Here is a 256,861-nt window from a genome sequence, read left to right as displayed (position 1 = left end):
TTGCATTGTTGACGTTTACTAAGGCACTACCCAAAAGGTGCCACAAGAGGGCACTCCAACACAAGAGATGACCTATGTACACTGATGCACTTAGTAACAGTCAGCCTCCTACTTTGCCACTACGTAATACAGCGGAAATACAGTAGCAGAAATGCAATATTTTTGCAGAAACATTGTAATTTCACTCAAATACTATGAAATAGCAGTAATACTATGATTTGGCAGAAATACAATGTTTCAGTACAAATACTATGACAAAGCAGAAATACTATGACTTAGAAGTAATACTATAACAAAAGGGATTCCTCAAAATACTATGAAATTGCAGTAATTCTATGATTTGGCAGAAATACTGTACTTCATACAAATACAATGCTTTGGTAAAAATACTATATTTTGATTTTAACTCTATGATTTGAAAAAGATGAAAGCATTGAAAAAGGTGAAAAGGCTGAAAATTTTGCAGAAAAGAGATGAATCAGCAGAATTTCTGCAGAAAAGAGGCAAAGAAGCAGAACGTTGCGCTGAAAAGAGGTGAATGAGCAGAATTTCTGCTGAAAAGAGGCAGAATTTCTGCTGAAAAGAGGCAGAAGGTTCTGTATGTAGAAAAAGAAACACGATGAACCATGTGTGAAATAAAGAAATGAAATGAAAGAACAACCTGATTCTGCTCAAATTCACCAATCAGAGCTACTGCCTCTGTCTGCTTCATTAGGCTGGGTACTTGTATGTATTTCGGTCCATATTAGAAAAGCTGCTAAAATGATAAAACTTTGCAGAATTGTAATAAATGATCAATATAAATTACAGGTCTGTGATAATGTTTAAATTTGTAATGAAAAAAAAATGTTGAAGCAAGGTGGGATTGAACCCACGACCTTTGAGCTGCAGAGCCGTGTCATTACTGATTGCGCCGCCTGGCAAGGGGACGGGCGGCTGAATAACAAAGACATCAGCAATCAGAAATAGATCGCGGTGAGAGGCGAAAAGCGCCGTTTTTTGGAGTTACAAAACGTCGTGTAACTCAAAAACTAGGAGGGCTAGCAGCATAATTCTTGTACTGGGTGAATCAGCGGACTTTGGTGTACTTTGACTGCGATTTTTATTGCTCTTTGTACCTCTGTCGCGGAGATATGACGAGAGAAGAAACGGCTTCATTTTTGGATTTTGAAAACTGAGAGGAGGGCAGATTTCCACCCCTTAAACAAACGTAATTTATGGCTCAACGGTAAGATGAATGTAAAAACTGCTTCCACTGTGAGTGTCAGCAGTGTCTGAAGATATATTGGCACAAGCTTCATGTCCTAACTTTGTTTTGTTAAGGACAAATGGCGATTTGAAAATGCCTCCCGTTACAGAATTTCAGCTCTGAATTTCAAAACCTCCCTATAGACTTTGAATGGGGAGTAACCAGACCATGTGTCACTTCGAGGCAAATTGCGAGAAAACGGTAAATCTCACAATAAAGATAGTGACATTGTCTGAAAGCCAGCAAAAATACCTACGTTTTGATGTATAATTTGTGGGGGTTGAGTGGAAATTGAGCGAGTAGCAAGAAGTTGTTCAGACATGAAGAGAAAATTCAGAACAGACCAGCACACACTCTGAGTTAATTGCATAGCAACCATAGCAACGCATGTATTTTCTGAAAAATCACAATTTTGCAACTGAAAACTTAAAGAGGTATAAAATTAAAAAGGTAGAAGATCTGAAAAAGCTGAATCACACAGGAATAGCCAAATAATCTGAGAACATTTTAAAGTTTGAATGGAGTTTCTAGGTGAAAGTATGAGGAAGCAGTTAAGTTTCAAAACCAAGCAAGTTTTAGCAGAATTTCTGAAGATTTCCATTCATTTCAATGGGACAAATTAAAGGAAAAAAGTGTAATATTTTAAAAAGTATAATAGTAATAAACACCAAAAGTCATAGCAGGAATTAGCAGAAAGAGCAGAACAGTTTAGAGTTTGAACTGAGAAAATCGGCTGAAAACTGAGGGAGTAGTTAAGTGCCGAAAAACGTACGGAAGCAACTAGATTATGGTGGAATAAAGAACTAGAAAAATTTGCATTTCCTGCGAAAATGCAGTGTGGATGCTGTAATGCTGAAGCTGTCTGCTAAAAATAGCTGAAAAAGCTGAAAAGTTGCAGAAATTGTAAAAATTTTGCAGAAGCTAAGGAACTTTGCTAAAATGTAGTAACTTAGCAGAACTGCAATATCTTAGAGGAAACATAATACTTGGCAGAAATACAATAGCATAGCAGAACTTAGCAGAAACATTGTAAGTTACCAGAAACACGATAACTTCTCAAAAATACAAGAATTTAAGAGAAATAGTATAAGATAACAGAAAGAATATATTTAGCCAAACATTCTTAATCATTACAGAAATACTATGATTTAGAAAAACAGTACAACATAGCAGAAATGCTGTGATTTACCAGAGACACTGCAATATACTATGAATATTGTAATTTTAAATAAATACTATGTTTTAGCAAAAATACTCCAGTTTAGCACAAATATTATAACATAGCAGAAATACTATTCTATAGCAGAAATGCTATATTTAGAAAGAAAAATATAATATAGTAGAAATACTTTGATTTAGCAGAAATCCTACAATATAGCTTAATAACAATGATTTAGAACAGATTCTATGATTGAGCACAATAGTAATAACTTAAGTAAAAATATTGGAAAGGTAAAATGACAAGCTGAATAAAAAGGAACATGGTTAAGTTCGCTGAAAACTAATTTTAGTTCACCTGTGAAAAAATAAAATAAAAATACATTTAGAAAAAAAACAAATAAGAACAGCCAACAGATACACACAAAATCAAATATGGATACACAAATCAACAAATACACAAGAAATCAAATATGGATACACAAATGTACAGAGAGAGACACACAGACAGGGTCTATGCCAGTCAACCAGTCTGAATATATTATATTTTTATCCAACAATGAGATGCTGCCTTAAAAAGGGTCTTTGTGTGTGTGTGTGTGTGTCTCTCTCTCTCTCTCTCTCTCACACACACACACACACACACACACACACACACACACAGCAGCAGCAGCAGAAAGTGAACAGGGGCTGTTAACAGCATGTTTCTAGGTCAGTCAAACAGCTGTGAGCTTCTCAATTTGAATCCACCAATCAGAGAGGCTGTGTACGTTTTCCTGCCAAAACTGGTGCACCAAGTGCAGGCTTTTACACACACAGCACAGAGAGAGACAGGATTTTTGCAGTCTATTTCTCATAGTGAGGACTCCCCTCAAACAAACAGCCATAAATTCCTAACCGTAGGGGCTAAAACGGTCATTTTGAGACCATTTTGTTCGGAAGACATGGGGGAATCTTGAAATGTTGACCATTTAAAATACAAATATAAATTTAAAGATATATGACATAGATGATTGGTTGGCTTAGAAGCCATGAATGCCCCAATATGCAAATTTGAATGTGCCAGGCCTCAGATATGATTGGCTGGCTGGGATGCCATGAAGCCAACAATATGCAAATTTGAATGTGCCAGCCCTCAGATATGATTGGCTGGCTGGGAAGCCATGAAGGCAACAATATGCAACTTTGAATGTGCCAGCCCTCAGATATGATTGGTTGTCTTAGAAGCCATAGAAAAAGCAGTAAAACTTTACTATGATTTGGTAGAAAAACTATAATTAATCAAAAATACTATATTTGGCAGAAATACTATTTTTTAGCAGAAAAACTATATTTAGCACAAATCTTATAAAATGGCAGAAATACTATAATTAAGCAGAAATACTATATTAAGTACAAATCCTATAAAATGGCAGAAATAGTATGATTACTGAAATAAAAATAAATACTGAAAAGCAGCAGAAATGCTATGACTTAGCACAATAGTAATAACTTAAATAGAAAAATTGGAAAAGCAAAATGGACAGCTGAAAAAATCCTGAACATGCTAAGGGTCCCTCAAATGTAATTGTGAAACGAAAAAAAATCAGCAAAAAAAAAGTATAACAGTCACACAATCACAAATATATACACATATGGAAACACACATGCACAGAGAGACACACACAGGATCAAATTCAGTCAACCAGTCTAAATATATTGAATTTAAATCATACAATAAGATGCTCCCATAAAACCTCTCTCTCGCCCTCTCTTTCTCTCTCTCTTTGTCACACACACACACACACGCACACGCACACACACACAGGGAGAGACAAGCAAGTTTCTAGGTCAGCCAAGCAGCCTGGGAGCTGCTAAATTTGAATCCACCAATCAGAGAGGCTGTGTACTTTTTCCCGCCAAAACAGGTGCACCTGTTTTTACACACACGCAGCACAGAGACAGGATTTGTGCTGTCTATTTTTCATAGTCAGGATTCCCCTCAAACAAATGGCTATAATTTCCTAACCGTAGGGGCTAGAACAGTCATTCTTACACCGTTTTGTTCAGAAGAGATGGGGGAATCTTAAAGTGTTGACAATTTGTCATTAAAATATGAATTATTAAAGATATTTGACTTGCAATGCACCATAACTGAGTAGAGGCGAAGCAAAAACTGCTTTGACTTGCGCTCAAACAACGCTTTGTAACTCTAAATCTATATAGAGTATCGATATCATTGTTTCACCGTAAGACACAGCAGGCTTTGGTGAACAGTCATGGAAATTTTCAGGTCTCAGGTCTAACATTCTTTTGTTCAGACGAGATGGGGGAATCGTCAAGTGTTGTCTTTTTAAAAAAAATATAAATAATTATAGATATATGATATAGATGATTGGTTGGCTTAGAAGCCATGAAGGCCCTATTATGCAAATTTGAATGTGCCAGCCCTCAGATATGAATGGCTGGCTGGGAAGCCATGAAGGCAACAATATGCAAATTTGAATGTGCCAGCCCTCAGATGTGATTGGCTAGTTGTGAAGTCGTGCAGGTCCTGATATGTAACTTTGAATATTACAGTCCTTACAGAGGATTGACTCCCTGGGGACCTGGCAGAAATATATAGAAATACAATGATTACCCAGAAATACTGCATTTAGTAGAAATACTATGTTTTAGCACAAATACTATAAAATGGCAGAAATACTATAATTAAGCAGAAATAATATATTAAGTACAAATCCTATAAAGTAGCAGACATAGTATGATTTAGCACAAATGCTGTATTTAGCACAAATCTTATAAAATAGCAGAAATAGTATGATTTAGCAGAAATGCTGTATTTAGCACAAATACTGAAAAGCAGCAGAAATGCTATGACTTAGCACAATAGTAATAACTTAAATAGAAAAATTGGAAAAGCAAAATGAACAGCTGAAAAAATGCTGAACATGCTAAGGGTCCCTCAAATGTAATTGTTAAATGAAAAAAAAAATCAGCAAAAAAAAGTATAACAGTCACACAATCACAAATATGGACACATATGGAAACACACAAGCACAGAGAGACACACACAGGATCAAATTCAGTCAACCAGTCTAAATATATTGAATTTAAATCATACAATAAGATGCTCCCATAAAAACTCTCTCTCGCCCTCTCTATCTCTCTCTCTCTGTCACACAAACACACAAACACACACACACACAAGATCCAATTCAGTCAACCAGTCTAAATATATTGAATTTGAATCTTACAATGAGATCATCCCATAAAAAGGCTCTCTCTCTCTCTCTCTCTCTCTCTCTCTCTCTCTGTCACACACACACACACACACACACACACACACACACACACACACACACACACAAGATCTAATTCAGTCACCCAGTCTAAATATATTGAATTTGAATCTTACAATGAGATCATCCCATAAAAAGGCTCTCTCTCTCTCTCTCTCTCTCTCTCTCTCTCTCTGTCACACACACACACACACACACACACACACACACACACACACACACACACACACACAGGGAGAGAGAAGTAAGTTTCTAGCTCAGTCAAGCAGCCTGGGAGCTGCTGAATTTGAATCCACCAATCAGAGAGCCTGTGCACTTTTTCCCGCCAAAACAGGTGCACGCAGCACAGAGAGACACAGGATTTTTGCAGTCTATTTCTCATAGTGAGGACTCCCCTCAAACAAATGACCATAATTTCCTAACTGTAGGGGCTAGAACGGTCATTCTTACACCGTTTTGTTCAGAAGAGATGGGGGAATCTTAAAGTGTTGACAATTTATCATTAAAATATGAATTATTAAAGATATTTGACTTCTAATGCACCATAACTGAGTAGACCAAAGCAAAAACTGCCTTGACTTGCCCTCAAACAACGCTTTCTAACTCTAAATCTGTTTGGAGTATCAATATCATTCTTTCATCGTAAGAAACAGCAGGCTTTGGTGAACAATCATGGAAATTTTCAGGTCTCTGTGGAAATCCATCAAAAAGATATGACGAGAGAAAAAAGTGGTTCATTTCCAGAGTTTGAAATCTGAAGAAATCTGAGCGAAGGACGAATTTCCTACCCTCAAACAAGTCTAACTCATTTCAGAACGGTAATAGGTGAGAAAATAATTCTTGAATTGTGAGCGTCAGGAGTGTCTGAAGATATACTGGGACAAGCCTTATGTCTTAACTTTGCTTCGTTAAGGAGATATGATGATTCGAATATGCCTCTCATTACAGAAATCAAGCGGTGATTTTGAACAAGCTCTCCATTGACTTTCTATGGAGAGTTTTGCGACTTTGTGTTGGTCTGAGGAGATTTGCCAAAATTCTATAAATCCCAAAACAATGATAGTGACATTTTCGGAAAGCCAGCAAAAATACCTACGTTTTGATGTATAACTTGGAAGCCAAGTGCATAGCAACCATAACAACGCATGTATTTTGTGAAAAATCACAATTTTGCAACTGAAAACTTTAAGAGGCATAAAAATAAAACGGTAAAAGATTTGAAAAAGCTGATTTATACCTGAATAGCCCAATAATTTGAGAACATTTTAAAGTTGGAATGGTTGTTCTACGTGAAAATATGAGGAAGTAGTTAAGTTTCAAAAACAAGCAAGTTTTAGCAGAATTGCAGAAGTTTCCCATTCGTTTCAATGGGACAAATTAAGCTTAATATTTTAAAAAGTATAATAGTGAAAAATACCAAAAGACATAGCACACATTAGCAGAAATAGCAGAATAGTTTAAAATTTGAACGGTGAAAATCGGCTGAAAATTGTGGAAGTAGTTAAGTGCCAAAAAGTGTACGGAAGTCCCAAGAGGAACTCAATAGTGTGGATGCCTCCAGCATCCACACAATAAAGAGAAACAGGAACTCAATAGTGTGGATGCTTCCAGCATCCACACAATAAAGTTTAAAGAGAAACAGGAACACAATAGTGTGGATGCCTTTGAGGGCATCCACACAATAAAGAATATAGAGAAACAGGAACTCACAGTGTGGATGCCTTAAAGCATCCACACAATAATAATAATAAAGTATAAAGAATAAAGAGAAACAGGAACTCAATAGTGTGGATGCCTTAAAGCAGCCACACAATAAAGAATAAAGAGAAACAGGAACTCAATAGTGTGGATGCCTTAAAGCATCCACACAATAATAATAATAAAGTATAAAGAATAAAGAGAAACAGGAACTCAATAGTGTGGATGCCTTAAAGCAGCCACACAATAAAGAATAAAGAGAAACAGGAACTCAATAGTGTGGATGCCTTAAAGCAGCCACACAATAAAGAATAAAGAGAAACAGGAACTCAATAGTGTGGATGCCTTAAAGCATCCACACAATAATAATAATAAAGTATAAAGAATAAAGAGAAACAGGAACTCAATAGTGTGGATGCCTTAAAGCAGCCACACAATAAAGAATAAAGAGAAACAGGAACTCAATAGTGTGGATGCCTTAAAGCATCCACACAATAAAGAATAAAGAGAAACAGGAACTCAATAGTGTGGATGCCTTAAAGCATCCACACAATAATAAGAATAACAAATCCGACGAATAGTAATAAGTCTGCCTCTTGGCATAGGCACACTTAATAATAAATCCGACGAATAGTAATAAGTGTGCCTCTTGGCATAGGCACACTTAATAAATCCGACGAAGAGTAATAAGTGTGCCTCTTGGCATAGGCACACTTAATAAGAATAATAAATCCGACGAATAGTAATAAGTGTGCCTCTTGGCATAGGCACACTTAATAAATCCGACGAATAGTAATAAGTGTGCCTCTTGGCATAGGCACACTTAATAACCTGCATCCTGAGGTTTGTCATGCAGGATTAAAGGAGCCAGGCTTTGTTCACACAGCTAGGGTTGCATTTTACACTGACCCTGGGTCAGTATAAGTATCATACAGTTTAAACGAAGCACTGAAACTTGCACATATTTATTAGAGACGCATTGAAGCTAATCGGGATATTTACTGTCAATCTGTGGCTGCGATTAATCACTTTACTGGAAACTTTATTAACTAATAACTTCATCAGTCATGACAGAAGCTAATATTTCTGTCCTAACATCATTTAAACAGTAACAGCTTTACTACAATATAAGCTAACGTTTCCACCGTAACTTTAAGCTAGCAACATAAAGACGGTAAAACACGTAATAATATCTACAAATGCATCTTAAAGCTGTTATATTAGCACTCGGTGTATTACTAACATAACCACATTAACATTATTGACACTCGCTGACTTTTAATAGTCATTCTATAAATGCTGTCCGTTTAAATGGACTTACCTGTAAACACTGCTGTATCCACCGGATTCCAGCCAGAGTGGATTCTGGAGTCTTCCCACGCTCCTGTTAGTGATCCTCCATCTGGATGGATGATAACAACCTTCTGAACAATCTAGCAGGTGGATGGCCCATATCTATGGGACTGATTTCTGCTAATAACGCCCATTGTATGGACTGATAACAGCCGAAGCGGGTGAATAAAGTCACCCGGTCGCTAGCTGTGCCATTACCCAGCATACACCTCTCCCTCCATAAATGCAATAAACGATACAAAAGTAATAGCCTATAATTAATTTATCTGCTGTATCGGCTGTTTCTCAGGTAGTTGTTTACATTATATAATATACTGTGTTCAGTACACGTCACTACAATGTGATTTCGGAAATATATAAATATACGAACAACGGGCTCTTCCGCGGAAATCTCTTGTCGTCAATAAACAACGATTAGGGAGCAGCATAGTATTCAATAGGAGGACCCTGCACGTCAATTTTCGACGCGAGGGGGGTACCCTGCGTGTCGATAAGTGAAGCAGAGGGAGCCTGACCATGCGTCACACATTTGACGAGTTGGGAGTGAGAACGTGTTGCCTATTTATGGCTTTGCCTTATAGAATTCAATATCCCCGTGCTGGGAAATAGGTTTTGCTGCTGTTTGAGCTAAGATTTTCAAGTTATTCACAAAATGAAAACCTATACTTTGTTTTGGGCGAGACCTCCATTCAAATGCATGTAATAGCGAGAAACGCACTGTCTTGGCGAAATAAAGCATTTTTGTACAACTTCATAAAGATAGCTGTAACTATTTTCAAAAGACGTCTTGGTGCATGCTTAATCATCCAGATCTGTAAATCTCCAAAAGTTGCTTCTGTTTATCAGTCTCAGCTGACTTCAGGTTTCCCCAATCTTATAAACAGTACATTTGTATAATCACTGAAACCAGCCCACTGAAGGAACAGTGGGATGGAGGTCAGTTCCTTCATCATAATTATGCCAATTCTCATGACCACTGATCAACAACCACTGATCAACAACCACTGATCAACAATCACTGATCAAATATCACTGATCAATGGCCATGAGTACCATTCAGAGAGGGTTGGGGAATGGCTGCAATCACAGCATTGTAAGATGGTGAAAGATGTACTATGTACGATGTACTATGTACGATGTACTATGTACTGAAAGATGCACCCTAACACCGATGGTCTTTCCCTTTTCACATAAATGGTCTCCTTGACTACACGCTCAAACCAGCATTCCTTCCTGTCCTGAATGTGTATGGCCTGTAGGTGTAAATAGACTGTGCATTTTCCTTTTTTGCATACTGGATTGGTGTAAAGTTAATTTGACACATGGAAAATAACCAGTTAATTTTGTAAGTGTAAGGTAAGGGCAGAGGTCACTTCCTGTTTTCAGAAGTAAGGTCAGAGAAGCTGCTCATGGTGATGGTCTAGCTGTGTGAATGTCAAAGAAGAAATAAGTCCTAAGTTCCAAATACACCGTTTTTTTCTACTTGCAGAACAAAATGGTATGTCTGTTTATATTTTGTGGATTTTATATTGCAATATGTTTTAATGCTGAAATATAATTTTCTTATACATTTATATTCACCAGTTCTACGGTGTACCTGTGTACGTTAAGAGAAGCACAGTAAACATCAGTAAAGAAGAACTCTCATGTCTCTCGTGTATGTGTACAAGCCGGCATAGACTGCAGAGTCGTAGCCTGAAGAGGTGGCTCTTCTGTGTTGTGCCATCCACTTCGCCAGAGTTTGTTTGGTGGCCCGATGTATAAATCCTGGCAATCCTCCTGGCGCTTAACAGCGAACACTATGTTACTCTGTTTGTGGCAGCGGTTGTCCTTCTCTCCTGGGTTGGCTGGAGCTTTCTTTTGGCGCCTTCCCAGCTTTACAAAGGTCCAGCTGGGATAACCACATTTACTCAGGGCCTTCTTGATGTGATGTTCTTCTGCTTCCCTGGCCACTGTGTCTGTGGGGATGGCGTTCGCTCTGTGTTGTAGCATCCTGATGACACCCAGTTTATGCTCCAGTGAATGATAAGAGTCAAACCTTAAATACTGATCTACTGAACACTACTGAACACTAAAGTAAGAGGGGTGGGGTGCACACAACAGTAGGGAGCAGCCCTTTTGTTTTCTTGAATTAGTGATTGTAAATCACTGTCACATTTTAAAGAAATATAATCTACTTAGTTTTAAGAGTTTTAATCATTTGTGATTTCTTAAATTTGGCTTTTAATGTATAAATAGGATGGCCCCAGAGTGTCTTAATAGATACATCCAGAGATAAGATAGTAATCGTATTACTAGGAGCATGGTGAACGGCAACTGCAAGATATCATATCGCAGATCTACATTTGGTCAGTCAGCTTTTTCCATAAAGGCTTACCATCTGTGGAACACACTTCCAACCGAAATCAAATTGATTACAGACATCAGATCCTTTACATTGAAGGTTAATGTTTGGTTAAAGGGAAATCAGAGATGTAGTCATTTTAACTAATGATTTTTAATTTTATTTTAATTTATTTTCTATTAATTGTAATTGTATTTATGATGTATTTTGGTTTTATGAAAATGTATGTTTTATTGTAAAATGTATCTATTTTGATTGCAAGCCCAACAAGGGACAATTGTTGAAAATTAGCAATAGCTATAAACTTATGTGCGTTACATCAGTTTCATGTTTTGTATTTGGACTATGTTAAACTGCACTGTCCCTTTTAAATAAATACATTCAAATTAAATCTCAAAATTTATTATTTTTTTTTAGTTTACCTGATTTAATTTTAGCTCATTTGTTTTTATTGCTTATTGTTACTGTTCAAAGAGACTGTACGGTTATCAGTTTTTCCTGTTTTATAGTTTTCACGGTGCTCAACAATGTTCAGAGAATGAGCAGGTGAGGAAATAAAAGGCAGCATCTGTTAGAAACTCTTCTGGCATTCTTGATGCCAAGGGCTGGTACATAATGCATATTACAGAATGTAACACCTGCATATGTGTAAAAAAGGGGCTTTGATTTTGCCACCCCATTTGATTGCCATGCTGCCCTCATACCACCCTAAGAAAATTTCCCTCAATCTGCCCCTGGTGAATATTATGCTCTGTGCTGTGCTGCAGGCACAGATAAGTCCACAAGAGGGAGATATAATACCACAGATGATCACAGGCGTTCACTCCAGCTTTCATGTGATTTGCATGAATTATGGCATGCTAAATCTGAAGCCAGTGGTGAAGATCCCTGACATATACTGGGGAGCTTAACAAATGCACTGGTGAGTGAGTGGACAAAAAACAACACAAGACAGCACTTACCACAGTCAATCTTTAGCTTGTGTAAAGCAATACATTGCCACAAAATTTATTTTTTATTTGTCAGAAGGTTCAATAAACACTTCAGTTATAAAAAACAGAATTTTTCTAACTTGCTTACTTACTTCGGTGTCAAGGTTTTGTGTGAAAATTGGACCTTTCCACAAACTATGAAACTAAGGCAACACAATTCCAACAGAGGCTGGTTTTGAAACATTCCCAATAAGAATATTTTCCAGCACTGTCAATCACAAAGCTAAAGAATATATTTAAAAGTCCCGAAGGTCTCAACTTAACCACTGATCACTGATGAAGCCAGGCTTCGTCTCAGTGCTGTCCTGATACATACAGAGGATCTGACATCTGTCTGGCTGCCAGCTGTGCTTCACATTCACATGCACACTGTGGTATTTTCCACAAGTATAGATATGATCTGTACTGATGCTCTCTCTGTCTCGCTCAGATGCAGGCACACATACATGCACACATGTGTCCCTTAACATGCATCCCATGGGATCTCATTACAAACAGTGTGCCATATGCACACACACAAAAACAAGCACTGTTAATGTTTCCTATCTCTCCTTAAAATCATTGTCTTGCGAGCCCTGTTGCCTTCCTTAAGCCATACCCTAAAAGTTGGGACTGTGGTACCCACTGTCCTGCTGGAGGCTGGCTATCTGGGAGTGCCAGCGCAGGAGATGCAGTCACGATCAAAAGTTTAAGACCAGTTGAAAACAAGGTTCCAAGTAGAGCTTCAACATGAAGAAATGGGAGTGACACAAAGCATTTTTTGAGCATGCAATTTATTGAATTGAATTTATTTTAACAACTGAGCTATAGAAAACCTCCATCATTTTGCTTTACATGCAGAAGTATGTCAGTTTTTTTTAGGAAACAGCACTCGCTCATCCCTTTTTGTGTATTCAGCCTCAGTGGTGGTCTTCTAGTTCAACCTCTTGTTGATAGTGATGCCCCAGTACTTGCACTCTTCAATTCAATTTCAATTCAATTTTATTTGTATAGCGCCAAATCACAACAACAGTCTCCTCAAACCGCTTTATATCGTACAGTAGATCCTACAATAATAGATATAGAGAAAAACCCAACAATCATATGACCCCCTATGAACAAGCACTTTGGTGACAGTGGGAAAGAAAAACTCCCTTTTAACAGAAAGGGGCGGGGCGGCCATCTGCTGCAACCGGTTGGGGTGAGAGAAGGAAAACAGGATAAAGACATGCTGTGGAAGCGAGACAGACATTAATAACAGGTATGATTCAATGCAGAGAGGTCTATTAACACATAGTGAGTGAGAAAGGTGACTGGAAAGGAAAAACTCAATGCATCACGGGAATCCCCCAGCAGCCTACGTCTATTGCAGCACAACTAAGGGAGGATTCAGGGTCACCTGGTCCAGTCCTAATTATATGCTTTAGAAGAAAGGAAAGTTTTATGTTATGGTAAATAGACTGATTCTTATATAGTGCTTTTCTACTCTCCCGGAGTACTCAAAGCACTGTATACAACATGCCTCATTCACCAATTCACATAAGCACTTCTAAACTCAAGTGTAAACTAATAAACAGTCACACAGATTCACACTCTGATGAACACATCGGAGAGCAACTTGAGGTTAGTATCGTGCCCAAGGATATTTGGCATGTAGACTAGGGAAGCCAAGGATCGAACCACCAACCTTCCAATCCAGTAGCTGATCCGCTCTACCACCTGAGCCACAGCCACCCCAGCACCCCAGTATTAATATGATGATTTCTTCACCACATCAACATTCGTGTCTCAGGATACACTGCCAGAAGCTGTCCTCCTCCTTCTGGATTCAGTCATTATCTCTCTGATCTTATTCACATTCAGAAACTGATAATTCCTCAAAGACGCCTTCAAAAAACATCCATTAGCAAGCTATATCCCTCATTCTAGAGTATTTTTGCAGGTGAAACAGTGTTGTACAACAACAACAAGTCTGTACAAGGTAACCAGGGATGAAGATCTGAGCCATTTGGCTTTCTGGACATATTCCGCATCAGTCCCTGTGGGGTTGGTTCGAATCTTCCAATTGCTTCCTAAGAAGAGAAGTTTTTTGGGGAGAAATTTGTCAGAGTATTTTTGCTCTAAACAGCACAAACCTGAACAGAAAGAGAAGTGGAGGGAATAGAATCTGAGTGAGAGGACAAACAGAAACAGACACTTCACAGAGCCAACTGAAAGCTTCATTAAGAGCCAGATTTAATGCATGTGTGAAGGGAGTGGTAAATAAAGTATAATAAAGTTAATTTTGAATTTTAAAAAAACAAAGCAATTTGACACTAAACATTATTCTTTTAAACTTTAAGCACATCTTTTAGGCCATTTTTGGATTGCTATTTTTGTATTCATTTTGTGATTTTTTTTCTGTGTCAGTGTCTACACCTTAGCACAGTAAACATAAAATTTAAAAAATCAATTTACTGGAATCTGATCACAACAAAAAACCACTGCTGATTGAAACTGTAATTTCAGGAGGGGCTGTTTCACTCCTGGATGACGAAACACTCTTTGAAACGTGCCTAGGCGTGGCAGCTGGGCCTCTGCTCCTCACAGCATCTCTCTGCACTCTTACATCACGTCCCCCAGTGAGATCTGTTCAGCCTACACAGCCGATGATGCCACATCTATATAACCCACCCACCCCTGTCTGTTGTGATGGTCGACCCATTTCAGAATAAAACTTCTTTTCATGCTATGGCACTGACCCACATACGCACTGTTGGCTCCATCACTGCTAGAGGTTTCTTTAGAGAGCTACCGAGCTGTTGGCTCCATCACTGCTAGAAGTTTCTTTAGAGAGCTACCGAGCCTAACACTTAATGACTGTAATTGTCACTGTGATGAATCAAAGAGGACTTGGTATAAAACTGGGCACTGAGAAAACTACAGCAAATAGCTGAAGTATTATTTACTACACTGAAAGTTAAGAGTTTGACACATTAAATCTAAACAGCATTGGTTCCAAATACTGAATTTAAGAGTTATGAAAGAGACAAAAAGGAGACGAATTTGACATTTCGAGTATTTTTTGTATGCTTTGTTAATTTTTTCTAGTTTGGGATTGCATGGCAGTGACGGCGAGCAGAAATACACTTCTGTGTCATGACCTGAAACCCAGGTCAAGAGGGCTGAATGTATGAGGCACCCTGACAACAGCAGCATCACCTCAGCAGCCAGTTTGCTCAGCTCCTTCCCTGAGGATAATCTCTATGACAACATGTTTGTGGACTGCTGATCCATATTTCTAATGAGACTATTCATGTGTACTACACTCAGCTCAGACCTGCTCTTTTCACTCAGTTATCTAGGGACAAATCCAAATGTCAAACCAAAATTAAATACTTTTTAAAAAAAATTAAATGCACTCTATTAGTAAAATGTCTTTGCTCAGGCACAAAAAAAAGATTTTATTTTGTTTTCCCCAAAAAAGACTTTGAAGAACAGTTTTACAAATAAAACTATAAGCTTGTGTATGACTCATTAAAATAATCTTCAAAGTTGATCTCCACATTATTATCATTATTATCTTTTTAACTATATTGTATATAGTTACTGTGCTATATATTAAATATACTATATATTAACATTATTATCCATTAATTTACATCATTTTTTAGTTAATTGATCATTTCCTGCATAATTAGTGTGTTTGTTGTGCCGTGTTTTTTTGCACATTGATGACAGAGCAAACATCAGATGTGTGACTTCCCATAGACAACGGGGGACATGTATCACCATGAACACTTGCAGCTGTGATTGTGCTCTAAAAGCCACATCTGTTATCACCCAGCTTTAAAAAGTAATCTGCATTTCATTTGGTTCTGCCTGTAAATCATTCTGAACTGAGCCGATGAGTTTAGCTGCAGATGACTCAAACAACACAGACATGGAGGATTACAAGTTCCTTTGTCAGCCCTGTATTTTAGTCTCACACCCAGTGTGTGTCTGTGTGTGTGCATTTGCTGTATCAAGGCTTCATGCATTCATACAGTCAGCATCTTTGCAAACAAGCATGAACTATACATTGCACATCATTGGTGTGGTTCCTTCCTTTCGTTTCAAGCACACAGTGGCCCGACGTACTTCTGTAAACTCAACACACCCCCCACCCCCAATCCAGTCATCCAACTGTTCTGCCAGCTGTCTATTTTAGTCCACGTAACACCCTTCAAGCAATTACTGTCTGAGTGGTCTCCTGGAGTTCATCCAGAATATTCTCTCCTGAGAATCTGTGGATAACCAAAAAGTATATGACAGACTACGAGGCATACGAGAAGCTTGAAGAGGCCATTAGAAAAGGAAACAATCAGGTTTGCAAGTTCAGAAGCCGTTTGTAATGAAGTTAGTACATTAGTCAGGCGAATAAGATTCAAGTTTTCTGCTTTAATAAAATTGACTTGATCTGTAGTTATACTCTTAGTGAAGCCAAAATAACTGCTTTAAATAATACCTATGGAGACATAATAATAAGCCAGTAGACTCAGACATATAAAAAACCCTCAACCCTGCTACAAAAGAGGAAGACACCCACAGAAAGAGATATAAAATGACACAATGCCATGTTGTTTGGACTCAGGTCATTTTACATTAGCACAGACTTTGCATGTCTTTTTGGCCATTTGGTGTCCCTTTGTATTTTTGTTATACCTCTCCTCTGGTTTTTCTTTCTTTCTCAGCTTCTTTTTTTTCCAGTTTGTTTTATTTTATTTTTTATTTTATTTTATTTCTATGCATCCCTTTGATCATTGTTTGTTCCGTTACAGTGTGTGTTGTTGTTCTTTTTTGTTGTTGTTTTAAACCCTTTCAGTTTTTGTGTTTTTATAGCTGACTTGCATCTACTTTTGCAGAAAAATAAATAAATTATATTGCATCTTTTCTGTTGTGTCCCTCTTTGTTGTTTTGTGCTCATTTATAGTTTTCCTGCATCTTGTTTCTTTCTTCTTCTTCGTTTTTTCTTTTGCTTTGTATTCAGTTGTAGTCATTTTATTACTTGTATTTATTAGAGCTATTTTATTATATTTGGTAACTTTGTAATAAATGTTATCATTTAATTTAGTTTAGTTAGTTGCTGTTCTTACGATCCTGGAATAACTGACCACATTATTTCCTCTGGGATTAATAAAGTATTCTGATTAGGATTTTTTTAGTCTTCACCTATTTTCATGCCCATCCATTGTAGGCTACATGTCTTTTTGGTCATTTTGCCTCACATTTTGCAGATTTTGTGTTTTTGTGTCCTTTTGTAGTTCTGTTACATCTGTTATTTTTATTTTGTGTTCCTTTTTACACGTTACATCTCTGTCAGTGAAGGTTTGTGTCCTTTGTGTCCTTCCTTGTAGTCATTTTAACTTTCTATTTGGTCGTTTTCCAGTCCCTGCATCACTTTTGTGTGCCTCTGTGGTTAGTTTGCACCTTTATTCAGTTATTTTGCATTTCTTTGTAAACAGATGGTTGACTTTCAAACCTGAAACTGACACTAACTTCAAGTGGAGTTGAGTGGAGTTTAGGAGTGTAGGGATCCATGGCTATGTCAACAAATAATTTTCAGTCTGACTTAGTGAGCTAACATGACATGCTTCATGAACTGTTAGGAAATAGTTCTGCTTGTTAGAAGTGTTGCTTATGCTATCTCTTTAAAGAAGTTAAGCATTACTTATTTTGACTTTGAGTGACATGTGAACGGATTTCCTGTGAATTTGGCAAACAGATCGCTCATAAGCCCAAAGAGCACTTAAATCCCTTAGCTTGGTTTGAGCTTGATCTGGGATTTCCACAACTTGATTCAAAAGCCAAACATACTAGAAATGTTAAGGATGCTAGGTGTGAGCTATGCTTAAGCCTGTAGAATTGAGAATACCAAAGCTGAGTACAAGGGTGTGTTGTTTCCATTCTGATTATGTATCAAAACTGCTGGGAAATATGAGAGTTCATTTTCTCCTGCAGTATTAAGGAACCATTTATTCTAAGCTGGAACATACCAGTTATTATGGCAAGGTGTTGACAAATGACTAACCCATCCTTACTTTTTAAATTAGAATTATCTGTTGAGTCTCTGTGAAAGGCTATTGATGGGGAGGATGTAAAGAGTAGGTGTTAATTACCCCATCACTTTGAGCTCACTAAAAAAACCTGTAATGAGTCCAGTGTGAGACATGCCAGTACATGTGGCCCACTGTGACAGCAGGGTTCTAACATGCACTATTTTAAGGATCCTGTTTGCGCCTGCGTTTTTAAATTATATTTTTTGCTACCTAATGGTCCCTCAGTTTTAAATAAACACGAATAGCTTTTTAGAATATATTTAAAATTAAATATAAGAACTTTTGAAGATTGAAAATGTATTAACTATTGTCATTTTGATTTTATTTGGGGGCTTTGAGCAACTAAATCATACTGTAATAACTACAGAACTTTGAGGAGAATATTGTTAATTTGATAGAAATATTAGTAACTAACCCTGTTCACAATTAACAGATTTCGACAACTCTGATTTGCTTCTGGGAACGATTGACAGCGCTCCTTGGCATTCTAAACCAATGAGCGAGCAGAGAGGGCGGGCACAGCCATACTGTAATCAATCCTCTGATCGAAGGCGAGAGTGGGAACCGTTGGCTGTCCTGTGTACTTGCACGCGCAGAGTGAGGAGCACAAGCTAACCTCTGTGCTGACCTCCACTGAAAAGTTCCACAGGTGAAGAAAAAGGACATGGGGGACAGATTTGTGGTAGTCCCCGTTGGCGGTGGAGGGACGGTCCCCGCACAGGGGGCTCACTTGGACGCGGTTGCCGCTGACCCGGGACTCGACACCGGCGGCAGCAGTAGCAGCAGCGCCGACACGGGGCAGGAAAAAGAGACGCTTGAAGACTCCGTGTTCGAACCCCTGGACCCCGGCGCTGCGGTGCCTATCCTGGAGTACAACAGGGAGCCTAACAAGTACGGTAAGTGTGCTACAGACAGGCGCAGACTCCGTGTCCCACTTCTTATCTCACCTATCCACCTTTTAGAGGATTAGCTGTCGTGTTTCTCCCGGGCAGTGATCTAATAAAACTGAAGCAGACCTGCGGAACCTGTTCACATTAACCACAACAATCAAAACTTTATTGGTTTGTATCCTGGTGCCTCATATAGAGATTTTACCGGCATTAAAAGTTCCGTCAGACAGTTTGGAAGATTAAAACGACATCTCTGCTCACCTAATTGAAGCGCACATGAAGCAGACTGTATTTGTTTAGGTCCGTGCGAATTTCCTCTGTCTTTTATCTGGAATTGAGTTTTTGTTAATAAATGTTAAATAAAATAATATGACAAGGTTTTGGCGCCATTTTAATTTTTTATTTTTTGAAAATAAGGGGCAGAAAATAAAAGGCAGGCTAGCGTACCTTGTTTTGTTCTGTTCTCAACATATGTAGAATATGTAGCAAGGTGCTCCTGTGGTAACCTTTGTCTTTCACAATGGTCCAAATATAGTTTTAATTTCACATAGTGCCAGCGATTTCCCAAATTCACTGTTCTTGGTTCATAGTATGTGTCTCTGAGCTGAACCACAATTTGGCTGCAGGCTTTATTCTCAAGCTTTGTTCATGCAAACAAGGTGCATCTATAGCAACAGGTGGGTGCTTAGAAGGTGCTAGAAGAATTGCCTGGCACTTAATGTACTCTGAGTTTATTTGTGTCCATAAGGGTCATCCTGTTTATGGCTATTTCATATGTAACTGTAAACAATGTTTAGACACCACAAAGGAAAGGTAAATTTTAGTCTTAATAATTAAATATGGATGAAAAAAGAAGATAAATCTCACAGTGCTAGTGGTGGTTACTGGGTGGGTACTCATGATGAATCATGGTGATAGAGGAGACTTTTAATATTGACGAAATAAGTTTAAGTTATGTTAGGTCGAACAAAAGTATCCCACAGGCTCAGAGCCAGTATAAGATGCTGGACAGGTGACAAGTTTCTGGTCCTGTTAAAGCCTCTGTTGATTTAGAGCAGTGATTGACATGAAGCTACAAGTACTCCAGTGGGTTATTGTATAGTAATATATGTGGAAAGAAGGGTTCAACTTGTGTGAAAAAAAAAAAACCTATAAAACAAAACAGATTTTACAAGCAAAAAGTTGCTTGGCTTGATTCCAACCGGAGACACAAATTTGCTTTAGGGTAGTGTCAGAAGGAGCATCTGACATAAAACTGCCAAATCAAACATGCAGAGCAACTTGCTGTGCAGCAAAAAGCAGTGAAAAGTAGCGTTCATATGTTTTGAAAAGAAAATCTAATCTTGTAGAAAAAGATGCATACATTTTGAAACTAAACAAGCAGGGGGCAAAACAGAAAGAACTTGTTGAAATAACTCACTGAAAGTATGAAAAATGGTTAAAGTAAGCACAAGCACGTGCATGTGGAAGTAGAGATGTGCCGATTCTCATTTTCAATTGTTTTATTGTATTTATTTATTTATATTTTTTCATTAGTATCAGTTTTTGCTGATTTTTCCAGATTTATTTCTAAGACCTAGAACTGACAATGTATACCAGCAAAAACCAGTGCTTCTTCAATGGCACTATACTATTTTTGTAATAAAATCAATTTATAAATTATTAATTACAGTTATTAATTACAATTTTACAATTTCCTCCAAACTGTAGGAAGTTAGAGGAGCTGCTTTTCCTTACATTTTACCTCTCATCCGGTGAAAGAAGCTTCTCAGATGAGAGGTGAAATGTCTTCAAGCAACCTAAAGAAGTCCAGACGCTTTTCTTTCCAAGCTCCTTAGACTGCTTTTGCTTAAACAACTCAAAATAAAGTGCTCTGCTAGGGAGGTATAACTAATAACTGAATCTGAGTTGGCGTACACCTCACTTTAAGGCTTCTTTTGTCTGCTCCCTTATTACCAAGGGTTCACCACCGTGTTTGATTTGGTCCTTCCCGACATAGCCTCAAAGGGATCTCCTTCCCAGGATCCAACAGGGGTCTTAACACGTACGTTTACCTGACATGCAGTGCTGATAAGAAGTATTTTCCCTCTTCCTACTGTCACACTTAAATGTTTCAGATCATCAAGCTAATTTTAATATTAGACAAAGATAACGCAAGTAAATACAAAATGCAGTTTTTAAATGATGATTTCATTTATCGAGGGGAAAAACGTCCCAAGCCTATGTGCTCCTGTCTAAAAAAAAAAAAGAAAAAAAAGAAAAAAAGAAATTGACCCATGAACTTAATAACTTGTTGTGCCACTCTTGGCATCAAGAGCTGCAGAAAAGCATTCGTGATAGCTGACGATAAGTCTTTCACATCACTGTGGAGGAATTTTGGCCCACTCGTCTTAGTTGAATTCAAACAATTCTGCAATGTCGTAGGTTGACTCTTTAAGGTCATGCCAAAGAATCTCAATCAAACTGAGTCAGAACTCTGACTAGCCCACTCCAAAACCTTTATATTGATTTATTTTCGTAAGCCATTTAGAGGTGGAACTTTGTCTTCACTCACAATGAGGAGCCTACATGTTAATGATATGTTTGTGCACGGCTGTGAGTGTGCGCATGTTTTTTGTTTTTTTTCTCACGCCTGCAGTCACAGAACCTGCTGAGTCTTTAGCAATGTTGGTAGAAACACTAAAATACTCATTTGTAGCTTGATTTTGAGCATAGAAATATTGTTTTAAATCAAACAGGTTGTAGTTTTGTAGGAATAAACCTCACCTCACTGGAGCAGTAGGTGTTTTTAACTGATAGCCAGCACTGAGCTGCAAAGCCATGAAAATGTGTTCAACCCGATTACCTCTTCTATAATACGATGACAAGTTGGGACTTGGCTATTCTGCTTTAATGCATAGATGGTATTTCATTCAAATTCAGATTGTGTTGCTAAGTAGAAGATGATGGGTGTGTTTGTGCACGTGAGATATCATGCGAGGGTGCATTATTGGGGCTTGTTGTGCTTTGTGTGTTCTCTCAGCCAAACAGTGATGATGGTAGATTGGGAGCAAGTTTTCAACGGCAAAAATTTTAATCTCCCAAAAATTTGTAACATGACTCCAGAGAACAACCAAAGAGCATTTGCCGCCTCTGTGGGCACATGCAACTGGGCGGGCAAAGAATGTGGCTGTCAAATGATGTCATATGTTACATGTCGCTCCAATGAATATGCTGCTGTAAAATCTGAGGATGTTTTTTGTTTGTTTTTTCTTTTTTTGCGGTGGTGGTTGTAAAAATACCTACTTCATTAATATCACTGGCTGGAAATTGTGACGGGAATAGTAATGAAAAAGTCTTGTATTTGCAATTTAATTGATTTGAACGCCTTTAACCCTTCGTTGAAAAAGATCCACACTGGCCGAACAGATTTATTTTGTAATTTTGGCTGCGAAATTCTCTCCAGCCAAATATAGTTGAGGAGTTATTGTAATGTGAAGCGCACATGGAAAAATCTAGGCCCTGTAAATTCTTTGTGCTTGTTTTGTCTCTATCACAAATACTAACGGGGTTACAGCATTGTGAAGAGTGCTTGTACAATGGGCCCAGTGATGGTTATAAAAAGAGAAAAAGTGGACAAACCTATGCCAGAAACTTGCTGAGATGGATTATAGATATTAACGACCCTCTGTATAATGAAGTCTCTACTTCAGGAGTTATTTATCACTGAAGCATCTTATTAGGTACTGACTTCAGTTCGATTTCAATTTCCGCACTTCATTCATCTGTGACGCTCGGTTTACTGCAATCAGTGGAAAGTTGTTTGTTTTGGTATAATCTGTTTACAGATCTATAGGGGCCTCTGTTTAATTGAATTCCCTATGATGAAGTTAGCGGTAGCAGATAATAGATTTAATTATGTTTACACGATCAATGGTTAGCCATTTTCCACTACAGAGGCACTGCACAGATAAACTTGTATGTATCAGCATGCTCAATGGGAAGGTTCCTCTTTTAGTTACATACCACACAGTCAAACAGAGACCAGATGCAGGCTCTGAATAAAGCTGACTGCATATTACAATTTGTGACTTTTAATTTGTTAATAAAGGAGGCTTTATTTGACGGTGGAATGTAGTTTTCCAAAGGTCAAATGCAATTTGAATACATTTGACAGTTTAGTGGAACTGGAGCACTGTGTTTTCCACGACTCGAGGTTGCAAAACAATGTTAAGTAAAGTCTCTCGTAAAGAGGAAGCAGCGGTTATGAAGAAATATAAATGATGGAAAAAAACGTTTTGTTGTGTGAATGATAGTGTCTGTGTTACACTGCCTTAGGCTCCTCTTAAAACACTTTAGTCTAAAAATGCTCTTGTGACTTGGTCCTTGTTCAGATTTTAGGCCGTGCGAAGAGTGGGAAAAGGCCATAGTGACTGCTAATGACATTAAGCAGTTTGTGGGTGTGACCTCGCGGCTTGCCTCAGATGCTGAGGATGATTAAGATTGTGTTTGGATTTATGAGAGATTAAGCAGGCATTGAAATATAAATGAGGTTCTAGAGTCTTCAGAAGGTGTCAGATTCAAATCAGGCTGAGAGACTGTTAAGCTCTCATCTCTGTGATTGTTTCTGCTGCCTGAGATTCTTTATAGAGAATCAGCAAAAGTAATCTGCATGAATTTGTTAGCTGGTTATGATTTTTTTTAAGGTCCAATCTCAGAAGCTAACCCTATAATATCATATATAAGTAAGTTAATGTCTCATTAAGTGTACCAAATGTTAAATTGAAAAAATAACATTATTTATATAACATTAATAATATTCCTGTTGTGATTTGCTTTTATATTTATTCACCTTTGTAACATTTACCCACTCTGCACTTTACTTTGAGCCAAGTTACACGACACAATATCAAAGTTGGGGAAAAATAAACAGTGAAAGCATTTAAAGGGAAACAAATTATTAAATTTAAAACGAATGACGTTTAAAAAATAAAAAGATGTGAGATAGAAATTAAATACCACTCTAGACACACTTTACATTTGTTTTTAAATCTTTTGTGGTGTATTTAAAAGAATGTGAAAATATTTACTACTCAGTTATTTATTTCATTTTTGACAGTTTCAGTCTTACTCATTTTACATGCTGTTTGGATCTCTGCAACACAGCTATCTCTGGAGTGTTTATCCACTCTTTGCTCACGTTGCCTTTTATCCCGTCGGTGAGTGGACTACATGACTTTCATGGATCAAACCCACAGTTTCTCTGTCCCCTGAAATGGGCTGCGTCTGTGGCTGCTCTGTTCTCCACCTCACTAAGCATGACTTTATACAATCCAGAAATCTGGATTTTTTTATTCCTGACTGAGACTTGGTAGCAGTCCGCATACCACACATCCCTTATTGAACTGTGTCCAAGGGGGTACTCTTTTATCAGCCAGCCTCGGATGCTGGGTTGTAGAGGACGTCTTGCTGTTGTGTTTTCAAATCGGTTTTCATGTCGTTTGTCTAAAATTGGATAGTTTTTATCGCTTGAGCTGCAGGGGAAAGGATCCTTTTTATTGTGCTGTAGTGTACCGTCCACCTGGTCCAAACAGCACATTCTTAAAGGAATTTAGTAACTGTTTACCATCCACCCTGAAACTGTCTAGACTGGTCGTATTTGGGGATTTTAACGTGCATATTGATGATGACTCTGATCTCTTTGCTAGGAGCTTAATGAGTGTCATAGACATTTTTAATTTATCCAGCATGTGTCTGGCCCTACTCACACCAAAGGGCACACTTTGGACCTCGGTTTTACTTTGGGTCTGAATGTTAATTCTGTTTGTTCTGAGGACATTTTTATTTCTAACGACCACTGTGTTAATTTTCCATTGATTTGTAACTGTGACACAGTTTTCAGCCCCCCATGAGGTCTGCCTCCTCTGCAGGCATGCTTTCTGAAGCTTTTAATTTGTTTTTCTCCCCTTATAATGATGTAGATATATTAACAGATCATTTTAATTAACATTACCTTTCTATATTAGACTATATCTGTTGTTTTAAATAGAGATGGGTGCCAGTTTTACAGTCATCACCATAGATAAATTATGATATATGCCATTTTTTTCTGCATGATAAAGCGTTCCTGCAGAAAAATGGAACATCTGTGGAGGAAAACCCATTTAAAAAGGCACTTATTACACCTAAAGGATCTTTTAGTTCCTTTAATAACTCAGTTAAGGAAGCGAGGGGTGCATATTTTTCTAACCTGGTGTTAAATAGCAGTTGTTATTCAACATTGTTAGTGGCATCATTACTCCTGCTCCACTTACTATGTCCTGAAATGAGGACTGTCAGCATTTTCTTTCCTTTTTTTTTAATAAGGTCAGAAATGTAAGAAATAATATCTCTTCTTCAGCATCTGTGTTGATGTTCCCACACCAGCTCTGCCTGTTATCTTACAATAGACAGCGTTGCACCAGTAACTTTACCTGAGCTGGTGAAGCTTATTGGTACGATGAAAGCCTGTTTGTGCTCTCTGGACATTTTTGTACCTTGTACCTTTAAGGACATCTATTATCCCTGCTATGCAGATGATATTCAGCTGTACACCTCGTTTCACCCAAGTTCCTAGACACTATTAAACAGTGGATGGCAGACAGTTTTCTTTAATTAAATCAAGAATAAATGGAAATAATTGTGTTTGCACCAGAAAGGAGACGCTTGGACATCTTGGTTCTTTGGCAAAATCCTCTGTTAGGAACTTTGGCATAACCTTTGATTCTGGTTTTACTTTGGATGCACATGTCAAGTTTCTGGTTCATCATTTGAGAAGTACTGCCAAACTAAGCTCTGTTGTGTCACGTGCTGAACTGGAAATGATTATTCATGCTTTTGTTTCTTCATGATTGGATTACTGCAATGCACTATAAATTTGTCTTGGAAAAACATCCCAGAACAGTTCCAAGTTCTTTAAAATGCTTCTGCCAGGCTTCTGACAAAATCCCCCAACTTCTTACATGTGACTTATATCTTAATGCAGCTACACTGGCTTTCGGTTCATTTCAAAGTACAATTTAAGAGTATTTTGCTGACTTGGACAGCTTTTCAATGACAGGCAACATGCATTATCATCAAGATAAGGAACTTCTTCAATTACGCTGTTAAGTGCCAGGAGGATTGGAGTGATTTATAAATCGAGGAAACCAAACAACCTCTACCTAAGCGGATGGCACTACACAGAAGAGCTACCTCGTCAGGGCAGGACTCCGCAGTCTATTTACACCTACTGGCCAGTCGACACTCTTTCAATGATGATGATGATGTACACATCCAGGACAGGGAGGAACACTGGTTTGAGCGTGGAGTCAAGGAGGCCATCTACATGAAATCGAGGAGGGGGCCTCAGGCTACATCTTTCACCATCTTACAATGCTGTGATTGCAGCCATTCCCCAACTCTCTGTGAATGGTACTCATGACCATTGATCAGTGGTCCCTTATTAGTGGTCAAGACAATTTGCTTATTAATGATCCAGTAAATTTTTGACCAGTGGTGCTAGTTTCAGTCATTATGCAAATGTACTGTTCATAAGGCTGGAAACCTGCAGTCAGTTGAGACTGAAGAAGTCACTTGGATTAGTGACAAAACATTTCTCCCGCTGAAAACGCTACATCCAGATGATTTAACTTTTTGGGAAAAACATTTATGTATTTTTTAGGTGGAGGGTCTAGTTTGTATATTACATCTACAGCTAATAATTACATTGTGTGTAGAGAATGAGTGGGACAGAACTGGTAAATGAACGTCCTCAGAATGTCATTCCAGAGGCTCACTTGCTCTGTGTGTGTGTGTGTGTGTGTGTGCGTGCGTGTGTGTGCGCGTGTGTGTGTGTGCGTGTGTGTGTGCGTGTGTGTGTGTGTGTGTGTGTGTTCATGTTCAAGAAGGCATGCACCTTTGGTGTCATGTGCTGCCCTCATCTTTATTTGGAGCCCAGCAGTCAGCACCAACTGGGCCCTGGCATCCACTATATCTGCTCCTGCTGTTGTGTGGCCTTGTTCAGTCTTACATATTTGTTCCACTTGCTCCCTATTTAACACTGCTGTTTACACGCAACACTTACAGGGCGATGTATGTGTCTGAGGTGGGGGTGGGTGGGGGTTACATCGGTCAGACAGATTGTGTTTCAGAACACACTCCCCTTTGGGTCACAGTTTAGCTCAATCTTTACTCAGCCTTTTCATCAGGTAATTTTGTTTTGAATTGGGCATTTGTCCTCAGGTCATTATCTACATTATCATAACACTTTACAGTGCAGTTACCACCAAAGCAATAATGGAATCTTACTTGTGCAGTTAGTAAATGTGGATGAGTGGTCAATGGGGGTCTGTCGGTGTCAGTTTCAGGTGCAAATCTGTCCCAAACTACAAGGCACAAAGGATCTTATAGAAACAAAAAAAAAATGTGACAAACTTAAAAAAATACTATAAATTCCTGCTTTGACATCACTGCAAGTTTAACTGTTTTTACTAACTAGGGTTTCTCTTTTGTTTTTGTTTTTCATCTGTTACAAAATTGAAGTTAAAGATAACTTGACACAGGTGTTTCTTTTCTATGTCAGTAGGTTGTAGCAATAGTTGTTTTAGCATGGGATGGTATGATACTATCATACTTTTTTACATGCACAGCTGTGGTTAAAAATTTACATACAGTCATCACAGGCATAAAAAACAGTATAGGTTCAGTATATTTTCACCTGTTATTTCAGAGTTTTAGATGCATTTTGATAGACAAAGTATTTGCTGTACTTGTATGCAGACAGATTCATCACTGAGAGATATTATATATCTGACCTTTTATTATCATCTTTCAACTGCTCCTGTTAAGGCTCATTACAATGGATCATCTGTTTGTTTCTCTTTATATCCTCTGCCTCTTCCTTTGTGAGGCTAACTGTTTGTGTGTCCTGTATCACCTGATTAATTAACCTCCTGTATTCATTGCACTTCTCTTTTCAGTATTACTGTTCTTAGCTCTCAATCTTGCTTTGCTCTGCTCTCCTTCGTCATGCATTCCTGTAGATTTCCTTAATTTTTCTGCATTATCCATTTCTTGTTTTTACTACTGCCGAACTTACTACTACTACTTTTACTACTGTCTTCCACTTTCACTTTTCTGGAAATCATCCAATGTTACCTAGCTACTCTTTTCACTGACACCAGCTTGTAGGCTCTACCACATAAAATAAAGTCCACCCCTGTCCCTTTTTAAAAGCACCCTGTTAAGCAGCAGTGCCAGAGGTGGCAGTAGCGGGGTCATTACCCTTGCCCTGGCAAACCCACGCCGTAGGACAATGAGTGACGTTACATGTTGCAGTGTCCCTTCAACTTGTGATTTACCTCTTGATTTTTGTAAGCCAGCACATAGCGTAGCTGAGTCTAAGACACAAGGTAACTATTGTGAAAAAGAAAGTAAGAAACTCAGCAATTTCTTTGCTTCCAGTTTTGACTCCTTCTGCTCCTGTACCAGTGCTGGTGTGGAGGTTTTGTCTGAGTGGGGACACCTATCATTCAGGAGAATATTGCAGGGGTTATCCAAGGCCTAGACACTGGTAGAAATGGTACGGAGCAAAAATGACCAATGTGGGGTCCTAACCAGAGTCCCAATCATTGTAGTATGGAATTCTGACTTATGAACATTATGTTTGATATGGTACATGTTTCATGCTGGATGCCCTTCATCAAGCAATCCTCCTTGTTCTAATTTTTTTTAATTTATTTTTTGGAGGGGGGGCTTGGGGCCAGCACTAACACTGCATAAATATGAGATACTAGAGGAAATCTAGCTCCTCATATTTTGTGACTTACACCAAAATCTAGATTAAGAAATCACTAAATGTGCATAGTATCTCTTAGGCAATGCACCAAACTGAAAATGGAAGTAAGCAAGTGAAACTTTACCAGTCACCTCCAAAGCACTGCTCATACCAGTGCAGTTTGTTTTATTTTAACACACGATGAAAGTGGTCTGGTTAATAATGCTAACAGTCTTTCAGCACCAGGAAACCACTGCTGCTGAACAGATGTGATGGGAAAAACTACATCATGTGTTTTCCCTCTGGACATTCTCTACATTTGGGGTTGGTAGTCAGGGGTTTTTCCACCTCTTGGGTATGTGTAAAACTAAGTAAGGCATTTACTGTGAGTCATTTTGGCCTTTTTGCCTTTCCTATCACGGTAAATATTGTTGTAGAGCAACATAAAGCCAAATGAGGCCCCTAGAAAGCAAAATACATGTTTAAAATTATATCCGGAGACAGTGAAGACATAAGGTGATGACACTTAAACATATTAGCATTATCCCATCCAGTGAAATCATTCAAAATAAAGAAAATAACAACTTTTAAAATGACCAAATATGTTTATTCAACAATAATATTAAAACAAACCCAATACAAATACTGCTCTATTTACTGAATAGAGCAGTTGAAGAGCTTTGTTTCCATAAAAAGCTGTGTTAAATTTCTGTTTGTGCTATTGTGTCCACCTTAGGTATATGTAAGGAGAAAATGCAGCTGGGCACAGTCAGTACAGTTACTTGGTTATGGCATCAGTGGATATCAGATGTCAGAAATGTGTAGAGAGAGACATCGCGTGAGTATCATGTTCCGCCTGTCTCTGAATTAGGAGTCCTATTATAACCTCCTTAACCCCACCCCAGCCTAAATGACTACAGTCCAGTAAAACTCCAGGGATGAGACTGATGCAGTGCAAGCTTCAATCCTTCCAAACTCTCTCATGACATGTGTTGAGCTGTCTGCTGAAAAAGGAACTGAGATGGCAAATAACTTGAGTCAACTTCTGTTTTTGCTGATCTTACTCATTGCCCCAAGACAGTTTTTTTTCGTTCTTATTTTTTTTCTGGTTATGTTTTCTGTTCTTATTATGTTATGTTGGGGTGGCTGTAGCTCAGGTGGCAGAGCAGGTCAGCTACTAACCAGAAGGTTGGTGGTTCGATTCCAGGCTGCTCCAGTCTGCATGCCAAATATCCTTTGGGCAAGATACTAACCCCCCATGTTGCTCTCCGATGCATCCATCGGAGTGTTAATGTGTATGAATGTTAGATTTAGAGCTTAGAATAAGTGGTTGGGTCAATGAATTAGGTGTATAAAGTGCTTTGAGTGCTCAGACAGAGTAGGAAAGCGCTATATAAAAACCAGTCCATGTTGTCTGAATTTTTGTCAGACTCACAAATGCAGACTAGGGATGGGTACCAGTATCCGGTGCTATTATGGCACCGGTTCTGACATAAACGGTAGTAACCAGACCGAAAAGCAGCGCACATTTCGGTGCTTTATTTCGGTGCTTTTTTTTTTCCCTGAGATGTCATACACTTTGGATTCTAGCCAATTATTTTACCTTTGCAAGGATAGTAGGCGGGCCCAGGTACGTACGTTCTTTTAGAGCAGAGCTACAGATTAAAAATGCCTAAGGCGAAGCGGTCAAAAGTCTGGCTGTACTTCACAGCAAAAGATGCAAACTCAGCAGCCTGCAACAAGTGCTTTAAGGTGATACTGTGATACTGTGCAAAGGAGGTAACACCTCGAATCTGACGACGAACCTGGCGACGCATAGCGTTGTTTTAAAAGCCGAGAAATGCACCGAGTTAGCAACATCCCCCAAGAACTCGAAGAGTAGAGTCCTGGCCCTAGCCCTGCCAGTGTAGCAGAAATGATGACGGATGATGATGGCAGCAGCAGCCGTTCTTATCTGCGTGAGTAGCTTAATGTTGTTCGTGTGTAATTTGTGTTGAGAATGCTAACCACGTTATTAAATTAATGCATGTAAGGTGAACTAGCAAACACCGTCGTAGTTACATGCGGCTGTCTTCTTGTTTGATGTCAGATGCTCCCTTCACCCTGGCCAAAAAGGCTAAAATGACCAAAGAAAAAGTGGAAAACAGCTAAACATGAGAGGTTTTTGGACAAAGAAAGTGTTTTTTCCATTGTTTAAGCACTTCTTCCAGCAAAGAGTGATACCATATATGCCCTATAGCTGCAGAAAAGGCTAACATTGTTATCTTTTTACAAAAAACAGCTAAACGTGAGAGGTTTTTGGACAAAGTTTGCGTTCTCCATTCTTTAAGCACCGGTTCGAGCACCGTTTAAGCACCGGCACCGTTTCAAAAGTACCGGTTTGGCACCGGTATCGGATAAAACCTAAACGATACCTGATAGGTTTGTAGCTTGAACCTATTCGCTGGAACGTTGAAGGCAATGTAATTACACAGCAAACAAGACACGAGTAGGCAAGTTCTTCATGTTTCACGTGCACGGGAGAGAACTGGACAGGCGCCGTTCCTTCGCTTGACCCCAGTTGCTCTCGTCCGCTCCCCCGTAACACTGCTCTTTTATTGTGGTTCCATGAATATGCATAGGTTCATTAACATATAACAGCGTACCCAGGTATACATGTGAACAAAGAATACCCTGTGTGTGTGTGTGTGTGTGTGTGTGTGTGTGTGTGTGTGTGTGTGTGTGTGTGTGTGTGGTCATAAAATGACTTCCTAACCCTGCTGGCCTGGAAGTCCAGCAGTTCATCTAAACAAAATGCACTTAGAGTAAAACAGACATAGATACGTTTATCCTACCATAAAACAATAAGACAAGGTACGACCTCTCCCATGCTCCCAGGATGTGGGTGTGAAAGCCAGAGTGCTCTGGAATGCACACAACGTGTGTCTGCAGACTACTAAGGATCAACTTCTATTAATCTACAACTAATTATAAAACTCTAAGCATAAATGACAATCAACAATACAAAACCTAACATTCCCTCCTTTTTGGCAGTTATGCTAGAAAAGTACCCAGTTATGAATACCTCACGTCTGACAGTGTCAATGCAGCCATTTTTATACTCAGCGTATGTCAATCACTCTAAATTACTGTAACACGCACAGGTCAACAAATGTATTAGAAATTATCCAATTTCTCATTGATCTCATTCAATGGTAACTGCATCCTACAAGTGAACAAATGAATTGTTAATGGTCAAAAGAGAAATTAACATTTTCAAAAACACTCCAGCTTGGTGGTGCTCCTCTGCAAGACATGTAAATCACACGTCTCTCTACAGGGTGGTTTTGTAGCGCGTCATAAATGTCTCTTCCAGTTGTTCCCATCACTGTCCATAGGACCAGAGTCCAAATGTATGTAGAATAGACATTCAAACATACCAGTTGAGTTTGTTGTTTGTCAACGTGGGTCTCAGCTATCTTGAAAGCGGCAGACCTCTTCAGCACTCTAGTTTTATGGCCTCTGCCAACCCCCATCACCTCACTTCAGGCCTCTGTCCTGTGGGGGATATTTATGACTCCTCCATTGTCCATTCTCTGCAGGAAAAACCCTCTGTGGAAAGGGTGCTGAATCCAGTTATCTTACTGCTGTTATGATCCCAGCAGTCTTCAGTGTGTCATTGTATGCACAGTATAGTGACACAGCATTAGGTGATGTTCATAGGAAACTGCTGTCATCACCACCATCGCTTCTGGTTCCTGTGCTTTTCACAGAATCATGATGCCATCCTCGAAATCCCCCTGCGCTGTCGATTGGAGCTTGGCACGCTCCCCTCATCCTTCAGGTGCCCGTCTGTCGTCCACAATCTCCTCTGTTGGTCTCTGGAAAGCCCCCTTGGCACAGCTCTCATTCCAACGCAGCTTCGTGGTCCTTGCTGTGGCTCCAAAGTCTGATCTCATGATGGGCCCCAAACAGCTCGACCTTTGACCTCAACCACTTCCTTGGCTGTCAGCTATGCCTGGAATGGGTTCGCTTCTCACTGGGCCTCAGAAGATTTCTCAGGAGGTTCCTTTCAGCAATACCCTGGACTGCTGCACCTGTATTTCCTTGCTAGGAGGAAAAAACTTCTATCTGGAAAGCATGTCAATCATCATCAAACCACATTCTTTAGTTCAGTGAGCTTCATTTATGGACCATCAAAGCCTCATCTAAACATGGATACACCACTTGCATAGGTTTAATACCTGTAAATGAACTGTTAATCACACAAAAATCATAAAAACATAGTTTAGAAAACATAAAAAAAGATAGTTTCATGTAACTCTGTAATTCTGGACCCCTCCTCTTGACGCATGGACACTCCCATGAGTCAACTCATCAAACCTAGATTCCTGTCTGAAAGAAAAAAGTTAGCGAGATCATGTCCCAGGCAACATCGGGGTGTCTCCCCCTCTGGAGCAGCACCACCCCGGACCTATAACCCTGCAATAAAAGATGTTAGTGTGTTTTGCATATTAGGTTTGCTTAAAACCCCGCTCCGCCAGGAGCCTGCATACACACCATCATGGCCTGGAAAACAAGATCTAGAAGTAAAATCAACCTTCACACTTATAAACAATTGTATAATACGAGTATGAAAGCATTCAGCATCAAGAGGACAAGTACCATGTGCAGGTTTTCTCAAATCGGTAAACTGCAATTATTGGCATAATTTGCCTCAGACATGGATCATCCCATGTACTCAGTTAACATTAATGTAATCGGTGACTTCCCTTAAGCAAAGTCACTCCACTTAGCTATTACTAGGAGCTCAGTAGTGGCCAGCTAATGAGCCCCATATTAAACTAATCCATAAACACTGCATCTCTTATATGCTTTCTCACGTTACTTGTCCGTCTCTGCTGAATCCTCTACATGCACTCTTAGAAAAACAAACATTAACAACACACATGGACAATCCTGGAGGTCAGGCACAAATTGACAGGGTCCAGAGGTGCCATAAAAATACCATAAAGTTAGCCATCCATAGCTGTGGACAGAAGTGACACTAGTTTCAACACAGGAAATGTTTCACATGTTATTCACATCGTCAAAGTAACCTTCACATTTCCCCAACAACACAGTGTAACAGCATCACCAATTCATAATCTGCAAACACAGTTTTCTTCATACATGAACCCAGAAATCCTGTAGTAGGAAAACATCAACCACATGATCAAATCACATGAAGAACTGTAATGCTGTAGAAATGTTAGCGCTGCGCAGGTGTATACACACTTTCTCACAGTTACCTCTGTGAGCAACACAAGGTAGTGAATAACACCCCTGGTAGATGCAAACACAGAAAGTGGCATTTAAAAGGCTAAATCGTCATGCAACCTCGGATGGTGCTATCATCTTCCTGCTCCTTGTAAGAACAAAACACACACATAGATTTATCTACACCTTTCTCAGGTGGGGGTTAACTTTGCACAGTCGTGTTACATCAGTAAAATCGTGTCAGCTTTTGTCAGCTGTTGTCAATCAGTCAGTTTTATTTCTCTTACTCATTTGTCATTCACTCATTCATGCATTCATTCATTCTTTGCTAAAAGTGGAACCCCGCGACGCATTCAGTTTCCACACATAGCAAAATGACGTCATTTTAAAAAGAAAAAAGAAGAAAATTTCAAAAGAAGAATTTAGACTGGATTATCTCGCTGAATCCTTTTTGACAGGGACTTTCATTTTAATTATCCCAGATAAGTGACTTTCTCCTGACCCCATTTCAATATTTTGGAGAAAGTCAACGGTTTGCAACGGTTTTCTCGACATGTCGTATAGCGCTTTTGTTCCAATCTGCTCAAACAGAGATTATCAAACAAAACTTTCAGTGCACTGTGAAAGTATCAAAATAAAAAGGCCTTGTTAAGTCATGACACACGCTCCTCATCTCAGGAGGGTAAATCATACCATTAGCATGATTTATCAAACCATCATACTAATTGGCAGGCTCAACTTCACAACAAAAGAAAAATCATCAGCTAGATAAACTTCAAACCAACCATCAGCCACACAACACACAACATAAGCCTAATGTCTTATTAGCTATGATTTTAATCTGTACCTTTTTACTCATTTAGGCCAAAGATCTCATTTAGTTTTCCTTTTTTCCCCGTCATCATAAAACATGTGACATGTTGTCATGCATTTCACAAAAGAAGTTCGTTCTTATGTATTCAGAGTTGTGTATCTGGGTGCAGGATTCATTCACACATCACAACAGGAAACTCAGTGTTTTAGAGTCTCCACACTAATAAACTCCAACACATCCCATTCACTCGTGCTAGAATTCAATCACCTTGCATTAATCTAAGAACGATCAACTAATTTGCATATCAGCTATTAACCCACTAAGATGGCAGGACAACAGAAATGCATGTTCAAAATATTATCACAACAATAGAATTTCCCTCATACAGTAAAATATTTTGTGCTGCATCAATCAGGCAGAAAGCATCTCCCAATTTACTATATAAACAACTAAATTTATTGTCCGATCACTGGTTGTTCAAACCAGAATCTTTTTTCCCACAAAAATTAAACTGTTGTCCTGCAACCTAGAGAGTTAACTGTCAGCATTGGATAAATTCAGCATTTGATAACAAGTCTCTGTTAAATTGACACTATTTTAACACGGATGAGAGATAACAAGCTGATCTTCATTGCATGTGTGTTTGTGTTATTAAGCAGATTTAATCAATGTGTCTGGAGCCGCATCTCCAGCAGGGCATGTTCTTAAAGCTGCCTTTCCTACACACTTCTCTGCTATTATTGATCATTTTCAACTAACGTGCTATGAGTCCACTGGTCTTTGCATCACATGAGGTGACTTGGACAGGATGATAAACAGGCTCACATGCTCAAGATGTTGTCTAATCTTCATGGACTCTCTTTTGGTTGTGTTAGTAGGGTTAATGCATGTTCTGCTTGTGTGTGTGATTTTGTATATGTTTCTTTTTGCAGTGTTTCAGACTCTTTCACAGTTTTCCAACGTAAGCAGTCAGTTTTCTTTTCCCCAGATTTTCTAACCAAAATTTTAATTTCCCACATTAAACAACAGCATTCCTCTGTGTTCTCACCTACTGCTCTCACTCTGTTGTCCTCTCCCACTTCAACAGTCCAATAGTCGGCAGTTCTTCTTCCAGCTTTGTCCTGTATTCTTCACTGTGTCTTCTTGCCATTTTCTCCAAAGGTGGCAAATGTCAACTTCCAACAGTCTCCTCAGTTCTCCTCAAACGTTCTTTTCACAAGCACAGTGAAGTTGCAGCTTGTTGGAAACACAGTGCCATTCATCAATCAGTCAGGATGATGGGTTTGCTCTTCTGCGATGCTGTTTGTCCACACTGCTGCTGCTTGCTGGGACTCTTTGCTCAGGACTTTGCTGCTGTCTCTTATCTGCCATGTTATTGCTATTGGAGCTGCATTTCTTGTCTTCAGGGAGCTCACTTGTAAGGTTGAGGGACACATGGAGCTGTAAATAAATTAGCCAGAAACCTGGCCTGAATGTTTCCAATGATCTTAAACTATAACTTCTTCCGACTGCTTCATGTGGAAAATCGATCCAGGTCTGCTTTTCATCTGAAAGTGACAAACTAAGACATTTTCATTATTATCATCACTGCTTAACCGACACACAGAACTCTCTCTCTGTCTTTCGCAAACTCTCCTTTCTTAAAAGCAGAAAATGAGATTGTAGTTGTTCTTGGCTGATAAACACAAAACCTTTTTCCTATGATTATTTTTCATCTACAATGTAAATTTTGTCTCTTTTTTACTATTTTTCCTTTACACTAGCTGGTGACCTGCAGAATCACCGCTCTCACAATTGGAGACAATTACTTTTACACAACGCACACACACATCTGTGATCAGGCACATTCACACTCACTCTTTTCATCTGCATAAATAAATCATATGGCTGATGATAGGTGCCATGGTAATCCATAAGTATAATCACAAATTTATCTAGTTAGTTTTCAACCCAACAAAACAAATAAACAAGAACATGATGCTGATGCTATGAACACTCTACACACGAGTCAAGATCCAAGAAAACTGCTGCGCATCTGAAAGAAGAAGCTGAACTCACGGATACGCTACATACTCGAGTTATCATAGTTCTCTTCCCCTCTCTTTGATGAGTTCTCAGCCAGCTCCTGATCTGATAATGTGTAGCTTGCTCATCAGCTCAGAAGAGACAGCAACGCAACCTCACACAGTGGTTGCGTGCTTTGCCCACAGTGGCAAAGACTTACACATATTAATTTCAGCTTCTCCATCATGTAGTTTTAGCCATTTTATACAGGGTTCTGCATATTAGTTGTTTTCACATCTGCGCTCTATATCTCAACAATGGCTCATATTAGAATGACAGTCTTTCACACAGGTCAAGTGCCTCTATGCACATCATTAGTTTAAATATTTACCTATTTTACTTCATCTCATATGTCATTGTACAGAATTTGAGCAACCTTAAGCCTAATGCAGATTACTTTTAACACTCATCCACCTCAATTAAATCTGTGGTCTGGAGCACGGCTGTTGTTGATCAGGGCAATCTAAAAAAATTATCTAAACGTGTGTGTATTGGCAGTTTTGACGGGTACTAATCATCTATTACAGGTGGGGTTACTCAGGCTTGCGCTTAGGACACTCTCTAGCATAGTGACCCCTTTCTCTACATGCATAGCATTTCTCCTTCCTCCTGTCACGTTCCCACCTAAATGCCCGCGGTCCTTCACCTCTCTTTTTTTCTGCCCCTAGTCAGCCCTCCTCCAGTCTGTCCCTGGAAAATGATTCTATCTGCTAGGGAAGCGGCGACTACAGAGTTTTGTGACTTCTTTCGTGTTTCTTTAATTCCTTCCTGTGCACAGCGGGTGCAGTTAATGCATGTGAAGGACCGGTCAGAGTTATGATTAACATTTTGCTTCCTAATGAAATCAGCAATGGGTGGGTGAAAGCCATTCACCAGAGCATAGCTTAACTACTGCTGATGTGGGCTGGCCTCCTCTGCACGCTCTTCAAGGCTGCCGTGTTTTCTGAAAACTTCCAACATTTGAGATTCTCCCGCAACCAGTTTACGCTCATGACAGTTATGAGAAAATAAATACCTCGCACTGTTGGGAGTAAATTCTTGCAAAAATGTGTTGTCTCCCTGTGAGGCAGTCTTACTTGCTCGGGAACCCATGAAAACAACAACAACCGTGTCACAGACCGCGCCTGCTCCGCAGTCATTCACACAAACACAGCAACACTCTTTTGGGACCCTAACCCAGGGACCCTAACCCAATTCTGGGACCCTAACCCAGTTCTGGGACGCTAACCCAGTCGCGCGACTCAAAACCCAATGAAGGGACGCTCGGGACACAAACCCAGGGCGATTTCAAAACCGGACACTCACCAGACGCTTGGGCGATTTTACCAAAACCTCTCTTTCGGGACCCTAACCCAGTTGTGGGACACTAACCCAATCTTTCGCAATTATAGAGTCACTCTTTCAACTTACTCGGCGTTGCTTAGCGTGTAATATCAGCCTCGGATCCCGCCAATCGTCATTCGTCGAGGAGAGAAAACAGACAGCTAATCCACAGGCCCGATGACAAATTCTCACGGCTTGCTGACGTCAGGGTTCTCTCCTCGGTGAATGCCGACTCCAGGGCTCCGGCGTCGAAGGACCAATTAATGATAGGTTTGTAGCTTGAACCTATTCGCTGGAACGTTGAAGGCAATGTAATTACACAGCAAACAAGACACGAGTAGGCAAGTTCTTCATGTTTCACGTGCACGGGAGAGAACTGGACAGGCGCCGTTCCTTCGCTTGACCCCAGTTGCTCTCGTCCGCTCCCCCGTAACACTGCTCTTTTATTGTGGTTCCATGAATATGCATAGGTTCATTAACATATAACAGCGTACCCAGGTATACATGTGAACAAAGAATACCCTGTGTGTGTGTGTGTGTGTGTGTGTGTGTGTGTGTGTGTGTGTGTGTGTGTGTGTGTGTGGTCATAAAATGACTTCCTAACCCTGCTGGCCTGGAAGTCCAGCAGTTCATCTAAACAAAATGCACTTAGAGTAAAACAGACATAGATACGTTTATCCTACCATAAAACAATAAGACAAGGTACGACCTCTCCCATGCTCCCAGGATGTGGGTGTGAAAGCCAGAGTGCTCTGGAATGCACACAACGTGTGTCTGCAGACTACTAAGGATCAACTTCTATTAATCTACAACTAATTATAAAACTCTAAGCATAAATGACAATCAACAATACAAAACCTAACAATACCCATCCCTAATGCAGACACATACAATCTGATTATTAACACACTTGTATGGAGATGCTTTTGTTGTAAACATGTAAAGTACAGAATTGGATAAAATTAAGCAAAATTCCTCAAAATAAAAACAGTTTTCAGATCACACAGTTTCAAAGTCCTTCACAGTTTGAAACGATACATACACATACAATAATATAACCAGGGCTGCACATAAGTGGTCCGCAGGTGCGCATTCGCTGTCAAAATAAAAGACGTGCACCAGATAAGAAGTTGGAACACGCGTTTGCGTACATAAGATGTTCCCAGACATTCCGAGAATACGCGCTTCTTTTGCGGTGGAGGAACACCAAAGTAATTGCTTACGGAGCTTGCTTCTTCGACATCTTTAAGAGTTCTGAACAAATGTCTGTCCTCCTCCAGAACATCTTATGTACGCAAACGCGCATTCCAACTTTTTATCTGGTGCGCGTATTTTATTTTGACAGCGAATGCGCACCTGCGGCCCTGAATATAACAGTATCCCTTGAGTTAATAAGTTCATTCAAAACTTTTACAAGTGTAAATTATTTGCTATTCTGCCCCTTGAAATAAGATTTAAACACTTTTGGTCTGGAGCTGCTGGGAAAAACAGCTTTTTTTCCCCTGCACCTTTGCTTTTTAGAAATCAGTCTGGGTTTAAAGCACTGTTGGAGTGAGGTTAGGCTTTTTAATAAAAGGCTGCACTACAGTGTGTTTATGAGAAAGTGTGGATCATTATATATCTGGGATGTCTTGATTGAGTATTCATTTTGAGGTCATTACACCATTTCAGTTGCAGTCCTGTCCAGCATTAGTGAATTGGGTTAAGGCCAGATACTGACTGCTGCACTGTCATTCTCCTAGCTGCAGTTTTAAATTCAGTGTTTTCTCAACTATTGTAAGGCATTCCTGTCCTGAAGTAGCAAAGCAGCCCCGAACCACGATGCTCCCTCCACTGTGCTTCACAATTGGGATGAGATTTTGACTCTTTCAAGTGTAATGTACATTTAGATATTCACTGACTGCAATTTTCTTGTGCAATATTTGGCCCATAAAAGCACATACAAACAAATATCAACTGTTTTTTAAAAATGCAAAATATTAGTTTAATACAGTGCCTTGCAAAAGTATTCGGCCCCCTTGAACTTCCCCACATTTTGTCACATTACAGCCACAAACATGAATCAATTTTATTGGAATTCCACGTGAAAGACCAATACAAAGTGGTGTACACGTGAGAAGTGGAACGAAAATCATACATGATTCCAAACATTTTTTACAAATAAATAACTGCAAAGTGGGGTGTGCGTAATTATTCAGCCCCCTGAGCAATGTTCCCTCTAATTTTTCATGTGTCTGAGCGAACACACAAACTCCCTGAGCGAACCCTTGGACCACTGTGAGCGACATCAGACATGTGCACTGTGGTCACGCCAGCATCGAATCCATCCAAGTTACATGGTTTATTAAAATAATCAAATTACAGCATTTACATTTATGTTAGACTACTTTTAATTAACTGCTTTAGCCCACTTATAAATGAAAATTTAAAAAATCTTGTTTATGACCTGTGTAGTATGTTAACACTATTGGAAGTAAAAATAACTTGAACTCCGATTTTGAAAACACAACTTTCTTTTTTTCTTTTTTTTATAAAGCTCTGACTTGTATTATGAGTCTGTGGTCTGGGAGAGAGTCCTGTAACTCTCTATCTGAAAAATATAGTATATAATGACCAATGTTGGGCAATTAATTATATAGTTACTTCTTCAAAAACGTTACTGAGTTTTGCAAACAACAAAGTTTTTTGCAGCTATTTTTTTAATGCAGCCAAGGCGTTTTTAAATAAACATTTCAAACTATTTACAGAACAATCAGCTGTTCTGCATCAAGTCTGATGCCACACAAATTATTTGTGCCACTCCAAAAAATAATTTCGGTCCACTATGAGATAAAGGAGAACAACAGCCTGATACCTGCAGGCCTGACAACAGGAGATGTATCACTCCTGTAACACCTGTAACATTCAGCAGTCGCCTCATTGTTCTGACACACACAACAAAATTATTGACTACACTACACACTAACTACACAAGATTTGCGCTAAAGGTCTCAAATCTCTCACATCTCAAAACACCGCCGTCACTCCTAAAACTTCCTCCCGTTTCTTAACAACTAGATGCCACATTGCCATATCATTTTTTGATTGGTCGACATGGTACTTTTTTCGACCAATAGGAAAGGGTCGGGGGGGTGTTTTTGCTCATAGGCGGAGAGTGCTTTCCTTATAAAACGCCGTTTTTACCGTTTCTTCCCGCAGTAAATATAAACAACGACAGTATTCAGGAAGAAAACCAAACATTGTATATATTTTTATCATAACTCTGGTTTTACGTGGCCTATCAACACAATTTAAAAACTGGTATAAAGTCCACACGTTTCCCTTTTTCAATTGTTCCATCTGACCTGCTCACCTCTCCAATGGTTGTACACGTTGTCATTAACGTGGGTTCACTCCACATCAGCCACACCGCTTTGCTAGCTAAAACACCGGTGTCGGCACATAAGGACGCTGTCATAGCCTGTCAACGACGTTGATTGGCTGCATATATACGAATGTGAATCGCATCATTGGCTGGACTATGGGATAAGGTGGCATCGTTCTAATCCCATACGGGAGCAGCCAGTCACTTACTGACTAACACTGCAAAACAGAATTGTTGAAGTTTTAATTTTAATTTCAATTCAGGTTAGATTTTTTTTTGTGCGCAACACAGATTTTCTTTGCGCAGAGACCGTGCCAGCAGTGCGCAATTGCGCACGTGCGCAGCTTAGAGGGAACATTGCCCCTGAGTCAATACTTTGTAGAAGCACCTTTTGCTGCAATTCCAGCTGCCAGTTTTTTAGGGTATGTCTCTACCAGCTTTGCACATCTAGAGACTGAAATCCTTGCCCATTCTTCTTTGCAAAACAGCTCCAGCTCAGTCAGATTAGATGGACACCGTTTGTGAACAGCAGTTGTCAGATCTTGCCACAGATTCTCGATTCGCTGTCCATCTAATGTGACTGAGCTGGAGCGGTTTTGCAAAGAAGAATGGGCAAGGATTTCAGTCTCTAGATGTGCAAAGCTGGTAGAGACATACCCTAAAAGACTGGCAGCTGTAATTGCAGCAAAAGGTGCTTCTACAAAGTATTGACTCAGGGGGCTGAATAATTACGCACACCCCACTTTTCAGTTATTTATTTGTAAAAAATGTTTGGAATCATGTATGATTTTCGTTCCACTTCTCACGTGTACACCACTTTGTATTGGTCTTTCACGTGGAATTCCAATAAAATTGATTCATGTTTGTGGCTGTAATGTGACAAAATGTGGAAAAGTTGCAGGGGGCCGAATACTTTTGCAAGCCACTGTAATTAAAAGAAATTATTAATTTCCCCCAAATTTGAAGTACATTTCAGGATTTCTCTGCATTTTTTTTTCAAATCAAGTGTTCATTGTGTTATAATATCACCAGATAACAGGATATTAATCGTTTTCACTTTTTTTTTTTTTTTTTTTTTTTTTAACCCGTTTCCATAATCTTCCTAGTAACTGCTTTGATCATTTTTGCTGTTCCAAATCTCATACTGATGATACTGGCTTATGGTTACTATTAGCTTTAGCCCTGTTCTTTATATTAGCTTCTTTAAAATCTCCATGTTCAGCTGGAGGAAGATGAACATTAGCTTTATTGCGTGGTGGTCCCTCCATGCTTGACTTTGGGGAACTTTGTGTCTTCAATGATAGTGAGAAATTTCACACTAACGACATGTTTGCATGTGGCTATGAGTGTGCGAGTCAGTATTTGCCTGCATCTCTGTGCGCATGTTGTGTGCACATGAAACAGACTGGCCTGTAATCAGATATTTGGGAGAATGACCGGTCACTGGTCCTGGCTGAAAATGCTGGAAATTGGCTGTCCTGTTCCCTGGCTACTGGATCAGTTCATCTCTGCTAGTAGAGATGTAGAGGAGACTTTCATTTAGAGGAAAGGTCCGATTCCCAACACATGCTTTAGTGTCATTTAAGTGGAACTCTTGACTCCAAGTAACTTTAAAGAGGCCTAGAGGTTCACATCCTGTATAGCCTGGACTTTGAGTGATTGCTCAAGGTTCACTAAAGACAGTAAAACAGTACGACTGGTTGTGTGTTCTTAGTTCATTCAGATTGTGTTTGTCTGTAATTGTAACTTGAATTAAAATGTTGTTGATATTTAATGCAGAAATTTACTCTTGCAACTGTAAGATCATAGCATTTTTTGCTATTGTTTACAAATGAATTGTATTCAATGTTATATAATTAATTAAAGGATTTTTTTTTTCTCGTAGGGATTTAGAAAATAAACTTTAATAGTACTCTCTGTACGCACATAACAAAATCCACCTACCAGCACTCCTAAAGATCACTGATTTACACAGTTTTTCAGAACATTTCCTGGGCTTGGAAGTTTGCCCTTTGGCCAAAATAAATACTTAAAAACTGGAAAGACTTTATATAGAATTGGTACCGTAACCTTTAACAGTTTATGATGAAGTTAAATAATGCAGAGTGGTCTTTTATTTTTCCTGTAAGGCAGATATTATGTGTCTTTAACTTCTCGTATTATCATTTTATGCAAGTAGACTGAAGTGAAGTAGATTTTTCAGTATTGTTTCCTTGCCACAGATGTGAGTTCACATACAGTACCAGTCAAATGTCACTAAAATGTTTCAGAAGGGAACCCAAGTGGTACACTAGCACTTTCATAATTACATTTAGGAACGTAAGACTTTGTATGTTTGGAATTCTCACATTTCTTTTCTCCACTTGCCAGTGTGGACCTGATTGTGCAACTAATACTGCTTCTTCAGTTTTTGGACGTGAACACATATTCTTTTCCTTTTTTGTGTCTGTTGGAGGCGATGTTTTCATCAGTAATCATCTGGGGAAACTAGTGAAATTGAAGTGGTTAGAAAACAGAAGGAACTAAAAAACTGGTTTTCCACTTAACTGGAGGTTAAAAAGTAAATTCCATTTGGCTCTCTGCCATTTTGTCAGGATTTTGTTTTATTAGTATGAATTTACGTACATTAGCAGGTTTTGTCTGTAACCTCTGGACTCTGTAGGTCAAAAGTGATGCACGTTTGAGAAAAGGAAGTAATGGAAGGGGAGATGACGTGTGAAAAAGCATGTGATCTGAACTCACATGATATGATAAAGAGATTCCATCTGAGCCTGCAAGACACCACAGTTTCCTTTATTGACTTTATTGAACATCCCTGTATCCGTACAACACTACAACGTTTTTGCATCTCTGTGTGTGGAGTGAAGCTGTTGAACAGATTAAGTGAAGAACTGCAGCAATATCTCAGCATGACTTGGTTTAAAAAGAGGTACAAAAATATGTACAGGGAGGAGGTAGGGCTTTGACCGGATCTTGTCACACACTATTTTCACACCAGGGATGTGTATATATCTGTGTGTGGGTGCACAAGTATGTTTATATATCTGTAAATTTGTATGTCTTTTGACGTGTTACAGTACTAGGGTTATTAAAGCAAATACATGTAACAAATTTCTGATGGATAGGGCATAAACAGGAAGAAAAAGTGTTGACCGTTAGTTACCAAATAGTGGAAGGGGTGGGATTAAATAAGCTTATGCTTCTTCCTACTCTTTTTTTGAACATGTAAGTTAATTATGATTTTTATTATCGTTTTGTTTTCCTGTTGTTTTGATTTGTTTGTTCGTGTCTCTTTATTCTCGGTTGTTGTTCTTATACTATACACTTATACATAGAGCTGGGCGATATATCGAGTTTTTTAAAAATATCGATATATTTTCATACGAGATATAAGATGTGACAATATCGTTTATATCGATATAGTATATGTTACGTTATAATTATACTTGTGGAGCCGCAAGTTTGCCTCTCTTTCGTCCGTTTTTGTCTCTACGCTGCGTTACTGGGCCTCGCCTCTCCTTCACTGAACACAACTCCCCCTCCCCCATAGCTTCACCTGCAGGCAACGACAAGATGAACACGGCAAATCTCCGTTAACGAGTTACCGCGGATCGCCCTGTGCGTGGGGCTGGACGGCGTCAACGTGTTAGCGAGCTGACCGCGCTAACGACATTAATTTTCTCAAAAATCGACAGTGCACCTTATGTATGAATTCTGGTTGTGCTTACTGACCGCGAACCGTTTTTATGTGGTACAGGGCGCTCAGTAATCTGTCAAAAAATGTCTTAGTACGACTTTGGTAAGCTACGGAGCCGCACCGCTTGATGGATTGTCGGAGCATTACGGCTACCGTAGTGGAGCCTCGTGGAGTGATACGTACTGTGCTTCAACGTAACATTACCGTATTGTGTGTGTATAAGAACCATAAATGGCACCTGTTAGTGCTGGGCGATATGACGATATATATCGTGTGGACGATAGAAAAGTGTCTATCGTGCCATTTGTCTTCTATCGTTTCTATTGTTTCTAACCCTAATTTTATAAATTATTACATAAAATATATCATTAACCCTTTACAACCGGTCGGAGCAGGCACACTCCGTTTTGCCTAACTAATTTTAAATCCCTGTAGAACTGGAACCACGTAAGGTAGCGCAATAATTTTTTTTTTGCATATGAAACCGTAGGAGTTGTACTTACATCTTATTCCATTAGCTTGCCCTAGGTCACGGTTTCCTTCCACATGTAGCTTTGCAAAAATTGCATAAAAAGCACTTCCAGCAACAAAAACATAATATTCCAGACTTGCAGCAACAAAAACATAATATTCCAGAAACAGGCTTTGACGATCCGATCAGCTGTTCATAACACTTCCTACGTTGGAATATAAGTCAGCGCGAATTATCGCATGTCCGCCATTACCTGTCTGAAACCGGAAGTGACGTCATTTTCGGGGATAATGTAGTTTTTTAGCTTCAAAGCCTATGTTGGTGTTTTTAAAAGTCATGTTTGACTTTATGCTTTTCTGTATCGTTTCTGGGATGCTTAGAAGTCAAATTACACTGTTGGAAATAGTTTATTTTGATGCACATGCTGTTTTTTTTGCAAATTTGCATTATAATATTTATTTTCATTTTTCCTGTAGTATATAAAAATTAGTGTATCTCAAACATAAAACTATGAACACACTCAAAATAAATTTCTCGTGGTTGGAAACTATTTTGTGCAACTTTTTATATTTACAGTTATGTGGGATAAGCCTCTTAAATTTCTCTAACTAGAAATATATGTTTAAAAAAAATAAAAACAATTTTCAATTTTTTTGTAGTTTATTGCACTTTTTTGCAATTTATGTAGTTACTATGGACTTAATGCATACATATTATTAAAATTTGGGCTATAACGGTTGTATTGATGTATAGCAACTTGAAATGCTCCCACAAATGGCACTACAGCATGTAAAATGTAAAGATAAGCTCTGGCGGACTTGGTTCTATGGTAGGTCTTAAAGGGTTTAATAGCCTGTGGCAAATATATTAGTGTTGTCTTCTCACTATACATACCCTTAACTTTATGCAAGAGAAAATAAAGTATAAAAACAATGATATTTTTCGCAAAGAAACTCCGTCTTGTGGTTTTGCGACATGGTGCTGCTTTACGTGCACCCGGATTTGCGACATGCTTTACGGTAACTCAAATCAAAGACTGCACCCTCTCCACTCGCTGTTTACAGACTGCATACTTTCCAGATGACCACAGGTCAGGTGGTATATCGTGATATATATCGTTATCGTGATATAAAATAATTCATATCGTGATAAACATTTTTTCCATATCGCCCAGCACTAGCACCTGTTAAGAGACATGGTTACAAAGAGGATTTCAAACTCAAGGCTGTCAGTCACGCAGTAGAACTTGGGAATAGAGCAGCTGTGAAATCTGTCTCTTTGTTATTATGCTCAGCGTCTTTTAGTTTACATTTTGACTGCACAATTGTGAGCTTTTTGTTATGCACAAAAACAACATTGTGTTTCTTTTATTTATGCAGCATTATTATTTAATAAATGCTGATAATTTATTTTTGAGTAATTTCTTCATGTACATCTACGCTGTATGTTAATAAAAGTGCCTGTGTGACATCTGGGACACAGCTTTGACTAAGAACTCTCTTTTTGTTCTTACCTTATGGTAAAAAAATATCGAGATATATATCGTATATCGCCATCCAGCTAAAAAATATCGAGATATGAATTTTGGGTCATATCGCCCAGCTCTACTTATACATGTTCAAAATAAAGATACAATACACAAATACACAGTTTTACACTGAGTTCACTTTTCTCCTTTGCCCACCAGAGGGCAGTGTAATATATTGGTTGGGCAGACAGGCTATGTGGTTAACGTGAGATAATGTGAGGTGTGTTAGTGTTATTTTTCATTGTAGCTGAAATAATAACATTTATTCACATTTTCCTTTATATAATGATTTTATAACTTCAGGCTACCAAACATCTCTAGATTCTAATATAAAACAGAGGCTTAAAACTTGACAAAGAAAGAGAAGTGTAGTGAACTGTTAGATATGATAGCCATGAAGAAGATAAAAACCAGGGAGTCTCAAGGCTGCACAACAGCAGGAATGATCTACACTGCTGAGAAGTTTGTCCTTGTGTCATTGGCCTGCACTTGGTGTATGTGTTGCAAATCCAGCGTCTTCCCATCTTCCCCTGCAGGTTCAATCAATACATCTATTTTGGGAGTGGAAATGCGAGCCGCCAGAGAGAGTTCTGAACTCAGTTTAAGTGCTGTTGTTCTCGGGGCAGAAAAATTCACCACTGTCTGCAAAACCAGGAGCTTAGGCTGTGTGTATGCTCATGTAAAATGTGGATTACCACACTTTTCAATGTAATAGTAAATTGTAAACGGTTTCTCCTGTCATGTTTGGGTTTTGTTTTGGGTTTTTTTGTTTGTTTTTTGTTTTTTGGGTCGGGTGGTTCAGGGGGCCTCACCACTGTACCCTCTGAGCCACAGTAGCAACAAAATCTGACATCACACAGACTTTGTACTGGGGTGCTGACAGGGTAGAGACCAGTCAGTGTACCATCTGACTGCATTTGTGTTGTCAGGGGCACCTTTACTAGGCGATGTTTAAAGTTCAGGGCTTGTACAAAAGCAGCTGGAGAAGTGACTGAATAGGTAAACCCACATGTTGGCCTGGGAAGGCCACACCCAATTAAAAAGTTAATAATTAAGATATAACACGTGGAATTTAATACTTTGATCGTTTAAATAATGCCACTGGGATTAGGGGTGTTTATTTCTCAAACGTCTGTGTAACTGTTGAGCCACTAGCCTCCTCCTCAGAAACTTACATACTCAAACCAGTCATGTGTGACAGGTATCTGACTTTGCACACACCCACAACCTCGTTTTGTTTTAAAACACGTTCTGAAGTTGGTCTGTATGTCCACTAAAAATCAAACCTTTCAAAAAAAACATGTTCAAAACATTAAAATCAACCCGATTTTACACACACAACCCTTAGTTTTGAATATTTTGTGCAGTTGTGTATAAAAGGCACTTAAAAAAGGAGTTAATGCATATAAATGGGTAGATTAAATCCAGTTATTTTGTACACACTGAAGTGAATATCCTCATACTACTTTATTAGTATATTGTGGAGGTCAAATTTAGGTTCAGACTCCCAGTTTCTTATCAACACATTCCAGTAAGGTGATAGATATTCGTGCCTTTGTATGTGTTAATTGAGGGAATGAATCATGAGTTCGTGGCACTCACTGTATACCTATGCAGGAATTACAGTAAAACGAATGCAGTAATAATTCCTGTAAGTGTAAGACAAATAAGTACTGGAAAGTTGTGATGACCAGTAAACAGCTAATGTCTGCTCTTGTGGGGGTTTTTTTTTCACCACAATTGATCATTTCCCTCCTATGGGAATTTTTTAGCCCTTTTGCTGGAGAAGTTATGTAAGACATTTCCTCCTTCATATTGTGTGTCAAATCAACCATGAGACAGCCTGAGAACTGCTTATGTCACAGCATTTTAGCCTACTTTCCAGCCTCCCTTATTTATTGGTGTAAATGCTCTCACAAAAAGGGACATTGTCCCCCAGGCCTGGATGCATGGACTGTCACTGAGAAAGCAGTCTGAGTGTCTGGCCACTTAATCAGCAGATGCCGGTTACATCATTGCTCATCCACTGAGCAGCAAGTAGATAAGAGCTGCCTTTGTTACCTTAGAAGCACCGTAATACTTACTGCGCATTTAGGAATCAGTTATTGATCCAAGCTTTCCTTTCATGATGCAGGGAAACAGTAGTAATGCTGGCTGCTTTAGTTTAGGCTGTAGCTGCAGCTCGGAGTGATTTGCATGTAGCCTGGGTCCAGCATCATATTTGCAACCACACCCCCTGACAGGAGTTATTTAATTGAAAGATGTCTAGTTTCTGAAGACTAGAGTAATAAATGTTTGATAATAAGGATGTTGTTGTTTTTTTAATGTGACTAACAAATATTTCACTGAAGATGTTTGAGGAGTGACGGTTTCCCAAGCTTTAAGAATGCTGTAGAAAGTCCTAGAAGGTGCTACATCCTTCCTCTGGTTCAGTGTTGAGAAATGAGCTGTGAGCGAGTCGCATTGCTAACTGGGCATCTCTCTTTCTCTTTGATTCTCTCGCACCGTGCACGCTCCGCCTCCCCCTTCCTGCTTTTGCACACCACACCCTTCCCTTGACTCTATTGATCTCATGTGTCGTCACACTGGGGAAGTTACCGGAGGGGGCGGGATCTCATTCTGGTTTCCATGTGTTCACAGTCACACTCAGCTAGTGTTATAAAACCTCTGGCCATCTGCACTCAATTCTGTGGCTTCACTGTTTCTATCACATTTCCAATCACATAAGGTGTTTGAGACCTGATAGCTAGTGTCATTTTCAGTGTGGTGTATATTCAGAGGAAATGAATCATTAGAATTAAGGTCAAATGGATTTGAACATGAGGCACCTAAAACCATTTTCTCCTCCCTTTTACTATTTTTCAGAAACGCTACGATACTTTATTAGTCTTAGAGTACCAGTCGAAAGTTTTAGATCCTATCCATCTTTTATATTCTCGTCAACCCAATAGCACAAATAGAACAGATTAGTGGAAAAATTAAGAGAACAATGGTATTTTAAATGGGTAGAATGGTTCCTTATTAGCGCTGGTGCTTGACAGCAAGACGTCTGTTGCTTCACACCTCCTGGTTTAACAGGCTCGACTGTTTTTGTTTTTTGTTGGTTTTTTTTGTACCTCCAAAAATCTTTCCTGCCCCTTGACTTGTGTCAGCTTGGATAGAGTCTAGCCACTGTGACTCTATACAAATGAAGCAATGTGCAGAAACTTTATCTCTCCAATCCTGTACAAGTGCATACAAATGCGCTGCTTTGTTTTTCCATTCACTTGTCTGTCCACTTGATCCCAAACCAGCTGGATGGGGTTTTACATCTAGAGACTTCTGTGCTGATTCTTTTCTTACAAAAAGGCCTGTAATATGAACCTATGACCAAGATGACGGTCTGTGTAAAGATAGTTTTAAAGTACTCAGCAAAAGTTGGACAGGTTAGGATTAACTGTGGAGACTGCACAAAGGCTCGATGTTCTCCTGTTTCTTAATCCCTGAAAAAAGTTTCTCTATTATGTCTCAATGACCATTCAGTTTTGATTAAACCTTGGATGAGGTACAGCTCACTCTATACAGATATGAGCATCTTTCAGAAATCTGTGTGTTTCCACACATAAGCATATGTGCTAACGCTCTTTAGGGTTATATGTTCACACAGTCTATATACATCTTCAGAACAGCATTGCTGCACACTTGCTGCACATGGGGTTTAAATAACTGCATAGCAAGTGAGGAAAAATACATGTGTGTCCTTGTGTGTGTGTGTGTGTGTGTGTGTGTGTGTGGCAGCTTTGCACTTCCTCTTTGAACAAAGATGATTGTTTCTGGTGGTTGTTGTGCCTGTGTGTGAGAAAAAGGCTGCATTCCTGGTCAGGGGATCTGCCCTCAGGCATAGAAAGAGCTGCTATATGTGCTCTCACTCACAGATGAGCACTAATGCATGTAGTTTTTCAACCACAGTGTGTGTGTGTGTGTGTGTTCATGTGCACTGCCCCCCATTGGGCGGGGCAGCACCGCTCTTCCTTATTTGGGTAGTTGGTGCGGTGGGGGTCGGGGTCACATGGGTGGACAGCAGAATCCTAGCGATAGGAACAAAAACTCAGAAGCAAGACTCAGCGTCCTGCCCATGAGGGTAAAGTACACCAGGGAAGTTGGTCTGAACAACAGAAAGCAAACAACGGAGAACAGTAGGAAGAAAGAGAAGAAGAGTGACAGTTGCTGGACAGAGAAAGGAAAAGATTCAGCAGAACAGAGGGGGAGGAAGAGGGCTGGGGGAGGTAAGAGTGTGACAAACAGGAGACACTGAGAGGAAGCACAGGGTCTAAAAATGCCCACCAACTTCACCGTGGTGCCGGTGAAGGACGGCACCAGAAAGGCAGAAGAGGGGAACGACCAAAATGATGTGCTGAAAGAGGAGGAGGAGGAGGACGCCGCCACAGGTGAGATCACATGTTTTATTTCTCTGTGCCAGGTGGGCAACTCGTGCAAATTAGATCAAATTTACGAGCGAGGCTCAGGCGTCGGAATACATCTTTATCCTTCTGTCGAGACGGTACAGAGGAAGCAGCTCTGGAAAATTCCAGACTTTGCTTACAGTGTCCAGTGGAAGCTGATAATTTTGCTTTATTGCAAGGGTTTTTTTTTCTGAAAACCTGTTTACAGCTGTGTGTGGGCAGATAATGTGAAGGGATGATTTGGTTTTGAGCAAAGGCTTGCTCTTTTTCCAGCAGCTGTGTGAGACGCCAACTTTTCCTCACACGATACTGCCACTCATTGGAGTTTGACATGAATGTGGTTTTTCCTTCTGTCAGAGTCCCTCCTTTTTTCTTTGTTTTTTTCCTTTTGTTTCACTCCTCAGCTGATTGCTTTTAAGCAGAAGCCCTAAACACAGTGAGTTAAATGTTGTTTGATTTAGTTTAACTTTAATTTTTCTGCGTTATGCCATGTAATCCTAGTGTTGGTAACAAATGCAGGGATAGCAGAGCTTCAGTGACTTCAGCATCTGCTGACTTCTCTCTGTTGGTTACCATTGATGTGCAAACTCCTGCATGAGTCATGACTGAAGACCTCAGAGTGAACTCCTTGGTGTTAGAAACAACAGAATAAAAGAACTTTTACACAATGCCCTGACGCCCAGGCATGACACACATTTCCTTGTGGGGCCTGCAGGACCAAGACAGAATAGTCATGAACTTAAATAACACTTTATAATAAATATTAAGTGAAAGCCAACAAATATGTGCCATTTACAGTTGCACATAAAAAAACAGGAACATACTGTAATATTATAGATCTGGTGTCGGAACAAAACATTTCCTTTTCCTCCTGCAACCTGCCTGTGTGCAACACCTCAGAACAATATGCAGAGGTCATGAAATGCATATTTAACAAACTCCTCTCTGACACTCCATGTTTTTGTTTTTGGGAGGTTTTTTTTCCAGGCTCTCATTGCCGGTTAAGTTGTTGCTTTTACAGCACTTCACATGGTGCTGAGCAAATCTGTTCCCGGTGTTTAATTTCTGTTGTGGAGCTACAATTACGGCTGCATGCCGGGTGAGATTTTACAGACTATGGGAGAGAGAATGGTGTTTCATTGTGATGCTTATACAGGCTCTTGTATCACTTTAGTTTCTCCTGTGCTGGTCTATGTGTATGCAGATCAGCTGTTACTGACAATGGCTGCAGAGTGACAGCGTCGCTCGGTGAGCAGGGGATAGCATGTCAGAGAGATCTCACACTTGATCTAAAACCACAAAATTATAACTTGACTCGTGGAAGCATCGAGGCCACGCATGTTCCTTTGTTTGCATTGTTTTGAAGTCCAGCCTGCTCAAAGCCACAGGTCCTTTTTAAAATAGGCTGAATCATTCCATGAGTTGAACTGTACACACATTCTTAGCCGTAAGATTTGTTGAGAACATGATGGTGACGGTATGGTTAAATAACAGCAGCAGGCTCCAGACTTTAAAAGCAAGACATACTGGAGGTGTTTCTTTTCCGTGATTTGTTAGGGATGGGCCTCGATAGTGTAGCTGATGTCAGCTCATAAACATATAGTGTGTAAGGAGAACAGAGTGAAATAGCAGTCACTGTTATTGATTATGTTGCTGGCCCACTTTCCGTTGACTTAGTCAGGGGAGATGAGACCCCACCCTCATGCTGCAATGTCCTGGGCTCAAGTTTTTCTCATTCACTCTGAATTCTCTCTTTGTTCTACTCTCCCTCTCTGTTTCTTGATGTTCGAATCTCCTGTTCCCTCCTGGAATTAAAGTTTTACTCATAAACAAACAATTTAGAGGCCTGAAAACATAAAGGAAATACTTCACAGAAGTGGGTTTAGTCTTGTGTCAGAGTGAAATGGAAACATTTCAGTCCTCCCAGGTAAAGCTAACTAATGTAGCCAAAGTGAACCAGCTCAGCCCCTTAGGCCTTAGTAAGGTGGAACAGCCTTGCCATCTTGTATTTGCAATTAAGCTTTCCTTAGAAGACACAAGATTTATTTATTTTTAAAACAGCTTTAGTAGGTCTGGTGTTGATGTGGAGTAAAACTGTGTCGTTGTCTTTTTTTTCCAGAACAGAGCAATGTTATTAAAAAAAAAAAAGCAATGGCACGACTTGACGTAGCTGTACTACAATAATATTGTGACCTATTCCGTATTAACCGAGTCTGTCATGTGCTTCCACGTGCTGAAGCACAATTGTTATAAGGGCAATTGAGTCTTGCCCTTATAACATTCTTCCGTTCATTTAATTGTTTTTGCGCAGGAGACGTCAGCATGTGTGATTGGATTTAACTAAAGCCTCTGTTTGGCCCAAGCACCAACCCCTGGACCTGAATAATGAAGACACTGTGGAGGTGCCAAAAAGTGCATTCTCCCTTGTGGCCAGTTAGCCTCCCCAGATTCCCGTGTTAAAATGTCTGTGGGGGAAAGTTTGCCCCTCCACAACAGCTGTACGGGGGGTGAACTTTTTTTGTAAGTCGTGCTTTTGGATACAGTTAATGATTAAAGTTGAAGGCTTGGCTGCTTCAGCTCCAGAATCAAACCATGAAATTCTCTGTGCTGCTGCGCTCTCACGAGAGTATGATAAACCTGAAGTCCATCAGATAAACCTAAGGTCTGTTTGAAGATGATTTTTTGCAAAAATGTAGCATGTTCGGTGTGTATATACAAGTTAAATGACTGAATTTTCCAATTGTTTTTTGTTTGGTGTGTAAATGCCTTTATTCAGATCGCAGACTCCAAAAATAATTGGTGATGTGATTGTGGCTATATACTGAGTCCTGTAGCCAGTTTGTCATAGTTTTCGAAAACATCTGTCTTACTGTACTCTTTATTTTTCAGTGACGATATTTTTTTAATTAAAATGTCATCTGGAACAAGCAAATTAGGTAGATTTTAGGATCTGTTATGAGCTTCAGTTTACAGTGTATCATGCTGAAAAGGTCTTTTAACTTAGATGAATAAATCACGGGTACATGTATGTAACTTTCCCTGCTGAACAGGTTATACAGTATTGAACAGAACACAGCGTTCCAGAAGGGAATGAGCTCAGGCTCTGTGGGAGTGGGTGGAGTGGGACTCTGAGTGAGTGTATGTAATAGTCAAGTATTCTGTGGGAGTTGAGCAGTGTGGCTTTGTAGTGAAATGCAGACCTCAGTTTTCGTTATGCTAAGTTGGGTTATCAGATTCGGGACAAAGCCCCACCTTGTAATTAAATAACAGGGTGGATGTGGGGTGTTGCTCATGGCTTCAGTAGTAATAGTAGTAGAAGTGCAAGTGGTGGGTGTTTGGACCCAGTCTTAAATCACTTGCTTTCAAAGCTGCTATGGTAAAATCCTTACTTCTGTTTTGTTCAAGCTAAACAGGTGATTATACCAAATGCCTGGGGTTACTGCCTCTGTCCGTTGGTCTGCTTGCCCATCTGTCCCAGACATGTGTTTCCTGTTTATTTCCAAGCAGGTCTGGTTCTTTTTAAAGCTGTACGTGGCAGTCTGTATTTTTGTCTCTAATTATATTGTTAACTCTTTAATTTGCCATACTTGCATACTACCTATATTGCTAGCCGCACTGGAAGCTGCATATATATTATGCTTTAAAGAGACTCTCAAACAAGTACATTGTAATGACTGAGTGATGCGGTTGGAATAGTTGTATCTTAAGCTGCTAAGACATGCACCATAGCTGTAAAATCTTTTAGATATTATGTGACACAGGTACGTGTGAGGACAAAATGTCCAGTGCATGTAATGTCCATTTGCAGTGATTCTGGCACAGCACAAGCAGAATAGTCAGATTTTACTAACAGTCTAATCTGTTGATGTGTTCTGAATTTTTCATCACAGCCTGTTAAATGCAGAGTTGATCTCCAAATATTACAGGGCTGTAGTAAAAACTGCTTCTTGTCAAGTTGTTCTAGATTTATACAAGTTTGATAAATCAAGAATATGATTGAGGTATGTTTAAAGATGTCTGTTCTCGTATTGCCAGCCTTTAAACTTATCATAAATTAATTTGAGAATAATTGAGATAAATGATTATTTATTTTGGTCATAGAAATCCTAAATAATGAATTGGATAAGCGGTGCACGTACTGTATAAAGATGGTAAGATTTTTTCATTTTATTGGCTATGGGGCAAGTTAGCGTGATGCTGCAGTCACAGAGTGATAAGTGCTCTAATTTATACAGCAGGATGCAACCAGTTCATTTCAACAATAATCTGCATTCTACCAAGAGCAGCACAGATTAGCGGCTCAAAACCAGCGAACACAACAAAATATTACAGTGTAAGCACATGTCTTAAGTATGTTTAAGGCCTAGATTATACTCTAATGGATGGGGAAATTTATGTTACTTGGACCTGAGCAAACTCTAGCAGACTTGCAAATGCGTAAAGTGTAATCCCGATTTAGAAGTAAGGCAGTTCTGATTAAACTCGGCTTCCATTGAGGCTGAAGGACAATCAGGGGAACTTTTGTTTTAATCATTGCTGGAGGCAATTTGAGATCTACAGGACTGAGACTCCGGATTATTTCACACCTGTAGTTTTTAGTCCGTTTAAATCAAAGTTCTTCCTGCGTGGTGTGGTTCATTTGTGCAGATGTGAACACAGTAATTGGACTCTGGTACACACCAAAACATCCACACTGTGATGCTTTGGAAGAGGCGTTCTTGGTACAGTTCCAAATTCAATTCAGTTTTATTTATATAGCGTGAAATCACAACAACAGTCGCCTCAAGGTGCTTTATATTGTACAGTAGATCCTACAATAATGGTTCCAAATGAATTCCACTGCGATTCGCTTGTAGTGTCATATGATCCGACCTCGATCCAAACCAACTACCATGTGTATGTTGTAAGTTTGAGCTAAAAAACTTCCCTGTAGCCTTGTATGCTTTGTATTCTGGGATGCTGCGAGGTACTATGGATGTATGAAGGTCTAAATGGGCTAACAGCTAGCCATTAAATGAACGTAAATTCTCCCGTGTTCTCCAATCCAATGAGCGGACTCAATGTTCTCACGTGGTTTGTGGTGACATGTTTTGGGTTTGTTGGAGCTGGAATTGTTCTCTGTGTGAAAACAAACCAAACAACAGGGAAAGGTTAAAAGTTTACAAACTCATCAACTGATTTGAACCAGAGTAAATGAACTATAGGCTATACTGCTGCAAATACCTGACTCCATCGGGGCCTATTGCTGCTCATCCACAAGCCTGGTTCTCTTGGATGTTTTTTCCCTATTAAAATGGACTTTTGTCTTCTGTTACGGGTTCGAAATTGAGGACGAGAGTAAAACAATGATGGTCCAGAAGAGGTCGGTCAAACAATTGATTTTAATGAATGCACGCAGCGTGGAGAGGTGCAAACTGCAAAACATCAGTTGTACATCTCTGCCCAAAATACACTCTAGATTGCTTTTATCCCATCAGGGTATTGTAACGCCCCCTCTTGCGTTTACAGTCACATAATTTGCATGTACAGAACATTCATGTATTTTAAGAGATAACTGCAGACACAGAAGTTCCCCATCCATCCAAATATGGTGAAGATCTCAGGCCTTTGAGGTCCCCATGGACTTGACATCCTTTCGTCACCTGTAACTAAGCAAACTCAAATACCACAAGAAGCTGAATACATTCAGGCCTTTGCTCAGCTACTATTTTACTGTAACCATATACTCAGGCTCTGAGTTATGATATATATATATATATTAACTCAATCATTTTAAAGTAGTTATAACTGCACCTGTAATAAACATGTTAATATTTGATTATGATAACCCCTGTAATACTAATTATAACATAATGCCAGCAGCTTCAATAAACACTTTGATGAAATGATAATTAATGTAATGTTAAGGATGATGGTTAAATACAGTTCAGCAGTGACCTAATTTCTTTAAATATTACAATTCCCTCTCTTGAGGTCTCTCCAGAGACATCACCACACCATTTCCTTGGGTCACTCCTCGACCCACTCTGTCACCTCTAGATCCATTAATGGTATCATGGGCCCCGAAACCACCATTCCCAGGTCCACTGCCTTCGCTCTGACCCTCTCTAGCCGTGCTCTGACTCAGCAAATCAGATAACCACCTCATGTCCTCTAGGTGGTCCAGTAATAAAACACCAGCTCCCACTTGAAAACACTTCATGCTTAAGTGGTCCCTGCTCCTTTTCTGGGTCCCTCTCTAGTGGAAATCTTCTCCTGTTAAGGGATAAAAAACAAACAGCCTCTCTCTGCTACACCTTACTAACCTACTGTGTTCATCTAAGGTTCCTGTCATTATTCAAAGTTGGTTCACAACATCATGTTCTGGGCTCTATCCATTATATTAACTTTACCTAATCTCAATACTCTTTATGTGTGTGAGCAACGCTTTTAGTTCTATTTAAAAACACCCCGGGTAAAATATACACCATCCCTATGTCAGCCTAAATGTCCGCTAGAAAACACACTTCAAAATTTTCTATCATCATTTACTCCTCTTTTTGCTTCATGCATATACATAACATGCAAAAGTTACTGTTCATACCAGTTAGACAAGTTTCTATTATCTACAACATTTTGTTTCACCCGACTCAGTAGTTGCTAAGCAGAAACAAAGCACCATGTGTTCCACCTTTACCCTACAAAATAAATCCATAACATGTTTGTGTCTGTAATCATGTTTTGCATTCATTCATTACAGTCCACGCCATTCCTGCAAGTTAGGAGCTGTAAATTTAAAAGCTACATAAAGTCCAGACCTTCGGCCTGGCCTATATTTAAATCATGTGTGTTTGTAAGCGTGCATGCAATTAACCTGCTATGTTCTCATCTTCCCTCAACATGTATCACCTGGACACTCTCACCAGTGAAGCTTAAGACCCTTTTGGACGGAACATGAACTCTAAACAAGCACAGTTATGCTTTGTGTATGAAATCAACTCAACCTGTAAATAGAGACATCACTGTTATCACAAACATATTCAATACTATTAAAATTATACTGTACAACCTGTTATTAATGCAGTCATCATAAGGCACATTATATAGTAGCAATAAAAATCTCTAAATCCCCAATCCCAACAGGTCCTGTTTTTAAATCTTCCCTGACTTTCCCTTCAAGTTCTGCTTTCTTAGTACAATAATTAGGTCCTCCTAATCCCATTACATCTGCCATATTGATTCCTTCATGTGTAAGTGTCAGATTTCGAGCATCTAAAACTTTACTCAGTCTCTGTTGTGCTAATGATGTCATAGTTAAAACCTGCAAGTTCACATAAGCCACCACACTATGTTAGTCAGAACTTTTAGTGAGTGTTCTCTCCCTACGTGTGCTGTTTCCTATATTATTTTGGCCACCCCTGCTGCATGCTGTGCACATTTGGGGTGCCTTGCTTCTATTGGGCTCAACCTTATGTTAACCTACATAAGTACCTGTCTTAAGAGCGACCTCTGCACAGCTCAGACGCCAGTTGCAAGAGCTCTCTAACATTAGAATCATCAGCTGTGACTTATATAGTGTTATTTCGGTACTTTATACTTCACTCATTTGAATGTTGTTTATATGGGGAGTTCCTCTTTTTGTGTCTATATCTATTAATATGCCTTGTGCACTAAAACTTCCTGTTTTTTCAGTCTGGCTGAGCACTTGTTTGTGAGTAAAAGGTGGCCTTGCTCTACAAGCCAGCCTTCATTATTAAAGTACATAAAACAAGATCATAACCAGATTCATATTAAAAATATAGCTTTTTATTCCTAACACCAGTCCCCGTTTTTTCTCCCCTGAGAAATGAACTAATTCCTAGTTTATGACATTTAAGTTTACTTCAATACATTCCCATTTAATTTTATTTATATAGCGCCAAATTACAACAAAAATTGCCTCAAGGTGCTTCATATATACAGAGAAAAACCCAACAATCTTGTGACCCCCTATCGAGCAAGCACTTTGGCAACAGTGGTAAGCAAAAACTCCCTTTTAACAGGAAGAAACCTCCGGCAGAACCATGCTCAGGTACGGGCAGCCATCTGCTGCGACCGCTTGGCGTCAGCTAACAGAGACTTCTTAACAGAGAGACCTAATATTTAATAATCCACATTTCATTATTTTATTCTTCGGTTCAAATTTTTATTCTGTATTGTTCTTTATTTGTTATTATTTATGTTTAAATTGTTTATTGCTAGTCTTGGTTTGTTGTTGTCTGTTTGGGAGCTGACATAGTCTCTATGGATAAGCGTCTTTTGGTGGGGTAGCATCAGGAGAGAAGCTCCAGAGAGGCATCTTCCATGTTAAACACTAAAATATAACAAAAGAGATCTCCTCAACGTGTTGTATATTTTTAATGTTTCCTTATTATTTTGTCATAGACTAACTCAACCAAATCACTTAAGCTGTGTGACAGCACCTTGCGTTTACGCCGGGCTGTGAACTGCCCTGAAGCTACGCCCCCTTTTACCCCATTTAATTTCTCAATCTTACTTTAAACTATTCCTGACCTTCTCCTTCTCTCATCTAATCATCTCAAGTACGTCCTGTACCAAATTTGCTTCCTCTTTTCAAGTCCCACATTTAATTACAAGCTCTAATACATTTGCCCTATATGGCTATTCCGACGTGTTTCCTGTCAACTTAACAGAGTTATTCTCAAAACTCAGAGCTGAAGTTCCCCTTTCCTAAGTCTGTATGTTCTACAAGAGAGCAAGTCGGTAAACAAGTTTATCATCACCAAGGTTGTTAGGTAAAGGTCACGTAGACATTTGCTTAGTAACCCTAAAAGAGCACATTTCATGTAGCTAATCGCATATATTAAGACCCCCCTTTTTGTGACACATCTCATGTGTTACAAACTCAAAATCCTTCACTCAGGTTAGGGAATTAAAAGAAAAGGTTAATCATATCATATTAGGTATAGTTGCTCCGGGCCTTCAAACCTGTTTTTAAGGAATGAAATCAAATTAATCATCATGTCAAAATCCCTTCTTGGCTCCATCCACAGCCTGCATCCTTGAAACGTCCTATAAACAAAAGCCTTTCTATTAACTAGAACATCACCTTTTATACTCACTTTCTCCACTTATGATCCAACCTGTGTTATAAAGGAAAAGTTAAAACAGAACAATTATCAGTCATGTGTCCAACCTTAGTCCAGTCTTTTGTCAGTGTCCAGTCGGTAGTCATTTATTTTCTTTTTAGTTGTTTCTAGTAAAATAGTTCTTTATACGTTTGGACTGGATTGGCTCGCTGCAATCCTCTTAGACAGGGACCCACAATCTGACCCATTGTAATTCGGAAAAGGTCACCTTACTTTTTGTTTTCCTGAGACTATTGTCGGCGCCGTTATTCATTGTTTTCTTTTGCAGGCCTGCTTAGAACAAAAATGAGAAAAAAGAGAGCTGAGTATTAGCTCATCAAAGTACAAAACAAAATCACCTGACAGGTTTTTTCTTTATAAGTGCACTGTTACAAAACCCCTTAAACATGTCCATGTTTATTAAAACTCCCTCTTTAAAAATAAAACAACAACCTCAAAAATCTTCAACAATCTTAAATTTCACCCATAGAACACACCCAAAACGTAAAAAGCTACACCGTTTCGTACACAATATCCCCCTTTAAGCACTTTACCAAACTCACATTCAACCTAACATATAAGCACGTTCTCACAATATGTCAACACTAATTTATAAACCTCTTAATCAAATTTGCACCTCTGAACTGTCTACTTCTCCTTGAAGGCCTCAATCACACACACACAGCAAGCTCCTCTGTCATCACTCACATTAGCTCTCCAACTAATTTTCATACTCAGTCACAAGATAAATACGTGTTTAAACCTTATCACATTATTCAATTATTTTCATTTTCTTTCTATACTAATCACTTGTTTTTATCAATCAGTGCAACAGCGCTCCTAAGTCACCCTTCTTAAACTACTTTAATCACTTCTCTTTTGTTTTTGTTTTTTTTTTTTGTTTTGTTTTGTTTTTTCCATAACTCACTCCCTTGTCATACAGCTTCGTTTCAGTTATTCCACAACTCTATTTTATCCAAGTGTGTTTTAAGTGTATTTTCTTCAACATTCACACTAGTTTAACAGTCATAAAATTAGCAAGCTCATTTAATTACATATGTTTGTGTTCTTAGCCAGGTTTTAATCACTATCTATGCATTACTCTTCACGAGCTTATCTCTGTAAGGTTAGTGCATTTTCTGTTTGTATGTGTGATTTTTATAAATGTTTATTCGTGATCTTTGTGATCTCGTAAATGTTTCTTTTGCAGTGTTTCAGACTCCTTTTGACAGGGTGTGTTTTCTCTCTCTGGCTCATCACTGGTCATTGTTAGTGGCATTTCCCCTTCGCCTGTACCCAGCAGCTTTACCCATTGAAGTCCCGTCTCCTCCAGTGACTCCAAGGTCACTCCGGGACTTAGGTACAAGCAATCGTGACTGCGCCTTGCCTTAGGTTGTCCCAGGGTTTCGAGGTGGGATCTTACCCGTCATGGGCTGTCCAGCCTTCCATGCTCGCCTGATACGGGGGCCAACTGGGCAAGGGTGTTATCAGGTCTGGGGGACACACTGGTTCTGGAAATTAAAGGAGTGTAAACTGCTTTCTTTATTTCATGTGTGTATTAAGCTTTCCAACAATAATTTCACATGTAACAGTTTGTGTACGTGCGTTTTCACTTCCTTAATGTAATTGTTAGTTCATGCATTTATTTCTCTCGGTCTGTCTCTTTTCTAAAACCTGTAATTAATATAATTTTATGACTTTATTACTTTTCTTAAAACATGCATTCGCTTAATCTTCTTAGAATTTAAGGTCTGTCTATTTCTCTGGGTGCTCCCCTCACATCATCAATCACTCACACACCTTCCTCTCACACACACAGCAGCACAGTATTTCCTGTTTCTACAGCTTCTGCAGAGACTTTTTTTTTTTTTTTTTTAATTTCACAGTCTACAAATAATCAGTAATTCTACTAAATCTTTATTTAAAAGCAATATGCCTTCATTTCACTCACACACATTTTAATAGCGCTCTTTCACATATCAGGACAACTAACACTTCTCCACACACATCACCATTCTTTAGGTCAGTTTTGTAGCATCAGTCACACAATCATTTCTTGAGTGGGTGTACTAAGTGCATATACTTATGTGTTTTCAATCAGCGTCGGTGGGATTTAGATTTCTATCCTGCCTACAGTATAATTCCAGGGCCCGAAATATAACAATACTACTACATGCAAAATGTAATAATGCTTCTTCTGATCGCCTTATTACTGAAGTTACTAAAAAGCCGTAATAAGTATCTGAAACCACAGCGTGACATCGACAGGTTACGTCATAAACATCTCCTGTCCATGTATATTCAACTACACAATACCCTGAATCCAACATGTGTATTTACACAAACTGTTATAAAATGTTAGTCAAAAAACACGGTGTCAGTACAAAGAGTCAATAAAACACAAGTCCTATTGCTTTCAACAAGTATTACGTCGTTCAAGGACGTGTTAAAGCAAAACCCATACTCCAATTCTACATGTATCATAAAGTAGTCATCGTATCTAACAACCGTAGTGCCAACAAAGTAGAAATAAAAGCAATTCTTCCCTTAAAACACCAATTCAAGTCGTCCTTAACCCAGGCTCTGCAGTCAGTCATTAGCCACTCATTAGTAAACAGGAAATGTGACTCCAAATAAGTCAGAGGCATCTCATTTACATAGACACAGACACACAGAGTGTAAAAATAACCAGCTTGCTGCGATGCCCTTGGCAGACAGACAATATATACAAACCGAAAATTGCAGTAAAAACATCACACACAGACGTCTTATACAAGGCCTTAGAAGTGCGTACCCTACACAATTTAGACAAATTTTAAATTAACCCTCCAAGGGACAAACTCCAAGTTTTTGATAATCAATGACAGTATCAGGTCCAACCTGTATCTGTTCTAATTGCTAAGGTTCCTAAGTCAATTTAAAAGCGTCCAACGCCCAAGGTCCAACCTTTGCTACCCAAAAAAGCGCAAGTACCGTTCCAAACGGTAAAGTGGTCCAACCACTAGCTATTTTGGAGGTTCCCAAGTTCTCCACGATCGCTAATCGGACTATCCCTTCCAAAGGAAAATCCCAAGCGTCCCCAGGAAATTTGGAGCGTCACCTCCGAGAAATGCGCTTCTTAGAACATCCCACAGTTCCGTTCTACATAAATTTAATTATATTTTTAAAGACATCCTATGAAACCACCAAACCGACTTTACTGATGTCCAAGCCCAGCTTTATATTCAATTCTGACTGTATTACCATACACAGTTTCCAAATTACCTATATTCTAAATTCAGTAGTCCAACTACTGTAACTTATCCTTTTCCTATTTCCGTTACTTTTTACTTATTCATATTCAGTAGTCCAACTACTTAAATCCTTGTAGCAGTCCAACTGCTTTTCCTTTAATCAGTACTGTCACTTAACCTTACATTATCATTACTTCAACTTCAATTCTCATGAGATTTTCACCAAAATCAAAACAGACCTTTACCAGTAATTTCAGTGAGTAGACTTTCAATTTTGTAATCGTCAATCTGGCACAGTTTGGAAATAATTCAACAGGTAGTGCCTTACCTTTAGATAAGCCGGCTTATGTCAACTCACTTCGACCACTGACTCCTGTCTGCCTGTTTGAGCACCTTGGACCCTCTCGGTCTCAATCTCCAACTCTCTCCCTCTCTCAACCCTCGGCCAATGCACCAAATGTTACGGGTTCGAAATTGAGGACGAGAGTAAAACAATGATGGTCCAGAAGAGGTCGGTCAAACAATTGATTTTAATGAATGCACGCAGCGTGGAGAGGTGCAAACTGCAAAACATCAGTTGTACATCTCTGCCCAAAATACACTCTAGATTGCTTTTATCCCATCAGGGTATTGTAACGCCCCCTCTTGCGTTTACAGTCACATAATTTGCATGTACAGAACATTCATGTATTTTAAGAGATAACTGCAGACACAGAAGTTCCCCATCCATCCAAATATGGTGAAGATCTCAGGCCTTTGAGGTCCCCATGGACTTGACATCCTTTCGTCACCTGTAACTAAGCAAACTCAAATACCACAAGAAGCTGAATACATTCAGGCCTTTGCTCAGCTACTATTTTACTGTAACCATATACTCAGGCTCTGAGTTATGATATATATATATTAACTCAATCATTTTAAAGTAGTTATAACTGCACCTGTAATAAACATGTTAATATTTGATTATGATAACCCCTGTAATACTAATTATAACATAATGCCAGCAGCTTCAATAAACACTTTGATGAAATGATAATTAATGTAATGTTAAGGATGATGGTTAAATACAGTTCAGCAGTGACCTAATTTCTTTAAATATTACACTTCCCACTGTTGCCACATGCTTGCTGATTGTTGGAGTTTTCTCTCTGTTATTGTAGGGTCTTTACCTTACAGTATAAAGCATCTTGAGGCGACTGTTGCAGTAAGTTTGTGCTATATAAAGTGAATTGAACCGAAAAGTGACAATTCACTTCCGGTACGTTCTGCTTCTTTTCATCAAAAATGACAGTGTTAAGAGCAGAGTTATTTCAGGCTCTGCTCTAAACACTATTGTTGAGCACTGACTCGATATGTTCCTGTTTCCCCTAAAAACTTTGAGTTACGTGACTTTGAGGTATGTTTCCCCAGTTGTTCTTGTTTGCATGACCTGCATGAAACAACACGGTAAGAGGACACCGGTGTGACGTAAGAAGCTCGATGTGTAGTCTGTCTTCTGTAAATTGTAGTTTAAACATGGCAGACAACCAGCATGATGTTTTTAAGGAGTCTAGTGTAAGTGCGGTCAGATTGTGAGCACACTGCATTTTACTTTCCCTAAGGCCTTTTCAGTTCTGCTTCACACCTTTCTTTGACCTCATGATATTTTAGGAGGAAAAGTGGTTAGAAAAAAGACAGAGGAGGTGATTTTTCTTTTCTTCTTTCTTCTCTAATGTGGCATGAACACACCTGGTTCTGTTCTCATTTTGGGAACTGTACATTACTATAGTGCAAAGTGTGTGTACAGCTAAACTACACAGTGTTGCTCAACTTTCAGCAGTATGTTTGTCTTAGCCCCATGACTTTGTCCTGATGTTCCCATCAAAACAACCAGTCACTGTTTACACACTGTATGCATTTCCACCCTAAATGTGGATGATGAAAAAAAAATCGTAAAAACAAATCTCTTGACAATAGAAACGCTTATGATTGTTTTCTTGGAAATATCTCCACCTTAAAGGCGGTTTGGGAATACTTTCTGGAGCATCCATAGACTATCACTCACGAGCAGCTATTTAATATAAACAACTTTACCCTCAAATTCCTCTTTAATTCCTGGATACAGTCTTTTTTTTTGTTAGAGTGGACTTTGTGTTGTGTGCTGAACTCTGTGGTGTGATATTGTAATGGGCGTGTGATGAATTAGAGAAAAAATGTATAGAAAAATGGAAGAATTGACATTTATAGATGAAAATGTAAAAACTATATAAAGTTTACTGATTTTTGTCCAAATGTGTGGAAGTGAGGGAAACAATAGCATGTTTTCTGTGCATATACTAAAAACAATGTTGAGATTATCAAACATAGCGACTTAAAAGAATCCATTTGGGCCATATATATATATATATGAAGAAAAATATCCTACATAAAACACACATGCAACGTTATGACCAGAGGATCACATTGTCTGTAACAGGAGAGCTTCCATAGCTCTTTTGGGTGTATGAAAGAGTGAACCACTAATATATGTTCATTCTTTTATGTATGTTGAGCACTCGAGGCAAATGGAAAATTTCATTCTGCTGATTGATTATCCAGACAGTCCTACTCTCTGACTACTGCCCTCCATTTCCGTCTCAGATATCTTGTCCTCACCAGTTCTCTACTCTAAATGTGGCACCTCAGATAAGTCCTTAACTAATAAGCATGCACAATTTAAATGCCTATTTTCTCCTCTATCTACTGTTGCTATCAGCTGTAGTAGCTTTTCTTTGCATAAGCCTGGGTAGGGGAACTCCAGGCCACAAGGGCCAGTGTCCTCCAGTTTTTAGATATCACCCTGGATCAATACACCTGATTCAAACGATTAGTTCATTACCAGGCCTCTGGAGAACTTCAAGATATGTTGAGGACGTAATTTAGCCATATAAATCAGCTGTGTTGAATCAAGGACACATCTAAAACCTTCAGGACACCGGCCCTTGAGGCCTGGAGTTCCCCACCCCTGGCATAAGCACTTAGCCTTCACAAACATGGTGCATTTTAGAGAATGGAATCACCAGACACCCTACAATAGGATATTATCACAGTACTTAACTCATAATAAATTATGTCCTCAAAGTTGAACTTAATCAGTATCTGTTTTATCCAGAAAGATAAAGCTATCTCACTTCAGTTATGTCAGTTATGAGATTGTCAAGCACACCAATACTGTCACTAAAGCCTGTCATCAATGTTGCCATAAGACAGAGTCAGTCTCCTGTCAGGTTGGGTTTGAATAGGGTCAGGTTGGCAATTGCATGCAATCCGTTTCTGATAATACAGCAATTAACTGTAAGAAAAGCACATATCTGTTGTTGTCTACATAAACAGTTTTGTAGGAATATAACCAGAGTACAGCCAGTTGAGTTGTGCTCATTAACAATGCAGACAGAGTGTATCTGTCTGCATTTATAACATTTATTTGCAAATCTTTAATGTCTTTGAGAGCGACTGCAGTCGGTGCAAGTCGGACTGCAACTGTTTGCAGAACGGTTGCACCAATTTTTTTTCAGCTTGTTTTCAAATAGGAGGGAGATGATTTAATGTAAGTTTATTCAGCTACTGTGACCTCTACTGTTCATATTCCCATAGTATTTTAATTTATTTAATGAAATAAATAAACACCCTTAATGAATTCCTCCAGCTACTTATCAGTGTGTCATGTTTACAACCGTTACACTGCTCTTACAGTGACATCCAACCAAAAAGTCAACTTTACATGATGTTTAAATCCAGTATTTACCGACTTTTTTGGGTTTATTTTTCCAACCAATCTTGTGAGCTGTGTTACGCTTTAGCACATTTTTACTGGCAAACCATTTTTCATGTGCTTACATTCTGCAGATTATGGGTGTGCACCACTGTGACTTTCGTGTTCCTAGCACAAACAGACCAATAAACATGAAATGAATGCTTTGGTAAAGGTCTGGTTAGAGTCCAGCCACATTTGAACAGCTCCCAGAGTGCTCCCGCTTGGGCGTGTGGGTTTCTCACAATAACTATTAAGTAATTTTGGGTCACTGCTATTGATTTGACATTGTTTCCATTATCAAATGCGTTAGGCAGCCTCAAACTGCCTGCTTTTCTGTTACTATCAGCGTGGAGTAAATCTCTGCTGATTTTACAAGGACTAATTGTTTCATTACTAACTGTTTACCAGATACATGGTGGAAACAAATCAAGAATTATTTGAAGTGGCAAATTGAAGTCATAAAAGTGGGCTTCCATTTTTTATTTAAAATATTGCAAAGCCTAAAACCATTTGGTAACCACATAAAAGATGTGTGTGTGTTTGTGTTAGACATTATGTGAAAGGTGCCTATTTGTTTACTTTTAAAGATACAGTTTCTCTGTGTTGATGATGTAGCATCACCTTCCTTGCAAGTAATGGATGCTCACCAAACAAATTTTGACATAATACATAAAATATCCTTTCATATTAACAGCCTTTTGTTGTAATATCAGTTTAAATATCTACCATTATCCCCCATATTGAACATCCTCATATTCTAGGAACCAGATGCTGGCAGTAGAACAACCATTTAATATTCTTGTAAATCACCTTGGTTACATTTAAAGCAGCCTTAGGAGCATATTAGAGAGGTTTTTGTGGCTCTAGATGAAATCCCAGAATGTGTCTTACCAATTGCATTTACAGTTTCTCATGTAGAAAGGCAGCATGTACACATCCACCTGCAAGCACATACAGTACCGTTTGCTTCATATTGTGAGACAGTGACACCATCTGGAGAAGAGTGGACTTGAATCATTTGTACCTTTCATCAGGACAGGATGGTTGGCACGGACTATGTGACTGACTGCGACTATGATGTGACAATTTACATGTAGTAGCATCTGATTTTTCTAACTGCTGTATTTAATCACCACAAAGTCAGTGTCTGTAAGCTATGTGTGAAATACAGTGTGCATGTAAACCAGCCAACACGTGAACAGTTATCTATTCCAGTAACTGTTTGAAGTGACAGGTTTTGTCTAAGTGCTTCTAATGCTAAAACAGAATACCTGTATTTGGGGAATATGTGATTGAAACATCTTTTTAAGCTTGCCTATTATGGTTAGTGTTGACTTTTAAGTCTACTGTTTATTCCAACTGTTTTTATCCATAGTGTGATTTTTGTTATTTAATGGCTTCTAAGGTGTCCTTCAGTGTTTTGAAAAGTGACTAAAAAAAGGTATTACTACTACATACTGGGGAGAGTATTAACAGAACTTAAAAATAAAAACAAATAACCAACATGGACAAGATTACGTCAGCCCTCCTACAGTAGTTTGATTTTGATTTTGTTCTTGTCTATAAAAGAACAATAGTTATGGAATATTTTGCAGATCAAGGATGAAAACAAATGCTTGGCTTTTAGAAACATGCAGCCACACGGTCGAAGTCTTTAGCGTTAAGGAGTGCCCTCACAGAAGGGTTTGCACATCATTTGTGTAGCTGTTGGTTGGTTACTAGTTGATGTTCCCAGCTCTGTTTGCCTTTGTAACCCTGTGAAGTATTTAACACCCTGTCATTTGTCAACAGGATCGTCTGCTGTCATTGGTTGTTGCTTGACAGTTGAGAATAGTTTAATTCGGGATCTGCTGACTTCACATCACAGACGGTCATTTAGGCTTTTTTAGCTTAAAGCTTAAAGTTTACCTGACAGGTTTAGAGGCTTAGAATATCATTAAATATAACACGGAGACACTTAACACACACACACACACACACACACACACACACACACACACACACACACACACACACACACACACAAAAAGTAACAGCATCCATCTGATATCAAACCAAGTGGAGCTTGATACGACCAAATCCTTCTTACTGTGTGGTTTGATAGCCTCTCTTTAAGCTCTGCTTTGCCAGTTTAATGATGCTGACAGCAGATGTTCAGTTTTGTCTGCTGAAAGATGACTGAACTCTGCTTGTAACAGCGAGGAGGTCTACGTGTTTTTTTCTGTCCTTTTAAGTTGTTATTCACAAACTGCTCCTTAAACTGGTGTACTGTAGTTGTCCCTGGCTGATGACTCTACATTGATCCTCTGCAGGTAATCTGACCAGCAGTTAACGTATACGAGGCTGGCAAGCAACACTGATCTGATTCTTACTGATTCAGCTGAATGTGGCTAGACAGCACAAGTAGACCTTCACTTTGTCTGCTGACTTTAAAGCCATATCTTCCTCAACTCTGGGGCCTCAACTGACTTCTGTTTTATAAAAAGTTCAGGATTAGCCTAATCTGGTTAAGTGATTAGTGCCCATTTCACATGCTCTTGTACAAAGAGATTAATGGGCAGCCAGTACAAAGGAAGACAGCAGGGTTCTAGGTTGACCGGGCTTCAAGGTAATAGCCGGGGCAGAGCTGTTTCTGCCATTGTCTGTCCGGTTTGTGGGGCTGTAGCACACCTTTGACTCTTTCCAGCTGATGTCTAGCTTAACCTGATCTTAGATTAAGTATGCATGACACTAAAGCGTGGTGCTTTGAAAGCACTCACCTCTGGCAGGCCAGTGTTAAAAAAGAGATATTTATATATGTATGTATATATATTACATATATTCATTGATACATGATCATTTTCAGATAATTTTTCTTTCTGAAAAACTGAACAAGTTATTTGCTAATTCAGAAATTAAATACAGGGGGAATAAAAATTTTAATGGCATCTGTTTTTATGGTAAAGAATTTCTAAGTGTGTATGTGTGTGTGTGTTACGTCATAGTCTAGGGGTACAGGAGCGCAACATAAGGGTTAAAAGGAAGGTGACCCTGCCCCGGTCCCCAAAGCCATACCCAGAAGCCAATTTACAGATTAAGGTGATTTTATTGCTACATGTTTAGACATCTTTGTGAGGACAGAAAATTATATACCTGTGGGGAACAACAGACACTTATGGGGACAAAGTGCCTGTCCCCACGAGTTCGAAGGTATTTTTGAGGTTCAAAATATGGTTTTAGTGTCAGGGTTACAATTAGGTTATGGTTATATTTAGACTAAGGGTTAGGGTTAGGTATGAACCTTTCCATGGTTAGGGTAAGTGGCTAGGGAAAGCATTACATCAATTAGATGTCCTGAATAAGATATGAAAATGTGTGTCTCACACTGTGCTGATCAATGCAATGTCTGTGACACCCTGGAGGTCAGGCAGGAGGTCAGACCTGTACCTGTAGTTTAAATCGGTAAACACGAATCGATTCAGAACGATGTACTGCACAGCTCTCATTTCAGAGGGCATGTGGTAACTCTGCTCTGTCAGCACCACAAATGTGCTTTTTATTAAAGGGAAAAGGATTTTTGTATCTTTCCTCTTTGCTGTGTGTGTGCGAGAGAGGGAGGCTGAGAGCACACAACTCCTCCAGCTCCACTCACCTAAACCAATCTCTCTGTTTTACTCCAGACTGTAAGCTTCTGTATGCTCTGCTTGCTTTCTTTGCTCCTCCCCATTTTGTGTGTGTGTTCATACATGCACACACTTTGATCAGTAGCTTAGCAAGGTTGAGTGAGAGAACTTGGGTGTGTGTGTGTGCGCGCGCGCGCATGAGTGCACACTTGGACATGTGTGCTTGCCGGTCTGTCAGCGGGAGGGTGAGGGTGCTTTGTGATGCATGGCTGATGTCGCTGACATCGTCGTCGTCACAGGCCACTTTTCACACACACAAGCACCCACACACTGTCACAGAAATAGCTGATCCTCACGTTATCCACACAGCTCCGGGCAGCATTCCTGACTTCAGCACCTCACTGGCAATATCTTTCTACTTTGAGCCCTGTACTACTGGAGTTTCACAGGGACCACTGCTAGGAACCCAGCCCCCTTCCCGCCCTTCTTTTTAGCCCCGCTCCTCAGGATGGAGCACAGGGGAGGGTCTCGACAGAAGGGTAAGTTTATCTTCACTCCTTCTTAAAAGCCGTTTTCTACCTCCACGATCGCTGCACTGATAAATTGTGATTATATTGTGAACAATTGGTTCAGTGTGTAACGTGCATATATATCTTCAGAGGTATAAATTTGGGTTCAGCAGAGGTCGTAGTGTCTCGCTTTCTCTGTATTCGGTGTGAATTTAAGTGATCGAAATGCTTTACTCCTTTATTGTTGTAAAGTGTGGGAATCGATGGGTGGAGCATGGCACAAACTTTCCCAAGCAGAGTTTAGAAATTTGCCCTAAAAATAAATGCACTGACATCCAGCAAAGGGCAAAGTGCATAAAAATATAAGTTCCTTCTTTTTTCTGCTCTTTCCTAATCTTGGGGTCAGTAATGGAATCTTTTTTATGCATTAACCACAGGCTAAAAAATAGATTTTTGACTTGTAATTTTTGAATATCTGATATTCTCTCTCGGTATTGATTTTTTTTAAATCTCTGTCTTTTTTTCTTTTTTCTGCCCACCATGGTACATTGAGCCACGGGCTAACACCGACAGTGTTAGGCAGCTTACAGCGTCATCACAGCGGACGGCTTAGTGGTTATAAATAGGATGCATGGTCATTTATTACCACAGTGAATAGAGAGGCTGAGCCCAGCCATTAGCACATCCTCAGTGTACCTGCACATATAGTAAGTAAGGAGTAAGTAGCAGTGTGCTGATGGAGCCTAACTTAAACCGTGGCTTCTGAACAGAGGGGAGCTGAAAGACGACTGACTGTTTGAGAGAAACATCGAGCTGCCTCTAACCATCTTCAACTGTGCAGAGCACGGTGGCACAATCAGGGAATCCCACTCTGTTATGTCACAACGCTGACTGTGATGTAAAACAATGAGTTTGGAATTGCAGATGTTGGGGGCAGTCTAGCATGTAACCATCTGGACTCTGTTTATCCTGCTCTTAACTTCCTGTGTCCTGCAGCTTTCATGAGTATCATCCAAAAAGTAATGGTGGCCACAAGGTTTGCTCTTGCATGCGTAGGTGTGTGCCACTTCAAATCAATTTATGAGCTCTAATGCACTCAAATGTATTTCTCACTAAGTGTTACTGTCTTAAATACAATTTTATCTGGCTGCTGAAACACAAAACAAAGCCAAACATAATTTTTTCCTGAGCTGATTCAAATTTTTCTTGGCAGTTTGTGTGTGTTGTTAGCAAACTTTAGCTCATGCCAAAGGTTTCTGTCCACCTTGAAAGCATTGGAGATAAGGGGCATGATGGTTTTTGCTACTTAGGCGGTTAATTTAACCTTTCTATATTTCCATATAGTTAGCCCCAATTATATATGCCCTTCAGCAATGTCGCATTTGTTGAGGTCACGTAATGCGCTATAGCACCAGCAGTCTGTCCTCGGCACCTGCAAAAGTGGATCATGTACACAAACACACACAGCTTTAACCATCAAACCCACCTGCATTCATTCATCACACATTACACAAGAGGCTTCTGCCTGCTCGTTCCTTATGTTTTTTTTATTGCTCAAATCCCAATCTTTCTTTCTTACATTTTTGCCATCAGTGTATGAGGGAAAACTGCACTAACCATCACAAATAATTCTGCTACTTAAAGCTCACTTTTTAAAATGTGCTGCTCAATACTGCAATACTGCAAATGTTCAATTTGCAGTATTTGTAGCTTTAGTGTCTCGCTGTAACATGAGCTAATGCAGGGTTAGGGACACGTTCTTGTACCTGGTTGCTTTTACTTAGTCTGTACCAGCTCTGATTGAACATGCGGCTCTTTAACTGCGAGGTGGTCCGCTCCATTCACCGGGACGTACCTTACATGTTCTGTCTGCTGTATCTGCTTTTTTTTTGGTGTCTTGTAGTATGTTTGGTTCAGACACTGCCTGTTTGGATGAAAACAGCTGCTTGTTCTGGATGGAAATGAGGGGGGATTAATGAGTGTGTGAGAGTAAACATTACAGAAGATTTGGAAATGATGACCTGTGTGATGAAAGCAGGGTTACACAGTGAAAAGATCAGGCAGGAGCAGTTTTTAGGCTGTGGTTGGCAGGAGACTCTTGCTTTCTTTGCTGTGATGATTTAAATGTAGTGAAGGTTGGGCACTGATGTTGGTTTTGTTTGGTTTAATCCTCTAATGCTGGGCGAGATGAATGTGTGTTTAGGGGCTACTATGGTTACATAAATGGATAATCATAAGAGGAGCATCCAGACGAGGAATATCAGCTGAGCATAACCGCGTGTGTCCTTTGTTTGACATGCTATAACCTTTGCTGTGACACTTCACTGTAAACTGCTGATCTGGTTATTCATGTGTCCACATTCCTTTTTTTTTTAAACATGTAGCACTGGCTGGCTTTTTCCTCACAGGTGCATATTTGCAAACATTTACATCCTTTGCTCCTTTTGAACTAGATTGCAGTGCACCATCAGCAATCTTGAGCTGACCTGAGAACAGATGATGTAAGGACTTTGCGTCAGCAAAGCAGGATGGGTAATAATGTAAATAATGCTGCCATCTTGGTGGAATGATTACCCAAACAAAGGGGTAGTTTGGGGCAAGGCAGGTTTATTTATAAAGCTCATTTGAAACGCTACAGTCATCATGATGCTTTAGTTTCAAGCAAAAATAAAGAGGAAAGAACCAGAACAAGACTTTTGTTTATTTGTTTCTTTATGATATGGTTGTTGATATAATTCAGACAAAATTTAGGACTAGACTGCAATCAAATGGGATCTGACCATATTTAAACAAAAACATAAGATCACTGAAAGCAGGGTGAATTAGTCCAAGGTAGATGCCAACTTCTGCGATGTGAACAGAGGCCAACATCTGTTCACACCACGGCTGTATGTGAATCTCGACCATGTGCCTGTGGACCCCTCCATGCAAGCACACTCACACACATACAGTGACATTTGAGCTAAACCATTCCAGATTATACTTAAGACAGAGGGACATGTGCAGATAATCTTCATCTTCTGTTGAATCCCCCGTACTTGTCCCTGTGATCCCCCCCTCCCTCCACTAAATAATCCACTGCAGCAATTGCAGTATGGGGGGATTGTGGCACCTGGCACTTTTTCTTCGTTTAGGATGTTGAAGTGCATCTTAAGGTCGCCGGAGGATTCGATCACCTCAGGGTGAGACAAATTTGTCGCCCCACACAGACTAGTTGAGATATTTTTAGAACAAAGGAGCATGAGATTGCAGATTTAATTAACAGACGACATCAGTATTCATGTCGGACACAACAATGTGATCCAGATAAAGAAGCAAAGAAAAATGGATGCACAAATGAACAAAAGTTTCTAATAATGCAGAAAGTCTCTCTCTGGTTTCTGTTGGCTTGTAGTAAAGAAGGGGTAAAGCCCCTTGATAGTTTTTATGTATATTGTTTTTATTAAATAACCTTAAAGACATCACTTCACACGCTGCAGATAACATCGTTCGGAAAACTACAACCATGCAGTTAAACTGATAAATCAACTCACCGTCTTTATTGTGTATTCGAACATTCATAGCTATTTTACACTTTTCAGATCACAAAAAATCCTGAACATTCTTGACGTTGAAAGTACTTCATAAAACAATCTTGGGTTGATACCTGCATATTAGAGAAATTAGATGCCTTTGAAAAGTCCATGAGGGTGTCTTAAGTGCAGCGTGGGATTGTATTACCAAAGATTCCGCCTTCACTTGAGGACAGGTGAACGGTTCTCTTCACTTCCTGACTGACGTCTTAACCACATTACATATGGACTTAAAACAGAAACCTCACCTGATTTGGAAACATTGCCAGTTTTAGCCTGCTGCCTGGTCTCAAAGAGGATTTAGCCAGAGTCATTTAAGACAATGATTACCGGTGGCGTGTAGCAGTGAATAGAATAGCTAAGTGATGACTGGCTAAGGCTGACTCACTTTTACCTGCTTCTTGCTTCATGCTTTGCCTTAAGTTCATTCCACAATGGGCATACTTTGTGAAATATTGTGTCCCTCCCTGATGTTCTCTACGTGCTGTCCCACATAGAACGCTCTTTTACAGAGTGTCACAGTACAAGGACGTAATGACTTTCTCTGTGATTACCAACGGGCTAAGCCACTCCACAAGCCTCTTATTCCCCCAGCAGCTGGATCAAGCAGCAAAAGTTACTCGTGAAATCCCCTCTGCAGTAGGCAGCTCCACTGATGAATGGAAGAGGCCCAGCACTGACTGGTTGTGAACAATCTATCAATCTAAACAGGTGGAGAGAAGCAGTGCACTCATTTTTGGGCCAGTGTTTAAACTTCAGCTCTTTTGCTCTGGATAGGCTCATCACAGACAGTTGTGTTATTTTTAAGTAGAATAGATTCATTTTATACTGTGGAGCTTCAAACAGCAACTTTATTTACACATATTTACATTTGAATCCACTCAGTATTATTGCTGACCTTTGCATGTTTCAGTTGAAAATGCCAAATAACAGCAGATCTTCTGCTTTCCTGCATAATTTAATAACATCAATTCATCTTTTACCTCTGTATCAAAAAATAAGCAGTCTAATCTTCTTTTTTAAAAGTGATCAATTTGTGACCCTTTAACTTCTTTGAAGTTAAAACTAATGAGCTGGAGTGCTTAAAAAGACTCCATTTGTCACTTGCATAGTCTTCGCCCAGATAGAATTGACCTCAGTTTATGTGTGCATGCATGAAAGCAGCATTTGAAGTGGTGTGGCTTTTTGTGAAAAACATAGTTTGCTGCATTTGTTGTGTCGGGATATAAAGGAGTTGTCCACTTAATTTTTCTGTTTTCTGTCGTGGGTTTGTTCTGCGTGGGTGCGTCGGTATGAACTCTACACACGCCACCTCTGTTTATTTGAAGCTCATATTTATTGCTTCATTTTTTTGCCTCATTGGACTTTATTTATAGCATTTTATTGGTCATAAACACACAACCTATTTTTGACTGTTTTAGTCTCTGCACAGCAGGCTTCAACTGCTTAAATGTCTGTTCACTCCTCCTCACTTTAATATTTCTGACACTATAATGTAATTACCTGCAAATTAAACTAATGGAATTGCACACACACACACTCACACAATCCCTCTCTCTGAGATGATCTTTATTTATCACATTTATCTGGATTTCACACACCGTCACACCCTGCGCTCTAAGGTGTCCGTTCATTCAAAAACATTGGTTCCGTGCGTTGCTGTGTAGTTTGTCGGCCCAAGCAGCAAAGACGTGGTTCTCAGCTTGGTGCTAGAATGTCCCTTCTGAAGACGGCTGGGTCGCTGTGGGTAATACAGAACAACTACAAGATTCATCATGTGGTTGACAAAGTAGACACAGAGGAAAGACGGCGTGTTTCAAAAACCTCTGCTGCAGACCATAAAATAACCAGTGTTACTAATCTTGATGAGGAAAAACATGGGGACCAATACTTGTGTTGTATTTTCAGTGAGAAAATATACAACACAACTCTTGGTTGCACTGTTATGTATTTTTAAGAATACGAAATATGTTTTGTGTGATCTGTAGTAATGTCTTTGATATTAGTCTTTCCATCTATATTCTCACTTTCCTTTGCTAACTTGCACATATAGAGTAAGACTTCATTTCTAGTTTAGGTATAAATTATTTATGGATATCTCATCACCATGATGTGGGTTATTAAAAATGCAATGATGTGAGAGTCAGATGCATGATGCCAAAGTGGGTTTAGTGTATGTCCAAAAAAGAAATAAAACTGATTACATCAGGTAACAATTGTTAGCAGGAGCCACTGAATATAACAAATAATGTATTAATTTTAGATGGAATCATGTCCACCTGTTGGATTTTTTTTTCCCAGTAGGATGAAAATACAAACCTTGACTTTATTAGTGCAAAAAAAAAAAAAACCCCATCAATGTATTTTCACGTAAACAAGCAGCTGCTTTTATGTGCATTAAAGTTACATAAAAATGTAACAGTGCAAATGCAAATTCCTTGCTGGCAGTTTAACCAAAAGGCATTTCCAGAGGAAACTGGCCGATATATCCTCAGCATAACCATGTATAATATCCACAAAACTTAAAAAGAGGTTATACACACACAATACGGTAATATTATGTTGAAGCACAGTATGTATCACTCCGCGAGGCTCCTGCCTACGATAGCCGTAATGCTCCGACAATCCATCAAGCGGTGCGGGTTCGTAGCTTAGCAAAGTCGTACTAAAACATTTAACAGATTTTCCAGCGCCGTGTACCACATAAAATCGTTTCGAGGTCAGTAAACACAACCAGAATTCATACATAAGGCACACGGGATTATAAGGTGCACTGTCGATTTTCAGAAAAATCAAAGGATCAATTTTAAGTGTGTCGTATTTTCCAAAAAACACTGTAATAACGACGGCCCGCTAGCATGCGCTACCAAAAATAGTGCTTTGTTGTGTATCTGATGGACGAAAGCTAAACCAGTTCCACACCACTGAAGTTGCAGCATTTTTACAAACCAATTCTGGTTCATCTGTTTCATTCAACGATCCGCTTTCGCCCTTCTCATTCTCCGTCGCCGCCATGCTTTTTCCGCCATGTGCGTATGAAAACAAAGGCACTGCGCATGCGCGTTTTACCCATATTCTATCGCGACATTTCATTTTCTTATTGTTGCCCAACATTATACCGGTATTACCGTGAACGGTATGATATGGCCCAGCCCTACTTGGCATAAGTACTTGTCCAAGGTAATTTATCATATTTTTTCAGAGATAACACCATCTACAATGGCTTTACTAGTGGAGAATAGTTTCATTGTCTTCTTAAAAGATCTTTCTGGCTTTTCCCATTTAATGTTTTTCTGCTACCAGCGTGGTGACATGACATTTGTGGCAGTCCCCTTTATTTTGAATTCACTGAGTCAACCAAACTGTCAGGAAGTTCTTGGATATAAGAAGAGGAACGCCTTACAAATGGAAATATGTGATAATGATTTGCATAAGCAACCAGCTGAAGTTTTCTTTACTTCCACCGAACATTGTCAAGATGAAGATCCATGAACAGCATTATTATGTACTGTGGTTCTTACAGCGATTGTTTTCCAGTCACTGGTTATATTGGGTTTTGGTTACATGATGTGTTAATCCTCCTCTGCACTTCACATAACGAGAAAACTGTGCTGTGTTTCCACAGGTGATGGAGTCCCAAAGGAAAACAGTCCTTTTATCAACAACACAGACGACAAAGGCAGCAGCTACGATGGCACCAACATGGCACTTTTTGAGGTAACTGCCCAACATCATCATGTGGATGTCGCTATCATACACAAGCCAAGGAGTGTGTTCCACTGCACAAGGAAATGTGACTGTGCTTAGGCTGGGAAGGAGAAAGCCCAAACTCCACAGTAAAAACTATAAATTCACCAGAACCCTGCCTGAACCTTATCTGCAGTCTAAGTTGGAGCTAGTCTATGAAGTTCAAACCATTCATTAATGCCAAGTATGCTGGAACAACAGTCTAAGTTGTGGTGAACTAAATAAATAGAAACTCACAGAGGTAAAAGCACCAATTTACCCTTAGCTCAACAATGTGTCAGTCAAGAAGTTTATTTGCCATAAAAACCGGTACATTCCTTTAACTTCATTCAGCTGAACCTTTGCCTGCTGCTTGCCTCTGCCATCTGGCAGACCTTGTTGCTCTGTGGTCACTGGCGCTTGTATAGAATCAATAAGACAGCCGCGGCTTTTGGTTCTGAAGTTGATCCAGGAATGCTTTTCAAAGATGCTTTGAATGGATGAAAATACGAAATTTTGCACAGTTTGTTTTGCAAATGGAAGACTTCAATGACAAAAGGCCAAATTAAACTTTAAAGTTTTTCCTTGATGTGATATATATGAACATATAATTCCTGCAAGCCAAAAGTTCAAGCATCAGGCTGCTCTGAAACATACTTTCTGTTTCTACTCTTGGCTCTGTATGAAGTTAATGAGAGCAGATTTCCTGAATATGCTTCTCAGGTACACGGCTCTGTCTGTGAGCATGAAAGCCCCACAGCCTATTCTTTTCTTTTAGTATTCAGCCAGTCAAAAGTAGATGGCTTAAAATGAAAACAGTAGATGCACTGACTGCACCAAAGCCCAGTATAAGATCTAAAGGAATGATTTTGAAAAACAATTCATACAAGGCTGCTAGTAAAGTTCAGCTATAACAGTTTTGAGCCTGAAATGAGCATAAAAGCTCATGTAATTTTGAAAAGGTCATTTGTACAAGACTGCTGCTGTTTAGCTGTTAAAGATGAGTTTCTTTATTGCAGGAGGAAATGGACAGCAACCCCATGGTGTCATCCTTCCTCAGTAAACTCGCAAACTACACCAATCTCTCACAGGGTGCACAAGAGCACGAGGAGGCTGATGACGATGAGGGGCCAAAGAAGAAGGCTGTTAAGGTAAAGAAGCACACACTGCAGTGGAGCTTTTAGTTTGTGTTTGCATAAATTACATACATGGTAATGTACAGTTGCATATTAACAGTTGTTCTTTTAAATCTGCTGAACTGTCATTACATAATCAGGTCTTTGACCGATGAAGCCACCGCTGTTTGTTTTTGTTCTCTAACCTTCTCTGTGCTTTTCCATCTTTAATACATCTCTTAAAACTTTTTTGTTCCTCAGAAAAAAATGTTATTATTATTAATAAATATATGCGTGTGTGCATTACTGCTTAGAGGAAGTCTGTTTAGTCATTGAGACATTGAGTCAACATTTTGTTTTGTGAAACAGCTACAGTGAAAAACAGATTTTGCCACCTAAAGAAGAAGAAGAGGCGGGGTCAAGCTCATTTCAAAGATGAAATTCTGACAAACACCCTCACCAGTCCAGCACAAGCCTTTCCTTCAGCCTCTCCTTCGATGCTTTTGTTTTGTCATTCTTTGAAAAGAGTAGTTTCCACAATGCTGCCATGCTTTTGTAACCACAGCCTGGGTCACATCCCAGTTGCCCCATCTTGTCCCCATGTGTAGAAATGGGCCTTGAGCACCTCCCACTGGCTTTTAGGAGCATCTTACTAAAGAAAGAAGTGGATGCCATTCTTGCACCTCTTTGTCTGAAACAGTGGGACGAGTATCTTACATTTGGAGTTAGATGGTGGGTAGGCGGTCCTTTGACCTGTCGTTCTCCCTGCGGTCTTTCTGCTTGTTGTTGTGAAAATACCGTTCCTTGCAAGGAATAAGATGGAAGTCAGTTGGTTGTACTTTTGGGGTAGTGGTTTTGACTTATACAATGTTTAACAATGTGTACTTTCATTTATACTCTGTCTTTATTTCCCTCTTTGCTTCTGCTTCTTTGTTTCTGGCGATGTTTTTTAATTGTTTTATTTATGGCTGTAAGGGTTTCAGCAGTTTTCAGTTTGCACAGCAGTTTTCACTTCCTTCCTCTGTTGTCATATCCTTAATCACTCCTTCCATCAAACACAAATATTTTTAATGTTTTCTCATCTTCTGCTTTGTCGCTTCTCTCCCAAATCCTCCCCCTGCCCTTCCTGCTTCTACAGAGCCCTCAGATGGGGACGTTCATGGGTGTCTACCTCCCATGCCTCCAGAATATTCTGGGGGTCATCCTGTTTCTGCGCCTTACGTGGATTGTTGGCACTGCCGGCATCTTGGAGTCCTTGGCTATTGTCGGCTTATGCTGCTCATGTGTGAGTACTTCATCATCACAGTCTATGTGTTTGTTTCTGAGTCTCTCTCTTTTTGCTTTTTCCCCCTAAAATATGGCCAGACATTGATGCTTGTCTCAAGGCCTAAAGAGTTTGTAAATTAGAAGAAGAAGATTATAAAAATGCAAGTTTTAAACAGCCACAGCTGCGTGGCTGATGCGATCTGTGACGATCCAAAGTAGAAAACAACTGTGGAAACTTTAGGCTCACATGGATTAGTTACACATATGTTCAATACGCTGACCTTATTATTTGAAATTAGGCCATGTTACCATGATCATTGTGCTAAACATACTCTAGGTCCATGTTGCGTTACAGTAAAGGAAGTATGACTCGTTATGTGCATAGTAAACGTTGATGGGTGTTTTGTGTTCCCTTCTACATCTCATACCAAACCTTTGTCCTTGAAGTTACTTCCTGATTATTTTTTATGATGGAAACCATTTCAATGTATTGATTAATGATAGAATAAGAGGAACTGGAAGGATCTATGAATATTATTTGTTCTTTATCAAGGGCTTTAGCTTTTAACTCATTAGAACAGGATTATGTAAGAGTGTGTGCATGTGTGTGTGCACGGCTGAGTGTTTTTGTTGATTTTGGGTCCAGAAGCTGCTTCGGTTTTTAGTGGTACACAGTCACAGTGGTTGACAGCCATAATGAATGGCCAGCAAGATGACTTAGTGGCCACTGATCCCTCCTATATTTAGCCACTGTGACTCTCCATTTCTCCTGCTCGTCCAGCTTCTAATGGTACCTGGCTTGACGTGTAATCCGTCCATCTGCAAACTGTCAGAAACATGGCGCCGTCCACACCCACACAGTAGCTATATTCGCCAATCACATGGCAGGCAATGGATTATTTCAGCTTAATCAGGCAAAGTAGAAAGGAGAAAAACCCCAGACCCTAAATGCTTTTTGTCTCATAATTAAATCTTCTAATGGCATACCATCGTCTGTTTGAAGAGTAACACTGCCTAAACAAAGAATCAACCGTGAAGTGCATTTCCATTAATAAACCCATTCTTATCAAAATTTTACATTTTTAATATCCACAGATTATCAAATTTGAATCATGTTATTAATGATCTTATTAGGTGCTTTGTATTAGATATTTTGGACCCTGCAATTCATAATATTATACTGGGAACCCCAACAGTGAGATCACCCACTGTGAGTAAGCAATTGGCAACATCGGGAAGGGAAAAACTCCTGCTCTCTCTTTTTAGTCCCTGTCAGCATTTTGGATCAACTGAAGGCTTTTCCCACCTGTGCGGCCCTACTTGCTTTATATGTGCAAGTAGGGCCGCACATGATTTTGGCTTCCCACAGTTAAATAAACACGATTAGTTAAAATCCAACTCACACACCTGATAATCAAAGCTTCTGTTTGCTAAGCACAGCCAGCAACAGAGAGTTGGATTAGAAAGATGTCCATGTGAAGTTCAAGTATGAGATAAATAAGAATAAAGAATAAAACGCTCCTTTTAGATGACAACACATATGTTCAGTTAAAACTGTGATACCTCAAAGAGCTCAATGTTCAGCTGTAGTTGAGAGTATTTTATAAATCCAAGTACGGCTGCTGATAAATTCCCGACATGTGGCAGGTAGCTTTAGAGTTACAAATTGGTCCATGTGACGCAGGAACAGTGGGAATGATGTCATCAGTAAACAAATGCCTTCCAGTTCTGTACTTCGAGTTCTCACATCATTCGTTGTCAAGTCCAACTTTGTGTATAGCTTCTTAGTGCTTCAGTGGAAGCAGGAGGTAAAACTGTCAGCTAATTGGCTTTACTCCAGCCTGTCTGACACCTTAAACAGGACGCCAACAAAGAGCACAGGGTGTATTTTGGTCATGCCCTTGCCCTTTCTCTGCACCTCCTCTTGCTTTCCTCTCTTTCATTTGCCTGCTTTTGTGTCACCTTCACGCTGTCCTCCTTCAGTCTTTACTTCACCCTTTTAAGTTTTAACTCTATTTTCTTTTTTTCTTTGTGCGTCTTATCTGCCCTTCTCTCCGCTCTGTCCTTTCTGTCATCCGGAAGGTCTGTTAGGTAACAGGCTGATGTAAATATCCTCTTCCACAATGACTGATTTCATGGAAAAGCTTGTATCTGTTACCAATCCAAAAGATTTAGAGCATAAGCCCATAAGAAGTATTTTAACGGCCTCAATATTAATTTAATCCACAGAGGGTCCCATTATTTGGAAAATCTACAAAATTCAGGGAAATAAAGAACTAGAGGGTGGGCAAGGACGATGTTTTGTTTTGGGGGGGTTTTACATGATACCATTGCACCATCTTTGTAAGGTCTTCAACATGAAGTGTTTTAATTCAGTTCAGCTTTTGTTCATTAATCTCGTCTCTCCACAGACCATGCTGACAGCCATATCCATGAGTGCAATTGCTACTAATGGTGTTGTTCCAGGTAGGATCCTTTTTCTTGGGGTTATTTGAATAACAGTACACACTTGTCTTTTTCAGGCCTATGGGTTGTATAGCAGTTTATAGCTGAAATGATGACTTAAAAGATATTAATATCCTTCTCTCTCATTCCCTTTTTTCCAGCTGGAGGCTCGTACTACATGATTTCCAGGTCTTTGGGTCCAGAGTTTGGTGGAGCTGTGGGTCTCTGTTTTTACCTGGGGACCACCTTTGCTGGCTCCATGTACATCCTGGGTACCATTGAGATTCTACTGGTAAGTAGATTATTTTAGATTTGCAGGTGGTAGATCGAGTGATCCCAATGTCCATCAGCTTAAGGATTCTCTGATACCTTCTAGAAATCCAGTTGGCCATCTCATATAGGGTGCACCTTTAAAGCTGCTTCAGCCAGCAGCAGCACATTTGCTGCTCCGTCTCCATGCCAGCTTCTGCTTGTGATGTGATCATTTATGCATACTCTGTTCTGCTGTCTTTTATCTTGTCTTCCTTCTCTCACCCCAACCGGTCACGGCAGATGGCCGCCCCTCCCTGAGCCTGGCTCTGTCTGAGGTTTCTTCCTGTTAAAAGGGAGTTTTTCTTTCCCACTGTCGCCAAAATGCTTGCTCATAAGGGGTCATATGATTGTTGGGTTTTTTTCTCTACCTTACAATACAAAGCGCCTATAGGCAACTGCTGTTGTGATTTGGTGCTGTATAAATAAAACTGAATTGAATTGAATTGCTGTGGTCTTGCTGCTGCTTTCCCCATTTTATGACCTTGAAAGCAGAACGCAGTTGAGCCATAACCACAGACATAGAAATGTCATTGGTCCTGACTGAAATTTATTTAACACCCGAACTGCCACAATATAAAAGTTTTCTTCACATCTTATTAGTGCAATGAAACGAGAAGTCGTTTAATGTGACACTTTGTATTTCTTCCTGCATTGTCTTTGTCTCCATTCATTGCCCATCCAGACCTACATGGTGCCTAAAGCAGCCATCTTTGTGGCAGACAAGAAGGAGGACGAATTGGATGCCCTGCTGAACAACATGCGTGTTTATGGCACTTGTTGCCTAGCACTAATGGCAGTAGTCGTGTTCGTTGGGGTCAAATATGTCAACAAGCTGGCACTGGTCTTCCTGGCTTGTGTTATTCTCTCCATCCTGGCCATCTATGCGGGAGTCATCAAGACCATCTTTGATCCACCATACTTTCCGTGAGTCAATGCTAACATTTATTAAGATTTATTTCAGTTTAATTAGTGCTTCATGTTAAAATTTCTCTTCCTTCACACAGTGTCTGCATGTTGGGGAATCGTACCCTAAAGAACCACCAGTTTGACAAGTGTAATAAGACTGAGGTTATAGACAACATGACGGTCACTACCCAGCTGTGGAACCTCTTCTGCGATGGATCTCAGCTCAATGCCACATGCAACGAGTATTTTGTCAGCAACAATTTGACCGAGTTGCAGGGCATCCCTGGACTGATCAGCGGAGTCATTTCAGGTTGGAGCACACCGTTTTTGTTTTTTTGTTTTTCTCTGGAGCCGTGTGCACATGTGGAAGAATTTTTTTAAAAGTTACCAAGATATGTGTATACTTGTTTGAATCATACAGATTTTAATAGCTGTTCACTTATCCTCATCGATCAGGCACACTGAACACTTGCTACAAACTATAAATGAAAATGATTGAAGAATGCTTAATCTCAGCAGGAATGTACACGGTCAGTAGTTTTTTGAATACATTGCAAATTCGGAGCATACCTCATGTTATGTAACTGCTGGCAGGGACACACTGCTTTTCCTCCCAACATCCAGTTCAGATGGATTCTTGTCATATTTCTTGTGAAGCAACTGGGACAAGCCTGTGCAGGTGCTGAGTGATTCCATGCACGACTGTTTTACTGTCTCCTTAAAAACAGACAGTTATTTTACTGACCTCTCATCCTTTCATCATTTCTGTGAAATATATTAAATTTTTTCTTGATTAATGACTCATTTATGCTTTGGTGCTGGTACTTATAGCACTTTTCTACTCTAATTGAACATTCAACGTGTTTTTAAATAAAGAATTTAACTTTGCCACCCTCACTATCTAACCGCACTAATTAATACTATTTCATTAAACGATTTATCAGTTTCATCGGTGTACCAATGAAACCATTGTATTGTCTATTAATATTTAGATTCCCTTCACCCTGCACTAATGAATGTAACGGATGTTGTAAACAAGCTACGTGGAAAGTCAGAAATCTAAAAAGGTTCGCTTTGTCCAGTACTATTTTGAGCTAGAAAAGGAACAATTATATATTTGAGTAAAGTGACATATATGCACATTAGTATTGGCATGTAGACATGCTGAGGCTAGCACTGCTAACGTTAGCCACACTAACGTTAGCAGTGCTTTATTTAAATTAACTTAATTGCCTAAATTGAAATTTTCATTTCATGCACACCTTGCCTTCTATCACAAATTTTTGTTGGAGGACTAACTGCTGATTAGTTGTTTGAATAGTGATCTAGTGCCAAGAATAGCCACACATTTCTACAAGCAGTCTGCACATCTTCACTCATGCTGTCCCAATTTTATCAGCAACACTAAATACCTGCCACATAATTGACTCATTTCTCTGTTTAGTACTTGCTGCAATATGTTGCACAGTTCACTGAGCTCAAACAAATGTTCCACCTGTAGAGACTGCCCTCTGGTTGCATTTGTGTGCAGTACACTACAATCTAATTTTTCCAAGCACTAATGCAATTTAAACAGATAAATAAAGTCACTTTATCTGCTTCATATTGGTGGATTTCTCAGGGTAGCAGGCAAAGGATTTTCCCACAACTTGAAAACACACACTCCTCACTCGCTGCTCATCATCTCTTCTCGTTAACTTGTGTACTGGGAGTACACGTGCTTCACAACACATTATGCTGTTTGCAGTATGAATTAGTATATTTCTGTCTCTCTTGTAGAAAATATGTGGTCAACATACGGCCCTCTGGGTATGTTGGTGGAAAAGAGCAACTTGCCATCGGTTGAGGGTGGCGACCCAACCCAGGACATCTACATGCCCTATGTAGTCAACGACATCACCACCTTCTTCACACTGCTGGTCGGCATCTACTTTCCCTCTGTCACCGGTAAGCCGGCGCCACAAGCAACAGACTCATTCTTTGTACACGTGCATGACCGTTTTTAACATCCGTTATGGCTGAGAGAGAGCGGAGTCTCTGAAGATGACCTGTTTGATTTTCGACTGTGACCCTCTCACCTCTCAGGTATCATGGCTGGTTCAAACCGCTCAGGTGACTTGAGAGATGCCCAGAAGTCCATTCCCATTGGGACCATCCTCGCTATCACTACCACTTCCATCATCTGTATCCTTCAACCTCGCACTGTTACCAGATATGATAACAAGTCACACAGAACACTGATAAATAAAAAAAATCTTATTACACCTCTGATCCAGAAAAGTGAAAAAGTGATTGGACCACAGTTTATTATTAAACTTGCCAGTGGAAGATTATCTAACAGTCACCAGATTTTTTCATCTTTGAGGAACTTAAATTCAAGAATTAAAGACTAATATTAACCACCAGCCAGGATGTGGTTGATTTCAGTGTGTACGGCTTTGCTGTGAAATCAGTTCGTTCTCCTTAGCTCTGCTTCCCAGATATCACCTCCGTGGTTCTGTTTGGCGCCTGTATTGAAGGAGTTTTGCTTCGAGATAAGTAAGAGCTTAACATATTCAACGTTACTATGGACAGTGTGCTGAATGAATGTGTTTTAATAATGGAAATGGAGAGAAAATATGCCTCAAACATGCACGTCTACTTTATTTATAGCATCCAACACAGTTATACAACAAAGGCCAAAGTGTTTTAGAGACAGGCACATTTAACCAGTTTCAAAATACACAAAAAATTAAAAAGATGTGTTTTGTTAACTAATTATTGTGGAAAATAAAAGTGATCTAGCGATCATTAAAATGTGTTCACAATTTGCAAGTTGAAGATGATTCATCTCATAAATCATGGCCCAAAGCTTTCCCCTATGTAGCTGCCTATATAGGTTAAAACTATTGGTATCTGTAATATTGGCCCTGTATTTACTTGATATCAAAGAATACCAAAATGTCCAGTATTGCACAGTACTAGCTCTATTCAGATGTCAGACGTGTCGAGGCTGGTCTTATTGTTGTGTGCATGACGTCGCTATATGATCAGAATTGTGACATTGCACGTTTCTATCACATAAAGAATTAAATTGATGTTACCATAACAATGTGATTATGGCTCAGCCCTTCTAGCAGCTTCAATAAATGGAAATAAACATTTGTGCGCCTAATCCATAGTTGCAACAGCAACTATGGATCTATGAGTTCTGGTTCTGTTCTGGAGTTTCATTGTATGCAGTTTAGAATATTCTTTATATGTCTTTTAGTGATTTGGTGGATTTTGGTGCCATTTTAGGCCCTGACTCTTGTGATTAGCTTCTCCTTTCAGTGAATTATAGTTCATCGCTGTAACTGTAAATATAACAGATGAAAAAGCTTATGGGTTCTGTTCAAGGAGAAGAAAATCAACATTAAACTGTCATTACATGTTGTTATTATCAGAGTATATGATGTTGAAGTAAGTGTGACACTTGTTACAGGGATCATATTCCTGCTGGTTTAAACAGGAATAAAAACATCACCACACTGTCCTGTCCGTGTTTGTTAAATCTTCCAATATTTGTGAATAACAGCGTTTGTCATCCACATAATTGTTTTTGCGTTGCAGATATGGCGATTCTGTAAAGGGGAACCTTGTTATAGGCACCCTGTCATGGCCCTCTCCCTGGGTTATTGTGATTGGCTCGTTCTTCTCCTGCTGTGGGGCTGGTTTGCAGAGTTTGACCGGTGCCCCTCGCCTGCTGCAGGCTATTGCACGAGATGGCATTGTACCCTTCCTACAGGTTTGACTCAAACAGCAGACACTAATACTTTCAGTTTCTAGTCTTACGTGCATCAACGTTCACGCTTGGCTGCATCTGCTCGTAGGTGTTTGGTCATGGGAAAGCAAATGGGGAACCTACCTGGGCTCTGCTGCTCACTGCTGGGATCTGTGAGATCGGCATCCTCATCGCTTCCCTGGACGCTGTGGCGCCCATCCTGTCAATGTCAGTATCTGAAAGAAATATTATGCAATCTCATTCCATAAAAGTAGCTCAGCAGATCAAGTCTGTGATCCCCCAAGTATACAGCTACTTACAGTAGATCATAAAGTGGAGATTTATTATTTGAAAAGTGACCAGAACTTTTGGATTGCTGTTTTCCCCTCTCAACAGGTTTTTCCTCATGTGTTACCTTTTTGTGAATCTTGCCTGTGCTGTTCAGACCCTGCTGCGAACGCCTAACTGGAGACCACGCTTTAAGTACTACCACTGGTGGGTGATGTGGTAAACATCCTTGCATGTTTACATCATATATCTTGTATTATATGTCGAACTGGTGTCCACAGACTGTTAAAGGTCCTTGTTAATTTGAAGCCATCAAATTAGATTTTTGATTTTTGGACACGTGGCAGGAATCCCTCATACACAGACACCTTCACAGCCACAGGCACATCCATTTAGCCTTTACTGAAGATTAATTCCACAACACAGGTTAAGGACAATGGCAAACAGCACTATTGTTAGCTGTGGATTTTGATTACTCTATTGAATCCTAAGCCTCTCATCTCTCTAGCTCTAGCCTGAGCTGTTTTCACTTTATAAAGACATTTCCATGAATGCACAGAAAACTAAATGAGCATGCAAATTGTTTTTTAATCTTTTCTTTTCTTGTTTTCAGGGCTCTGTCCTTCCTTGGAATGAGCTTATGTCTTGCTATTATGTTCATCTCCTCCTGGTATTATGCTATTGTTGCTATGGTCATCGCTGGCTGCATCTACAAATACATTGAATACCGAGGGTAAGATTGCGAGATAATGGATGTGACCGAGAAACTGAGTACACCGTAAAGAGAGGAAATAATTTATCTGGGGAGAAGCTCTTGAGCTTCTTGTTTTATTTTTATTTTTATTTTTACTTGCACCGTGTTAAAAGTAGCTCATGTTGCTGCAATAAACTGTGCATATGATCCCTAAAGGAGTTCTCACTGCCCTAAATGGATTGCTACTTTTCTCTTATCACTGAGTGCTTTTCATTCATTTGTTTGCTTTAACAGGGCAGAGAAGGAATGGGGTGACGGTATCAGAGGCCTCTCTCTTAATGCTGCCCGCTATGCCCTCAATCGACTTGAGGATGCTCCACCTCACACCAAGAACTGGAGGTATGGGTGTTTGTGGGTGTGTTTACAGTTGATATTGTGTTGGGATGGACAATAACAAGACAAGAATAGACACAGAGGATAAATTTCATTAATCTTTTGGTTCCCTTCCTAATCTGTCATGAGCAGCTGATAAGCCTTCATAGTGTGAGGCTCACACTGACCTTGAAGTCCTTCTTTCCAAACCAGTGGGTACTCTTCTTAGGGGTCTGCTGTTTCCAGTTACCAACTGTTCTTTTTCACTGTCTACCTTCAACATATGTCCCTGCAAAGCTGAGTGAGAACCAATAGTGCAACAATAATACTGCCACACCAACATTTCAACAGTATTTTTCTTTACAAACAGCTGTTATGTCACATGATTACAGGCCTTGCACTGTAATTTGAATTTGTGCACCTAATAACTGTGCAAAAAATCAAAATCCAAAATATTTGTTGGTGTTGTTTTTAATCCTGAAGTTTAAAAGAATGAAATAAAATTAAGCCAGACTGTTTTCCCCTCTCGATCTGCATAGGCCTCAGCTGTTGGTGCTTCTGAACGTGGACTCAGATCAAGCAGTCAAACACCCTCGCCTGCTGTCCTTCACCACCCAGCTGAAGGCAGGGAAAGGCCTGACGATAGTGGGGAATGTTTTGCAGGGAACCTACCTCACTAAGGAGTCGGAGTCTAAGAAGGCTGAGCAGGTATGGTGGGGAAGCGCACGCACAAGTGTGCAAATAAAAGGCAGGTGGCGATATTGTCATTAATATTGATCTGCAGTTGCTAATAATTTAATATGAGTTGTAATGCTTGCTATCTTATCTGTGCTTCAAGTGCTTCAGATTCATCACTGGACCCAAAGGCAAATCTGTACTATCAAGCTGCATTTAGAGCATTTTATAGACTCTAACTGCAGATAAACTCTGCTACCTACTGGCCGTAATAAGCAATTCATGTGATTCTTTCAGGCTGGTTTTAACTTTTATCCTCCTTAAAAACAGTTTCTGTTGAAGCAGTCATGCCCAGAAGCAACTTTACAGATGTACAAAATTATTTATTGTTCAGATCCATCAGTACAAGTTATCCTGAATGGATGTGAGTAACTAACAAATAGGTTAGTTGAAGTGTTAGCTTAGCTAAGCAGGGAAACTTTGCCATATCTTCTCTGGAAAAAGCACATTTTGTTTTTTCAGTTGGTGCAGCTTTAATAGTGAATCAGTTTTAGTCTCTTTTATGATTAACGATGAAATCCCTGTCCTCATTTTCTCTCTCTCTCTCTCTCTCTCTCTCTCTCTCTCTCTCTCTCTCTATAGAACATCAAGGCTGCATTGTCTGCAGAGCGTACCAAAGGATTCTGTCATGTTGTAGTGTCTTCCAACCTTAGAGATGGTGTCTCACACCTCATCCAGTCTGCAGGCTTGGGAGGCATGAAGCACAACACAGTCCTGATGGCCTGGCCTGGAGCCTGGAAACAGTCCAATGACCCACAGTCATGGAGGAATTTCATAGGTACCGTGCAGTAGAATTGCAAAAATAGGGACACAATAACAGAATATATGTCATAATTTATTTTAAAATACAGTGTAGATAAAGATAAGACATCGTATGTGACATTTGCTGAGCTGCCTGTGAAATACTCTGTCAAGATGGCAGTGACTTAATGCAGCACAGTGATTTATCTCTCATAGACCCTCTGTCTGTCCTTCTGTTCATCCAGAGACAATCCGGGAGACCACAGCAGCCCATCAGGCCTTACTTGTGGCTAAGAATGTGGACAGTTTCCCCACCAACCAGGACCGCCTAGGAGAGGGTACTATTGATGTGTGGTGGGTGGTTCACGATGGGGGCTTGCTGATGCTGCTGCCCTTCCTGCTTCGACAGCACAAGGTTGGTTGGACTAGTTTGGATTGTGTTTATTCCTGAAACCATCTTAAGCTCAGCATTTTCTTCTATTTCTTATTCCACCCAGAGCCTTTCTTTCACACCCATCTGTCCTGCCTGACATTCTTCTCTCCCTCATCCATCCTGTTTACCGTGCTGTTACTCCATATCTTCCATAATAATGGTGCCTTTCTCCCCTCCAGGTGTGGAGGAAGTGTAAGATGCGCATCTTTACTGTAGCTCAGATGGACGACAACAGCATCCAAATGAAGAAAGATCTCCAGATGTTCCTTTATCACCTGCGACTGGATGCAGAGGTGGAAGTTGTAGAGATGGTGAGCATCAGCCAAGGATAGCCCTGAATGGTATTCATGTCTAAGTGCAACGGGAAGCAGGATGGTTATTGAAGTTTTTCAACAATTCAGTGCCTACTTTTGTGTCTTAATACGATGAATGTTGTGAGGAGTTTGTCAGAGGACCCATGTTGGCATCGTCCCTGAAAAATAATGTGGCTGCTGTAATGCCCGTGTTTATCCCCTTTGCAGCATGACAATGACATCTCAGCCTTCACCTATGAAAAGACACTGATGATGGAGCAGAGGTCACAGATGCTGAAACAGATGCACCTTTCCAGGACTGAGAGGGAGAGAGAGGTAAAGAAGCGTTGAAAACAAACCTTCACTTGGTCTGTTTGCTGCTGTTCAACAAATGTGGATGCATTTTTTTACACACGGAATAAGAGCTCAGTTAAATGCATTTATTCCTACTGTATGCATTTTTAATACATTGCATGTATATGTGTACATGCAAAATGATTAATAGCACACACAGCACAGCAATCAATTTACTCACTAATCCAGATAGTATTTAAAAAACAACTAAGAGGTCATTCACATGAATAACAGTCTACGTCTATGACACTGAAGTCACTCATGGCCCAACATCAAGCTAAATGCCTGCTGGCCCCTTTTCCTGTTCATCTGCCACTGCCTTTCTGGGCCTCGCCGCACCGTTCAGATTCAGAGTATCACTGACGAATCGCGTAGCTCAATCCGGAGGAAGAACCAGGGCCCTGCCGAGAACGCAAGCCTCAGCCGGCAGTCCTCAACGACGGAGGATGCTCAGGAGGATGAGGTAGCTGATCTTGTCAACCCATTGTTCCCTTACTGGTAACGACACAGGCCCGTCTTCACAAAGCTCCATCTTTGGCTACAGGTGTTGCTCATCATTTGGCTGCATTATTATGGGCTCAAAATGTGGTCATAAATATTTTGTACTTGTAAATCAGTTTTGTACTTGTAAATCAGGATTTGTATGTGTAAAAAGAATTTGTGTGTGCGTAAAAAAGATTTGTATGTGTAAAAAGAATTTTTGTGTGCGTAAAAAAGATTTGTATGTGTAAAAAGAATTTGTGTGTGCGTAAAAAAGATTTGTATGTGTAAAAAAGATTTGTGTGTGTGTAAAAAAGATTTGTGTGTGGACTTAGCCAAAAAAACCCTGCAAGTTACAAGTACGCATTTTGACCCTATTTTTCTTCCTTTCATCTGATTGGTCAATGTCATGTCAATCACAAATGTAACAATCCAATCAGAGAACAGATGGGTTTGCCTGTCGGAGGGGCGCTTTTTTTTTTAACTGCAGGTCTTTGAAGGGAATAAATGCCCTTTTACATGCCAACCCAGCGTTTCCCTTCATCACCACGAAGGAAAACAGTCTGTGGTCGTCCGAGTTTGGTGATTTTTGTGTCACAGGTCTACGTGTTTAATACAGGGACTTCCACAGCCTTTTCAACAGCGCTGCGGACCGCGGGGGGGGCAGTGTTTTGGAAATGACAGTCTTCATTACAAAGCTTTCTTCGTTATGAATTAGCATACAGGTTTTTATTGAACATTTGAAGAACTAGCAAAAAACCCAGAAACTCTTGTAGAGGACATAAAGTCAGAGATAGAAACGACAAGGAGCAGGTGCATCTAGTACAGGTAGAGCTGCTGCAAAAACCCACAGATCCCAGCAGCCAGCGCAACAAATTCTGGATCCTTAGCTTTTAGTTAGCATTAGCAGCACATCCTGCTTCCGATGTGAAAGGACTTTTATGCTGCGCACTGTGACTCACAGCAATGGTCCCGGTTCAGCCCTGACTTTGTGTTAAACTAATCCTAAAGTAATAATGGTATTTCTAACCACTGACATACCACAACTTTATCCTTTCAACAGCTGCTGAAAGTTAGAGGACCTAGCTGCTATCGGATATTTATATAGAGATCCTCCAGCTTCAAACTGTATTACCCTTCAAGGGCCTGCAGTTCAAAAAAGTGCCCCTCCGACAGGCAAACCCATCTGTTCTCTGATTGGATTGTTACATTTGTGATTGACATGACATTGACCAATCAGATGAAAGGAAGAAAAATAGGGTCAAAATGCATACTTGTAACTTGCAGGGGTTTTTTGGCTAAGTCCACACACAAATCTTTTTTACACACACACAAATCTTTTTTACACATACAAATCTTTTTTACGCACACACAAATTCTTTTTACACATACAAATCTTTTTTACGCACACACAAATTCTTTTTACACATACAAATCTTTTTTACGCACACACAAATTCTTTTTACACATACAAATCTTTTTTACACACACACAAATTCTTTTTACACATACAAATCCTGATTTACAAGTACAAAACTGATTTACAAGTACAAAATATTTATGACCACATTTTGAGCCCATACATTATCATCAACACGTTTTAAAATCTGGACATTTTCTGTTTACATTTGCCAGAAAAATATGTGCAAGTGATCAGCGTTGCATTATTACTGAGTTACTGGAATAGTGTGGACATTGGACGTAATGCATACTGTAATAAATAAAGATAGAAAGAGGGAAGTTTGGAGAAAATGTAGTAAGGAAGGAAATAAAATCCCACAATTTCCATCTTTATGATGAAGACATAGTTCCAAGTTGAGCATTTAACACTCTAATGTTGACTTATTGTTGGAAATGCAGTTTTGTTCTACTTAACAAGCTTGCCTTAACGCAGATGTCTAATACACATCTTTAGTGTCAAGATCAAAGCTCTACACAAAATTGGTGAGGAGGGTTCTCTGGATAACCCTTTGTGATTTTAACCTTCTAGTCTCGGGTTTATCCTTAGTATCACCACATGGCTGGTGTACTGGTCTTATTCTAGGGTACTAGAGTGATAAATAAGCATATGTCATAATCTTTGCTGCCAGTTCACCAGTTCTGTCTGGCCAAAGCCAACAGTAAGATGCACAAATGCAATCTTCTGCTTTGCCCACAACTACAAACCTACTGTTACTGGTAATAAGCCAATTCATGTTTAAAGAAGCTTCTTTCTGTGCCCCCACCCTTTTTTTATCCACAAGGGGTAACCATGGCAACACCGTATACTTAACCTGGCAGATTTTTATTTATCATTTTCTTTTTTCTTTTAAATGCCGGATAACCTCTGTGATGCAACCCCCCATGGGATTTGTGTCTCCTCCCAATTGGATCTTTTGTGTGTTTAATGTTGTTCAGGCTAAAAATTGTTTATAACCTTTGTTTAAATTTACAACTGTCCAGCAAAAGTAGATGCTTTATTATACCAGAACATCTGATCATTAAAGCCACCAGTCCAGGTTAGCCCAACAGTAGTGCTACCTGCTACTGTGTAGTCAGCAAGAGCTGCTTTGTGAATACCAGCCCATTGCATCCTGAAACTGCTGCCTGGCCCATTACCTCCATCACCCCACCTCATCCTCACCCCCTGGCAAGAGTGGGCAGTATTGTCTAAGAAAACTGAAGAGTGTAAATAACATTTCACGTTACTAATACCATCAGACTCATGTGTTTACAGCTGAACAGTTTGATTCTCACATTTAGGGGAGGGGGGGGGGGGGGGGGGGTGCTGTTTATCTACTATCTTTGAAAATGACAATACTGTCCTCTTTCTGCTCCATTCTAACCATAGTCAGCACCTACACATCATCCCTCCCTCCACCCTCCTACTATTCATTCTCCCCACTATATCTGTCTGGTTTTACCACAGCGGGTAGTTAAGGTTAAAAATACTATACTGCAGAAAACAAAAATATTTGTATTACACTGATTTATTTGCAGCACCTTCAGTGAATAAAACAAACCTACCTTTAATAAATCGGGTGTTATTAGCCTGCTGAAGTACCAGAGAACACTGTTTTTTTTTAAGATAAACTAAGCATCAGTTAAATATAAACATGGTACTAGTGAACAAAGACAGCTCTGTTCACAGCTTTACAGCAGATAATGTATTCTTCTTCTCTGTCAGTGGCATTAGTTCAGATGTAACTGCGGATATTGAACAGCTCTGCCGTGGGACATATCGTGCTGTGCACCATTTCTGTGCTATCCACACACCAAAAGTTTGCAAAGCATGTGTTAACATTTAAACACCTTTTATCACCTTTGAGTTTGCACAATACTTTACCATAACCGCTACCTGCACACATAAATGTTTCAGTTGTTGGGACCATCACATCCACCACATGTGGTGTTGTAAATTTTTGTATTTCTGTCACTATTCACTCTTCTTTCTTAAATGTCATCACTCCCTTCAGTTCTGTCATACCATTGATATTCTATCAGCAATTCCCAGACATGGCTGCAAGTTCCAAAAGGGATACTTGTGCACAAGCAGAAGGTTCAGCATCCTGAAAGATTAGTCCAACTTGTATGAAAAAAACTGAAATTGCAGATTACTGTATTTGAAAACTTAAGCACACCTGAACAACAGGGAAAATTAACAGTAAAAGAAATGCATCATTGATTGAACTAAATGGCAAAAGAAAACTGTTGAAATAGCTAGGCGTAAAATGATTGCTAAGAGTATAAAATCTTAGGTTAATTGTTAAATTGTTAGGCGTGTGGAAAAAGTAATAAACTGTTAGCCTAATATATTTGGCTAAATGGCTAGCTTTATTTAAAGAATTTTTACATGTAGTATGACATATCAAGCCCAGTAAAACAAGTGACTAGACGTTTTATCAAATGATTAGTTCATTAGCAGCCCTCTGGAGGACTTCAATACATGTTGGGAAGGTAATTTAGCCATTTAAATCACCTGTGTTGACACAGGATGATATCTAAAACCTGCATTGTGGCCTGGAGTTCCCCCACACCGGCGTATGGTTACACCACAACTGTTCACTAAGTACAATTATCTAAAACTGGTCACTGAATATATAATGAAAAAGATAGCTGTGACTGTAAGTGCAACTTATAAGCTGAAAGTAGTTCAGATCTATTATAAAGTGAGTTCACATGAGAGGTGTTGTTGATGAGAAAAGTCTGTCTGACAGGCCTTTGGGGGTATGTTGGTTTCCTTTTCTCTTTTGTTTCCTGAAATTTCTCTTGGTAATAATCATATCCACTAATCTTCTGCTCTTGTCCTCATCCTACTCTCTGCATCGCCTCCAGGCCCAGCTCATCCACGACAGAAACACAGCATCTCACGCCACAATAAACGATAAGGTTGATGCTGAACCCGAGCAGGTTCACATGACCTGGACCAAGGACAAGCTCCTCACAGAGCGTAACCGTAACCGCGAGTGCAATGCCAACGTTGCTGTACGTGACCTGTTTAACATGAAGCCGTAAGTACTCGCTTGCCTGAACAATATTTAATTAAAAAATAACAAAACTTCTGTGTATTTGTAGCTAGATTTAAAAAAGGAGAACATGTTGATATGTAGGTTTGAAATTTTAAGATAAAAAGAGTTTATATTAGTAAAACACTAAAGTGACATGGTGTTACTGCATGTGCCTTGTGAGGGACGTTTGCACCATTTTGAATCATTTTTCTCAAACTTAATATCTCATAAAAGTTCATTTCAGAGGGACCAGAAGCTCACCCAGTACTGACATTAGTTCAGGATGGTGCCAAACCTCAGAGAAGGAGCATGAGTAGGAGTAGTGTTAGTACTGACCCTAAGAGGGTGAAATGGGACAACTGTACATGGCGTGTGCATTCAGGCTGCATTTGGTGTGCGTGCGCGTGTGTGCACTTTCAGCCATTTCAGCTGTAATGTATGGCCAATCTGCGTGCACACTTAATAGACTAACACCTTCTCTTCCCATACTGTCCACACTGTCAGTGGACTCCATCAGAAATGCCCCAGTTCACTTCCATTGGCTCATTAAGTTAAAACCCCAAAATCCCAAGTCTTGCCGGACCGGAAGAACTTTTCAGATTCCCTCACCGTACACATCAAAGAGCTCCATGTCACTTTCTGGGGTTTACTCGAGTCACCTTCGGGTGTCACTGCGAGTTGTTTGGGACAGTTGGAAGCATGCAGTGTGGTGGGGAGAGCTGCAGAGCTGATGTAGAAGCATCTAAGCTGGTTTCTGTTGTTTTGTCCCATTTTTCCTCCTTCTAGAGAGTGGGAGAGTCTGTAAGTCGCATTCTCTTTGCCCTAGGCCCTGTGTGTTCTGCTACTGTGGTGACTGTGTGCTCCAGCTCGTGTGCTTGTACCTCCATGTATATCTGTGTTGTCCTTGTTTGCATGCCCTAATGTGCACCGACTTCATCTTCCTGCTTCAAACAGCATGTTGGTGGCTAAAGCCTCTGCTGGGTTATATTGCATTTACAGCTTATAACATGAGAATTTGTGCTTTCCATTGACTGTTTTCAAAAAATAGTCAAACAGAAAAACATTCATTCAGAACGGCATTAAACTAAAAGTGTGTATTTATAGTTGAATGGAAAGCATGGATTGGAAATCCTGTGACATCGCCTCGTAATTTGGCTTTTGGCAGTTGACGTCGCGTGCTGTATATCATCTCACAAAGGTGAAGATGAAGAGGCAGCATTTAAGGAGACAGCTGATTCTTTACACACTAAAGACGTTATATTTCGGCCTAATCTTAAATAAAGTGTTGACATGATTCAGATTCATCTGTCTTTCTCAAAATGCTGCCTCTACACGTTATGTGAAATTCTTAATGCTTGTGCCGAGCATCGTTTCTCATGTGTGTTTGAAGCTAATGTCAAACGTGCATGAGTTACTGCATAAAACGTTGCTGACGTGTCATTTAGTGACATCGTGGTCATTAATGTTTTCTTCATTGTGGCTTCTCTCACTGTGGATGCTCTTGTCAAACTAGGAACCAGACGAATGTCCGTCGCATGCACACTGCTGTCAAGCTGAACGAGGTGGTGGTCAACAAGTCACAGGGAGCTCATCTGGTTCTGCTTAACATGCCTGGACCACCGAGAAACAGAGGCGGAGATGAAAACTGTATCCTTCAAATGGTTGTTTTTATGTTACGATTGTATTAGGAAAAGGTTGTGATCGCAAGGAAGTGTTTCTGTTATTTAATCCATCTGCTGATTGTACTTTAGAAAGAAGTGGTTCTCTCTTTTTTAAATTACTGCAGAATATTTGTACGTTGCAAAATAGTTTGGTCTAAACACAACAGTAGCATGTTTGTAGCCACAATGTTGGGTTTCTTGAACCAGAAATGACTATATATAGACCCACGTAAGTGCTAATTAGTGTTATGTAATACACGGAGTTGCCGCCTGCCACACACCCTGCTGTGGAGCGAACAGCTGACAGACACAGGCAGAGAACACAAACTGCTGAGGAGGTGGATATTTAAGCTAACATATATTTTATTTATGCCAAAGCGGGGCAATTCATTTGTTATAACAGTTAAAAATTAAATTAAACACAACACACATGCAAATAGCTCAAAACAGTTGAATCGTATGCAACTCAATATCCTAATAGAGTCAAAGTAGAATAACGTAAATATACATTAGTCACTGCAGAGCAATAAAGTGGCTTAGTGTGTGCCAAGGTTTGTGTCAGTGCAGGGTCCAAACAGCTGGGCATAAAACGTGCCATGTCTATGCTAATAATCCTGACCCACCCTCCGTGTCACTTCCTGTAGAGCCAGCTGAGCTCTCTTCATACATGTTTCTCCTCCTCCAGAGTTGGTGGACATCTATCCAGATACCACAGTTATATATTGATATAGTTTTCTCAGTTTTCTAATATAGTTTTCTCAGATAAAATGTTTTTTTATCAACTGAAGGCGATGTCATGGTAGTCTGCTCCTCTCACGTGGCGAAAAGCATCACACTGGCCAATGATCACGCATTCATTGCACATCCATTGGGAGGTGGGGTGTGACACCTGGTGTGTGCCTGTGTGTGTGCTTTACCTTGACTGCTGTTTTCTCAGACATGGAGTTCCTTGAGGTTCTCCTCGAGGGTCTGAATCGGGTCCTCCTGGTTCGAGGTGGTGGCCGTGAAGTCATCACCATCTACTCCTAAAAATCCCCCCAAAACTTTCATGGCCTAACCTGCACCCAACACTGGCACGTCGCCATGGAAACCGCGCAGTGAGGAAGAAGCCTAATTTTGGTTTTTAATGAAGGGCAGGGGTTGTTGGCAGGCGGGACCACCTTATGACTGACAGTTGACCTAAAAGACGTCAGGATGAAGGAAATCGTTGGCGCCGAATAAGCCGAGCACAGCGTGCTTCCAGCTGGACCAGAAAACCCTTGCGCACAGAAGATAGAGCATAGAGACACTTTATATCTTTCATTTACGTCTGACAACCTTGTTGTGTTCTGTTACATTTTCACACTCTGTCCTCTTTGTGTCGATGTCGTCAAGTTTATGGCACTCACTGTGTAAAGACGAGCGGAGAAGAAGTGAATGTGTTGATATGAGCTTTATAGTCTTTGTTTTGTTTTGCTGGACCTGAGAAAAACATGCACACAGATTAATGGATTTAAGTTAAGATGCACAAAGTGCAAAAATGACCCTTTTGCTGTTTTCAGAGCTCCATGTGGGGTGATGTTTTCATTGAAATGTTGTCAGTCTGTTGAGAAGCTGCTGAACCGTTCTGTTTTAGACTGGAGAGCTTTGACGTTGCTGAAGGGTGGAGTCATGTCTGCAGCTAAATGAGTTGATGGAAGGACCAGTTGGGAGGATGCTGAACAAGCATCTTATCCCAGTTTAGTGAGTGGAAGCCTTTCAGATCTCGGGTTCTGCATTTTTGATTTCCCACCCTCAAACTGTAGCTTTTATCTTAATAGGGAAAAGGCCATAGCTAGAAGCATGAATGTGGACATTTATGGTGTCTAGAGAAACAACTGGTTGGGAACAAGAAACATATTAATTTTTTTAAGAGCTGTTTGACGATAGCTTAGTAAATAATTAGACTGGTTTGTAGGTTTTTGCACAGTTAATCTATATTTTAGCCTCTCAATTGTTTGATTTTAGCAATGTATACATTTAAGATGTAAAAGCACAAATTGACACATGTAAATTAGTGTAATTGTACCCCCGTACTGACAGTTCCAGCACTGCTGACTTTGCACTACCAGTTTTCAGTCTGAATTCATTGTGTACTTTCCATTTGGTAGCTCTAATATATTCCTAACAGGAGATACAAGGATGCAGACCGCTTCATACTTAATTTAATACCCATGTTTCAATGTTGGTCGTAGAACATTTTACCGATTTAAAATTTAAACGGCTTTGAGTTTCAGACTGAGTAGATTTTGGGGGGGGGGGGGCTGTTAAAAGTGCCAAAATGACTTTAATAGAAACTGTGGAAGTATTTTGACTGCAGCTGAGACATGGCCTACTGTAGCTGATGTTTCTGGCCATCTTTAATCTTTAGAAACAAGCATGAAGGTTTGTTTTTTTTTATATAATGCAGGTCCCTCATTTCTGCCAGGAATAAAGAAATGGATATGATGAAACTAATGGTGCACTATCAAGGGCATTTCAAGAGTAAGGACGAAAAAAGGATCCCGCTCCTTCCTCGTGTGTACCTCCACAGTTTCTTTTCAAAATTAGCCGCCGCAGTATTCTGTAAAGCAGAAAGTTCCCTTTTCCTCCCACTGCCCTGCAGGGAAAAACTGGAACTTTTGATTGTTGCTTATGCTACCTGTGTGTTTTTGTTGTGTTCTGTTCAGTTGTTAATGCCTGTGTTACTCTATAAATACAGTCAAATATGGTCTTTGTAGTGTTTGTTACATTATCGCTGATCTTCTGTTACTTTTAACTGTTAATTCGAGACGAGTTTTATGACATGAGGCAGAGGGGAGGAAGTTATTTGTTTTAGTTTTTTTTTTTTTTTTTATTGTTTGCATTTTGTTTTAACCCACCAGAAACACTTTACGCTCATCACACAGGGCAGTTAGTTACAGTGGCACCCTGGACGGAAAGCGTTAAGAAGAAGGGGTGAAGCCACGGGGGTGACAGGAGCAAATGACTTCTGCTGCATGCTACATGAAGTAATGTCACTGTTTCACTTTAGTTTTCAGTTTTAGGAGCCAAGGATGAATGACAAGACGAGTGAGCGTCAACTGTCAAGTTTTAGGAAGTCTGAATGGCTGAAAATTGTAAAGATAAATTATTGAAGATGTTCTTTTTTTTGTTGTTCTTGTTTAATCTGGTCACTGAGCTGAGTAGCAGTAACATAGCATAAAGAAAACAGTCAACCCTTTAAACAAAAGATGCTATATAATAAAAAGAAAGTTTCCATCAGCGGTGTGTGTGTGTGTGCGTGCGTGTTACACAGCTCTGTTTTGAGGTGACTGCAGAATGTTATCTACCTCAAGCTGTCGCTGAGGCTCGGCTGACTAAAGGAAGTCCAGTCCAAACGAAACTGTTTGACAAATATTAGGCGAAAATTTCAGAAAGAGTAAAAGACCTCTGGCTATGTGAGAGGATGAGCAGAATAATAGGCACGTGTGAGCGTGTTTGTACTGTACAGCTGTCTTTCTGTGGACCAGTCTTTAGACTTACCAGAGTGAGAACACCTTTCACCCCTCTTTAAAGGGCTGTTTGAAGGTTAAGACTTGGGATTAGGCACAGAGCAGTGATATTTATTATGTAGGACCAGGGAGTGACACATTTAACTTATTGTCCTCGCAAAACTAGTAATGCAAAAGTGTGTATTTTCCTGATATGGAGCTGTGTGTGTTTCTGCTGTTTTCCGGCTCCGCTGGCAGGCCTCACAGACTGGAACAGGAAGTTGCATGTGGGTGCACGTATAGAGGAAGGTAGCCCTATAAATTGTATTTGTGCCTCTCTAAATAATAATTAAAAGTGCTGAAACAAACCAGAACTAAAGTTGCCTGGTTATTTATTCTGATCCTCTTATTCAACAAGCATGTTCATTTTCCCTACAATTAAAGGTGCAGGAGGTATAAATTGTGTTCCAACCTTTGCTTTTTTCCTTTTCATCAGATGAAAATTAGAAAATACACTAAAAATGTTGAAATCACAGCCTCTGGTTTCACACAGGATTCAAACCCCACACTCATCTGAAAGTGTTCTGCTTATGCTATCACACTGCTGTGGTGTGTACTGTCCATTTTCAGGGGTTGAAGTGGGAGCTGGCAGATCAGGGAACCCTAAACAGTTAAAATAAGTAACCTCCCACATCGATCTGCCATTGAGCTCCAGTCGAGTTTCTGTGTGGAAAGGCTGTGATCCAGCCTTCTCCAGCGTATGAGCAAAATGCATACTGCATGAGATACCTTTCCACCCCCCACCTAGTATAAAGGTTTGATTTGGTGCATGGAGTAAGTTATCATAAATGAACCTTTTACTTGCAGGCACTAGTAAGGAATAGCTGTTGAGCTGTTTTAACAACTCTGAATTTACCTGACATTAAAAAAATGATAGGCTAAGGTCTCAGTAGCAGTGAAGTCACTTGTGGTGGATGGTAAACTTATTGTTTGACTCAGAAATGTTGACACTGTGTGCAGCTTGTTAGGAGCAGTAAGCAAGAGTTGGTTGATTTGCAAACCTGAACATGGTTCAGCAAACTGTGCAGTTAATGTGCAGGACAGTGGCCACATTGATGTGCTCACAATCCTCCACAAGAGGGCAGCCTTGCCTTCTCTTCAAACTGGCTCCATGCGACAGATGCTGTGTATGAGTGATATCAGAACCAAATTCAAAACCCCAGAGCGTGGGAGCATCTTTATACCACATGATGCCAACAGCCAGAGCCCTAAACACAAGTCAACAGTGCGATTTGTTTTTACTAGCCTGTTCCTGTCCATCCACATTATCTCCAGCAGCAGCAGGATGTCAGGTAGTCCAGTGCCTCTGCTGTGGGAGGTTTCGTCTTCCTCCTACTCCACCTGCTCCTTCCTCATGGACAGCGCTGATGGGTTTTACCCCAACTGGCCACATGGTCCCTGTCTCACATAAACAAATTTAAAAAAACAAAACAAAAACATGACTCAATTACAGTGCAACTGTGATGTTTGCAACATTTACATTTTTTCCCTAAGTCAGAACAGTTACTACCATGTTTTCAATAAAGGCACATGGACGACAGGTTTCTGATGTTATAACTTCAGGAGGAAGTTTCTGTGTGTGCTACAAAAACCTTAAACCTTTTTTCTTTATATGGTGTTTCTGAGCAGGCACACGCTATGTCAGAAACATGTCTCTCTCCTGTTCGCTCTGTACATTCTTGAGCAAATGATCTGGAAACAGAGATGTTCCCATCCATCTGCACAAATGTGTTATTGGCAGACACAAAGAAATCTCACTGGTGTTTCAGATCCCCCATGAACCAAAATAACAGTCCAGTAATCCAATATTGTGCGCTCATGTCTGTATTGATTTGTGACATTCAGCTTTTTCCATTCATTGAACGAGGTCCTGCTGGGTCATTAGGATGTTTTCTTTCAATGATTTACACACACACAAATATATGTAAATAAAACAGGGCAAAAGATTAACTTAAGCTTATTATTTGTTCAGTCTGTGTGATTAGGAAGTTAACCCTGTCATGCATGACTTGTGACAACCTCAATCAGGATTTTTTCAACGTATTTTTATTCATCTTTAGGCATGAAAAGATGAATAAAAATACTCATGAAATCCTGATTGGGGTTGTCATAAGTCATGCATGACAGAGTTAAATAACAATAATTACAATGAAACAGGTCATACATCTATAGTAGCATTAAACGACCAGTGGGTGGCAGGGTATGGAGTGGCACATCAGTGTCCAATGTAGTGGTTTATGTGCAAGTATACCATCAACACTGACACAAATACAAGAAAACAGCCTTTGAATAGCGGTCCACTGTAGTGACCACTATGCATGAAAGGGTTAATGAATCATAGACGATGATGGCCAAAAGATTTATAGTCTTGTAGGAGTGAGTGAAAAAAGGGCCCTCAGCTTCATTGATCTATACCTTTGGTAGTTGCCTGATGGGTATATGGCCTCAATTGCTAGTCTTCAAGCCTTATTCCACAAAACATGATGTTCTTTATTAAATTATGATTAAAAGGCAGAAGGCAAGGTGTTTGTAATGAGATTCTCAGATCTGCTGTGTGATGTGATGTCTGGTTTCAAAAACTAAGATGGCAGTGGCAAAAGCATACAGCTTGTGACTGACTGATGCGTGAGGACGCAGGCCTACATCTTTCTATACAGTCTATGGTTAAAATACCATTTTCATATTGTTGGCTAGCAATCACACCAGATGCACTTAGGTCAAGTGAACTGGTGTGACTGGTGATGACACCTTTTGCAAGTATCTGGTCATAGAATGAACAATGACAGTACAGGGATCAACACAATTTCAAATATGACACTTTATGGGTCCGATTACTCTGATGCACAGGTCAACATTCAGGTTGCTAAAACATGAAACGGTACAGAACGACCAGTGTTAGGGAACATCTTCTGGGAACCATTTACTACCGTGAAAATCTTGTAATATTTCTGCCTTAGCACTGCTAAAAACTGAAATTATTATGAGTTAATAATAAGACAGTAAATCAAAAAGACGTAACAGTAAGCAGACACAATTTAGTCATGGCTGTGATGTGGTCCTCTGCAGCTTCTGCAGCTGCAGTGAATGTAGCTACAGTGTTGTTGGTGTGTGTGGTTTCCACGCTATTAACACCAGAAAAAGCAGATATGTGGAGGAACCACGCAGATAGAGCTGTCTATTTTTTATCACTTTCATCAAATTTAGGAGTATATATACACTACGTTTATTGTGTCTTTAATTAATAAGAAAACTCCAGACATTCCATTCTGAGCTTAAGAAGCTTCTGATAGGTTAGTAGAGTCCATTTGAGTAAATTGGTGGCACACCTGTGGATGCATATAAGGCACCCCCAAAACACAGAACCTGTTTCTTTGACATGGGAAAATCAAGAGATATCAACCAAGACACCACGAAAGGAATTGTGGACCTCCATAAGTGTGGCTCAATTTTGAATACAATTTGGGTGCCATTTGCAATTAAGAAATACATACAATTTCTCTCTTTACTCTTAAATTTAACAAATATGTTTTTTATATTTATCAATCTAAAAAGAATAAACATTTAGTCTGATTTAATGTTACAATTAAAAAAGTGTTTGTGTTTTTATCTGAAGAGTATATAAATATCTGGTTTCAACTGTATATTTGATGATGTTGGTGTTTGGCTTGATTGTTAGCACAAAGAGGGAGAGAGAGGAACAGAGAGGGAGATGGAGAGGAGAATGAGGACAGAACAGAGATGGAACAAGACACAAACTACACCTTTTTTGGCTCCTACCTCAAAGCACACTGTGCGCTGTCGATCCTACGTGCTGCACAATAATATTCAATATTTAGTATTTACTGTTATATTCACATAGATTATCGCGATGATGTTGTTTATTATATTGCTCTCTTTTTTTGCTTGTTTTCTCTTTTTTCTTTCTCAAAAGGTGATCCAGGTGATTGATATATGTATTTTTTGTCTGTTTGTTTTGTTGGTTTTTGTTTTTTGCCCTTTATCACCGTTCCTCTTCCCCGCTGTTTTTCTTTCCCTACCTCTCTTTCTTTCTCCCTTTTCTTTCCCCCAGTCATGTCTGTCCCGTGTGTAGCAAGTGAAAATAAAATAAAATAAACAATAAAAGCAAAGGTGAAAGGTGACATACAATTTCTCTCTTTACTCTTAAATTTAACAAATATGTTTTTTATATTTATCAATCTAAAAAGAATAAACATTTAGTCTGATTTAATGTTTTACAATTAAAAAAGTGATTGTGTTTTTATTTGAAGAGTATGTAAATATCTGGTTTCAACTGTATATTTGATGATGTTGGTGTTTGGATTGTTAGCACAAAGAGGGAGAGTCTCATGTTACCACAATAAAGAGGTGTTGTTAGTGTAGTGCAGGTTTTGTTTATTTTCTGCTCTGAATGTGCACTTGTTTCTATGAAAAGTGCTGCAGAATTAAAGTTTTAATCGATTGGTTGATTGTAACTCATATGAATCACACATACACACGAACAACCATGCAACGTGAACCTTTTATTTTGAAATGGTGCTGCTAGTAGCGCTTCCTGTGTGTGTGTGTGTGTGTGTGTGTGTGTGTGTGTGTGTGTGTGTGTGTGTGTGTGTGTGTGTGTGTGCTGCACCATCAGTAACGTCTCCAGCACCGTAGCACTGCGGCCGCTGTGGGATCCTACGGGGAGCGGGCACAGGGTGACGGCAGTGTTTCCGGTAACCTGCCGTCAGACCAAGCGCTTTCCCGGCTCACGTTTCTTCCAGCCCCCGTTATCTTCAGGGAGGGTCCTGCAGGGGGAGGAGTAAGCAAACCGCGGAGGAGGGGACACGCTCTCCGCCTGCTTGGCGCAGTCAGTGCGGTGATAGCTGTCAGACGCGGACGAGGTGAAGAGCGGAATGGTTCATTTATAGACTTCTTCGCTCAAGCGCAGAAGCCCGGGTCGGATTTCCGCCTTTCTCGGGTTATTTTTCGGCGGGTGATAACGACAGTACGTGTCCGTTCGCAGAGAGGAAATGCCGCACAGAGATTGTGTGAGTGCAGGTGGATGGCCAACCTGACGGTCCCCGCCGCCGCTTCCCTTCACAGCTCTGCTGTCGTCCGGAGCTGCGAACACCAAGCGAATCCACACAGAACCAAATCCAACTAATAACCCGGAGTTATGCTTCCTGGGGTCGGCGTGTTCGGCACCAGCCTCACCGCACGGGTGATCATCCCGCTGCTGAAGAACGAGGGCTTCGCCGTTAAAGCGCTGTGGGGCCGGACACAGGAGGAGGCGGAGGAGCTGGCCAAGGAGATGAACGTGCCCTTTTACACCAACAGGATCGACGACGTGCTGCTGCATCAGGATGTGGATCTGGTCTGCATCAACCTGCCGCCGCCTCTGACGCGGCAGATCGCAGTCAAGACACTGGGTGAGTTTGGCTGCTCCTCCTGCTGCTGCTGTTAGGATGGATGTTGCGGGCCTAGCGTGCAGGCTGCACCGGGCCACTCTTTAACACCACATGCCGCCTTAGTATGCTCACAGTGCTGCAGTGGATGAGACCTAGAATTGGGAGCTTAGTTAGCAGGTGTGGTTGTTAATGATAGATGCCCCGAGCTTTATCTCACCAGCTGTGAGCATTGAAAGTGTCCTCTTGGATGACTTACAGCAAGCTGTTTGTGTCCTTAACACGGAGCTCTGCAGCTGCTGTGCTCCTGAGCAAAACACTGCTTTTCCTCCCCCTTTGCAAACTCTGTGCACAAAGGTTTACAAGTTGCAAACGTCTCTGACAGGATGTTATAATGTTTTGCATTCATAAAATGATGCATTAGTGAAGACATGCAGTTTAGATGTGAGTATATGGGGACTCCCTGCGAGGCAAGGTCTTCAGTCAAACAGCAGATTTAACCCATATTAGTGAAACTGTCACACACAGAAAACTAGAAACCCCCAGAGACCAGGCCTGCATGCAGGACAAGACACACACACACACACACACACACACACACACACTTGCACATACACACAGAGGTTGTTCTAGTTTGAATGTGGAGCAGTGCAGCTTATTTTGGAGATCACATCCAGGAGCGGTGACCCTGCTGTGAGAGAATGGTGGTAAGAACTGCCGAGCTCTACTTCACACAGGCTTTATTTGCCCCACAGTCTGGCAGCAGAGCTCAGCTGGCAGTGAGCTTTAATAGGTCAGGTCTGCTGAACACCGAAAACAAATGGGTTCAAAGACACAAAAGCATCCGGAGAAGTATTAGGTTATATCTGGGAAAACATGTTCCTGCTTAGCTACCAAGCTGCAGGAAACAGGAGAGTGTGTAGGACGGTAACTAGGTGAGAGGTAACATCTTCAGCTGCATTGTTTTGTTTCATTAACAACCTCAAAGATATTCCAGTCATGATGACATAAGTTAAGATGCTGAAACAAGTGACCTTCTCTATATAGCTGTGGTGTCACTAGTTGTAGTCATTTCCCTACAGTTATAAATATCCCCAGTATTAACCATGATTAATATAAAGTTAAGATGATTAACTTTATATTTATCATGGTTAATTAATCCCTGGCTGTCAGGGAGTCTGTTTAAACTCATTTAGAGAGGGAGCCCGTGATCTCAGACAGCGATAACTCATTACGAACATTAAAGGAAGTGCTAATGACAGACCATAAGAGTAAACATTACCTTAACTTTAACGCTACGTCGACTTGAGGTGCAAACAGTTGCATAACTAGTTTAGCAGATGCTGCTTTACTAAAGCAGTAAAACTCGCTACACTGCTTATTTAAAAAGCCCTTCATTGTCTTTCATTTTGCCACATTTTCATTAAAATAAGGTGAGCCAATGCTTTGGAATGCGTTGGCACAGAATGTAAATACGCTACATCACCTTCATGCGCATTTTATCGACACTTCAGGACCGACCAGTGTGGTAGCAGAACCAGTTTAACCCACCCCAGCTTACTACTACATTTGTTGCACTTTTGCGTCATCACTGTAATAATGACAGGAAGGACAGAAGGTGGGTCAGAAGTGAACATTTTGCAGTCCAGGGTCCAGACCAGGTCTCCTAAGGTTAAATATTAGACTTAAATAAAATATTAGCATTGTTCAGGATGTCATCTAAAGAAGTAAGTGATGAGTTGAAGAATGTGATCACCACCTTGGTAAAAATGGTTAAAACTGAATGAATAAATAAAGGCTGTAGTTGGCGCCATAAGAGCCAAGGAGGCCTAAACAATTTCTTTCTCATTTTTAGTGGCTGGAGTGAAGCCTTTTATAAAATCATGTGATCCTCATTGGCACAAAAAACACTTGAACATCTACCATTCCATGACAACGTGGCATTCTCTGTGCAGGTCACGTGATCTGATGTCAAGAGCTCCTATAAGCTATTTAGTAGGCCTATTAGGGGGGTGCTCACATCGCAGCAGAACCACGCGTAGCACTCAGAGTGGGTTCTTGGTTTGTTCTCAGATGGTTTATAAAACAAAAAAGAAAAAAAAGCTGCAGCAAATTCTAAAGAAAAGATACGCATGAACAAGCTTCACCCTTATCAGTAACTGTCACTTTCACTTAACACACTCGACCTGCTCCATCCCACTTGTCCTGTCTTATGTTATTAGTCAAGCGAATAAACTCTGAGTTATTGTAGTACGATAACTCCACATGTCAGCCACCTCCACATCGGTCGTCATGCTCATGGGGAGCACAGTTACCCTGACCTATAGGAGAGGCTGTTCCAAAACTCTTCCAGACGCAAGTCTTGCTGCTTGCTAGCCAGCTTGACAATGACCCTGGGCACCTCTTTGGGTCTGAGAGCCCTTATTTAAACGAGCTTGAATTGGCATGCTTTATTCCCAATGTGTTATACTCATGTTATACAGCTTAAATCCAAAGTGCTGACACAATCATTGTCTCTGTCCCTGCTAGCAAAGAGCAGAAGAGACGACATGCTAAATCACATCATCATAAGTCAAGAAAACAACAAGTACATGTACCTTCATGTTTACATGATAATGAGACATGCTGTATTTTTGCCACTGCGCCACTGAACCTCTGCTGAGCCCGTGCACTGCTGCTGTTTGACTGTAACAAGCTCATTGGGTGCAGTGGTGGAACAGCTGCCATTTTTACCATTATGGGATTCTTCCATAGATTCTTCTATAGTGTCAGGTCTCTGTTGAACATTGTGTCAAGGTGTCTGTTAGGTCCAAGTGTAGTGCGACTGCCGTGGAGCAGGCCTTCCTCAGGGGACTGCAGCTGAAGGTTAGAAATGTTTGCTCATGAGCAGGATGCCAGGTTAGGCAGGCTGTATAACCCCATGTACAATCGGTCTTCCTCATACTGGAACCGCTGCTGATTCTTAGTGTAATAGTTATGTAATAGTCAGTCTCCCTGTATGGAGATAAGGCCTCTGCGGCTCCATTCATTCCCACACTGCTGCCTTGTTTGCTCCCTGGCTTCACCTGATTCCGTAACATGAGCTAACAAAAGGGATGGGACTGATGTACAGTGGACGTTTGCTCATGCCATGACTGCACTCTTCTCAGAATGTACTTATGCATACCCTAAATCAGAAGTCACACCAGCACAGGCACGTGACAACAAGGGAACGAAAACTATCTTCTCAGTGTTAAAGGTTGCTCAAACGAAGTGAGCCTGTCCCAGTGAATTCAACTGGACCCGCATGCCAACTACATCAGCTCTGTCACTAGCCCTTCTTCCTCCTCTCTTTCCTCTCAGCTCATTTCCTCATAGCTTCACTGCATGTGCGCCGCCTGTTCCTTTCCACCCACCTCTCTTCAACCGGTCTGCTTGCAAAGTGTGTCCTTAAAGGAAAACTTTACTAAAGCAAAACTACAAAATAAGATTGCACAACAACGCCATCACTAAAAGCCGCCATAAATATTGCCCTAAGACGGAGTCAGTCAGATATCGGTTATCAGTCTGATATCAGACTGTGATTGTGATTATACGCCGGTTAACTGCAATAATTAAATATTTGTCTAAATAAACAGAAATTCACTCGTGTGACTGAGCCATTAGCTCGCTCTGAGTTAGGAGCTAGCTTTGTCACGCTAACATGACTGGAGCAGTTTTAATTTAAAGGTTAGAAATTCAGATTTTTCAAAAATATAAATGTTTATTGGTAGATATAATGAACACACACACACACAAAATAATACATGTAGCTTGATGCTAATTCTTAGTGTTTTATCAGCAGCTACATGGTAATGTGTTAAGACGTGTGAGAAACAACTAGTCCAGATATTTTTCTTTCCTTTCAGTTAAATTGTATTTATGGAACACTGATTCACAACAGCTCAGTTAATTCCTCTCAAAGGTGGATGACCTATTGCTAGGTAACAATGTCACCATTAGGTTCACATAGGAATTTCTCACTTTGAAAAGAGTCAAACGTCTGCAATCATTCCACCTTTAGTTGGAAAATTCCGACTGCCGCCCGATTGGTTCTTATCAGACACTTCAAGTTCTTCCAGTATTCATTAAACCCCATTAAATGACAAAGACATGGGAATGTCAACACGAATAAGAAATTGCATCTGTTTCTGACCTTTTATCTGCGCTGGCAGCTGTTGCGAAATTCAGAATTTTATCACGTTAATGCAGGACTGTCCTTTCCAAGAGAATCACCCCCTTTGCGCGAGCTTTAATTATCAGCTCAGTGTCTTCCAGCAGCCGTGTTAGCACGCATGCTGGTGTCCTCACCTTCGCATGGTGCAGAACTTGGATGCCTGGCAGCCAAAAACAAAACAAAACAGTACTCCACAATATTAGCACATGTTAGAGAGATATCTCTCTAACATGTGCTAATATTGTGGAGTACTGTTTTGTTTTGTTTTTTAAGCTAAACCGCCATCTTTTGCCAGTGAAAACAAGAGTGAGCAGCAAGTGAAAGTGAAACTTTAAAGTGGTTTCAGATGAGAGGTGAACTCCAGTGTGTTTGGTCAAAGCTTTGAATTAAAACAGCATTTTTGCTTGTTAGTGTAGAAAGTTTAGTTTGTAACACAAGAAAAGAAACCAAAATAGAAAGCTAAGATCAAGATAGAGAGATAACTACTTCAGGTGTTACGCATGCACACTGAGCAGATGTAACAGCCTGGGATCACTTTTTGTGGTTAATAATTGTTATAAAATTGTGTAATGTTTATCAGATATACGCACTCGCACCGTGACTTGACTTGAACTCCAAGTAGATGCTCGTAGAAAGCAGTGGTAAATTTTACAGACGGCAGACTTGGTGGTAAAGTTGAAAATAAAATTACAGTGAATCACAATATCAGCTGACCACTGAAATTTCATCAGCAGACACGGCCCACACGCCTGCCCTTTCTTGCATCACTGTTTTCAGGACAGCTCTGTGAAAGTCTTACGCAGTCACTGATTGGCTGACCCGAGGGACTGAAGCACTAAAACTTCCTCTTCTATCAGGGCGTGTGAGCTGATAGTAATCTGCCTGTGGCCTGCTTATTGCTCATCGCTCATTGCTCATTGCTTATTGCTTACCTCATGAGCTGACATGATAAATGTGATCAGGCTTCTTCAACAGAAGAATGTGAACTTTGCCTTTGAACAATTTGTTTTTCCCCGCTCTTCATTTGACTTTTGTGATGCATGAACACACCGTCTAATACTGATTATACTTTACAAGCATTTAATTCAACAATTGAATTCAACATACTTTGAACACAAAATTAGACATAAAACTAAATATGTTTGGTTTATGTGTTTGTCTTCTTATAATCCGTCCATAATAGTTGGATATTTGGGGTAACAAAAGCTTACAGTCATATATTATTTCATATTAGGATGTTCTATGCTGAAGGTGAGAATAAGTCATTCATGATATAATAATCAGGGCTCGCAAAATCGCTAGCCCGACGTCCCGGGGCTAGCGATTTTTCCAGTCGGGCTACCAGAATCTATCCCTGCCCTGCCCGTAGGGCTATCATAGGAAGGAAAAATATATGTCAATGCTTTTGCATTCTTTCGGAAATGTAGCTGGGTAAATATGTCATTGGCATCGGTGAACCACTGTCAATATGTGACTAGGGCTGCTCAATTAATCGAATTTTAATCTAAATTACGATCTGGGCTTTCAACGATCATTAAAAATGACTGAGCCGATTATTAGCACCTCCCTCGTGCTTTACTCTCGCGCTGCTCCGTGTGGCAAATCGAGCGCACCTCTCTGCGTTTCGAACACAAGGCACAACAATTAAGAGGAGCTAACAGAGGGAAGCTCGGAAAGCTAAGCAGAAGTTATTTGGAGAGGAGAGTGACTGCCGTTGGTTGAAAAGAGGTTAAAAAAAACCCTTCAGTGGTGTGGAAACATTATGGGTTCGCGGAGTCAGACGTGGATCAAGTAGACATAGTGTGTAAACTTTGGTGTAGTAGCTGCACCACAGAGCGACATGGCAAAGTTCACTAAACATAGATGTTTACATTTTATTTTTTATATTGCAAACATTTGCACTGTTATCAGTATTTGCACACTATTTTATACTATTTTTGACAATCTTTAAAGCCATTATTCAATACATTGTTATTGTTAAATAAATATCATCAAATAAACGATTATTTTCACTGAAATTGAGATCTCGATCGAGATCTCAATTTCAGTGAAAATAATCGTGATTATCATTTTTGCCATAATCGAGCAGCCCTGTATGTGACATATTGAAATCGCATTTGAATTTGCACTTGTTTTTTGCTTTCACTTTGCAATCGCGCGAACTGTGTATAGAGAGCGACAGTACTGATTGGTGAGTGACGATAATTTGCGCACCAATTCCTCTGACATCGTCTTATCAATCGTTAGTTTACTATCAAACATGACAAGTGAAATCTCCCGCAGCAAGCTTAAACATGTGAGAGGTTGATCGCGCAGAGAATCGCTGAGCGTTATGTGAGTGCGTGTGTAAAGGCAGCAGGATATATATTTTAGTTCTGCTGAGCCAAATAAGACCGGTCAGGGTGAAGAAGTGACAGCCAAAGAAAAGCTTACCACAAAACGGAAAAGTTATGACAAATCAGACTATAAGGCAAAAAGAAAGTGCAGCTTTATGGTTTCATGGACAAAAGAATTTCTGTGGCTGGAATATGACAAGCTAAATAACCAGGGGTGCACATAAGTGGTCCGCAGGTGCGCATTCGCTGTCAAAATAAAATACGCGCACAAGATAAGAAGTTGCAACGCGTGTTTGCGTCCATAAGATTTTCTGGAGGAGGACAGACATTTGTTTAGAACTCTTAAAGATGTCGAAGAAGCTCCTTTAAGCAATTACTTTGGTGTTCCTCCACCTCCAAAGAAATGTCAGATGGAGTCCGAACCGCAAAAGAAGCGCGTATTCTAGGAAAAGTGGTTGCAGGAGGTGAGCTGGCTTTAAACAAATGATGAATGCACAGAGATTTGGTGCAGAATATGCCATGAAAATCCCACTCTAGCGGACAAAAACAGTGCCTTTTATATGGACGCAAACGCGTGTTGCAACTTCTTATCTGGTGCGCGTCTTTTATTTTGACAGCGAATGCGCACATGCGGACCACTTATGTGCACCCATGTTAATAACATAATGTTCTGCCGGGTGTGTTGTTGCTTTCCCTCGATTTCTGAGTCGACAAGTGCCTTTGTTACTGGGACCAGTAATTTTAAGAAAGGCCCCCATTAGAACCCATGAGAAATGCAAGAAATGGATTATTGCTCAGTCTGTAAATAACATACTAAAAATCAACCTGAAAAATCTGTTAAGGACAGCCTACTATGTTGCAAAGAGTGAACTACCACTGGCAAAATTTAGCAGTCTTTGCAAACTTCAAAAAGCAAATGGCCTAGATCTTGGTTCCACTTGCCTCTTACCCGTGACTCCAGTGGAAATTTCAAATTCAGGATCTGACACAGACTGATTCCTGTTGTACAGTTCTTACAAGTTCATAGAAATTTCTGTTCAATTACAACCAAGTATTTGAGTTGATGATTGTAATTTTTATACAATATTGTAATTTGTGTTTCAACAATTTTTTGATTAATGTTTTTTTTCCGTTAATATTGTAACGGAAACAAAACAGGAAACAAAACATAAAAAAAATTGCTCCCTTATTTATTCGGGCTACTTAAATTTATTTTGGGCTACCAAAAACTGAAGAGTCCCTGCCCGAAGGGCTACCAGGGATTTTGAAATTTTGCGAGCCCTGATAATATTATATAATTTTTAGTGTTTAGCAGTACACTAAGTGTTGCAGTAAAATATACTGCAATTTATCACCTTTTGTCAAATCAAATGACAGTTAAACTTTGTCTATATATCTGTTTTATTCATTAAAATAAAGTTATCTCACTATATTTATTTTTATTTAAATAGGTATAGAATAAGATCACTGTTGCTAACACCTGCATTAAATGTTGCCCTCAGATAAAGTCAGTCTGCTTTGTGTCTGATATCAGTCTGAGACTGACTGGAGTTTAGTTATGGTAAATGGCCTGTATTTGTATAGCGCTTTACTTAGTCCCTAAGGACCCCAAAGCGCTTTACACGTTCAGTCATCCACCCATTCACACACACATTCACACACTGGCGATGGCAAGCTACATTGTAGCTACTGCCGCCATGGGGCGCACTGACAGAGGCGAGGCTGCCGGACACTGGCGCCACCGGGCCCTCTGACCACCACCAGTAGGCAATGGGTGAAGTGTCTCGCCCAAGGACACAACGACCGAGACTGTCCGAGCCGGGGCTCGAACCGGCAACCTTCCGATTACAAGACGAACTGCCAACTCTTGAGCCACGATCGCCCCTGTAGCCACGATCGCCCCTGTAGCCACGATCGCCCCTGTAGCCACGATCGCCCCTGTTGGCAATTACATGCAATCCTCTTTGATAATACATTAAATAACTGTGCTAAATCATTGAAAATCACATATCAGCTGCTGTCTACATAAACTGAATTTCCAACAGACAGAACAATGATTGTTTTAATTGATCTCACCAAATTAAATTTAGAGAAATATTCAATATTTACTTGTTTTTAAATCCAAGTTGGGTACTTCTACTTGTTTATTTGTTTACTCAGTGAAATGCTAGTCTGACTGTTAATATTAACAGTTACATCATCCAGCCAGCCGTCTCTGTATTGCGTGTCCTCCCTTTACCCCTGCTTGAATGACTGAGTACAGAATTAAGAACTAATAATAACAACGAGGATTTTAGGAAAATGGAAAATCACCGGTGGAAGCGAACAGCACCACACATGTTCTTCAGGTTTTACATGAGCAGATAAGCATACTTGGTCTACATTACAGTGAACCTGTCGGTCTTGTTGAGCAGCTTCTTGGCTTCCATTGGGATTTCTTTTGCAGTTCTTCCTCTGGTTTCTCTTTCTTATCAATGTGAAACTCCTGAGGCGTGAAGCTTGTATTAGTTTTTCCAGTTTGCTGCATCCCGAGTAATGCCCTCAGGTTGTTGAGACATATATACAATATATTTCAGTTCCGTTGGTTTTAGGTGTCCTGTATAGCTTTGCAGTAGAATAATTTCTGTTCTTTAACTTCCTCCTGGGTAGATGCTTTGTGAAAATATACAGCAATGCAAGAAAAAGAAGAAGGACGATGCCTCAGTTTGTCATCCTGTAAGTGCCCGGTCCTGTTTTGGGGATCATTCGGAAGGCTATGGAAAGGTTCTCAGGTGTCCCCACATGAACAAAAATACTTCAGACTGTTGATGCTCCAGTAAGTGTCTGAGAGTTGGACTATAGTCTCACACTACTTAAAGTGTTGAGGTTTTTCTTTGTCTTCTGTCACATATATAATGTTAAAGTGGTGGACACTCATATTCAAACATGTGTGTGTGTGTATCTGAAATGTGTATTACACAAAACTACTTTAGTGGAGGCCAAGGATAAAAGTATAAAGGTGAAAATGAGCATACTGGGTCACTAATCACCTTGTTAAGATTGTGCTTTTATTCTGGTAAATGTTCTCGTTTGGGCAGAAGGTTGAATGGCTTTGGGTCACACGCTAATGGGGAATCTGAGAATTGAACTGAAATGTAAGACGAGCATGAGTTTCAGGTGCGCTTTCTGTCCCCTCGTGTGGTTCTGTTTTGCTGATAGGTGAAGGAAGTGCAGCTCTACAGCTCAGCTCTGCGGTGCACTTTTACAGTGATGAGCAACAGGCACAGCACAGCATGCTGTGTCTTTTTAAAGCGACTGTTGGCACCTTGTGACGTTTGTGTAAAATCCCTTTCAATTATTCACTTCATCATTTGTGTCATTGTGAAATTCCTAAAGTGATTTCTGTTGTAATTCTGAGAAAAATGCAACATAGATCACAAGGAAGTTGAAAAGGTCAAGCAGCCGCACAGCATGACTGCTGAGCATGAAACTGACAGCACTGGGGTGTGTTTTCTGCATCAGTCATTATTCAGGTTGATTAGTAATACATACGTGATAATGACAAATCAACAGAAAAACTTGAACCCTTGAGCAAGAATTGACTTGGCAAGGACTCTAATTTGGACCACTAGATGGATTTGATGGATCCCTACCTTTGAGAGAATTCCCTCTAAATAAATGCAGAGTTGTACTGGGTGATCACTTTAGTTCCCTGTCTTGTCAAGAGTGGTCTAATGCTCCTTTCCATGGGGCAGGTGGGATCTCTGAATGGCTACATGAGTATGAAGGTGATAAAGTCCTACTTGGACGCACTGAAATCAGAACACCTGTTGAAAAGCTTCGTCAGTCCTTTTTGAAGTGTATTTGTCCTGTCTCCCTCCCTGAGTGCTGTTCTGCTGAAGGTTTCTTCCTTCCCAGTGTAACCAAATGTTTGCTCATAGGGAGTCATCTGATTGTTGGGTTTTTCTCTATGTTATTGTAGCATCTTTTACCTTAGAATAATAGGCGCCTTGAAGTGACTGTTGTTGTGATTTGGCGCTATATAAAAAAAACTGTAATTGAATTGAATTATCAAATGTGAATCTGGTTTTTCTCGTCTCACTGATAGAAGATCTCATGCATCTGGTTGGTGTGTACTAAGCTGCACAGCCAGACGCTCGTTCATCCTGCTGGCTGGACCAGACTGTACCTGCTAATTATAGCATGTAAAGCTCAGTAGATGGACAGTTTGGGCAATCGCTTGTCTCCATAATGTGACTGTGTGTAATGTGAAGGATGTTGGCTATAATGAAAGCCCACAGAAAAATATAGCTGTAACATCTTTCAGTTCACTGTTTAGGTTTTACCGCATTCAACTTTTCTGTCTTGGTCCAGTCCAGCACATAAACAATCAGCACTACATGAGCTCTCAGACACCTGCTCTGCAGGGCCACCCAAAGCCACGGGTTTATTTATAACTTGAATACTAAGGATGTCATCATAAATACATGTTTCCACCTCTGATACTCTTACCTAACAGCACTTTTGACTGGTGATGAGCTCTCTGGCAGCCCACTGAACATGTTTAAAGTGCAAACAATGCCCAAATGTACAAATTACAAGAGAATACTCAGGCTTTTTGACACAAATTTGTCATCACTGAAGAAAAAAGAAAATGTAAAATGACTAACATTCATATTGTTAACAAGCTTAAAAGAAATGTTAATTGTACATGTGTTATTAAAAATACATCTTAGCTTAGCTTGCATTTCCTTTGTTAGCGATAGCCTGAAAACCATGAAGTTGTTTTTCCTATGTCTACCCGCTTCAGTGTGTTTGCCAGATGTGGAAATTTAAAAAAAAATCTATTTCTTTATTATAATGCATAAGAGCATGTGTGAAAATGCTTTGTGTGTGGAGTTTGTTCTCTATTGTTAAAGTGACAGCTACGCTAACACTAGCTAGCTTCTACTAGGCCAGTCATAGCTACAAATGTATGAATGCATTAGGAAAGCCACACCTAATGCCTGTATGTCAGGACAGTTGATGCATAATTTTCCAAATTTCCAACTATAACCACATCATGGCATGTTGTTTTAGATAAACATTACAGAGTATGATATAAAAAAATCAAGCTGTTTGGAACAGCTAAATATTGGCTGCAGAAAAGCAGCTTAGGGGTTAATAAAGTGTATATTAACTAGCTAACATTTCTATTTATTTCCAAATTTTTTTAATTTATTTGAGTAACCTTGTCATCTGATGAGTTATTCCCAGCTACCACACACACCATTGTGGTTAATCCACATTGTATAAATGAGGGAGTCCAACCAGTGTTAACGTTTCCTGTTTGAGTTGCTATAACCAGAGCAGGTCACTCATTATGGAAAATAACCTTTTTCTGTATTTATCACATTCTTAAATGATAAAAAGGTACAAGAGAAGAAAGCACTTCTGATGTAGTCTACAGAAGGGCTCCGTTTTCTTCAGGGTGACTTCGCTTCTATTCATCAGCCTGATGGATGAAGGGCCCTTTGGTTGAGCGGTGCTTCTGAGTGGTTTAGCTCCAGACAAATTAACCACCCTCGCAGACGGAGTCAGCCAGGAGATAGAGTGGTATGCTGACATTCCCAGGCCTTCTTTTTTTGCTTTCTCCGTTTGTGTTTTTCACCACAAGTTTCCCACTGGTTTGCGTTCATGTTCTACTGGATGTCCATTAACATGCTAATGACAGCCTGGGAGTGCAAGTGTGAAAAAGTGTGTTTTAGAGACGGAGGAATGAACTGAGAGACGATGAGGAGCAATGAGGAAGAATAGCAGAGAGAAAGCTTGTCATCTCTGTGAAATTGCCTTTGTGTGTTGGATGAATGGCCGGACGGGGGAAGCTCTTTCAGCTCACCGCCGCGCTGTGCTGACAAGTGAGCATTCCTGAAGAAAAGGAAAGTAGAAACCTCCCCATCCCTGCCCCTTCGACATGCCCGCTTTCTTCTTCATGGACCCATTAGGGACTGTTGTGTGGCACTGAACTTGGGGTGCAGGCTTTGGAACAGGAATCACATTGTGTGTGTGTGTGTGTGTGTATTTAAATCCAAGGGCATTAGGGAGGCCAGATTTTTATATAGGATGGGATTTGAGGCTGGCTTTTAGCGTTGAATAATTCTGCATTATTATACTAGAGTCTTAATGAGGATATTTTTCTCTATTATTATATTTGAAAAGAGGAATGGAAGAGAATCTTTCAGAGATTTCTCGTTTAGTGTCAGTCAGTAAATCTGCCGTGTGTGGAAAAGGTTTCTGTCTTTATTTTGATTTTCCACATGAGGAGAAATGAGAAGCCGGCATTACTTCATTACTTCTCATTTCATCCATCCATCCTTAGCTAATGAATTATATAAGAAAATCCTCTCTAACGCACTGGGGTGGATTGGCAACAGTTATTACTGGTAAATAATGGTTAAAATCATTATAGCTGTATCACCAGTTCACATGGGTGACATGTTAAATGAATAAGGTATTGGTGACACTCAAGCCATCTTCACACATACACTGATGATTCAGTGAAAAACAAGAGCCAGGCGATGTGGCTAAACGCTAACTCATATCTTATCCTGTTATGACCCGTCGCTACTTAATTCCTTCCCGGCCTGAAAACACCTCGCTGATCAGCCTGTTAAAACACTCCCACTTACTGAGTGTCTGTGTGTAGCTAACTGCAGCATGCCAAAACAAAGATACCTGTGCAATCAGCTGCGGTGTTGGGAAACCACTTGAGTAATATTTTTAACTTGCACAAACTTAACCAGTGGCCCCGTCATCCCCTCCTACACCTCTCATCATCTTCTCTAGCATGCTGCCGGCTGATGCACTGTGTCATCAGCTTTATGTGGCTCTTTATTCCCCGCCTTGTCCTCTGTATTCCCAAGGTGATGCTGTTATTTTATACGTCTGCTCAGATGTCCTTTTATGCGCCGTGTTAAGGAATAGGTCCGTCTCTGTGTCTTAATTGGCCATCAGGGACCAGGGACAAGAGGCATGAGTTAAAGCCCCTAAGTTTTTGGTCAGGTTTTTCCTCTAAGACTATTATTGTAACCACAGCATGTCCTGCACTTTTTTCCTTTTTAACCTTGGTGGGCCTATTTTTAGATTACGCTTGAGCAATAAAAAGCATAAACTGACAAACTGACACTGCGGAGTAACGCGCAATGCAGCAACGCGGTCAACAGGAAGTGATACTTGGGTACTCTGTAGCAAAGTGTGTCTCACTTCCTGTTGTGTGTGGGAAGTGTGCGCTTGGGTGACATTGAGGATTTCTTTCAGCGTCTTCCTGCTAACGACAAGTGACCCTTTGCGTTTTTCTCTTTCTCTGTGCATGTGTGTAACATATGAAATATATCCAGCTGCCCAATAAAGAAGCGGAGAGATGGAACGATTCATAAAAATAGAAAACAGATCAGGTTTTTCTCTTCTTCTTTCCATATCAATAATATCTTTGTTGGTCATATATCTCTCTGACTCATGTCTCTTTCCATCCTTCTTATTTTTCAGACAAATTCTTTCCAGCTTGCCCTCATGCATGAGGGCCCACTGACTTGCTATTATCATAGTCACAATCCCAGGCAGCCAGGTGCATGAAAGGAAGTCAGATACCACTATGGAGCGATTTCATGCAACCAGCTTCATTTAAATCTCCACCATTTAAAGGAATTGTCTAAAATCATCAGGTTTTAAAGGTGCTATGGGTCCCATGTTATCAGTGTCCCAATTTCTTTTTTACTGTTATAGCAGAAATAGTTGAGCATTCTCAGCATTGTTTGAAGTCATGATTCTAGCCATACGTTATATATTCAGCCTCCTCCTTGAGGGAAATATCTGATTTTTAAGCCCCTAACAGCTCTGCTTGTGCGGTCCAGATAATTGCTAACTTTGTCTGTCTGATTTTCAGTGCTCCCCAGGTATGTCGCATTAGGTTTATAAGATTAGGTTTAGATTAGGTTTATAAGATCTTTTCAAACCAAATCAGGTCGGTAGTATCAAGACTAGAAAAAGCCTGCTTGGAAATTAAGAAGTGGTGTTATGTGTTAAGCAGAGGCCTTTCTCCTGGGAGAGAGGGTTTAAGTCCGGTATTTAGAGCTGGGCGATAGAACGATAACGATATGTATTGCGAAATAACTTTTTCTCGATAGAAAAATTAAACTATTGCGATAGGCCTCATCTCTCTTGTCCTCTTAAAAAAAAAAGAAAAAAAAAGAACAGCCAATCCAAATTAAGTAGCGCAGAGCCGAACCAATCACAGCCGCAGCGTCACGTCACGTGACTTGTTACGTACAGCACAAGTGCCAAGGCGCACATGTGTATTTGTTTTTGCAGCCGGGCTGCCCAGGTAATGAAGGAAATGAGTTTGCCGACTAGAGAAAAATCAACCGAGAGCGTGAGCGAAGGTTACTGAAGAAAAAAACAATGATGGTTCCAATGCCGGAGAGCTTATCGAACGGAAGGGCCATAGAAGTTCCGTAGTGTGAGGGTATTTCGGCTATTTCAAGTCTGACAAAAAACAGAGTAGCGCGCACTGTAAATTGTGCCGAAAGCAAGTCTGGAAATACAATAAATGCTCAATTTCTGACTGAAAGCGCTAATTCGTCATTCGGCTTTTGTCAGACTAAAGTAACTGTTAAAACTGTTTGAAAAGCTAAGCTATACAACAAGCAGAGATTGAGAATTTCCTTTTAGTTCTCAGTTTATTTGATATTGACAAAAGTTAGTCAATTTTGTCTGTTCTTCTGTAAAACAAACTAAGATTTATTTTTAGAATTAATATTTTGTTTCTAAGTGGAATTGACAATTTAGTAGTCTGTTTTGTTTGTTCTATTTTGAAACTTAAACGCTTTAGTGGCTGCCTTTTGTGTAGTTTGCAATATTTGCCTTTATTTATCTGAAACTGAAGTCTCATGTTCCTTAAGTACATCTACCCTGTTGAACTTATTATGGGAAATAAATATTTAAATCAAAACAAGCTGCTGATTATTTCACATTTTACTTGTGAGCAACGGCACATTTAAATCTTACAAATATATTTATTTGGCTTATATCGTGATATATATCGTTATCGCCAGAAATGAAAAAAACATATCGTGATATGACAAAATCTTATATCGCCCAGCTCTACCGGTATTATGCCAGAAATGAGTGTTGATTGTAGGCTGCAGTGAAAATAAAAACTGTCCCTGGTTCTGATTGTGAAGCCAACATGAAAGTTCCTTAAACCTGCATTTTCCCAGCAGGGGGCAACTACTCGGTTGCAAAAAGAAGTCGGTTTGCGTAGAAGTCTATGAGAATTTATCCTGAGCCTTACTTATTTTTTGACCTCAGTAAATACTTCTCTAATGAATATATGGACCCAGTTACTATGTCATATTCAATACGATGTGTTATTTACTTACTGTTTGGATCATTTGTAGGAATATAAATGCCAAGTCAGTACTGTATGGGCATGCAGTGTTACAGTGTTGCATAATCAGATCCATCCCTTTCATCAAAACTCATTATGTACATGACTAAAACACTCGAGATCAAAATGGATGCGACGGTGGTGGCTGAATGCATCTTTTTTATACAATCTATGGCATTTTGATAATGTATGTACTCATTTGCATATGGTGGAAGGCACCTCAAACAGAGGCGTGGCTTCAGGTTTGCAGGAGAAGGGCTGAAGGTGGGCTTGAAGGTGCTTCAATGATATGTTCACACATTACCCCACTATAGTGAGAAGCCTAGAAATCAAGCAGTGGGCTGAGAGCTACTGTTCTCTGTCACAGTATTCAAATGACCCATGTGATCAGACTGAAAGATGCAAATACTGTAGGTGATTTTGCATACAGTAGAGCACTGTTATTTAAATTACACAGACCGCTACAACCCTTGTGGATTTCTTAGAATCACAGATGTGTCATTGTGTAGTTGCATACCACTGCACATCTGGATCTCCAGGGAGAATTTGATGAGTTCATGATGTTTCGCAATCTTGCTCAATCATTCTTTCAGCCAGTCCCACAGACCTGCCCATTGACCGTTGATGTTCTTCTGTGGCGCATTGCGATGTCTGTTCTCTGCACAGTCATCGTAGAAGCGCTTTGCATTTTTTGACCTTGTTTATCTCACGACTCCAGAAGAGCGGCGCATGAATGAAGCATTGTGTTGGTGCCCTGTCTGCTGTTAACCCAGCCATAGTGAGTTATGACCTCCAAAGCAGCCAGGAGACTGCCAGCCAAATTCAACTGGCTCAAAAAAAAGAGATCTTTCAAAAGGCAGTGTGTCTGTCTCAGCTGATGGAGGTCATCTCTGTTGATTTATGTAACGTCATTGTCGATTTAGAGTCTTTGACTGCAGGTCCTAAGACCGTTATGTGTCACGTCTCAGCAGTTAATTTGTAATTGGGCTATGTTTCAAGCAAATGTTGTTTATGGAGACGGGAAACACGACTTCCCCTTGATATTAGTGATCCACGAATAATAATAATGTTTGACACTTAAAGTGTTTGGCAGAATTATGTGTGGGGAAGTTGTCACATTGATCAGGGGCCTCTTCAGACAGCACTTTGTTCACATGTTTATATGTTACTAGTTAAATTGAGCCCTTACTGAGTAGAAATTAACACAGGCTGCATCACAAGGACTGTTATCGCTGCAAGACGATGGACTACTTAAGTAGTATTTTAGCTATTTTAAGTATTCCAGCATCCAATTAATCAAGTGAAGTGAGATAATACACAGTTGTTTGCCAATAGCAAAAAAAATAACTAGCTCTGTTACTTTAGTCAGGAAATGTAACATATTTTTATTTACTCCTTTTAACAGGGACATATGTAGCTACTGCTCTATACAGCTTTTGATACAGTGTTACCTGTGCATTAATTTGATGTGTGTAACAAAGTTCCACAGTAATCGTTGTCATGTTTGTGCTGTGTTTTCTAATTCTGGTTTGGATTCAGTCTCCAGCATGCTTGGCTGGATTTGAGAGATTGCCACAGTCACTGTTTTTTAGTAGTTTTGCAACACTGTGCCAACACTTTGGCAAAAGAACGAAGCAGCGCCTGCTCCTTGGCAGGCTTCCACAAATCAGCCAATCAGAAGAAAGTGCTCTTTAGGAGATGGGTACCTGAAAGAGACAGGAACTAATAGAGGCTTATTTTTACAGATGACAGGCAGATAGCGAGGGTTGTTGGGGTGCGTTATCACCATGACGACAGTCCTGATTGGCCCAAGCATAAGTGTTTTCCCTCCTCCATCCCTCTCCAGTGATAATGGTTATAGTGGAACGTCTTTCTTGTGAACACAATCGCATCAAAACGTGTCAATTAATTAGCGTGCGCCTTATATCACTTGGCTGCCCATGCATCTCAGGACATTAATGATTATTAATGATTGCTCACTGCCCTTTACTCACGTGTCAGTTTATGGTACAGCTGTCTGCCTCCTTGTGTAGCGTTAGCTGTGGGTCTTCAGCGACGTGTAAGTTCACTATGGAATGACTTTATCCTTCCCCGCTCCCTTTTTTTCCCATTCTGCCAGCCCACAATATAGAAGTAATAAGCTTAGAAGTCATCTCATTAACAATCACGTGCTGTCCTGTGCTCCATACATGGTCCATTATGATAACTGTTAGCTCACTGCTGCTCATTACAATTCTGACCTTCCTCCTGTCGCCTCCTTCTTTCACTTCACAGCAGCTCAGTCTGGCACAAAGACGCCCTTCATGGCTCTGAATGAAGCCAACTGAAAGGAGGGCTGGAGCTCACCTCTTGTTTTGACAAAGCCTGACTTCTTCCAAACGGCCACTCTAGCATGCTCACCTGTTAGTGCGATCCCTTTGGAAGATGCAGTTTGTTTCTTATTATTGTGAACTGAAAAGCTCAAACTTGGCAATATTTTCTCAGACACTGTACACAGCAACAGGAGAGTTACATGTGTGTCTTTTACCTCATGTGTGGCATCTGTCCTTTACCCTGACATATACCACGTATACATTTTCAGTGCATTATCACACATTGTCACATTGTCCCAGGCTGCTTTTAAATGCCAGTTACTTTGGCCACCTAAGAGCAGCATCTCTGGGACAAAGAGTCAGTTACGTATTTATTATTGATGACAGCAGGTTTGCTCACTGCGGTCCTTGTAGTCCTCTATTTGTTTTTTTCTAACCAAACCAAGTCGTCTGACTTTACTTCTTTCTGTACCTAATGAGCTGACACGTACGCATGACTAAGCATCTAAAGTGATATTTGCCTGACCGCAAGCAATTGTTTATATGTAAATGAGCCCAACCAGCTTAAAGTGGCAATTACATGAGGAAAAACATGTGCGTCTGGGTAGTCTTCTGCCTGACCTACATAGTAAATAAAGGCAGCTCTGACAGCAAAATGTAAATGGCACAGAGAGGTGCTTCTTTGTGAGGCAGCTCTGTCACTGCCAGGCTTGTTTTATCTGTCTCAGCTGTGCATGTTACCATGAGCCATGATGGGAAGTGTGCTGATTAGGATGCTGTGTTTGTGTGTCAGTGGTGAGAGAGGAAAAGTAGCCGTTGAGCTCAGCAGTTAATTAGACCCTGGAGGAACATGGGGGGGCTGATCACCTACAGACACGTGCAAACTCTTTGTGTTCCAGCCTGTGACTAATTTTGCCATTACTTTTTTTTGTTCATGCTAAAGACATTTTTATCACTAATATGTCATTAACTGTGACATATTGTATGGATGGCCATTTCTGTTTGCATATACCTGCATTATCAATGGGCAGTACCAACCTTAATAGTGCTTGTGCTTTTAGTGGAAGCCACTCCTTTGATTACCAGTCAAAGGAGTGCCAGTTGCCAGAGGGCCACGCTGGTGCTGGGGTTAATAGCTGCACTTAAGCACATTTAGGGATGCTAAACTCCTTGAGATTCAAGGGCATTAGCTGAGGCCAAAGCTGGTTGAATGAGGCTAATGCTTCCTATCATTCATAGCTGTACTGTGTCCTAATGGACTTAGAGTTGCAATACCTAGTGTTTTATCATTCCTATCTGCTGGCTGTACTCCCCCCGGGTGTGCTTTTTCCATGACTCGTAACACTATGAACACCACCAAATTCTTACTCCTGTTTGGCGTAAATATTATCTTAAATAAGGCAGTTTAGTGTTTGGGGCTTCTCCAGGATTTGTTAAAGAGGTTATATGGCATCCACACCTGCCCCCTGCCTTTGCATTAGCTGGAAGGTTCCAAGCAAAAGCAGTTGACAAGAAGGTGACCCCAAACTTATTGCCTATTACTGTAAAAAATGCATTAAATAATATTATATACTTTATAATACACAATAAATGAACATTTTGGCATCAGTTGACATCAGCGGTAAAATGCATGAATGGCACTTGACGTCTTTGGCATACAGAAAATAGATTTAAAAACCATAACCGATAATTTGTAGCAATAAACTTCCACTTGGAGAATACAAAGCTCTCAATAAATAACAGCTTGTGTACACATGTTAACAAAAAACTGCACCAAACATCAACTCATTAACGCTTAACTTGTATAACAGTTGCCGTTGTTTGCACACACTCTTTTAAGGAAGTTTTCCTACTGAAATGTCATTCAGATTATCCACTAGCTGTTTAAGGAGGAAGGTGATAACGCTGGTCAGTAGACAGATAGTGGTTCTTTTGTGCAGTGGTGTACGCATTCTCCTGACAATGAGAAGATCTCTGAATCAATCCCGGGAGGGAACACACATACTCTGGGGTTAGTGTAAAAATATGCTAAATCAAACGTGTACATCTCTTAATCAGTTAGGAAAAAAATTGATCTTTTAAATATTTTTGAAACAGACACCAAATATTACCAAATTTTGTTTCCATTAAACAGTGACTGCGCTCCTCTGGACTTGAAGCAGATCGATTTGAAATCCAATTTCAAATTGCTACCTGGAGGTAGATGACACAACTCGTTGCAGGGCTGGGTTTGCCTCTGCCTTTGCTTCAGCTAAAGCAGTAGAGCAAACAGTGCTGCGTTCATCCATCACTGCTATCAAGGTCACTATTGACATGCTAATTTCACAGTGTGAATACACAAAAAACAGCAAATTAGTGAGCAGACAGCTGGCTTTTGTTTGCTTTATGTCCAGCCAGAAACATACAGTGTACACTGATAAGAATGTCTAATTCTCCATTTGTTTCTGGGCTCTGTTGCCACCCCCTCTCTGCTGTGTAATTGCTTTAACTTAAATTTAATTTGGAATAATGAGCAGAAAGATGAGCCTGGCCTGCCTTGCCTAGTGTCTGCTCCTGTTTGGTGCTGAAGAGCCATTCAGTGAGGCACAAACTGCTTCAAAGATGCTGAGAATAGTAATACTGGCTTTAGAGAATCTGTGTTGTGTTGTTTACTCAAACACATAATGATACCAGTTAATCCTGCGTGTGAACTCTGCCTTACTACATATCGATTTCATCAGTGGATAGGAATGTAGAAAGCTCCTCCCTGACACGTCTCATTGTGACCCTCGCCCTGCAGGAGCACGTGCGTGCCACAGCGTGGCAGATGGCTATTTCTCCTGACTGGTTCCCCTAGATTTCCTATTTCTGGCTTCCTCGGGCAGAGGGCCTATTGTGTTGGCTGTCGCAATGATGCCTTCAGCATCCTTCTCGAGCCACCTGGTTTTCCTTTCCAGCTGTTTCCACAGGGCCACATTAGAGGTGGATTTAAATGTGAACTCTGGTCTTGTAGTCTGGTTTTGTCCCCGTTTCTTCAGCTGGTGAGTCAAGTTTATTGTATCAGTGTTGCTGATCAGTATTTGCTCTGCCATCAAAAACAACTCAGTGAGCCTCGCCCTCACTTAAACCCAGCCCGACCTTCCTGCACAGCCAACACTTCCAGCCTTTCCTTCCTCAGCAGTGCCACTCCTGTACAGTGGAGGTGTGAGATCTCATGCAATGAAAGCATAGCCTCATACCCTCCCTCTCGTGTTTCAAGGCCATGCCCTGTGTTTGTGTGTCTGCTGAAGTTAATATTTGGTGCCCTGTAGGATACGCCACGAGTCGTGCAGAGAGGCCCAGATGATGTGTGTTGCAGCGAGCCGAGAAGAGCACTGGACTGGAGAAAGTTGGCCTTCACTTGTAATGATGCAGCTGCTCTCTCTTTCTCTATTCTGGCATTCCTCTGTCAGTGTCTCTGTCCAGCCAGTGTTGACTTAGCAAAATGGCAGAATATCAAAAATAATAATATTTAGGGGACCTGAAGCAATCACAACCTTCAAGACTTAGAATTTCGATTGTTCATTGCGGTAATTTGGCTGAATTAAAAACTCTCACTGTAATTTTTGATATTTTGATGTGTAAATGTCATAGAACAAGTAAGATGAACAGTTAGCAGTGAACAGTTTCCATATCAGCCATATATGAACTCAGGGGCCAGATCAAGTGGGACCTTCTTGGGGCTGAAAAATGAAGCCAACACTGATAAACATGGCCTAGTTTGAATAAATAAACACTTAATTGGATCTCCACCTAATGCACTTTGTTTGTTTTGGCACCAGTAACGTTTTCTAACAACAGCTGGCACTTGATCAATTTTTTCTCTGCATATGTTAACTTAGTAGAAATTGCTGCTAACTGCTGCAGTGGTTGCACTGTTAAAATTGATTGCACACGATCTCATACTTATTGCTGTAACGATGTTAACATGCTGCACATGGCTCATCCATTCAAGATTCAGTGACTCATCTGTTCCATCCAATTAATTACAAAGCCCCTGTCTGCCTCATTCTCCTCTCCCTGCAATGAGATTAAGGAATTAACTTTTGTTTTTCACTAGAGGGTCATGATCAGAATATGTGCGAGCAAATAAATTAAAACTAGTCACCTGCTGGGTGGTGTTTCTGCCTTTCCAGCTCGTAGCAGGAACATGTTTCTGCAATTCACTTATTTTTTGGACGTCAGGTCTGTGAGGTGATGGGGTGTGATTTCAGTCTGTGAGGTCGGCTGATTTGTTAGGCAAGTTGTCAGGAGCGTGCGCCTGAAGGCACCTGGAGGGAAGCGCGCTACCACTGTTCACTGAGGGAAGCTTCTAATCCTAGAAAGCTAAAAAAATGGCAGTCTTGTACAACCTGCTCTGCAAAATGTCAGTGACTCTTATGCAATGCTGCTGCTCCTGCTGCATACCTGCTTCCTTGGTACATTGTCTGGATTTACACAGTAAACAATGATGCATCCCCATTACTGGCCCCTTTATAATCTATTAATACTCTTGTCATATCTATAGGAGTGTGATTGTCCTTTTTCCGTCTAATGCAGGGCCTCCCTCTCTCTTTGCCTTTAAAGTCTGTTGGTTAGATAAGTCTTATATGTGAATTATTGATGCTAAGGGACTGAGCCTCTGTGCTCAAGGGTTTTTTCTGCTCCATTACTGCTCTCCCACTGGGCCAGGAACTTTACCTGCGATTTGAGCTTCAATTTACTCTACCAATCCTAAGGAAGTTTAGCTATTTGACCAACCCTAACCCCCAGTGTCAGGCCTTTACACTAAACCTACTGCATATCTAAGGATATTTTCCACTGTTGATCTCACATGTGGCACACATTAAGAAAAAGAAGAAGCTTACTAGCTGTAAATCCACCAGATTATCAACCACCACTATTAACAAACTGAAGGCTCAAAGACCAGCTAAATTGCAATATACAGTATTTCAATAAAGCGAGGTTGGCCTGGAGAGAAGCAGCCTTAACAGAATGGCATCAGGAACAGAGGCAGATTATAGGCTGATTTCTACCAGCCTCGTGGCGACCAAGCAGTCAGAATTTGCCCTTATCCCAGTTGTTACATCCTAGGTAGGGCTCCAATAATTCAGAACACCTTAATTTAATGACCACTTAAATCTGATAGGCAGGTCAGTGCGTATTACTGTCGAATGAGTTGATTTTTCATGTCTGGCAGCCTGGTGTCGCTTCCATTGAAGGTACATCTGTGATGTGTTCATGGTGCAGATGTAAAGTGGGTTACAGTGCTTGAACATCTAATTAGTAGCACAGAAGAGGAGCAAGCATAAGTAAGGGTTTTTTATTTCAAATGAATTTTTTGAGCAGCTCAACATAACACTCCGCTGTTTGTGTCTGCTAGCTAAAAGGTGCAGATGCCGATCAGGACTACTTCAATTCAATAAAACTTTATTGATCCTGAAGGTTGACCCCGAGGGATCATTAGTACATACTTGGTATGTACTAATATCATCATCATCATCATCATCGTCATCGTTTATTTATATAGCACTTTAAAAACACACAAGGCTGACCAAAGTGCTGAACAATAGAAACATAATAGATGCCATAAGAATAATAAATACGATAAAATAATAAACATAGCGAAAACAATAAAATATAAGTAAATACAAGTCAGTCAACCACTGAGTCAAAAGCCAGTGAATAAAAATGCGTTTTCAATCTGGATTTAAAAACCAGCACTGATGTCGATTGCCTAATGTGAAGAGGAAGATTATTCCAAAGCTTAGGAGCCACAATAGAGAACGCTCGGTCTCCTCTCAGTTTCAGCCGTGATTTGGGGACTGAGAGCAACAGCTGCTCAGCTGACCGGAGTGAACGAGTGGGGACATAGGGCTTCAGCAAATCAGACAGATATGCAGGTGCCAGACCATTTAAAGATTTAAAAACCAATAAAAGAACTTTAAAATGAATCCTAAATTCAATTGGAAGCCAGTGCAGGGAGGCCAGGACCGGAGTAATGTGCTCAAATTTCCTTTTACCAGATAAAAACCGTGCCACAGCATTCTGTACTAGTTGCAGGCGTGTCAGAGTGCCCAGTCCAACCCCTATTAAAAGGGAGTTACAATAATCCAAGCGTGAGGTTATAAAAGCGTGGATGACAGTCTCCAAGTCACGCCTTGAAAGAAAAGGTTTAACCTTCGACAGACGCCTGAGGTGATAGAATGACGATTTCACCACCCCATTCACGTGGCCATCAAAGGTAAGTGCAGAGTCGATTTTTAACCCAAGATTGGTAATCGAGCTCTTCAGGTGAGGGGTCAGAGCAGCAAGGTCAACATCAGGGATATCAGAGGAACTATTCGGGCCAAACACAATTGCTTCCGTTTTACGTTCATTAAAATTTAAAAAGTTTTGAGCCATCCATGACTTAACATCACTAAGGCAATCAAGCAGGAGTCTAATTGGGGAGCTATCAGAATGACTGAAAGGAAAATAGAGCTGGCAATCATCAGCATATAGATGAAATGAAACATTGTGTTTACGAAAGGTCGCACCCAGTGGCAGGAGATACAATGAAAACAGTAATGGCCCAAGAATAGATCCCTGTGGTACACCCCATGACAGAGGGACCACAGAGGACGATGATGAGCCCAACTTAACACAGAAGCTCCTGTTTGAGAGATATGATTTTATCCACAGGAGTGCCAAGCCAGAAATGCCCACACAATGCTGTAATCGAGAGATCAGCAGGTCGTGATCCCCTGTGTCAAATGCAGCAGTCATATCTAGTAGTATAAGCACTACATGTTTACCACAGTCTGTCGCTACCAGAATATCATTCATAACCTTTATGAGAGCTGTCTCTGTGCTGTGAAACGGCCTAAAGCCGGACTGAAAAACTTCAAACATTTGAAAGTTGTTTAGTAGGGGTGCAACAATACTCGTATCGATATTGAACCGTTCGATACACTGCTTTCGGTTCGGTACGCATATGTATCGAACAATACAAAATTTTTAATTTATTTTATCAACTTTTCTTCTGACGATGCTGTCTGTGTTGAGAGCTCAGTGGACCTGCGTTCGACTTATCCGCCTAGGCTGCACTGTTGAGCGCAGATCCACTGAGCGCAGCGCAAGCTAGCGAGACAGAAGTTGCTCGTTGCAACATGGCAAATTGAACCTCCCCCACCCTCATTCAGATCTGGTGTTTGGAACTATTTTGGTCTTCATATGAAGTATGACCCTGAAGGTAAGCGTGTCATGGACAAAAGTAAAACAGTATGTCGGATGTGCCACGCAATGCTCAATTACATTGGTGGGAACTAGTGCATTAGCGCAGTTTGCTCGTTAACGTGTTGACGCCGTCCAGCCCCACACACGGAGCGATCCGCGGTAGCTCGTTAACGGAGATTGGCCGTGTTGTGGCGTTAACGTCATTTCAATGAGATTAACGCTGACAGCACTAGTGGGAACACAACGAATATGGCTGCACATTTACTCCGACATCATCCTAGTGCAAAGACAAGTGGAAGCAGACAAAAACAACAAGCACGCATGCTACAAACTTTACCCGAGTCATTTAGACAGCCGTTAGCACATGATTCTCCTTATGGGGACCTGATATGTTTAATATGCTGCTGAGAGTATACCCCAGAAGAAGCGTACAGTATAGCTTTTATTTTGGAAAGAACCATTTCTCTGTAATAAACTCTCTTTTCCAAAGATGAGTGATTTCTCGATCAGATAGATTAATTTTTTTATTACTTTGTTGTTTCAGCAACATTAAATTTAAAAACTGTACTTTTGAGTTAAAATATATATTTATAATTTTAATAAATGACAAATTAAAAAGGCATGAACATTTTTTTGTATCGAACCGTGACACCAAAGTATCAAACCGAACCGAACCGTGAATTTTGTGTATCGTTGCACCCCTATTGTTTAGATAATCCATCAGCTGAGTGTGAACAACCTTTTCCAAGATCTTACTCAGAAAAGGAAGTTTAGAGATGGGTCTAAAATTTGACATTACTGAAATATCTGAGCCTGGCTTCTTAAGTAAGGGATGAATAACTGCATGCTTAAAGTCACTTGGTACTTGACCTGACAAGAGGCTGGTATTGATTATGTTCAGAATATGTGGTCCAACAGTAGGAAACACCTCTTTCAGAAAACGGGGATGAACGACATCATTCGGAGAACCACATGGTTTAGCAGTTAACACAAGCTTCTCTAGTTCAGGTAGAACAATTGGTTGGAAAGCAATAAGCAAATTTAAACAGGGAACATGCACAGCCGGGTCAACAGAAGATACAGTGGAGGGTCTCAAACTAGAAACCTTATCCACAAAGAAATTAAGAAACCTATTACACATAACCTCAGAAGATTGCAGAAGAACATGATCCTCTGCATTCAGTACAGAATTAATGGTATTATACAGAACACGAGGGTTATGTGAATTAACAGCAATAAGTTGTGAAAAATAGGAGTTTTTGGCGGTCTTTACTGCCCTCTGGTAAGCTTTCCAGCTCGTCTTAAGAGCTTCCAGAGAGACGTACAGCCTGTCCTTTTTCCATCGTCTTTCACATCTCCTACATTCTCTTCTAATGGCTCGAATAAAATCAGTTAGCCAAGGGCTGGCCTTGGGTTTACACTGCCTGAGTCTTAGAGGTGCAACAACATCAAGGGCAGATTTACAAACAGAGTCCAGATGAGATAGTAATCCATCTACGGAGGACGACTCAGAGGGACTGGACACCAGTTGTTCAAATAGTGTTGAAAAATCTTCAGCAGTATCTGAGCCGAAGGCACGATAGCATCGCGTAGGTGCAGCCCGTTTAACAACAGGACTAAGAGGAGCAACGTCAAATAAAATGGGCATATGATCAGAGAATACAGCATCCTCCACATGTAAGTTACAGACAGATAACCCATACGATAACACCAAATCCAATGTGTGACCACGTTCTTGAGTGGCACATTTAACAGATCAAACAAGATTAAATGAGTTCACCAGGTCCATGAATTCCTTAGCCAGGGGCTTCCCTGGGCAACATACGTGTATATTAAAATCACCGAGTAGCAGGACTAGAGATGGACCGATCCGATATTACATATCGGTATCGGTCCGATACTGACGTAAATTACTGGATCGGATATCGGAGAGAAATAAAAAATGTAATCCGATCCATTAAATATCAAAAAAGCACCTCACAAAACTTGCGACACGGCGTAACTCGGCTCATAACCGTAGCACGTCGGAGCAGTATGCTCACGTGATAGAGCGGCTGCCTGTATTTGGAGCCTCGCTAGCAAACCAGCATTTCATCTCCGAGGAAGTGATCCCAGAGAGAAGTAAAGCAAGTGTGTAAGTTCATCTTTGAATGTTTGTAAAGCGTTCCCACGTTAAGCTTAACAATCGATATGTGGAGCGACTGCCTTTTCTTCTCTTCCTCCTTCTCCTGTCGCTACTTCAATCATGAAACTGATTAATGATCAGCTGATCGGCTTTTCTGTCGCGAGTCCGTCTCTCTTCTTTGTTTTTGGCCCACTTTGCACCAGAAAGAGGAAACCAGCAGCTGAACAACAGCAGCACGTTTAAGCTTGATAAGCTGGTGTTAGAATTTATTTAATATTACTTTTTAGACCAGGATCCTTTTCTACGTAGCTGACCGCTGGTAACTGTGCAGGGGCGGATCTAGCAAAGTTTAACCAGGGGGGCCGATAGGGCATTAACAGGGAAAAGGGGGGGGCACAAAGACATACTTTTCTTTCTTAATCTCATTTAAAATGTCTAGCTTTTAATAAATAATTATCTGAATCTTACACCCAAAGTTTTAATCTGATGTAAAACATATAGAAGTCCATTACTGTATATAGTAACTGTTAAGTCTAATATACCCTAGTAAGCTATACTACTTTTTCCTTTGGGAAGATACCATTTGTGCAGTCTGCAATTCTGTAGAAGAAAGATGTTGAATCTATTTAATTATTCTTGAAAAATAATTTATTTCTGTGCATTTTTTTTTTCACACTGCATCAAATTAAAGTTGATTACGTCGATTAAGCATCATGAGGTGGAGGGTGGGGGGTGGTTCCCTATTTTTTTTGCTGTGAGTTTGCAACCCTATTAGTTGGGTTGCTTAATATTTCTGCTAAGTACTCTTTAAAATACCAGAATAGGAAGCATGGTGCAGGTTTAAGTTTTATTAGATTGATCAGTATTGCTAAACTATGAAATATTTTGGGTGCAGTGTATTTTTTACATACAGGTATAACAGAATAGCTTTAGCGTTGTTGTTTATTTAAATTTGAGTATGAACTTATTCAAAATGCAGCAAGATATAAAAAAAAGTTTTATTGATTAAAAAACACTATATCGGATTCATATCGGTATTGGCAGATATCCAAATTTATGATATCGGTATCGGACATAAAAAAGTGGTATCGTGCCATCTCTAAGCAGGACCTGGTCATACCGGGATGCACAGTCGGCGAGAAACTCCGATAAAAACTCCTTGTTATATTTAGGAGGCCGATAAACTATTGCACACAGCAATGAAGGCGAGTGGCCCAGTTCACACAGGCAAAGTTCAAAGCTGGTGTGGTGTGTCCATGAGGATAGTTGCTTAAACTCAAAGTGTGATTTAAAAACAACAGCTAACCCCCCGCCACGACCAGAAGCTCTCGGAGCGCTAAAATAAGCACAGCCGGCAGGCAGGAGTTCAGAAAAAACGCTTAACTCACCGGGTGAACTCCAAGTCTCAGTCAAACAGAGGAAATCCAATGCATGGGAAGAAAAGAAATCCTTCAGGATGAAGGTCTTATTCACCACCGATCTGGCATTTATTAAACCCAACCTGAGGGGAGCTGGTTCGGAGACCTCCGGGGTAGTGACAACCAGATCCACCGATCGAAGGTTTGATCGGTTCATTCCCCTCCAACGCAGATGCCGAAGAGGGAATGATTTGACAGGGCTGCTCCCGATAGAGCCGACAACGGGAACCAACCAGGAATCCACAGGATCCAGGGCATGCGATGGTACCAGGAGTCGTGGAAAAGATTGACGAACGGAGCGTAGATCGCGAGGAAGGTAAGAAATCTGGATTCTCAGCTTAACGAGGCGACCTCCACGGGTACCCCGTCTCCTGCGTCGCTTCCGCATATCCGGTGGCAGTGGTAGGGGATGCCAGCGCAATGGTACTGTTTCCAGGTAGGGAGGCAGAAAACCCTGGCTATCTTTACCAAACCAAACTGAAACTTTGGTGGATGAGCCGATTTCCAATAAAGTCTGGCGATCATACGACAGTATTGAACTGACATGTTGCACAACATTAGCTAAAAACAATGAAATCAAACAGATAAAAAAGAGCGGTTGACGGCATGCCAAACACACAGGCGCCATCTTGTAATAGATAAACTGGAAATAAAAGCTTACATGTAATGTCCTCAATCAACTTAGCAATTTAAAATCAGATATTGGATTTATACATGAGGTGTTTGTTAAACAAATTGAGAGCAAAGCAGGCTGTTAACGCTCAATATTAGGTTATATCAAGCGTCTTGATAAATTCAGTTGGAAGTCTAAGTCTGTCTGACAAAAAAGTTATTATGTTTCTTATTTCTAATTAATTCCTCATTAATTCCTTCCCATATGCTGCACCAGTACACCTAGTCTCAGGGTTTCCCCTTAGACTGGGTATTACTTGGTGCTGTTGTTTCTGTAACTAACAAAAATTTCAGATGAAGAAAGGAAGAGAGGTGTTCAGATGCTTGTTCAACAATTTTGCTAGCACATCTGTTTAGAGATGATATGTCTAGAGATTAACATCAAGTCAACGTTTCTCACTTCCCAGTGCTCACAACTGAGTGTTGGAGCATAGATCGCCCACTAAATTGAGCTCTTCAGGTCCCTTACGGGGAGCTGTATATGGCCCACAATACTGCTGTAAGTACACAAATGCAGTACTGTATTTTACCCTCAGTCCTTATCCATTCGAGTGCCATTTGTTTACTCTTGGAAGTCCTGCCTATAATCCTAGTTGTACTGATGACACTCTCTTTCTTTGGCATCCCATCTTTCAAGGGATTCCCATGTGATTTCTTAAATTTACGATTGCTTTTGCTCCATTTCCCATCCTCTTCCTCTTCTTTTTTTTTTTACTCTTTGCTCCATGCTCTGCACTCGTATTTCTTCTCACGCTCCTCTATTCCCTTTTAATTCTGGTCTACCAAACACAGCATTAGCGCTGTATCATTTCATCTCCCAGCTGTTGGTTTACTGCAGTGGTTGCTATGATAGCACCTTGTGCTCAGGTGCATCCATAATCTGTTGCGCAAACACACGATGTGTCCTCTCACTGTCTGAGTCACACTTCAGCAGAGTAGCTCCCCTGACTCACCAGTCTGACCTGCCTAAGCCAGGCTCGACCTTTCAGAGCTTTGTAGACAAGGAGCGAAAGGTCGTTGCTGATCTGAAGAGAAGCCGCTTTTCATCTCCATAAAGGTCACACTTTAGTCTGGCACGACAGCACAACCACGAGAATAACACAGTATAAAAAGTTCCAGTATTCTTTGTCCTTTTTCTATTGTTTGTATTCTGTTATTCTGTATTGTGTTGTAACTAGGCAAGCTAGTGCTTCATATGAAAACCAAAAACCCCCGTCAAGAACATTTAGCATTTAGCCTGAAGAGTCTCACCCGAGGCAGTGTGTCTTTTCCTGTATCTGTTTCTGTGTGTTGCTGCCAAGACGAAGAGGACGTGGGTAAATATTTTTTGCTTTGTGTGTGTGCACAGTGACTGGGTAATGGGTGGGTGGAGGGGTGGGTGCTCCCTTAGCGATCCTCAGAACTGGGTCAGAGGGATTAATATCCTGACCTGGCTAATTGGAGCTGAAGTTCACTTCTGCTAGTTCACCCACAGGCAGCCTCAGCCGGCACTCCACTATGAAGCTTTTCACACTCTGAGGGCTCAAGGAATGTGTACAGTATGTGAAGCAATGCTTTTAGATTGTGTTTACATATCCTTTATTATTTGACTCCCTGTTGACAGTGTGAATCTAGAGCATTTACAGTCCATTAAGCTAACAGTGGCAGAAGTGGCCACAAGAACAGCTCAGTGTCAGCGTATCAGTCAAAATAAATCCTTAGCAACAGCCCGACACTAGTGGGAGGCTTAGCCCCCCCCCAGTCAGTCAAAGGCTTTAAGACATAAGCATGATTGTGCAAAGAAAATACCACATTCTTTTACTTACAAATACAAATGGATTTAAAAATGCACCTTTATTCAGTACAGTGGTCTGTAGTTGTCCTCTTTGAGTTCTTTATTCTTATCAAACTAAAACAGTACAACAGATACCACGTGTGGTCAGTCAGAGTTTTTCTAATATGGAACAGACCAGCCGTTGTTTTGTATTTACCAGTCTTACAAGAGAAAAGGTTCAACTGCACAGTTTAGAGAAAGCAGGGTTTCTGCTCCTGTGCCTGTCAGTGGTTGTATGTATCTTTTGTGAAAAACTAGAACATTTAAGGTAGTTAATGTAGATTACTATTCACATTACCTGTCTTTACACATGTAAAAAAAATTGAACTTGAATGTAACACATTATCTTCATATTAGACATTGACAAAAAATAAACTCTTCAGTACATATAAGCTAACTGGTGGCTAGTGCTACTTTAAGTGTGTGCCATATTTAGTGGAAAGCATGAAAAATGCTTTGTTGAAGGGGAGGAAGTAAACCAAACAGCAGGACATCCCCACTTCACTGAGCTTTTTTTGACAAGAACCTTGTGGCACTGGCCACACGGCAAACAAAGATGGGCTGCTGTTGAAGTTTATATAGATTTCAGTATACTATGAACTATACTGTGTCACTATGTTGACTTTGTTCTACAGTATGCTTCATCATTTACTATTGTGGCCACAGAGACTGTTTACTTCTGCTTTACATTGGTTTCATGCATTCAAGGCATCCTCATGATGGATAGTTTTAGTTTTTGTACAGTACTGAAATTGAATGTTATTGATTAACATTGATGTTCTTTGCAAAGATGTAGTAAAGAACAGCACAGCTGTTTCAATGTTTTTGTCATTCAGAGCCAGTTTGACAATCGATTGCAATTTGCAGACAGATTTCAGGGTTTTGTGTTGTTGTTTTTTTTTTTTTTCTCTTTTCTGTCACTCAGAATTGATTTTCTTTGAACTGTTGGCTCAAGGCAAAATTGGTGCTTGGCCTAATTCTGTTTCATCTGCCTAGAAACTGAACTACAAATCAATGAATACAAAACAACTAACTCCTCAACAGCATATTTTGTAGGTCAGCCATTTGGCTGCTCACGTTTTTCTCTATGTAGCCATAACAGAAAAAAATATCTATAACGGTGATGTGAGGACAGACATACAACCTCACATCTTGGTTGTGTTTGGGTGTTTCAGCCACCAGTGGGCCTTTTGATGTGCTGGAAGTGATTTTAATTGGGTTTCATACACGGTCTTTCTCCTCTCTTCTTCATCTCTTCTGCACTTCCTTTTATCAGCCTTCCATAAGGCCTCCAGTAATACAAATGTACCCTGTCTAAACCTCTGTGAGCTGTGTGGTCTTACTGTACACCATGGTTATGTCTGCAATATCATGCATGCCTGCCAACAATAATTCAACTAATCAAATTAATTGAGTTTTTATTTAAATAGTGCCAAATCACAACAACAGTTGCTTCAAGGCACTTTATATTCTAAGGTAAATCCAATAATACAGAGAAAACCCACCAATCATACGATTGGCGACAGTGGGAAGGAAAAACTCCCTTTTAACAGGAAGAACTGGACCCTCTACAGTTCGCATACCGCCACAACAGGTCCACTGATGATGCCATAGCCCTGACACTACATACTGCCCTGTCACACCTGGAGAAGAGAGACACGTATGTGAGAATGCTGTTTGTAGATTACAGCTCAGCATTCAACACCATCGTTCCCTCGAAGCTGGACAGGAAACTGCAGGATCTAGGACTGAGCAGCTCCCTCGGCAGCTGGATCCTTAACTTCCTGTCTGACAGACGCCAAGTGGTCAGACTGGGCAGCACCACCTCATCCCCCATCACACTGAACACTGGTGCTCCACAGGGGTGTGTACTGAGCCCTCTCCTGTACTCACTCTACACCTACGACTGCACGGCCACTAGAAACTCCAACATCATTGTGAAGTTTGCGGACGACACTACAGTGGTGGGTCTTATTACCAACGGTGATGAGACGGCCTACAGGGAGGAGGTCAGCGCCCTGACCCACTGGTGTCAAGACAACCATCTCACCCTCAACGTCGCAAAGACAAAGGAGTTGATAGTGGACTTCCGGAGGTGCAGAGGAGCACACACCCCCATCACCATCAACGGCGCCGCTGTGGAGAGAGTGAGCAGCTTCCGCTTCCTTGGTGTACATCTGGCTGAGGACCTTACGTGGTCAGTACACATAGACAAAACAGTGAAGAAGGCGCAGCAGCGCCTCTTCTTTCTCAGGAGACTGAAAAGATTCGGCATGAGCCCCCGCATCCTCAGGACCTTCTATCGCTGTGCCATTGAGAGCATCCTCACTGGATGCATCACCACCTGGTACGGCAACAGCACCGCTCACAACCGCAAAGCTCTCCAGAGAGTAGTGCGGTGCTCTGAACGGATAATTGGAGGTGAGCTTCCCTCCCTCCAAGACATCTACAGGAAGCGGTGCCTGAGGAAAGCGGGGAGGATCATCAAGGACTCCAGTCACCCCAGCCATAAACTGTTCAGACTACTACCATCAGGAAGGAGGTTCTGCAGCATCCGGTCCCGTACCAGCAGACTGAGAGACAGCTTTTTCCATCAGGCCATCAGACTGCTGAACACGTCATAGACACCTCACCCTCACTACTGGAACTTCAACATTATGCACTCCATACTGTATATAAATACCACTGTTTTGCACATACCAACCTCTGTATATTTTATATATCTTATTTTATTGTTTACTTTATTTCATTTGTAAAACATGTATATACATACTATATACACACTCAAACACACACACGTAGAAAAACATATTTAGTATACACATTCAGTAATGTATATACCTTTACATATTGTACATATATTTATTACTTTTTAGATTAGCCATTTTTATATTTTGCTTGTTTTACATTATTGTATTTTGCACAACTCTGTTGCTTGTGAAGCTCGCACACAAGAATTTCACTCACATGTACTGTACCAGTGTACCTGCACATGTGATGTGACAATAAAAGTGATTTGATTTGAAAAAAAGAAACCTCCAGCAGAACCAGGCTCTGGGAGGGGCGGCCATCTGCCACGACTGGTTAAGGGGAAGGTGGATAAAGACAGGACAAAGACACACTTTGGAAGAGATCTAGAGATTAATAATAACTAATAATTAAATGTAAAGAGGTGTATTAACACATAGTGAGTGAAAAAGGTGACTGAAGAAGATGCACTCAATACATCATGGGAATCCCCCAGCAGCCCATCTAAATGGCTTTTAGTGACTTTAGAAGATCTTCATTAGGTTTGGCTGGTGGAGCCAATAATATAGACTCAGCATATGTTTTGCCTTTTTGCATGGATTCACTGTTGGTGCACAGTTTACACTAACAGTTCTCACGACCCAGATGGGAAATACTTGAAAGTTCATGAAATCTTGAGCCAGTTGTTGTGGGAGTTACCACATTTAGCAGCTTTGCATTGTTTCTTCAGGGGAAGGGATGTTTTTATGCTCAAAAGGATATTATGACTCTCTCACTTCGTCTCTTCTCTTCCACCTTCTTCTTTCATCTGAACATTCGAAGTAAGCTGTCAGGCTTTTTTAATACAATAAGTTGCAAGGTTGCATGTCTGATTCCCCATTGTCTCTCCTTTATTTTATAAGGTATTGGCAAAAATGTAATCTGCGACAGGACCGCCACGCCTCTGGATGCCTTCCGAATGATGTCAGCTGCCCAGTACTACCCCAAGCTGCTGAGCATTATGGGAAATGTTCTGCGTTTCTTGCCAGCTTTTGTTCGAATGAAGGAGCTGCTGGAGGAAGGTTACATCGGAGAACTTCTGGTCTGTGAGGCCCAGGTATGACCAGAACTACTTCTGTTTATTGCTGTGTGAAGACATTTTTATGCAAATTGTTTCTTATGCTTTTATCTTGGTGTTAGATTGAGTTATAGCAGCACCCGCATAGCAAAGAATCAATGTTGCTACAAGACACTGGTGGTATCCTGGTGCTTTTACTTGAGAGTTGATCCCAGATGCTACCCAACTATCTCCGTTTCATTCTTGCTTTTCCTGATCACAGTCAAGTGAGCCATAATAAAATCTAAAAGACTTGTGCTCCCTCCCCTGTTGTCCTCTTTGTCTTAAAGGTCCACAGCGGTAGCCTCCTTGGGAAAAAATACAACTGGAGCTGCGATGATCTGATGGGAGGCGGTGGCCTGCATTCGGTTGGCAGCTACATTATTGACCTGCTTACGTTTCTGACAGGCCAGCGTGCGGCCAAAGTCCATGGCTTCCTCAAGACTTTCGTCAAACAGACCGACCACATTCGGGGCATCCGCCAGATCACCAGTGATGACTTCTGCACGTTCCAGATGGTACTGGAGGGAGGCGCCTGCTGCACCGTCACGCTCAACTTCAATGTCCCCGGAGAGTTCAGGCAGGAGGTGATAGTTGTAGGGACTGACGGGAGGCTAACGGTCACAGGGACAGACTTGTATGGACAGAAGAACAGTGGCGGTGGAGAAAGTGGTGGCGGCCCTGAGCTCCTGCTCAAAGACACCACGCCTCTTGAGAAGGCCTCCCTGCCGGAGAAGGCCTTCAGTGACATTCCGTCCCCTTACCTCACCGGGACGATCCGCATGATCCAGGCTGTGCGGCAGGCCTTCCAGGACCAAGATGACCGGCGGACGTGGGACGGGAGGCCCCTGACAATGGCTGCCACTTTTGAGGATTGCCTATATGCTCTGTGTGTGGTGGATACAATTAAGAAGTCCAACCAGTGCGGAGAGTGGCAGAACATTGTGGTCATGACAGAAGAACCAGAGGTCAGCCCAGCTTATCTGATCAGCGAGGCCATGCGGCGGAGTAGGATGTCCCTCTACTGTTAGCATTTTTAAAACTCAAGGTGGCGCTCAAGCGGCATTGTTGGAAGTTTTTTCACAGAGCTGCCGGATTCCAGTTTTGTGTTGAAATTTGTGTTGTCACTGTTACAGAGGCTTTACACGACGACGTGCAGAGAGTTGTGGTTTCCCGTCCTCAGCGGTAGGAAAAGCAATGTGATAAATAATCAGAACTTTATTTATAAAGAAGCTTTTTTTGTCATTTTGGCAGCAGGTTTAAGCCCTTCGGGGAGATGCGCTTTTAAATCAAGCTAATTCATGCAACAGAAGGACCTACAGTGGCGGCATATCAGGGAGTGAAACTACCTACTGGTTAGTTGGTCGATCAGTAGGAGTTGTCCTCGTGGGGATCGCCTTCTAATGTTCCCATTTCACCAACAGATACTTGCAATTTCATCACCCCTGCTGGCTGCTTGATCAAATAGTTATTTGTGCCTCCTGTTTCTCCTTCTCTTCTATATAACTGGTCTAGAAAGACACACGCCCTACACTGTGGGTCTGAACAAGGACTGCCAAGGAAGAACGATAGTCTTTTTTTTAATTGTGCCAGTCTGTTGTTGCTGTAATCTGAAGTACTTTTAGTACTAGTTTTACCAAGTGAATGTTAAAAAAAAACAAGTCAGTGTGCTTCTTAGTCATGCTCTGTCTGCTCCGTATGTTTCTCCTATGTGTGTGAAACAAGAGAAAAAAAGAATCAATCATTTGGCTGGTGGGGGTTTTTTTTGGGGGGGGGGGGGTCCCAGAGGACTCTGGTTTTCGTATGCAATATAAACAGGCCTGAAATAAAGGGTTAGATTAAACTATGGTATGCCTTTATGCAGTTCCAGTCGGCTGTGCATCACCTGCGTGGTTGGTCAGTGTAGCGGTACTCTGACTCGTTTTATGCTATCATTGTAGCTACTGAATCTCATGTGGCACATATCTACACTGAAGTGCAGACAGTCTTGCATGTAAGTTTGCAAGCTATGTGCAGATTTCATTCGCACACTTCTGTGCAATCGGTGTTGCAAACTAATTGCAAGCCTGTGTGGTCTGCCCAGACCTTAAGTATGACTGAGAACTTGCAGTAAATCAAACAGTGTAGCAAAGTGTGGGCGACTACATTTTTTTTAAAAAAATAGTTTTTATTCAAAGTGTTAAGGTTGGTGTTATTTTGTGGGGGGTTTTCTTATTGTTGGAAAAATTTCATATAGGCCTAAAGATCAAACCCAGTAGCATTTATCCATCTGTCAATAATTCCTAACTACAGGACAGTGTCTGTGGCACTTGGCCCCACACCCACAGATCCCTGCTTTTAATTATTACATCAAATTTTTACATTAAGTGTTTTTAAAAAGAACAGTTCAGATATGCGTCCAGCATTTTAGCCTCTTTTAGCTCATGTTCCAGTGTTTTGGTTTTGCGTCACTCTCACCGCTCTCATTGACCTTATTTCCAGCAGCAGCAAACACACTGTATGCTGCCATACATATTTTTAAAGGAACTAAAAGTCCACTGATATCTATGTCACCAGTGTGCTCTAAAGACTAAAGAGCATTAAGGAAATTGGTCCATTGACATGGAAACTCAAAGGCTGTTTTAATATGCAACTTTAAGAAAAAGGTTCTGGTACTGTAGAAGACTACAACAATAAAGCCATACCAAACAGTATATAATTAAAGCAATTAAAGCTTAACTTACAGTCCTGCTTTGAACCCCTATAGAGCCAGTGCCGTAGTAGGTGACAGCGCTGTCTGCACTGGTCTGCCGTCAAGATTGAATCTAACTTATTTATTTAGTTTATGCACGGATTGTCAAGAGGAATGAAAACAAGAAAATGGCATCCGCCTACATTGGAAGATTAATAGCTCTTGCATTAGAATAGTGAGGAAGCTAATCAGTAAACTATGCTTACACAGACCATCAACACCAAACAGACCAACCGCAGTTGTTTTCTCTGAAGGTGCACACCAGACTATGCTGTAGCTACACTGTAGTTTTAAAACAGTTGTAAGCGTGGCAGGAACCACTGCAGCGACGTTGTCAGCTGCGCTTCAAAGCTGTCCATGTCGGTTTGCTGCTTTGTAAATAGCAACAATGCTGGAAAAGAGATGAGCAGTGGCAGTGAAGCGGTTTCAAAATGCCCAAAAGCAAGCACATTTTTGATCTTTTGCAGTTCAGAACAATCGGTATTATTGAGTACTACAAGCCCCCACACTGGTCAATATTTTAACCGGAACTTAATTCAAACCAAGGTCCTCCCAACAGCTTTCTATTATCTGGACAAAGGCAAATGCAGCTTTGGACTTGTTATGTAAGCAGAAATGTATGCTATAAGTTTCATCAGCTGTCGACTAATGCACGTAACAGTTTAACCCACCAATCAGAAAACATAACAAGCAGGTGTGTGACTCACAGTCCAGCTTCCCGGAAAACAGAAACAAACCATCAGAAAGTGATGAAAGCAAATACGGCTGAACTTAAAGTTTAACGTCAGTCGACGTAGGTGAAGGAATAACACCAACCCACAAGCCAAAAGATTGATATTTTTTTTTTTTTATATGCATTCTCTATCCATAAGCTGTGCTGAAATACTAAATATGTAACGACTACTGAAAATGTACATAAAAATAATATGAAGCAACAATACGCTTTTGTCTAAAGAATTAAATCAGTACTGTATGGGGGTTTTTTTGTTTTTGTTTTTTTGTACAAACCAAGGAACTGGAACATGTCTGGATGAGTGTTAGGGTATTTATTCTATGTTGAAGTTTCCACTGACAGACGTGCAGTGCTATTGTGGGAGATTAACAGCAGACTGAGGCCTTTGGAGCATTCAGCTTCTTATTTCCATTTATCGGATATTGACCAAAAGAGTCTCTTGTGAAAAGCTTTATGTTTTCTCTTTAAATGCACTATATCAGAAAGCAGCACAACTACACTGTCGCCCATGAACTCATAGATCTTAGTGTCTGTGCACGCTCTTTTATTGTTTACTGTTTAGTGCTTTGCTGAGGCCAGGCCCTCTTTAAAACCCCTCATGTCACAGAACAGAAATTGAAGAACCAGAAAACACTCTTGCCTAAATAGTTTGCATGAAAAGCGCCGAGTCCGACACTGATAAGCTGCCTCTCAGTACTTCAGGGAAAATATTGCCCCGTGTGTACCAAACGCCTTATCAAATCTGCATATAGACTTTCCCCCCTTTGTCAGATAAGCTCACAAGATATAGCTATGTAAAGAAAAAACAGAACATGCACAGAAGTTAGACTTGTTTCTTCAGAGTTGAATTTGTCTGTTTATTACCATCAACACAGATTTTGGGAAATGAACCTAAGGGTTGGTCGACTGTGAAGAAGACACTAGATAAACAGGCACTTAATAGGAAAAAGGAGAGGTCTTTAGGACCCCCCCTGATATGGCCTTTAACTCATTATACTGCTGTTTGATTTATAGCTCTCTGCTGGAGTAGAACTGGTTGTTTATTTGTCCCTGTTGAGTTCAGCTGGAGGTGAATGATTTGCCTTTTTCATTGGTTAAATATAGATAGACGCACACAGGGAGGGAAAGGTTGGAGGCTAAATATAACACCTACAGCATATTAAAGGCAGCTTATGACTTAGGTTAACTTTTATTGCAGTAAAATCTGACGTTTTTGCTTTAATTGATAGCATTTTATTTGCAGGTCTGTTTGGCCCTTATGCACTCTCGTAAAGTCCTCTGTGACTGTGCACTTTGGTGCAGTCAAAGATCTGAGAGTGTGATTTCTGGTTAATTTCCAGTTGGATTCTCTTGTGAGTCCTCCCTGTTTCTGCACAAGTAAATACTTTATGTGCTTATCTCCTCTGATGGAAAATGCATTTTTCAGATCAGTTCAGACTTTCTTGAGGACACATCTCAAAGGAGGCAACACCTTAAGTCATAGGATTTGGAATTTGCATAAAGGCAGAGCTATGAGCCTTCATATTCTACACGAGGGCCTGACTACGACTGATTAAAGCCAAAATTACGTAGATGTTAGCAGTTGGCTGTGCTGATCAATTTGCTGATGATTAGTATTGTGACTCTTTCCAGTAAACCTCCCAAGCATTATTAGAACATTTTGAATCTCTAATCTAAAGTACTAATTAATTATTAAGAATTTGTGACACGTATCTATTATTTTTACCAATGCTGCCACCATGCCCCCAGGGTGGGGCCCTGATGAATGGATTAGGGGTAGCAGTTTTGGGGTTGGGTTCAGTTCTTGGGATCACGCTCCAGGCAGGATTTGTGATAGTTGAAAGGAAGTCGATGTCTTTTGGGACAATCATGGAAGGGAGCTTGATCTGCACCATAGACTGTACATAAAGGATGGATGTGGCTTCCAGGTCCAAAACCTGAAGCCAGTTGAAAAGTGCCTTAAAGCTGTCGGTTCTTACTGAATACAAATATTACGATCCTTAGTAGAGTTTAAAAAACAAAACGAGAACACAGGGAATCCTTTAGGGCGGGGCTACCTTATGATTGACAAGTCATTAATATTTAAGTTTGCAATGTCATAAAAATATTGTTTTTTATGACACTGCAAATCGCAAATCAGTGAATGACAGCTGCCATATCCATCTTTTATACTCTATGCTAGGTAACAGTGTTGATGGTGATGTCAAAGGTACATGTGCCATGAGCCAAAGTCTCCTACAGGTGTTACACTAAAATACGCATCGTGTTTTACTGTACCTATTTTAATGTTGTGGCTGATTAGTGTATGTTGCCTGCTCACACAAGCTCACATTGTTTCAGCAGGTTTTAGTGCCTCTGCACAAATAGATTCAGTGTGCTTTTAGATCAGCCTGGGCCTCATCTAGAAATAAATCAGCTATATTTAGTGTTCCGTGGTCAGATGACCCATAAACTTAAGTAGACCTTCTTGAGCTCTTCGTGTGTTTAAAGCTTATCTGTGTAGGGGTGAGTGCAGGTTTCGTTAGTGGATGCAACAAAAACAGTGGGCTTTTTATTTCAGCCAGTGTAGATGCAGGATAGGGGAAAAAAACAGTGAATCAGAGAAGAAGTCATTATGAGTGCTGTTACATCACAAGGCTTTAGTCTCCACCAGCTTTCATCTCTGAATGGAGAGGCAGTGAGCAGCAGTCTGAAACACACAAGGCAATATGTGGCTTCTGAAGCGCTGAATATTTAATGAGGAATGTGAATGAGCCGATACAGCACAGTGTGAGGATGTCATGCATTTTATCTGTTGACTGATTTTATCTTCTTTTTTTTTTCTAAGTTGAACCACTGAGTGTTTTTGCTTTTCATGCTGATGACAAATTTTGTTGGTTTTTCCTCCGCCTGTCAGGATGGCCCGATTGTGCATTGAGAAAGACACTGCAGAAAACCTAAACACAAAACAAGAGGTGCTCCGGTTCCAGCACTTTGCCTCGTTTGCTGACAGTCTGACTATGAACCGCTCCGTCTCTGCGTCGACAGCATTCACTGACTCATTGCTCAGGAAAGGCCTTCACTCGCTGAGAGGGAGAGAGAGAGAGAAAGGAGGTGCAGGTGAAAACCTCAAAGAGATGCTTCTCATACACTCGCAGCCGGATCCCACATTGCCAAAACTAAGTCTTGATTTGACCCCCTCTCATCTCGTTCTTTCACACTCGCTCCTCTGTAGGTCTCCCCTCCCTCTGAGGTTCCTTTTTTCAGCCACTGCTGAGAAAGTTGATTTGCTTTACTTTGCATCAATCTCTCCTTTCACTTGTCCCCTTTCCCCCCCTTTCCCCTTTTTATCGTGAGCCAGGTTGAAGCCTGGAGGAAAAGCTCACTGGTGCTTCTGCAGACCTCCCTCTCCTCTTATTTGTTGTTTTCACAGCCACACAAAGACCGCTCCGTTCACTCACAGGTTGTGAATGCCTTTCCACAGCTGGTTTATGAATGCTGACTCTGGCCGTGTCTTGCTTGCTTCCCGCTCCACAGATATCCATTTTGATGCTGTATTGTGACTATACCTGATATTTATTGTTCTGTATGTATATCGTGGATGCATGGACCTCTGTAGATACTGTAATTTGAACTCTCAAACGCATATTTATGGGTCTTACTAGAGAGAATGTAATTGCTGTAGGAATAATTTATATTTTCTATCCGTTAAGGAGGTCAGTTGGTGTCACAAATAAACGCCCTGCTGTAATGTTTTGTTTTGTTTTTTTGTTTAGTTTTTTTTGTTCTGAGTGACTGTGTAACTTCTGTTTCAGTGTTTACTGGCAAATCTCCCTGCACCAGTGCTCAGCATTGATTGAATGTGTGTGGCTAAGGGAATGCGTGAAAGTGGGGGGAAATGAAGTGTGATCTTGTGTTTGCGACATGGTTTACAGCTTCAGCACTTGTCTAATGCTGCAGTTTCTATGGAATAAACAATATATACATACACGATGGCTCTCATTTCATTTTTCCTCAGTTAGATACTGGGCCACCACATGCTGGCAGGACTGCTTCAGCACACTGATTCTCCAAGTCTCTGATACTCTACTGGAACCAGGCACCCATTTCTTCCATTATTTAGTGTTTTTATGACAGTCGTGGAATGCACCACTCAAACTATACCTGCAATTAACCCCATAGCATAAGATGGCCAGCAGATCCCACACTGTACATGTAAGGAGTTCATGTTTTTGCTTTCATTTGTCACTCTTATGTGTTTAATATGAAGAAAGGTTAGAAAATGTGTATTATGATAAATCCAGCTGAAAGTCTTTGCTGACCTCTGCTGGCTATAGTGGATGCTGCACATGGTGTTGCTCAGAGCAAACCCTGACACAGGAACCCAAGACCTTCTTGCTCAAAGGAAACAATACCAACTACTTTGCTGCCAAAAACCAAGATTAAACTTGTATATAATCACGTTTCTAAAATAGGTTCTTTTACAAGTTTTCCAATACCACTTTTCCTGCTTTAAACCAATATTGCATTCTTCCATTTCCTGCTTTTTTTTTTAAATAACAGAAGACGTAACTCATTACTAACTGCGTGCACACGTATTAGAAAACAGCTGTCTTAAATGAAGGAAATATCAAATCAAAACTGTGTGTCGTGTTATTTAAATTTTGTCTGTATGAAAGATGATCAGCTAAACTAAATCTTAACACTGAAAAGTCTCGGCTGGAGCTGCCACATGATTCAAGAAAAATAGAGAACAAGTTCTGAAAAGTGCTTCAACACATGACAAGAAAGCAGACCAAGAGAGTTCAGGCTGTGTTGAATAAAGGTGGTCGTACCAAATACTGACTTTTACCTTTTATACTGTATTTCTGTGTATGTTTACATCACTCCTATTTTTACCAGCTAAATGTAAAGAAATGAAGGGTTGCTCAAAACCTTTACAGTATATTATATCATATGAATCTTACTGTAACCCTGTATCATTTCCATAATAAAATGCAATAACAGCCTAGTGTCTCTAGTGCAGAGGTGCCTTTGACAGAGCAGCACACCTGCAGACAGGTAGGAGAAAGCTGCAGCTTTACCTACAAGAAACAAAAGGGAAGACGCCCAAATAAACACGTCTTTGAAAAAGTTTTTGAAAAGAAACATGAACCTTTGTTTCTACATGATGCAAGTCGGTGCAATTATAGTTCACAAGCTTTCAGTTTAATGCATAGTAACCTCACAATGTGCACACAAATGCACAGAAAAACTCAAGAGCCGCTAATGTTTCAGGCACTGCTTTCAAAAATAATGTCATGAACAGTTTACATCTATAAGGAAAGTGTATTTGAAGTTTCTCATTTCTCTGATTGGGCATTCTGCGATTCCTTTCCTAGCTTGCTCTCCTCACACCTTAGTCCCTCCACCAGAAATGTAAATAGAGGAGGTGAGAGGCATGATTACGAAGGAGTCAGGGTAACAAGGACCCAACCTGAGACACGTTTGCTTCACAGCAAGTAAGGAACAACTTCATCATTATCTCAGATTATAAATGTGTTCAAGGTAACTCCGATATGATTGAGACATACTTAATATACCAAAAATAAAGTGAGAAACAAAAGAACAACATTTGAGTTGTGTAGATGTGAAGATAAATGTGAGCGAGTACAGATTCTAAGGGCCTGTATCTGGAATGATCCAGCAGTATACAGGTATATGGATCTGTGACATATCCATACAGGAACATCTGATCTGTCACAGATGTATAAACGGATATTATCCAGATATGAATATCATAAAATATCTGGTAAAATGCATGACTTGTATATCGCAAAATGGCATCAAAGATTTTTCAGAGTTCAGTCTGGTCCAGTACTGTAATTTCTACAGTATCCATCTAGTGATGTAGTAATTTTTCACTCCATTTTAATAGTAATATTGCAATTTCTAGATCTAGTGTATTTTCTACAGTAAATTATTTTGTGAAATTGCAATATTTGACAGAAAAAAAACTGTTAATAGGGGCTACACCTAGTCGCTTCTGTATGTCTTTGTTCGTAACACGGTCCCGTCTTGTAATTCCCAGGCTCCATCGGAGCATGCACATCTCCATGGTGTTTAGGGCCTGTTCATGTGTGGTCAATGCAGGCCAACATGCGGAGCCATACATACAGGGCTACTGGGCGGACCACCGTTTTGTAGATTTTTCCCTTGAGTCGATCTGGCATTCTTCTGTCACAAAGGACACCAGTGACCTGTCGCCATTTTAACCAGGCTGCATTTATTCGTGCTCAGACATCGGAGGTGATATTTCCATCGTAGGCTGATGACTGAGCCCAGGTAGCGGAAGTCTTCTGTCTTCTTCAAGTCTTCGTTGTCAATTATGATGGTGCCATCAGTTTGGGGTCCTCCTTCCAGGTATTCGGTCTTTTTCATATTGAGCCCCATACCATATTCGTCGAGCCGGGTCTTCCAGAGTTGAGTCGTCGTTTGGGTCTCTTCCCCGTCTTTGCTGGCAAGGAATACGTCATCAGCATAGAGAGACCATGGATGATGTAACTGGAGGTCGGCCGTGATGGTATCCATACAAAGGATGAAGAGGAGGGGTGACAGAGCTGATCTTTGGTGGACTCTGACGCTGACTGGGAAGGAAGGTGATAGTCCAGTGGCGCATCGGACTGAACTGGTGACGTTGTCGTAGAGGAGCTGTATCCAATTGACATACGCCTCGGGGACACCATGCAATTGTAGGGAGTGCCATATAAGGTCGTGGGACACCCTGTCGAATTCAAAATCCTTAATTATCTTAATGACCTTATATTACCATATCACCCCATTAAAACACTTCCCTTTCACACTGCAGGCTTACTTCATCTTCCTAGAGCATTTAAAAGTAGAACGGGAGGGAGAGCCTTCAATTTTTAGGCCCCTCTGCTATGGAACCAGCTTCCAGTTTGGATTCGGGAGACAGACACTATCTCTACTTTTAAGATTTGGCATAAAACTTTCCTTTTTGTTAAAGCATATAGTTAGGGCTGGACCAGGTGACCCTGAATCCTCCCTTAGTTATGGTGCAATAGGTGTAGACTGCTGAGGGATTCCCATGATGCATTGAGTTTTTCCTTTTCAGTCACCTGTCTCACTCAACATGTGTTAATAGACCTCTCTGCACACTTGTTATTAATCTCTGTCTCTCTTCCACAGCATGTCTTTTATCCTGTCTTCCTTCTCTCACCCCAACTGGTTGCAGCAGATGGCCGCCCCTCCCTGAGCCTAGTTCTGCCGGAGGTTTCTTCCTGTTAAAAGGGAGTTTTTCCTTCCTATTGTCGCCAAAGTGCTTGCTCATAGGGGGGGTCATATGATTGTTGGGTTTTTCTCTGTATCTATTATTGTAGGATCTACTGTACAATATAAAGCGCGTTGAGGCGACTGTTGTTGTGATTTGGCGCTGTATAAATAAAACTGAATTGAATTTATTGATTAGAAATGACTAAAAGCTTTATTAGGCTGTGTTTTGAGTTTTGTTCAAAAAAGAATGACTTCATATAGGAAAATATATATATATAATCACATATGCAAGACACCTTAAACTAGTTTTTTAATTAAGCAGCAAGGCAGAACAAAATCAGGGCTGTATCAAGACACAGGGACAATTCAACCAGACCCAGAACTGATCCGGAATTAAAACAGGACTGCAACAGTTCAAAATCAGGACTACTTAGGACTTAACCAAGACAGGACCAGAATGAAAACTAGATGATGGTAGCACTAAAAATCATCATAGACCTGCACTACACTTATTTTTTAATTCTTCCAAAGTACACTATTTAGATTCAGAAAAGTTTATATAATAATTTAGCCCTGTTGTGCAAACAAGCCTGCATGTGAATATAACAGTAAATACTAAATACTGAATATTATTGTGCAGCACGTAGGATCGACAGCGCACAGTGTGCTATGAGGTAGGAGCCAAAAAAGGTGTAGTTTGTGTCTTGTTCCATCTCCCTCTCTGTTCCTCTCTCTCCCTCTTTCTGCTAACAATCAAGCCAAACACCAACATCATCAAATATACAGTTGAAACCAGATATTTATATACTCTTCAGATAAAAACACAATTACTTTTTTAATTGTAACATTAAATCAGACTAAATGTTTATTCTTTTTAGATTGATAAATATAAAAAACATATTTGTTAAATTTAAGAGTAAAGAGAGAAATTGTATGTATTTCTTAATTGCAAATGGCACCAAATTGTATTCAAAATTGAGCCACACTTATGGAGCTCCACAATTCTTTTCCTGGTGTTTTGGTTGATATCTTTTGATTTTCCCATATCAAAGAAACAGGCTCTGTGTTTTAGGGGTGCCTTATATGCATCCACAGGTGTGCCACCAATTTACTCAAATGGACTCTACTAACCTATCACAACCTTCTTAAGCTCAGAATGGAATAATCTGGAGTTTTCTTATTAATTAAAGACACAATAAACTTAGTGTATATGTACTCCTAAATTTGATGAAAGTGATAAAAAAAAATAGACAGCTCTCTCTCTCTCTTTATTCTGACATTTAACTAGTTCAAAAGATATTTCAATATTTATTTATCTAAAACAAAACAAGTTTACTCTAAATTCGTGTTTAACAGTAAAAAAATGTTTTTATGTTTTTTCCCTAAAGTGTATGTAAATATCTGGTTTCAACTGTGAATATATTGCTGTGTATAGAAATTCCTTTTGTTTTGCATAGAAATAATAATAATAATAATAATAACTAGAAAGCGAAAATTTCAGAAGAAATTTTAAGTGTGCCTATGCCGCTGCTAATCAGTGTAGTTTGCCATTAATACGGCTGCTTAGGGCAAAACTCAGAAGAGCAGCCATTCTCCACCATGAACTATGGTAAAACCGCTCACACTTCACAGATGACAGGTTACAGTTTTGTTTAAAGATAAAGTTACTTCGTACAGCGCCGATTTGCAGACGCTGTGCACACAGGTTTATGAGCAGAAGTCCCATTGTACCACGGCAGACCCGACAATGTTTGCATGAACACGCTTTGAAGCATTACGTTATGGACCACTTTTCACACATGGCTAGTGTACCCACACAGCCGGCTGTAGCTTTTCAAGTCACAGCCCGACACACAACCAAAAAAATAAATATTTATGCACTTTCGCATTCACTTTTTGTTATTTTTACACAGTGTTCTGAATGATGAACAATGGTCTACAGCCAATCTTGTGTATTATTATACAAACTTTGGTTGTAAGATTCAGATAACTATTTAATAAAAGCTAAATATTTTATATGAGAGTAAGAAAGAAAAGTATATCGTTGTGCCCCCCTTTCCTTGTTAATGCCCTACCTGGCCCCCTGGCAAAAGCTTTGCTAGATCCGCCCCTGCACAGTTACCAGCTGTCAGCTGCACAGAAAAGGATCTTAGTGTCATTTGTCTCTCAGAAACAGTTCATAACTTCCCTTCAACTTATTCATGTCACCTAAAAGGTAAACCTGTTTCTCCATCACCAGTTCAGCTCTGATGATTCAGTAAGGACATCTCCTGGTTTCGACCAGCCGCTTCTACAGCTGTGGCTCCAGCAAACATCAGCTGATACTAGAAATTAAAATCAAATGAATTCTAACAACAGCTGATCAAGCTTAAACACGCTGCTGTTGTTTAGCGCCATAAACAAGAGCGAAAAGCCGATCGTTGATCAGTTTCATGATTGAAGTTGCAACAGGCGAGAGAATGACAGGGGAGGCTTCGTAACGACAGAATAAATCGTAATATTTTCTCTGAATGTGGGACGATTCCGTTTGTACGGCAACTCTACGAACTAACCCTTATGAATAAAATAAAGTTCAACGTCAGTAACTTAGCGCGCACACAGCTGTATAGAAACTCCCGTGGTGCTAGCTAGCACGCAGTACGACTGTAAAAGGTCAGCACAACGAAAATAAACTACACCTAAACTCGGTTTATATCTGACCCAAATAGAGTGCAGTTCATAACTTCTTACCTGAAATTCAGTTCACCTCACGCTCCTGCCTTCGGTTTCCAGCATCATCGGCCCATATAAACGAAAACTAAGTCCAGCTAAAACACAGACTGTTGGCGAGCGATCGGGTGGTGCAACGAGTTTCAGCCGCCTCACTGTAAGTCAATTCCGGGTGCTTTTTCACGAAGGGTCGCTAGCGCCGCTAGCTAGCGCCGCTAGCTAGCTAGCGGCTATCAGCAACACCTAAGATAACTGTTGCTAATATGGGATGTCTTGATAAAACTATCAGATATTTGAAGTTTACACACCTATATTCTCGCCTGAAAATATCCTAAAAGTTTATTTTGTGACCTAGAAACACGAATTAAAGACATATAAAACGAAGTGGTGTCCGCCCTTGCTTGGCTCGGTAGAGGCGCGCTATGAATTGTGGGATATGGAGTTTTCCACCAAGCATTACACCCTTTAGGCCGTACTACTCCCGGTATACCACTAGAGAGAGCCAACACACCACAAATGAAGTCTGTTTCTATGGTGCCAAAATCAGAATCTTTCTCAGGAGCCTAGAAATTGGCCTAAATTTGCACTAAAATCTAAATATTTCAAAAACTATAAAAGTCATAAACACCAAAAGTCATACCATACTAGTCCAGCTCCAGCCGCACAAAATGATCTAACATATATAACCCTATTGTCAAAACTGTTCGGCAGAGAAGCGCGGGAAAATTTTCACTAAAATATTAATATTTAAAAAACTATAATAGTCATAAACACCAAAAGTCATAGCACACCATTCCAGATCCAGCCGCACAAATGAGGTACTGGAGAATAATAATAATAATAATAATAATAATAAATCCGAGGAATAGTAATAAGTGTGCCTCTTGGCATAGGCACACTTAATAATAATAATAATAATAATAATAATAGTAATAATACATTTTATTTGAGGGCGCCTTTCAAAAACCCAAGGTCACCTTACAAAAGAACAACATTAATAAAAGAAGCAATAGTCATAAAATACATAAAATAAGTTAAAATTGCAAATCAGCACTAAAGCGAATAAGCCAGTTTGAACAGATGTGTTTTGAGCTGTGACTTAAATATTTCTTATGGCTGGAGGAAGAGAGTTCCAGAGTCGAGGAGCAGAGCGACTGAAGGCTCTGTTCCCCATAGTGGTAAGACGTGCGGACGGAACAGTAAGATGAATAGCAGATGAGGATCGGAGAGGGCGGGAAACAGTGGTGATATGGAGCAGGTCACACTTTCCAGTTTCACTCTGTACTCACCACACCGAGGACAGCATACAAGGTGAAGACGTTGGCTATGGTGGGATTGCTGAGGTTCACGGCTGGCCTGAAGGCGTGTAGGTCAAAGACAGCCTGCAAGGACTCGTGTGTCGGACCACTGTGGCCATTTTTAAAAGACAGTATACTGTAACATACAGACACTGACCACAGAGAAAATGTATTTAACATAAACAACAAAACACAAAAAGAAGAAAAACAAACTTTGCTTTTGAGTTTTTGCCTTTATGCGCTTTACAATAGCTGGACTGGCCAACAAGCATACCGGGCATATGCTGGTGGGACGATGGTGAATTTTTGTTTTTACGGATGTTTTTTTTCTCTTTCTTTCTTGTTTTCTTTTCTTTGTAACGTATAAACAATGAAAGGCCAGGCGACTGGTCAATGTGTCATTATCAACTCTGGGCTGGATCAATTACAGCCGAGGAGGTCGGACTACGTTTGATTTTACATTTGTATTTAACCTTCAAATTGTTTTATTATTATTATTTATCTTTTTTTTTTAACCTTGCCTTGCTTAGTATCATTCTTTTCAGCACAAGCTCACGTGTGTGAATTTACAGTTAATTTTTCATTGACATGAACACAATTGATCTGAAATCTATGGAAGCCTGTTCCCGCCACAAAAAAAGGATCCATAACTCGAAATTTCAAGTTATTTTCTCAAAATTTTCACTTATTAACTCAAAATTTTGAGAACAATAACTAGAAATTTCGAGATAATAAAAGCCTTAACATTTTTCATGTGGTAGAAGGTGAGAAAAATTATGTTGCATTGTAAATGGTTCAACTGGAGTTGTTATAGGGCCAGAGGCGGGGGTACATCCCGGACAGGTTGCCATCAGACAGAGAGAGGGCTAAAACAGAGAAAGAAACTACCATTCACACTCATATTCACACCTATGACTAATTTGAAGCACTATATCTATAGCATTATATCATCATACTCTATTTCCACACACAGGCAGTCAGGAACCACAGCAGAACCTATTTTTATGAAAGCCTTAAGATTGGTAGAGAGAGAAAAATGATTTTGCACTGTAAATGGCTAAATGGCTTGTTTTAAACCAAAGATCACACCAACAATTTCAAATTCAAATAAAAAACTAAGCGTGTTACCATGTTGCAAACACTAAATAAGTCCTGCTGATAGAAATCATTTGCAAAATTATTATGTTAGCTGCATCTAAATTAAAAATTTAGCTCACAGTAAAGAATACCTTTCTTGGTGACTGTGAACAAAGTTTAATGGAGTATATCAAAATTTGTGATAAATGAATGTAACCCATAATATTTGTGAATTATGGACATATTGTCGGTAAGGTTGCAAAGAGTTTCAGTGATGTTTGATACTGAATTCATGTTCAGCACTTAGGTTGACAAATTGTTATTTTAGTTAAGCATCAATCTGTTGAAAATAAAACCGCTAAAGGCAGGTGAGAAACCTTGAACCTGCTTATTGCATGCACACACTGTTTCAATTTCTCACCGAGATATTAACATACATCTGGACCCCTGTAGTGCACTAAAATAAATATGATATATTTAATTAGATCAGCATCTCACAGTAGCCATAAGTGATTTTGCACATAATGCCTACAAGATCAAATTTGGTCACTCCCTATCCTCCCAAAATTAGGCTTTATCATTTTTATTTAATTTTATTTTTTATTAATTTTCCTAGCTTTGTAAACTCAATGAGTGTCTCTGTCCCAGTCGCCATGTTTGTCCTGGACTTTCACACTCATGAAATCTTACTCCCTTTAAAGCAATAAAACGCCCGTCTACGGTGTATTTGTTTGCTTAAATGTAGCTTGCCATTGCCAGTGTGTGAATGTGTGTGTGAATGGGTGAATGACTGAATGTAGTGTAAAGCGCTTTGGGGTCCTTAGGGACTGAGTAAAGCGCTATACAAATGCAGGCCATTTACCATTTACCATTTAAATATTCAATTACACTATACTTATTAGCTTACTAAGCTTTACCATAGCGGTCGTCAAGTATGTGGTTGATACCAAGGGACAGCAGGTGTTGCTCACGCCGTAATCCACGGGCGGGCATTTTTGGGTGGTTCAATTGTCTTATTCTTCAAGTTTTGAAAACTTTGAAAGTCACTGGTAAAATACAGAGTTTTCACAGCACTAGTTAGAAAAGCTCCTCTTAGCACTCTCATGTGAAAACAAAATTCGATTGTTGGCTTCTGCTTTTATACCTGCCGCTCAACACGTCATCCTCATCACCTTCACTCCCAGTGTCATCAAGCGACGCGGCATAAGCATTTCTGCTTTATTTATTCAGAATAAGTTTCCCATAATTATCATATTTCTAAAAAAAAACAATTCTCAATTAGTTCCACATTTTCGATTCATAAATATTTTTAATATCATTACCAGACTGCCCTTATATTTTTAATCATTAATTGATAACTTTATAAGCAATAAGTATCAATAACTATGATTCATAACGAAAGTTCATCACGTTAATCTGCTTATTTCTTTTGTTAAAAATAACTGACTGTTAGTCCCTCAGTTAAAAAAAAATAAAGAAAAAAAATCATCTTCATGCAGAAAAAAACAAATAAATGAACGAATTAAAAAATGAATATATGAACAAACAAAACAAATACAATACAAAACTAATCAGACAGCTGTGACATTAAAAAGACCAAGATGTGTCAGAATAATGGAAATAGTATAGAGAAGGATAGAAACGGCTCACAAGCCAAAGCATATCCCACATTATCTGTCAAACGTGATGAAAGCATCGTTATAGCGTAGGACTGCCTGCAGTTGAATCAGGTCACTGGTTCCCCTCAGATGATGTGACTGCTGATAGGCGCAGCAGAATGAATTCAGAAGTCCGCAGTGCAGTACTGCAATCTCTTCTCAAATTCAGAGATTCAGTTTGGTTGGTTGGTTTAACAGTGCAACTCCATAAGGACCCAAAATGTACTGCAAGAAAGCCCAAAATATCCCAAAGCAAAGAAATGGGATATTCTTGAATGTTCAAACCAATCACAAGATCTACTCAAAAAAATAATGTGTTCAATTTACTTAATACAGTTATGTCAACAAGTTCCTAGCTGATTTTTGTTCTGCATAATTCTAAATGATTATAAAGATACTTATGTGTAACTAACATAAGCAAATCAGGTAATTCCAAACTCATCTGGTCAGCTTTGATTTAAGTAATAGGTCTGTGTTCACCTAATTAAAGTGACCCCCCAAAAATACTTAAATTTGTTGATTAATGCAGACATGAAAATATGTCATTATGCTGAATTAAGTTCTATTTACATAAGTAGGTTAACTGTATTTAGTAAAACCAATAAAAAAAATACTTTGCAGCTCCAACTTAACTGACTTAAATTAGTGTGTGTGGCAGTACCTGGATTTTATTTCACTTAACTTGTTTTAACTGGTATAACCGTAGAGGTTTTAAGTTGATTTACTAAACCAGGATATGTCAACAATTCCCACACAGTGTACATAAGTAAATTCAAATTACAACACTTTAGTTTTGTGGAACAAATATTTCATAATAATAATAACAATAATATTAGCTGACCTCAAGAGAGCTGGCCACCCTCTTTTGAAATCATCAATGAAAAGCTTGCTTCAATCACCTCACCAGCAAACATGTTGATCATGTCTGATCAACATGTGATCTACATAGGTGACTTCGAAGTGCACAGACAATTTAAATATGTGCATGGATAAGCGTTTCTGCAGCAAAGGTGGCCATGGTTTAACCTGTAGTGCTTCAATAACTGAGATCTTGCGTGCCTCACGCTCTTTACACTTCCATAATCATGTTACTGAACATCACGGCCCGGTGGACCAGCATGAAGATGATCAGCAGTGTTATTGTTTTTCTCTCTCTCGCTCTCTCTCGCCAGAGTGGAACTCATTGTGGGTTCCTGCCCTCGCCCAACGCACCTGTGGAGAGTGAACACCTGCGCCTCATTATCCCTGCCACTACTTAAGCTGAGGAAAGGAAGCTACTCATCGCTGGATCATTGTATGACTCGCACCAGTGTAGCCCCATCTTTAAGATTAGTTCATAGCTCTTGTTGATTCTGTGCCTTCGTGTTAACTTGTATATATGTATATTAACTTGATCTCCCGGAGCCCTTACCCCTGGCACTATTGTATATAGGACCTTTTCCTGCACTATTGTACATACACCTGGTGGAGTGTCAAATAAAACTGTGTTCTTTCCAACCATCAGAGTCCCGCATTTGAGTCCTCAGTTCACCGTGGCACTGAAATGGAAACAAAAAGAAACCATATCATATATTACTTATTACTTTAAATATTCTCATGGAAAGTGTTAAGATACATTCTGACCCTCCATTATGATCTTGAAGATGACTACTTCTAAACATTTAATGGTGATGGCATTTTACTTAGTACTATGTGAGCGTTACCAATAAATGGAGTTGTGCCTGCCCAGCCATCAAGCTTGGAGATGCTTTTCAAAAAACTTGTTTGAGTGAACGTAGCACGCTCTTCAGTTACTAAAGACAAAACTGACAGCAGACAGACCCACAAACAAACAGGAAGGGGCTGCAGTAAAGGTCCGGCAGAGCATCTAGACCTCAGTCAGTCACTGACTGCCGAGGATTTTCATCAACGTTTTAAAAACAATTTTATTTAAAATCATATCAGGGTGTCCAGTTACCTTTGAGCCTCTGAAAATGGGGGACAGTGTATAAAAATGGCTGTCATTTCTAAACAGTTAATGCAATAACTTTGTGAAAGCCCTTGAATTAAAGGAACACATTAATAACTGTATTTGCATCTGTTGCTGCTTCCTGTACTTTTGAATTAAACAGACAACCACGTGGTACAGAAAGTGAAACTAAACAGATCTCTGTTTCTTTCTCTTCCAACCCACAGTCTGCTTTTCACGGAGCACGTTATCACTTTGTCCATTTTTACTTTTTATTTTTGTCGTAAGACAAGCCGAGACCATCGTGAGCACTCTGAACTAACAGTATGAGCAGTGGGGCCATCCCCGTATCAGCCTCATTGATAAACTCTAGATTCAAAATGTGCTCAGCACAATTATAGGCATTGGTTGCTACTGACAACAAGAAATAAAGCCTGTCTGCAGGGCTGAACCATTTTTTAGCAGTGGGAAGGGAGGGTAACACTATGCAATATATCTAGTTTTAGAATTTATATTCAACGTTAATTGTAGCTTGGCTCAAAGGGTTAATGCTAGCTTATTTTAATGAACAACATTGTCATATGCAAAAAGCAAGGGTGGCACTAGGGGTGGCAAGAGATTATTTTAGGGTGGCACATGCCACCCCATACCACCCCTGTAGATCCGCCCCTGAAGAGAAAATGAAAAAAGTCCCAATGTTGAAGTCTCCTTGTTCATTTTGGCCTTTTCACCAAGAGATGAATGTATGGTAGCCAAATTCAGGGCAGTTGTGTTTCTTTCTTCTGAAGTCTTTTGCCTAGCAACATTAGCTGTTTACTTTTCGGGGTCTTTTTTTTTCAGCTATTCTCCATCGGTGAGATCATTACAGTGATTTGTGTGACATTTGTGCGATAAGTACCCTCCTCATAAGCTTTGTGGGTTGCTTTTGAAAGTATGAGATCTTTGCACTCAGACATACGGTCACAGAGGAGTGAAGAGAGAGAATTTTAAAATTGATTTCTTTAGCTATAACAGCTGACAGCGTTTTTATTCAAACTTGATTTGGTTGTACAGTCTATGAGCACGGTTAGCATTGTTGCTTCACATCAGGCCAGGGTCTTTCTGTTTGGAGTTTGCATGTTCTCCCCATGTTTGCTAGGGTTCTCTCCAGGGGCTCCGGCTTCCTCCCACAGTTAGTTAATTAGTGGGGTTAGGTTAATTTGATAGCCCTGCGGCAGACTGGCGACCTGCCTAGGGTGTACCCTGCCTCTCAACCTAAGACAGCTGGGATAGGCTCCAGTGCCCCGCGCAACCCTGAACAGGATAAGCGGAAGGCAATGAATCAAGACGTTTTGCAGACATTATTCAATTTAATAAGATATTTCCCCCAGAAAGGCATCGGGAAAGCCTGGAAATCAGCAGAGGGAGCTGCTGCATTTTAAAAAAACAAACAAACCTTCCACTACAGTCTTGGAAAAGATAGGTGCCTTGAAAGTTGCTCTGAGCTGCAGGTGGATATAAATTTCATGTGTTTTAGACAACTCCACAGTTCTGTCTCGTTCCCATCCGGTTTCTCAATATCATTTTCATAACTACAAATCCAAAACATCATGGGCAGAAATTACAATACAAAATGATATGTGTACAAAGGTAAAATGTATAAGGTGCATTTTCATTATGTGACATCACTAGTCTGGTAAATCAAGCAGGTTTTTGTACATAAGTGATTCATCATCATTTAAAATGCACAACCACCTCAAAATATTGTACAGCCTCCTGACCTTTTTCCTACCACAGGGGTGCAGAAAATGTTTTCTTATCCATTATTAACTCTGAGTGTGACAAGAAGAAGGTAAGCTGTGCAAGAAGACCTGTGGGTTTTTTTCATTCAAGTATGATTTTTGCAATAAAAGCAACCAAATCAACACTCTGCAAACCATCAAGGTTATTCTTCAACTCTTGCAGAAGAAAAACCTTGATGTGCAATACTTACAAACTTCCAAAATGAAAATACTTCAATTTAAAAGATTTTAACATTATTTTTTTAATAAGTTGCGCAAAAATATTTAAGCACCTTAAGTTAGTAGTTGGTAATCCCTCAGGAAACAGTGAAGGCAGATTGAAGTCAATATTAATCAGAATGCTTGTGATTTGCTAGTTACTTCAGAGGAAAGATGTTTTGCCAACATTCAGGCACTACAAGTAAAGCAGGGATGCTTTAAAAAAAAATACCATGAAGAGTTTGCATTTAATCAGACGACCTCATACACGAGGGAGCCGTGTTCTGTTTACATGCAGTAAAGAGAACATATTCCCCTCTTCTAATTTTAAAACTGATGATTCATCTTTCTGCAACCTTGACTTTCTTGGTTTCTTCTTCTTGTGCCTTTGTGTGTGTTTCTGGATTCAAATGCAGACTAGTCAATAGTGTTTTTCGAGTACAGGCTGCGATCAACTAACCTGTGCTGCTGCTGTTGCTCTGAGGTTTACTGTTCTTTGTGGATTTACACAACTGCATTGTGTAAGGAGATGTTTCGCAAGCTATCTTGGCTAATTTCTGTCCTCTACACTGATAGTACACTGTGCTGTCTTTATACTAGATCATCTACTAGATCATAATCATGGTCAACATTTTGACCTTCTTGGGCCAGACAGTGAACCTCACATTGTAACCAAAGTTTAGGGCAGTACTGAGCATGAGAGGCAAAGTAGAATAATGATATAAAAGTAGCATCAGCATAAAGCTGATGATTTTTTTTAACCCTTCAAAGCCTGAACCATGAAATAACTGCCTGTTAAAATTCTGTGAACATTCTGACAATTTTAAAAAAAAGAAGTTAATTTGCATATATGAGTTTCATTTTGTATCATATTTGGGACATTGGGGGATTTTTTTTTTGCATTTTATTCCTTAAAAATATATTGTGCTATTAATTTTGTCTTTTTTGGATGGTGTCAAAAACTCATGTATCAAATATGATACACTTGCCTTTAAAACCCTGCTTATTTACATCAGTACCTACTGAGACAGATGCAGAAAAAGCAAATGTAGCCCAGTAGAGAAGCAAAGAACAGCTGTCAGTATTTTAAAGTGCATGTTTATATATGTACAAACAGGCCCTGGCACAACAATATAGCCTGCCAACCATGTAAGGGTGTTACAGTTTTCCATTCCTGCAAACAAGACTGTTTAACTGAGTAGCTGTTAATAACTCACATTAGGCACTTAAAAGGCCTCTCTCAGAATCTATTGTTTGAGGAGGAGCTGAGGGCTGAGTTTAACGGTGCACACTCTCTGTAGTTTGTGTCTGTTTCCCTGCCTCTTAAAGGGCTAAAAAGCTGAGGGTTTAGTATCCTTGGAATTTGCTCACAGCATCCTCTCTGCTTCTTCTTTTTTTTTGCACAGAGCAGTCTCAGAGCAGTCTCACTTCCAAGCTTCTCTTTGGTAAAGATAAACTTGACAGAGCAGCTTCCTATAACATCTGTCTCAGAGGTTTAAGTGCCAAGCCTGTTAATATTCCTGCAGAGTGTCTTCTACAGGTAACTGCTGTATAAGAGGGGAATGAAGTCTGATGTCTTCAGTCTCATCTTCAACAACTTCTCCAATTCGTCCTCATTCATGGTATCATACTCACAGTCCTCACTGATACAGTCATCTCAGTCCTCATCAGCAATGGGATCATCTTCCTCATCACGCTCTCTTTTTAATTATTTATTGTGGTCTAATTTTTTTTTAACAGCACAAAAATCTGGCATTGTAACACGGGTGTGTTTACTTTTTATATCCACAGCACTTATATAAAAAGTGCACACTGTCACTTGTTTCTTCTTTCTTGTGAGATATATATTCTTGTAAAATACCCAGAGTTCCTGCTTCAAATTCCCTACAGTATAAATGTACCTTCTTTCTTTTAAAATACCTGAAGCTACTCAGTACTTAAACGTGACTTCTGACCGTCGGGTGGTCAGAAGTCGCAGATCCTGAGCAGCAATGTGACGCTTCTGTTCATGTGTCATGTGCTCTAATCGTTGTTTAGTTCAGCCCTGCAAAGAGGCTTTTTCATCAATGCTGCGCCCGAAGGGAGCACGCTGTTAGTTTTCTTCTAGCAGACTTTTATTGTCAGCTTTCGCTGAAAAGTGTTGAATAGAAACACAAATGAATGTATGTTTTACAGTTTTTACTTTTGACTTCTTTTTGCGGGGAAAGTCTCTGAGCCGAGCGACAGACAACTTCAGCAGCACCACATTTTTGTTCTCTGAGCGCTTCATCCATCCATTCATCCACAGCGGCGAGGATGGGGGACGCGGCGGCGGAGTGCACCATCAAGGTGGTGTGCCGTTTCAGGCCGCTGAACAGCGCTGAGGTGGCACGCGGAGACCAGTACATACCCAAGTTTAAGGGGGACGACTGTGTGCTGATCGGGGTGAGTGTGCGAAACAGTAAGCGGACCTTTTCACATTTTATTAACTGAAATTGTGTCCTAAAAAAAAGAAAAAAAATTTGACATCGTTATATATTTTAGGTTGGAAATGCTGATTTTGGAGGCACTAACAGTGCAATAAACAACATTGCATCATCTATTTAATGTACTACTATCTACTCGTTTTTTATTACCTTATTTTGATAGAGACAGTAGAGACTGACACGAAAGAGGGAGAGAGGGGGTGGGGGGAAGACACATGCGGCTCATCCCAGTGAGCTAAACCGGCGGCCCTCCTATTCTTTACTTAAGGCTAATGAAAGCCACTTAAATCAACTTGAACAGGTTGCTTTAACCATGATTTCACCATGCCTGCACTGAGTTGCTGCAGTGTGATTGGCTGATGTGACTGCTTCCGAGCGGTTGAACATGAACATTCACTTTCTTTAATGTCGAAGTGCTTTTTAACATTCGTACCCCACCAACCTTCCAATTAGTAGATGACCTGCTCAACCTGCCAAACCACAGCCATCCCCCAAAATGTTCCTCACTGTAGTAAAATAGTTTAGAAACATATCCCACTTGTCTAGTAACTTGCGAACACACTTGAGCTGTGTCACATCAAGTATCTTATGTTTTTAATCTGATGCTCGTAAAGTGCCTCAGCTGAGGACACCCTGAAGGCAGAGGAGGAAGTAACAAAGCATATATTAAATATAAATAATTTGCTAAATATAACAAACATATTCAACAAAGAAAATTCCAAAGAAAGAAAAATCAAAATCTCAAACCAGAAAACCCAGGGGGGGACACTGATCTAGAAGCAGATGACTCAACCATGGCATGAAGAGAAAACAGTAATACAGGCTTATGTAAATGCATGGGTGGGAAATAAATAAAGACAGGAAATCAAAGCAAAGCAATATCCCCCAAAGAGCTGACCTTCAAAGTAAAACAAGACTAAAAGAGAGACACTACAGACAATGGATAAAATATTACAAACACAAACTAAAAGTAGAAAGCAGGGGGAAAAAAGATTGTGCAGTGAGCATGAAAAAGTAGGGCTGCTGTTGTGCAGCAAACTCTAAATTCTTGATGGTATACTTTACTATTTCTCACTGCTTCCACCTCTTGTTTAAAGGGCAAACCATACTACTTTGACCGTGTGTTCCAGTCCAAGACAACTCAGGAGGAGTTTTATAATGCTGTGGCTCAGAAGATAGTCAAAGGTAAGCTGTGCATTGGAATCTGTTCATGAAATACAAAGCCAAACCCCAATCCTAAATGTGTTACTTCTTTGTACAGATGTTTTGGAGGGATACAACGGGACCATCTTTGCTTATGGGCAGACATCTTCAGGCAAAACACACACAATGGAGGTACTATGAAGTATCAGCTGTTGCTTTTTTTTTGCTACTGGTCAAACATATTAAAAATAGCCAGGAAAAGCCTGAGATTCTGTGCTGTCTTACTTTTATCATCATGTCCTGAAGGGGAAGCTTCATGACCCTGAAATGATGGGAATCATTCCTCGAATTGTGCAAGACATCTTTAACTACATTTATTCCATGGATGAGAACCTGGAGTTCCACATCAAAGTATGTAGCTGAGCAACGAGGCAGGAGCACATGAAAAAATCTGATGAAGTCTCACTGTGCGCTTTTGTTTTGCAGGTTTCATATTTTGAAATCTATTTGGACAAAATTAGGGACTTGTTGGATGGTATGTACGGGGCTCATCATCAGTCAGACCCTGTCTGTAACAGAGACCATGATTCATTCTTTGCTTTCATTTTCCTCCACAGTGTCAAAGACCAACCTTCCTGTACATGAGGACAAGAACAGGGTCCCATATGTCAAGGTAAGACAGACTGAGTGCTTCATTTTCAAGGCATAACATTGTTTCTGATTAAACTCAAAGTCTGCAGTCATACAGTCACACACTTCTCCCAGCCGGTTCTAATGCATTAGTTATGAACAACAGAGCAAAACAATGATGCTACTGTGATAGCTTACCTACAGGGTTTTATGTATAAAGGGTAAGAAGGCTTTACAGATCATTGTATTTCATTTGGCATTCAGCTATATGTCACATAGGCCATGATTGCATGAAGAAATCCAAGCTACTGAGACCATGAAGCACTAGCTCTCCTTTCATAAATATCCAGTGGAGACTGTTAGCGTGTCACGGTCCCTTCAGCTAATAAATGTGTCTCTATAAACCAGTCCTGCTGTGGGGCTACTGAGAATAATATTTCCTTGTGATGTTCATGTGTCCCCAGGGCTGTACCGAGCGTTTTGTCTGCACTCCTGAGGAGGTCATGGAAGCCATAGACGAGGGCAAAAATAACCGAAGCGTGGCTGTCACAAGTGAGTTCATACATTGCGGCCTCTCATGGGTTCATCCTCACTGAGTCTCCTGACTGTTGCCACACTCCCAAAAGCTGAGCCAAGAAGACATCTGTGAAAAACACATTAAAGTCAGGTTCTTTCTAACCATGGGTACACGATTTAAACTGAAGCTGAGCTGACTTAATTATGCACTTATTTTCTGAATTAAATGGATCCCATTATGGCATCAGTTAGGTTTGTTGGAAAATTATAATTTCTGTAAACAGACATCTGCATATGAACATACTGTCAGGATCCTGGGTCATTTGACCCAGCGTTCTTAGTTTTCCTGTGTTTCTGTATTATGTCAAGTTCATTTGTGATTTATTCTATGGCTCCTAGGTTTTGATCCCCTGCCCCTCATGTTTCTCTGTGCCCTCTGTTCTGTGTTTAATCTTCTCTGCCCGTATGTTCCCCCTGTGTTGTTGCCTTCTGTGTCTCCCTCTGTGTGACTGTCTTATATAGTGATGTGAGTTATTGTGCTTTGCTCCCACTCCTTGTGTTCCATGTTTTCCTCTTCCCTTTGTGTATTTCTTCATGTGCTCTCCCCATGCTCTCTCTCCCCTCCTGTCTCCCCTCCTGTCTGTGTCTCTGTGTTCTTCCTGTGTTACGTTTAAGGTCCGCATCTTGGGTTAGTATTTTCAGCTCCGTGCCCTCCCTGTCTTGTTATGCATAATTGTCCTCAGCTGTGCTCCCCGTGTGTTCCCACCTCACTCATTACCTTCTGTGTATTTATGTCGGAATCTCCCTCTGTTCCATGTCGCCTCGTCCCTTGTGTGCCTCTCTGTAAAGTTTAGCTTATATTTTCCCAGTTTAGTTTTGTATTATTATTTGTGTCCCACCACGCCAGCAATAAAGCTGTGATTTTGTGTTCACCCCTCGTGTCTGAGAGCCTGCATTTTGGGTCCAACTCCTGCCTGCCACACAGCGATTCTTGACACATACAGAATCTGTAAGCACGGGACAACATTTTTGGTCCTGGAAGCTGGAAGCTGACTGGTTGTATCTAGGCAGACTTTGGTTGCATGCATGTCCATGCATAGAGCCACTGTGATGGTAGTGCCACTGTGATGGTAATAGACTGGTTCTTACATAATGCATTTCTACGACAGTTCACACCAGCACTTGTTTCTGCTTTCTATGTAACATTCATACTCCAATGGAAGCACCAGTGAGCAACTTCAGTATCTTGCTCAGTGATACTTTGGCATGCAGACTGGAGCAACCACCAGTCTTCTGATTAGTCGATGACCTGCTCTGCTTCCTGATCTGCAGCCACCACAACAAACGTTTTTGCTCTACCTGTGATCAGCAGGATAACACAGTCGGAAGGTCCCGTGTGATCTCCTAATTTAACGCTGTGACGTAAAGATTAAAGGAGATGCTGATCTGCTGGGAAGGCAGCTGTGCTCACCACTATACCACCATTCCAGATGTCAAGGATTGGTTTTGGACTTTGGAGTTTGCATATCTTCCCTGTGCCTGCAGGTTTAAAAATACCAGTCCATTTCCATTTATCTTTCCACTCAGCAGGACATATTCCATGTTCAATAATTCCATTAAAAAGGCAAGAACAGCATTATGGACAGTCAGGAGGTGTTAGAATTAGAAGATGTGAGGCCTTTTAGATACCAGTCAGCTACAGCTACCTGTGTTAGTCGCGGCTGGAGTTTTTATGTATTCTAGTCTGGTTAAGTCTCATTCTTTTACCTTGGTAATCCCTCAGAAAAAACACTTCAATGGGCCATTAGTTTTATAGCGTGCAAACCTAATCAGTTATTATAATCAGTAATAACTGTTTTTTTGTGTGTTTGTGTGCCCACATGTACATTCAGACATGAATGAGCACAGCTCCAGGAGTCACAGCATCTTCCTCATCAACATCAAGCAGGAAAACAGTAAGACTGAACAGAAATTAACCGGCAAGCTGTACCTCGTCGATCTGGCTGGGAGTGAAAAAGTATGATCCTCAGTACTCCTCCTCCTCTCTGACCTCTCTCATCTTCATAACCTCTGCAAATGTGTTTTTTCCCAATTTCAAGAGCCCGCCTCTGACTTGAACCAGCTAAAGAGTAGCTTTTAAGTAGTTGTTTATTAATACAGCAGAAACCAGGCCTGATTTAAAATTCAGGGTGGAAACAGCTCTTTTACTCTCATTTCCCTTTTCCCTAGTGGCAAAGTGTGTCTGTATTAAATGGATCTGTATGATAAAAGTTTAATTATGCTATCGTGCTGCCACTTCCGTTCATGGGGGGAAACTAGAACAATCTTCCATCAGTAAAGTGTAAAATGTTAACAGACCAGTCATAGCGCTAAACTCCGGGAAAGCCATTGACATGCTTTGAATGTCAATGTGAATGTTGAAACCTCATGCTTCATCCCGAGCACTTAGGTCTTCAGGTCAGAGGCTACTGGTGGTCCCACGTACTAGGTTTAAAACACGTGGGGATCGGGCTTTTCAGGCACTGGCACCTAGGCTGTGGAACTCCCTGCCGTTGTCTTTACGCTGTCTAGACTCTACTGACTCCTTTAAAAAGCAGCTGAAGACATTTTTATACAAACGGGCTTTTAATTAATTTTAACTTGTGTGTCTGATCTTATTGTGAAGCACTTTGTGATTTTTATCTGTGAAATGTGCTATATAAATAAATTTTACTTACTTACTTACTTACTTTGTCAACTTTCTTTTACTAAGCTGATCTTGTTAAAAGAAAAAGGTTCTGAGCATCTGTAATGTGATACAGTTTTCAGCTCCACTATAACAATTGTGCTGTTTTTGTGTTTCAAAGGTGGGTAAAACTGGAGCAGAGGGTACAGTGCTGGATGAAGCCAAGATGATTAACAAGTCCCTGTCTGCACTGGGAATTGTCATCTCAGCTCTGGCAGAAGGCTCGGTGAGACAGTTTTCGAAGCGTGGTGAAGCGTTAGAATTACTGCCACTCCAAAATGTGATTCAAAGTTTATAAATGAAATTCGTAAAAGGAGAGGCTGAAGTGAGTTTACTATCACAAATGTGCTGATTCGTTCATTAGATCTTTTAAAAGATCCCATAAGTTATATTTGCATGAGCGTGGTGACAGAGCTGTGAAGTGGGGTGGGATTACATTAGCTCTCAACGGCTTCTTGTTTGCAGTGGTCATGGACAGGCTGACAGAAGAGGCCAGGCAGGTGTCTCTGTGAACCATTATGTTTACACAGGACATTTGGATCTGTGGTGACAATAGGGAGCAGGTGGATGAGAGCCTGGAGAGGTGGAGGTATGCTCTGGAGAGAAGAGGAATGAAATCCAGTAAATCCCAAAAGGTTGATTCTGTTCATCTGGATGTAGCGTTGTTCATTCGGTGGTGCTAGTTTCAGTCATTGTGCAATGTACTGTTTATAAGGTTGGGGAAACCTGCAGTCAGCTGAGACTGAGGAAGTCACTTGGATGAGTGACGAAACGTTTCTCCCACTGGAAACCCTACGTCAAGATGAACAGAATCAACCTTTTGGGATTTACTTACCTAGATGATTGAGCATGCATAAAGAAATCCAGTAAAAGCATGACAAAATGCATGTGTGTGAATAAGAAGGAGACAGGTATAGCTGTGAAGCTGGTGGAGCAGAGGTAAGTTTAAATACCTTAAACCATCCAAAGCAACAGACAGTGCACAAGAGAGGTGAAGAAGAGAGTGTAAGCAGGGTGGAGTGGGTGGAGATGAGCGTTGGGATGATTTGACAGAAGGACAGCAGCAAGAGTGAAAGGGAAAAATTACAAGATGAAAGTTAGACCTGCCATTATGTATGGTTTAAAGACGGTGGCTGACAAAAAAAAAATAGGAGAGGTAGAGGTGAAGATGCTAAGACTTCCACTGGCAGTGCCCAGACTGGACCAGATTAGAAATGAGTTCATCGGAGACAGTAAAAATGAGCAGTTTGGAGACAGTTATAGAGGCAAGGGTGAGGTGGTTTTGATATGTTCAGAGAAGGGAGAGTGGATATGTTGGATGAAGGATGTTGAATATTGAGCTGCCAGGCAGGAGGAAAAAATGAAGACAACAAAGAAGATTCATGGATGTAGAGTTGTATGACATGCAGAGAGTTGGTGTGACAGAAGAGGATGACAGGGACAGGGTGAGATGGAGGCAGATCACTGAATTCGAAGAATTTGTTGTACTGTTTCTGCTGATGTCTGCGCCTTAAACACTTAACACACTGGGTAAATGTGCACATCACCATGTAATGTGTGCAAGATAGATGTTGATCTACTGATCACATCATATTTCCATTTTCTTGGTTATTACTATGACTATTTCCAGTTCTGGGGGGTCTATCAGACCAGATTGGACCTCAAAAAATTATGCTAAAGATGAGCCCAGCACGCTAAAATGTGAAGGCAAAGGTGTATATGTATGAAAAGTTGTGAAATCATCAGAGTGCAAACCACCTGTGTAGCTGTTTAGGTTAAAGGACTTGCAATACTGTGGAACAATCTTGTGTGCAAAAATAGGAACATCAGCCAGCAGCTGGAGACATTTTTTAAATATTTACTGTTTCTTTTTATTGTAGGACGGCATTATAGAACCTGAATACATTTTACATACCATAAGACCTGATCATAAGACCTGATCTAAGCCACTCTGAATATCCCAGGAAGTGCACCTATTTCAAAGATCTAGGAACCCTGAGATGAACCATCGGCCTACTGCTCAGGAGCCTCCATAGAGGGTTTTTATATTGCTAAAATGTTACAAATTGAGTATATTATATTTTGTAAGTACATGATAGTGGACCGCAGTCCTTAATTTTAATTGCTCAGTTACATTTCATCACAAGAGGCTTCACTGTTGTAAATGCTGTTTGTGACATGCAGAATTATCATATAATGCAACATATGGTCTCAATCTGCCTAGTCCTACATACCATACAGAGACAGTAAGATGACCAGAATCCTGCAGGATTCCCTGGGAGGAAACTGTCGGACAACTATGGTCATTTGCTGCTCACCTTCGGCTTACAATGATGCAGAGACCAGGTCTACATTGCTTTTTGGACAGAGGTACGTAGACACAAACCTGTCATCACCTCTTTACAAATGATGTTACTGAACTGAAAGGTGTTCCACAAATAGCTACATTTTAATATTAAAAGATTAGAGGCAAAGAAGACTATGGTCTAGAGTCATAAATATGAATGATCCATAGGTTTGGTGTCTGACTCCATAAAGACAGGGCACCGACTTAAGCTCAGACGCTGAGAAACACCGACCTCTGAGCTGGCTCTGCGGTGAAACCAGCCTCAACTGTGTGCTGTTAGTATTCAAAACAGACCGCTACCACTTTCTCACCTCTGTGTCTCACCAGAGCAAAGACCATCAAGAACCAAGTGAGTATGAATGTGGAACTGACAGCAGAGCAGTGGAAGAGCAAATGGGAGAAAGAGAAGGAGAAGAACAAGACACTGAGAAACACAGTCACCTGGCTCGAGAATGAGCTGAACCGCTGGAGGAGCGGTGAGGGCCACAGGCTATATTATGGGCAGGTTAAAGCAGAGGCAGAGGAGTTTGCAGACATATGATCATTGTTTTTATGTGTTTAATGTTAGTATGGATATGTTCATAACAATGTTAAATCTTGTGTCCTTGTGTTTAGCAATTAGAGTTGAGCTGCACATGGATCCTAACTGGAGGCTTTTAAAGAAAGAGCTCCTTGTTTCTATATTTAATAACCACAAACAGTCCCCCGGAAAAATATGCAAGACCATGCCTGTCCTGCACTAATGCTACACATGAAGGCTCGTTAATTTTAACTAGTTTTCCTTTCTTTTTTTTGTATTAAGAACCTGTTAAGAAAAGGATTGCTGTGAAACATAGCAGTCATAATATTTTCTCTGATGGAAACAGACCTTCTTATATCATCTTTCTGCTGCTCCCTGCAGGAGAGAGTGTGCCAATGGATGAGCAGTTTGACAAAGAAAAGGCCAAAGAAGAAGTCCAGGCCCTGGAGAGCACCCACCACAATGACAAGATGCCACCCAAACCTGCCCTGAGCTCCCTGCCAGGAGTCAAACTCACAGATGCAGAGAAAGAGAAGTACGAGGCGGAAATGGCCAAGCTCTACAAAGAGCTGGACGACAAGGTAACGAAACAACAGTTTTGGTGTTGGTTGAATTTGCTGCACGCGCCACTTGTGGCCTTTTTGCTCACGCTGAAAGCATGCTTGCAAGTGTGGTGAAACACCTGGACTCTGATGAAATGAAGACCAGCTAAAAAAAACGTGAATGCAAAAGTTCAAAAACCTTAAGTGTTGAACTGATTTAAGCTGAACTGAACGATGCAAGTCAGGATCACATGAATGTGCATGTATTATATCACAAATGTTTGAGCACTAATGATTGATATTCAGCTTTGTGCTTTGAATGAAAGTGTCCCGTGGGCAAACATCCAAGCCTCCAACAATTAAGCCCTTTCAGCATTTCAGAGCCTTTTCTTAATTTTACTGTAGGGATGTAACAGTAAATCCCAGTATAGGTAATAGTATATATATATATATATATATATATATATATATATATATATATATATATATATATATATATATATATATATATATATATATATGCGTGTGTGTGTGTGTGTGTGTATAGATAGATAGATAGATATTGGTCTTTATCTCCTTCTTGACTGTGTATTTAGGCTGGCTCATTGCTGAACAGTTCTGAAAATCTGTCAAACAGTGTAATCTCAGTACTGCCTGTTTTGTTTTATATATATTAGATAAATATATTAGAACATGCAGATAAAGTGCAATGCAGTAGCAACTGACTGATTTTTTTTAACATATTTAAATAGACATTGCCTCAGGCAAGACATGCTATTAATCTCCAGCAGGATGACAGTAAAAACTAGAACACTGAATCTATTTCGGTAGTACATTGACTTTGTGAGAGCAGGATGAAAACTATGTAAGGTTTCACAATTCCAGTCACATGAAATTTCACAATATCTTCACTTCATCTTTCTCTTTTGTTTTAATAATGTAAATTCATTCTTGATATTGGAATAAAGACAATATATTTATGTGAAAACCAACATTCGTCTTCTAATTAATTTTGGTGAACTTATTTCTTTTGACCAGCAGGTGGTGCAATTGGTTGCAGTTCAGTATTGCTCTTTGGTAGGAGAATTATGTGAATGAAACATTACTGGATTTCTCTTTTCCTCTGCCTTTCCTGCAGGACGATGAGATCAACCAGCAGTCTCAGTTGGTGGAGACGCTGAAGCAGCAGATGTTGGATCAGGAGGAGGTGACACTGCATCCGCCTTCCCTAACTTCCTTTCTTTCCTTCCTTCCTTCCCCTGTGCCTTCCCGCTGTTCCAAATCCCCCTAGGCACTCCTGTTAGCATAAACCTGGTGTGACAGCTGATTGCAGACCATTAGTAGCCCTGCAGGAGAGGTCAAACTGTAATTCACCCTTAGCAAGCACAGGAGCCTTACCAGATTGAGCACATTTTTCTTCACTGTTCAGAAATCTGTTTTGTAGTCCCTGCTGTTGATACATTTTTTAACCTACTTTCAAACCTGACCATATGAGAGCATCACTGAGCATCATTTACCTCTCCTAGCTATTAGCATCCTCTCGCCGTGACCACGACACATTGCAGACGGAGCTGAACCGGCTGCTGGCGGAGAATGAAGCCTCCAAGGAGGAAGTGAAGGAAGTGCTGCAGGCCCTGGAGGAGCTGGCTGTCAACTACGACCAGAAGAGTCAGGAAGTTGAAAACAAAACCAAAGAGTTTGAGGCTCTCAGTGAAGAGCTGAACGAGAAATCGGTGAGCAGCTTGAAGCTTTGGGGGAATTTGCTGGAAGTAAAAACACTAATACTAATCCTAGATGCTTTGTGATGTCTGTTATCGTCCACCACCAGAGCTCCTTGGCCTCCATTGACTCAGAGCTTCAGAAATTGAAGGAGATGACCAACCACCAGAAAAAGAGGGTCACTGAGATGATGTCATCATTACTCAAAGACCTGGCTGAGATAGGCATCGCTGTGGGAAGCAATGACATCAAGGTTCCCAGTTTGGCTCTGATACACTGTTTCATATTCAGAAAAGTGACATTTGGGTTAAAACTGTGAAATGACAGTGCTTTAGACCACAAGCTAACAACTTGTGGTCTAAGAACTATCAACATCATCAGGTATTCAGGTGATCCTTGCTGAAAATGAGGATGGTTTTGCATAGGCCGGTTGCAAGCACTTAATTCCACTGTGGATGTATCTCTCATTCAGTTTCTTTAGTGGATTCAGTCAGAAAATGTAGAACATGAACCTTGATCAAGTTCCAGCCAAAGTAGAACTTCAAATTACCTTTATTATCACAAAAAAAGAAAAGCACCCAATCTTGAAAAATAAGAAACAGAAACTAAACTATGAGTGTTGAATTTCTGCATATAATGACTTTCAATAGTCCTTAAAAAAATGGTAAAATAGATTTGGTTGAACCAACAGTGTGAAATTGATTCAAACGTAAAACTGGTAAAAGCACAAAGATGCTCACAGAAAACGCTTCAGCAGACAAATGTTCTGCATATTTTATGATCAGACGACAGCAATCAGCTGGTCGCCATAGTTTTAATAGGAAGTGTGAGCATCTTGTTTTGTTTGCACTGGTTTCCAGTGTATCTCCAACTGCATGCTCGTCAAGAAATTTTGATAAACTCCTAATCTATTTTAAACTCCATGGATGGTCTGTGTGGGACTGATTCTGAGGAATGTCTTTGACCTACGTAATGTTCTCTCACGTCCTCAGCAACAAGAGAGCGGTGGTCTCATTGACGAAGAGTTCACCGTGGCCCGTCTCTACATCAGCAAGATGAAGTCAGAGGTGAAGACCATGGTGAAGCGCAGCAAGCTGCTGGAGAGCACACAGACCGAGACCACCCAGAAGCTGGACGAGACTGAGAGCGAGCTGACTGCCTGTCAGCTCCGCATCTCCCAGGTAACAGCTGCTTAACAACTGCTGCCATCTCAGATGCTGTCGCCATAGTGACATATAGTTAAGATGTCAGATTATGTGGTTGTATATCAATAACAATGGGGCCTAACAATGGGGTCTGGCCTAAAAGAACTGTCATTTAATTTGTATGAGTCCTTTTCATGTCTTTCGTTGGCCTGTCGTTGTTTAGCAAGAAGCCAAAATCAAGTCCCTGACGGAGTCCCTCCAGAATGTGGAGCAGAAGAAAAGACAGCTGGAAGAGAATGTGGACTCTCTCAGTGAGGAAATAGTCAGGATCAGAGCCCAGGGTGAGCAACATACTCTCTGCTCTCCATTCTGTTTTTGCACAAGAAGCCCTGTTTGGCTAAAGGTGTGTTGTGGAGAAGGCAGTGAAACTGCTGTAAGAGGTCCTTAAGCTAACTAATAGTTGTCTGCATAGTGACTCAAATGTTTTAGGACATAAAAGCTAAAGCAAGTGGGTACAGTGGTGCAATGGTGACCTTAAAACAAAGTCTCACACTCTGATTTAAAAAAAAAAAAAGTCTTGGAAACAACCCTGAATAAAAGGATTTAATCTTCTCTGGTGTTTTAGGGCTATTGACCAGTCAGATAGGGTAAAATCCACATTTCTTTAAAAATGTATTTATTATATGTACCAGCCACTTCATTAGGTGCACCTTGCTAGTACTGGGTTGGACCCCCTTTTGCCTTCAGAGCTGTCTTAATTCTTTGTGAAAACTCACATGTGAAAAATATTTGGATACATTTTTTGTTGTGCATCGCGGTGCAGCAGGCAGGTCCCAAATACAGGACACAGAGAACAGAACTTAACCTTAACGGTAGTTTTACTGGTGGCTTCACAGGAACCAAGGTACAGATTAATAATAGAACTTATTAACTAGGAAAATCTCTTTGGAAACATGGAACTCACAGGGGCCCACGGCAAGAGGGACAATGTGACAAAGAACAAGGGGGAAACTCAGACAATTGATACACAGCAGGTAATGAAGGGAGAGGAAACAGATGGGAAACAAAGTGGGAACAAATCAGGAATAACAAGACAAGGGAAGTTAAACTTGACACAAGACTATCACAATAAAACAGGAACAAGCATACACACTGAGACCCAGACTATGACATGCCAAACTAACACAGGGATAGAAGATTCAACACAGAGACAGAACATAGAAAGACTAGACAGACACGGGAACGTCACTGGGGGAACAAAGGGATCACAAAAGATATCGATTTAATAAGCAAGGAGGTGAACTAGAATCCTACAAACTGAGAATATAATAAATGGCAAACTTAAAGGTATCCATAAAACCATAAAGAAATATAAAATCCTGGATCCAAGATCCAGAGACCATGACATTTTTATTGTTTTAAACCTGAATTTGTAAAACTAAACTTGAATAAGTCATAAGCATTGATTATTAGCATTGAACGTTCAAAGAAGTGTCTGTGTTTATGGATTTCCCTGAAAGTCATGCTAAAGTAATACCTGTTTCTCCTTTAACCTCCTAAGACTCGAACTCTTCCACGGCATGCATTTTTAATTTCTCTTTGATATTTGGGCTGATTGGGTCCTGATGAATGTAAAAACAAAGAATTACCAGATTTTTTTTTGTACCTTATTTTTGTTGTTAAGAAAAATAAGAGCCACATATGAGGATATTCGTTTAAAATTTTGATAGAACAGTAGCAGTATAATGTCCTCGTAAGTGGATATCAGGCCCTTGTAGAGCAAAATTGAGTATTTTGGTCTAAGTAACCCAAAATGTGATGTCCACATATGTGGACGCCAGGTCCTAGAAGGTTAAATCTTGTTTCCAGTAAACTATGAAAAGGGTTTACATGACGTGGCAAGCTTAAGAAAAATACTGTTTGTACTTGTTTGTGCCATAAGAAACTACAGAAGATCCATTGTTATATCCCAGTTGTTCCCAATAACATGGATCATTTCTTCTCCTTCCAGAGAAGGTTAATGCCATGGAGAAAGAGAACGAGATCCAGTCTGCAAATGAAGTCAAGGTACTGTAACACGTACAAAGTGTGCTTTTAATTGCCCACCTCATCTCATGCAGTGACTAGCTGGTTTTTTTTCCGTGTCTTCAGGAAGCTGTGGAGAAGCAGATCCAGACTCACAGAGAGGTCCATCAAAGGCAGATCAGCAGCCTGAGAGATGAGCTTGACGCCAAGGAGAAGCTTATCACTGAGCTGCAGGAGTAAGACACCACATCACCTAACGCTTGTCTCTTTGAGCGAAACTTACATGACTCGGCTGATTTTATCCCTGACCTCTGTGCAGTCTGAACCAGCAGATCATGCTGGAGCAGGAGAGGCTCAGAGTGGAGCATGAGAAGCTCAAGGCTGCTGACCAGGAAAAGAGCCGCCAGCTGGAAGAGCTCACGTAACATCTCTCGCGTTTATTTAAAAGGAAAATGCAAACTTGTTTAGCAGAACTGTTTTCCAGTCTTATTAACGCTTGTTTCATGTGCTGCAGGGTGCAGCAGGACAGGAGGGAGCAGGCCAGACAGGACCTAAAGGGACTGGAGGAAACTGTGGTCAGTTATTGCCACAAGTTTTGAAATCTGTATTTGCTTAGAAAATGAGTTCACCCACTACACAACAAACCTCTTATGTAAGTAGCTGTTAGCAGTAGTATGTTGCTATGGAGATTTCTGTCTCCACCAATACAACAGAGGTAAGAGGAAAAACGGTAACATTTTTAACATTCAGCTAGCATTAGCAAATATGGTCACTTCTGGTGTGAATGTGAGTATGAATGGGTGTCTATGGGTGGGTGGATGAATGGATAGATGGATGGATTTGATGGATTATGGAAAGCCTTTGTAGTGAAATTGGTGTAATTAGTTTCCTTTAATCAGCTTTAATCATGTGACCTCCTGTCACATTCATGTATTTTTGCACAAAGAGTAGTGGTGCTCAAAGATGTACTTTTTGGGTGCAATAATTAGGTATGAACTGACATGATGTGACATCTCAGTACAGCCTCAATATTATTTATATGGCTCACTAGCCCAGATATAACCCAGATTTGTTGCCAGCAGCAGCAAATGATACATTGTGACATGAGTTTGGAGGGCGATTTCTTGTCACCGTTATTCATTGCAAACCTGTCTTTCTTGTCTTGTGTTAGGCACGGGAGCTGCAGACACTTCACAACCTGAGAAGGCTCTTTGTCCAAGACTTATCCACAAGATTAAAAAAGGTACAAGTCCTCAAAGTGTTTCTGTGATGGAACACATTTCAGCTCTCAGAGCAGATATGTAACCTCCCATTCCCTGAATGTTGCCATGGTGGATCATCACAGTAATCGCCATCTTGTGATCTGATTTGTCATCTGTTAAGACTCCTGTCTTACACAATATCACATGAGCTCTTCTTGCCTCGACCACGACGTTTACCTGGAGTGAGTCAAACAGCTCCATATTTCGCTCATGCGCCGGCAACACTCCCATTTAATCTGCACCCTGATGAAATTTTAATGAATCCAGGGAACACAAACAGAAAGTGTCTGCAATAAGTAGGCCATCTGATTCTTCAAAGGTAGCAGCTGTAATTTAGGGACCTGGGCCCTCAGTGTGCTGCTCATCTCCTGCCTTCCGGCGGAAGCTTGATGAGATAGACAAAGGCAGAGCAGGCTTTCCTGGAGCACACAGAGAATATATTACGCTGCTGTACTCATCCAAAAACTGCTACTTATCACCACATTTAGGCACAGATGGGATTCTCTGGATCAGGGCTCTTTGGTTACAGAATTATTTTTCACTTTGACACTGATTTGAAAAACTGAAAGCAACAAAATAAATTACATAGATAACAAAGTTGTTTGCTGTGCTTGGACAGAATGCTCAGATGGACTCAGAGGACACGGAGAGCAGTGCTGCCCAGAAGCAAAAGATCAGCTTCCTGGAGAACAACCTGGAGCAGCTAACCAGAGTTCACAAGCAGGTAGAAATAGATGCAAACAAAGTGAGACGAGTGTCTCCCACTCAAACTGGCATCTCAAGGTTAAAAGCTCTATTTTTTCTCTTCTGTTTTAAATTCCACAGCTAGTACGGGACAACAATGACCTACGCAGCGAAATCCCAAAGATGGAGAAGCGCCTGCGGGCCACCGCTGAACGGGTCAAAGCCCTGGAGACCGCCCTAAAGGAAGCCAAAGAGAATGCAGCCCGTGATCGTAAACGCTACCAACAGGAGGTGGAGCGCATTAAGGATGCCGTCAAGCCTAAAAACATGGGCAGGAGAGGGTCAGCACAGATAGGTAGGTGGCACCACCGTTTTAAAAAGCGACGTCTTTTACCAGACTAAAAGGTAGCAGTTAGCTAAGCTTGACGTAATCTTGCTGTTTGTTTTAAGATCAGGTATGACACATTATAAAAATAATTCTCAAAAGCTATATAGATGTTGATAATCCTGGTACTCTGGGCAGATTATATAGTAAATTTCATCCAGATTGATTAACAAATCTAGGCGGAGTTAGGGACAAGGGAACATATATATAACACTATGATTATTATAGTAAGCTTTGTACGTTTTGTAGTTTTTTTTGTTTTGTTTTGGACAGGATCAGGCTAATCATTCATCATCAGTGTTTTTTATTTTTATGCTAACCTAGGCTAACAGCCGCCTAGCTTTAGCGCTAAAGTGATAAAGCTAGGCTAACAGCCGCCTAGCTTTAGCACTAAAATGATGCATATACATCAGTATTTTATTAATTTTCTCATCTGATTCTCAAACAGAAAGAAATTAGTGTTTGGGTTTTTTAAAAATATCAGTGGGCCATTAACCTTCCCTCTGTAAATGATTGTTATTGTTTCGCTGTGTCCAATCCAGCCAAGCCCATCAGACCTGGTCAGCTGCCAGGGGCTCCCATAAACTTCAGTGTCAACAGGTCCAACCTCATCCCGAACAACCACCCTACCGGCATTAAGGGAGGAGGAGGCAATAACAGGCAAGAAAAGCATGCACCCTGTTTCCCTGGAGTCCCAGGTTTATGAATTAGCGTTCATGTTTGCTTAATCCTAATACTTTGAGTAACCTCTGTCTGAAGATGACCTCCTAGTTTATAATTAGCTAAGACAGCTGGGCCAAGTAAAGGCTTTTTGAATAATGGCTCAATTACAGCTGCCTTAAAAGCCTCTGATACGTATCCTGTTGATAGAGATAAATTAATCATATTGAAAATTGATTAATTCAGTCTTGTAGAAAGGGGGACACAAAAACGTGACAAGCCAGTGATGACCAACTTATCAACTCTAAGATGATTCATGTTTCTTTTCTCATTCATTTTTTTGCATCTATCCACAATTTTATGGACTTCATTATTAATTGTTGTCAAAATTTCTCCCCCCTCACAGTCCCTGATGGTACTAATACTCACTCAGATACAAAACCAAAGAAGCAGACTGACATGGACATCCATCAGCTGAATCGTTGCACTATTCTTCCAATGTCTAAATGTGTATTTACTGTATATAAGCACAGCATAAGCTGCAAAGCTGCTCTTTTAAGCTCTGTAAGCACTCATAACGTGTAATAGTGTCCTGCAAAATCCGCTTTTATTATGACAGGCTGGTGTGTTTCCTTTTCCCAGGCACAGATAATATTTTACATTGTGCCAACATGCATGTACATACAGTATCAGACCTTGATGGCCACCTCAGCATGAGAGCAGAGATGAAAACAAGGCTGAACGAAGGCCTTGATTCTTTCGTCTGTTTGTTGACTTATTGATTGGTTAAAATGTGACATGCGCAGTTCACAGATGTCACAAAAACATTTGAAGGCAAAAAAAAACAAAAAACACTTTAGTTGTACTCATGGGAAAAAGGAAGTTTTGACAGGACTCTGTGCAGTCCACTCTTACTGTTCCCATAGGATTTACGAGGGCACATAGTAGCCAGGTGCTGCTAATCAAATGCACTTGATTAACAGATCATCAGCGAGTGTGAGCGCCTCTATGAAACAGATGTTTTGTAAGTTTGCTGGTCTGGAACATTCGGATGTGTTTTAATAACGTTCCACAGTTTTCCCAGGGGTGGGCATCACCGGAAATTCACCCCAAGGTCAGATTGTGGAGTTTTTGGAAAATCTGAAAAACAAAAAAAAAAACGGCAAGAGCTACGTCTCCGAATTTACAGGCCTCGGTTAGCATGCTAAATGCTAACGTTCATGACAGGATGACTAGGAAATGACTGCACAAGTATGACTTGTTTGGAAAGGTTGCCAGGAGAAAGTCTCATCTATTGGAAAAGAAGATGGCGGCATGATTTAGGTTTGCAAAGTTGCATCTGAAGGAACTACACGACGTCTCTGGGTAGATGAGGCCAAGTGTGAGACCATCTGTCCAACAGCTTAAGCTTGGCTGAAATTGGGTCATGCAACAGGACAATGATCCCAAGCACAGCAGTAAATTTCCAACAAGATGGTTGAAAAAAAGAAAAGGTGTTGTTTTGGCTCAGTGACAGTCCAGACCTCAACCTGATTGAAATGACCTTATGCATAAATTCAGTTCAAAACTCAACAAACTGAAGCAATGTAAAGTTGTGTTGGCCAAAATTCTTACATGATGTAAAGTTATACAGAAAACAATTACTGCAAGTTAATGCTGCTAAAGGAGGTTATACGAGCTACTGAACTGTGGGGTGTACTGAGTTTTTCACTGGACTGCACAGACTACTGTGAAAACTTTCTTTTTCACGACTGTGTCTTAGTTTATGTCACTGAAGTTGCACTGCTGCATTGCAGCACCTTTTGCTGGAGACAGCAGAGGGCAGAACTGGCATAAGCATAAAGCATGACCGTGTCTAGCATTATAGTCTATAGTCTAGCATAATTGTTATTATTGTATAGATACCTCAATAAAATCAATCTGGAACCGCTGTCATATTTTGGTGTGATAGCTTAATAAGCTAATAACGATGATGCTGAAGCAGCAGTTTTTTGTCCCTTAAACATTTAACATTTTATTAAATGAATCTGTTACTACAGTGCTGGGTTCAGCTTCCACTGCAGTTTTCAAATTTATATATTAATAATTATTAATAAACTTTAATTTGAAAGCTTGCTTGGTGACTTTATTTCCTGTACCATTGGGACACCTCAATGGAGGGGGGGGGGGTTAGTTGAGGAGATGAAGAAACTAGACAGGAGTATATGGGGGGGGGGGGGGGGGGGGCATCTATTAAAGAGAGGGGTAGCAAAGGAAAACGCTTATACTGAGTTGTATGTGAGACTGGATGCTGAGGAAGGAGGAAGGGACTTGTGGTGATTGGCTGCAGACAGAGATTGAGTATGTGCAGCGTGATTAAGAATAGAGATGGAAATGTGCTAACAAATGACGAGTGTTGAAAAGGTGAAAGGAGGACTTTGATGAGCTGATTAATGTAGAAAATATGAGAGGGTATGAAAATAAACAACCAAACAGGAGGAAAAGAAGACCACAGAAAAGATTCATGGATGTCATGGGGCAAACAGAGGTTTGACAGAGAAGCATGCTCGGGATAGGCTGACATGATGGCAAATGATCCACTGTGGCGATCCTTAAAAAGAGCAGCCAGAAGACGAGGAGGAAAATACGTACAAGAAAAACAAATTCCCTACCTAACACATTAGGTGGGGAATCCTGCCTCAGAAAATTCTGAGCATCAGACACTTGGTTTCCTGTATTTTGGGAAAAAAATTTTTTACTTTCAGTTTAGTGCGGGAGACACAACTCAGGCACCATTGAACAGTTTAACATCTGAGTGAGATCTAAACTTTGACAAGATAAGATTCTGTTGTGGGATGACTTTTAAAAATCATATACACACGATTATGTATGTTGTTACTGAGGCTGAAAACAACAATTATTATAGCATTATCTTAACGATATTTAAGAATAATTTCTGTTTACAAATAATATAAGCGTAAGTAAAACTCAACAGAATCAATCTTGCACTGAGCGGTAACAACATCAGCTGGAGCTGAAAAAGGTCCTGGCTGTTCTTTTGCGTCATACCAACTTGTACCACAGGATGGTGTCCTGACTCAACCAAGGCAAGTCACTGAAAGCATTCCTATGCTGTTTTCCAGACACTCCCGAGTTCCTCCTGAGTTAGCCTGTTCCAGCTTTAAAGTCAGGAAAGTGAGAAAAAACAGGATTCGTTTTCTACTGTTTATATTGAAGGCCGCCATCTTGGATTGCTAACTTGTGGTTGGTGGGGCTGCTCTGACTCTCTGAGTAGGAAATCCAAGTTGAGTTGGCATTCCAAAATTTAAATTCCGACTTAATCTGGGTCACACCATTATTTACAGTGGAAGCATGGAAAAAGGGAAAAACCTCTTGGGAAAAGGAGGATAGGGCTTCTAAGAAACAGCAAAAGCGAAAGGAACAGCAATACGCAATGAAAAAGTGCAATGTTGCACTCAGTGATAAAAGTCTGAATTAACATTTTCTGAAAAAACTGAAAGCAAGTTAGCAAGTTGCTAGCTAGCACACTAGCAAAACGTTCAAAAAAAAAAAGAGCAAAACAGTCAAAAAACCTCTCTAAACAAGACTGATGTGTACTGAAATCAGTGCTCGGGACTGTCATTTCCTCTTTACAACAACATGTTGTGTTTTAACACAGAGTTGTTTATGCACACATTCATACATTTTTCTAAGATACTATGGTTGTAGTGTTTTTGCCAGAGGCTAAGTCTGGGTGAGTGACTCCACTGAAGCCTCCCTGCCTCCCTGGGTCTTCCTGGTACTAAATCATTCATGTTCCTGCTTGGATGGTAAAACACTCTTCTTTGATCACCAAAAGAAATTTCAGCTCAGTGTGTATGTTTGGTGATGTTACACGATTTAAAGACTGTGAAAATTAAAAGTCTGGTTCTGAAGGGAAATAATTTCATCTTACTGTCATGACCTTTACCTTAAGGAAATTTACAACTATTCCAAGTTTACCAGAACAAAGTCAAAGACCCCCAGGGTGTTCGGCTGGGAGAGGGCAGGGAGACCTCGAGGCTCTGAAACCCGGCTATCAGCGTTGACAGACGGGCGGAGTGGGAGTGACAGACGACTGCTGTGTTAAATGCCCCAACTGCTACAGGCTGCAATAAAGTACGCGAACTCAAACCGGAAACAAGTTTGTTTGTTCATGAAACTAAAAGTCCATCAAAAATCTAAAAACTATTCAACTGAAAATTTTGCTGATTACTTTATCACATCATGTAGGATTATAAACGCAATTCAATTAACTCCCCAAGCCTTCAGGGATTTATTTTTTTTACACAGTAAAATTTGCTTCCTAAAAAAACAAAAATAAATGTGTGTTTATGTGTGAGGATTTCCTCTGAGATGAAATGTGTATAATATGATAATATAGTAGCACAGTCCAAGGACAAGTACAACTCCGTTCAGCGAGGAGATTGTTATGCTTGGACAAATTAGTATTGCGGAGTATTGTGATATAAATTTTAGTGAGCAAAAATATATATTCGATATAATAAAAGGTGTTCTTTACGATGCAAATTAACTTCAAAACAAAAGTTCCCTGTAAAGTTCCCGTAGCATAAGACGAATAAAATAATAAACAAACCAAGAAATATAATTATCTGTTGCTGATTTGATAACCGTGTTTTTTTTTAAATAACGTCCAAAATGTGTAAATAATGCACATTTGATATTTTTTTTAATAAAACTCTTTTCCATTGTTTTGTACATTTGTGGGTACAGAGTCTGTCAGTGCCCCACACCTGTGTGACTGCATCAAGCGTAATTCATTTTCCAAGAAATAGAAAAGTGCAAAGACAAAGTTGTCTGTTACTAATAATATTATTATTTATATTATGATTATATAAATATGGCTCTTATGGTGATAGCGTTATCGTGATTGTCTCCAATAGCGTGAATTTGACGGAGGCAGATTTATTTTGGCAATTATGACCGGATGTGCGCTGTTTCCGCTCGGAACTTGACAGCCTGTGGAGAGGCGGGGGATTGCGAACAGGCTGGCTGAAGGACTTGAGGTCTTCTGCGGACTCAGTCGGAGCAGGTGGGACTGAAATAGGTTAGAAAAAAGTTCCCTCGGAGTACCTCTGCGGTCGGCACGAAGCACGGAGAGACGAAGCGGGAGTTTCTTTTTTTCTCGAGGTGAGTGATTTTATCCTGGCGGGGCGCGATGGTCAGCGCGAGGCTATTGGCTTCTGTCGGAATTACTTTGTTGCTATGGCACGCCGTTGCAGAGCGCGCGGTGGTTCGTACTCGAGTGAACCTGCAGTGCTTTTGTCCACGCATGAAGCTTCTCGAAAATACCCCGAAAATGTCTGCTAGTGGGAAAATAAACTAAAGAAACGTTGTTGATATTCTACTGAGAGGGTAATTAAAGGTTCCACGTGATAGCATCACTCCGTGTTGATGGGCTAATTTCCTCTCGGTGTTTTTGGTTATTTGTCCCGGTCCGGGAGCGACATAAAGAGGAGGAGGGGGGCTTTCTTTGGCAGGCATGCCCTGCCCTGCCCTCGCTCCTGGGAATCCTTGGTGATGTCGAATCGGAGACCCTTTGTCATGAATTCACATGGATTAAACTCCTTTGTGTTGCGTTACTGCAGTGTGTGTGTGTGTGTGTGTGTGTGTGTGTGTGGAAGGGACCCTACCCCCCACCTATACCGCCCCTCACCATCGCCTGCCCCCTCAGGCATGCTCTGAGTCCCCCCCCCCCCCCCCCCCCCTACAATTTATAGACTGCTTGCCTTTAGAGGGGGCTTTTCGAGTGCTGTGTCAGGGAGAAGCAGCGTTTATTTCCCATTGATGCTCATCCACATATGCAGCAAATAACCCGCATAGATGGGATTGCAATGCAGCAGCAGCAGGAGCACATGTTGGAGTGGATGCTGCTCATCCACACATCTGCTTTGGGTGAAGCATAGGGACAAAGGCAGTGCAGGTCTCAGGGTGTTTCTGCTGCTACAGTGGCTTGTCTGCAGATGTATGCAGGTAAACGCTCTGGTCGTGATCTCCTTGCTGATGCCTAGCTTGATATTCTTTCATCTGCACCCACCCAGCTGAGAGACACTGATTTAACATGTTAATGGTGTGCAGCAGTGCAAACCATAAACATGTTCGTTAAGAATCTTTAAAAATGTTTTTCCAGAGACCTATTTCTGTCACCGGATTGTTGTCACTGGTTGAGGATTTCGAACCACCTGGCTCCCCTTTTGAAACTCCACAAAAGAAACACAGCAAGTTTATGGTTAATTAAGGTCCATATCGACAGGGACAGGCTGTATTTGCACAGCATCCCTTTTTTTTTGTAAGAGTCTGCTGAGCAACAAGTTGGCCAGTGCGCTCCTGTGAGGCTGCACAGTGCTGTGACACCCTGCTGTGCAGTGCTGGGGATTTATTTCCAACAAGATTTACTCTCGAGTCCTCTGCCAGAACCACAGCAGTTGAAAGGAGAGACGAGGAGCTCCAAATTTCAGCTGCATTCTTGCTGAGAAGTTGCTTTTAATTATTGTTAACAGTAGTGACTAGTGGAGCTGGGGGCCCCTTCCGAGGCTAGTGATGTCATGCTTGATCTCCAGCCAGTTTCTCTCGGTTTATGCTCCCATTAGGGCAGATTTAATCGTTTGGTTTCGTGGTCATTTGTGGTCAGTGTGGGAAATGGTTTTCCTTGGGTATATTTGGGAGCCTTTCAGATAGGTGCCTCAGCTTCAGCTGCTAGTAGTTATCTGTTACAACCTTGCATACTACTACATACGCGATCAGGGACCGAAGAGCTTAAACTCATTGCTCTCTGTGTGAGCTTCCTGTGATGAAGTCAGGACAGTGGCTGCCATGCAAACTATGGTGATAATGGTGTTGTCACGTGGAAGCCCTAACAGGCGCCTGACTACATCTTTGGCAGCTTTGCTCATGGTGTCAACTGTAGATTGTGTCTGAGTGGTGCATTCTTGCCCTCGCATGTTCCTGAAGAGACGGTCATTCATAAAGGCTGATGCATGTGTAATTTGACATTACAGTTGGAGCTTGTGCTGGGACAAGCCTGGACCGGGCTGCTTTCAGAGACACACACCCAGAAAGCTGTGGCTTGATGCAACTGTAACACTTCATAGTGTTGAAACAGATGAAACAGACACTATTAAAGCTCATTATGGACATCTTTCATGGGTTCCCACTCTGGCCCAGACGGCTCTTACCACTGTAAATCTATTCTGGGTGTAGCTGTCTATTTCTTTACGTAAGGATGGGGCCCTTTGCAGATTTGGCGGCATGTTCTCACGCCTCACTAAAAGCAGCTGCTTTTGCCGCCTAGACTTCAATCCGTGGCGGCTGCTATTTCAGGGGCAGGAGAAGAAGAAGAAGAAGAAGAATTCAATATGAGGAGATATTAGGTTAACCGACGAAAGGATACTATCCGATGGATCAATGACAGGTCTCGTCCCAAAACAAACTGCACAGGAATGGCGTGGGGCCCAGCTGTCTTCTGACTCATACACTGAGTGTGCATGATATAGCAAAGAGATCGCCTCAAGCTTTTAAGAGGTTTCACACAGTGTCTTGTAGCTGCATTAATGAGTAATGATGCCAAAGCTGCAGAGCAGGACTCATAGGCTTTATATCAGGGATGCTAATCATGTGGCCCAGAACCAGCCTGCAAGAGGATACAGTTTTTAAATAAAATACTGAGATATTCCTGGTGCGATGATGCCAGCATTACAACACATCGGATTAAAAATGTATGTCAATTTAAATTATTATCTAAACAAATGGTTTGGATCATGAAAAACAGAAAACTGTTATTTCCTTACAAATCTCTAAATGAAGGTTTTATGACTTTCTAGATCTGTAAATTGTAATATCCATGTAATGACACACTCGATGAGTTTGTAAGAACTTAGGGATGTTGAAATTGCACATCTCAAGCTGTATAGCTTCTGTTTTCTAAACGAATGGCTCTTTACATGTGAAATTGAGCTAAAATTATTTTATACATTATTTGTTTTCTTTCTGGAGACTAATTGGGACCAAAATTTACACAGTAAACATAACAATCTATTTCGTAATATTTCACATTATCGACTGAAACTCTGAACTCGTGAGGAAAGGTTTTATTGAGGCCATAGATCAAGGAAGAAGGAAGTGGATTTTCCCATAGACTTCCTCCCAATTGGACTTCTCTTTACACCCTGAGAAACTGCGTGTTAATGGCCATTAAAAACACTCCATGTTGAAGACACTTGCACTTGGGCTTTACTTTTTAGACGTGGGAGCTACATCCATCCTTTATTCCAGGGAATGCTAGTTGACGACACCGGCTTCATCTGTAATGATGATTAAAAACAAAAGAGTTGAAATAATAAAATAACCCCCCCCAACATGTTCCCTATCTGCTGCTATTACAGTATAACATGAAATGAGTGAAGCACATTTACTGAAGTGCAGCCTTGCTTGTGTGCCTGAGAGCTACACAAAGGTTACCAAGGGCTGGTAGTGGTTTTATACAGTGCATGACAGGAAGCTAATAAAATGATGCTGACTTTATTTTTAAGTGCAGCCACTGAAGGAACGTGGCCTCCACAGTGTCATTATAGTCATTAAGATTAGTGTGTGGGGTCATGTTGTCATCACCTTTAGCTCAGCAGAGGACGATCGGATTACCAGGCTGGATATCCTTAGTGGTCATATCCGTTATCAGGGCCAGTCAGTGTTGACTGCCTGCTTGTGGTTGACTCACCATCCGAGCACGTCTGACTGGGGGAACATCGTGTCATAATGTGAGCGTGTTTCAGCAGTAGCACTTTGTGGTTGTGGTTATAAGGTGAGTAATAAAGTGGGGTGTGGATACCCATGCCATATAAATAGCAGAGGGTTTGTGTTGTTTACTGGATGTGTGTGTTCAACTTTGCTCAAAGTTTTGTAGTCTTTAAAAAAAATAAAAATAAACAACTTATGGTTCTCCTCTCTGTCTCATCTTCTTCAGTGAGATATGAGGAACCCTGCAGGCCTAGATTGCTGATCAGCTGAGGTCAGAATACAAGCACTTGTTCCCACAGACATGGCTGACAGAGAGGGGCTGCCCATCGCTCCGGGACAGGTCTACATTGAGGTGGAATATGACTACGAGTACAAGGCCAAAGACAAGATGGTGGCTATCCGGCAGGGAGAGTGCTATATGCTGGTGAAGAAGACCAACGAGGACTGGTGGCAGGTGAGAAAGGACGAGGGCGCAAAGGCATTTTATGTGCCAGCACAGTACGTCAGGGAGGTGCGCAGGGCGCTCATGCCCCCCCAGAAACCCGCCTTGAGGGCCAAGCCCGCCGTTTTGGACATCTGCCGGGCGTCCAATGAGAACCTCAACAGACCTCAGCCAGAAATGTCCAGCTTCGGACGCCCGTCGCCTTCTTCCACCCCCTCTCCATCCTCTGACCGTGTCACGCCACCTGCACTGCCCAAGGATGCTAACCAGAACGTGGGGAGTCCCCACCACTGCAAGCTGGTGGCTGAGTTGGTACTTCTCCACAATAACAACAACCACCACCACCCCAACAATTCCACATTGCCACGGACGCGGGCGGATTCACCAACGCCAAAATCGGGGAACAACCACAAAAGCCCGGATGGCAGCAAGACGTCCCCTCTGAGTGAGTTGCCTGGAGAGGGGCTGAACAAGCTCCGCAACGACTCGGAGTCTGGAGACGAGCTGAGCAGCAGCTCAACAGAACACATGCAGGTAAGCTGCTGCTTAATTTCTTTTAGTAAGCCTTGCTTTGCGCATTTGCGCATTGCTTTGCAGGTGCACCAAATACCACACAGGGTGACACCTTTGGTTCTGTAACTGCTCCCCTCCCAGCAAAAGTGACTCACTCTTATGATCGCCATTCATTTTCTGTTTCTTTGTTCTCTCAGCTATGGTTTTTTTCCTTTTCTGTTCACGTCTTCCTCTCTCCCTGGTTTATTTCACACTCTCTGCTCACATTTCCTCTGGGCCATCTGCAAATAGCTGCCCTCGTCCCAGTCACATTCTGTCGTTGCGTAGTGAGAAGTTCCAGCTTCTTCATTCATCATCTCGCTTAGCTGCAATCGTTCATCAGCTGTGGATCATTTGCCAGTTCTGAGTAAAAGCATCAACAGTTGCACGTGCTTATTAAAATCTGCTGTTGCCCTTGAAACAGAATTTGTCTGGTTTGTACAGACGGAGTGGGGTGAGGGGGTTGCGTTGTAGTTTGGCCATTAACGACTAAATGGCATGTTCATGGTTTTGCTCGTTAAATGCAGGCTTCTATAACTGAGAGTCTTCAGGTAGATTGAATATAAGGGTGTGCCAGGCACAGCTGTCGAGTGTGCAGGATTGTTGTCACTTTAGCTTTTCAAACACTTTTATGTTGCTGTACCACAGGAAGGTGTGTAAAGGTATCATTATAATGCTTTGAGACAGATTATCTCTGCAAAGGTTTTGGTATCTGCAGAGATCCAGACTTCCTGACACCCCCCCCCCCCCCCCCCCCCCACACACACACACACACTGTGAAATCATAAAATGTATTTCCTCCCTCCCCCTGTCTTTCCAGTCCCACAGACTGATAACTCAGGCCACAAGATATCTGTCTCATCACTCTCAGACAGGGGAACTGTGGAAGACTGCAGGAACTGGGGCTTATCCTCCCTTGTCTGGAGCGCTGGTAGCTCAAAGTAGGAAAAAGGAGGAGATTTGAAGACAGTGGGAGGCCATGCGGCTCTGCCTTCACGAGCCATTTTTGGGCCGGCCGTATCCAGGCAGGGTCAGCTAGTTCCAAGGTTCCAAGTGCTGCTTGTGTTCTTTGTTCCACGGGCTGCAGCAGCCTCCTCCACTGTGGAGTGAACAAAGAGACGGGCCTGAATAGAAACTAGGTCATATCTGCCGTGGATCAGTCTGTAGCCCCCGATCGCCCCACTGCGGGGAGCATTGTGTGAGCGAGAACATGTGTGAGTGCGAATGCCATGTGTGATGCGCCATGTGAAGAAAAGTGAGAATGGCAGCACACCAACACAGTTTATGGCTTCGGAGCCACAGATGTACTGTTGGATGGCTAACCACCACCACCAAACACAAAAAAAAAAAGAAGAAAGAAAAGGGTTGCTTTCTGTGTTACTGCCTGTCTTCACTAAACTTTTGGAATTAATTATATGCTTGGCCAAAATAAACACATTTCACTCTCAGGCATTTACATTTGCATGGGCAGCTCTTTGGGGTGGTTTTTGTCAGGCTGCAGTAGAGCTGGCGGGGCGCATAAGTAACAGACAGCAGACAGGATTTAGCCAGAGCTCCCCGTCAAGCTCTGCGGTGTCTGTAGTCGCCCGGGCAGGTGGAACCCACTCCCTCTCTCTTTGTACCTTTGTGGTGTTGTGTTAGCTTGTCCTGTTTGGCCTGTTGCCAGGCAAGTGAATGACCCTGCAAAAAGCCCAATTCTTTCAGCTCCTCTCCTTCCACTGCTTCCTGCCATTGCACGGGTACAAGCAAACTGCCCCCTTAAGAGAGAGAGGCAGAGGGAGGTTCCTGCTGAGGCAATATTGTATTTTAGAAGTTGGTTTTAGACACTTGTTAGTGCCAGAGTGGTAAAACTCACTTTTATGCGATTTGAAAAAAATAGTTAATTGTATCCTTTGTGTTTACTTAATATTGTGATTGAGACTTGCCACAACATACATAAAACTATCTGACTGACCCAAGGTGGGCCACCACTATGACACCTCTGACCTCTGGGGCATAGATATGGCAGTGCTGTGGTGTGCAGCATGGCGTGTAGGCATTAGAGCTTTTGTGTCCACTGGGTTGCAGAGCGGAGCTGATCCAGCATGAATCACGTGCTGGATCAGCCCCGCTCTGCATATTGCGATCTGGTGTGACTACCTTAAGTTTTTGTGGTGTGGCAGTGCGTAGTATCCTGCTGGGAGGTGTCAGCTGCCAAGTGCCATGAAGAGTGTGCTTAATCTGGAACAGATTAGGTAGGTGGTGCATTTCAAATTAGCATCCACATAAATACTAGAATCCAAGCTTGTGAACACTCCATTTTAACAAGATGATAACTTTTATTTGTGTAACCTCGCAGCACTTTCAATGTTCCTCATCTCTCTCTCTTCCCCATAACATAACGTAACAAATTTTAGGGAAATCTGATTGTTTCATGTTCTGAAAGGGGAAAACAGTGGCCGATATATTAGTATATAGCCCATCAGGCTGAGTAGCTCATTGACATAAGGGAGCTTCTCTGTTAAGCTGCTGAAGCTGGTCTAAACGTGAGGTAGCAAACACTGTTGAAGCTGCAGTAAACGTCACAGTCATCTCAGATCCTCATTGAAGGTGCAAAACCATGATGTCATGATGTATCTCTATGACAACGAGCATGTCCAGTGTCCCAGCATGCCAGTGCAGTGAAAATGCAGACTGCCAGGCACTAATACACTTGCTGTCAGGCTGTCTGGAGTGGCAGTATCATCTAATAAGACTAATTTTAACCCACTTACACCTTAAAGCCACCCAAGGAGGACAAACCATGTCCACAAATCAGGTTATTAGAAGAGGCTAAAGCTGCAGTAACGGTACCCATCCACAAACACATTTCCTCTCCTGAGCACATCGACTCAGAAGGAGCCTCTGAATGAATGGAGACTGGATGGGCGGATTTGTCACTGACACGCCTCCATTCAAGTGCCAGCTGGCCCCCTCTTAATTGATTTGATTTGATGTGCGGGTGGCGATTAACGCTTCTGTGTGTCTTCATGCTTTCCTCGTGTAATTTGCTTATCTCTCCGGCTCTGGCGGAGACTGACGGTTCACTCCACGCCTCCTCTGCACCACTGGAGGTTGCTTGGGCCGGTGGTCACACAGCCCCATCCAAACGAACTCCCTTTTATTAACCAACCCTCCCCCTCCTCTCTCGTCTAGACAGCACAGCTACTACGCTCTTATTGGACGGGCAAAATAAGCCTCTTTTCCTCACTTCTCGGGGACCTCGCAGTAGGATCTGTTGTATGTTTTCTTTTTTGAATTTAGCAAACATGTGATTTAAAGCCCTTTTTTCCACATAAACATCTTGGTTTTCTCTAGGCTTACTCTGCTTTTATCTGTTGTTTTGTCTGTTTGTCTGACCACACAGTGTGTGTATCCCCACAAAGAAAGTTATTTTGAGTCAGGTTCCTCAGGAGTGCTTTTACTCAGCTTTTCTTCTTTTTTGACTGGAAGCAGTTTTCTTTGTTCCAAAGCACTGTGACTTAATGAGCAGATGAATGCCACTCTGTGGGATTTTTGGAGAGGTCGGATGGTTGTTTTCTCTCTCAGTGGATGTGTCACACAGGGGCAGATGTGGTGGCCCTGGAAGTGTTTGGGTCTGTGTTTTTATGCCATGGAGTCGGCCAGCTGCCCTGCAGGCACTCACAGGTAGAAAGGCCTTGCAGCCCCCACCCTCATGCCAGAATTTATACCATTTGACACAATCAGTGTCTAAACACTGCTAGACCCTCCCTTTCTTTCATAATTCCAACACATTTGGCTGTTAAGTAAATCCTCACAGGCTGCACTCTCTGTGTCGGTGATGAAACTGGTAATTCCATGAGATTACAAGATGGATCAGTCACTCCCATTAAATAAGCTGTCTTCTAGTATTGTGTTGTTGTTTTTATTTTTTTCTCCTCTCAGAGAAATCTCATTGAAGGGCTGCTGTGTAGCCACAGTGACATAACAAGCTTGTATGCATCCAGATGGATTCTCAGAGGGGTTAAAAATGAAAGTAAGCTGCTGTTTTGAGGCCAGCGTTTGCCTGCCTTCAGCCTGCTTTGTGGTCTTTTTGCTTGCTAGCGGTGCCTGGAGGAGGAGAGATAGAGGGGGGGAAGACTTGGAGGCCCTGGACCCCGACAGTGCTGCTCGTACCCGGTTATGGGATGGCAAAGGCATCCCAGACAGGTACATTGTCATATTTTTGGTTAATGAGGAGATTAGTTGCAGCACGTGAGCTGTGAACCTCTAAGCAGCTGCCACGGTGAGATGAGTGATCCAGAATAGCGACACTACAAGGTCACCATTAAAGATGGAGGAGAGCATTAAAAGCGGGTGTTGTGAATGTGTGAGCATATGCTGGGATGTCGATGGCCTGCTCATTGCTGTTTCCTTCTTCCTGTGAATGAAACACAGAGGGAAGCACGTGCACACGTTGGCCCCGTCCTCCTGCATTGTATGTTTGCTGACTTGCGCAACAGAGCAAAGTTTGGGAATGTGCATCAAGGGTTTAGCAGTGTAATGAAATATACCGCTACGTGCAGTTGCTTGAGACTCCTAAATGCACTTTGAAACTGCAGTCGCTCGCTGAAAGGTTAGATGAATTTACCGCTGTTATTTTGGTTGTGCTGAATCGGCTCATTAAAGTTCAGTGACGTGCGTTTTCTCCCACGTGAAGCAGAATGTGTGTATTGTTCTTAGAAAGGACAGTGAGGTGGATAGTGAGAAAGCCTTTCTGTCCCACTTGAGTGTCCTGGGAAGCTCTTGAGTTTACTGTACAGAAACAACCTGTTCTTAAACACACAGCACCACAATAACCTGCTAATTGCATGTTTTGCTAAATGGGCCCTTTGTGCGTGCAGCCTAAAATTATGTGCAGGGACTCTTTACAGCCAATTTCCAAATAAGCTGAAAGCTTTTGAAGAAAGCACACACTCTTATTACACAAAGACAGTAAATTCCACTAGATATGAGCGCAAGCAGCGCTGTAACCATCTCCTGTGCCGAGACTTGCTACCGGTCCGGCTGAAAAGGAGGCCCCTGCTTGTTTTCCAGCGCGTGCTTGACATTCCTGCATCAGTGCCTACAAACGCACACTCACTCACGGTGAGGCAACAAGCGAGTAAAATCAATGAAGGCTCGCTTTTCCCTCAGAAGTGCAGCACTGGACCTTTTGGTAATCTAATAATAAACTTGAGCAAACAGTGCATCTGCTGTGCTCATGTGAGCGTCTGTCTCTGCGAATGCGTGCATCTGGCTGCATGCATTCTTCCTAGTTCTTCTTTTTCTCTCTTCTGTCTGGGCATTGAGGTTTCTCTTCTACTTTTCTGCCTCGCTCTGTCTCTCTGCTGCTCCCTCTGCTAAGTCAGTCTGCACACCTGTCTCTGGAGTTTAGTGAATGGCTCCTCTTGGTCCACTTTTCAACCTGTGACTAGGGCTGTTCGATATAACGATATATATCGGATGGTGATATGAAAACGTCCATCGTTTCATATTATGCTATCGTTTGTTTCGTGGTGTCGCAAAATCAACTGTTTACGGCAATATTTTTTCATCGTTTTGATGGTCACTGTATTGTGTGTATTTCCTGAAGTTCTCTCTTTCTCTTATATTTAATATAGCCACACTACAGACGGACAAGCGATTGTTTTTATGCATTGTCGTTAGCAACAACGACGGTAAAACCATCGCTTGGCTCCGCCGTCCGCATGTTTATTTTCCACATAAACCTTTCACAATAAAGCTGAAGAGCCTGTTGAGATTTTTCAAAATAAACTGAATCAAGTGAAATATAATGCAGAGTGTTTACGCATGAGAAGCTAAAAAGAGCCGTCAGGTGCTAAAAAAAAAATAAAGCTTAGAACAGGCTTTTCCCCGCAGCACGCCATGTAATAAATACCCACAAAGAAAATTGAGGCCGTTTCAACTTATGTAACACTCGACTCCAGGTACACAACGCCCAGCTGAAAACACTTCACGCAAGTCGAGTTGCCCGAGATTAACAGAATTTACAGAAAATGTAAAATTTTTGTTATTATATATCGTTGTTGGGACAATAAATGCCTTATATCGGGATATGAGATTTTTCTATTGATGTTTCTGATGTTTCTATTTATTTCTTCCTCCACATCCATCCCGATGCATGCCTCTGTGACGCGACAAGAGGATTATATCCACAAGCCCCAAACAACAAGGCTTTAAGAAACCCACAATAGCTGATATTAAGGCTTGCTGTTATGGGGGATTGCTTGCTTTCCATTTTTCCTTTATTAATGTTTTGATATAAGAAGATTTCGTATCAAGTCACAGTGTGCGTTCACATGAAAGGAGCCAGAGAGACCAATCTGTCATAAAGTGTCACACCAGTTTAATTCTTCTTCTTCCCCAGTAAAGACGACATTTGATGACCTCACCTAGTACCCTTAATGACGAGTTTTGACACCTCCATATATATCGATAAAGATGTGGTTTGTTGACCACAAGATAAGGTTCCCAGCTTTTTCAAGGGTAGCACTAGTAAGCTACATAGGCAGACATTATCCGTACTAACTTCTGATGCACACCCAGTCATTTTGTTCTGAAAACAGGCAAGAAATATGATGGAAACCGCTCACTTCAGAACAGAGGAATGATGGCATTGGAGGGCGTAAGCTGCTCGCACATGCACTCCTAAAAAACAGGTTCAGACGTTAATCTTAAGAGCCTGAAAAAAGAAGGCAGGTGAACCTGTGAAGAGGTTCCTCCTCTCGTCTAAGAGGCCAAGAGACAACCCCCACTAGGGGTTAAATACCTGGCCCTCTCCACCTTTTGTCTTTTGAATGGAGGAAGCCGTTGGATTAGAGTTGAAACATCTTCACAAAACGAAGTCCAGCCACCTTTTTTTCCCCAAGCTCCTAAAACTATGACCTGGATAACTGAGAACTTACACAGACATGTCAGGACATCAGGGGTTTTCAGCCCAAACAGTTCTGGGGATACCCTAAGGGTAACTACTCTTTTGGTGGTCCCCAAAAGAAGTGCACACTTTTAGAGGCTTTTTTTCCCGATGTTCAGCTCGTACTTCCAATAATCACTCCTATTAGCCAGCTAAAGATTGAGGGGGAAACTGGCACAATCAGACAACACACAGACCATGTACTAGGTTGGAGATCATTTGATATCTTCTTTGACTACATTGCATGTTTGCTCTCAGATGCCCGTCTATCAGTTGAGGTGTAGAACAGGTGAAGGCTGCAGTGTATGCACAAATCCCTTTATATTAACCTGCAGAAGTTCTGTCAATGCTTGTTTCCTCATTTGCAGTTGGCATAAACAAAACCGGGCACAACCAGAAGTAACAACTTCTTTGTTACTGAAATACATACATACTCCATGTGACCTTAGGCATTTCAGTAACAAAGAAGTGCTCTGGAAGAGAACATGTTATTGTGTCACAAGCTAATAGGGTTGCTGTCCTGTAGTGATTTCCTAGAAAACCATAATATTCTACATCTGCTCAGTTACTGCTCAGTTATTGGGAAAAAGCAGGTTATGTAGTTTATAATCATTTAACATTGGTTTTGCATTGGTTAGACGGCAACTTCTCCTTCAAGTGAGAGTGACAGGTTGGTTAGTGTTTAAAATCCATCGGTTATTACTTGTCTTCATTATTTCGTGTTCTTCCAAGATGAGGTAATGAGTGTAAACTTGACATGTAAGTGAGCCGCATGTCACTGAAGAACAGAGTTGACACAGGAGAGACCGAAGCCTTGGCCTCTCTTCTGTCTCCCTTTTTAGTTGCAGTTCTTCGTATCCAGCATCCCTAAAGCTGCTCTGCCTGTCAGCCTGTGAGGCAGCGTGCTGCCTGTTCATGTAGTGGATGACGGGGGTACATCACCTGTTTAATTTGCTCACTCCGGCTATCTCGCTGTGCTCGTCCTTGCTCCGCAGCTCTCTGTGGTTTAGCCAGTCCCTCGCCTGTCGCTCAACGTGTCTCTCTCTCTCTCTCTGAGCCTGGCTCACTGCTGTAGCTTGATGCACTGGGACAGCATGTACCCAGAAAAGGTAAGAAGAACACCTATCTGGGCTGCTTTTCATAACTCGGCTAAATTCTTTTTCTCAAGCTGCCTTCCTCTGGTCTTCTCTCCCCCTCTGGATCGTTCCCTGTCCATGCTTTCTCCCTCCCCTTCACTATTGTTTGTAATCAATGTGGAAACCTCATTCCCTTCTGCCTGTGGCATTTCACCTGGAAACACTCAGACTGACAGTACCAACTGCTGTGTGTACGCTTATGTGTTTGATATGGTGCTGGGCACGTGTGGGTGTTCTAGTGTAGGATTTATTTAGAAAGTAACTTTGCCAGCTCCCCCTCTGCTGTGTTTTCCACAGAGGTCTGTTTGCACACAAGTGATGATGCTCGGGGCACTGGGCTCTCAGTGCGTAGTTACATAACTGATTCTCGCTGTGTCCAGAGCCTTTTAAACAGCTGCTAGTCCTTTACCCCCTCCAGCAGCCTCTTGGTGTGGATGAGTGGTCAGGTCAAGCTATTCTTAAGAATCTCACAAATACTGCACTTTCTGTGTTGATGATAAAAACTGTATCTGGCGGCACACACTTGCTTGTTGCAGAAAAGGAGGCTAAATTACCTAATTGGTGTTATTTTTGTTTTAAAGTGGACAAATCAACTAGGACCTAAATAAAACCATTGTTAAGTATACTGAATATTTCAGTCTCTAAATAAATAACATATGCTGTTAAGTGACCAGCGTGCTCAAAACTGCTGCGTCTGTTATCACTCAAGGTTAGCAGGCTACATTAATAAACCGTGCCGGAGCAGTGCACAGACACATTTATCTGCTAATTAGTGTTAAGTAACAGACTAATAGAGTGCTAGAATTTGCAGTGTTTTGCATCTGTGTTTGAGGTTTGTACTTTCACCTTGAGGGATCACAGTCAGCGCAGCGCTGAAGTGAAGCACGATCAGTATCCCACTGTTCTTGGCATTTTGTTTGTTTTTCTTCGCCCACGCTAGTTTCGCCTGCATAAAGACTGAATTTTGAAATCACGTCACCATGCTTCTAATGTTTACAATTCAAAAACTGTTTCTTTAACAGCTTTTCTATCCAAAATGCACAACTTGGCAGGTAATGGCGTTGCATGTAAAGTCAGAGTTTGGACTAATCAGTGTGTTATAAAAAACTCTTGTGGCCCTCTCGCCCTCTTCCCTGGGTTCTGGCTGCTCTTTGACTTGTTGCACTCTGTCTTTGAGTGTAACGGCTTGTATTTCTCAGCGATTTAGCGCAACACTGCAGCAATTTCCTGCAGATCAAAGACAATATTTGAGAGCCATCTGCTGTGTCTCTCTGCTCTCAGTGTTTTCCTCAGGAGACCTGCAGCTGGGAGCTGGTTGCCAGCGAGTGGGAGGACTGGTGAAAGCATCAGAGCGTAGGAGTCTTGAGGCATCGAGGGGCACGTATTGTCTTCGTCATATGCTGCTGCTATCATTAATTACTTAATGCAGCTGCCAAAGAGACAAAGTATGAGCAGTGAATCGATCAACGCCGAAATTGTTCTGCTGGCGGTTGTCTTGCCAGAGGTCATTTACTGTTAAAAGGAGACTGGAATTGGTCTGTCACATCATCTGGTGGAGTGTACAGGCGCATGGAAAGGTGTAGAGTTGTTGCTGTGGGCTGGTACAGTTGCTGTTTGACCTAACACACCACAGAGTGCTGCAGGAGTACCTAGAAATACAAAGCAGAATCATTTTGTGGAGACAAAGTATGCAAGAAATAATCTAAATGTCTTTTATTGGTGTTTCATTGGGATGAAAACACCGTTTGTCACATTTAAATGTCATATGAACGATGAAGAGAGATACATCAGAAGCTTACAAATTGATCAAAAATAGTCTATTATATGTGTAATTATATTTTCTTTATGTTTCACATTCTGTCAGACTGCCAGAATATTATTAGTCAAATTATTGGGCATAAAGCCTAGCACTAGTTGACCTACTTAAAAAAAACAAAACAAAACAAAACTCAGTAGCACAAAGAAGTGCTATAGTGTTGATTTTTTTGGCACTGGGGTTATAGGCATTAGTTGAACCAGCTCTGCAGTGGTTGTGTAATTCTTTCTGTTCGTGTAGGTCATTTTTAGGCTCGCGGTCGAGCATGCGTGGCCCAGATAGTTGTTTACCCCTGAACCGACTTTCCAGAAACTGTGTTTTTGTCCCCAGAACTTTCCACGAGCAGCTGTCACCGAACAGAGATGCTACAGAGGGAAAAACAAAGGGGATACACAGGGAGTGGACACACTATACCGCTGTGGATCAGTCCGGATCCTTCTGCCAGCTTTACAGCTCTGTAACCAAACAGCAAATCCAATTTTAACACAGCCTCAGCACAAGTCCTATAATTGCTCTCAGATGGGCTTTCAGCTCAGTGGGGAGTCCTCCAACCAAACCCTGCCTTAAGGGGATACAGTATGTGTGTCTGTATGTTCCCTCAAAGCTTACCAGAAATAGCTTACTGATAAAATATAGGCGTTAGGATGGTGATCAGAGTTCTCTTTAACACATGGAAGAACCTTCCAAGGCCAGGAGCCTTTCAGTGCCCTTGCATTTGATTGGCAGAGAGGCACTCCCGGTGTCCATTAATGAAATGGATATGTCTGCAGTAACTGATGTCTCAGTGCTCCCTCTATGCTCTGCTGGCTCTGCAGTGCTGTTGGCTGGGTTGATCAGCTCTTTTTATAAACAGGGGTGCACATAAGTGGTCCGGTGCGCATTCGCTGTCAAAATAAAAGACGCGCACCAGATAAGAAGTTGCAACGCGCGTTTGCGTACATAAGATTTTCTGGAGGAGGACAGACATTTGTTTAGAACTCTTAAAGATGTCAAGAAGCAATCTCCTTTAAGCAGGTGTTCCTCCACCTCCAAAGAAATGTCAGAAGGAGTCCGAACCGCAAAAGAAGCGCGTATTCTCGGAAAAGTGGTTGCAGAAGGTGAGCTGACTTCAAACAAATGATGAACGCACAGAGATGTGGTGCAGAATATGCCGTGAAAATCCCACTCTAGCGGACAAAAACAGTGCCTTTATATGTACGCAAACGCGTGTTGCAGCTTCTTATCTGGTGCGCGTCTTTTATTTTGACAGCGAATGCGTACCGGACCACTTATGTGCACCCCTGTTTATAACTGATTGACATCTCGTTGATTATTCTGTCAGGGAGAGATTAGAGTTTCCGTCATAAACGTATAGACTGGCTCGTGTTTAAAGTGTAGGAGTGGAGACAAAATCCTGTTCATAGTTCATCTGAGAAGCTTTGCAACATTAAAGAAAAGGGGCTGTGGAACCTTTAGAATCATGATCACCTTCTTTCCCTTATTTTCTGCTCCCCTCCTTTGCTGTTTGAAGAATGACCTTGGTGATGGACCTTGGTCAGGTAAGCATTAGCTGAATGGGAGTAAAACAGCCAAGTGTTGGGGATTGTTGGAACCAGTGACATAGTGCATTACCCCTGCCTCGCACACCCCTTTTTAAAACTTTTTTTTAAAACTTCTTTACATTAATTCAGATTAACTCTACACGATGCAAAACAGCTTGTGGCAAATACTTTTATGAAGGAGCATTAAAGGCAAAGTCTTTCTCACTGGGCTCAGAGCTAGTGTTGTGAAAAACTATAAACATGCACAGCATCAGAAAATAGTATTAGTCTAAGATTAGTTTGTATTTACTCAAGATTTGACTAATCTTTCAAAGTGTAATTCTTAAATGGTGATTTCAGTTGTTAAAGGAAAAGACACACACACACAGACACACACACACACCTTGTTAAATCATAAATTATCTGTGATTAACCACACCTTTTCGAAAGCTCAGTTTGTTTCGTTAGCTACGATCAGACCTGCTGAATCAAGAAATCACTAAAACAGGAACTGTCTGACAAAGTGAAGCAAGCTAAAAGGACGTGAAACGCAGCACATCATGCCAACATCTAAAGAAACAGCTGAGAAACAAAGTCATGCCATCTGTCAGTCTGGAAAAGGTTGTGCCATTTCTAAGGGTTTGACAGCCATTATCCCCAAATGGAGAAAAACTTGCAACAGTGCTGAACCTTCCCGGGGTCGGCCAAATCAAAGTCTGGGCTTAAATCTGATTGAGATGCTTTGACATGACTTTATACTGGACGCTCATGCTCGAAAAGCCTCCGGTGTGGCTCAGTTAAAGCAATACAGCAAAGAAGGGTAGACTAAAGCAGAGTGATGTGAAACACTCATTGCTCAAATGCTTGATTGCAGTTTTTGGTGCCAAGGGTGATACAACCAGTTATTAGATTTAGAGGGCAATTACTTTTTCACACAGGGCCTTGCTTTTTTTTCCTACCCCCTTAAAAAAACAAATTATCTTTTAAAAACTGCATTTTGTATTTAGTTGGTTTATCTTTGTTTATCTTTGTCTAGCATTAAAATTAGTTTGATGACCGGAAACATTTAAGTGTGAGAAATATGCAAAAACAGAACAAAGAAATCAGGAATACTTTTCTGCACCTCTTTATGTCAGTTTCTCCGTAACAACACATTTAGTTATCTGATCAAACATCTCTTCTTTCCCTTCTCCTGCTGTTTTTCTTTAATGTTGTTTCTCACACTGGCTGTGGTTATGGCTGGTCGATAAAATGGAAAAAAAAAATAATTATAAACTTTTCATCGATGCATACATGAGACACACGGTCAATATACAGTCGATAGAACTCATTCTAAAGGCCAGTGATGATGAGAATAGTTGAGAATTAGGTTGACACAGGGAAAGGAAACAACCCAAGCCTCAAAAGAGAAGGACAGACAGAGAAGTAGACACTGCTTTGGGTGGTCTGCACAACCCAATGCACACACAACGTAACGACAGTTCTTGCAGCATACCATACAACAGAAAATGAAGAGACACAGTAATATCACAAATGCAACAGGTAACTTTACTGTAAAAGACATGGTGCCAGTTAGCATAGTTGAATATATTGGATTTAAGCATCTTTTTAAAGTACTTGGCCCTATATGTGTCATATATATCAGGTTTGTGGTTGTACATCCATAGATGAGATTCACTCAGAGACAGTATTGCACTTCATGTGCTTTCTAAAAAAATTTTTTTGATTTACTTTTTTTGGAGCATAAGGGTACCACAACTGAGTTAATATGTCAGTTAATGTTCTTCTTTGTGTACAAAGCTTCTCGAACTTGTTTGATATATAGAGAAGGTTTTTTGTTTGTGTGTGTGTGGGGTTATTTCCCAATACTGTCAAAGTTTTAAGCTTGATAGAAAGATGATTTGATCTAAATTTTGATCTGAAATTTTGGCATGATATGATTTTTTTTTTCCTCTCTTTCTGTATTGCTGATCCCTAGCTGTGGGATGTGACTGAAACCACTAATAGAGGTTAAATTCTTCTTGTTTCCACAGTGAAAGGCCGTCAGCCAGCAGTTCCTTTTGGCATATGCTGATCATAAGATATAAACATTAGCCACAGGGTGTCACCCATTAACCTCAGCATAAGCATTTATGGAGCTAGTAATGCCCAGAGACGCATACCTGCTGATCAGTACAGAATAACAGGCTCTTAAACACTAGAATTCCACTCACCAAACCTGAATCACAAACTTCTTGGATGTGCTGTACCATACAGGAGGCCATATTATTTGCTAAATGATCTCATTAAACACAGTCATGTTTTCCAGTTCAGCGCTTCAAATGAACCAAATCAGCAGCTGCCTGCTACAGCTGGCATTGACACACGGTTAATCGAAGCAGCCATGCCCCTAAACTGCAATATTCTCATAGTTCAAGCAGATGCGTTAGTTAAAATAAATTACCTGAGGTGCAATCATTTTATTGTAAGAAATTATCCATACTGGCCAGGACCACTTTTGTGTTTTGGCTGTAATTAAGTTGTTTAATGCTGGCATTTAGAGGAGCGGCAGTTCTTGGCACTTTAGCACAGGATGGTGGTTAGATATATTTGCTGTATTTATTTTCTTTGCTTCTTTTTTTATGTCTATCTCTGATAGATTTTTAGGTGTTGTGAAGGTCTAGAAGTGTCTGGACAGATCAGGACTAGTATTTTAGTTTTGAATTTGTTTCATCTTTCATTTTCTAGATTAAATTGGAAAAACTAAGTCTTGACTAAGTAAACAAATAAAATCCTGAAAGCAGCCCCATGACAAAGGTCAGTTGTCTGAGTCCAGTGATTCACTTCCCTCTGGTGTACTTTCTGTATTACAGTCTCATGTTTGTGTGCATCAGGGAATCAGCTTGTGTATAATTCAACATATATGGCACACCTGAGCCTGAGTGTATTTTTTGTTTTCTCTGAAAAGTACTACTACTGGAACATTGTTTTGAGTGGATTAACCTAGAGATGGACCGTGCTGGAGTGCCATAATCGCCTGAAAAGTGTTATAGGCTTCAATGGCTAAGCTTCCTGCACTGGCAACTGTGGGACAGAGGGGCTTTACTGGTCAGCCTAGGCACACTGCTCTACACACATACACATACTAGAATGCAATCTTCTTACATATCTGGATTAAGGGGGTTGTGTACGGTACATTCCTGGGTTAAACCCTTTCCTCCAAACTCCTGTTCATCCCACACCAACATGTTTTTGAACAATGTGCTTATCTTGACCCTCACTGTGGCGTGGCAAATCACAAAACCCCACCTTATCCAAATGCCAAGTGTGCCATACTGATGGCCTAGGTAGATGCGAGAGTGCTTGCTGTTTGCTTCCATGTCTTTTTTGTCGCTTAATTCACAAATTCACTCTCCTTATTTTTGGGGTGTCACTAAAAAACCCTCAGTGGAAACTGAAAGGCAAGTAATCTGCCTTTCTTAGAGTCGGGGTTTATGTGAGTGCTCGGTGACCCGGGCCAGGACCCCCTCCTGGTGGTCAGTAAAAATGTTTGTTGTTGATCTGCCAGCCAGTCCCCAGGCTCTTGAGCATCTATTGATCTAAAATGAGTGGGCGTTTGCAACCATGGTGACATATTCTGGGCAGATAGCACCCACTCCACTGGTTACTAGGTTGCAGCGCTTTAGATATGTTAAGCATGCTGTGTATGAGACACTGTTTAAGGATGAGGGTGTTGGAAAGCCAATCACAGAAACACCAGTTTGCTTTAAATATGTTAGTTTAATTACATGTTCAGTTCACCGTTTAGAATGGTCAGAATCCTGATGCATCCCATAGTTTGGATAGAGGATAACAAAAAGGAACCAGGGCTACAGCAGTTGTTGCAGATTGTTGGTATTTTTTATTCAGCTAAAACTGATCCAAACCGTCATGCTGAGCAAACAACCTTTACTGTCAGAACTCCTTAATACATTTATTTTTGATTAAAAGGGGCTACAATGGTATCAGATAATACCATTATGGGGGCAAAGACCAATGTTCTGGGGCTTCCAATGTAACCAGCAGATGTCTGGATAATGACCAATGCATATACAGGTTAATATTTTCAGTTCTACGCACCAGTCATAGTTTACAGTCCAAGTGTGACTATAAATACATGTAAAAACCCCAATAAATAGCTGACGGAGATTACATTTTGGGCAACTGATCCATTCTTGTTCTTAACAGGCAGTGTTAACGCCTCTCCGTTCTGAACCATCCCATTGGTTCATCTGGTCCCATTTCCAATGCCCCTTTGTTCCTTTGAAGCAAACCCACTGACCCTGATTGTAAATGCCATCCAATCTAGTGACAGCCACGTTCCAGATCGCTGTCAGCACCACTCAGCAGGAGGGGACCACCTCATGGCTCAGGGTTACCGACTGCCGCAGTTTCTGCGCTGCCCGGTACACGTTCTGTTCAAGGCCCATGGGTCTGAACTGCCTTTACGTGCCATTGCTGGCTTGACAAAAACAATGGCGGCATTCTCGATAATGTGGTCAAACCCGCCCAGTGGAAATTGAATTGCTTTCTACAGAAGCAGCTCTGTGACAGTCAATTACCCAACCAAGACCTTTATGTGGGTCAACCAGAGGACAAAGGAGAACAAGCTTATCTGTTAAAAGATATTGGAGCCCATGAAAGCGTGTACATGTGATAGTTGGTTTTTCCCTTGTGCTTTAGTGTAGCATGATTATATTCTGTATTTTATATCATTTTTTCCTACCTAGAATAATGAAAATCCACCATTTTAAACCAGATTTTTTTGTTTATTTAATAAATTTTTATTTTTGAACCTAAATATGGGTAGTGGGATTCTGTCAAGTATGAGAGGAATACGAGTCTAGCAGCACGTGAGCACCACACTGCCAAAAATATGTTGACGTGTAACTCAGGAGGTGGCAAGCAGTGCACAGTTCAGTGTGTAGTCATGTTTTCTGTGTCACATGCAGACCAGTGGCTAGCTGATGATGCAAGTCACTTTTCTAAAGACCCCAAGCATGTGACCAGGCAGTATAGATGACAAGGCAGCCCTCTCTCTGGCAGACACTGTACGCAACAATGGCTTTTACAGTGGCTGCTCCCCTGCTGGAACTTTTCTCTGGCTGGATATACCCCGGGACGGGGGCACAAAGGGGGGAGGGGCCGGCTGCTTGGCAGAGTCCAGATTGTGGGCTGCCTGACCCATAACCTGTGACACAATGCATCTTTCTGTCACTGTATACGCACACACACACACACACACACACACACACACACACACACACACACACACACACACACACACACACACACAGCTGAACAACCTGAGTCATTTTATGTAGGCCAGTGGGTAGAGTGGGGTAGAGAGGCTGGAGATTTAAATGTGCCCTTTTAATTGTATGTATAGCCTAGTAGCCCACTTTCCTTGGCCCTGTCACTAAAGGCTGTGGTAAATCATTATTAACTAATCTACAGTGACGCTGCCCTTTCACCAGAGCCCAAAGCAAAGTCTTCTACTTATGTCAAGAAACCAGTGGGATTCAGCTGATGTTGGTGGAAGAGCAAAAACAACCCTGTCCTCACGTTCGAGTAGCTGTAACCAAATGTGTGACATTCTTGTGTGACAAAACATCATCAGCTCAGCTTCTTCCAAATGACCAATCAATACATCGAACCACTGTTTCACCGCTACTAAGGTCACAGATTGAACAATTAATCTCAGGTGACGTTGATAGCTTGACAAGAACAATGTGGCTTTGAAAATGAACATTTTGAAGAATTTATTTACACAGCAAATCTGTAGATAACGTCTATACAGCAGAAATGATTAGTTATCAATGGGTTTTCTGTCCAGTGGAAAGCCATCAGTGTTTTGTTTTTTTTTTAATGCGAATTCCTACATGACTCAAGGTAAATATTAGAAATATATTTGTAAATAAATAAAGTAATTGTCTCTTTTCTCCCCAAATTTGTTTGAACTGTCATTTGTGCAGCATGAACTGGTTCATAAGCTCATAAATTAGAGGATCTATCTGGAAATTAAGTCATATAAGGCCCTCCACAGGTCAAACTATAGAAGGCTCATTAAATGTTGCCTGTAGCTGTCTTAGTCTGTGGCTCTCCAAGGATCTCTAAAGCTGGACTGCTTTCATATTGGATGGCTGTCTGGCACCCGCCTCTGCTAGCCTTACTGGGCCTACCCAACCACCAGTTAACCATGTCCACCACGTCAAAGTCTTTGTTTTTTATTTGTTTCATAGAAATAATGACAGGACATTTAAAGGCATGGTGTTTAAGTTGATGAACTGTGGTGCTGATAATCTAGATTAGGATTACTGAAAATAATAATTTGCTACTATAATTCAGAATACCATCGTTTCTTAAAGAATGATAACCCATTGGCTTAAATGGTGAAATGAATTGTCACAAAGGTGAAAAAGGTCAGATTTCGAAGCTCATTATAAGTTCACATTGTGGAGACATTTGAGGATTTTCATACAACTGTTACAAAATCACTAAAATGAAGGAATAAAAAGCTAATCGCTAATTGACTCAGTCAGTGATGGCTAACGTCACTGGGCTAACTCCAGTCGCCCAAACCTTTGATCAAATAAAGAAACAACGCAAAGTGAAGACATAACTTTCAGACTTCAGATCTTTTGTGACCCTTTAGTGGATTAAAATATCTATAGGAGACATTTTCAGATTGAAGAAACTGTAATGAAAATACACAGAATTAATTGTGCATGTATCTCTATAGTATTGATCATTATTGTATTCCCTTTCCCTTTTTAATTCAACAAGATTCATTTGTGAACTCTTTGTATGTTTTAGATGATTGTTTATGAGGACTAAACCAATAAAAATCAAAGTTGTAAATGTAGTAACTGTTTTTTCTCCCCTCCCATTCTCTGCCTTAAGCAGAATGAGTTGTCCAAACCACCTGCTGTGCTCTGGGCCCTTTTTCTCACTCTGCTAAGGTAATTCCATTTCCTTATTGTAGACGAGCTGCGAGTGCAGCACTCCGCTCTGTGGGGGGTCCCTGCTGTCAGCCTCTCCCAGCCCAGATGTGCCGTTACTGTCTGCTGGTCCCAAACCACCTAATCCCTCCATCCTAGCTCTTTTTTTCACCTTTTGCCCCTCCTCTTTTACCGCTCGCCCTCACTGCTCTATACATGTTGCTGCTGCTGTATCTGTCATACCATGATAATTTGCATTGCTTGTCCTATGAGAGTATTAGGTACACCTGAATATCCTGCACATCCTGGGTTGCCTTTCATGTTTTTTTACTCAGCAACTACAACAAAACCCAACATGGTAATAAGACATTTTCATTATGTTGATATATATCAGGTGTAGCTTGTTCAAACTCTCATTAAATATTCAGAACCTTCAGCCTAAATTTAAGGAGAGCTGTCGAAGCACAACCTGCACTTCCTGTTTGCCTGCCTGTGTTTGTGCGTGAGTTGGATTTACTACAGATTGCTGGTTTGAGGTTGTTTTCGTGGAGGAAGTTTCCATTTCCCTTGCGGTCGGCTGTTGCCTGGTGAAGTGGTACCACTTGGCACTCAGCTTCACCACGGTTTGTGTCAGCTTTCTGCAGAGTGTGATCGCAACCAGGGGCCTTAATAATTCAGTTCACATGATCAAATGCACGCACGCACATTCTCGCACCCCTCACACCCTATAGCACTCCAAAGACGGCTACAGGGTGATACATAGAAGGAGAGAGAGAGGGAGATGTGTGGAATTATTCTATTTGAACCTCGAGGGCGGCAGGGTGGCGTTTATCTGGGTCACATTCTGGAGAGGAGGATCATTAAATCTGGAGCATTAGAAATCAGCTACATGAAAACACTAATGCATATGCATGGTGCAAACACAATCCCCCACACTGACATGGAGATACACACTGACTCACAACTCACGCAGCTTGCCATCCCATTTCATATTTTGCCGGTAATGCTGTTGTGAGATAAAAGCACTCCTCGCTGTACGTTTGATTTTCAATTAACCTGATTCACTGGGGTTAGTACCCTGATGCACCGCAACCTGCGTGCTCAGCGGCTCCAAGGTGTTCTCACTCTGTTCTTTCCACTAATGAGTCATCTTGTGTCTGAGCACAGATAGACAAGCTTCCCTTTGTCTCTGCCATGAGCCTTCTCTAAAAAAGAAATAAAGCAAGAAGTAACATAGAAACATAAAAATAACAGCTCAAGTTGAACTTTGTATGTGGTAAGCTGTGCTTCCAGGTTAATCTTTGGTCAGAATAAAAGAAAAAGAAGAGAAGAATAAAAACTCAAGTCCGATTTATCAGGCTAGCGAAGAAATATATAAACAACATGATGAAAAATTTAATCAGAGCAGTCTCGATTGGAAGTAAAGCACTTTTGGAGTTTTCAACGTGTGAAAGGACAGAAATCAGTTTTCCTGTACAGTTGCAGGTAATGAGTTCATGAGCAGGCCCACACATGCAAAAAGAGCGGCACCAGCACTTTACTAAATCCCCAAAAAATGACAAAACAATTACTTTTGAACAATAAATAGGACATCTGTAACCGACTGCCTTTCCTGTAAGTTCCACCTGAACTGTAGGATCAAATAAGGCAGAGCAGTGCTCCGGATAATAAGTACTGTTGTTAGCCGCAATCCACGGCTTTGGAGCTGGAGTCCACGAGAGACTGTGTGGAGAAGCAGCTGTGTGACATGAAGGGTCAACACAGAATCAAACTGCCGTGTAGAGAATGTGACATGCAAAGTCAAAAGGTTGGCTGGTAAGAAGCACCTGAAGTTTCAAAATAAGAGCGTGGGGATTATCTGAGGATGGAAAATATTAAATGGTGAAATGAGTTACAAAATGCACTTGGGTGACCATTAATATAGCGGGAGTCAAGTTGAGAAACAATGCTGTTTAAGTATTAAGTAGTATATGTATTCAAGTAAACCTGGCTTTGCTATAAAGACAGAGAGATCCTAACACACACACACACACACACACACTTGTATTTCTTGTATCCACATTAAGGCTTTAACATTGCTTTCTCCAAGTGCCCCTCTAGTTTGTTTGTTTTTAACTTGTTCATTGCACTCTGCTACAAGCAGAACTCTTCACATGGGTGTGTGAAGTGGAAAAGATGTCACTGAGAAGGAGCTGGTTGGGAAACCTTGGATGTTTTGATGAGCTGCTTGTTTATGCTGGCTGTATTACTGTTTAATGAGCATTAATGCTGTCAGCCAAAGTAAACTGGGACCCAAACGTCGTCCGTGGCCTCTGAAGTTCCTCTGCTACATGCTCTGCTTTTGTAGCACTAAGCCCGTCCATTACAGAGGAAAAAAGCCATTTAACTGCATCAGTACTTGATGTTTACTTCACATAAATAGGTGACATCAAATAAGGACGAAAGTATTATCGTGTTGTATTTCAGGTACATTATCACCATATGGCATTTTTTTTTTTAATATCAGGCCAGTTTGTAAACGACATCTTCTCCTTTATAGTACAAAGATTTGTGTGTTTGATGAGTCTATGAACATGTGTGTGCGCACGTGTGCACCGCAGCAGAGGCAGGGTATGAGTTTGACACCTTTCTAGGATTTCCACCCACACCAAACACTTGCACTGATGCCTTCTGTCACCTGGCTCGTCAAAACAAAATCGTGATGTGTGCTCGACATACTCCTCCCACCGATCTGCTGCCCGGCTAACGAGGTAGTGACTCTAATCTGTCATCATCCTCGTCTGTTTTGGCTGACCTTTCCATTCACAGACTGAAACCACACACAAAAAGGGGGGCACTGGGATCAGCTGTGATCACTTTGTTTTGTTTTCACACACAGCTGGTGGCAGACTTACAACAATGCCAAAAATCTAATCTCAATGGCGGTGGGTTTTGGCAATTTGATGATTGCGGCTTGTTGGATGTTATTTCCTGTTTGCGATTGGCTTTCCGATGGCTTTTGTTGAGCTCTTGTTGTGTCTCAGAAAGTGCTGAGATTAGTTTTTGGCTTTTGTCGCGAGTAGATTCACAACAGTTTTCTGTGCAGAATTCACTGGAGCGTCTGTCACTCTAAATGGAGCGTGTGAACCAGATTTTATGACCCTAAGGTTGTGAACTCTGACCTTTTTATAGCCTTTGTCCATGGTACGGCCACTTGTCAAGCAGTCCCTTCTGATTCTTTCTGCCATTTCCTTCATCTTGCTCTGTATTTTCTTTCTCTCCTCCCTCCTTACATCCATCTCTCTCTCTCCCTCCCTGTGTCTCTGAGAGGATCAGGTCATTCAGCTAATGAGTCCTCCTATTTAAGGCTAGCACCAGAGCCCTAAATAGATCTCTTAAGATCCTTTAATCGGCCGCTGAGGCCTCTTCTGTTCTCCGTGACGACTGTGTGGATGTAGTCAGGTTGTTACAGTAGCTACTACTTGCCACATCGACATACCTGCTCAGGACCACCCCAGCCCTGACCGGACTCGTCTCTCTTCTTTCGGACCATGTTTTCATACCTGAGGACCCCTCATTACATTGTGAGTAGCTGCCATTGTGCACTGTGTAAGAGAAGGCTTAGTGAATGGGACTGGATGTGTCAAGGCTTAGGCTACTTGGCTGAGGGGAAAAGTGGAGCAGGTGTTGGTGAGTCTGGGATCTTGTCATGGTCTCTGATAATCACTACCATGCTGTACCAGCAGACTGCTGTTATAATTTCCTTGTGTAAAAAGCATGTGTTATTGATAGTATTAGTCTTTTGTATGGAATTAATCTATTAGATATCCGACTTCTGTATATTTAGTTTTAAAATAATAGGAATAAACAAGTACCTCTATGATATAGTATACTTGTTTCACCTAAGTGCATACTAAATATAGAGCTAGAGGTGCTACTTTACATTTCTCGTTAAAAATTGAATGTGCGAGTTGATCATTTAATTAGAATAGCAGCAGAGCAGCTTCGCAGTAAAACTGCTTTTGTACCTCATGCTGTACCTGTTGGCTCCCGGTAGTCACCATGACGAGTGAAGTTCCAGAGAATTAAAACTAAAAAAGATGACAGTAATCCAAACTAGAAAGCGAAAATTTCAGAAGAAATTTTAAGTGTGCCTATGCCGCTGGTAAACAGTGTAGTTTGCCATTCATACAGCTACAGAGAGCAAAACTCAGCAGAGCAGCCATTCTCCACCATGAACTATGGTAAAAACAAACACCGCTCGCACCTCACAGATGACAGCTTACAATTTTGGGTAAAGATGAAGTGACTTTGTACAGCCCCGATTTGCAGACGCTGTGCACATAGTTTCATGAGCAGAAGTCCCATTGTACCACGGCAGACCCGACAATGTTTGCATGAACACGCTTTGAAGCATTACGTTATGGACCACTTTTCACACATGGTTGGTGTACCCACACAGCCGGCTGTAGCTTTTCAACTCACAGCCTGACACACACCCAAAAAACAGCCGAGAGAGCACAGACTACGCCAGAGAGGCGTGATTGCAGATGCCGCTCAGGTGGGTCCACCTCCCCTGCAGCGGCACTGCAGACCACGCCCCGCCACACACATCAATCACGTAAAATAAATATTTATGCACTTTTGCATTCACTTTTTGTTTTTTGTTATTTTTACACAGTGTTCTGAATGATTAACAATGGTCTACAGCCAATCTTGTGTATTATTATACAAACTTTGGTTGTAAGATGCCCTACCTGGCCCCCTGGCAAAAGCTTTGCTAGATCCGCCCCTGCACAGTTACCAGCTGTCAGCTAAATAAAAAAGGAGCTTGGTGTTTATTTCTCTCAGAAACAGTTCATAACTTCCCTTCAACTCATTCATGTCACCTAAAAAAAAGGTAAACCTGTTTCTCCATCACCAGTTCAGCTCTGATGATTCGGTAAGGTCATCTCCTGGTTTCCACCAAACTACACCTAAACTCGGTTTATATCTGACCCAAATAGAGTGCAGTTCATAACTTCTTACCTGAAATTCAGTTCACCTCACGCTCTGACCGGCAGCCGCCTGCTTCTCCTGCCTTCGGTTTCCCTGATCCACGATCTACCACCGGTTGATCGGCGGTCGCCTCGCCGCCTCGTTCCCTGCATGCTCTGTCTGACACACACCGGTGGATAGCTGCCCTCGGTTGTAGCTCCGCGTCAGCGACCACCAAATAACTCAGTTATTTTTTCCACATCGACCAGCATCTGGACAATCCACCGCCTTTCACTGTTTGTACCGTTACTAAAAAAAACCCCTCATCGGCTCATAAAAACGAAAAATAAGTCCAGCTATGACCCTGAGTCAAAAAGACAGCCAGTTAGCTAGCTAGCTGTCTAGCTCTTTGCAGGCACCGAAACCATCAGAGCTAATATGGGATGTCTTGGTAACACGAGCACATATTTGAAGTTTACATCTGGCCAATCCACCACCTTTCACTGTTTATACCGTTACTAAAATGAATAAATAAATGAATCATTTATTTATTTAAAATAAGTCCAGCTGTGACCACGAGACTTTACGAAGGACCGGGTGTGAAACCAGAGTAAGCCGCTCTCACTGTCATCCAGGCCGGCTGTAGCTTGTTAGCAAAGCCGCGCTAGCCACACTAGCCAGCTAGCCTCAAGCAGAAACGACATCGTCAGAACATTGTCGCTAATATGGGATGTTTTGACAAAATGAGCAGATATTTGAAGTTTACACACCTATATTCTCGCCTGAAAATATCTTAAAAGTTTATTTTGTGACCTAGAAACAGTATTAAGAGGAAAATAAAAACTAAGTGATGGCCGCCATTGTTTGACTCGGCAGAGGCGTGCTATGAATTGTGGGATATTGAGTTTTCCACCAAGCATTACCGTAACTATTGAATGATTTGCGCAACCTTAAAAATTCCAATGGCTCCTGAAAGCAGCGACGCTGTGCGCACCGTTGATATTGTCATCATTACGGTAATCCAAATAAGGGTAGACAGGCCGTACTACTCCCGGCATACCACTAGAGAGAGCCAACACACCACAAATGAAGTTTGAAATTTGTATCAGTGGGACCAAAAGATGGAGCCAACACACCACAAATGAAGTCTGTTTCTATGGCGCCAAAAGAAGAATCTTTCTAAATTTGCACTAAAATATTAATATTTAAAAAACTATAAAAGTCATAAACACCAAAAGTGTATACCATACTAGTCCAGCTCCAGCCGCACAAAATGATCTAACATATGTAACCCTATTGTCAAAACTGTTTGGCAGAGAAGCGCGGGAAAATTTTCACTAAAATATTAATATTTAAAAAACTATAATAGTCATAAACACCAAAAGTCATAGCACACCATTCCTGATCCAGCCGCACAAAATGAGGTAACATATATGAAGCTTGTCTCAAAACTGCGAGGCGAGATTCGCTGCAAAATTTCAGGCGGAAACTGAAGAATAATAATAATAATAATAATAATAATAAATCCGACGAATAGTAATATGTGTGCCTCTTGGCATAGGCACACATAACTACACTGGCAAATAGCAATATAGCAATCTATATGATAATATGAAATCTATAATCAAAGCATCCATCATAGAACTGGAGTTATGTCTGTTTACCAGACAGTCACCAAAATAGTACACTAAAACATTCCACAGCTCATAAGTTTAAACAATGGAAGCCAATGCAGAAATGCCTTATACACACACTCCAGCAGGGGGCATAAGTTCCAGTCGACTGTAAAATATCGAGGAGAGGAGAAAATTCATGAACTGACTGAGTTCTTACATCACCATGTTAAATTCAGTGAGCTCTTTAGAATGACCTATTTTTTCAACAATGTGTTTTATTTTATACACTGGTGGCAATGGGGCTGAAATCACATTAGGAGGTCTGGCCCAATACCTTTGTCCATATAGTTTAGCAAGGCGTTCTTTAGGGTGGTTTAACTGTTGATCGGCAGGTTTCTACAATATGAGCACTCAAGATCCACTTCTGTGGAAACGTTAGACCTAACATCCAAATCATTAAAACCACCTGGTTAACACTGTTCAACCCCGTGACACAAAAACAGAAAAGTCGAGGCATGTCATTGGTAGCTGCTCCTGTGGGTCTTGTGTGTTGTCTCATGGGGATTTACTGAAATGTCCCATAAATGTTCAGTCTGGGATTGGGATCTGGGAAATTTGGACGACAAGTTCGGTGGAGGGCATTATCCTGCTGAATTAGGCAACCGGTTGCCATGGGGAACATGCATCTTCAACAACCTTTAGCTGGGCGTTATGTGTTAAAGTAAAATTTAACACACGAATGGCAAGTTCAACTGTGCCTTACTTATAGAAGGTTGAGAATTAGGACCTCCCCGTTCAGTTGACTCTGATTCTGCAGTTCACTACAGTGATTCAAATACCAATTCCTTTATTTTGACATAATAACATGCTATTGGAGGGGGAAAACACTATTTCAACTCAAAGGCATTTCTTGGTTGGTTGAATAACTGCAGCAGCTGTGTGTTGTTAACGGTTACATCTCAGTGTGTACTGATATCTCTGCATTGGTGTTGTTCCTGGATCTTCATAATGAATATTGGTTAAGGTTTAGCACTACAAGTAACCAGTCACATTGTTATGATGTCATAGTTTTACAATGCAGAAAAAAAAACCTGCTGATGTCCACTCAGGACAAAAAAACTCACAAAATGGGAAGCTAGGGTCAGGGTTGGGAGCGTTATCGTGGTTAGTGATAAAGTTACAGGGGCTAAGGTTATGTGTGTAGGATTGCAGGAAACCATGACGTCACAGTAATGTGATTGTTGACTTGCGATGTGGTACTTGGACCAACATCAATTATGATGATCCAGGAAAAACACCAACAGAGAGAGATCAACACCGGGCCTGCATCACACACAGGAGGTCACCCACATGACTGCGGTTTTTTAGAGAGGGGCTCAGCTAGCAGGGAATTACTTTACCTAAGGTTTCGCCTTCTCTCTTCTGATAGCCATGAGCACAACGCATGTTATCATCTTGATAAATTAATCTTTTGAGTTGAATCGGGGATCCTTAACTGTTGCTTTGAAACAGTGACTTTGAAGGGGGCAGCCCTGGTAAGACTAAAGCATCCTCAGGAGTATTTCTAAACCTTGGCTGTCTGTCTGTTTCGGGTTACATGAGAGAGAAGAGGTTGATGCTTGTTTTCACATTCTTCCTCCAGCATCAAAAGGGAGTCGGAGCGAGTGAGTATAAAGAGGATCTGACCTTCACTTAACCACGGGGCAAATGCAGTTCAGCCTGAATGGGCCTGTAACGAGAACAGACTGTGTCAGTGAACAGAGCTGATATTGTGAGATGTGACAGTGCCTCGCCTGCGTGCTCTGAGGTGATTGTCTTCACAATTAAAGTTTTTCCTCAACATGGGTTGATGAGTTGAAGCACCCCCCCTCCTCCTCTCTGTTACCCACACACCTGCCTTCCAGTGTGAAGGAAGAAAAGACTGAAATACACGATGTACAGACAGTTATTTTATTCTCTAATAATAACTGGCAGGTTGGCTTAACCCCTTCCACCCACCACCTCTCCACAGCAACCACAGTGGTACCTACTGTGGCTCTGTTGTTCTCTGTTGTTAGTGTCTGCTTATGTCACAATGTTTCTGCCCGCTCCCTCCCTCCTACCAAGTAACCCTTGTGACACTTCACACCTCTTTTTACCCCCCCCCACCCCCACCCCCCCCCCCATTTCTTCCATTTCCCCTCCACCTTCAGCCCCCGTCGTAGTCAGCTGCTCAGCTGTAGTGACTGAAGGCTGACTGGTCATTGTTATCCTCTGTACCAAGAACCCTTGTATTGTGTGCCGTCTCTGCACTTCATCGCTCACAGCATCAATAGACCTCAGACCTACTGCTACCAGGCTCTCAGGGTCTCAGGGCCTGTATTTTCCATCAGCCCTCCTCACAATGTACAGGACAGTGAAGGGGAGGATAGCTGAATACCTCACATGTCCCAGAACAATTTAAAAATTCTTCTTATGTGAACTGTGAAACCGTCTATTTCTGCCCATTAACTGTTTTATGGAAGACGGCAGCCAGTAAACAAGGAGCATGCAGATGTAAGCTTGGACAACGAAGAGTTGTCACATTTAATCCAGCCCTGTCATATGATACATAATCATTTAATACTGCAGCATTGGTTGACTTTTTCTGGCTGTTCAGTGAACGCTGATATAAAGCAGTGATGACTGTTTCTTCTAGCATTTGTTATCATGAAGCATGTTGACTTGATACAGTAGGGCAAGCACTTTTTCATAAGGTGTTTTTCCTTAAAGAACTATTTCAAGTTTCAGCAATCAGTTTTTCAATCAACAAATTCTCCAATATCTGTACTTTTTTGTGTTTAATTTATGCTTTTTTTTATTATTCATTGACACCTTTGTATGTGCACCACAAATATTTTAAAATGATTAGCTTTCAAATGGCTCACAAAACTGATGTGACATAATAGATAAGCGGCCACAGCCATGCATAAAGTTCTCATCTCAGTCCGTAGGCCAGTATCGATCAGAAAGACCCGTACCATGTCTGACTGTTGCATAACGGTGAATCACTAATTCCTGCAGTTCTTTTCATTGTGTCGGCTCTTATAACAATGACGTTGTTGCAGTTACCTGGATGGAGCCACGCTGTAATTAATGTTATTAGTCCTCTTTGTATTGTGACAATTCCAAATGTCTGCTTTAACCATAAACCTTTTTCATGCATGGAATGTTAATTAGATATAGGATTATAGCACCTGGAACTGGAACACATAACTACAATAGAGCCTTTATGTTGGAAATGTCATTGGTTGCACTCGGGTTCATTTGCTGCCATGAAAAGGTATCAGACACCTTCAAACCTGCGGTCTGCTTGGAAGGCTTGCAGCCGTAACGCACCCCCGTTCTCTTCGATTTTCATTTGCCCCTTAGGGCTTGTGCATATTGACAACAATCAATCACTGATGTTAATGTTTGTAATTACGGTGAATTAATTAGACCTCAGTTAGCAGCAGCCCCAGTGAGTTGTCTGGATAAGAGGGCTGTTTTAAATATAATTTTTAGGTAACAGACCTTAAAAAATATTTTTGTCACATACAAAACATAAAGCAGGGAGACTTATTCTGACATATTTCTGTTATTGGAGGTGAATCTTCAATAAAAACAGACACACACACACACATTCGTTTTCATATCTTAGTGAGGACAAATCTAATTGACGTAATGCCAATTTGTTTAGACAAAGATTTCTAAACTTGTACACACACACCCCTCTGTGTGTAAAACTAGTGTTCTTCCACTGCTGCCTCTGTAGCAGGACTTACTACAGTCCAGTGAATTAAATCGAGGCTGACCTTTTTTAGCAGGCTACTGTAGGTATTACATAATCAGCTTCACAGTAATGCAAACACAGGGCTGGTGTTTATAAAATGTGACATCTTGAACCTAAGGTTGTCAGTTTTTCTTGCAGCAGTATAACAGTGAGGATTGGATGGACAAGCATCGACTTACACTTGAACTAAAATCCTGTTATTTTGTAAAAGTAAACGTTGATGATCCTTGGAAGGCTCCACAAAAAAAATAAATATTCTGCACTATTTTCTTTGGCTTTCAGAACCAAAATAGCAAAAACTGTGTTATTCTGTGCTTATGCCAACTTACAGTAGCTACACCGATCAGCTGCAATCATTACTTTATTAATGTCTTAAGATAAATTATTCCAGACAATGAGGCAGTTTTTCAGCTAGCGTAAAAATAATACTTCACTTCTGTTTATACAGTTTAATAGTAATAATATCTGTGTACTGTGACTTGTTCCACCAGTGTGGGAATATCTGAATTAAGCTATGACAAGTGACCTAACTCTAATGAACATCCTGATGTGTTAAAACAGCTGATGGTTGACTTGGGAGAATCAGTTCTTTGTATGAAAGGCTTTAACTAAAGCATGCTAGCTTGTTCCAGCATTTAGTAGCCACCCCTGACCTCTGGAATCCCTGAAGAGGGTGACAAGAAATTTTTCTGCAGCATAGATCAGTAAGATTATCCTAATCCTCTACTGTTTGTTTAAGTTTGCAAAATGAACACGTCATCAGTGTGTTATCAGCAAATGTGTACATTTTAGTAATCTGCAAAAGCTGTCATCACTAAAAAAGTCCCAATTATCTAACAGGTTGATATCTCAGCTCTGATGGCAGCTGACTCGCAATATATTTGGCGTCTGTACCGTGAAGACAGTAACTCGATCTGTTTTTGTCCCAGTCCCTGCTTCAAGTGCTCATCTGTCTGCAGCAGGAACATTTTTGGATGCTGAGATGACAGTGAAGGACGGGAGTGCACCATTCCTTCTCTTCCAGGAGTCGGCTGGGATTTATTTCATCATTATTTATGTAACTGTTTCAGTGTTATCGGCATGAAATGAATCACTGGTTTTAGTTGAGCTGAGAAACGGTCTAATCACGCCTTCACTGCATGACACATCCTGCTGTTTTCTTCTCACCTGCTCAGGACTCATCAGGATTTGATTAATTTGAGCCAAGTGCCTGCAAATGCTGACAAACCAAGGAAACCGATGTTGATATACAGCAACATGTTTCCAGAACTCATCAATGAAGTCATTATGTACCTCCACTGCTGCATACAGTTTGTGATTTCTGAAACCTAATCTACTAAAACAGGAAGCACTGAGGGAGTGCTTTCTGCAGACTGACACGTTTTTCTTTATATGTTGAAGCCTTTGTGTGTAAAACGCTTCTTTTATAAACAGTTGAACGTCCTCTGTGTGTGTGTGTGTGTGTGTGTGTGTGTGTGTGTGTGTGTGTGTGTGTGTGTGTGTGTGTACGGGTTCGTACTATCCTGGTGGGGACCAAAATCTGACTTTTACTATCCTGGTGGGGACTTTCTGCACCGTGGGGACCAAAATCCAGGTCCCCTCGGGGTTGAAAGCAATTTTCACACTCAAAATGCGGTTTTACTGTCAGGGTTACAATTAGGTTATGGTTAGGTTTAGGGTAAGGGTTAGGGTTAGGCATTCATTTTTAATGGTTAGGGTTAGGGTAAGGGGCTAGGGAAAGCATTATGTCAATGGGATGTCCCCACGAGGATAGCAAACCAGACATGTGTGTGTGTGTGTGTGTGTGTGTGTGTGCGTATGAGCCCTTGCACGTGTATAAAAAGGATATGTGCACGTGCACACATTCTCCTCGTCTCTCACAACAACAAAGCCTCGTTCCATCTTTCTGATGTGTGGAGCCAATGTTCCAGCTTTGTTCTGCTGCAGAGTGGAAGTGACCTCTGGTTCAGGCTCCAGTCAGATTCATTAAAATAAAAACCAGCTGCTGACGCACATGAAGACCTGCGCAGTTAAACATACTCTTATTGGCAAAATGAAATGCAGTCTGAAACGGGCATGTTAATGATACATTCTGCTTGTGTTGGTTGCCATGTTGTATTGGCTGATTTAGTGGGCACAGTACCATCACATTCTGTCATAATGGGACTGGGGGTTGTTATGGTTTGGGATAGAGCTTTTGTGCCAACCGAGGAAACGCCTTGAAGTTTGATGTTCATGAGGAAAATATTTCCCCCCGCTTGCTCCTGAAGAACAAACCCCAGAGACATTAGCTCCGTCTAAAACCTTGTATGAAGTCGGGTGATGTAAAGTTGACCATGGGAAAACTTTGAAAATCAAACTACACAGAGCTGAGCTGAATAAATCAAACCCCATAAACTGTCATGATACCCGTTCCAGCTTTTTAAGTCAAGATTGGATTTTATACTTACCAGTACCAGTATGTACCTGTTATTCAACTACCACCCAAACACAACTGTCAGCTAACAAGGTGCACCGTGGGTAATGTAATTACCTTTTTTCAGACAACAATTTTAAAACATTGTAATCAATCAGTGTTGTGGTAGAAGCCTGGCCTTATCAGGTAGCATCAGTGGCCGAACTCACAAATATGCCTGGGGCTAAATGGGAGCAGATCCCTGCAGCCTGGTTCCAGCATTTCTTAAAAATCCTAAAATCATAAAAGTAAAGGTGTGGCAGTAGATTAATGCTATAACAGCCTGATTTCTGTAATGAAATCCTTCAGCTCTCCGCTGACCTTGTTTTTCTGTCTAATGAGCTGTTACAGATTGAATATGTGTTTTTATGATGTAGTTTGTGCTTCAGTAAAGTGTGTTGTATCTACTGTAAAGCAATGTTGTACAATAAAAATAGATCTGTATTTCACCAGAAACAAACACGGGTCGGTCAGAATGCCGCATTTGGATAGACTTCTCCAATAACAGCTCTGCTCTGTGTGTGATGAAAGCCGAGGTTTTCCTGCCTGCTATGCTCAGTATGAGACCATCAAGTGGAAGGATAATAGCTTCGTTTAAGCAGCTGGGTTAACACAGATCCTGTGCTGCTGCATTTGCGGAGGAATGCACTACAAAGATAGTGGATCAAGTCAAGTTTTCTGTGAGTTAGCCCGGTCAATAAATAACAGAAAGGGAAGGTAACTATTTGGGGTCCTCCCGGATCAATGTGACACAGGTCTGTGTGGACGTGTATCTGAATGGTTTTTGTGACGTAACAGACTCGTCTGCTGAGAATTTTAATTATAAAGCACCAACTATGTGTGTGTCCCAGGTGGTGGACTTCCAAGAAGTATAAGAGTGTAATTGAGGTCTAATTGATAAAAGCTTTGTTTACCAAAATTAAGACTTTAAAAAAAACAAACAAACTTATTATGTACATGAACATAATTAGTACAACAAACCAATCAGTTCTCTTGTCTGTGTTCTGTTAGCTGCAGCATCAGCAGTGCTGCAGTGTTTGTCGGCAGATAAACTTATTTTCATTCATTCGAAGCTGATCATAACCATCTTTCTAGCAGGTTGTGTGTTCTGCAGAAGTGTTTGTGGTGATTTAGGCAGGTTAGAAGCGACGCTGAAAACTATCAGGCTATCCCAGCTACCACAGGGCGAGAGGCGGGGCCAAGGAAACCTTTAAAGCTAAATCCAAAATGGTTCTTTTGTGCGTCATGGCCAAAATGGGAGTGGGGCCCCCTGGTGGGTCATGATGTCACTGCAGGTGGGCTGCAGAACTGAAATTCAGTGAATTCAATTCACATATATATATATATATATATATATATATATATATATATATATATATATATATATATATATATATATATATATATATATATATATATATATATATATATATATATATATATATATATAATTCATTTATATAAAAAGTGATGTAAACTGATAATAGAAGGTGGTTACTTTGTGATATTACTCATTATTCTGTCCTAAATGTACTGCTCTGCATTGGAGTTTGTGTCCTAGTGGAAGGCTTGTCACATATCGCCCTTAACTGCAACAAGCAGTAGCAGTTTTTACATAACAGGCTGTGTTGTTTATGTTTTTTGAATCAAATATTTCAAAGAAATACAATACCTTGTCTTGTATTTTGAGTAGAGTGAAGATTAAAACTGGGGGAGACCTGTGGGGTTTTCTGCTTTCTAAGTGGGCCTCAGCACTCTTGACTTTTGGAGTGGCTGCTTTTAGTTGCAACAAGTGAAAAGAAGCTGCTTTGAGATTTGAAAAGCTAGAACTATCAAAACTTTGACAAATCTGCTTTAAAGCTTTGCTTAAATCGATTGACTTAATCAGCTGATTAGAATCGGTCCTTGTTAGTTTTCTGACTGTTCATCTTTCACCAAGAGCTCTGCTGCACAAGTCCACACACCTTTTGACCTCTTCTCCATCCCACCCGACCAGCCATTCCGCACCCAGGGAAGGGAGTCGGTGTAATTAGCTTGAACCAATCACACTGAAGGCATTAGGGCAGGATTAGTCATTAACTGGGGGCTTAGCTGTCAGCTGTCAGCCACAGAGGAATGCTGGTAAGCCTCTGCTTCAGCCCCGTGCCACCAAGACATGGCAAGAAAACAAAAATTACGCCTGCGAAATAGTTCTTAAAATACAGTGGCGCTGTCTGCCGCTCTGCTCTGTTAATAGCCATAGCCACGGGTGGATGGATCAGACACCAGCTGTAAATATCTCCGTTGCACATGTAGCCCGGTGCTGCTCTTTTAATGTCCAACAGATGTTGGTGCAGTAATGCAGTCTGTGAGCCTGGATACAGGAGGACCTGAAAACAGGCACACTGTCTGTGTTAATTAAGCAAGTTTTCATAGTCTGAAGTGTCAGAATGTAATGTGTAATGTTTAGTGGTGTCACCACAGAACAGACCCTCTGTTAGCTTTGGCTCTGCAGTCAGAGAAAACCTGATGGCAGCGAGTTTGAACACAGAGACTCTTTGTACTGTGAGGGCCACTTGAAATGAGAAATAAGAGTGAGATTTGGCAACGCCAGTTCCATTAAAGAAATTGAATTTTCCTTCAGCGCGTCATCGATACCCCACCCCCCCACCCCCATAACCCCACTGCAACTAAACAGAACAAATTGATGCTGTCAGGGTGCTGGCAGGTCGTTTGACTTGTGCAGCCTGAATTCATTTATCAGACCCCTTCCAGTTCTCTCTCAGGAGCGTACGCAAAATCCATCACATCCTGTTCTTCCTTTTTTATTGGACGGCTGTGTGGGTAACAGATTGCAGCACGGCTCTGTCATCCTTTCCCACAAGTCTGGCTGCGTGTCTCACACTTTGATCGGAGAGCACACACGCTGGCTCGCAGCTTTTAGTGAAAGTTTGACTCCAAGTTTGGCAGAAAATGAAAAGCAAAAGGAGTTGAACAGTAGGGGGGTTTGACCCAGACTGGACACACTGCTGGGGGGTCTGGGAGTCTGTCCTCCTGTGCAGATCGGTGGCCTTTGACTTCCCCCAGCATGCGCATTCAGATTCTTTGTTGCAATCTGTTACTCTCTTAGACAATCTTTTGCACTGAGTATTTCTTAGAGAAAAGGCATAGTTATACCAGCACTTTAAACAGTGAAACTTTGCAGTGAATTAAACCCACATAAGTTTGTTAATTTAAAACAAGATTAAATGACTCTAACTTTATTAGCCAATGGAGCGCCAGGGGTGTCCATAACTACCATAAACTAACCTCTGGGCATCTAAAAGAACCAGTGAGAACATGTTAGGTGGTTACATACATGCTGATTGAACTGATGCTGCATTTAGTAGGTACTAATGCTCAAGTAAAGATGGAGTGGAGAGAAAACTGAAGTGCTGATGTATGCTGTGACTAGTCCAACCTGCTAATAACATTATGGTTGGCTTTCAGCTACAGGAGCAGTTAATATGCCTAGGTCCAGATCTTCGAATTCATCCACTCTGTTGCATCAGCTGATTTGTATAGCACTGTGCATGATAACAGTAGCAACTTTGCTCCACTCTAGAAAAAATTCCAGCAAAAATCATTATGTTGCATGCACTGCTGTGGAATTGATTGCTACAGGCAGATATGTTTCTCTGTCGTAATTGGTTAATGAAATATGAATAATCTATTCAATGGAAGTCTGTTGGAGTCAAGACGTAAGACTGGAGTGTAATAGGTCCACAGATCTGTCAAGTATGCACTTAATCATTTAAGCTTGTGAGTATAGAGACTGCATGGAGCTTCTAGAAAAGGGGTGTCGAACTCCAGGCCTCGAGGGCGGGTGTCCTGCAGGTTTTAGATGTGTCCTTGATCCAACACAGCTGATTCCAATGGCTAAACTGCCCCCTCAACATGTCTTGAAGTTCTCCAGAGGGCTGGTAATGAACTAATCATTTGATTCAGGTGTGTTGACCCAGGGTGAGATCTAAAACCTGCAGGACACCCGCCCTCGAGGCCTGGAGTTTGACACCCCTGTTCTAGAAGAACCACACAGTTTGCAGTGAGGCACTGACCACTGAGACTGAGCACAGCCAGGTGAAGCAAAGGTCCATGTGGTACCCACCTGAAATGGCTTGTTACACAAATCATATCATACACTGACAGTAGCAGCACATGCAACAAACGTATTTCTGATCCGTCTCTCCTGCTAGTGTGAGCAGCTGCATGCACTGACCTGGTGATATTTGAGAGGCACACACACACATACACATACACACACATTCTTAAATAGTCTGGGAATGTCTCCATGTGCTTTAAAGAAAAGATCAAAACTAAAAAAAGAGTTTCTCTCTGCGTCTGTGTTCGCATTCACACTTTGATTCGTGTTGAGGCCCAAATAGAATCGAACCCCTGTGATCTGATGTTTACCTGTAAAGTAACCAGGTCCTTGGGTCCTTTACAAATGAAGCTTTTGATTGGCTCGATCTAGTTATTCTCAGTTGCGCTGTTGCAGATAGGCAGAGCACAGTGCTGCACACTCATTCTTGGCTCTACGACAGTCTCCCCCTTATGCACAGCAGACTGAACATGGCTGCAGGCTTCCCCTGTCCTCAAAATCCACCCCTCACTCAATTAATATTTCAAGAAGGAAACCTGATTGGAGAGGCAGTGTGTGGCAGTGAAACTCCCTCTGTTCTTTGCAGAGATGTTGTTTGAACAAAAAAAAAAAAAGAAGAAGCCTCAAATCATGTAAAACAGATGATTTTGGAACAAAAACTCAAAAATTCATTTGTCCACTGCAGCTTGTTTTAGCACTTGGAGCCTTCTTTTGTCTGCAGTATCCAGGCAGCAACAGTTTGTGTCTATTAGACTTGTTATTCTCCAACAAGCTATCTGGAGGTTTATCACAACAAACTGACATTTTAGCTGAGCCTTATCAGCTCCACACCGAAAGGTTAATTGTTCGCATCTCTATCAGCGCATGAGCCTCACCGAACCTTCTGATCCGTGAAATGAAAGGAGCTGTCGTCATGCCGACCGCTGAAAAGATGCTGACTCAATTTTAATCTCTTGGTTTTTGCTTTTTTTTTTTTCTTTTTGTTTGTTTGTTTTTTTGTGCCTAACCCTGGTTGTCAAGTGCTGACCTGTCTACCTGTGCAGGTTGCATATATATGTTTCATTAACATTTTTTTCCCTGCGCAAACTATTCAGACTTTTTTTTTTTCTCTTTTTCTTAAACTGGTTGCTAAGGGAGGTGAGGAGCTGTGCGCGTGTGTGCATGCGTCTTTTCTCATGTTCATGGAAAATAGACAGGGAGGGCTTTGCCAGAAACATTATGATGAGAGAGTGGGCGAATGTGTTCGGAGCGATGACTAGCGATGCGGAAATGTAGGTTAATCTGATCATATGGATGTGGCCATCGTCATCAGCATCATATCTCCTGGAGCAGAGGGAGAGAAAGTATGATGAATGTGAGAAGGAGGTGTAGCAGTAGGGCGTTGGCTGACTGAAAGGTGGCACAGGATAAAGAAGGAAAGAATGGCCAAAGAGGTTTTGGTGCATGATTATCAAAAGATGCAGCAGATGAAAGGGTTGTTTGGTGTGTGTGTGTGTGTGTGTGTGTGTGTGTGTGTGTGTGTGTGTGTGTGTGTGTGTGTGTGTGTGTGTGTGTGTGTGTGTGTGTGTGTGTGTGTGTGTGTGTGTTTGTCTGCAGAGAAACGTGGGCTTGAGAGGGGAAACAGAAGCGAGAGAGGAAGGCGGCGGGGGAAGAGGTCAGCAGAGAAAGATGAGAGAGCTGAGGACAAAAGAACAGAGGGAATGGGAGCAGATTGAGGCAGCGTTTCAGCGATGCTGCATGCTCTCCCCTGCCCTCCCTCTCTCCAACCCTCATGACCTAGCTTCAAACGGTTCTCGTGGTGACCACCTTATTGGCTGGATGTCTCCATGGCCACAGACGCAGCTCTCTCAGTCACCATGCCGTCTATTCTCACCACCACACCGCACTTCCTTTAACCTGCTTTCATCTAATTCAATTACTCAGTCGCATTATGTAAGGCGGTTACCGGGGGAATAGAGCCACGCTCAGAGGTGAGATTGACCCGTGTGCTGTCGGTGATGAGAGGGAGGAATACAGAATTATTATTTTAACAACAGTTATTACAGAGAGTGGAACTTGTCGTTGAATCTCTCTGCTGCCTTTAATTTTCAATGCAGACCTCCTAAGATTGACTCTGTGGGAAAGAATATTTGCCTACCAGCAAATAAATAACATCACATTTACCAGTAAGGAGTTATGTGCTGGTGTTCACTATTAGTGATCAGACCCAAAACACTGCACAATAGGTCTGTATTATCCAGTCTCTGGCCTGCAGTACAGGTGGAGCCGTGTTAAGGAAGTTTGAACTTCTGTTTCATACTGTGTGCTTTCATCTTGACGGAACTACTTCCCTTTCTTTTCATTTGCAAAACCAAGTGCAACAGTATGGATGTCTTTAAGGGGACTGTGTCATTTCAGACCCACAATTTAAAGACATTTAAAAGACATAAAAGACATTTTGTTTCTGTTCATTTTTAAATATCTGTGTCTATTCAGAAACATAGATTCTGTGTCACAAAGGAGGGAAGTGAGATCTGTAAAAATTATGTAATGTGTTCGGCTTTTTTAGTCTGTCAGGATCCTGACAGCAGTAGCAGGAGCATCCTGAATCAGTGATTGAAATGAGAAAATGCAGTGTTTGATCTGCCTTTGTGTGCTGTTTGGACGGCAAACTGCTGCACAGCTACCATTGATGGAGATGCTGCAGAGTGGGTTGCCATGTGCTAGAAACCCCTCCCCCTCACGGTACTCTCCTCATGGCCAGATATTTGTGAGGGAAACTCTCCCCCCTCCCACCCCTGTGCCTGCTGTCGTAACCCAAGGGAGACACCTACTGGACCTGCAGTTTAACTACAGCCTGTGCGTCCCTGCTGCCCTCACCCTGACCTGCACTTCTTTACACAGAGAATTATTTATGGTTTAATTTACAGCGCACTGCTGGGTGCAGTCCTTCTCCAGCGATTGTACAAGCTCTGTGGGACAGGAGGCTGACTGAAGGGAGGCGATTTATAGTGTGCTTTTCTCTATATGGCGATAAATACAAGGGCGATAGCAAACTGCAACAGAGCCTAAGCTCATCGGGATCAATTAGCAAACCTCTCTCTAATCAGTTGTTTTGTTTTCTGCTGTGCACGTCCGTTCCCAGCTTCCTTCAATTTCTCCATTAGACCTCTGAGTTGAATTAACGACACGAAACCACACGGGCCTACACACTCAGCCTGCGTAATGCATTCTTAATGCAGTTTGTGGAGATTCTATACTGTACTGGCCTGTAGTCTGAAACTCATTTATCACGGCTCTGCCAACAGACAGGCTGCTGCTGCTCTGCTGTGAAGAAGACTGTTCTGTATTCAACAGCACCTCTCTCCCTCTCTCCTCATCACCTGCTCTCTTTCTCTCGCTCCCTCCACCCATCCCCTAGGTCCTCTCTATTTTTAATTACCTGTCAGAGACCCTGGGTCCTGATCCCTCCTTTCCCGCTCTCTGCCACATCTCATTCACTTCAGCCGGGAATCTGCCTGTTGAGAATACAGTATAAACACTGGGCAGCGATTTACAGTGAGGATACTGGGAGTATACTGTGGGAGGACGTCATGCTGAAGTTCTTCTTACTTGCTGCCTGCAATATTTTACTGTGTAATACCACGGGGAAAATTTTAGCAGGTGTGCCTGTATTTTCTGGTACTGTTGAAAAAGAGTGTTTTTAAAAAGTGTGTTATTTAATTGAGTTAATTATTTAAATTAATGTGTCATACGTTTTGGTTAAATAGTGCTTGTTATCTTTAAAATTGGCACATTATCATCAAAATAATCATCATCATCATAAGCACACATTCTCTTAAAGCAGTAGCCATCATAGACCATAAGATTAAGGTTGTCATGACAATCGTATCTTACTTACCTTACAGGTAAGGAAGTGCCTTATATTTGCAGTCTTCCTGTTGACCAGCAGGGGAAGCCTCCCAGTTGTTATTGATCGTTGTGTTTTGTCAAGTTTCCCTCCCCTCACCCCCAGCTGGACGCAGCAGATGGACGCCCATCCCTGAACTGGTTCTACTGAAGTTTTCTCCTTAATCAAAGATAGTTTTTCCTTCCTACTAGGGCTGCCACGATTAGTCGACTAGTCACGATTACGTCGACTATCAAAATCGTCGACAATTAATTTAATAGTCGACGCGTCGTTTGAAGCTTTGTAAGATCCCAAAAGACGCAGGAATAAGTAGTAGGATTTAAGAGTGTAATAACGGACTGAAACAGAAGATGGCAGCACTGCATGTACAAGGATGCCAGCTGCCGTTAAACCCCGAAGAAGAAGAAGCAGTGTCCGGTATCGTACCTGTGTCCAAATTCAGGAACCGCATCTTCCTGACTGTGCCCGCATTTGTAGGCCGATTACGTTACAGCGACACGACGAAGACTGTCCAAATTCGAAGACTCCAACAAATGCGGCCGACAAATGCGCCCTTCATTTCCCCAGATTTGAAGGATGGGTCGGGTGTATACTTCGTGGCCCAACCTATCCCAGAATTCATAGCGTGGCCCAGCGTGGCCCGCTCAGTTTCCAACAATGGCAGTAGCTAGTTAGTTTTAATATTACTCTTATTATTCTTTCTGGGTCACAAAATAAACGTTTAACATATTCTCAGGCGAGAATGTAGCTGTGTAAACTTCAAATATCTGCTCAGTTTATCAAGACACTACATATTTCCGAAAGCGCTCCGACGTTTTCGGAGACGTCTGTTACCCACCAGCTCGATAGCTAGCCGGGGTTCAAGGCTCACTAGAGCCGGTGAGAACACCGGACTCCCGGCAAATCGTTTTCAAACCCACCGCCGTCTTTCGCTACTCAGGTTAAACATGATATATAAGTCACTTGGATAACTTAAAAATGTTATTGTTTGGCTTTTTTCAGTATTTTATTTGTTCCTGAGTAAATCGGTTTGGCTGAGATTAAAGTTATAGTTTTTACACAGCTGAATAAACGTCAAGCTGATTATCAGAAGTGTGAGACGCTCGAGAATATACTCCGGTATCCTGTTATATTTTAGATAGCAAGGAGCAGACGTCTGAGTTTATTAAACTCCACCGAAACAATCTGCAAATTTCATTAAAATTTAATAAACTAACTATCATCTTGTCTTTATTTTTAGCTAGCACATACCTTAAACACTTAAAGCTGTAAGCTAATGATAGTTATATAAGAGCAGATGCATGCTGGTACAATAAGCTGTACGTTTTACGTCCAATGGATGCATGATCTGATTAGTCTACTAATCGCAAAAATAATCGGTGACTAGTCGACTATCAAAATAATCGTTTGTGCCAGCCCTACTTCCTACTGTCACCAAGTGCTTGTACACAGAGGTTCGTCTGATTAGGTCTTTACCTTACAATATAACGCAGCGACTGTTGTGATTTAGCATTAAATAAATATATAGTGAGTTGAAATAAAGTGTTTGCAAAAAGAGGAGACTGTCAACTAAAGCTTGTGCAGAAGTTAATGAGGAAATTGCCCCACTTCTCACTTGATTTATGACCTAATTTAACATTTTACTGATTACTTTTTGGTGTTCATTGATAGTTTCAAGTCATATTTAATATAGCATGAATAGCCTACCTTGGGTAATTGCTATCAGAGGGGGTGCAGTCATTACATCCACTCCTTATTTGACCCTGGTCTCTCTCTTATTGTGATTTGGTCACTGCAGCTCTTGTGAGATATGACAGTACTGGGAATTATTTTCTGCACAAGCATCATGACATGTGACCCCTTTCACATGATACACATATATAACTGATGCCATGTTTGTGTGCTTTAAATTTAGTCGGCTGCAGCTTCCCATACCTATGGCTTTTTCTGCTGTAGTGTAACGTTCTCAGATGTATTTTTCAGCTGTTTCTCAAGTACATTAAATACGGCACCTAAAACATGTTAAAAGATTACCAGCGTAAACCTTTATTTTGTGTTTATACAAATTCATTGAAAGAATTTATTTGCAGGTAGCGGTCAACTAAAGTCATGAAAAGACAAAATTCTCACATCTTATCATAACTTTTAACACCCTGTCGTGTGCCAGGTATCATCTAGAAACAATACAAAGTGAAATCGGTGATCAAAACTAAGTGTTGTAATGTTGAAAGAGCTTCAGCATGTTGCCACATGGAATTGCAAAAATCTTTAGAGAATTGTTGCCGTTGGTGATAAAACTTAAATACACCTTCCTCTTCTCTGAATCACTTTTATTGCCTGTCAAACCTCCTTTAAATATACTTTGCCTAATCTGTCATATGGCACTCATTTGTCCAGGTGAAAGAAGAGTCCACAGGAGTAGTGATCAGGGGTGTTATCTTTCCTCAGCACACTCAGGTCTCTACACTGTGGTAAAAATAGAGTCTGGCCTTTGGTGAAGCAGTTTTGTTGGCGGCTGGTCTGAGCGAAACCCACAGAAAGTCATTCTTCGTAGGGGAAGCTCACACTATTTCAGCAGTTTCCTGTTGTGTCAGTTGCGTTTGTGTACACTGCCGCGCTCTGTGTGTGTGTGTGTTTGACAAGTGCAAAGGGGAACAGAATCCTTCCACCTCACGCACACACACAAAGTGAGGTCTCAGATTTCCTCTTACCTTCAGCTGGAATATTACAAGTCAGAAGGACTGAGAGAAAGCGGTGTATTTCTTTGTGTCTGTGTTGGTGAGGGGTGCTTTGAAACCACAGCGCGTGCCCCGTTGCACTTGATGGCCGCCGTGCATCACCATGCGACGTGCATTCAGTGTGTTCAGAGGCTACAGGAGAGCCGGGGAGGATGACGACGACGTCTTTGTGTGCAGCTCTGGACACAAGGTGACACAAATGAGACTGCTAGATATTTTCACCATGTCAGCTTGCTTAGATCTCTGCCCTCTGCATTAATATAGCACAGTGCCTCTGCGTTGCCAGCACAGATGGATTTCAGGTCTTTGATGTCCCATAACAATTAGTTCCTCTGTGCTCTTCCTCAAACTGTTCATTTATAGTTTGAGACCTTTCCATCAGCACTGGCAGCAAGCAGCAGCTTTGTTCTCCTGAAACTGTTGCATTGGATTCCAGGTATTATTAATAACAGCATAGTGAAAGTTTGCCAGTCTGAATTTAGGGAACAGATGGTGACTGCCAGTGATGTTTCTCTTCATGTCAAGTTTAATTAAAGTAAAAAAAAAAGTTCCTCTGTTGTCTCCTGCAATACCAGATATGTGTTGCGTTTTAGTGTATGGTGTACACTGCATGAAGCTTTTCTTTCTCATACAGAACAGCCTCTCTTCATGTTGCTATTTTCATTTCTGTCTAGTTTCGAGGGAGTTGCCACTTTTTTCCCTCTTTCGTGTTTAGATGTCATACAGATTAGCAACAAACTTAAAAATAAAAGGAAAAGCTAGACTTTGAACCCCTGCATGGGGTCGCTGTAGCTCAGGAGGTAGAGCAAGTCAGAGCACTAATCAAAAGGTTGGTAGTTTGAACCCTGGCTGCTCCAGTCTGCAGCCAAATATCCTTGGGCAAGATGCTAACCCCATGCTTTCTGATGCATCCAACTTGCAGTGCAGCTGTTAAATGAGGCATGCTAAAGTGCTTTAAGTGTTAGAACCAGTCCATTTACCATTTGTAGTAAGGAGGGAATCTGATGGTGATATCTTAGTTCTGTTTGTACACTAGAAATGGTCCTGAGTCGTCACCTGTATGCTGCGATGAAACATATCTATCTTGATGGGAGTGGTCCCTTCCTGGAAGGCAGTGGATCATCATTTGTAATGAGCTTTCACTGAATGGCTTGATGAGGATGAAAGAGCTGTGAATCATGGTGTTAGAGGCTGTATTTTTTTTTAATTTTTTTTTAGCTTCCTGTTTTGTTTTTAACCAGCAAAGCTAGTTTTGTTTTCATCCTGTGATTTAGTCTCTGTGCATGTGTGTGCACCATCATGGTTCCTTCTCTGGAAGCAAATAATATATAAAGTTTGATGTACTGGAAACCTTAAGGTGTGCGCTTGATTTCACACAGAAAGTGAGCGTTCATGTGACAAAACATCTACATGTCATTGGGAATTACGACACAGAATTTGGTGAAGGTTATAGTGAGTTTATCACTATAGCTCTGTGGTTACGTTGTCATGCTAACACGCAGTGACTGTGATCTGCATTTGCTCACTGCCTTAAGTTTGAGTGCATAGTAGTCATTAGTCAGGTGTTTGGTAATAAACTCTGTTGGGTGTGCTCTTCTTGTTACTCATTATGTTCCACATTAACATCACTTAATCAGGCTGAGGGGAGCACTATTCAGCCTGTGGAAACACAGAGAGAGCTTCGTCCAGTCTTTGGTAATAACACTAATAACAACAACGAAGAGCTGAGCGTCCTTTTAAACCTTACATGTTAGGGTGGTGCAAAATGACCAGTGCAGCTAAAGAAGACAAACACTCTCTATGCAGTCAGCCGAATATGATATAAAATGATTGTAGCATGTGTGGTCAGCAGTTGAACCGTGTTCCTTTACCCAGTAATAAAGCGTGTGCACACTCCATTCAGACTACAATCATTTTGAAATGACTCTGAATGCAGAAACCAGAAAAATGTTTTGGTTTCCCTTCTGTCAAAACAGACATTAAAGCATGTTAATTACTTCTCCACCAGATGCATTCAGGTTTGTTTGGGCTGAGTGGAATCTAAATGGATTTGACCCCAGTCGTGCTCTCCACAGCCGCGAGACTCCATCATTGCTGTATTACTTCCTTTAAAAAAAATGAGCAGTTAAAGTTGCAGCACACTGGATCCATTCTGGTGGTGACGGACGAGTCTGAACTCGAGTTCAGCCAAACTGTCATGTCTCTGCGCTTTGCCTCGTTCAGCTGCTCGCTCTGTGTTGGACTTGAAACTGAGAAGCAGCGGGTAAAACTAACTGAAGCCAGCAGGGTGCCACGAGGCCTTTGCTCCGGTCCAGCACGTGTGCAGGATATTAAATAATAATTCATGTGAAAAATATTCCTGTTATTCCAAAACCGGCAGGAAGTTCCATCTGCGTCCTGAAAGATGCCCAAACGTTTGTAACTGAAGTGTGTTTCCACCCCTACATTCCTCACCTGTAACAAACAGAGGCAGTGCTGGCACAGCGTTCTGTATCTAATGCTTTCCTGCTCGCTAGAGACACCCAAAGCTGGCACCGGTCAGACTCAGCTCAGCTCTAAAAGCCCCAAATATTTTTTTTCAGAGCATACAGAACGTTAAACGCTCTGAGGCGTAGCCATGGTAACTTAGCTTTTTCCCTTTTGTGGAGTGACCTTCGGATGCTGCCAAGTTTTAAAAGACCATCTCAAAAACTGTCTTTGATGTTTATCTGCTCTGACACTGCAGGGCCAGGTCCAAATCCAGGAAAATATATTCAGACGGCATCTCTTAGATTGTGTAAAAGTAAAGATCTAATAGAAACCTTTTTATCTCTATACCGCATCGGCACTTTATACCAGCCATTTGCACAAAAGACACACGTAACTTATCTCTTCTACTTCCTCTTGCCTTTGCTGTGCAGCGTGCTTTTTTTTTCTTTTCTAACGCTTGTTTCCCCAAATTTTTCAATCTTTCTAACCTGCTATTGCACAATTTGAAGCAATATTTATGGTTGCTAAGGAGATGTTTAGCTGTTAGGTCCCTGTGCCGTGACAGTGCTGTCTGTTATGGCAAAAAGCCACATTTAAAGGGACAGCTCTTCACAGGCCTGCACAGTGTCCTGTGAAAACTTTCTGTTTAAAATTCTGTATTTTCCTCTGACCTGTAGTGCTCTTTTTGTGTGCTAGGGGGAAATTTGCTGTATGTCTGCCTTCTCTTGATGAAGTAAATTGTGCTCAAAGCACCAAAAATCCATATTTCTTTCCAGGAATTAAGACCCAGTTACTCAGAAAAATCTGCAAACCTTTTAGTGAACAGTTGAAACTACACCTGCACCTCTGGTAGTGCTAATGCCAGTGTGACAGCATGGTATCATTAGTTTTAGGTTAAGATTTAGGCTTGTATGATAATAGATAACTTTGTGAACAGGAGTAGAAACAGTTCTAATACATTCAAGGAGCCTTGCTGCAGAAGTTGTCTGAAAAACTGGGCAGCTCATACCAAAACAATCTACATATTGTTTAATATAACTATTAAACAGCCTCATGCATAAACTGTGAAGTAAAATCTCTGAAATTCACCATTTAATTTCTTTTGCATTTCATATCTTTTATCCTACATGGGTAAATCTTGCATTAAAATACCAGCAGCCATTTGTCCTCAGAGCATTTGCCTCTGACTTGACAGATAAATGATTACATAACTCTGTTGAGTGCATGTGGTTCAAATCTCACTGATATGGTGCGATTTCAACCTCTGTGACTGCAAGCCACATGTGCCGCCTCCATCCTGCCGTGCAGACTGCCAGACTTGCTCAAAGCCTTCGTCTGCCTCCTCACTCACTCACTTTCCTTCTTCTAAATGGAGAAATTAGATTGTTGTGCAACAGTTATATTTCTTTGCAGCTAAATTCCGTGTTTATGTTTGTAATGCCAACTGTGCTGCATCAAACAGCTCAGCTGATCACGTTCCACAGATGGGTCCACGCTGTGACAGCTGCTGCTGTTTGTAGCTGGGCCGAGCGTTTCCAACACATACTTGGATGTCAGCAGACACTGGCGTCTTGTGGTCATGGAATTCCTGGAATGTCATTGAATTTTCAGAATGAAGTGAGGACAGTCGTAAATTCCCAGGACAACTCAGTGAATATAAATGAAAAAAAGATGATCAGCCACCCGTGAATGAATGCACCACAAATCCTGATCTTTCCCCCTCTTTTCCTCCATCTGTCTCCTCCAGACAACGTCACCGACAGGTCAGGGCCGGTCCGACTCGCCTGTCTATACCAACCTCCAGGAGCTGAAGATCTCTCAGTCCAGCCTGCCTCCTGTGCCCTCAGGCTCCCCAATCCACGTCCTGGGTGACTGGGAGACCCACAAAGATCTGAGTGGCAGGCACTTCTACTACAACCGGGCCACCGGGGAGCGGACCTGGAAGCCACCACGCACCAGGGATACTAGCAGCAGCACCAGCAGTACCCGAGGAGACAGTCAGTGCACAGCGGAGAGTGAGGTGAGGGGTGCCTGAAGTATTTGGAGAGAGATGCTAAAAATGATCTGTTTCTGTAAGTAGTCATGAATGTCAAACATGAACAAGCATTCAAACATATAATCCTGTGTTTGGGCCAAAGGGTTTAGTAGGTGTGAGTGGATGTGGAAACAGGAATCAGGTCATGATGGTCTGTAAATGGCGTCTCTGGCAGGTCACGTTAAATAAACAGGCTCTGTTGAAGTTGTGGTCAACCTCACTTTTAAAAGATGTTGTGGTTAGACGAAGGTGGGAAGACAAGTGCGCCTTTGATATAGAGAAGCCATGGTTTCGGTTTCTTAGTAGGTTGTCATTTCATCCTAACTATCCAACACTGCCCCCTTGTGAAGCATTAATGTACTGATGTATAACTGATAGAGCACTGGCGTGGCTTATTATAGCCTAAAAAACAAACGTGTTGATTCCAGCTTCTCACAGGACCTTTGTTTTATTGTTGTTGATTGTGCTGCTTGGCTGAAAGACTTAAAACATGAAATTCAAACCAGCCTGAGGAAAAACGTGGTGATACACGACAGATGAATCTTCCACTGACATTTGCAAATATCATCAGCTACTAGTGTGAAGTTGTTCAATATGTTATTTTCCAGCTGTGACTGTTAACCATTTTTACACAAATAAAAGCATTAGTCAGCTATAAAGTAAGAACAATAAATAAATAAATAAAGTAAAAGAAACACGTCAAATGTTATTTGATGCTTGGGTTGTTCAGCTTTTATATTCACTAAATATAGTTGGTTTAACGCTTCACTACTCTTTTTCTCTTCTGGCACCAGCAGCCAGAAGCATTGCTCTTAATTTATCTATTAGCTGCTATGTGGATTACACTTTAATGTTCAATTCAGTTTTATTTATGTAACGCCAAGGCAATAAAAGGCCTCAAGGCCTTTTATATTTTAAGGTAAATGCATACAGAGAGAACCCAACAATCAGATGACCACTGTATGAGCAACCACTTTGGTGACAGTGGGAAGGAAAAACTCCCTTTTTAAACAGGAAGAAACCTGCAGCAGAACCAGGCTCAGGGAGGGGTGGGGCCATCTGCTGTGACCGGTTGGGGAGAGAGAAGCAAGACATTTAATCATTAGTTATTAATCTCTGCCTTTTGTCCTGTCTTCCTCTCCTCACCCCCTTATGTCTTACATATATATATTTGTGTTCACATTCTTGCCTACAGTTGGGCAAGATGATTAATGCTGAAAACTATTTGAGAACCTTTTAAATTTTGGTGTTGTACCTTACAGTGATATCAAAATGAAGCTATGGAGATGCTGCTGAAGTGCATAATATCCACTGTAACTCACATGTTGGAGTTTTATACTCAGCAGCCAGTTTTTACTTTGGTTGACTATAACTTTGTGTCCTGTTAGAACAAACTTTGTTGACCAAGTGTTTGAACACAGAGTTGTCATGTGGTCATATGTGTGACCCTTGGTTCAGCCGATTCTTTGCTTTAAGGTCTTCTTTGCTGGCCTTCTTTCTCCACAGCCACTGTCCTCAGAGGAAAACTGCCACAGCACCCACTCCAGTCAGTCTGACAGCCAGTATGGGTCACCCCCTAGAGGCTGGTCTGAAGAGCTGGATGAACATGGACACACCCTCTATGTGTCTGAATACACACAGGAGAAGGTGGAATCTGATTTTGATTGTGCTTAATAGAGTTTGGGGGACCTCACCCGTCATCCTTAGCGACTGCAATTCCATCAGATGCTTTTTCTTTATTTGCAGCTGACCAGTGTTTATGTTTACAGTGGATAAAACATGTGGACGAACAAGGCCGACCCTACTACTACAGCGCTGATGGCTCCAGGTCAGAGTGGGAATTGCCTAAGGTAAGATTACATGATGAACTTGGCTGTCCATGTGCTTTGTCTTCGCTCTTTACATCAGTCATCCACCACTTAATGCAGGTTCCTTCCTATGACAATGACAAGTCTTGTCGTATTACATCACCTGGCACCACTGCACTGTAACACACTTTGCCTCATCCTAGCAGTGTTGAGACCAGTCCTGTTGTTGTAAGTGGATGAAGTTCTGAGAGCTCACGGAAGAGCCAAGTTTACGTTGAACTCTAAGTGACTGGCTATTAGTGGCACTTTACCACCTAATCTGGAGGCTTTAGAGGCGATCAGAATAGACCGCTTCATTTGCAGAGTGAGTAAACAGTGGTCCAGTGCACACGCAGGTACAGTCAGTGGACTTTACTGTAAACAATGCCTGCCGTGTAAGGAAAGTTCCTCTGTCCAATGATCCTGTGGACAGTAAAAGGAGAGGTAGGGAAAGGGAATCTGAAGTCTGTTAGAAAAACATCTGGACTCTAAACATCACCACTTGTCTCTGTCGTTGCAGTACAACATCTCCCCCCAGCCCGGCGAGGTTCCTAAGAGTCGCAGCCTGGAGAGAAAGCAGCCGGAGCCCATTGTCCTCACTAAGTGGAGGCACAGCACTTATGTCTTAGACCTCAATGACAAGGTAGGACAGAGACCACCACTAATGTGGAGTTAAACAGTGTTAGGCTGATGGAAAAAGGCTCTCCTGTGTTGTTCATGCTGTGTTTTGTGTGCACTTTAACACTAATGACAGTTTGAGTTCAGCATATGGAAAGGCGGTGAATTATTCTGTGTGTGAAAAGAAGAGAGCAGGTTGTTGTGAAAATTAATGATGGCCAAAAAAATGGATTAACAAGTTTGCTTTTTCTGGGGAAGACTTCATGGTGTGTGTAGCCAGCATATCTCTGTGAGGACAGTGGACACCTGCTCGTCATGTTGTGTGTGATACAATCTTGTGACATGTAAAACGGGCCAGAGCCACAAAGTACAGCTCACAAACCCACACACTGACACTTGAATGTCCCTGAATTCCTTTTAACAATGCAACATCTGTTACCATCTGGGTCAGTTGTCAGTCTCGCTTGTGTCTTTGCACATTTAGTTGTTTGTTTGTGAGAGTGCTTTTTTGTTTTTGTCTCTTGTGAGAACAAAAATGTTTGTTTCTGTAATGGTTTTTTGGGTGGGGGGCTTTTTCCCCCTATCAAAGCTTCTCTGAAGAACTTTTTTCACAGGTTGAAAATACATTTTTGTTTTGTTTTGTTTTTTTACCTAAGAAACTTTTTCACAAACTTGGCTAATTTTCTTTTCACCTGTTTCAACTGGAGAACTTTTTTCTTCCCATTTCACAGGTAGAAAAAGTAAAACATTGTAAAATGGTCTGAAATTGATTTTTACCTTTTAAGTCAGGAGGAAAATAAACTTTTTAGATATTAGAAAATGAATCACCACAAGCTTTTCTCACTTTCCTCTCAGGGCTTCTGAAAGGAAAGCTCACAGAATACAAACTGATAAAAGAAAGGAGACGCTGCAGAGATTTAGACATCCTCAACTTTAGCCTTCAGTTTGGGCAAAGCTCCAAAAACTAGTCCCTGCACTTTTTATTATGCAACTAGGCACTTATTTTTTTTTTTCTTTTTTTTTTTAACCCTCCCTGATCCAGAGTTTAGCAAGTCACATTAAAGAAATGGTTCTAATATGGGATCTAACAATATGCATGAGTTAAAAGAACTTGCTAAAGAGTGGCTAGATTTAAAAACAACACCCTATATGTTGGTGTTTTGTTAGTTTCTTCAGTGTACATTGTTGTTGATGCAGATCAGGAAAAGAAGAAGCTTATTGGACTAAATATTGAACATCTCTGAAGCCGAAATCCAAGATGTTTGCAGTTTAAACCCTAACTTGTCTTTTTTATTTTTCTCTTTTAATGACTTCTATTAACAATAACTCATTCTTGTGATTCCATCCCAGGTTTCTTCTCCATCACTCACTAACCTCAGACCTACTGTCTTCATGTATAGTTATTAGTGACTTATCACACTGTGCCTCTTGTTGGTAGGAGTGTGCTTCGGTGCCCAAGCAGAGCTCTCCAGACTCTGACTCCTGCCCCTCATCTCCTAAGCACCCCTTGACCGTTAGTATCCCAGCTTGCACTGCACACTGCATATCATCATCCTGCTGTCTCTGCATGTAAAGACAACACTTCTCGTCTTTCATCTTCTCAACAACCCAGTTGGTTTACTATCGTCTGCTGCATGCCATATTTACCTGCATCAAACCTATCACCTACCTACTAAACTACTATTTCAACACTGCAGCATTAGGGTGCCATCTGCTGGTGGTGTTTAGCTATGACACAAGGCAACACAGCAGCTTTAAGACTCAGTTTGCTCCGCTCCATTTGCTTGTTGAGCATAAGTGTGTGTGTGTGTGTGCGTGCGTGTATTTTCATTCATGTGTTCCAGCAGGTTTTTATCTGCCGCTGTGTGTCTCTCTCCTCAGCCTTCAGAGAAGTGTGGAGTTCTCAATGTCACCAAAATCACAGAGAATGGAAAGAAAGTCAGGTAAGAAGTGATTACTCTCTAAAAGTGTTCTCTGCATCCACAGAAAGTCATTAACACATTTGTTCTGACTAACAGGAAGAACTGGACCTCCTCATGGACTGTGCTGCAGGGCTCATCCCTGCTCTTTGCAAAGGGTCAGGGGGGCAGCACCAGCTGGGTATGTATCCTGTGACCTCTGACTTCTTCTTTTGCTTTTTTTTTTTTTTAATCATTCCATTTGTTTCTCTGATATTTTGCTTTTCCATATTCCTGCGTATTCACCGGCCTTCATGCCATCTGTTCATTAGTTTTCTCCTCTTCTCTCTGAAGTCTTACTACCGCAGCGACTCTATCCCAGAGCTGCTCCTCACTCTTCTTAGCAGCTGGAAGCACTCAGTCAAGCCCCGTCCCGCTGTCTCCTATGTGAACTGTAGGCCCGGTCAGGCTGCCGCTGTATGTTCCCTCTCTCTCTGCATGCGCTCCCACCTCTCTCCCATTTGTTCATTCACCCCTGCTGTGACTGACCAGGAGACTGACTGACGTGTGTTTGTCAAGCTTGACTCACCTTAACTTCACTTTAGAGAAACAGCAGTTTAGAGAGAGATCAAGGGATTCTTTTAAAGGTTGTGTGATATTTATACTTTTATCTTAAATTTACAAGAAAGCAGCTACCGTACATTTTTGATCTCTGTTGCACTTTGTGGCATTAAACTTGCACATTTTACCTGGTGCTTGGAGAGCAGCCAGGATTTAGGCTACGTCCACACTAATGCATTTTCAAACGAAAACGCATAGTTTTCTCTCCATTTTGGCCTCCCGTCCACACTCAGACGGCGTTTTCTGTGAAGGAAAATGCAGCGTTTTGAAAACGCTCTCAAAAACGCATACACTTGAAAACGGTGTTTTTGCGTCGCAGTGTGGACAGCGAAAACTGAGACCTTTTGAAAACAATGACACATTTTAGTCATGTGATGCAATCAAGTGACCAATTAAACAGCGGTGGGCAGTTGTTTTGTTTGCTCTCAATTTTGACAGCCCTATTAAAGATTAATATCAGTTTGTACATCCCCCAGATAGCTTTTCTTCAAATTCCAACAACTCCACCTCATTGTTAGTCCATTTAAAAAACTCGGTGCTTTTTCTCGACATTTTGCCGCAACGTTTCAAAGAGTCGGAAAGTAAATAAACGGCAGGCAGAAATGAGACAGGTCGAATCGTCTTGCGTTTCATGCATGCGCAGTACTGGAACGTAAGCGTTTTCGCCCGTTTCAATGTGGACGCACAACTCTGTGAAAATGACTGAAAACGATAGTGTGTGGATGCGGAGTGTTTTCAGACGAAAACGCCGTTTTCAAATCTATCCGGGCTAGTGTGGACATAGCCATAGATACACTAATGAGCAGCAGTGGAGCCCATGCAAGTCACTCATACAAACAGAAAATAGTTAATAAAGAGGACTTAAATTATTGTGTTGGATAAAAGTGTATGCAGTGTGTCTCTCCTCAGGAGTACATGCACTTATATTTTACTTAGGGCAAGTGTGTTTAATACTTAATTTATAAATGGAATGCTCTTTAAATATTAAGTGAGTAAAAATATGCAGAAAAGAAAACAAAATGCAAAGAGTTTAAAGAAAATCAGCATTCCAGTAACTATAGAAAATTGATTTAAAGAGAGGAAGAACAAAGTGTAATCAAACCTTCATGAAAAGTTCGCACCCAACAGCTGCATCAGTGTGTTTCATACAGTTTCTCTGTGATGTCACTGAAAGATTTTTTTAAGCAGTACTGATATTTTGTTTAGCTGGAACAAACCTCTGTGCTTGTCTCTCCGTGCTCTCCTTCTTTTCTCTTACTCTTTACTCCACATACAACTACCAGCCAAAGTGCATACTGGGAGAGAGAGGAGGCAAGAGTTGATATTATGGCAGCATATAAAGACACAGGGAGTAAATACAGAATGCTAACAGGGCCTACCAAGCATAGGTCCAGGACCCAAGGAGTCAGAGGGGTTCCCTGGTCTTATTCCAAAAATATATTACATCGTCCAGAGTGAGGCACAATAAAATAAAGCAAGTCACTCTAGAGTCCAGTGCCAAATTTAAAATCTTGTCTTGGTCATTTACAACAACTGGAGATACTTATAATTGACCTTGTTTTATGATGGGTCGGTGCTCACACCACAGCTCCAGTGATTAATAACTGTGCTGGGTCGTGTCCTGGCATCCCCTTCCAGAAAGTTATGCACACATGAAGAGCCAGACTTTGGGGACAGTGCTGGAGTTGATGAACTGCTCCAACGTGCAGCTTTCTGCTGGGGTGTCTGACCAGGCGTTGATGTCAGGAATCCGTTCGCACAGTTTCAGGCATTTGACATATGGACCGCATGTCTGACAAGAAGAGAGATTTAGGAGGCTCACGGTGTTCATCACTTTCCGGTGATATTTCCAGGAATAGCTCTGACTGAATTACAACGCTGTTAGATTTAAAACCTCCAAACATCGTGTTTATTAATATGCATGACGTTAATATAAATAACTAATAGCCTTTTTGCTTTTTCGTAACACAAAACTAAAGATCTTTGCGTGTGAAGAGATCCAATATGTACCTCCTGCTCCACCAGTGATTCCTCTGACATCAATGCAATATTAATGAACCTAACTGAGGTTCTTAGATGATTTAACGACTATTTTATTAACTGTTGTGGTATTTACTGAGTCCAGTGTTAAGTCTTTACCCCTTTGTTGCATATCTGGTTTCATCTTTGTACAGACACAGCAGAACATCCCTGTTATATCATGTGTGTGTCAGATGTTGTCTCTCATACTGTGTCTCGTCTCTCTGTTCCAGAAGTTTGGCAGCAATCAGTCTAAGCCTGAGTTCACTGTGGATCTGCGCGGGGGGACAGTGGAGTGGGCCTCCAAGGACAAATCAAGCAAGAAGCACGTCATCGAGGTGCTGGACCCATTGGACCTGCTCCCAACTCTCAGCTCTTGTTTTTTCAGTCATTTTTGGTTCAAACATGTCAGAACAAGCTGAGCTGTTTTGGCTTTTTATCCTTTCCTCCTCTAGCTGAAGACCCGTCAGGGAACAGAGCTCCTGATACAGTCTGAGATCGACAGTGTCATCAGTGACTGGTACCGTGCCCTTACAGAGACCATCAACACACATGTGAGTGGAGGACACAGAAGCTTTACCTTTAATTTAGATGCTTTTCCCACAATTCAGTGCAAGCCCAGCTAGAGCTGAAATCCCAGTTTACACCTGTTTAAACAAACTGCAGTGAAAGGTTAAATATTTAGGAGTGGACAGAATAAATAGAAACTGAGAGCAAATTCATTCTGAGCCAGCTTAAGCTAACAACACGTATGTGTCTTCCCCGTCCAGGCGTGGGAGTCGGATGAAGCCATTGAGGAGGACATGCCAGAGTCTCCGGGAGCTGAGAAACAGGACAAGGAGAAGGAGCACCGGGACTCTAAGAAGAGCCGAGGTAAGTCTGCGAGTGTCTCTGCACTACAGAATGGACATTCAGTGTGTTTGCAAAAGAGATGCGCTCACATGGAGCCTGTCTTCCTACAGCAATGAAGAACTCTGTGAGTATGGATTCATCAGACCAGAAGAAAACCAGGATGAAGCTCAAGAAGTTCCTGACTCGTCGACCCACATACCAGGCTGTCCGAGACAAAGGATACATTAAAGGTAAGCGGACAGCAGCTCTATGCACGTGACTCCAGCGAGAGTCCTCTGTGATGTTCCACCAGACGGGTGAAAGATGGAAATAAATGTTTGTGTGTGCTCACAGATCAGGTGTTCGGCTGCAGTCTGACCAGTCTGTGTCAGCGGGAGAACACATCAGTGCCCAACTTTGTCAAAATGTGCATCGACCATGTGGAGAACACAGGTACGAGCCCCCCATACATACGCATATGTCACACTGCTTATTATTTTTTATAGATTTTTTTATACAACTTCACAAATGCGGACATTAAGCTCTCCCATTCTAATCTAAAGAATCCAGAATATGTTGCTATAAATCATGCATCACCATGGCGATGGTTTCGGCTCAGTTTTATTTCATGTTCAGCCAGTCGTTTGTTACAGTTGCATTATTTTTTCACACACATTAAACAACAGAGTTCCAGAGGTTAAAAGTACACGAGCCAATTACCTGAGTCGTAAACTGGAAGAGGCTGTGTAAAAGTATTTAAATAAAAAAAATGTTTGAAAATCAGTAAATACAAAAATAAATAGATCTTCCAGCCGATGAGGTTACATAGACACAGGCCAGTAACATGACCTGTGTCCAGGTCATGGCAGAGAGAGGCAGAGTCTTTCAGAAGTAAACTCAGGTTTTCTGCAACTTCAGCCAGTTCAGAATATTAAACATCTGTGTGGAATTTCAATTGTTTTTAAATGGTTTTTGCTTTTGATGCTGCGACTTTCTATATCAGGCATAATTTTAGTCTCTTTCAAGCATCAACTCAACTGTTTTCATTCAGACTACCTGCAGTTTGTTCCAGAGCAACACAAAGTGAGGCAGTGAAGAGAAAAGCATTTGATCAGTCTCTCTTTGTTGGTGCTGCTGCTTTAAAGTCAGGAAACATAAACGCGGCCTTGTCGTTTACACTCCCTGCTCCTGTCTGTGTTCCCTTCCTCTCAACTACACCCACAGGTCTTAATATTGACGGCTTATATCGAGTGAGCGGGAACCTGGCAGTGATCCAGAAGCTTCGCTTTGCTGTGAATCATGGTAAGATCTAGTTACACTGTATCTCTATATGTGATGTGATGTAAAGGGTCAGTTTTCTGGTAATAGTTGTGTTCTGCCTTACCTCCTCGTCATCTGTCAGATGAGAAGGTGGATCTCAATGATAGCAAGTGGGAGGACATCCACGTCACCACCGGAGCTCTCAAGATGTTTTTCAGGGAGCTTCCAGAGCCTCTGTTCTCATACGGATCCTTCAATGACTTTGTGAATGCCATCAGTGAGTTATACGGTTAAAATAGTGCAGCTCTCAATCTTTAGGTTAAATCCTTTGCCTGGTGTGACCACAAGGTGGCACTGCATCCATGTGTTTTCACTGATTCTGCTTCTCCTCTTCAGAGTGCTCCGACTACAAGCAGCGAGTGAATTCAATCAAAGATTTAATCAAGAAGTTGCCAAAGCCCAACCATGACACAATGCAAATCCTCTTCAAACACCTGAGGAGGTAAGCAGTGCGGTGGGACACTTTCCATTCATCCATTTAATAAATAACTTCTTCAGATCCTGAAACCTGTGAAATCTCATCAATGTCTTCAGAAGTAAGAAAGTCATCAGTCAGACTTGGTCACTTCTAGGTTTCCCAATTAAAGTCGGATATTCTCTGAATTAAAGCCACTGTGTTGTATGTTAGTTATTTATTACTGTGTATTTTGTTATACACTAAGGTATAATGACAAAACATTGTTTCAGCCCAGATATAAATCATTTTACCCTGAAGATCCATCAAATAAAAACAAATATTCGGACCTGTGTCTGTATCAACACATGGGAAAAGTACAGCCTGACAACTGTAACCAGCCCATCCCAGTGTGAAGCCCAGGATAATAACTAGTTGGCCAACTCATCAGCAGTGACTTTGAAAAATATAACTGGTGATAAACATTTATGAGGAACATCCGACACGGAGAAAGTAAACGCCTTCAAGTGTGTATTCTCTAATGCCCGTCCTCTTTGATTTATTTGGTCACGTTTTACTTGAACGAGTTTCACACGCGTGGCTCAAACGGACCCGTTCAGCTGTTTACCCTCCCTCGTTCCGATCAGCCTATATGCAAACACAAACTTGAGCCAGCTGTGTATTCTTGGCTCACTGCAGCCAGTGGCAATATCATATGTTCACAATGACATTTGCCTAGCTTTCCGATTTGCATTTATATGGTGCCGTGTTTGCTGTAATTCAGTACCTGTGAAGTGGTGTTTCATGAGGAAATTTATAGCGTGACATTCTGTATATGGAGGTCTACATATATCAGCAGGGGGATTTAATCTGCCTTCTTTTTTCCTTCGCTCCATGAATATGTTATTGTTTTGTGCATCTGCATGCAAGGATGTAGATTCTATTTAAAAAGGCTATTATGCTCTTGCCTGGAGCGTTCTGTCGTGTTACCGAGTTTGCTTCTGCGCTCCGGCTCGAGCCTTAAAGATGTATGTAATGCACTTTTCTCCAGATGAAACCGGAACGCCGGCGAACATCTGAAGCTGTTTATAAAACGTGCAATCTCTAAATCTCCTCTTCTCCCCATTCTCCTCTTCCCTCCAGGGTGGTGGACCACGGAGAGGCCAACCGCATGACCACGCAGAGCGTGGCCATTGTGTTCGGACCCACGCTGCTGAGGCCCGAGACCGAGACGGGCAACATCGCGGTCCACATGGTCTACCAGAACCAGATAGTAGAGCTTATACTGCTCGAGTACGAAAGTATTTTTGGTAGGTAGAGGTGCCTACTTAGGAAGAGGATGCCACACTTTTCAAACACGGACTTGTTTTCCATTTCCCCTCCTCTCTTTTGTTTCTGGACTGAACTGAACATTGCTGTGGACCAAGCAGAAAAAAAATTCCTAAAGTGTTGCACTTAAAGAAGTTTTGGAGATGATTTAAAAGAAAAAAACAAAGTGTATAAATCTCACCCACTTGTTCAGTTGCCATTCCTGCTGCGAGTAGTGGGGCCAGATGAGTTTTTTTCAGAGTGGTGCTGCGATGACGTGTGGACGATGTGGTGGATTTGAGTATTCAGGTGTTTTTCACATACACTGGATTCCCTGTGGCCAGTAAATGAAAGTGGAGCTGCTCGCGCCTCTTGGTGGAATCCGACCAGGCAGTGGATCTGGTTTCTGTGTCGTGGAGCTTCGTTTGTGACGTGTGAGCCCTTTGAGTATTTGGATGAGGTGGAAAAATAATCAGTGTTAAGCTAACAGGCTGTCTTTTGGCTCTTGGATGAACTGGAATTACACTTATCCGACTTATTAGTGACACCCCCGCCCCCACTTTCAACCAGTGTTGGCCATTAACCCTTTGACACACGAGTGTGCCGAGTGAGGTAAATGGCATCAAATCGGAGCAGAAGCATCCCTGTGTTGCCACTTTGTAACAAACTGTGTGTCGTGTAGTCTAACGTGCTTTGGTAACATTTGCGTTAAGCCGACCGCGATCCTTCGTGAACTTCATTAAAACTTCAGTGGCGAGAAAGGTCGCCGACCTCAGTCCTGGTGTTACTGGAAACCAACAAAGCAGACTTCTGGGAACTTCAGTGTTACCATTTCACATGAATTTGCTGACCCTTCTCCTCACGTAAGCTAATATTAAAAAGTGTTCAGACAGGGGAACATGGTGCCCGGCTGTTCGAACGCAAAGAAGAGCCTTTAAATCCTTTCTGAGCGTATGTACAGGGAAAGAGAGTAGCTGTTAAACTGTAGTAGTGACTGAGGTATGTGTGCTTTTGATGGCGAACCAGTGAAAGAGTCTGACTTTGTTGAAGTTTGAATCAAAAACGTGAAAAATAGACAGATTGTGAAAAAAAAAAAAAAAAAACGTGACCGACTGTTACTTTTGTTTGCAGGTGTATCTGGAGTGTTTGCGCATGGTCAGGCATACATTTGAATGTACTTTTCAGGCTAACTGCTGTTTGTGAAATTGCTATGTCTAATAAAAAAACAAGACAAACCCACGTCGGTGTGTGCTGTGGTGGCTGTGTGGATGTGAAGTGAAGAAAAGGTTAGCAGGCTGTTTAACCTTCAATCAGCTCTAAAGCTTCCCCCCTTTCCCTCGTCTTTAATTACATAATTGAATTAATCTACTCAGCACTGATATCCTGCTTATTGAATTGAGTGATTAAGCTTTCATGTCTCAATCAATTATTTTCCTACCTGTTAATTATGAAATGAAACGTCGGTGTATTTCTGGAGATTTCTTGAACGCGGCCCAACCTCTGCCGCTCCACTTCCATTAATCTGATTTCTCCGTTCTTCAAACGCCGTTTTTGTCGTTACGTCTCAGGTCAAACGTGGCTGCAGACCTGAAGGGTGTGGATTAATTGATGTCTAATTAGGTAATTGCCACAGTGTCAGTTCTGATTAAGAAGCACGAAGTGGAGCAAACTCTGCTTTGCTGAAAGCCACACAGAGCCTGTGTGTATATTTTCTGTAGTCGTCTCCATATGTGGAAGTTTCCAGAGTGGGTTTGCTTTAATTTAATTTAGTTTTTATTAGCGCCAGTGTTTAATTTTCCTTGATTTTTGGAATGTGGCATTTGTCGGGGGAATGCCACACTAAACATGCGCATCAAAGACGTCAACTAAAGACACCTCCTGTTTTTATAGTTTCAGAATATCCTTTAAGTCTTTTTATTTTAGTTAGGTAAAATGTTTTTTTTCACCTTGTTAACTTTAACCTCTTTTTCATATAATTTTTTGTATATATATGTGTGTGTATATATATATATATATATATATATATATATATATATATATACATATATATATATATATATATATATACACATATATATATATATATATACACATATATATATATACACATATATATATATATATATATATATACACATATATATATATATATATACACATATATATATATATATATATATACACATATATATATATATATATATATATATATATATATATATACACATATATATATATATATATATACACATATATATATATATATACATATACACATATATATATATATATATATATATATATATATATATATATATATATATATATACACATATACATATATATATATATATATATATATATATATATATATATATATATATATATACACATATACATATATATATATATATATATATACATATACATAATAGTAGTAGTTTCTTGGCCTGATGAGGCTATTTAATGACAAATTAAGTCAAAGATCTGGAGTTTATTCAAACTGTTGACAATACATTTGGTATCTTTTCACTGAAACTCAGTATGAGGTCCAAAGAAATGTTAATGGAGTGAAGGAGAGAGCAAAAACTGTAAGAGTAGCCAAATTAGCAGTGCTGTACAAAGAAAACCAAAAGGCCTGAAAGACCACAGCAAGCAACTAAACTCTTGGGGAGGTAGGTGTATCATAATCAGTGTCTAATGTCGTGAATGTAAACAGTGTTTACAACACGGTGTAAACCTTTGCCTGTACTAAAGACAGCAAGGCTAGATTGGACTGACAGAAAACGTGAAAGTACGGTGGCCTGGAGAGCTCAAAAGCACCAGCGAATAGAAAAAGAATGCAAAAGCTCACACACACATAAAGAAGCACAATAGAAGAGGACACAACATAGTGACAGATCAGCTGCAGATGTGACAGAAAAAGTCTTCACAGATGAAACAAAGATTAACTTCTGTCAGAATGATGAGAAGAGAAATGATCCAAAGCTTTCCACAGCATCTGTGAAACACGCTGAAGGCGATGTTATGGCACAGGCCTGGCTGTCTGCAGAAACCTGTAAATTGTGTTTGTCGATAATGTGACGACGAACAAAAGTAGCAGGATGAACTAAAGTGTACAGGACCGCTGCTCAGATTCAGCCGAATGCTGCAAAACTGATGAGACGGCGATTCACACTGCAGATGGATAAGCCAAAGCAAACTGCAAAATCGACCCGAGAGTTCCTCAAAGCAAAGAAAGGAGTTCTTCAATGGCCAGATCAAACACCTGAAGACAGTAGCCTAGTAGAAGATCTCACTCTTACCTGGTTTTCAGGATCTCCCAAATGAAATAGAAACAGTTTTCCAGTTGATCACCCACAAAGCTTGCTGTTGGTGGATTCCCTGGTTTGACGTCACATACATGTGACGTCATGTGTGAGTCACATGTATGTTAGATTTTTAATACTGTAAGCAGAATACCTCGTGTGACTTTTCCCTCTTTCTTGGCAGTATTTATCTTCTGTACTTTCTCTAAGGGAGTTAAACAGAACTTTTCATCCAGCCTCCAGGCTCTTTTCTTTCCACCACATGCCCTCCTCTGATTGAAGCCACTACTCTGAACCACCTCTGCTCTCTTTGCCTATGTGTTAATTTATTGCAACAGGTTTAACTCATACCTCAGCTCTGGCTCTGTTTTGACAGGACGGACCACCCTGGATTCAACAAACGTGTCAAAGGTAGGCAGCACTGAGTCGTGCGCCCCGCTGAAAACCGCAGGCCGTTAAAAGTGAGATGCAAAGAGGAGGGCCCCCAGTATTTCCAAATGAGAAAACAATTAGATCATTTCTATAATTTATGGATGCGACCACAGCGCAGGCCTGGAGAGGCTTTGAGTGTTTGAAGTGCTCCGTATGCTTGCAGTGGTTTTCAGGCCTGATCTGCTCCGTGGAGGCCGAGGTGTGGGCAGGTAATGTGAACAAGCCATTATGGAGCATAAAAGATTTATGGATCTTTCCCCCCCCCGCTTCATTTGCAGGTGGGCTGTCAGCAAAGTGGCTGAATGAGGAACAAAATGGTTTGGGAGGTTTTTCTTTTTCTACTCTGTGGTAAAGACATTTTTACCAACTGCTTTTACCAATAGCTCAGAGAGCAAGCGTGAGGTGCTGTTAGCTCAGTGCTGCAAGACGAAGACATCCAAGAGGAGCCTTTTAGATTCCATGATGCTGATTGGTTGTTGAGCTGTGCAGCAGTTAGAGCGTTGGAGCTTTTAAACGTTGTGTTTCTGGACACCTGAGGACTGACAGTTAATTTTATTTTTTTTACTACACAGGTTTTCTTTCTTTCTTTTTTGTTTCTGGTGAAAATATTCTTCTGCAGCTGAAAGTGAAACTATTATCACATAGTTTCCAAATAACCTTATCACCTAGATAAGATTACACACCAAAAAAATCAGATTTATTTATTTGTCCACGTGTTTGTTGAAGATCCTAATGTGCATTAGAAGTGACGTTTCATTTGACAATCCAGTCCAAACATCTCTTTGACAGACGAACTAATGTTCCTCCACCTCCTCTGCATCCATCCACCAGCCTGCTACGCCACCATTAATGATTTCTGTGGCAGCAGCAGGGCGACATCACTCAGCGCTGCAGTTTCATGTCTGATAACACAAACTTAGACGTCTTCTGACACTGATACAAACTCGATATGTTTTTGAAGCTGTTAATACAGGATGAATGTACCTAATATAATGTCACCTATGTAGGGGTGGGCGGTATAGCCTCAAAATTATATCACGATATTTCATCAAAATTTGCAATAATGATATTTATGATGATATAGTACTGAATGTTTTATCAGTGATTGTGGCTTTCAGGCAGCAGCATTTGTCAGGGCAAACAAAGGGACCGGCATCTGTGTGCTCATTGACGACCTGATTCACTGTGTGAGTGAATCCATCACAGTGAATCAGGTTGTGTAAGAATTTCAAAGTTATAAAGTGTTCTACAGGTTTTAGTCTGCATGATTGTCAACTATGTGCTGCTATATCACTGGTTTATGTTTGCAGTGTCACTTTTTTTTATTGGTATGTACTCAAATATTGGATTTTACAGGCTAATACTCAAACAGTTTTTAATGTATCCGTTGCAAATAAACTCATGTCTTTCTTTCTCTGATGATAAAAAAAGACCAGGCTTTTATTCTATTTCAATCATCCACGTGTATTCAGCTAGCTAATACTCATAGTTCATAGTAAGTAAAAGCAGGGAAGTTTTCGGACTTTGATCCTGTTGTTGAGATATTCAGGGCTAAACACTGCTGCAGATTTCAGTGAGCGAATAACAGCCCCAAAATAGTCAACACACCATTTTCAGAAAACACAAATTATTTGATATATGAAGTTAAAATTTCATATATATTCAAACCTTTGACCATGAATGTTTTATTTAAATCAGAGGTGAAATTATTCAAAAAGAAATTTGCTCATTTGAGATGTAATGACCTTTAAACTAAACCTGTGGTTACAAAAACACTTCCTGTCCTATAGAAGTCCAGGGGAAAACGTCCTGTGGCCCTGACTTCTGTAAGCACTTTCCGAGTGGGTGTATTTGCAGTCACCCATTTCTGGTTACATTGAATAAAACGTTAAGTCCATTTTGTAAATTCTGATCATTCTGAGTGACAGAAGGCAGTATTATCAAGTTTGTTGTCACTATTGTAGCTATTCTCAGGTATACAGCATATATGCTGGACTCTCAGTTGTTTTACACTAGTATAACAGTGCGGGACAGTCTCATCACCTATCTGGCCCATGCTAACTTCCACATGATGTATGAACATG

The 256,861-nt window shown here is 40.9% G+C and overlaps 5 protein-coding genes across 16 annotated transcripts; 4 read left to right on the top strand and 1 right to left on the bottom strand.

Annotated features, from left to right (window-relative positions):
• Positions 1-18,695: 18,695 nt before the first annotated feature.
• Positions 18,696-103,421, top strand: slc12a7b (solute carrier family 12 member 7b). Of its 7 annotated transcripts, none has more exons than XM_063484199.1 (26): positions 18,697-19,027; positions 79,159-79,250; positions 80,279-80,410; positions 81,513-81,659; positions 84,052-84,106; positions 84,247-84,377; positions 85,080-85,321; positions 85,402-85,613; positions 87,083-87,250; positions 87,389-87,487; positions 87,784-87,841; positions 88,895-89,069; positions 89,155-89,273; positions 89,442-89,540; positions 89,947-90,066; positions 90,322-90,426; positions 90,939-91,107; positions 91,717-91,912; positions 92,121-92,290; positions 92,488-92,619; positions 92,830-92,937; positions 93,302-93,418; positions 97,750-97,925; positions 98,709-98,723; positions 99,436-99,569; positions 100,521-103,421. In XM_063484199.1, the coding sequence occupies exons 1-26, from the start codon at positions 18,796-18,798 to the stop codon at positions 100,610-100,612; spliced, it is 3,495 nt and encodes a 1,164-aa protein (XP_063340269.1). In that variant the 5' UTR covers positions 18,697-18,795; the 3' UTR covers positions 100,613-103,421. The 7 variants fall into 7 exon arrangements, with proteins under 7 accessions (XP_063340272.1, XP_063340274.1, XP_063340269.1 ...); XM_063484203.1 differs by lacking the exon at positions 18,697-19,027 and adding an exon at positions 51,574-51,723; XM_063484205.1 differs by lacking the exon at positions 18,697-19,027 and adding an exon at positions 71,712-71,991.
• Positions 103,422-107,757: 4,336 nt separating this feature from the next.
• Positions 107,758-151,261, top strand: gfod1 (glucose-fructose oxidoreductase domain containing 1). The gene is made up of 3 exons (XM_063484207.1): positions 107,758-108,521; positions 143,637-143,830; positions 144,121-151,261. Exons 1-3 carry the CDS (start codon positions 108,269-108,271, stop codon positions 144,859-144,861), a joined length of 1,188 nt encoding a protein of 395 aa, XP_063340277.1. The 5' UTR covers positions 107,758-108,268; the 3' UTR covers positions 144,862-151,261.
• A 2,125-nt stretch (positions 151,262-153,386) lies between these two features.
• LOC134634185 (uncharacterized) lies at positions 153,387-166,906 on the bottom strand. The gene is given in 5 exon segments (XM_063483245.1): positions 153,387-153,578; positions 153,580-154,053; positions 155,650-155,668; positions 163,363-163,424; positions 166,850-166,906. Coding segments are annotated over 5 exon segments (804 nt in total).
• Positions 166,907-167,301: 395 nt separating this feature from the next.
• Positions 167,302-184,494, top strand: LOC134634210 (kinesin-1 heavy chain-like). Its single transcript, XM_063483269.1, has 26 exons — positions 167,302-167,638; positions 168,777-168,864; positions 168,941-169,014; positions 169,129-169,233; positions 169,309-169,357; positions 169,440-169,495; positions 169,917-170,004; positions 171,861-171,985; positions 172,815-172,919; positions 174,918-175,063; positions 175,368-175,516; positions 175,942-176,141; positions 177,241-177,309; positions 177,629-177,835; positions 177,931-178,074; positions 178,814-179,002; positions 179,190-179,307; positions 180,978-181,033; positions 181,118-181,227; positions 181,311-181,412; positions 181,506-181,566; positions 182,163-182,234; positions 182,873-182,977; positions 183,079-183,292; positions 183,865-183,982; positions 184,389-184,494. Exons 1-26 carry the CDS (start codon positions 167,510-167,512, stop codon positions 184,393-184,395), a joined length of 2,886 nt encoding a protein of 961 aa, XP_063339339.1. The 5' UTR covers positions 167,302-167,509; the 3' UTR covers positions 184,396-184,494.
• A 4,501-nt stretch (positions 184,495-188,995) lies between these two features.
• Positions 188,996-252,276, top strand: arhgap12b (Rho GTPase activating protein 12b). 6 transcript variants are annotated; one of them, XM_063484186.1, is made up of 19 exons: positions 188,996-189,151; positions 192,981-193,730; positions 239,894-240,166; positions 241,688-241,828; positions 241,951-242,031; positions 242,549-242,671; positions 244,085-244,159; positions 244,528-244,589; positions 244,665-244,746; positions 244,899-245,021; positions 247,418-247,522; positions 247,640-247,738; positions 247,955-248,057; positions 248,147-248,266; positions 248,370-248,468; positions 249,240-249,317; positions 249,418-249,552; positions 249,672-249,777; positions 250,873-252,276. In XM_063484186.1, the coding sequence occupies exons 2-19, from the start codon at positions 193,056-193,058 to the stop codon at positions 251,045-251,047; spliced, it is 2,655 nt and encodes an 884-aa protein (XP_063340256.1). In that variant the 5' UTR covers positions 188,996-189,151; positions 192,981-193,055; the 3' UTR covers positions 251,048-252,276. The 6 variants fall into 6 exon arrangements, with proteins under 6 accessions (XP_063340256.1, XP_063340257.1, XP_063340260.1 ...); XM_063484187.1 differs by lacking the exon at positions 244,085-244,159 and having other exon boundaries at positions 188,997-189,151; XM_063484190.1 differs by lacking the exon at positions 244,899-245,021 and having other exon boundaries at positions 188,997-189,151; positions 247,421-247,522.
• The last annotated feature ends 4,585 nt before the right edge of the window (positions 252,277-256,861 follow it).

This window comes from Pelmatolapia mariae, linkage group LG9, assembly GCF_036321145.2.
Source record: "Pelmatolapia mariae isolate MD_Pm_ZW linkage group LG9, Pm_UMD_F_2, whole genome shotgun sequence".
Lineage (NCBI taxonomy): Eukaryota > Metazoa > Chordata > Actinopteri > Cichliformes > Cichlidae > Pelmatolapia > Pelmatolapia mariae.
The sequence above is the reverse complement of the archived record's forward strand: the minus strand, read 5'-3'. Positions and strand labels throughout refer to the sequence as shown.

Coding starts and splice junctions, on each gene's coding strand:
- slc12a7b (XM_063484199.1), top strand. CDS start 18,796: ATGGGGGACAGATTTGTGGTAGTCCCCGTTGGCGGTGGAGGGACGGTC. Junction 89,274..89,441: donor GTGGCGCCCATCCTGTCAAT/GTCAGTATCTGA, acceptor CCCTCTCAACAG/GTTTTTCCTCATGTGTTACC. Junction 91,108..91,716: donor AGTCTAAGAAGGCTGAGCAG/GTATGGTGGGGA, acceptor CTCTCTCTATAG/AACATCAAGGCTGCATTGTC.
- arhgap12b (XM_063484186.1), top strand. CDS start 193,056: ATGGCTGACAGAGAGGGGCTGCCCATCGCTCCGGGACAGGTCTACATT. Junction 240,167..241,687: donor AGTGCACAGCGGAGAGTGAG/GTGAGGGGTGCC, acceptor CTTTCTCCACAG/CCACTGTCCTCAGAGGAAAA. Junction 241,829..241,950: donor CTGAATACACACAGGAGAAG/GTGGAATCTGAT, acceptor TTATGTTTACAG/TGGATAAAACATGTGGACGA.
- LOC134634210 (XM_063483269.1), top strand. CDS start 167,510: ATGGGGGACGCGGCGGCGGAGTGCACCATCAAGGTGGTGTGCCGTTTC. Junction 169,234..169,308: donor ACCTGGAGTTCCACATCAAA/GTATGTAGCTGA, acceptor TTTGTTTTGCAG/GTTTCATATTTTGAAATCTA. Junction 176,142..177,240: donor ACAAAGAGCTGGACGACAAG/GTAACGAAACAA, acceptor CCTTTCCTGCAG/GACGATGAGATCAACCAGCA.
- gfod1 (XM_063484207.1), top strand. CDS start 108,269: ATGCTTCCTGGGGTCGGCGTGTTCGGCACCAGCCTCACCGCACGGGTG. Junction 108,522..143,636: donor GATCGCAGTCAAGACACTGG/GTGAGTTTGGCT, acceptor TTATTTTATAAG/GTATTGGCAAAAATGTAATC. Junction 143,831..144,120: donor TTCTGGTCTGTGAGGCCCAG/GTATGACCAGAA, acceptor TTTGTCTTAAAG/GTCCACAGCGGTAGCCTCCT.